Raw genomic sequence first — 288,358 nt, forward strand, 5'->3', positions numbered from 1 at the left:
CCGCAGGGGGCTGTGGAGACAACTGCCATCCTACCATTTGCTTAGACACATGCATGCAGCCTATATCTTAAAACAACTGGGGAAGACGAATCCTCAGCAATTATAGCAGAAAATGAGTCACAAGTGCATTTATACTCCAGCTTCACTAAAGAGCAAGGAAAACATCAAGTTGTAGAGATGTACGTGACATTTAGAAAAGCTTTGTTGACATAGATACCTGATATCCTTGGAGCCAAATTCTCTCTTTTAATTAGGAAAGGAAGAGACAAGAGCATTGGATGTCTCTAAAAGATATATCAAGCATGAAGAAAAGGCCTGATTTATGGGTTTAGCAAGCTCTTCTGTAACTATGGAAATGATTACAGAGCAAAGTCAGCTTGAACTGCTTAAGTTAGGGTAAAATCATATCATAGAAAGATTTTGCTCACATTTATCCTACACACTTCATATTTTTTTCACACTCACTTATCCATGTGTTTGGTGGGAAGAAGGACCATGTATTGTGTTTTCTCCACTTCATATGTGTTGTATTGGCTTATTCCTGTAACCAGGTCAGGCCTCCCATGAACAGAGATAGGATGCATTGATGTCTCTATGGCAACATCAGGAGCATGCTCTGTTGGATACCATAGCAGAGTATTTACTCTAGGGACTATGTTGGTGTTACATGAAGAGGTAAGCAGAGTGGGAAACCATGGAAGATGAATATTATTAAGGAAAAGGAAGAGTTCTTTCAAAGAGGAGAGAATGGCACAATCAATACCAGCTTTGGGAGAGTATAAGGGCAGAGGGAGATAAGAGATAAATTCTATCATGGGGTATGCCTGGAAATCGGGGCTTAGAATGCCTCTTGGAGAATAAATACTCTGGAAAGTAGATAGAAGAAGGTAATGAAATCTACTGCACAAAATACCAGTCTGACTCCTGTTTAAGCTAAGATTTGATGATGTAATTCTAAAATGAAAATATCCCTATTATGGTTGATGCTTGTACACATCCAGGGAAAACCCTTTATGAGCAACTGCAAATTTGAACCATCTGCATTAAAATTACTTGACATGTTGGAGGGAATACGAAGTCTGAATATGAAGGTCCTTTTCTTATATAATATGAGGCTCCTAAGAGGTAACAACAAAACATAACAAAATAAAATATATGAACAAGATAAAATAAGAAAGTGGAGTCTGCAGTCCACTTTTGTATCTTATTTATAAATGTGGTGTCCCAGCTCTAAGTGGGAAATCTCCATCAAATTCCTCTCTTCACAGTTCGGGGAACCCCAAGTAAGAGGAGGCATAAAGGATGTAGTAGCCAGAGAGGATAGAGGACACCGGGAAAACACGGCCCTTTAAGTCAACATGAGCAAAGCTCATATGAACTCACAGAGACTGAAACAGCAAGCACAGGGCCTGTGCTTGTCTGCACCAGGTCTCTGTATATATATTATACAGCTTTCACACCAGGTCTCTGTGTATATATTATACAGCTTTCAGTTTAATGTTTTTTTTTTTTCCCGGAGCTGGGGACTGAACCCAGGGCCTTGCGCTTGCTAGGCAAGCGCTCTACCACTGAGCTAAATCCCCAACCCCCAGTTTAATGTTTTTTATGGGACTCCTGAGTGTGGGAATGAGTGGGTCTGTGATTATTGTGCCTTCTCTTGATCTATTTTCCTTGTCCAATATGATGGTTTTTATTTTATCTTTATTTTGCTGTTTTATTATCTTTTAGAAGCCCGTTCTTTTCTAATGAGAGACAGAAGGGGAGTGGACCTAGACGGGAGGAGAGGTGGGGAAGAACTGGGAAGACTAGAGGGAGGGGAAAGTGTAATGAGGATATAAGAGAAAAGAAGTTATTTTCAATAAAAGGGGAAAAAATAAATAATAACGTGGTATGATTCTCGCATCTATAAGGTAAGAGTTAAGAAAACAGGAGCCTAGAGATACACGAAGGAGAACATATATCTTCCACTATCTCGTATCCTTTAGATCACAGACGTGGTGATCTTATGGTTATCATGGTGTTCTTATGTTCTTGAGATGGTCTAGGGGAAGACCTCCAAGAGGGAGAGAATACGAGAAGATGGACAGGAAGGATGCATAATAAAGAGGAAGGGAATGACCAGCTCTGAAGTTCTTTCATCTCCTAGACTTCGCCAGTGACTCTGCAGATGGCCCGAGAACTGTGAGATGCGCCTGGCTGACTTTGGTCCTTGATGTCACATATATGTGATATACAAACATATCCCCAAGGCTTTGAAGCTGTTACTAAATGCTTTCCTCTACACTGGTTTGCCCATGTCTGATCTCATGAAGTCGCATGATGGGAATGAAGCACAGGCCTTACATTACACCCCCTTCTTGATGTTATAATCATATCAATTAATATTGTTTTTACAAATGAGAAAAACTGAAGGCCAAGGTGGAGTGCAGTCTAGATCTCTTGATTCTACTTATGTCCTCAAACATGGAGCAAAAGGAAAGGAATTATTTTCATCTTGGATTCACCTCCTGGCTCACTAGTGTGACTGAGGGTAGCAACGGGGGTTGGAATCACTAAGTTTGGGGCCTGAAGACTTGAAGTCAAATCCTAGTTTTTCTGCTTCCTGAATGTGGCTTGTCTTTTTTAAACCAGAGAGTTTTAGTCGTAGCTAAAGCCTCCGGTGTGCTTTTAAGTTTTGTGACCATGACATTTTGTTTTGTTCCAAAGCTCAATCTTTCATTCTCCATTTTGTTATTATCTTGTATGAATTTTAAGGCGATTGTGATTTTTTTTTCTGTTCAAAGCTGAGTTTTTAAGGTTCCCGTCTTTCATTCCCCCTCTCAACCTAGTGACTCACGCTATTCTATTAAGTATCTTTTGGCTGGAGCACTCGTTCTTTCCTCTAGAACTACTGAGGAACAGCTGTTCAAAAGGTTCTGTACTCTGATGACAAATCTGAGTAGAAGAGAGCTGATGGTATTTCCATTCCCCTCCACTGCCATGTGATGAATTCAAATAAAATAAGGGATTGATAACTAGAACTCCTACGGGAAAGAGTGACTAAAACTTGTGCAAGAGACATCAGTGGCAGTGGCATCCACAAACAGCCCCATATCCTACAGATGTTGTTTGGCTGGCTTTTGAGATCCCTGGAGAATTCCTTGGCTCGTGTTTTGAGATTTTCAGATGCATCCTTTCCCCGCCCCCATCCCCTCTCCCCTTGGGAACTGGAGACCAGTCACACTCATTTCACAGACCTACTTACTTGTCAGGAGACACACTGCTTGCAGGCATACATCTGACAGAATGGAAGCTTTCCTTACAGGGCCAGATGGCAGCTGACTCAGTTAAACACGATCATGTATGGAAAATGTTGAGTCAACGAGGGGGTCACTTAGTACCTTCTAGCTCTGTTTCCTTTGACCTTTCCCTTCCCCAATTTCCCCAATTTGATAGTTTTTTCCCATCTTCGAATTCCTCACCCTACCCAACCTTCAACTCTCCCATTCCTCTCTGCCCGTTTGGACCTGGAGCACAGCTGCATTTCCTCACGGTTTGCACTGGAGAATCCCGACAGTGGCTTCCTCCCCAAGGCCCATGGAAAACATCTGGGCACATTGTCTGCAAATGACAAAAAGAAGGATTGCAGCAAAACAATAACACGAGAAAGCCAATTTGGGGACGCATGTGGTGACAATTAAGACAAGTGGGCTTCTTCATTTATACTGAAACTCCCTCATTCCTCCTTAATGATAAAAATGCAATCTTTTTTAAAGAGATTTTTTTTCCTAGAAATTACTTCTGTGACCACTCTTTAAAGAACACTAATTTTGATGTTAGCCCAGAAGCACCATTCTCAAGGTTTAGTGGATGAGGGAGGGCTTCATAAAAAATAAAGATAGGTATCTGGATCTGATGTTGAAAAGATAGATATGGCATGCAAGGACAGGAAGCAGCAGCCGGCGGCACTTGATAGAAACCTTGTGCATCCGAGTTTCTCAGAACTCACCGATTGGCAGCCTATCGTACCGGGAACTTTCATCTTGTAAATTCCTACATTCGTCAGGCCAAGCGTGAAGGGACTACATCCATGATAGGCTCCTCTGGGGGAAAAAAATGAGAGGATGAGGCTCACTTGCTTCCCCCCCCCCAAAAAAAAGTATGAAAGACACGGATGAACTAGAACAACACGGACATTTAAATCTGACTGACATCTTTGTGAAGAGTTCCACTGAGCTTAAAGCATATGAGCATATTCATTTATATTATCCACTGGTCTCATAGACTTGAAATTGTGAATATATTGAATTTTGGAGATCAGTTGACCGACTTCTCTTAATTTTGAATCTGTCACTCTAAAATAAGGAGACTGATTTATTTTTTTTTTAAAGCAGCATCCCAGAGAGTGCGCGCTCAACAAGTGCTAATCTTCAAAGTGGTCACCTTTGGAAGACAAATATTTGCTCCTGTGATGAAATTGCTGCTCAATGTCATGGGGAGTGCTGTCCTCTTTGTGTGACTCATGTGACCCAATTTAGCATAGAAGAAACAGTTTCTAACCCAAACACTCATTCTTAGTATATAAGTCATCATCATCAATTCATGAAATTTCCAAATTATTATCATCCTTCAATGGCTCCAAATTTTACTTGAAAGAATGTTCATGAAAAAGAAGGCAGAGCATACAGCGAATTCTGGTCAGCAATACCGTGACTGCTTCAAATAGATCAATCCGTATCTGGAGGCTTGTGTTCTGGGAGGTTATTTTGGTAAAACACAATCACAATGAATTATTGCCATATTTACTTGATAGCAAATGTTTCTTTTGGCTTGTGAAAAAACGCACACAGACTGTATATGGAATCTGTTGTGTCGTTCTATGACACAAATTTTTGAAAGTAGACAGAAATCACCCTGACATGAATTTTACATAGGACTAACTTCCTCCCCCTCTTCCTCTTCCTCCTCCTCATCTCCTTTTTTTTTTTGTTTGTTTGATCATTTGTTTGTTTTTGAGATAGAATTTTACTGTGTAGTCTTGGCTATCCTGGAACTCTGTACACCAGGTTGGCCTTGAACTCACAGACACTGGCCTGCCTTTGCCTACCAAGGGCTAACTTCTTCATTCCATAATTTTGTTTTTGTTGATTACTGTTATTCATTCCTTTTATATAAACCTTGTAAAACTCTGTAAATGTGTCAAGGCTGCAAAGTAGGATCATACTTTTCTGTTATTTTAAATGCTAATATATTTATCAAGAGTGTATAAGGCCAGCTGTGTGCCTCTTGCCTTTAGTCCCAGCAGAGGCAGGTGGATCTCTGAGATTTCAAGGCCAGCCTGGTCTACAAGGAGAGTTCCAGTACAGCCGGAACTGTTACACAGAGAAACTTTGTTTCAAAAATAGAAAAGAAAACAGAAACCAAACCAACCAAACAAAAAACTAACAAAAACTAACCCTCCCCTCCAAAGCCCCCTCCCCCCAACAATAACCAAAAAAAAAAAAAAAAACTCTCCCCCATTCCCTCTTTCCCCTCTTTTCTGAGAGGGTGGCACCTCCCTAGATATTCTTCTACCTTGGAATATCAAGTGTCTGCCAGATTAGGCACATCCTTTCCTCAGTGTTTAGGATGTAAATAAATAAATAAATAAATAAATAAATAAATAAATGTAAATTAAAAATATAAATCTAGAGTATGTCCTGTAAAATACAGATCTGTGTTTTATAAGAAATCTTAATAAGTATAAAATTGCAAAAAAAGGGAAACAAAACAAAACAAGAAAAGAGTTTATAAAGCCAATTTGGATGGAATTATCTCATCAAATTCACCAGATTGATCCTGCTCTCAACTGGACGTTGGAAGGATGCTGGGGAATTGCTAGATTTAGTGTTGGGCTAATTCACTGTCTGTTGCCAAGCTGAATGTCATAAAGTATGGTTACCTGAAAGAAATGATGTCTGTGTGGTTCGAGTATGCCCTGGCCATCACCATGGCCAGGTCATTGGCTTCTGATCCACTGTTTACCAAGAAAATGACCTGGTAGGAAAGGCAAGACGCATGACATAGTACTTTTAGTTCCCTGTTGCTCAGTTCATGCAACATTGCTGAAGACCAGGCATTCTGGCTTCTATTAAAGAGAGTTCCCTTAGGTCAGCTTCTGTTCCCAATCACCCCCTTCCTTTTAACTACTACATAAATGCAACAGCCCTCCCTTGAACATCTGTTAAGTGCTACAAAAATGGCTGAGAGGTTGACTCATTTGTGAAATCCTGCTCTTTTATTAGCTTTAACGGATGAGCTGCAAAATGGGAAGATGGGATGACTTTATGAGAGGCTCACGGAGGTCAGCAGCAGAGAACATGCACGGACGAGGTCTTTTGGTTCCTGAATCTAATCCATCTTCACTTATGAAGGCATGGAAGGAGGCAGGACCCCAACCTAGACACCCTAAGGAGGTATGATGTTGCTGTGTGACTACAGCAACGAAGTGCAGCTCAGTCTGAACAAAACAGTGGGAAGAACTGAAGAGGTCCAGCTCCTCCAGACAGGCATAAGGAGACACACATTTGTGGTCTTTCCAACTACCCTTCTACTCTTCATGAAATCTGGATCTGAACACAGGTGGTGGCCATTCCAAACTCCTTTTTCTATTTTGGATAACATAGTAAATGGAATTTCAAGATGAGATAATAAAGTAATAATTAAAGCATGTATTGAGCACTAATTTATGTCTGTCTGTCTGTCTCTCTTTTACACACACACACACACACACACACACACACACTTATGTACTCATTTAACACCTGCATTTAAACGTTGGCAGACATCTTTAGATGTCAGGTCAGTGTCAACTTTAATTCATTTCAGATGTAGAAAATATCTCATTCAGTTAAAACCTCTAAGTGCATTTTAGACAAATGTTATTTATAAGAAATGACTTCCGTTTTTATGAAAGGAAATGAAAGATGACTTTGCAGAAGTAATGTGGGGCAAAAAGAAGGAAATCTCTTCACTGGGAGGCATCTGAAGGACTGGGATTCTCAAAGAGAGGTTTCTGGAATGATGTGAGGAAGTGACCAAGGAGAGGGCACTCAGAGGGGACAGGTGTATGTTGACTCTTTTCACCCGGATTCCTACACCACTTTCTTCAGCTGAAGTGCTCTTAGGTGTGGCTCTCTCCTCACCATGGCAGACATTCAGGGCCCAGACTAAATTCTTTGGGCTCACAGGTCACCATCCTTGTGAGCTGGGAGCACTGTACCTTAAGAGGCTCAGGAAGGAGTGCTGACAGCCTCTCTGCATATTCATGCATCGGAGAGTGGAAGAAGACAGAACTTGTATGCCACAGGCGGTCCATCTGCCTTTTTGCCACGGCAGTTACCTTCCTGGAGAAACAAAGAACCAGTTAAGCACATATCACCAGCAGTCATGTCCTCTCTCCAGGCCATCGAATCCGGGCCCTTGGCTGCTTCTTCAAGAGCTTCAGGAGGTAGGTTTCAAATGTACACTCTACTACTCTTGTTGGAGCAGTGATCAGTGGTAGCAAATATTTTATAATGTTGAAGTCTCATTCTTTAGAGAATCAGTTTAACCTTACTGATTAGAAAGCTCACATGAGAGCAAGTAGCAACTGAAGGCAGATAAACATGTGGGTCCAAATAGGAAGGTCTTGGGAAGGTGGGGAAAGGGCAGCAGTGGCAGGTGTTTGATCCACACCCTAATCTTTGCTATTAATATCTGACACATCTAAAAATTAGTTCGACTACTGAATGATTTTGGGAAATGCCAGCCTAAACAAATTCCTTGGCTGTGGGACTTGCTGGTACCTTTGCTTGGTATACTTCTAAGGAGAAAGGGAGAGTTCACAGTTCTTTTATTATTAGTTCTCTTGTTTATTTTTTATATTACTTTTACTATTTTTCATTATTATTATTATTTTTATTATATTTCATTCACATATACTATATTTTATTTATTATATAATTACCTTATTATAACATATAACATAATACACAATATATAACATAACATCTAACACATGATATATAATATATAATATATAACATTTAAAATATACAATATATGATATATAATATAACATAATTATAATTATGTAATATACAATTTTAAAATTTATTTTATTTTTTATTGGATTTTTTAATTTACATTTCAAATGTTATCCCCCTTCCCGGTTTCCTGTCCATAAACTCCCTATCCCATCTCTCCTCCCTCTTCTCTGAGGGTGTTCCCCTACCCATCCACCTACCCCTTCCCACCTCCTGGACCCCACATTCCCCCTACACTTGGGGAGGCTGTTCGAGCCTTGGCAAGACCAAGGGCTTCTCCTCCCATTGGTGCCCAACAAGGCCATCCTCTGCTACATATGCAGCTGGAGCCATGAGTCTATCCATGTGTACTCTTTGGATGGTGGTTCAGTCCCTGGAAGTTCTGTTTGGGTAATATATAATTACATATTATATTATATTATATATTTTATGCATTATTTTTTATTACTTATTTTTATTTTTAGTATGCTTTTATGGTTACTTTTTTATTATTATTTCTCTTCTTATCTTTTCCTGGAACTCTTTCCCAAGGAATGCCTCCTGCAATTATTCATCCACAGACCCCACTTAAGAAAATTATAAAATGTCAGTAAATCTTTAAAGAGATAAGATCCTTGACAACATCCTGGATGACAGAAGTAAATCTGTGAGCCACATGGCATGTTGAATGGAGGGGACATGGTTAGTACTGGGAATGTGGTGGCCAGCTAGGTGGCTAAGGTGGTATTCCTCTGGAGAGCAGAACACTCTGAAAATACTTGTGTTGATGAGATAAGTGGGAAGAGGAACTCTGAGACTAGGGAGTTTTCAGCAGAGGTCTCAGCCCTCAGATGGCATCAGGTTGGCTGTAGGAACCGAGAAGGAAGAAAACTCAAAGACGACTTTGACATTCTCGCCTAGAACGCTGGACAAATTCCAGAAGTAACTCAGGGGTACAGCTGTCTCTCGGGCAGATGTTTCACATGTGTCTCTTGAATAAGTGGCTGAGTGAATAAAATCAGTTTTGTGGAGATCATGGGTTTAGTCTTAGAATATATTGGGGTGAGAGATATCCTGTGTGGCATTGGGGAGTGTGCGGGCCATCCTGGTGCCCTCTCTGAGGGTATTCAACCTCTTCTTGTCTTTTGGTGAGGACCCATAGCTGAAGATAGCACATTGCATAAAGCAGTTGAAAATGTAGCTACATAAACAGGGAAGGAGGGGTGGTAGAGAATGTGGTGAGATGGTGAGAGAGAGGAAAAAAAAACAAAAAACAAAGAAAGGAGAGACAGAGATACAGACCAGGATCCCTGGAGTCAGGATCAGGTGGAGATTAGAAGTTTTATGAAGTCGTGAAAGTGAGTCCCACTGCCTGGGACATTGTCAGTGCTGGGAGGACTCAGCCTATACTGTTCTGTTTTCGTTGAATGTGTGTACTTTGCCTTAAAGCACTTCTGAATAGCTTGCATGCTCACTGGGACTTGTGCATTCTGAAAACAGAAGAGTGCATAGGAAGTAGAGAAGGAGAAGCATTCTAGGCAAGAATGTCAAAGTTGTCTGTGTGTGGAGGACCAAGTTATTTCTCTTCTGTTAGCAGTTGCAGGAGAGATCCCTTGCCCCTTGTATTGATGGGAAGTATAATTTACTTTGTCTATGCTGTTTTTCCAGTATCCATCAAATATTAACTTCACTCACCAAATTTGTTAGGGCAAGAGAGAACAGAGCATTCACAGCTCAGTGCGCAGTGCAGAAGGGTGTGGGGGATGGGGACAGAGGAAGAAAAACAGCAGTTAGCTGTAAAAGGACCTCTCCTAGAAATAGCTGCAAACACAAGTCCAGAACAGTGGCAATAATGTGTTCACATGGAAGGGGGAAAATTTCACAGGATTCCTCTCCTAGAAAAAACAAAACAAAACAAAACAAAACAAAATAAAACAAAATAAAACAAAAAAACCTATAGGCAGCCATTGACTACTGAGAGAAGGAGAATTATCCTATTCCAGGGAGGAGCCTACTTACCGATTGTCCAATGGGGAGTGGTTATCTCTGATACTGCATGCACATAAACAAAAACAAACCCGGCAGGTTGCATTCATATATATGTATTACATATATATAATATATACATATATACACACAATACATATTTGTGGGTATACATATCTACATAACAAATATAATCAAGAAAAAGAATCTATCAACTTGAGAGCGAGTGAAGTGTGAGAAGGGTTTAAGGGAGAGTAGTTGGGAGGGGCTGGTAGTGACAAGGGGGGGAAGTGGTATAGTCCTCATTTGGTTAAGAACACTTTAAAAGAGCTTCATTATAACTCTGATAAAATAGCACATTATATAGAAACATTTTAAAAGAATTATTTATTTTATGTATATGAGGACACTGTAGCTGTCTTCAGACACACCAGAAGAGAGCATTGGATGCCATTACAGATGATTGTGAGCTATCAGTGGGAATTGAACTCAGGACCTATGGAAGAGCAGACAGTGCTCTTAACCACTGAGCCATCTCTCTAGCCCCCTATATATAAAATTCTAAAAGAATGAAAAGGCCACCTAGAAACCCAGAGGGTCAGGGAGGAGTGTCCTGAGAGTCTGTGAGTGGGGGAGCTGGTCATAGCTTCAGACAATCTCAACTTTAATTCATACATTTCTAAGTAGGTTTTCAGCCACAGATGCATTTCTCTATTATAATTTCATTTCTCATCAATCTCTCAGTGCTGGCAGAGATGCTCCCTCATGGATCTAGCAGTTCTCATGGACCATCCTTCATGGAATTCTCTTGTCTTTGTGTTTGCCTTATAGGACCACCACTTGTCTTTTCTCTTGGTGTATCCCTGCCTTTGGAAAGCTTCCTTCATCAAGAAACACACAGAGACATTGACTCACATGTTGCATGTGCACCAGGAATGATCAAAGCTTCCACGAGAAAGAAAAAAGTACAGAATCAAGTCTGTTTGTTTCTTTACAGAGGAAAGCAAGTAGGTGCATGTCAGTACAACAGAAAGAATTTAAGGCCAGGATATAGAAATCAAGGGTTCTGAGTTACACAAATGATTGTTTTCCATGTTTTTCTGCATTTAAAGGATACTCTTCTTTTCTTTTAAGGATACTCACGGGTGGCAGTGACCAACACCAACAGTTACAATCCCAGAGAAGAAGTCCAGGTATCTGTTTCCTTCGGAATCAAAGAGCCATTCCATGTGTCCCTGGTGGAGCAGCAAAGGCTTCTGGAAATAGGCTGTATTCACAGGAGAAAGGTGCTGCTTATGAATCTCCAGGACATGGTTGTAGGCCAGAGACTAGGATAGACAAATTAAAATTTGTTTTCTTAGTCCTGGGTTCTATCAAGAGCAGGTCAGTTTACCAGGACCTAATCACCTTAGTGTGGGCTCTCAGATGGGTACATTACCCAGTGTGCTCTGGGAAAAGTGAGGTCCTTTGTATTTAGCTCCTGTTTATTCAGTGTTTCTTCTCATTTAGGATTCCTTGCTAGAGTACATGTGAAGAGGGTTGGAATTCCCACCTCTCGACCAAAAGCCTTCCTTTCAAGTTGGCTTTACCAGGAAAATAAAACAGCTTGGAAATGAGTGCTTGAATTAATGTCATGTTTGCTGCTATGACAAACACCCTAAACTAAATCAATGGCTGGCCATAGTGGCACTCACCTTTAATTCTCACACTTGAGGGGCAGAGGCAGGTGAATCTCTGTGAGTTCCAGGACAGCCTGGGCTACACACAGAGGGAGAGACCTTGCCTCAAACAAAACCAATCAAGCCAAGAAGCAAACAAAAAATAATCAAGGCGATGTTGGCCATTGAATCCAGGGTCATGTGCATGCTAGGCCTGTGCTTTATCAGTGAGCTTCACACCCTACTTTTCTTTCTTTCTCTGAGCATATTTGTATGTATGTGTACATGTGTACGTGTGTGTGCATGATTGTGTGCCTCTGTGACTCTGTGTGTGTGTGTGTGTGTGTGTGTGTGTGTGTGTGTGTGTATAGACCAATGGTCAATATTGAGTATCTTCTTCAATTGTTCTCTTCTTTATTTTTTTGGAGCCGGATCTCCCGCAGAACCTGGAGCCCACTGATTCTGTTAAGAGGACTAGACAGAAAGCCCTAGTCTCTGGTTTCCCTGGGTCATGAGGATCACAGGCATGTGTTGCCATGCCGAGCATTTCATGTGTGCCCCAGAATGTCAACTCATGCTTCCTAGCCAACACTCAAGACACGGAGCTAATCTCCCTACCCTGACTTGTTTTAAATAACAAACCCTCCCAACATCCTAGAGTTGCTTTAATCCCATCACTCAGAAGGCAGAGGCAAGAGGCTGTCTGTGGGTTTAAGGCTAGCCCAGTCTACACAGGAAGTTCCTGGACAGTCAGGGCTACATAGAGAGACATTATCTCAAACACAAATCCCAGAAAAACAAAAACAGAAAACACAAACAAGAGCAACGAAAGGCAGAGTTTATTCCTGGCTCACAGTCTATCATGTGGGAAAGTCAGAGCCAAATTGACAGAACTGGTCAAATCATACCCACAGCCAAGAGACAGAAGAACAAACGCATGTGCCCAGGAAGCTGCCTCCTGTTTATTCAGTCCAGGACTCTAAGCTTAGGGTATGCGCTCACTCATGATTAAGAAGGATTTTTCAACATCAATTCATGTTATCAAAATATTTCCCCACAGGCATACAAAAGGATCATTTCTCAGTCGAGTTTTGATTCTTTCAAGCTGATACCACACCCATGGTTTCTTTTTATAGAGCTTTGGATTATACTGATTTTCAAAATTAGGTCCAATGAACATGATATAGAATAAAAATTGTTCTCTCTCTCTCTCTCTCTCTCTCTCTCTCTCATGTCTGTATGTGTGTATGTGTGTTTTTATGTGTGTGTGTATGTGTGTGTGTGAGAGAGATATGTGTGTGTGTGTGTGTGTGTGAGAGAGAGAGAGAGAGAGAGAGAATATGAGAGAGAGAGAAGAGAGACAGAAGAGGGAGAGGGGGAGGAAGAGGAGGAGGAGGAGGAGGAGGAGAAGGAGAAGGAGGAGGAGGAGAAGAGGAAGAAGAAGAAGAAGAGGAAGAGGAAGAGGAAGAAGAAGAAGAAGAAGAGGAAGAGGAAGAGGAAGAAGAAGAAGAGAGGGAGAGAGGCAGGGAGGAGACAGAGAAAGAGTAAGAAATCATTATCAATTTGATAACAGGAAAATATTCTTTCTAGAGGGAGAATGATCATGTGATGTGATGTATTGCCATGTGTAAATTAAAATAACAACATTGTACAAAGAAATAAGGGATTTAACACTGACTTAAGTGTGCCCCTGTTGTATGTGTATATGTGTCTGTATGTATATGACTATGAATATGTATCTGTGTGTGTATGAACATGTATGTGTATCTCTGTGTGTATGAGTATGTATGTGTGGTCTGTATGTGTATGTGTGTGTATGAGTATGTGTGTGCATGTGTGTGTCTGTGTGTATATGAGAATGTGTATAAGTCTGTATGTATCTGAGTATGTGTGTGCATGTGTGTATGTACATATGTATGAGTATATGTGTGTTTATGATCTTATAATAGTCCTTTCGTGTGTTTTCTGTCAGTCTCACATATGTTTATCAGTTCATATATAGCTAGAAAAGAGTGTATGGAGGCTTCAGATACCCCTAAAATGTGAAGGGTAGGATATCATAAGACTGTTGACTGACATAGCAGGGTTATTTGTAGATTCTTTCTGGGGAACAGTTTTGGAAGTCTGAGATCTCCCGAGGGTGGCCTTTTTTTCCTTTCTCAAGCCAGAATCACATCTTACCTGGTATTTCTCAGGTGAGAAGTCACACGGTGGCATGTTGGGCTTTGTATGAAGAGTGAGCTTGGGTACATATATCCGAGAAGCACCTGCCGAAACGAAGTGAATTAGGACCTTCAGCGAAACGTGATGGACATGCACTTGTGTCACGCATGTGGTTACCTGAACCAACTCAGCAATCTTCTTTCTTACTTCAATAAAATCACGTTAGTTTTGATTTAAATATTGAGTTATCTTAATAGTGGATCTTCTGGAGGAAAAATGACTGAATCTAGTGCAAAAAGATAAGGATGACAAGGAAGTAACAGGGTTTTTTTCCCTACAGACCCCTCTCACAGCTTAGAGACCTCAGTTCAAGCAGTTCAAGCAGGTCCTACTTTCTGTTGACTATTTATAGTCAGGTTGCAATGCAGTACCCAGGGGATGCCTAGTCACTTTGTTAAATCAATATGGTTTCTAAGCTATGAGTTACTCAGTGCCTGAACTCTGTTGTGTGGTCCAGTGCGTGATACCTGGCTGGCTCTCCATACATGAAACTCATTGATGTTGGTTATTCTAGTAGAGAGTACACACAAATTGGTGTTAGGTATCAGGCTCTATTAATATCTGCAAACAGGTCTAGAAGACACCACCCCATCCTTAGGAAAAGGCCACCTACTTAGGACTGTGGGAAAGGAAGAGAAGTTGAGAAAGAAGAGTCATTACATGTCTAGAGCTGGGAGAAACATTTAGGCTGGAGAGAGGTATTGAAATTTTTATGTATGCTTAAGCTGAAGATGTTATATTAATTTGTTCAAGTTCATCATGCTTGTTAGAAAGACCAAGAATGAAAACTTGAGTCATGTACTCCAAGTCTAGGATTCTTTTTCTGCTCACCTTTTCCTGACAGCACAGACTCTGACCTCTCATATAAGTGGGCAGGTACAATGCAGTTAGAAACTATCAGAGGAGATATCTAGAGTCTTTATAAGTAGTTTTGGGAGAGAATGACCCCAATTTAGAAGATCTGAGGTCAGGTTTGTGGTAATTTTACAGGTGGAAAGAACTGAGCAAGACATAGATATCACCTGAACACTTCAGGTGTGTGGAGGAAATGCTGTGCTGTGTGGCTGTGAAGTCACTGTCTTGAGAAAATTGATGAACAATGTGTTTTTAAGTGAAGCAGGGATGTATTCACTGTGGACTTATTGTTTTTCAAAAATCCCATCCATTTTATCCAAATAACCACGGATGTCATGAATATGCTCTTACTGTCAAGGTAAGTGGCTTTTGGTTATCCATGCAAAAGAATGACAGGAAAAAGATAGCTTAAGTTTTCTGAGAATTTAACCTTCTGAAAGCTTTTTATGGTGGGGCTCTGTGCTAGTCCCTCTCCTGAAATGGAAAAAAAGGAATGTTTCTGAGAATTCAAAACCCTTTTATTCCCCCATTCTTGTGTTCCTATCTGTAAAATTGGATTTGCTCAATGAGTAGGCTATAAGCTCATTCACTATAAAGCTCTAAGAATTAATGGGAATGTGCTGGCAAGGAAAGAGAACTGACGGAAAAGACTCGACAAAGGAAAAGTGAGATTTTACATAATCAAGGCAGACTCACTCATTCCTCCCTTCCTCCCTTCCTTCCTTCCTTCCTTCCTTCCTTCCTTCCTTCCTTCCTTCCTTCCTTCATTCATTCAACAATGGCATATGCATATAAATGGTGAGGCAAAGATTCTAAACAAAAATTATAAATACATTGAAGAGAAAGGGAAAAATAGACAAAAGGAAGGTAGGAAATGAAGATAAACAGCAATAATAGCAACAGAAAAAGAATTATTCCATAAATGAAATACAGCTATTCAATACTTGGACGATTTTTCTTGTCATACTATCCCTCACAATAAACAAACTTCACAAATCATAGTAAAAGTCAATGGATAAAAATAAATTTTTACAAGACAGGAAAATGAAAATCAAAATGTCTCCAGAATTAATCGCCTGTGTTCTTTGTATAAAACAGCCTGTGCTTTGAGGGTTCTGTGTGAGTGGGGCACTGTTAAAGGTTTTCTTTGATTCTAGTATATCTGTATTCATATATGAACATGTATAGAAGGATTGCGTGTATGTATTGTGGGTATATAAGGATTAGGTGGGGGAGGATGTTGTGCTAAAGGCACCAAAGTCCAAGTCTTTTGTGAATTGGCATTTTTATGAATATATATTACTCTGTATCTGTTGTTTTTACTGATCTGAAATTATTTTCTTAGACTAAACAGAGGTGGCAGCTCTAATTCTCACCCACCTCATCTCACAGAGACAACTTAAAACATTAAAATAGAATTAAATGTGGAGAACAATATGACTCCTATAATAAATACCAAGTGGGCAATTACACTTAACTTTCCAGCTATCCAATTTTCAGAATTCCACAGCAGACAAATTGCTTTCTTGTCTTTTGTTTTCTTTCCTCAAAATCAAAATATTAAAATGAAAAAAAAAAAACCTAGAGGACAAAATAGGAAGAGAAATAATCTTTTGTGGGAGTTTGGGAGTCATCATGAAATCCTTGTTTGTTTTTGGTAATGGATTTGTGTAAAGGGTTTTCTAACCACAACAATCAGTTTTCAACTAAGAAACTAAGAAGGTATGTGTCAGGAGTCTTCACCCTAGACATTAAAAGAACAACAAGACACAGTACACAAGTCGATGTGTTGTGACTTATTCAAATGCGAGTTGTATCTTATTTTTGCAGAGCATCTTTTAGGTAACTATAAATATATGCATCCTATTTTCTATCTTATCTGATATTTAGAACAGACCATTAGCAAAGGGAGTCTTTTTTATCATCCATCTACCTTGGCACTGAGGTAGTGACAGAATGACATCTGCCAAGGAAGCCTACTGAAGCCACATTGGGATCTGGAGGGGCAAGGACAAAGACTGGTTTGAGGAGCAAGTGTTTTATCTCTCTCTCTCTCCTCTCTCCCTCTCTCCCTCTCTCTTCCTTTCTCTCTCCTCTCTCCCTCCCCTTCCTTCCTTCCTTCCTCCTTCCCCTCCCTCCCTCCCTCCCTCCATCTCCCCTCTATTGGGTTTCTAATTGTCTGTTGGGGTTCCTTGTTCTTCTTCACTGTTTTACATGGGAATATCTGTCTGTTGCTTGTTCTGTACTACCCAGTCCCCCACGAGACCACCACACCCTGTTTCTCTGCCTTATTATATGTTCTGGGTGAAAGGGTAACTAATGCTGGATGTGTACCCCTCACCAGCAAGGCCATGATGAGAAGATTCCTTCTAGAATTTATGGTTCCTGCTGGCCCACTTTCTGTGCCCTCTCTGTATGTCCAAATCTATTTATTATGTTTTGGGGATCATTTCAGACTCCCTTCCTTCCTCCATGGCTTTCCAACCTAGCCTTTTGTAGTGGGTCGGCTTAATACTACTTGTATTCTAATGCTGATTTGTGGCCCCCAAGACTGGTTACACCAAAGATGAGAAAATCTACACATAAGAGACTGAGTGACTCTGCCTCCAGTTAATTGTGATTGGTAAATAAATATGCCAACAGCCAATAGCTGGGAAGAAGAGATATAGGTGGGGTTGATGTTTCTAAGACTTGGAGAGATAAGACCATGAGGAGGGAAGGAGAAGAAAGAAGCTGCCGTAGAATAAAGGAAGAATGTGCAGGAGAGGAGAAAGGAGAAGCTACCATGGCTTAGCTGAGCCATAAAAGTGTGGTCCTGAGGGCTGGCCAATTAGAGCTAGAAACAACCCAGATAAAACATAGTAAATAGTTACTCAGGGTTATCAATAGGTAGGTGGATTCTAATAACATGGAAGGTAGGCAGTTGCCTAGCTACTGTGTTTCTTATTAGGCATATTAAGCATATTAAAAATATAAAGACTGTGCATGTTTTTTATCCTGGAATTCAATAACCAAAAGTGGGGTAGAAATCCCAGGCTGGGTTTTTTTTTAATACGTTTTACTACAGTTTTTTTCTGAAGTAAATCAGAAGTGGTGGTTGTTGCTTGTTCAGCTGTGAAACTTTGACGTAATTTGGGGTCTGGTGAGTACATATGTACACAGTAACACGGTAAACAAATACATATAGGGACTTGAAGAGTGTTTGGAAGACTAGGGATTAAAGGCTACATGGCACACATCTGTAAGATTACTTTTCCCTAGGTTTATTGATAGAACTCTATATAGGGATTTCAAGCAACAACTGCAGATGACTTTAAGGTATCACCTTTCAGTCAGAATGGTTAGTATAAAAAAATCCAAGCTAAATACAACAACAAAAATATTCTTGAGAATGTTGAGAAAAGATCATTCTTATGTGCTGTTATTTGGAATATAAATTAATATAGCTGTTATAGCAAACAGCATGTCAAATTTTCAAAATCTTAAAGTATCTACCACATGACTCAGTGTCCCATTTTTTGTTGTATATCCAAAGGAAATGAAACCAGCATGTTAAAGAGAAACTTCTATGCTTATGTTTAATGTGTTACTATTCACTTTAGACAAGACGTGGATTCGACAGAGGCCCCTATATGGATGAAGAAATGTAGAAAAATTAAGTAAGATAATGTAGTGAATGTGCACAATAACATCGTTATTATCCAGCCATGAAAAGAATCAAATCCTGTCATTTGTAGAAAGATGATGATTGGAACTTGGGAATATTATACTAAGCAACATGAGTTAATCAAAGAAAAAGAAAAACTTCATATATTGAAAACTAAAATAGTCTGTATGAAAGGAGAAGAGTGTAGAAGGATGATTATTAGAGTCTGGAAAGATACAAAAAAAAAGATAATTGAACTAGTCACATAACAAGAATGTTAGTGTTCTGTGGCACAGTAGGGTTATTGGAATTCATAGTATCCTGTTCATATATTACAAAGAACTAAAAAAGAAGAGGTGTCTTAGTTACTACTCTATCAGTGTGAAGAGACACCATGACCAAGGAAACCCTTTTTTTTTTTAAAAGCACTTAATCTGTTTAAGAGAGTTAGTTCATGATGAATCATGGAAAGAAGCAGAGGGGCATAGTTTTCTATTCTGAACCGTAGGCAGCAGACAGAGAGTGACACTGGGCCTGGCATGACTTTTTGAAAGCCTAAAACTTATTCCCAGTGATACTTCTCCTCCAATGAGGTCACACCCCCTAACCCTTCTCAAACAACTCCACTTTCTGGTGACCAAGCATTCAAATTTATGAGTCAATGGGGGCCATTATTATCTAAACCACCATAGGAGGTCACAGGTTCCAAACATGAAAACTGAGGAGCTGGGGATGCTAATCATCCTGACTTGATGATGGCGCAGTATCCACATATACCACATTCTGCACTGTACTATATACACATGCGCAACTATTGTGTCAAAGTGAAAAGTTTAAAAGTTAAAAAAGAAAATAAACAGGACAACACCTCTCTGGGCACCATGCCTTCTGTACTATCACCATGAAGACAGCTCCATCACCCTAGAGTTGTTGGTTGAAGAGAAAGAGACTCCAAGGCATTTTCTCTCACTCTGTCAGCATAGAGTAATTTCAGTGTGGTCTCCCACCTCCTGGGTTCATGCATAATCTATCTCTGTCTGGGAAACTGGAGTTAACAGGATTGGAAAGGGCAGTGAAACAGGCTGTGGTATAACCTCAGAGTTTGGAGCCAGACACATCTGGCTTTCAATCTTGTTGGAATTTACATGTTTCTGCTTTTGATCGTATTCATTTTTATTTTATTTTAATTTTTAAGTCTGCTTATTTTATGTGTATGTATTTCCTGCGTGTATTTACATGCCCCATGTGCATGCACGGTGCTCACAAAGATCAGGAGAAGTGATTGGATCTCCTGGAACTGGAGTTAAGGATGGTTGTGGGTAGCCATGTATTTTTACAAAATTGCCAGATGAGAATGGAGAGGAGACCTGAGACCAAAGGAGTGAAAATGGGAAGATATGGATAAGATAAAAATGATCATGAAGAGGGATGGAAAAGGGTCCTATATACCATTTATGGTATATGGGCATGGGTTTCCTAATGACCCATAAATATGTCTGTTTAAGCATATGTGTTTAGAAAGGAAATTAATACTTATGTTGTGAGTGAGGTTAGAAAGAACAAACCCATATGAAGATCATTGGAACATGGAAATAATTTGTAAAGATTCCTATGTCTGGCTACTCCACATCTCCTTAAATTTCTTATTCCTGCTGCAGAGAGGTGAGAGTCTAACTCGTTTCAACCTGGCTTGGATGAACTTAGGAAAACAACTCATCTCTCTCTCTCTCTCTCTCTCTCTCTCTCTCTCTCTCTCTCTCTCTCTCTCTCTCTCTCTCTCTGTATTTGGGAATGTTACCTCCTACATGAGAACCTATGTCTTTTAAAATAAGAATCCCAGGGATTTATTGAACATAATATCTCATTTTGGCTTATTTTCCTTGGATTTCTTCTTCATGTCAAAGTAGAAATAGCTGGTTCTAATTTCTAGGTTGTCTATTATCAGGTTTTATTACCCATTGATTTCACTTTAGGACCAATGAGGGCCACCATTAAATACTGACAGAAATGAAACCTCTGGGTTAGGAAGGCTGAGACCATTGACTGTTACAAATGTGTCTTTAAAATCCCCAAGCCCTTACTCAACATGGATTGTCTCACACCCCAGGCAATCGGCTCCAAAGTTCAGGCTTTCCCCTTCTCTCAACCCTCTGCCAACCCATATCCAACGGTTTACACTCACAGCTCAGGGATGGACGCATCTGGAGGATTCTCAGAGAGGTCTCCAGGTAGAAAGCTTTCTGCAAAGTTCTCCAGGCTAGAGACATCTTTTCCCAGGCAGGAAGAAAATCCAGTGGAAGCAGGTCAGTGGGAGGAGGGGCTCCAAATGATCCCTGACTGAGCTGGACTTTGATATTAGAGGAGGCGGTCTGACTTTAGAAAGAAAATTGCAGACTGGTGATTATAAATGGACTTGGGTAAACCCCAGAGCCCGGCACTGTTAGGAATAATGGAGGTAAGAAACAGAGAAAGGGAAAAGGAGACAAGCAGAGAAAGGAAAGGCAGCAAAGGATGTTGGGAGGGAAGAGAAGAGAGGGCAAGGGAGAGAGACAGGAGGGGATTGAAAACTGAAAGACAAAACAGAGTTCAGCTGAGCTCATTTTGCAAGCCTCCTATTCTATTCCAACCTGGGGCTCGCGAGTATGAGTCTCTCTGTAGAAGGGCAGAGTTACTTTGGACATAAATGTTTATGTACAAAATTGAGTGGGATGTAAAATGATCTTCCTATGTTCACGTGTTTGTATACTTGGCCCCTGGCTGGTGGGACTACTACGGGAGTTTATGGGACATCTTGGCTATGGAAGCCAGTTGGAAAAGACCTTGTGAGTTTTTGGCTAACTATACTCCCACCCTCAGCTATGTTCTTCTTAGTTAGTGTCACATAACAATTACCCTTCCCCTGTGTTGGCACTGCCATGCACCAAGGTGATTCAACCTCCACATCATCTGTATGTGGGGACATGACGGACTATACTCTTTCTTTCTCTCTGTCTTTCTTTCTTTCTTTCTTTCTTTCTTTCTTTCTTTCTTTCTTTCTTTCTTTCTTTCTTTTTTCTTTTTCTTTCTTCTTTTTTTTTGACATTTTCCCCATTTTTTTACATATTTTTTTGGGATTTTTTTTTACATTTCAAATGTATCCCGTTTCCTGGTTTCTCCTCCAGAAACCCACTATCTCCCACTGCTTCTATGAGGGTGCTCCCCAACCCACACACCCACAACTTTCCACCGCCCTGCCCTGACATTCCACTACACGGGGGCATCAAGCCTTGACAGGACCAAGGGCCTCTCCTCCCATTGATCCCCAACAAGGCCATCTTCTGCTACATATGCAGCTAGAGCCATGGGTCCCTCCATGTGTACTCTTTGGTGGTTGGTTTAGTCCCTGGGAGCTTGGGGCAGGGGGTGTGGTTGGTTGATATTGTTGTTCTTCTTATGGGGTTACAAACCACTTCAGCTCCTTTCTCTAACTCCTCCATTGGGGACCCTGTTCTCAGTCCAATTGTTGGCTGTGAGCATCCACCTCTGTATTTGTTAGGTTCTGGTAGAGCTTCTCAGGAGACAGCTACATCAGGCTCCTGTCAGCATGCACTTCTTGGCATCTGAAATAGTGTCTGGGTTTTGTGGCTGTATATGGGCTGGACCTCCTGGTGGGGCAGTTTCTGGATGGCCTTTCAGTCTCTGCTTCAAACTTTGTCTCCATAATTCCTCCTGTACTTTTGTACTTTTGTTCCTTCTTTTAAAAAGAACTGAAGCATTCAGATTTTGGCCATCCTTCTTCTTGAACTTCATATGGTCTGTTGATTGTATCTTGAGTATTAGGATGTTTGGGCTAATATCCACTTATCAGTGAGTGCATACCATGTGTGTTCTTTTTGTGACTGTGTTACCTCACTGGATGATATTTTTCTAGTTCCATCCATTTGCCTAAAATTTCATGAAGTCATTGTTTTTAACAGATGGTAGTATTCCATTGTTTAAATGCATCACATTTTTGTATCCATTCCTCTGCTGAAGGACATCTGGGTTCTTTCCAGCTTCTGGCTATTATAAATAAGGCTGCTATGAACATAGTAGAGCATGTGTCTTTGTTGTATGTTGGGTCATCTTTTGGTTATATGCCCAGGAATGGTATAGCTGGGTCCTCAGGTAGTACTATGCCCAATTTTATGAGGAACCACCAGATTGACTTCCAGAGTGGTTGTACCAGTTTTCAATCTCACCAACAATGGAGGAGTGTTCTTTCTCCACATTCTCACCAGCATCTGCAGTTACCTGAGTTTTTGATTTTATCCATTCTGACTGGTGTGAGGTGGAATCTCAGGGTTGTTTTGATTTGCATTTCCCTGATGACTAAGGATGTCAAACATTTCTTTAGGTACTTCTTGGGCCATTTGATATGCCTCAGTTGAGAATTCTTTGTTTAGCTGTATGCCTGATATTTTAATAGGGTCATTTGATTCTCTAGAGTCTAACTTCTTGAGTTCTTTGTATATATTGGATATTAGCCCTCTATCGGATGTAGGATCTTTTCCTAATCTGTTTGCTGCCATTTTGTCCTAATGACATTGTCCTTTGCCTTACAGAAGCTTTGCAATTTCATGAGGTCCCATATGTTGATTCTTGTTTTTAGAGCACAAGCCATTGGCATTCTTGTGCCCAGTGCCCATGTGTTCTAGGCTCTTACCCACATTCTCTTCTATTAGTTTCACTGTATGTGGTTTTATGTGGGGGCCCTTGACCCACTTGGACTTGAGCTTTGTACAATGGATCAATTTGCATTCTTCAATATGCTGACCTCCAGGTGAACCAGCACCATTTGTTGAAAATGCTATCTTTTTTCCATTGGATGGTTTTATCTCCTTTGTCAAAGATCAGGTGGCCAAAGGTGAGTAGGTTCATTTCTGGGTCTTCAATTCTATTCCCCTGGTCTATCTGCCTGTTGCTGTACCAATACCATACAGTTTTTATCACTATTGCTCTGTAATAGTGCTTAAAGTCAGAGATGGTGATTACCCCCAGAAGTTCTTTTATTGTTGAGAATAGTTTTTCCTCTCCTGGGGTTTTTGTTATTCCAAATGAATTTGCAAATTGTTCTTTCTAATTCTATGAAGAATTGACTTGGAATTTTGATGGGGATTACATTGAATCTATAGATTGCATTCAGCAAGATAGCCATTTTACTATCTTAATCCTGCTAATCTATAAGCATGGGAGATCTTTCCATCTTGAGAACTTCTTCAATTTCTCTCTTCAGAGACTTGAAGTTCTTATCATACAGATCTTTCACTAGCTTGGTTAGAGTCACACCAAGGTATTTTATATTATTAGTGACTATTGTGAAGGGTGTTATTTCCCTAATTTCTTTCTCAGACTGTTTATCATTTGAGTAGAGGAAGGCTACTGGTTTGTTTGAGTTCATTTTATATCCAGCCAATTTGCTGAAGTTATTTATCAGCTGTAAGAGTTCTTTGGTGGAATTTTTGGGGTCACTTAAGTATACTATCATATCATCTGCAAATAGTGATATTTTGACTTCTTTTTATATTTGGATCCCTTTGACCTCCTTTCACTATCTGATTGCTCTGGCTAGGAATTTGAGAACTATATTGAATAAGTAGGGAGAGAGTGGGCAGCCTTGTCTAGTCCCTGATTTTAGTGGGTTTGCTTCAAGTTTCTTTCCATTTAGTTTGATGTTGGCTACAAGTTTACTGTATATTGCTTTTACTATGTTTAGGTAGGGGCCTTGAATTCCTGATCTTTCCAAGACTCTGACCATCAAGGAGTGTTGAATTTTGTCAAATGCTTTCTCAGCAGCTAAGAAGATGATTATGTGGTTTTTCCCTTGAGTTTGTTTGTATAGTGAAGTACATCAATGGATTTATCTATATTTAACCATCCCTGTACTTCTGGGTGAAGCCTACTTGATCATGATGGATGATTATTTTGATGTCTTGGATTCTGTTCGAGAGAATTTTATTGAGTATTTTGGCATCAATATTTATGAGGGAAATTGTTCTGAAGTTCTCTTTCTTTGTTGGGTCTTTGTGTCTTTTAGGCATAAGCGTAATTGTGGCTTCATAGAAAGCATTGGGTAATATTCCTTCTGTTTCTACTTTGTGGAATAGTTTGGAGTGTATTGGTATTAGGCCTTCTATGAATGTCTGATAGAATTCTACCCTAAACCCATCTGGTCCTGGGCTTTTATTGGTTGGGAGACTTTTAATAACTGCTTCTATTTCTTTAGGGGTTATGGGGCTGTTTAGATGGTTTATCTGATCCTGACTTAACTTTGTTAAGTACATTTTATCCAGATTTTCCAGTTTTGTTGAGTATAGGCTTTGGCAGTAGGATCTGATCATTTTTTGAATTTCCCCAGTTTCTGTTATTATGACTCCCTTTTCATTTCTGATTTTGTTAATTTGGACACATTCTCTGTGCCCTCTGGTTAGTCTGGCTAATGGTTTATCTCTCTTGTTGATTTTCTCAAAGAACCAGCTTCTAGTTCTGTTGATTCTTTGCATAGTTCTTTTTGTTTCTAGTAGGCTGATATCAGCCCTGAGTTTGATTATTTCCTGCCTTCTACTCCTCTTGGGTATATTTGCTTCTTTTTGTTCTAGAGCTTTCAGGTGTGCTGTCAAGCTGCTAGTGTATGCTCTCTCCTGTTTCTTTTTGGAGGTTCTCAGAGCTATGTGTTTTCCTCTTAGCACTGCCTTCATTTTGTCCATCAAGTTTGGGTATGTTGTGCTTCATTTTCATTAAATTCTAAAAAGTTTTTAATGTTTTTCTTTATCTCCTCCTTGACCAAATTATCGTTGGGTAGAGCGTTGTTAAGCTTCCATGTGTATGTGGGCTTTCTGTCATTTTTGTTGTTATTGAAGACCAGCCTTTGTCTATGGTGATCTGATAGGATGCAAGGGATTATTTTAATCTTCTTGTATCTGTTGAGGCCTGTTTTGTGATCAATTATATGGTACATTTAAAAGAAGGTACAATGAGGTGCTGAGAACTATATACTTTTGTTTTTAGGATGAAATTTTCTATAGATATCTGTTAAATCCATTTGGTTCATAACTTGTTAGTTTCATTGTGCTTTTTTTCACACTTGAAAAGTTCAGTTTTATTTACATAAATAATATTTACATCATTTTCAAAAATAAACTTTATACATGGTAGCTGGAATGAAACTAAAATCGCATACAATATAAATTATATCAATTAATTAGATGAACACAAGAAAACCATACATTTGTACCTGTGGGCCTTAAAATTTTAAAATGGAGCCTGTTATATTCATGGATTAGGACTTTCAGTATTCAACATGTGAGCATATCCCTTTATACAATTCTATTTTCAATGCAATTCCAATACGTTTTCTTTTGATGTTTGGGATACGTTTAATAGGTGAGTTTCACTGTGTTTTTTTTTTTTTTTTTAGTTTCTGTTTCCATGATCTGTCCCTTGATAAGAGCTGGGTGTTGAATTCTCCTACTATTATTTTGTGAGGTGCAATGTGTGCTTTAAGCTTTAGTAACGAGTTTTGGTTTTTGTTTGTTTGTTTGTTTTTTTGTTTTTTATGAATGTAGGTGCTCTTGCATTTGGAGTATAGACATTCAGAATTATGAGTTTATCTTGGTGGATTTTTTTCTTTGATGAATATGAAATGTCCTTTCTTATCTTTTTCGATAACTTTTGGTTAAAAGTCTATTTTATTTGATATTAGAATGGCTACTTCAGCTTGTTTCTTGAGACCATTTGCTTGGAAATTTTTTTCTCAGCCTTTTACTCTGAGGAAGTGTCTGTCTTTGTCACTGAGGTGTGTTTCCTGTATGCAGCAAAATGCTGTGTCCTGTTTATAGATCCAGTTGGTTAGTCTATGTCTTTTTATTGGGAAATTGAGTCCATTGATATTAAGAGACATTTCTGACTAATGATTGTTGATTCCTATTATTTTTGTTGTTAGAGGTGGAATTATGTTTTTGTGGCCATCTTTTTCTGAGTTAGTTGAAAGAAGATTCCTTTTTTGCTTTTTTTAGGGTGTAGTTTCCCTCATATTGGAGTTTTCTATCTATTATCCTTTGTAGGGCTGGATTTTTGGAAAGATATTGTGTAAATTTGGTTTTGTCATGGAATATCTTGGTTTCTCCATCTATGTTAATGAAGAGTTTTGCTAAGTATAGTAGTCTGGGCTAACATTTATGTTCTCTTAGGGTCTGTATGACATCTGCCCAGGATCTTCTAGCTTTCATAGTCTCTGTTGAGATGTCTGGTATAATTCTAATAGGTCTGCCTTTATATGTAATTTGACAATTTTTCCCTTATCGCTTTTAATATTCTTTCTTTGTTTTGTTTGTTTGCTGTTTTGACTATTACGTGATGGGAGGAATTTCTTTTCTGGTCCAATCTATTTGGAGTTCTGTAGGTTTCTTGCCTGTTTATGGGCATCTCTTTCTTTAGATTAGGTAAGATTTCTTCTATAATTTTGTTGAAGATATTTACTAACCCTTTAAGTTGGGAACCTTTGCTCTTTTCTATACTTATTATCCTTAGGTTTGATCTTCTTATTGTGTTCTAGATTTCCTGGATATTTTGGGTTAGGATCTTTTTGCATTTTGCACTTTCTTTGACTATTGTGCAAATGTTTTCTATGGTGTCTTCTGCACCTGGGATTCTCTTTTCTATCTCTTTGTGTTCTGTTTGTGATGCTTGCTTCTACGACTCCTGATCTCTTTCCTAGGTTTTCTATCTCCAGAGTTGTCTCCTCTTGTGATTTCTTTATTGTTTGTATTTCCATTTTTAGAATCTGGGTGGTTTTGTTCAATTCCTTCCCCTGCTTCATTTTGTTTTCCTCTAACTCTGTAAGGGATTTTTGTGTTTCTTCTTTAAGGACTTTTACTTGTTTATCTGTGTTCTCCTGTATTTCTTTTTTTCTTTTCTTTTCTTTTTTTTAGGAGCTGGGAACCGAACCCAGGGCCTTGCGCTTGCTAGGCAAGCGCTCTACCACTGAGCTAAATCCCCAACCCCATCTCCTATATTTCTTTAAGGGAGTTATTTATGTCCTTCTTAAAGTCCTCTTTCATCATCATGAAATGTGACTTTAAATCTGAATCTTGCTTTTCCAGTGTGTTGGGGTATCCAGGATTTGTTGTGGTGGGAGAACTGGGTTCTGATGATGCCAAGTGGCCTTGGCTTCTGTTGCTTATATTCTTGCACTTGCCTTTCACTATCTGGTTATCTCTGGTGTTATCTGTTCTTGCTATTTCTGACAGTGGCTTGACCTCCTATAAGTCTGTGTCAACACTTCTTGATGACCAGCTCTTTCCAAGCAGGATTTGCATACAGAGAGTTCTGGCAAAGGGTCAGCTCTGGGCTCAGATGGAAACTGGAAGGATCAGACTATATTCTTTTAAACAATGCGTCAAAGTAAGCTTTTTCTCCATTGACTTTCTTTGTCAGGTTTTCAGTCAGAGTGACAAGAAGCGCGAGGGACATAGCAAACTGGTTGAGAAATGGAGGACATTGTTGTAATAAACTTGACCTTGTAGTGTAGGTCTTTATAATAGCTTTTTGGGAAAAATATGGAATAATTTGGAGTTGGGGTCTATAGCTGCCATAGAATGTTGTCAGTGTCAGATCTGAGTGAAGCTGAGTGAATAGTTGATGGGGTATATTTTTGGAGAGAGAGAATTTCAATACAGCTGAATATTCAGGCTGTGGCATGGTTACTGCTCACTGTTTTAGCCAAATTTACAGTGAGAAATTTGAGAAGAAAATGTAACTGACCAATGTGAAAAATGTGTAACTTGGGGATAAAAGACCTGGGACTTGATAGTTGTAGAGAAAATGGCTGTGAACAACGTGGTCTTCATTGTTATAGACCTTCATGCAATTAGGGAGATACCTTGAAATCTGCCTGAGATAACAGAGTCCGTGCCTTGAAGGTGAGAATTCTCTTCAGGGTAGTGGTTTGTAACATTCCTAATGCTGCAACCCTTTAATATAATTCCTCATGTTGTGGTGATCCCCAAGTATAAAATTATTTCATGGCTACTTCCTAACTGTGACTTTGCTACTGTTATGAATTGTAATATAAATATCCAATCTGTAGGATATCTTGACATGAGACCCCTGTGGTAATTGTGAGCCATAAGTTGAGAACTGCTGCTCTTGGGGCATCCTGCTTCAGCATGAATAGCTAAGTTCTTCCTTATATAGGGGTGTGAGCACCATGAGACTTCAGCAGTCAAGCTTCAAGGGAGAATAGATTAAATCTACAACTGGCAGCAGAATTTGCTGCCATTTATATCATTCTGTTATGCAGGCATGCAAAATGAGTGACAGAATGGTGGAAGCTTGTGAGAATGTTCCAGAAGAAAAGCTAATGTGGTGTAGAGATGTACAGCCTGTCATACTCACTACAACAAGGCCATGTTAGGCCATTTTATGAAGTTGTAAAGGTGAAACATTGGTTGCAGTGGAGACCCCAGGTTGTTCAGGAACACCTGGACACCAAGGAAATCTGCAGGCGTGTGAGGGAAGCTAGCCCAGTTGCTTCAGGTGGCATGGATCTAGCCAAGACAGTTGTAATCCAGATGCTAGACATAGAACTTTCCTTGCTGCTTTTCTTCCCAGTGTTTTTCATTATCTCCACCCTTCCTTTTGGGAACAAGAGTGCTGAATATATGCCACTGCATATTAGACATCTTTAACTTTTTTCTTTTTAATCGACAGGTCACATCATGAAGAGATTGTCTGAATCACAGAAGTTGCTAACTTTTAAACAGTGCAAACCAGATTGATTTTTTGCTCTGTGACACAACTGGCAGCGAAAGATGTTAAGTTGTGATTTCAATATGAAGTACATCCCTAACAGGCTCACGTATTTGGATGCTCGGTCCCTAGCTGTTGGCACTGTTTTGGGAGATTATGGAATCTTCATCCATGGTACCTATCTTGCAGACTTAGGACCAAGAAAGTAAAGGCAGATTCTACTTTCCATCCTAGCTCTCTTATTTCCTGGTTTGTAACACTTGTTCTATACTTTTACTGGTACAAACAAAGCTAATCCAGCCTTCATGCATGCCTTCCCCACCACAAAGGACTGTACTCTCATTAATTATGTGCCCAAACAAACCCTTCCCCTCTTAAGCTGTTCTGTCAATTTTTCTTTCTTTCACAATACTGAGAAAGGTAATAAAGTATGGGAGGAAGACCAGGATGTAGTTAAAGGGTCAAGGATTGAGAAATTAAGGATGTCAATAAGAAAGATAGTAGGACAATCAGCATAAATAAACAATAAAATTAATTTAACTGGAAGTAATGCTCATCCCTACCTACCTGGGAGGCTAAGTTTGGAAGAACACAAGTTTAAGGCCAGTCTAGGATACATGGTGAGTTAAGCTAGTTTATGTAACTTCATGAGACTTTGTCTCCTAATATAAATAAAAAGGGGCTAAGGGGGTGTAGCTAGGTGGTAGAGTGCTTTTCTAGCATATTTGTGGACCTGAGTTCAACCTCAGTATTACGACAAATAGAAAATGGGGTGATAGAAAAAAGATGCAAACAAAAGGGTAAGAGACATTCATTGTGAAGAGGAGAGTGCTGAATAGCCACAGAAAGCCCTAAGGATGCTTAGATCCTTTTAGTTACTCGAATAGAGCAAGGAGTTGACAGTTGTGGAGCTAGTGTGATTTATTTTTATAATATCCTTAATTTCATAAATTTTTGTTTATCAGTCCCATCACCTTCTGACTCTAAAGTCTACAGACAACTTTTATACATTTATAGATCTTTTTGTGGGTATGTATAATGTTTGGAATGAATGTAGTTTCACATAATAGCAACAGCATTTTTATTGTTATTGTTTCTTGTGCTCAGAGTCAGTTCCAGGGCCTTGGAGCAGCCTAGACAAAAGATATATGACTTAACTACACCTTCAGCTCAAGTGCGTTTTTTTATTTATATACATGTATGGGATGTGAAATATTTGTCTTTATTTTATTCCTGTCCAGAACCATTGTATTCAACTAGCTGGCTATGAGATCATGTCTTTCAGGTTTCTGCCATTTAAAATCAGGCATTAATGTGTTTTTTTAATAGCAGTACCATCAGGAGAAACAATGACAAACACAATTAAAATTAGAGAGGATGAAGAAGTGGGGTGGATGGACTCAGTCTTAAAGAAAGTGCTGTGGTAAGTTTCCTCGGTGCTTGTGCTCTTGTTGAGTATTCAGTGAGGAATATGTACACAGAGAAAGAACACTGTAGTCAGCAAGCAGATCTTTATTTAAAGAGATGTCTTCACCAAGGTCTGAGAGCATCACATGGAAGCAGAAGGGACTGCTCTGAGTGCTTTATCTGTGTGTCCTTTCCACTTTATGCCATCTCTCCTGTCATTTGCAGGATTAGAATGTTTTCTCCTCCCCAAATGTTTTCTCAGCATTGGTTTGAACTAGACACTATTGATCCCGTCTTGAGCTTTCTTCAGGATTTTGTTTATTAGTTATATCATCCTACAGCCCCACGATTAAGATAGTTTACTATTTTGAAGGGTATCTTTATTTTTATTTTAAAAATGTTGATGACTTTTATTCGTGTATATATGTGTGAGAGAGTACCAAGTATGTGCAGATGCCCATAGAAGTCAGAAGAGGGTGCTGGATCACTTGAAGCTGGAATTCTAGACAATTGTAAACTGCCCTGTATAGGTGCTGGCCATTGAACTCTGGTCCTCTGGAAGAACAGCAAACATTCTTAATCCATGACATATTTCCAGCTTTGAAGGGTATCTTATCATGAGAGTCTTTGCCAGAGTCTTTTACCAAGCTGAAGAAGCAGGCTACCATCTGTGAAAACTGTCTTGTATATCTCTCCCTACCCTCTCCCATCTACCTCCACACTTTTTCCTTGGGCTCCATTTCTTATGTCCAACTTGCTCCTAACAAAAAGGGCATTGGCTCTGGTATGTCTTTCAATAATATGCACAAAATTGCTTTTTACCCCAAAATGCCTCGAGGAAGAAATGGTACAAGTGAAGGACTGAATTGCTGTAAATTCAACATAAATTGTTGTCTCTTGCAGGGATCCCAGCCCCCAGCCCATTATGCTTCCTGGGCTGTAGGGAGCAACTATGTGAGGTGATGATGATCAAGTGTTTCAGCATGATACGTCAGTGAGGGCAGTGGACACGCACCTTTCTCTTCAGCAGAGTGCCTCCATACTGTTGGCTTGTGGAGGCATCAGGTCTTAACTTTCACAAAGTCGAGCTTATGCTCTTCAACTCATCCGCATTATTAGTTTTACCTTTGAGACACTAGAAGCTACAGTCTTCACAATTGGGATTTTTCGGGGGTTTGTTAAGATTTGAGCTTTTGGTGAAGCACCTGATATGAGAAGCTTTCCAGAGTGGGGAGCAAAATAGTACATTTTGAATAATTTGTGCAAAAGTGATTATGACAGTTTTTTATTTAAAGGGGGGGTTATTCTGATGATTGTAAAATGTGTTTTCTTAAGCACACTCAAGCCCAGAAAAGCATGAAGTGAGTTGGAGAGAGAGAGAGAGAGGGAGGGATAGAGGGAGAGAGGAGAGAGAGAGAGAGAGAGAGAGAGAGAGAGAGAGAGAGAGAGAGAACAAAGGACAAAGGAAGACACAGAGGAACAGAGACACACAGAGACAGAGAGATGGCACAGAGAGACACACAGAGATACACACAGAGAGACAGATATCACCACGTGAGACTGAGGGATCAAGATGGCAGGCAGATGGCTGAGGCTGACAAAAGAGAAAACAAGCGAGAGCCGCTCAAGAAACACAATTAACACTGATCTCGTTTGTCACTGAGCAAATTTAAAGTCTACCCCGGCAGGCGTCCTGGATACTAGATTATTGGCACTGGGAAAATTCTGTCTTGTTCTCAGCATTTGTTGCGATGGTGGTAGAACCCATTCTGAGAGGCTCCTATTTGAGTCTGCAGCTTCAGTAGTCAAGTTCCCCTGCATTGTCCAGTCTCTGGAATCCTCCAGGAAGGGCCAGGTGCAGATCCACCTTGTATTTGCTTGGAGAACCAGTCTAATTATAGGAGAGAGACTGAGTCAGAACCATGGGGGGCTCCTTTCAGTGGGAAGTCAGTAGGAGTCAGTGGGTAGACTGCTTCTCACTGGAGTCCACTAATCAATGATGCTAACTACGAGGGCTCCACAAAGGGTATTAAGTGATTGTCTATGGGAGTGTAGTTAGCCGAAAGTCAGAGACTCAAAGGGCAGAATATGGAAGTGTTCTGTAGGCACTGGTTATCACATCTGTGTGGCTTTCCTGTCCGAAGAGGAGACAATTGAAATCTAGGAATAACTGGCCAATGGCTTGTGGTTCACCTCAGTCTTGTGTCTGAGAAACTATATCTGAGAGTAACTGCAGCTGGCTCTGCCCACAAACCACGCCCAGATCTACAAATGCCAATGCAGAAACACAAGAGATTAAAATAACAAAACAACAAAATCCAAGGCAGCATGACTCCTTGAAAGAGGAAAAAAATTCCACAGTAACTGATTTTAAGGCTAGCAAAGTAGACAGAATTATAGTCCCAAATGGAAAAGAATGATGAGAATCATCAACAAATCCAAAGGAGACACAAATCAGCATGCAGATGAGTTACTAAATAGGCATAAACTGCCAAGCAAAACGAGGAGGGTGAGCATACACATGGAAGAATTCAATGAGGAGCTAAAAAGTAAGAAGGACAAATCGAAATTTCAGCAGTGAAAAGATTCATAAAGTAAATAAAAACTTAGTTGAATCTTCACCAGGAGAGTGGGTCAACTGGAGAATAGAATACCAGAGCCGGAAGACAGACAAAAATAAATGTTCAGATGATGATAAAGAAAATTAAGAAAGTAAAAATAGAGACGGTAAGAGTTCCAGGCCACCATTCAAAGTCCAAATGTGTGGGTCATAGAGAGAGAAGAAGGAGAAGAGACAAGTAGGTACTAACTAAAGAAGCAGAAAACATAAACAAAATGATAGAAAAGAGCTCCTCAAATACTGGGAAGGACATGGGGATCTAGGTAGGAGAGGCTCCGAGAAGCCCAGACACATGGGTTTATATGTAACACCGCTCTCTCTTGCGGCCTTCCATAGCCTTTTCTCAGCTTGTGTGTTTAGTGCTTTACTATAACTCAGCATGGTGGTTCTTTCCTTTTCTGTTCATTTTTATTTGTGGTTCTCAAAATCTTTCACAGCCATGAGAATATAAGAAAGACTGAATCTCATTAGAAGAGTAGATAATGAAGAGAGGAAGGAGTCAAATATCACTAAATAATCAACAAATGGCAGGAATTAGTATTCATCTTCTAGTGATAACACTGATGTTAATGGCATCAAATTTGCAATTAAAAGATCCAGGCTAGTGTATTTGATTTTTTTTTTAAATTTTTTTTATTTATTCATTTATTATATATAAGTACACTGTAGCTGTCTTCAGACACACCAGAAGAGGGCATCAGATCTCTTTACAGATGGCTGTGAGCCACCATGTGGTTGCTGGGAATTGAACTCAGGACCTCTGGAAGAGCAGTCAGCGCTCTTAACCACTGAGCTATCTCTCCAGCCCCTGATTTTTTTTTTTTTTAAAACAACCAAAACAATCCCTCTCCAAATAGTATAGCAAAAATGATTAGATTGTCTGCTACTTGGTAGATGTGTACTTAATTGTCAAAGAAAATATATATGTCTCATAAATATATATATTTATGAGAGCCCTTAGCATATTAAGCCCAGTTATTTAAAATGGTCTGATAAGGTTGATAGTTACATAATATCAGAGTCTGGTACTTATATTTGTTTTGTCTCCTTGGATATTAGTTTTCATCTTAACACTTTAGCATCCTTTGAGAATATTTCACGAAAGCTTGCAGGATGGGTGCTAGAATCTGAGGCAAAGGGACATTTAGTGTGAGATTTTGTGTCGGCCTAGTTAGAAACGGGGCTCTATGGGATGTTTACTGTAGTTTGAGAACTACAACATTAAAGTTTCTCTAGCGTGTTTTGTTTTGATGTGACTTTGAAAGTGTTACCATTATGCACTCTGGCCTTTAATTCATGATCTCTTTGCCTCAACCTCCCAGTGATAAATAATATCTTTGCATCCGTGATCCCTGCTGCCATTGACTTGCCCTCAGAATCTTCCTTTGACAAGAATCGGGGTTAGCAGGTCTTTTAAAAAATTATTTACTATCTTAGTGTGAGTGTGAACGGCTTGGTGGGCACATGTATATTACTCATGAGGAGGCCAGAGGTCAACTCTCAGGAGTCAGCGTTCTTCCCTTCAGGGCATCGAATTCAGGTCATTAGCAATTGCCACTCATTGAGCCAAGTCTACAGCCTGGCAGCTCTTTTGACTCTAAAGGCGTAGGTGCGCATGGTAGTCCTAGACTCTTATGATCGTACTTCTGCCTTTCAGTAGCTGCATGGCTCTGGACTGACTTCACAGTTACTTTTCTGATAGAATAACTTAAGAAACAACAACAACAACAACAACAACAACAACAACAACAACAACAAGACACTTCTGCCTGTTCCCTTTTCCAGCTTCAGTCTATTATTCGAAGATCATTATTTGTTGTTCTTGTTACCTATTCTTTTTTGTTGTTGTTGTTGTTTTCTTCCTTAACTGATACAGAAGAGTAGGGAAGGCTGGAGAATGCATAATTTCTAATTATAACACACACACACACACACACAACACACACACACACACACAATAAGGCAATAAGGCTTTGACAAACTCAACAGATCCCTGCTAAACTGAAGACTCTCTATTTCTGCATTTTTTAAAAGTCACAGCAACATAGCAATCTTAACCCTGGAGATCCAGGGATGTTCTTTCGGACAAGACAAATGAACGTTTACGAATCATCCTAGTGGTGGCTGACAGAGACTTTCTCCTTTAATGTTGGTCTATACCCAGCCTCCAGTAGTCTGTCAGCACTACCTCAATGTTCCTGCTAGTTATGGACCAGTGGCTTCTGCTCCAGTAAAGGTCTTGGTACCGTTAAGATTTATCTAAGTTTCAGGATGACAATTCACTTTCAGACTTTACTTCCCTGCTGGGTTCAAGGAACACGATCAGTTCCAGTTTGCCCAGCTTATGACTTCAGGGATAAGAGTGACAACTCCTGTGCTGGAGACAGTCTTCTTTAATATGTCTTTCTCTACTGCTTGTGGACACAGAAATTGTGTGTACTTAATATTTTGAACAAATCTTTGAAGAAAGGTTCCTAGGTCAACGAGTGTGTGCGCTTTAAAGGCATGCCGAGAAGACACAATCAAATTATGGTCTAGCTAATATTTTATAAAGCCATTTTTCAAGATGTTTCTCATTTGACTTCCCTAGAATTAAATAATATCCATTGACTCTGAAAACTAGGAGGGTGATGAGAGAGACTCCATCTAGAAAGACTTCTCCTTCACCCGAAGAGTTACCTGGAATGTCAAGTCCAAACCTTGCCCAAGGTTCATTCTAGAATGCCAGCTAAACAGAGGTGCCTCTGAGTTATGAGAGATATGAGACAGCTTCTTTAAATTGCTCTCCTCTTCCTCGTCCGGATGCGGATGAGGCAGGCATACTTCCCCAGCAATACACCGAGATCAGAGAAGAACTTCTCTAGCAAGGCAACTTGTAAGTGGGGGTGGGGTGGGGGTAGCAATCTGTGTTTCACTTCCATCTGAAGCTGTTTCCAAGGTAGTGAACTCCGAGGCTGCAGAGCCTGTTTTATCAGGTTGGGAAATTTGAGAATTTCTTCTTGAAAGTAAAAGCAGGGCAAACATCATCAGTGAGTGTACAGGAAGATTGTCCCGTGGGTCTACCACTTGTCAACTGGTTAAGTTTCGAGTGTAAATATCAGAGCAAGGCCCAGTAAAAGTTACTCAGGGTAAATGTCAGTATTCCCTAAATAATCCTTTACAGCTCCAGGTCCCAGGGCCTGTGGAATGAGAATGGAAGGAGAATGCTATTTTGGGAAAGTTTTGGTAAAATGAAAGTCATATAAAACCGTATACGCCTTCTGTTTCTGCACTGATGGGCCATGAGGAATGGTTTGTGCAGGATGACTAGACTATGATTAAAACTTGTGAGGAGGAATCCCTAAGTGGAGGTGTGCCTTGGCAGCACTAACCCCTAGTTTCACATAATATTGATTTCTTGAAAAGTAGCAACAAGTGCAAAGACATTGGGATACGTCCTATCATAATGATCGAGTCTTGCTGCTTCTTAAAAAAGCCACACTCTGCAGAGACCTGGGACAAAGAGATTACATGGTTTTCCTATTGAACTGCAGTACCCAAGAGCACACAGAGTGCATCCATCTTGCTTACTCTGCCTAGCACAGTGTCTGGCACACAATGCTCATTCAAAAAACTTCCTTTTTATTATTAGTTCAACTTGGTATGCAAAACAATGGGCTCCATTCTGACATCCATATCACTATGCTTTGTGCATATTTGGCCATCCATACTCTCTCTTTCTTCCCACCTCTGCTGGTCCCGGCTTCTGCTTTTTCATCTACATCCCTATATGAGAGAGAAGCTACAAACTGCTTGTTAAAGTGTTATTCAGAGGTGGGTGTGGTAGAATGACAGATGGGTAATTTCACTGAAGGTGGTTTTGGACTCACAAGAACGCATTAAAATTTCTCCTTTGATCAGCTGCATGGCAGGAAACTTTCTGAGGATTGGCCTTTCTGTTAATAGGCATAACTTTTGAGTTACTCTTTGTTGTGAACCTGCCAATCAAGGCACAATTATTTCTTCCAATCACAGCAGAATGAGATGTCTAAGAACGTGGTCACTCACTCTTTTGTTCCTGTGTGGCAGGGGTAGGGGCTGTCCCTAAACTTAAAGCCCTCACATTCAGTGAAATCTCTGATAAGAATCATCACTTACTCTCTGTTCCTATAATGATTATTACAGAATTGGTCCCATCCATATAATTCAGGATTTAAAAGAGAAAATGAAGGAAAAATACATTAAAGGAGGAAAAAAATTGATCTCCTAAAGGACAGGGCACAAAAAGAACGAGAAGGAGGAGGAGGAGGACGACGACGACGACAATGATGACAACAACAACAACAACAACAACAAACACTGAATAACTACAAAAAACTTAAAATGAAAAACCAACCAACCAACCAACCAACTAAACCAAACCCAACCTCAATTGGAAGTGTTAAACAGAAATCTAACTATGCATTCATAAGATAAAAAACAGAAACAGGGGGGAGAAACTCACTACCCAAAAGAAAGTAACAATGTTAGTATCATAAAAAAAATAGGTGTTATAGTAAAGGGAACCATTGGAGATTGAAAGGATCAAAATTAACAATGCAGCGGTTTTCAACCTATGGATTATGACCCAAAAAAGCTATTGCATATCAGATATCCTGCATATCAGGTATTTATGTTGTAATTCATAGCCATAACAAAACCACTGCTGAAGTATCAATGAAATAATTTTATGGTTGGGGTCACCACACCATGAAGAACTGTATTAAAGGGTCACAGCATTAGGAAGGTTTGAACTACTATACTATAAGGGCTGAAAATTTAAGGCAATATGCACCTAATAATATAACTTACAGATATTAAAGCAAAAATTAATGAACCTCAAGAAGAATTCTTTAAACCATGCTCTTAATTTATCTGTGATCACTTCAGAAAATTCTTTATCTTAAGGAGCAAAATGATCAATCTCATAAGTGCAAAAACTTTAATTTTAAAAAGAAAATTAGATCTAATAAAACTGCCAAAGTACACCATGAACAGTGATGTTTACTCAAGAATACAATTGTAAATTAGCCCAAAAGTATTTCTCTGAACAGTTTTACTACAATAACTTATTCCTTAATTAATGGAGAAAGAGTCACGTGTTAATATGAATTATCAAAGAGGTATCATTAATGTAACCAAGGGTATATATAAATACTAGCCTATGTAATGCCACCTAATGGCAAACTTTTAGGCACCTTCCTTTGAAAAGTCGGAAGCTGGGAAAAAGGGCTTTTATATATGCGTTCTATCACCAATATAGTGATATTGGACACACTATTCTAAAGAACAGATCGTGAAGAGAAATAAGAAGTATGAGGACTGGAGGGTAAAAGTAAAGTTGTTTTTTAAGAACATAATTGGAAAAAATAGAAAATTCAAGAAAACCTACAAATCATAAGAACATATAGAGTTCAGTTAAACTGAAGTACATGAGATTTATAATAATAAATTATATTATTATAAATACATTTATTTAATATATATTATTAAATAATAAACAAAATTATTTATAATAAATATTTGTTTTTAAAGAATGACTGTTTTTAGCCAGCAGTTACTGCTTAGAATAGGATTTTTTTGTTTGTTTTTCAAAAGGTGCCAATGTCAATAGCAACAAAGCTTAGCAGGTGCCTAGAAATGAGCTTCATACAGGAAGCACAAATGCTCACGAGGAGTAGAAAGCTTTCCCAATGCAAGCAAAGCAGTGGACCACGCTCACAAGCAAGGAGCCTGCTCTAAACTTGCAGCTTCTCTTGGAATTCATGCACGACTTTAGCTCGTAACACTCTAGTTTCCAGCACAGTGGTTTAGGAGATATCGTCTCAAATTTACGTGAGGAATAACTGAATGAATAGAAGATTTGGTGGAAGGGGTATAGCGATGTGGGAATTGTTCGCTGTATATTCAGATTTTGTCTGAGAAATAGGAATAATATCACAGAGCCAGGGCAGGAATAGAGAGAAGTACAAATTATGATCGGTCAAAATTCAGGATATGGTAAAAGAAACTTAGATCACAAGCAATAGTGAATGAGTTGTTCAGATATGACACGGACTGATCAGTGAAAAGGACATTAAAATAATAATAATGGGTGTTCCCCTCCCAACCCTCCCCCCATTGCTGCCCTCCCCCCGACAGTCTAGTTCACTAGGGGTTCAGTCTTAGCAGGACCCAGGGCTTCCCCTTCCACTGGTGCTCTTACTAGGATATTCATTGCAACCTACGAGGTCAAGGAAGGGGAGGGGGGAGGGGGATGTTTGCCCGGAAACCGGGAAAGGGAATAACATTCGAAATGTATATAAGAAATACTCAAGTTAATAATAATAAAAAAAAATAATAATAATTTATTTTACAGTCACCAGATTGTCAAAAAAGTGAACATCTGGCAATACTAGGTGATTATAAAAGTGGGAAGGAATGGAGGCCCCTACATGGGTGTGACAGGTGTATTGGTGCAAATACCCTGGAGACAACAATTTGTCAGTTATCTAGGGAATGCAAAATATGCTTTTTATATCACCCTACATATTTATATTATGGAGAAACTCTCCAAACTCTTAACAATTACATCCAGCAGATAGAACCAATAAATGGAAGCTATCTCAAAATGACAAATGATAAACAGAACAAAATCCAAGTACATAGTGATATATGCCTACAGCCACCTCAAGTAGCAAGAGATTGAGCCTCATAAATATGAAAATCCATAGAATTTGAATGATTACACATATCACTTACTGAAATGTGGATATGAGGTAAAAAATATGGATTTTTTTAAAGACAGGCAGCATATACAACAACTTCAACATTGTGGGTGACATTGAATGAGGAAATAAACAATTTAATTTTGAAGAATATGCATGCTAGCTTCTGTGATGTTCATTGGTATAAAAAAGATATGAAACATGTAAGGGGAAATGCTAATATTGAGAAAAATTTGATGTTCATGAATTAGTATTTGCTACATTTTCTATGTAATTTCCAGGCACTTACAAAATTCTTTATTCAATAAAAATATAATCAAATCATAAGTGAAATTTTAAGTAAGGATGTAGGGTAATTCTAGATTGGATGAAGTTGACACAAGAAAAGGTCAGTTCTGCCACTAAGATTTCATGGTTTCACAATCTGATTGCAACTTGAATTTGGAAATTTTCCTATTGATTGTTTTTGGTTGTTCCCAGGAGAAGATCCAAGAAACTTCTGGGTGCTTCCAGTCATGTTTGCATTTTCAAGACTTGAATTTGGCAAATGAATAAAGACAAGGAACACTAGGGCTACGGAAGGAGACATCAAGCTCAGTCTGTTTGGAAGCACGAGTCAGATTTGATTTAGAATTAGAAGGAAAATAGGAGAGGGTGTTGAAAGCTGAGTGCAATTTTTGTCTTTAGAAAACCATGCCATGGATGAGTGGCCCAAGATAAAATCTTTTAGCATGTGCCTCAATATTTTAGTTCCAGAGGACTTTGGAATGCCATTTTCCCCTTCCACCAAACCAAATCAAACCAAACCAGACCAGACCAAACCAAACCAAACCAAACCACACCAGATCAACAAGTTCTAATAAAGTTTGTTAAAGAAATAGCTTGCTTCAAGTTCCATTTTTCAAATAATATGTGGTATAAGTATGTAACAGGAAACAACTTATTAAAATGAATTTGTTAAACACTGCTACCATTGTAAAAATGTTGACTCTGCCAAAGTATTGGGAACCTATGAAAACCAGTTCAGCAATACTGCAGTATCATTCATGTAAAATAAAACTACCAGCAGTGTCATTAAAGTTATCTCCTCAATTTCATAAGAAGTAAACACCACTCTAAACATGTTCTGTTGGCATTTACAACTTTTTTCTAAATATATTTATACAATTCCCATTTTTTCTTCCACTTCTGTACAATAACCAACATCCCACTAGTGTTTTGGGTATGTTCTAGACTTAAAAGTATTTTTATAAAACTCATAGCAATAGGAGCCTTAAGTCAGTTTGTAAAGAACACACTTTAATATGAACCTGGTTATTAAAGAGAAGAATGTTTAATGTTCCCAGGGTTGGCTGCTGTTGTGCAGTATGGTGTGGGAGGTGCTTACCATAAAAGAGTCATAATTTTGGATGTTAAGAATCCTGATTTTCACAATATCAGAAATTGGTTGGATTTCCCCAGCACACTTTAGGGGGGCTATCAAATCCAGTAGAGATTTTCTTCCCATACTCCGTAAGGTCTCTGGAGAAGAGGGGGCATGTTAATGACCTTATGACCTTATTTCCTGTTTCTACACACCAAGATGGAGGCTGCATCTTCCAGCTTCTAAATAGCGGGGTGGGTATGTAGGCTATACAGTGAGGGAGGACTCAATGAGTTCAGATTTCAGACCCTATATGTCCTCAGGTCACCATTAACTGTATGTTACTTAGTTTTGGTGATCCACACTACACATGAGAATTAAAGGCAGATGGTTCTAATAGAGGTACAGCAAAGCCAAGATGCAGAAACTGAGAATCACCGTGAGAAAGAATATGTCCATTCTCCAAAAGAACCAGCATTAGAGAATTAATGGGAGCAGAAAAGAGGTCTTCAAGCAGTCCAAGCACACCTTGCACAGTTCTGTAACAAAGCCTGGGCATCGAAGCCAAACTGTACAAAGTGATAATCACCGTGAGAAAGAATATGCCCATTCTCCAAAAAGATCCATCCCTGGAGAATGAATGGGAGCAGAAAAGAGATCTTCAAGCAATCCAAGCACACCTTGCACAGTTCTGTAACCAAGCCTGGGCAGTGGATGAGTCTAGATCAGAATTACTTAAAAGGCAAAGGTTGTCTATTCATGCTCAGTCTGATGGATTTTGTCAGAGAAGATGTTAATAATAGCAATGAATCATACTGTCCAAAGCGACTCCATTTACCTCTTGATGGGTTAGTTCTTCCTTTACACCATCTAAATGAGCTTCCTGTACTCATTCTCCATTAACCAAATTTCATCTTACTTTGTTTCTATCAACTTCTCATATGACACAAATGAGATAAACGAGGGGTATTTTGCCTTGTCATTGGGATGGGTGTACACAAATGGGAAAATCTGTTTAGTTCAACTTATATGAACGATTTCTTGATTATAGGTCATTAAGTGGTTAAAAAGTCTCCAACAAAATTGCTTTAGCCATATGTGTGATCTATTGCTTATCAGTATTTCAAAAAAAATTAGGAGGACAAGCAAGGGAAACAAACATTTATTGAGCCAGGCACTGAGCTGGGTATTTTCAATAATGACAGAAATAGAAATATAGTGACCATATTATTCTGGGATGTCTAAGATTCCATTTGGCAAGCATTATTTTTAGCATGCAGTAAAAATGGGAGAGAAATTAGCATAATCTTCATATAATTGACAAAGGTTTAACTGTCCATGTTGTCCCAACAAAGTGGATGGAGACAAATGAATAGATTCCTGAAAACTAGGAAGTACAATGTGCAATAACTCAAGATTTGCAGAGTAAAAATGTAGGAGGATAAATCATAAGACCCTTTAACCATATAACCATATAACCCTTTAATGCTAAAAGAAAACAGTTGATATCACAGTAGTAACACATAGAAATGAGTCTTTAAGTTCGAAACAATGTTGTTTCTGATAAATACCCGACGCTTCCAATACCATAATATATTTGATGATTAAAATCAAATAAAGAGAATATTTATTTCTTGGGAGTTTGGGGAGATTAAATTGCAAATTTATGATTACAGATCTGGCAGCAAAAAATTAGAAAATCACTTCCTCCACATCCATGTAATTCTGTTCATTTGCATTTCAAACAACAGCAACAAAAAATAGAACCAAAAGAGGCAAAGGGGATAAACATCTTAGAGCCAGGCACTGAATTGGGTGCTTCAATTATAGTGACCCAGGTTGTAATTGCTTTGGTCAACCATCTTGAGTTGACTCACTGATAGGATACCTGCACTCTATGACTTTTTTCTTTTAAATCTGATGACTTACTGTATAGTCTTTCTGTACTTTACTCATCAGCCAATGTCTACAAAATATCAAGATGTAAAAATAGCTATTCATAAAACCTAGCATATATCTGCAAAGTAATGAATTAGAAGGTTTATTATCAGGTTAAAAATGGTAACAATAGCGATGAATTCTAATTTTCCACTTAAGGGTAAACTTTGCTTGGCAATTTGTAGGGAAAGAGCAGGAGCGAGGTAGTGGCAGTTCTGGAAAGGGGGGACCTTATGCGACAGCGGAGTCTGTGCTTCAGTATGGCTTTACAGAGGCGTGATCACTCAGTGGGCTGCATCTGATTACTTTGGTTTATACAAGAGATTCCTACATTGTTTAAAATTAATGACAGAGCACAAAAGCACAAAAGCAAGTCTCAAGGTGCAAAGAACACTCTGGGATCACAAGAAGCGAAGCCAAAGGGTTGACATTTCAATAATCGGTGGATTGTACTTTAAACACATTAGTACCCCAAGTCAGTTATACAACGACATATACTATCACTTGTAGACAAAGATTAAAGGGAAAATCAGTACATTCACAGTTTCAACAGAAATATATGATTACATACATGATTACATATATTTAATTTCACTTTACATAGACACAATTATATTGAAATTAGATATGGTTAGAGCATAAGTCATTAAATAATGATTTTCACTTGTATTACATAATAAATTTTACAACAAGAGGATTATATATTTCAATATGGCATATATAGGTTTTGGATCACAAAAAGCAAAAATAGGGTAAAATAATAGAGTTAGGAGTGTCACAGGAAAAGTATATCAAATATTCCATCAAACACCAGTCCAAACATAACATGTGGTATCTTTCATTTCTAGCTATAAGCAGCTTTGAAGGAAGGTCATTAGGATGTAGAAGGGAGGTAGTTTTAAAAATTCCAAATCTGTTTCTCAGGAATTTAGTAAAACAAATGATTTTCAGAGGTATTTTCACATAAAATTTCTCTTTATTGTTTTTCATTTTAGAGAATGTGATAAAAAGATTGCCGCCCCAATTTGCAAAATGTGCACAGAAAAATCAAGTCTGTATTTTGAGTGTATTCAGGGGGGCACAACTTGACCATAACTATTAAAGTTTATGTTTGATAGTACTGTTTTAGTCACAAAAGCTTTTAGAATTTTTCTTTCTCTTTTTAATCAACAGTAGGTAAATATTGTTCAACATGATAAGATTATCTGTGAGTCCCTTTACTCATTGACTAGACTGTATAGATAGTTGCCTTTCTACTGTATGTGTCTCAATGCTTTATAACTTAAGATCGAAGGAATTGGTGTTACAAGAACTGCTGTTAGCCTATGGTCTTATGAGTTATGTTTACCCCTCTGCAATTAACTCACAATTACATGTAAATTTACCATTTCCAGTAAGATTTGAGTGAATGGATACTCCATTTGGTGGGGTTCTGATATGTCCCACATTTTGGAGCATTCTGTTTTTTACCTTTTTCCTCCATTGGAAATTGATACACACAGAGCCCAAATCTAAAGTTACCTTTTTGGAAAATAAAAGTCTCAGGGAAAATTCCCATGCGATTCACAGATAATGGCTATTATTCATAGGAAAGGACTCTAATTATAAGTAGATTTTCTGGTTAAACCATAAACTCTGTAGCAAATAGTTCTATATTTTAAACTTTCTTTTAAAGACTGTCAACCCCTACTCATCAAGACAGCCCAGATTTATTAGATAATGAGTTGATTCTTTAACATGTACATATCAAAATGAAGCATTATTTATGACCTCATTTTAGGTTTGTATCTGTGTGGAGAGTTAACAATTGATTCGTCTTATGCAGAGTCAAATCACTGTTTATGGGTAATTTCTTTCCTGTAGGCCCAACTTTACTATTCTACAGAATTAATCTTTAGGGAGAATAGCAGGTCCTGGGAAGAGGGACTGAAAAGGCTCTAAGAATGTAGAAACATCGAGGAGGCAGAGTTGCAAGAGTTCTGATCTACCTGATTTGGAGCCATGGATCTCAGTTTTCTGTCAAGCATTTCTTCACACAGTCTCAGGCATTCACTGCCTAGGGGCATGTTGGCTGTGGCCCCTGGGCTTTTCACCTACAATCTTAGATTTTACTTAACTCATGAGAATTAAAGACAGACCTAGAAGAAATTGTTGAAACTTTGTTTTTTGAGAGAGTCAACCTACTTATTTAAAAGAGGGGAAACCAGTGGTCAGAATTTGAAAAAATTTAAGGTCTAGAATCCTATTTAATAGCAGTGATATGACCCAGAGCTGGACACTGAGGGCTCAGAGACTCTCCTACTAGCATCAGTCAGTATTGTGCTTGAGCCAAAAAAGTCAGAAAAGAAACCTGGTTAGATGAAGTATATGTGAACCTTTCATCCACAGCAAGTCACAGGAGAGATTTCAAGGTCATACTACTTTTCCATCTGTGTGCAGAGCGTCGAAGTATACACATTGGCCTCTTCAGGGCCAGGCACATGATTCAGTGAATCATTCAAGAATGCATCAACTTTTTTTCAGAATGGAAAGTCTTGAATTACAGGCTCCAGGTTCATCACCAATCATGCTCAGACTCAGGCAAAGTGATTGATATTATTCAGTTCTGTGATGATTCAACAAAACTATATGCAAAAAAAAAATCCCTGACATTTTGTTGGTTAGTCTTTAGAACATTTTGTCATCCCCCTTTTCTGTTCATTTCTCCATTTATTTAAAAGAAATCCATTTAAGATAAAATTTGCCTTCCAATCAATGCACTTTTCTTCCAAAATGAAACCTTTTAAAAATAAAGAAAGGCACTTTGTAAACATATACGGTTCTCTTTCTTTTTTGTCTATGCTAACTTGAAGTTGCTAAGGGCAGGCTGAGTCATTTTACAAATGATGGGCAGCTAAAGAGAAAAGAAAAAGAGCTAATTTTCCATCAGGACAAACTTTCCCCTGGAGTTCAGGTCCTTTGGTTGTTCATTAATTGAGGATTCACCATTTCCCTTGGATTATATCAAGTAAAGAGTCTCCCAGCTTTAATTTTACACATGCAACAAGGGCTTGACTGTTTCCCACCAAACTGGTTTACAGTGAATCATTGACCTATAACTGACCACCAGGATTGGTCTCAGGCACTTAGGAGAATGTATCATCTATTAAAAGTCAGTGACACTGCTGATGGTAAATTGTGCTCATAGTGAAGTTCTTTCTATGTACTTGTTAAAATTTATCAGAGAACATTTTGCCATTTGTGTCCTAAAGTCAATGAATATATTCAGTTTCCATGTACTTCATAACTTGAAATTTTTAGATAGTTGCTTAGAAAACTATACATTTTTAAAAAATGATGCAGAAAAAAAAGGTTCTTTAGTCTACATGGACAATGGTTATTCATTAAACAAGATGATGGGAAAACAGGCAACAACCAAATACGAGAACAGAGCTTTGAGGCTGTTGGCTCCATGTAGGAATGAGCATGGCTTGATGCATAAAACGTACTTTTTCTAAAGACTTGTGTCTCATTTCCTGTGTCTTTCTTAGTGCTACATCTTACTTTAGCACACATATTTGCACATGATCTTAGAGTCTGACTTACACCGTGTCCATATAATATGAAATACATGTTCAGTATGTGAAGACAAATGGGTGCTGAGACTTTAAAGAGCGAAGCAGGATGAGCACATGAATGAAGGTGACTCTGCGTTTCCCTAATTGCCTGAAAACGTCACTAAGATGCAAGGGATTGGTTCTGATTATTCACTGAGCCATAGAATCAAAGAGACTGAACTTCAAAAGGCTGTAGAAATGATTGGTCCAACACAGAGAAAACTAGAACAGGCAGTTGGTCTTTCCAAGGCGAACAGGACTAGAACCCAGGTATCTTGACCCCTAATATGCCTTCTTTCATCCAAGCTTTAGATTGAAAATATTTGACCACAAAAATTCAATAAATGAGTAGAACTATGTAGATTTGATTTTCTTCCGTGAATGCTAACTTATTTTTGTGATGCAACAACTTCAGACAGCCATGTTTTTCACATTTGCAAAATTATATATCTGAAGCCCATTTTTAGAAATTTCAAGCGATGCACTATCAATTTTATAGTGGTGATTTGTAAATAAATGCATTTATTTATTAGGATAGACTATGTTGGGAAGAAGGTTCAGTCTGCACTGGCTTTTTATCTTCTTTGTCAGTGGTTTTCAAGGTGAATGAAGTTCACTGACCCTCTTGGAAGTTATGTATATTTTGCATGTCCTTGTCTTATGTGACTTTATATAAGCTACATCATTATGTGAATCTGAAATCCCTTAGAGTTTTGTTTTTGTTTTCTCTTTACGTACAGTGTTGCTCATTTTGAGTGAAATAGGCTTGCTCCATCCTTTGCAACAGAGAGAAAAATAATTTTTCATGAAAATGATCATAGAAAAAAAATGCTTCTCCAGCTCGAGCATGCCTGTGAGTTATCTGGGAGCGTAGTAAATGCAGTAAAATTCAGACTCCAATTCTGTATGTCTTCGAAAATGCTTAAGAAGCTGCAAACACAATTTCCAAGCAGTGCCCATGTGATGCAGTTGGTTCTCAGACATTCAGTATGGAGGCTTCAGGGTATTGCATGAGCCTGGATAATTTTTCTCAAATGCTTCTGCCATTCACAAGATACTTTATGTATTAGGAATATAAGCTTTGGCTGTTTGCATTTGGAGTTCTGGAAGCGTTGGCTCTAGGTTTCCTTTCAGTCATTGGAGAATCTTTGAGTCCTGCTTCTACCAGAGCAGAGTTCAGAGTCTTTATATTCAGTCGGTGAAAGGACAGAGACTTGATTTGCCAATAGGTGAGAAGTGGAGGGAGAGTGAATCACAGATGCTGTTAGAGATCCAAGGCTTTGCTTTGAACCTTCTCAGGAAGCCTGCCCTTGGACTTGCCTTGCCGATTCTACCATCCCCTGACCTTTAAAACTGTTCTTATCACTGGGCAGATGCTTGCTTCCCTAAAACTTTTATCTTAACATCCCTGACGCAAGCACAGCCTCTGCCAAGATCTTACAAATGGATGTATTCCAAGGAGATGCTGACGTTTGATTTTGCTCAAAATCCTTTTGTGTTCAGGATAAAAGTAAATGAAACAAAGTCAGATTTCTGTCTTGGAAACCCTCATCCGCCACCACTACCCTTGTTCATGGTGGTTTGTGAGATTCACTCATAGGTGGGCAAAGCCCTAAGCTCATGGGAGAAATAGGTCTATGGAAAGCTCTAAAACGCAAAGTTAGTGATGGTTGCTGTTTGAAGTATCCTGGGGATAAAAATAATCAGATAAACTTTACTCTATTGTACTCAATTGGTGTTTTCATCCACTTCGCATTCCTCAATAGGCAATGGGTTGCCTGGCACTTCAGTTTAACAGGGACTGCATATACTGAACAACTTTGAATACTCATTGTAACTTGGCAGCAGAAATTACTCTACTCACTCGAATACGTAAACAGCAGTACTGGGAAGTTAGAAAATAGTCTTTACTTTACCTAAGCGATAGAAAAATAGTCTTCAAAAATACATTGCGAAACTTACGGGTTTGTATTAAAGTAGAATTTTATGTACAGTAAGGCAACACTCCTATTAGAGTCCTGCAATGATTACCTTTTAGATTAAAGTTAGTCTTTGGGAAATTTTTTTTCTACTAAGAAAATACTCGGGTTTATAACAAGTCACGCCCTGCTCAAATGAAGCAAGGAGAGCATGTGAAATGGTTCCCTATGTGGAATTCATTGGCCTTACTTTGTAAGAAAATTTTATTTACCCAAACTATACACTCGAGAAGCCTTAGAAGAAAATAAAGTTTCAGCAGAATAACCCAGGCTTAACATACTCGAATCACCTTAAGAAAGCATTAGGGGCTTGAACCCATTTGCGTACAGGCAATGGGTCCTTAAGGTAAAGCGACTGATGTAAACGGTTTGGCTGGTGTCCTGGAACGTATTCTTTCAAAAAAGTGCACTATCTGGACCATCATCGTGAAAATGAAAGAGGAGTGTAAAGGCTTAGCCCTCAGTTCTTAAGAGCAGTTTTCATGGCATTTTCAACCCTTCTGTCATCTTCTTGTGCTAAGTCATTTTGACTATATCATACCTTTTGTCAGATGACAGATCTATTGCAGAGGCTAATACCTGTTGGCACCATCCCTCAAGAATAATAAGCGATGTGCTTTTAATTTCATTGAACACTATTTTATATATATATATATATATATATATATATATATATATATATATATATGCAAAGAGCAAACTACAGATCACAGGAAACAAGTTGATTTGTTTTGGAGATCAGCTGTTAAAAAGAGGCAAGCGATGAACAGAAGCGTGAGAAGGAGTGAAGTAGTGTTTTTCTTTTTTTCTTTTTTATACCCACATTCTGTAACATTTGCTAGCAGACCACATTACTTCATGACTCTGTAGTGTTACCTGAAGAGAAATCACAGTTTAGCCAATCGTTCCATAAGTCTAGCTATCAGTGAAAGGAGTGCATGAAGCACGTAGGATCCAGGTAATCCAGCCTGCCCAGTTGGAGTCTGCGGTTGCTTGAGGTTGCAGCGAAGCTGGCCAGATCTTTCTCAGATTGGTTCGCTTCAAACGATGGTGGAGCCTTCTTGGCTGATTCCTCGAGCAACGCTGTGCTCTGGGCTCGTGAGTCTGGCACTAATACGAGGATATTGTTATCCGTAACGCCAGACACCTTGGCATACTCCTTACTGGTTTCAGGAACCCCAGGCTTCTCTGTCTGGTTGTTTTCTCTCTGCTTGGGGAATAATGATAGCACTCCATCTTTGTTGACTTTGTGAATCTCCACATAATCTGGGGGTTTAACATAGACAGTGGGGTTTTTCTCCTGGAGCAGCGGCCAAGGTGTGTTTTGTTTGTCAGAAGGGAAGCTTTTTGCCCCTTCTTGCTCAGCCACTTCTTCCTCTCCAGTCTCAAGGGCTTTAGACAACTTTAGAACATTTTCCTCTGCTTTGTCCGAGAAAGAGTCCAGTGTATTCACAGGACTTCTGGCTAGCTTGCACACATCAGCAACGCTGTGGTAAGGAGATTTGGGCATGTTTTGGCCAGGCAGTAACGGCCATGTTGAAGATTTGGGTGCATCTACATGAAAATTGGGGTTGGTGCTTTGGGGGTCCACGGTGGGAGGAATATTTGCTTCAGGATTCTCTGGCTTCTCAGTGATCTCAGGGATGTGGAAAGTAGGGGGGTAGGCCTGGGGCTCCTCACACTTTTCAGATAAAAGAGAATGGCTGTCATAGCTTCCGTGACCAGAGTCACTGTCGGGATCTAGGTGTGTGGGCTTAACACCTTGACCTGGATACTCTTTGGAATGGGATGGCATTAGCCGCTCGTCCTCATTGTCATCAACTTCTAAGAACTCCACCAGCAAGTCCTCACAGTCAGAAGTAGGGGGAAAGTCTTGGCACCCCAAGGCACTCAGCAGCTCTTCAGACTTGCCCTTCTATTGAAACACAGATACAAGGAGAGATGGCTGTTAGCTTCATCACACGTCACCCTCAGCGTCACAGCTGAGCGGTGACTGAGCAGAATAAAGGAGCTTTGCTCCCGGGGCAGCAGCCAGGCTGTATCTTGCTTAGTCTTGGAATGGTAGCTTTCCACCTCCTTCTGCTCAGGAGAAGGCCCCTGTGAGCAGACTCACAGAATCCCCCCCTCCCCGGGCTGCAGACATGTGAGTGTCAGGCCACCCAGAGGAACCTTTTGAGTTCTTTTTATGTCTTTCCTAATTTATCCCTGCGGTTCTAATAGTGGTCATGGACTTAATGGGCCTAGAACAATGCATCATAAACATATAACTACAAGATGAAAATGTCTCGTGAAACAGTTGGTGTCACAGTGTTTGCATAGACATGTGACCCTGACCCTCAGTGGCTGAGTAGTTCTGAGCTACGGTGGCTGTCCTCCTAGGCTCCTCTATCACTTTTTGGACTGTGGTGACAGTGAGCTAGTTCTTGTCTCTGGCTTCAGCCACGCATCTTCCTCCTCACACTCTTATTAGTTCCCACCCCTCCTTTCCTTTCTCTTCTGATCCTATCTTTTTAGCTCCTTCTCTATTCTTTCACCTCCTTCCTCTTCCTCTTTCATCCGCTATTCCACATTGTCTCCCTCTACTCCTTCTCTCCCTCTTACCCCAACCCTTTCCTCTTCCAATCCCCCCACACCCCTGCCTTTCCTTCCCAGTCCTCTAACTTAGGCCATGTGCCTAAGCCTTGACTTTTATCCCTTATAATGTAGCTATGACTTCCGGTAGGTTACTTTCCTCGCTGTACCACAGCGTCTCCGATCTTACGATGGGAGTAGCAGCAGTCATCTGCAAGGGTTCTTTTGAGCGTTAGAGCTAATGGGAGAAAGACTATAAAAAACATAGCCCTAAATAGCCATTTATCGTTAAGTCTCTGAGGCTAGCGGGTTACATTGCAAGTTAGACAGTGGGTGACTTGCTTGGCTGAGATGTTCCTGTTGGTTTTATAAAGGTCAATACTGAACTGAAGAATGGTGGTAAGATCACTGGACCTGAAGTCCAAACTCCTTAGTTCTAGTCCTTGCTGTAACAGTTGCAATCAAAGTGATTTTGGCAGACAAGTTAAACTTGTGGTAATAATATCAACTGGCATTTACCTTTAAATATAGGTGAAAGCTTCTCTATACATTACTGTTAAGGTAAAATTGCAGCTATACATTTCAACCTAGAGACAGATGCTTTAGGCTTGTCTCAGATCAGCCTAATGAGCTTAGGGAAACACCAGCCCATAGAGTACTGATCTACTGACTGCTCACAGGGAGCATGGGGACAATGGGAAATTCTGTCACAGCGGCTTATGTAAGAAACATTCAAGTGGAAGCTTTGACTCGTGTGTAAGGGAGATAGTGGTAGTGAGTTAGCTAAAATATCTGCTTTCTTTATAAATTCATTATTTGAACAAAGCAGTCATCCCTGTCTTCAGGAGCATCCCTGGGCAACACAGCATGGCTCACCGTGAATTTGGGTGGTTTTTTAGGTTTCTCTTCTTGCCCTCTACCATTTAGAATATGATGATCAACACATTCATCCCAAACACCTCCATCTGTTAACATACATGGTGCTGAGGAGGGACCACTGGGAAAGGATGGTCAAGAGGTCCAGATTGGATCGATGGGATTGTGTGTGCATGTGTGAACTTCATTATCACCAAGCAGTGAGTCAGACTGCGTCCTCTGCTTCAGGCACTTACCTCCAGCAGATGGGTATCAAATCCTTTTATTTTTGGCCCAGGAACTGGTGGAAAGATGCAGGTCATCATGCTATAAAATAATTTGTGAGAGTGGATAAATGACTCATCTTTTCATTGTTAATATTTGAAAGACTTTTTCTTTGACTTTCTAATTCCCAAATAGCTGATGCGTGGGCTTTCAGAGGTTGAAGTCTGTGGCTGTGTGAAAGTAATAGCAAATACTAACGGTAATTGTGAAGACACACTACACCCTATGCTGGCTAATTTTGGGTGATGATTTCAAGCTACTGGATTATTCTATTTGGTTTTCTCAATGTTGGCTGCATATGTCAGATTTCCACAATTTTACAGCTCTAAATCCCTATTTGATGGAAAGAGTACTGGATTTAAATAAGCACATTTTAATACTTAAAAAAAACCTCTGAAAAAAATTACTTTTTTTTGTATGAGCAAAATTACTGGGACTAATGGATAAATGAGGTGCTTAGGCAGTTTGCTGGTTTCCATCCTCTTTGTATCAGTGCTTTTTGTCATTTTTCCCAATAGCAATGACTGAGAGAAGGGCTGAGAGACAGAGTAGTACCTATAGCCCTTCAAAGCCACTGCCCAGACCATAATCAAACAGATGACAGCAGAGAGAATGGCCACAATGATCCACACGGTTGTGTCCTTCAAGGTGAAGTCTAAAAAATAAACAGCCAGAAAGCTCTGGTCACATATAACATCATCACTAAAAACCGAACAGCCAGCCAACATAACACACGGAACTCAGGAACTGAAGATTCTTTTCTTTCCACTTATATCTCTTAACTTGAAAAGCCATCCATCAATAGTGGGTAGGCATAAGGCAAACAGGGAGGTCAGAATGAATGACCAGTGAGTCATTGGAAGACATTATAGCTTTATTCTGCAACTTTATCTTAAAACCTGGTGTTTGCCAACTGTGATTCAGGCAGTAATACAATTCTTTCAAACGTCTCTTTGTTAGATTAAGAGATGATAATCGCATTTTAAACTATTTTTTTCTAGCTGAGGCTTAAAATAGTTTCTATATTAATAGCTATTACATGCAGTTTTATTGTATATATTATTTATAAACACAGGTAAGAATTATAGCCCAAACACTCACCATTTGGCATTTCAATGGAACTCTCCTGGCTCCATCTACTCCAGTATCCATGGTCTGGCTTGCAGCGTGTCTGGACAAGATACTTTTGTCCTGGATATAGGTCCAAAACCTTAAACTGTGTTTGATGACCTGTAAAATGGATCTAAAGAGGGACAAGGAAAACAGAAGACACTTCTGAATTTTGTTATGAGGAAAGAGCCTTTTTTAAAAAAAAATACAATATTGGGGATTTAGGTTATATGGCTATTTAGACAAAGCCCTGTTTGCATCACTCTATTCTATCCTTTCTGTCTTCTTCTAAAAATTCTCTCACAAAGTTTAAAAAGTGAGCTTGAGGTCAGCATGGTCTACAGAGTGAGTTCCTGAAAAGCAGGGCAACACAGAAAAACCCGTGTCTCAAAAAAACCCAACAGAATACTTGGTGACAAATTAACTCACACATGTGAGAGAGAATAAAATTATTAGTTTACAAATTCTAGTGAAGTAATTGACTCAAAGAATCATTTGTTGGTGCTAAAACTACGAAGAGAAGAAATCCAAGTCTTCTTGTATGTTGAAGTAATTGTCCATGAATAAAATGATACTTAACAAGGAAGACATCAGATTTCTACCTCCCTAATCTAGGACTTAGTGTTATTTATATGAGGCCAGTCAAATGGCTTGTGCCTTTTGATGATGATGATGATGATGACGACAACGATGACGATGAATATAGTATAAAGTTCAAACTAATTACTTATACAGTACGTTGCGCTACATGGTATTCAACTTGAATCTAACCCAGTCCTTAAATCTAAAGTCTGGTCGCAAAAGTCACTGAAGCAGAAACAGCAGCTAAGTGATTAAACAAAAGACTAATAAAAAGTGAAGATTGTGTGACATCCTGATGTGACCTCCTGTCCTCATTGCATGGAGTAGACTTTGGTTTGGACAAACCAGTTAATAAATATTTTATTTTGAAGGAACTGAGACAAGGCAAATTAGAATAGACTAATTACAAAGTTATTTGGGGGTTTTAATTACATTTAAAATTGTGTGGTCCTAATTTTGACTACATTTGCAAATGTTCCTCTTTTAACAGAGACATATGCTAAGATAATTAAGGGTAGAATATTATAATGCCTATAGTTATGACCTTATCTTTTTATACTGAAGTATTACAAAGTATTTTTTAGAAACATATTACAGATGTACAGATTTAACTGAAACTCTCTTGCCTCCTCAGTATAGTTTAAGTTCTTCCAGAGGCATCTGGATTTGATGCATCCTTAGGAAGGCAAGTTGGGAGCCTGTCCAGTACAAGCTGTCTTTCTGAGAGTTCTGAGTATGAACAGCGTTCGATCTCATTAGAAGGGAGAGGAATTTCCATACCCAGGAGGACCATGCCTACAAGGGGATGCCAACATGGTGGGCAACTAATTAGAGAAATGATCCATTCTGTTATGAGAGGTTTCTCCTTGCCAAAGGCCATGCTTCTTCCAGTTAGCTTCTGGTTGACTTACCTCCCACTCTTCTGCTTCTTCAGGCTTTAATCGAATTTCATATTCCATTGTAAACCAACCAGTTTTTACATCAGTTATGGTGGGTGGGGACCATTTTACCCACAGATATGTTTTTTTGTCTTTTAGCTGTTTTACTTCTAATGTCAGGTTCCGAGGAGGCTCTGGCTCAACTGTAGATATAAAAGAAATTTTATTTTCCTTCATTGCTTTGACCTCCTTTTCTGTTCTCTAAAATAACTTGCATTTTCTATCAGACTAATTTCTCCACTGTATTATGAGCTCCTAGAGGACATGATAACTACCTTCTTCCTCTTAATATGTAATCAAGCATGTTTGTTCTTGAGCATAGGGTTTGAATGCTAACAATACTAACCAACTGAGATTTTGTTTTGACTCTTTTTTTACTTAACACCAACCAGATTCACACACATGTTTACATTCTTTTCCTGAGGGCAATGACTGTGTAATAACAGTGGAGATGGGAGTTTCAAGTTGAAGTTGCTATATGTGATTATTGGGAAAGGGATTTGAAATAGTTTATCTTCCTTCATTTGGAGCAAGCATCTCCTTGAAGAAAAACTGCACACCCATTCATATTTAAAATTTTGCAGGTAACATGTTTACAGATTTCTGCCTTTATCAACTAACTGTGTTCTACACTCAAAATATGCATTACTCCTTATGGAGAACAGCATTCACTCTGCCAGATAATAAATGGTTAAGGTGTGCACAGCACTTGAACTTTTTGACAGTGTTTCCATAATTAACCCTCAAATATCTTGTTGGCTCATTCATTCATTCATTCATTCATTCATTCATTCATTCATCAAATGTTTATTGAATTACCACTAGCAAATGCTTAACATTTCTTCCTTTAATTTTCTAAAGATGTGCAGTTTATTAAAATGGTCTCATACCAGCTGTACAGACAAGCCCTGGCTACCTCAACACCTCAACCCACTCCCTGGTAGACCAAAGCATTTGTACAACAAATTAGGGGTCAAAAAATTGGGGGTTACAATGCCTGACTATTCAGAAATTAAAAACAAAACTAAAGAAATATTAAGGCAGAAGATTTAAGCAAAATTTTGCAGTACATTATTTACACAGAAGCAATGCTGTCACCTCTAAGTGTGGATTCAGGGTGTGGATTTAGCCATCCTCCTCTCAGGAGTGGTGGTGATTTTTGAGAGGGTGAGAGACATCCTATAGCTACATACCTCATTAAGATTTTGTGAATGCATACCATGGAGGAGTGGCGGGAGGGGACACTGTGGTTGGGATGTATTGTGTGGGAGAAGACTCTATTTTTAATTAATAAGATAAATGCTCTAATAATGCATCATCATTGAAGCCCCTCCCCAAACATTGTGAACCTGTATTCCTGTGCTCTTTCAGTAGAAGAGAAACCAGGTGCAGAAGAGAGACAATTACCAGCCTAAGGAGCATATTATTATGAGTGTTATTTGAAACACGGGGGCATCTTTTATTTGGAAGCAATTTAAAATAGCCTTTGTTCCCTCAGAAGGGAGCTAGAATTAAGTAATGGGTATGTAACTTTCTAAATGAACTAACCACATGAATTTTACAGCTTAATATTATTTTAAAATGATGATTTTATTATATGTATTTTACTACAATAAAATAGCAACCCCAGGGCATGTTCATGAGGCCCCTAACCTCAGACTCCTCCAAGTATGGGTCATGGAACTACTCTCCTAATAGTGAAATAACTAGGGTGCTAGCTTGCCTCACCTCCTCTTTCCTGTTGGTCAATAACATGCTATTTATTTTCACTGCGAGTGCCCAGCTGAAATGCAACACATGTATCAACCCCCTCTCCTCAAGGCTCTTGAAACATCATGGAAGAGGGGGCAGAAAGAATGTCATAGTGGGAGGGTAGGGAAGAGTGCTGGCAAATGCTGTGTTTTAGACATGACATGATTGTTGTACACATGAATTCACAGCCACTGTGGCTCTCTGTAAAGGATCTGCATGAGATCGAACCAGGAGTGGGAGGGGCTCCTGAGGCCCAACCCCTAGTTGAAGAGCTACTGGTAGTTAGTAGAGGTTGGAGGAGAAAAAAAACTCACTTTTCTTTAGGGGTAGGGGAGGTGGCTACTTGTAGATTGCCCATGCCTCATTGGAAGACCCCATGTGGGTAGCACTAATTGGACTCAGTGTATTATTAAAAGTAAATAAACAGAAAACAAAACAAACAAATAAACAAAAATGAAGACATTGAGTTGGGAGAAAGATGTGTGTATTGTAAGGTCTCCTGATTTCTCTTGTTGCATGTTATTACTTAAGTTATGAAGACTTGAGCAATTTCAAATCGTGTAACTGGTTTATAAATTATTATCTAAGGCAAATAATAAACCTCATTTTCCTTATCCTAGCTATTTTCCTAGAAGTTTATTTATTATCTGTTGAACCATAAAAGCTAGTATAGCTCTTTTCAGTTGCCCTGTTGCATTAATGCTGATTGTACAAAGAGACATCTCTCAGACCAACTGCTTGGCTTTATAAACCTTTTCCCCAAATATTACGTAGGTGACATTGACTTTCAGCCAGTTAATACTTATTTTCTATTGTCACTATTATTATTATAATATTTATTACTATTATTACTATTATTATAATTATATTTTGGGGATACTTGATCCTAGGGTCTTTTAAATTCATACTAGGCAGCATCCTGTCATTAAGCCATACCCCAATCACCCTCACCTGTCTTTGTATAATAATAATAATAATATCTCAAATTAATAAGGAAAGAGATATAATATTGTCGAGAGCTAAGTTTCAGTCAAAGCAGTTGGGTTGATTCCTGTGAATCAGAAGATCTTTTTAAAAGACCTTCATTTTCAGAGAACCTCCTTGCCTCTCTGAAAAAGAAAAGACCTTTGAGCTGTTGATGTAGCTCAATGGGAGAGCTGGTCTTCACGGGCAGCTCTGGATTGCACCTCCAAACCAAACAAAAAAAGAAATTCTAGTTGGCCGGTAGAGAGGGCAAGAGAGCTGCAGGAAGAGGGCAGAGGTGCACAGAGAGCCCTCACTGGGTAAAAGACACGAGGGTTAGAGTTGAGGGAAAATATGAGAACATGAAGATCTCAAGTACTAATCTCTCTGAAAAGTCAACACTGTTGGTGTGAAATGCTTTCTTAATGAAGATACTGTGAGTTCTCTCATCTTTCTTATCTGGAATCCACCCATAAGCCAGGAAGAGCCAGACAGAGTTTCAATTTTGATAACTACGTAACAGTAACAAATTCCCCACCCACTTCCCCTTCCCTTACCGATGTAAGTCACATCCACATAAAGTGGATCCGAGGTACTGCTTCCCATTTGATTCGTGGCATTTACTGTGATGATGTATATTTTCCAGATGGAAGTGTACTGCTTGCTAAAGAAGCAGGAGTTGGGGCCACTGGTTTTGTAGTCTGGACATTCATAGGTGGTTTTCTCTCTGCAACGAGTAATGTATTAAGAGTGAATAAGAAAGTAGCAGCCTCATTTTTATTCTTAATAGATTAATATTCCTGAGTTATGAGGATAACTCAGAGCAAGTATGAAAGCAGAAAAATAGGTTCCTGTGGCTCTGTGCTCTGGTCATATCTCCGGGGAGTGAGGGAAAGAAGTGTATTGGAAGGAGGAGTAGAAAAATTAATTTAACACCCTAGTGCTCTGCTGTTCACCAACCCTTGTTCTGCACGTGCTTCTATGCACCTTGTGATTTGTCTTTCTGAGTTACCAGTGGCCAGGGCACACTCATACCAATCATACTGCTGCTGGGCAGCCTTGGGCAGCTGGGACCTTCATTAGCACCTCTCCACATCATAGGACCACCCGTAATGCAGCAGTGGTCACACAAACACGCTGAGCTGTGATTTACAGGGTGAGACACACTGGTGTCAATGTATCTTAGATGGCATCAAGTGAGCCACAGAGTGACGTGGGTGTGAAAGGGGAAATTTCAGCCCCACACGGCTCATTAAAATATGAATATTTTAACAGCCTCAACTCCAGTCACACCACACAGGGGTTGCAGGCTGCTCCAGTTCCGGGTTCTTTAAGAATTTGTGCCATTGGTGTTTGGATCCCAGATGGGAGGACAGCTTTGTGTACAGGCAGTCCTTAGAAAGTGGCACAGCTGTTTCCATCAATAGTACATATTTTATTTTTAGGTCCAAGATATGGAGGTGTACTTTTTGCTAAACTAACATTTCTACAGCTCACTTAAGATTTCTGGGAGGGGCTCACTGTGATTTTTATCATTATCATCTTGAGATGATCTTGCTTTGCTCTCATGGCCGTGTTACATTTAAATATGCCTTCCAGGAGATCTTGAATTTTATTCTTTTGTGATTGGAATAAGGGTTCTCTATGTAGTTCAGGCTGTCTTTGAACTTGTGATCTTCCTGTCTCAGCCTCTAGAATGCTGGGATAACAAATGTGTACTCCCATGACTGGCTGACATAGTATTTTATAGACTAGCTTAAAAATAATCCTCGAGTTTTTTTTTCTTAAAGGCTATTTTCTTGGGCACGAAACACATTTGAAAACCTAATGTACCATGGCTGCCAAGGATCACAACAGAGTTTATATAATTCGGTTATGTTACAAAAGTAGTGTATTAACGACGAAAAAACTACAGATGGCATGTGGTTTATGGATGATTAGCCAACACTTAGGAAATAGTGACTTGGTCTGCAGTCTCAACTTGTGACAGACAATTGGAAACTTGGTTAATATTATAACACTACTGGTCAATGTACATTTGAAGACCGTTCTGTAAAAAACCTTTACAGAACAAGATGGGCAGAGACATTAGATTCCTTTCCTGGTGGGATGAACCTTATTGATGCAAATTCAGGAACCCATGGTGTTTCTAACTCAGAACCAACATAAGTTGGGCCTGGGAGAATGTGAGCACTCTGTTGGAGTTTGACATTAAGGAAAGAGATCTTTTACCCTTCTTTGCTGTAAGTCAGTGAATAATTGGTAGGAAGTCCTCCATCTGTCCCAGGATTCCACCAGCAGGTGAATGTTTCCTTGTCAGGAGAGCGACATTTGTGGATCTCAGGTTTCCCTGGTGGTGACTGTCCTAAAATCAAAAAGCAGTCAGCCATTAGAGTTAATATTGAAGTCTACTCAACTACCCAACTGAGCTCCTAGCAACAGAGGCAGATTATTGGCACCCTGGCTACCAAGGAAGTCTTAGTGTATTGCTAGGAAAGACCATGGCACCAGTAGCCAACTGTACTCCTCTGTGCTGTCGCAGTGCCCACAGGAAACTTAGATGGTGTTTGGTGGTGGTATGCATTTGCAGTTTGAGATGGAGTTATCAATAACTTTCATAGAGACCGGTAACAAACATTTCAATGAAGGGTGAGACTGATGGGAGAGAGATGTATGCATATGGAAAGTCTGTAGCCCCTCTTCCACAGAGTCTAGTAGGCGTTAGGGTTATCGTCTAAAACATTCTCAGTGACTAGTGACCTATGCATACACTGTTGGTGTCCTGCTTTCTGGCACATTCTCTCCTTACTCTCCAGGAACTTCTCTGGCATTCTTGCAGCACCAACTCCTGCTCTCTTCATTTGCATCACATTGGCCCCTTATGTGGGTGTCCCTGGACTGCCGCTTCCTCCATCCCTTGTCTTCTCCCTTCTTGCCTTCTCCTTTACCTTGATTCTGTACAGCTTGGCCTAATGACCTTACTTTCGAAAAATATATTTTTATTAATTCTTTGAAACTTCTATACATGCATACAATATATTTTGGGCACATTCACCCCCACTTCTCTTCCTAACTTCCCATATCTACCTCTAGTCCTTATTCATACCAGCTCTCTCTCTCTCTCTGTCTCTCTCTCTGTCTCTCTGTCTCTGTCTCTGTCTCTCTTTCACACACACACACACACACACACACACACACGTATGCACACACGTGTGCGCACGCACACACACAGAGTGTGATCTGTGCTTTTTATATACTTAAGAATGTCAAGCTACCCACTGGAGTCTGGTTGACATACCAGGGGCTATGCACTTAAGGACAATTGATTCTTAGTTCTTTGAAGTTGCCAGCTGTCAATAGTGCAATCAAACACTTAGATGTGGAGACTCAGGAGCCCTTCCCTGCTCTGTGATGGACTGTTACTGGCTTGATCTTGTACATATCAATGTGAAATTATGAGTATCATGGTGCTGCCACATGTCCGAAAGACAATGTTTCATTTTAGTCTCCCTCGACCTTTGCTTCTCACAGTCTTTCTACCCTCTTTCCCAAAATGGCCCCCGAACCTGAATCTTGTATGTGTGAGTGTAAAACGGATGTCTTTTCTATGACTGAGCACTCTACAGACTTATGGTCCAGTTTTACTATCTTTTGTAATTCTCTTGCTGCTTACTGAATCTCAATTTTAGTTTCCTTTTATATTTATACCCTGACCCTCTTTCTTTCGTTCTTTTTATGAGCCTTCCTTGTGGTTCTGCAGATTTTATGAAGAGGTATTGGTAAGAGGTAGGACAGGGGCTCATTCCACTCTGAGTGGGGGGGCTATCATCATCATATGAGATCTATTCCCATTGTCAGGCTAGAAGTAAGATGGTTGGGTGGAGGTGAGGTGGCCAGGGGGATGAGATTTTTCACTTGCTTAATCTCCAGAGCTCTTGGCAGGCTTATTTCCAATTCTTACGCTTGGCTGTTATGTTGAAAGGAACAGAATAACCTTGGGATTTTGTCAGATGCTGTTGGCTTGGGAGGCCAACTATAACTGATGCGATATCTTCTTATTTTCTATCCTCCCTTTTGCCTGGGTGTTAGCAGCTCAGGTGTCTTCTATCTTTTCCCACATTTATTCAATCTTTCTGGTAGGCTCTCAGGATGGTGCTTTAGCTGCCCATCCATCTGGGCAGAGCAGGTCAGGGGAATCATGGCAAAGGGATAATGAATCGGGAAAGGGGTCTGTATGAAATCTATTCAGGAAGAAGAACTTAATGGATGATCTAGTATGGTGTACCAGATAGGGCCATGGAAAGAAGACTGGCCAGCTGAGCGTCACAGTAGCTCACAGAACTGCTGAAAAGAATCTGTGTGAGCCTTGGGTGGATCTACCAATATTTGGAGCCTTATTCATCCTCCAGGGAAGATTTTTGTCAGGACAGTGCTCTTGAGAGTCATTGCAAAAATACAGGGTTTTTTTTTTTTTTTTTTTTTTTTATGCTTGTTTGTTTCTGTCATGGGTAAGGAGAAGCATGGGAAGTAGAGAGAACTATTCATTAAAAACTTCTTCAATCCTAGAGTCAGAGCCAAGTGGGTTTCTGAGTTTGAGGCCAGCTTGGTCTACAGAATGAGTTCCAGGATAGCTATGACTACACAGAGAAATCCTGTCTTGAAAAAGTAAGCAAATTCAACAACCTTCAAGGGGGATGGGAAGGATGTGAAATGACAACTAGTCAAATGATACTTCCAGGCCCCTCGAGGAAACAAAGTTTATGGACTATCTCGGTGGGACACAAGGGATATCGTACAAGTCTAAGAAATGCAGACACTTGATTCCATACACACAGATAATGCATAACACTCGTGTATAAAACACATCCAGAGAGAAATACATGCCAAGTCATAATGATGGTAGCATGGCCTGGTATACACACACACACACACACACACACACACACACACACACACACCCCAACATACACATATGTACACAGTATACACAGAGGTTACTCACATACACCTATTCTACATACACACATACACATATTCACACAGAAGCATTTACAGCCCAGTGCTATAAACAGTTGGTATATACATTGGTACATTCAGAAGTGTCCATCCCCAGAAAGACACAGAAGTAGCAAACCTATGTAGACACACCTTTTAATTTAGCTATGAATTTTGTTTCTCTGAGTAGGACAAATGCCAGAAGTGGCTGCACTACTTCCCCACCTTGTAATAGCAATCCTTTATGTTATTTTATGACGGGTTTCCCAAGGTATTTTCTTTTCTTTTCTTTTCTTTTTTTTTCGGAGCTGGGGACTGAACCCAGGGCCTTGCGCTTGCTAGGCAAGCGCTCTACCACTGAGCTAAATCCCCAACCCCGGTCCAAAGGTATTTTCAAATATATTAATTAATTCATCTGAACTATGTGAAATATTACTATCCTCCCTTGGAGAAATTAAAACCACAGAGAGAAACACAAGTAGTTCAAGTCACACAGCTGGTAACTGTAAGAACCTGGATGGCGACTCAGGTCCTGTCATCTCTTGTGCCCTCCCAATCCCCTCTCAAAATGGGGATGGAAGAGAGGGAGCACATGACAAGGTTTTGCATTAATTTTAATGTAGAAATGTGGCAAATAATTTAGCAGCAGCACATGACACCGACATTTCTTTTCTCATAGCTGCACTGCAACAGACAGAGACAGCCTCTCCACCCCCTGATAAACACTCCAGACAAGGAGAGCAAGACGAGAGTCTCTTACCCTTCAGGAGGCTGATGTTGAGAACAAGTAGGACGAAAGCAAGTGCAGATGGCATGTTTTTCTTCAGGTTGGCCCCTTCTTCTTGCTATAGGCAATGTATCAGAGGCTCCCTGGAAGAGAAAACACCAGGTAACACTTGTTAAATGACAGCTGGTCAGGCATATGCACCACTCTATTCTGGGTGCTTGCAATTGGTTCTTGCTCCTTGCTTAATGTGAGTGACAAAACAGCGGGAAGAGAATGTAGGAAAATGTAACATGGGATGGCTTGGCTGAGAAGCCCTGATTCACACTTGCTGGCAAAAATTTCACCACAAGAGGTCGTCAGACAACAGTGTAGAGAGTACAGGGGAAGTCTGTTCAGGAAGACGGTTCGGGCTGTTGGCTTTTTATTGTATTTTCTTTTTAATTTCTTTCTGCATTCACCAAAGTTGCTCTCTTTCCACACCATTGTTTATCTGTCTAATAGTACACCGCCATTTATATAACATAGATTGCGTTCCCCACAGGAGAACCATTCACGGAGGGCTTTGGCTCCAGTCTTTGGAGCATCAACCAGGTCAATTCATCGATACTGCCAGATTGAGAGTGGGAGGGTCGGCCTGGAGGTCCCTGTGTAAGTTCAGGCTGAGAAGGTTCAGGAAGTCTCAAGGGATATGGCCATGGCTATGAAGCAAACCTCACAATGAATTTTAGTGACCCTCCATGTGGCTTCTCTCTCCTTTCTGTCAAGCCCTAAAACAAGAGACAATGAACTTCAGTAATAATTCAAACCTCTTGGGTTCAGGGTATTAAGTCAATTTTGAACCTGCAGGGCTTGAGAGTTTTGAGCAATTTATTAATATTATTATTTTTTTACTCTTGGGACAGTCTTCAAAGCCTCTCAAGTTCCTTCTTAAAAAAAAAAGAAACCAAACAAACAGATTTTTAAAGACTTTTTATTTTTCAAAAAAAAAAAAGACTCATTAGTCCTATTAGACTTCAGACACTGCCCCAAAAAACAATAGATTTGATGAACTACATGTAAATTTCCAGAAACACATGGTTTTCATTTTCTTTAAAATTTTATTTTTAAATCAAGGGAAGAATATCTAGGGGGCAAAGTTATTCATCACAGGCCATGTGAAGAGCAGCTGGATGAACCTCCAAAGGACCAGAATTTGTCCATCCTTCCTGATCAGGGATGGGCTTTGACTGCCAGACACCTAGCACTCAGCGGGCGACTCTTTGAAGGTGTGTAACACCTGCCACTACTGTTTGTGGAATCACCCAGAAACAGACATTTTAATGACACTGGAAGCATGTGGTATGTAGGTCCCAAATATTGCTCTTATATTGAAGATTCTGATTAAGAACTGGATCCAAATCCACTAACAGGCTCAATAAAGTGCTGGAGATCTTTCGCTTGCTTTGCCTGGATTCCTTGCAAATACCCACTTAGGTGGTACATTCGCAATCTAACCCACTTCCTTTAACCTCTTGGGGCCATCCTCTTTAAACCAAGTGATCCATGGCTTCTGATGGGTTTTAAGTAACGAACTCCTTAACAGGCACTGGCATGAGTTCTTTAACCAGTTGAATTTCATTTTGTCCTTTTCACAGCCTCAGAAGGAGATAGTGGTTTCTGCCAGCCCAGTTTAACAGGTTCAGAAACTGAGTGTAGAGAGATTTAATAAGCTGTTACCCCACACGCTGACATGAGAGAGAGAGAGAGAGAGAGAGAGAGAGAGAGAGAGAGAGAGAGAGAGAGAGAACTCTGGCAAATCCCAGAGCATCTGAGAAATCATGATTTGTATGACATCTGTGACAGATAGGGAAACTGTCCCCTTCTAAAGGGAGATACATAAGGCAGGAGCGACTGACCCATGGAGGGAAATACACCAAGACATGGATAACCAGGAGCAGGAGAGCGAGGGTAGACAGAGGTTATCCCAGTTATAGCTTTACTTCTGCTTAAGGGTGTCCAATGCCATTGATCTGTCTAAGCTTCTTATCTGCCTGCAACTTGGGAAAACTTCTTCGCCCTGAACATCCTTTAACCTCAGCCTGGCTTGGAAGTGGGATTCTGCTCCCTGGCTGAAGGTGTTCTAAAACATCCCTGTATTCAAACTTCCCTCCTCCTTTGGGCATCACATAAAACAACATCTGAGATCACCGGGCTATAAATCACCCTTCGTGGGTGAAATCAGAAAACCTCTGCCAGACAGGGCTCTGCCTGTTTTGCAAATGAAATACTCAGATAGGAATCCAGGTAGGCAGAAGTAAGAATGGATTTACTTAGTTCTATTTCCTCTTCTGTTGGTGTAGGATCAAAAAGAAACACTTCTCATTAAAGTTTCACCTTTTAAAAATGCTATCAGAAACCACTCCGTGCTCTCATTAGGTAATTTCTTTGACATATGCTGGAATCTAGTCACACCCACACACTTTCTAATGCCCTTAGCTGCCTGTGCCAAGGAATTAAATACATTCTGAGTGTGTTTCTGACAGTGACTTCCCAACTCAGTCTTCATCTTATACTCTGGCAAGGTAACTGTGGTGCGGTAAGAAAACTTTCAGAGGGAAACAAAATGGCAACTGTTCACACTCTGTGGTTATGCTAAATGTTAACCCTGGTCACATAGTAACCTTGGTCCTAGCATTAAGCACACCTCCTGCTGACCTACAAACAAGACTTTATGGTCTAGGGATAGATTAGGTTTTTATCTTTCTGAATCCATTCTTCACTGCAAGCAGATCCAGGTTGAAGTTAGCAAGGGCTTCCATATTGACGGCTTCAGTGGGGGTTGGGATACCAATGAGGGCCCGCGACTTTGCATGATGGTATAGTGCGACTGCTTCAAATATTTGGACTCCAGTTAGCAAAACCTGAGCCTTGCGTACTCAGCCCAAGGTCATCTTAGGGTTCACACATCCCCATCTCTCTAAGTATGACTGTGGTATGACTGTGGTTGAAAAGTGAAAAGTTTTATCTCTGCACAGGTTTACGGTGAGTTCTTAACTTTTATCTACTTTGTCCATGAGTGTAGATGGTTTTCTTCACCTCTGAAGCCTCAGACTGTCTCATCGTCATGCCACTTTGCATAACCTTATTCAGACTCCTCTCATGCCCCATACTGCTGTGGCCCACATGCCAAGAACTCGCCTAACCATTTTCTCTAGGGATGCTTTCTGCATCAACAGTGGTCCTATTTAGACCTACTCCTTCCAGAAGCCCCTCTTTATTACTGTCTCCCATTAAGCCAACCCCCTTCCACTGAAGCCAAGAGTTGAGATTGCAGTCTATGGTCTGGCAGCTCATTCTTTCGGGACTAGTATAGAATGACTCCTCCCTAGATGGAAAACCAGGTAGGGACCCATGGTCTAGGTTACTCCTCCCACTCACATTGTGGCAAGCATCCCAAAGAAGAGGAGGCAGCATGACCTTCAAGTGGTAAGTAGGACAGATCACTGCCTGATGTTAGCCCCTTGTCCATCCTGCTTTTTCTGTCACTGTGCTCTCTCTCTATTTGACTCAGTCTCCTTAACCCTAGAACTGTACCCAATAAGCAAGGCAGAAGGTCTAAGGATCATTTTAGCTCTTACAAGCCTAGTCCTTGATAGACAAAGCCAATTTAAGACTTACTTTAAAAGGAGTCAATCTTAAGTATTTTTCAAGTGAATAGCTCTATGCTTCCATCTAAGTTGCACAAAAAGGAGCCCAGAAACAACTGCTAACTCCTGATCCCAAACATTTTTCTTTTTTTTTTTTTATGATTAAATATTTTAGTGATTTATTTTCAATTACAAGGATTCTTTTTTTTTCTTTTTTCTTTTTTTTTTTTATTTTTTTTTTATTTTTTATTTATTTATTTTTTTTTATTATTATTTCTTTACATACATTTCGTGTTATTCCCTTCCGGTTTCCGGCAAACATCCCCTCCCCCCTCCTTCTTATGGGTGTTCCCCCTCCCAACCCTCCCCCATTGCTGCCTCTCCAACAGTCTAGTTCACTGGGGGTTTCGTTTTCCACTAACATTTTCAAAAAAATTAGGCTTGCCAAACTTTTTATAATATAATCACATAACAAGCATTTTAGAGTATGTATCCAAGTTTGGTCATTCTATATTATTGTACAATGCATTCTGGTTGAGGTACATAATTTATTTTTTATTTTATTTCATTTATATTTTGCTGAATAAGATACTATAATTTCTTTGTTAATTCTACTGCTAGATGTTTGGGTTGTTTTTGGTTTCTGAAAAACTTTAAAAGTTGTTTGAGAATTTCACATAGGTATATAATACATTTGGATCAAAGATGCATCCTTTTCTTCTCCACCAATTTATCACCAACACTCCCAAACACTATTCCTTTCAATTCATATGCTTTAAAAAAAACAACAACAAAAACAACAAAAAAAACCCTTATTGAGTCCACTTAGCACCGCCTGTACATGCACAGTTGTAGGACAATGTGGCAGAGCACAGGGAAGTTATCAGGGGCCATGTCACTGAAGAAAGCAGACTCTTCCTCCCACAGCAGTCAAGGCCCTCACCATAAGGAAGCCCTGCATACATAAAGCTCACCAATATTGGTTCTTTACTATAAGCAACTAGTGTGCTTCCAGCCATATATCGTTCCCACTGACCTAAAACCATCTTTCTTGTCTCCCAAATGTAAGAAAGCCCCCATGTTATGCAAACTAACTTTAAATAAATTGTATCCATTAAGTGTTATGCCTTGCTAGGTTCTTCCTTTGGTCTCCTCTGCTGACTGGATCTCCTCAGCTGCCCCCAGTACTAAATGGCCAGAGGCTGAAATAACTGGGCAAGAAACTCATGTATGCCTGCTGGTACTCAGGAGTCTGGCTTTTCATTCCAAAACAGAGTGCTAGCATTTAATTTGGAAAACAAAAGACATAATCTCTTCAGGGTGAGGAGAAGAACAGAAGGGATTAGCTGTTTCACACCACGCTGAAGATTAAGATTGTTGTAGCCTGGATTTCAGAGCAATACCTCCAGCTAGGAATAAGTGTGTTTTATTAAAATGAATCTAGTGCAAAGACGCTTACGCCACAGTGTGGTAATTTATCTTCAATTAAATTTCCCAGGTGATCTATCTCCCTGTGTACCAACCCAAGCCAGCTGCCATTTGGACAGCTGCTCGGTGGCTTAGCTAGATCGTCATGGTTGTGTGAAAGCTCCTAGCAATAGCTATGGCGACACTTTAAAGCATTCGCTTCTGACTCCACATACCCCACTCTCGTCCTGTTTCAAAACCACAAGAGGTTCCTGAGAGGGAGCTGTGCTGTGTACATCCACGTGCTGGGCTTGCAGATAGGTGCATTCGGTAAGATGCACTTAATTAGCAGAGACAGCGTGGTCCAAAGGGGAGCTGGCTCAGGCTGGCCCTGCATAAGGATAGTTTGATCTATCTTCAAAGCGAGCTGTGGCAAATTACAGTTCAGTGCTGTATTTACCTCTGCACTAGGTTACCTTAACATGTAGATGCTGTCCCATAGCTGGAGACGTCACGCCCAACTCCCATTATACTGACTCACTCAACAGAGTCCCCACCACATCTTTTCACGGCACAGCTTTGTTTTCACTCAGCTTTTTTGGCTTAAAGGAAAGAATAGGAGCTGGGTAAGTGCTAATTCTCCCTGGACAGGGCAGAGTTTGGACAGATGTTGGAAAATCCATGTTGGCCCGAGGTCCAGAGGAATCAGTCACTCATGAAATCATCCATCAATAAATAACAGTGCAAAGCAGCATGTTTTGGATAGAATGCTTTGCAGCCAGCTCACCAACCCACTCCACAGGCTCCAGTGGCTTTCAAGCCACGATTCACACTACCACGGTGGGAGCGTTCTTATTCCTACCTACACTGTGTCCCCTGAGACTCTGAGGATGGTTGGGTGCCCCACATTCACAGCTTCTGCATTTGTAGCTTCATCAACCCCAGACTGAAAGCTTTTGGAAAGCATTTGCATGGCTATTGAATATGACTTTTTGTCATTCTCTAAATAGGTTAATATGATAAATAAATATACCATTTATATTATATTAGGTATTATAAATAATCTGGGGGTGATTAAAGTATATGGGAAGATGTGTGTAGGCTATGTATATACACTACAATAGTGGGGTTGTGTCTGAACCCAGCCCTAACTATAGATGAGTCCTCCTTCCTCCTCCTTTTTTTCTATCTCTTCTTCTTCTTTCTTCTGCTCCTTTTCTGTCTCCCTATACCTCGTCCCCTTCCTTCCCCCTTTCCCTTTTCTCTCCTCCTGCAGGTAGTAATTTTTAAACCTAGGACTTTACATATGCTAGAAAGGCACTCCATCAGTAGGTATAGCTCCTGTCCACTCCCCAACTACTTTTGAATATAGTCTTGCCAAGCTGACTATATTGGTCTTGAACTCACCCTCTGTCCAAGGCAAGCTTTGAACTTGTAATCTTTGTGCTTCCTCAAGTATCTTTATTAATTAAAGGCCTGTACCACTAGGACTCTGTCTCCCTGGATACTGATGGATGATGTATATTAACTTGTTTTGAATTGGGTCCACTGAGATGTATGAACAACAGCAGCAGCAGCAGCAACAACAACAACAAAAAAGTTCTTTAGATTATTAGAAGATATATTCAGAAATAATGACCACTGATAGGCATGCTGCTTAACACACAGAAACCTTTATTACAAGGTCCCACTGGCAGAGAGGAAACTGGGCCTGAGAGAGGTTTCTGATTGATCACCATTATGCGGAGCAGGCAGCACCACAGAAACACTATATCTATTCTTTGGACTCTGACTCAACTTTGAAGGCAAAATGTTCAACCTTTCATGGCACTATAGGCTATGGTATAGAAGGCCCTCTCACATCATATTTTGTTCATACAACATACCTTTAAAGAATCACAGTAGCAATTATCATCAATCTTTTTCCTTTTTTTCTTTGTTTCTCCTTTTTTCTCTCTCTTTTTTCTTTTTTTCGGAGCTGGGGACCAAACCCAGGGCCTTGTGCTTGCTAGGCAAGCGCTCTACCACTGAGCTAAAGCCCCAACCCCTATCATCAATCTTATTACTATGACCATCCTATTGTTTTCACGTCCAAGATGAGGATACTGATGTTCAAAGGGTAAGGGTTGTATACATCAAAGACCTTATTTCATAACAACGCTAGTGACATAGTGTGAGAGCCTTGTATTGGACACACTGCATATCAGGAACTGCTTTGTTAATTTGATTAACTCACATGAAGATTGTGAAGTATAGGGACTATTATTCTTCTTATCTTGCAGATAAGGATGCTGCAGCCCAGACATGTTCTCTGAACTGCCCAAGATCACATAGCTAGTGAGTAAAGAAGATTTTAGCAGTTGAATTCCAGACCTCTATTGTTTATGGCATACTTTCCACTTTAGGTATCTACAGACAACCATTGATCCCACCTTTAAGGAGCCCCACCCCGACATACAAAACACACCTGGTGTGAGAACAGGGAACAGGTATGATGACCTTTGTACCACAGACTCTGAATTCTCCAAGGCTGTCTTCCCTCTTTTTGATAAGTGTCTCCATGCTCAAACCCACTCACCAAAGGTGGCTCTAACGCTGGGTACTATGGGAGGCCAATGGTAGTCCTTTTATAGTGGTAGATATTCCCTAGGCATTGTCTTTAGAGACTGTTCTGTACACACTGTCTAATGTAATATGTCTATGGATGTGGGGCCCAGGAAGGGGCATGTCAAACATGTAATTCTGTGATTGTCCTCGGAGCTGAATCTTGAGAGCTCCAGTTAGAAGTAAAAGGAGGGAAAGGAAGATGTAAAGGTAACATTTCTCTGTGAGATGCCACATTTGAGACTTTGATAAATGTCAGGTGGTGGTGGGACAGGCTGATTGGATTATTGTTCCCAAATATTTTCTTCTTCCCAGTCATGGGGAAACATCTATCATTATAAGACATACCGAAGTATTACGTTGGAAAGGCACATACTGCAATCTAATTACTTTCGACTCAACCATTTGAAAGGTAGTGGTGAAAGGGCTGTAACTATTCATCCAGAAACACTCACAGGATGTGGCCGAGATTTTCTTTTCTAAGCCTTGGAGATACAGTAGTGTATCAATAGTACATCTTCAGTTTGGGTCCCAAAACAAGAAGGCAAAAGGAGTTCTCCAGAGCCCAGAAGAGCCCAGACAGTCCCAGAAGCACCAGAGTCAGTCTCTTGCCTCTTGTAAAGAGATTAAACAATGAACATTGCTTCAAGTTACAGAAATCTCACTGAGTTTGTTTCTACAAAAGCTTTCATTACCAAGAGGCCACAGTAGTAGGAGGAGACATATGGTTTGCCAGATTGTTTAAAGAAGATCCTATTTTACAGGGGTGTGTGTATGTGTGTATGTGCTGTTTAATTAAATACAAAGGAACCTTAGATTTCATTAAAAACATTCACACACACAAATAAATCACTGTTGGTAACACGTTTATCTATTTCTGTGTGTTTCTTAATTTCTTGAAACACGCTTGGAAGTAAATGGAAAATTTAAAACGAAAGTAAAACAGATTAATTCCTGGTTTACTGCCTCTGCTGCCGGCTTGAGATTTTTGGAGGTTTTGAATCATGGCACTGAAAGGAAACCAAAGACTTGAGAAAATCTGGTCCAGTTTCATCTCTATGCACAAGAAGTGTGAGGTCCAGTTCTTCTCCCTCCTCACAGTGACTGTGTGGCCTTGAGTAACCCATGACCTCCTTTGAGCATCAGTGGGAAAATGGCCAGGTGTCTGAGGGGAACATCTTCAGAGCATCGAGGATGAGTTGTATCCACATCTGAGAAAGCTGGTAAATCCATCAGTAGCTCTCCCCAAGAATATGTCGAAATTATCTCTTCTTTCTAAGTCCTACTTTTCTTTACCAGTTCAGTCAGGATATGGAGAGTCCCTCACAGGAGAAGGAAAAGGATTCAGTACCTACCACATTTTGGGTTTAAACTTCCTTTCTCTCTACAGCCTATCTTCTCTTCATTGTTCCTCCTGTGCTTATATGGGGTCAAATGATTGAGCTGTGGCATCGGAGAATGGGGAGAAAAGCTACATATTTTTTTTTTAAAATCTAGTCTTGACCTTTAAAGCTTTTTCCATACATACATATATGTCTCCCTCCTTCCCTGTCTGTACATTCCTTTCTCTCCTGGCCTGCAGGATTTTGTGGTTAGTCCCAAGAGATCATTCAACAGAATAGAAACTCTAGAATTTCACTTAGAACCTACTGAACTTTACAGGGTTGAGAAGTAACGATGTAGTTAGTAAGCTTTGTAGCTAGAGACTGAGTATTGAAAATGCTTGGTTTTACTTAGCTTGGCTAATCTATGGATAATCTAGAGATGGCTGGCTATTACTGCTTACTTTGGATGGTAATTATAGTATTCAGTCAAGTAGTACATATGATAAGTACACCTTTGATGCCTGGTCTGCTGCTTCAGTACCACTTTGAACACTACTATCAAGGTCATTTCCTTCAGCTTCTATACCACCTACCCTGTCACCCCGCACACATTTACAGGCGCAGCAGTACTTGCTGAATGACTAGTTGCTTTAATCTTTTTTCTCCCTCCTTTGTAGTGCTGGGGATTGAACGTAGAGCATCAGGAATTTGTGGTGAGCAGTCTACCACTAAGTTACAAACTCAGACTGACTCACTTATAGAAAACCATAAAGAACATATTTTCACCCTTTTCTCACAGTCTCAGATCTACAGGGGTGGGGAGGGGACTGATAACATGGACCTTTGAACCAGGGGATTCTTTCTTCTTTTTATCAAGATAAACTTCAAGTGACTGAGGCAGAGCTTTGAGGCCTTACGGATTTCTCCACTACCATTCCATGGGCAGTAGTTGGAACTCAGGGATAGATGGACGAAAATAGACAATGAGATTTGGCTGCAGGACAGCTGGAAAGAATGGTCAAAATACACAAGAAAAATTAGTTATTGGAAATTGAAGAAATGTGTAGGCTTTCTGCAACAAATAAAACTTCGACTATATAATCTTCAAATGAAACAAAATAATGATTTTTTTAAAAAATGTTTATTTTTCAAAGAAAACACATCATGGGGTAGCTATGTATCTAACTATCTACAGCATGTCCCCAGTAAAAAAATATTTTAATGAACTGAATACAAATGTAAAAATTATTTACTTCTATGGCTTCTTAATTAGAACACTGATATAATTTGTGAACATACTGTATAATGAGATGGCATGGTCCCAGGATGCTATACAAAGAATGAATACAGGCCAAAGATGCTTTGCTTAAATCAAATATCTAGAACTCGAGGATCCTCAGTGCCTAGCTATTTTCTTGTTAGGCTTCTTTTCTTCTTCTCCCTACCTTTCCATCCTTCAGTGTTTTTGTACCCTAAAAATTTTAATTTAATAGTTAATAGCTGTTTTTGCTACTGACTCTCTTCTAGTTGACCTGAACACCCCATTCCAATCCACTGCTGTGTTTGATCTGTAAAGTTGGAAAGCTAATATGAAAATTAAAATTTAGAGAGTTAAAGTGATTCAAAAGATGACAAGAAGTTGTGAGGGAAGACCAATGGAATTTTCCAACTGTCTTATAGATGAATGGCTTTCATTACATCTATTTTATTGAAATGCTTTCTGGATCTCATTTGTATTCTGGAGAGTTGAGCTGCTTATCTGAGCTTTAAATAGTGGTATAGGGTAAAAACAAGAAAACAGGTCGCCTGCTCAAGAGAGGTTGGCCAAGGCAAACTGGATTTGTTCTTTTTTTTTTTTTTCTTAAGAGAGGGGGGGAGAGGTAGATATAGATAGATAGGATATATAGGGAGGTTGGGAGGATATGGGAGAGGGAATATGATCAAAATATAGGAAAATTTCCAAGAGTAAATAAAAACATGTCAAACCAACAATTAGAAAAAACAGAGCATGCTTAATGTCTTAAAACTCAAGTGTGTCTCTCAGTTGTAGAAGGAATACTTCTCTATATCTCTGTATTTCTTAAGTCCTCCATGACACTGATGTTTATCAAGCAAATTGGAGCTCTGATTTCTATTGAACTAGTAGCTTTCCCAGGCCAATAAAGTAGAACAGGCCTATGCAAACATCTGCACACTTTCCTATCAGATCAATGACCAGGCAAATCCCATCACGTCATTGTTACTCTTTGCTGAATAAAATGACTGCTTGTTTACATAACATTTAACCAGTGCTAGGCCTTATAGCCACCCCACTCTGAAACTATAAAAGGGATAGTAGTTTGGAATATCAGTACTAAAAGGTTAGTTCACTTTTCCCATTTTCCACAAATACACTGCTTGAGCATATATCCATAAAGATTTCAATCCATAACCTGGAAAGCATGTATTAGTGTAGTCCAATGCTTGTCAGCTTAGTTTTAGAAAGAGAAATCGATTTTAATATTATCAAACCAATGTGATTTGGAAGAAAAGTTGATCGCTTTGATGAAATTCTTAGTTCTATCAATGGTCAATTTATTTGCAACTCAAACTGTAACATCATGAGATGCCTTTTTAGGTGTCCTTAAGTGACAGGGCTCACTCATACACCGGTGTTTGGAAAAAACCTTCTGAATGCCCTTTGTGATCTAAAAGATGACATATATTATAATCCCTACTGATTCTTTGCAACTGTAGGTTCATTTGCCAAGCACATGGAACCCTGGGTGTCCTGCAGATTAATATGGGAAGAGAAGCAGGTCATGGTCACTTTGTATCCTGTACAATTCAAAAGGATTTCTAGTTTCAGCACTGATTTTCTGAGCCCATGGTAGAGCTTAAACATAAACAGAATGAAGGATGAATATTGAAGTGTCACAGCTTACAGTAGGTGGCCTTTGTTCTCACTCTCCACCAATGTGGAGACTACACATAACCCTTTGTCCTTCCAAGCATTAAAAAGAACAAGGATTTTGTGGTTTGACAGGGCTGAGGAGTACTCTGGCCACCACATGTCAGATTCATGGCAAAATTCCTCTTTAAGCGTTTGTCTTGTCCCTCCAACAGTGGCTATATTTCCAACCCCTCCCCCTTATTTTCTCTTACACTTCCCTAAAATCTCTGCCTCCTGCTATGGTTCCAAACAGTTGTATATCCAGCCCCTGTTTTTGTATCTAATTCGCTAAAAAGTTCCACTGACTTTCAGAGCAATGGTAGCTCATACATAAGATTGGGATCTTACTAATCCTATCATGTAGCCTGTTGAAAGAAGTCTTTGCCCACAAAAATGTCTCTCTTTCTATTCAGAACTCAGGCTACTAGAAAATATGATCGTTCCATGGTACTTTTAGAAGCAGCAAAGGTGGGTTCATAGTCACCCAATGGAAAGATCAGATACCTCCTCATTCTTTGTTTCAGCCCCCATTCAGCAGAAACGTCCAGCTTTGAGTGTAGTGGGGCAGGTTAGAAAACAAGTAGATTGACCCACTTTAGTGTTTGTAATATCCATCCATCTATCCATCCATCCATCCATCCATCCATCATCCATCCATCTTTTCATCTTGCTATATATACCTCACTGTAAGAACAGGACTTAAAAAAATCTTGTACAGAAAGAGTTTATATATATATATATATATATATATATATTATATATATATATTATATATGTAAAACAATTTATATCTTAGCTGTTGTATAGGTAGCATTGATAGTGAATTTGACTTATCTTTATGCAATTCCCTACTCTTACAAAAACAAAGCTCTATTCAAGGGAACTCAATAAATGGTTCTGAGGAAGTAAACCATATTGAATGTCTGAGTGTCTGATGAATGTAAGTTGGCAAGGAATTGGGGTTTTAAAAGGCTACTGAAATCACAATATTTGACCAAAGAAACTGGTGTCTTGTACTTGCGTGGTTTAAAAATAGATAGTATGGCAGTGTAGGTTTTAATGGAACTTTTAGTTTTCAAAATATTTCCATATGAAATATTTTATTTTATTCTTTTTTCCAACCCTGGGGGTTTCAGCATGGCATCACCAAATGTACAAATGCATTTGGATTAGTACCTTGTGGTTTGAGTGTAAATTGGTTTAACTTTTCTCATATATGTTAAAAGTCTCAAGAATATTGATACACATTGAATCAGAAAATATACTTCAGAACTTTATCCTGAGTGAACCTAGGTGCACAAGGCATTCCTTGAAGGAGTCCCCCTCCCCAGTGTTATTTATAAAAGCAAATTATTAGAAAACAATTTAAATGTCAGATCCTAAAGGGTTGCTTAACTAGATCATAGCGTAGACAACAGTGGAATATTATTTAAGCTGTGACATAATGTGATTAAAATTTCAATGATTTCCCGAGGTGAAGCGCAGGAATAATTAGACACAGGAAATAGACATGCCTGGTCCTAATTCTCACAAATGTCCTTGCATGGGAACACAGACAATGGATATGAAGCACATTCATGCCAACAGAGCAACAGCAATTCCCTTTGGGAGGGAGGATTACTCTATTGTGGGTAATGATTACTTTTCTAGTGTAACAAAATAAAAAGTGACTGCTATTGCAACCGAGGAGGCTCATTTGAACAGCATCCTTAATGCAACAAAACCAGCTCACTAATGAAAACCTGGCATTTAGTGTGTAAACAGAGGCTACCATGTAGGAATGGGTCCCTGTGTCTCTGGCAATATGTTTAGCAGTGGCTGAGAGCCAACTTCCACATATGTTTTTTGTAGCTGATCATGTGCCCGTCTCTCCAGCTATAGCGAAGGATTTCAACAGCTCTCTTGCCCCCTGGCTGCTCAGTTGTTTTTAAGACTTCCTCCCACTTTCCTAATTGCATTACTGTGTCTGAGTGCATTTAAACTATCCAGGAGAAGCCACCCATTATTTGCCATTCAGCTTCTCACAAGTAGGTGAATGGCAGTTTCACAAAAAATATCTCGTTTCAGGGACCCTGAGAAGGGCTGGGCCATCATATTCAGAGGCGGCTTCAGCAGGGTTCTTGGTCTGAGATTGTGTGTGTAGATTTACTTCTGGTTTGTCAGCTTCTGTCAGGGCTTGTAATACAAAGCTCTAGGAGCTGGAAGTCTAAATAGTAATGGGAGGTTTGCAGACCAGGAATGGGGCAGGAACTCAGAAAGTCTGCACATCTCTCCTACCCATAATGCTGAGAACCAGTCCCAAAATCAACCCTCCTCCCTGTGCTCCTCTTAGGAGCACATCCTGTTTCTACCTCCCTGAGTCACCTTTTATCATGCATGAACAAGTTGTTCTTTCAGACTCACTTCTGCATTCAAACATCTGGGTTACTATATCTGTCAAGATAATTACTTACTTTTCCTTTCTCCCTTTTCCATTTTGTTCATCTCCCTTCAGAAGCAATCGTCTTAGCAGAAAAGGTACCAACCCAGTCAGAGAGGTAACAGACAGACCCAAGGCTAGTTCAGGGAGTAGAACAAAAAATACTTCCATTGTAGATTCATTGGGTGGGAATGGAAAGAAGTGAATAGATAAAGATCCAGCTGTGAGTATTGTGGGGCAGGTTAGAAAACAGGTAGTTTGACCCACTTTAGTGTTTGTAGTGTCCACCCATCCAACCACCCACCCATCCATCCATCCACCCATGCACCCACTAACCCATCCTTCCATCCATCCACTAACCCATCCATCCACTAACCCATCCATCCACTCACCCATCCATCCAACCACCCACCCACCCATCCATCCACCCATGCACCCATCAACCCATCCTTCCATCCATCTACTAACCCATCCATCCACTAAACCCATCCATCCATCCATCCATCCATCCATCCATCCATCCATCCATCTTTTCATCCAGCTATTTATTCTTAGCTGTAAGAACAGGACTTAAATCTTGGACAGAAAGAGTTCCTTTAGTATTTACATATAGTCTCTCAAAGAAAGAGAATTCAGCAAAACACAAAAATGACAGGAGTAAGAACATTGTTTGGTAGGTTCCATGACTATTGTCATGATAATCTGACCTGGTCAAGGAGATGAGGGTGCTTCGCTTTGGAGGGTGCCTCTCAGCTGAGAACAAACTTCCTTGTCTTTGTCACAGCCCTATCCACCAACAGCAGGTTCTTCTCCAGCACCCACTTCCCCCTTTGTTTTTATTCAGAATCTAGTCAGGCATCAGGTGTCCAGCCCCAGGGGATGGGGAAGTAGCAGGCTATGCTAATCAGGGCCATTGTAATCTTTTTCCCCCCATAGACTGCATTAGGAATGGCCATCCCACTGAATTCTAGTGAAGGAGGCACAGCAGAAATCTCTGCTGAAAAAAAAAAGGAGGCAGAGGAGCACCCCCTACCCCTGCCCCCTGGCTCCTGACTCTGGGTTCTTGAAGTTATCATGACCTGCTAAATCAAACCTAAAACTGATTTTCTCAGAACTTCTTAAGAAAGTGCTACATGCCCAGTATTTAATCCACCTTTAGCCAGGCGTGCTGTGGCTTGTAGCTCTGAGTATTCTCCCTGGGGTCATGCCACAAAAAGATGCAGAAGAAGCTTAGAGGCTGGACTTATTCAGACCCGGGAGAAAGTGGAATCTTTAGAGCAGGGCCCATTTGCCTTGGGCAGAGAGCAAGCCTGACATAGCTAGTTTAGTAGTCTGACTGTTCCATGTAATGGCTTAGCTGGAGAGAAAGGTTGTTGCTGACTGAGGAACACTGGGGTTCTGCTGTAACGGAAGGAAAGGTGTACATTGCTAAGTGCGAAGAGCCTTCAGTGAGTGTGCCAACAATAGATGAAATTCTGACTGAATGCGTATTGTTTGACCTGGGTACAGCCATGTCAAGGACCAGTTCCTGGGACCCATGGGAATGGCAAAGACTCCACCTCTAGTTTGAGCCTTAGAGAGATAGCAAAGCTTTCCTCTGTTCCAAATGCAAATGTTGGAAGTGTGGACAAGTAGTCCGATTGACCAGTGTGGGCAAAACCAGCCACACAATTTCGCCTCCTGGAAATTTATGTTCTGAGATTGCTTACCTAATAAGACTTCCTACTGAGATGAGCTACATTCTCCCCCACCCCCACCCCCGCCCCGTGCTATATATAGTAAACATGCTGAGCTTCCTGGCTGCTGTGTAGTTGATGTCATTCTTTCAGAGTGTGCATAGCCTGGCTAATTTAGCTATACAGCTATATATATGTCCTTTATTCATTTTATTCATTTGCTCTTTTCTCTTAGTCAAGCTTCCAAGCTAAGCAATCCTGGATGTGGAAGCTAGGAACACTGACCTGTTAGGAAACATTTAAAGTGATCTCATATATATATTTGTTGCCATCTTCAATATTACTTTATCTAAATGGCTTTAGATTTTATTTCCTATTCAATATTGTAGTCAATGGTAGATTTTGTGTTAGGGTTTATCAGACATCAAAGCCATAGTTACTCTGCATATCTTTGCATGCTAGAGGAAAATAAAGAATCCAGTCTGCCATGTCACCAAGTATGCAAATGGCTATTATACACCATGAGTGATAAGTTCATTCAAATGTGAGAATATGTCATATTTGGCTGTAGGCAATTGAAAGTCATGTGAATGGAAGCACTCTAATTCAGTTTCTAGAAAAATAAAATCTGCCATGATTAAGAGCATCTATCACAAGGCAGACAGTATTTTGGGAAGTAGTAGGTCCTTCCTGTCTTTTTGCCTGGATACAGACAATAGACCTGGTGTGCATACTGACACAAACACTGGTTTTCTTCTGCAATTAATGAGTATGAGTTTTTGCTTGCAAGAAGGGATTTTCTCAGAAGGGCAGCACCAAAATTGGTGGCAATTGCTTCTGTCCCCTAAGGCAGTTTGAGTGGATAAGATGCAGTCAGGAAGCTTGTTGGGGACTTTGTGTGGGGATGGAGTGAGATAGATGCTGAATTTGCAGCATCATCTATGAGGAGGTCATAGACTTGGAGATGACAGTTTTAGTGACCTGAGCAGGTGCTAAGTGACTTGTATCACCAGAGAAAGGGGTTGTGAACTGCAGACAGGTTAGGCGGGTGTTTTCTATTGTTGGTCTTGAAGTTCACCAGCTAACTATGACTTGTCTCTTTCTCTTTCTGAGACTTCACTCTTTTATATGTAAAGTGCAGAGGGCCCCATCTGCTCTTCATCCCTTGGTGAGTGACTCTGTGAGAGATTATGAGACTTTGTTGACAATGTGCCTTGACAGGGGCAATAATTGCCCTGGAAACACCCTTTTTCTTGGACTCTTCATAGGGACATAAGTCCCCAGTGAGATGGTACCTTTTCCTTGTATTGCTTTCTTTGGTTTGAATAATCCTAGCTCGAAATGGACCTTTGCACATGGCCCCAGGATCTGATGCCACCAGAGTGTTGTTTTCTCTTTGGCTCGGAGTTCAAAATGTTCAAGTACTGCTTAGGGTTCTCTTGCCTCTGGATTCAGAAGACAAGTCTGCTGTTTCACAATGAGTTCACAGACTCCAAAGACTAGACAGGGGAGAAAATAGGTCTTAAAGCCAGTCTCAAAGATCGTCACTTCTTTGTTTCCTAGTGTTTTGTGGTAGAGTAGCTGTACATTTGTTCATGGTTGAGTACCAGTGACATAATTGTTGACATATATGAAGAACTTTGACTGATCCTTTCACTTTCCTTTTAGAATTCTGTTCTGTCATTTCTCTCCCTCACTGGGAGCCTGTTTATTCGAGCTTTTCACTTTCCCAAGAGCTCCTCATTGGAATGACCAACTTGTTCCTGTAGAAACTTCTGTCATGATGGAAGTGTTCTAGATGTTCCCCACCCAATAATGTGACCACTAAGCACATTCAGCTATGGAACATTTGTTGTGGATTCAATATAAGTGAGGAATTGAATTTTAATATTTAACTTTAATGAACTTATGTTTAAATTGGTATTTGGGGCTAGTGGCATGGTAAATAAAGGTCAATATTTTCAATTTCTCTACTATAACCAAAACTAGTCTTCCTTGAGTTCCAAATCCATAACCTTCCCAGGAAATCTATCTCATAAGCAAATAGGCATAAATTAAGGTCTTAACCCTCATAGGCAACCTTCCAGGTCTTTCTATTCTGTCTTTTGTTGGGTATCAAACCCCAAGAAATCTACCGGTGAACTACATGTCTGCATGCCAAGATTTGTATATAGAATTTAAAAGACACAATGTTTTCATCAAAGTAGAAGCCCAAGTGGCAAGAATTGGGGGATGGTGGCAGATAAGTGTGATATATACAAAGGTAATGGGTAAAGACCTTTAGATGCACATTTAAAGCTGCCCAGTAGATGGCAAATCCTCCCCAGTGCTGGTGGATGATAATAAGTGCCTTTATAACTCACAACGCTGGCAAGATTCAATGTCACAAGTATATGGACAGGAGCTTCAAAAGAATTGGAATGGGCAGAGCCTGGAGGGTGCCAGAGTTCTTGTAAAAGGATGTAAGGTGCCAGGTAGAGTGGTGCTTGCTTTGCCATGCTTTGAAGTGATTACAACCAGTGGAACATAATTGAAAAGCTGGAGACCAGAAAGCAGCTTACAGAGCTCACAATGCATTGTGGTAATTTTGTCAGGGTGTTAGACAGGAGTTGAAGTTCTGATCTTAATTTGAATCCCAACTTTTCAGGGAACTGTCCTTTCTCTTGCATTCTTTTATGAACATTGGTTTCTGGATGTTCTCTTCATATTGAAACTGGGCTGTGTTGCTGTGTGCCTTGGCTTGTCTTAAAACTGCCTTCAAGTTTCTGCCTGTGTTGTCACAGATACCTACTGGCATCAGAATAATCTTTGCATGCCACATCCAGGTTGAGTAAAGGGTGGAGGACATGCGGCTGAGGTGGATGCTTTGGAAGAAGGTCAACCAGAGGGACAAAGGCCCCGAGGGCACTTAGAGATGAGCAAACAGAATGCATACCAATGCTTGGGTACTGGAATGTGGTACTGAGGCCTTAATCTCCTGTCCCAACCACAGGAACATTTGCTACCAGCACTTCACCTGCTGTGTACTGTTTAGAGCGGAAAAGATGAATTTTAGTTAAGGATCTATGTCTTTATGCTTAAAAGATTTGAAAAGTCAGTCCAAGGCAATTTTTTTTACAAAAATATGTGGTTAATAAGGAATCCAGCATAACACTTTTGACTCTCAATCTGTCTATCCTTCAAGTACTATGTGAACTCAAGGGGCAGAAGCCCAAAAATACAGAAGAAATGCAGAGAGCTCTGGCTGGATCGATCTACCAGTACTTATGTGAATGGACTGTACAGAGAATGACATTAATGTCACAGAGATTTCTTGTACCCAAAGTGTCTGGATGCTTATGGCATCCTTTTTGTAGCCATTTCCTACTGTCTACTCTGTACACTATGAATTTCAGTCCACTTAAATGAAAAGACAGAAGGTCCTGCCAGGGCTTAGGTAACTTAGAGAAGTGATTTTTGATAGAAGGGATTTTGTTCTACTTAGGAGACATCAGGCAGTGTCTGAACACATCACCGTTACTACCCAGGGTGGGTGGTTTTGTCCTTCCTAGGCCCCTAAGCAATGTCTAGACAACGTTGGTTGCTGATGCTGGGCTTGGGGTGGTGTTCTTTTCTGTTGTTGCTGAGGATATTACTAGAGAGCAGTCTTTGTGACAAAAAAGTCTTTGGCTCAGAGGTCTTGACAATCTTTGAGCATCCTTGGTCCATGGGACAGGCCAGACTTCATTGGCCCTTAAAGGGGAATCACCATTTCACTGTTGGAAGACTTGTAAACATCACAAGGTGACTCAAAGAAATCCTAGAAATATTTCACTTAGATTTTTCTTCCACTAATAATTTAGTCAATTTCCCATCTTAATGAGTTTTTTACTTTCTCTGGCAGAGCAGTAAAATAAGATCTTAAATAACAAAAGCAATTTGCTATCTTAAGTAGCCTGCATCTTTGATGGTGACATATGCAGAGGCAATCAATCTGTGAGGGTGATTTCTCCATGGCCTATTTGCTGGCAGATTCTAGCTCCCTGGGCTTACATGGTGTTAGTAGATGGAGAAAATTGAGAGCCCACCATTTATGAGTGTTGTCATTTGGGTGGCATAGATCTGGTCCAAGTAGTGACAGTATTCAAGAGACCAAGAAAAGTCTCAGAGAATAGTGACAAAATATGTATTGAACTGGTTGGAAAATAAAAGCAGATGCAATATTTCTCTTTCTGATCATAAAAGTAACACAGACATTGTCAAAAAAATTCCCAAGTACAGAAAAGTATAGAGAGTAAATAAAAATCTCCTAATTGCACTGCTAGGGGATATCGACCATGAAAAGCTTTTGAGAAAGAGAAGAAAAGGAGATCAGCACCAGGTTTTCTGAAACAATCAGCTAAGAAGATTGAAGATCTTTTTTTCCTCCTTTTTTGAGGATAGTGGACCGCTCAGTGTGAACATTGATGGTTTGAGATGATGTTCTTTGAGAATCAAGATAGCCGAGTCCCTACCCTTGTCTGGATGAGATGGACAATGGAAGGCAATCATGTGGGCACTTGATCAAGCCCTCCTTACCTTCAGGGCTCATGTGCAAAACATCTGCAGTGCTCACCTTCACAGAGAAGTGTCCTTTAGCTGAAAGAGAAGATGACTCACTTTAGCTCAAACAGGAGAGAGAAGGAGATATCATTCCTAGCTTCCTGTGCTGCAGAGTATACCTGAACACCCCTATTTAGAAAAGCTGAACTTACTTGATTTACCATCTTCATGATGAAGTCATATCAATCTTAGAAAAAAGCTACAAACATAAATCCCATGTATTGCAAAATATTCTAATTATTAATATGTTATTCATCATCCTATGTCCTTTATGAATCAAAAATTACCTTTTCCCCAAGTCATCAGAGAGTAAGTTATAGTCATGATACCTCTTTTGTCCCTAATTATTTGTGTTTTTCTTCCTAAGAACAGAGCATTCTTTTTTTTAATAAACAGTGTGAATAAGTCAGAAAATTACCATTGATTCTGTGTCTAATCTGTAGCTCATAGACCACTTTCACCAGCTGTCCCATTGGCTGGGGTTTAAGAGACACAGAATAGATGAGAGCTGGAGATGCAGATCTCAAGTAGGAATGAACTCTTTCAACATCTGAATACAAACCAGGTCTGTATATGGCAGAAACTACCTTATAAACTTGGCTTTTGGGGCTGGGAAGACTGTTTAGTAGGTAAAACACTGGCCATGTGACTGTGAGACTGGATTTCAGATCCCCAGATCCCGTGTAAATCCTGGGGAAGCATGGTGGACTACCTACAATCCCAGATCCCAGCAAACATGGGACATGAAGACAGGACCCATGCAGCAAGCTGGCCAACTGGGTCAGCCAAATCTACCTAGATTAGATAGACTTACTTAAACTCTGAGTTCAAGTGAATGACATCATCTTAATATATAAGGTGCAGATATAGGGAGGAAGACACTAGACATTGACCTTTGGCCTCCACAAGCACGTACATGTGCATATATTCGTGTCATATACACAGACATATGTATGCATGTACACATGGGTCACATACACATGCAAAAAAGAAGCAAAACATCCGTCCTCTAAAATGTCTTTTATTTATAGACATAAATTCACAATTATTGTCCAATTTAGTTTCACAATTCCATCTGAGAGCCAACTGGCTAGTGGAACCAGCCAAAAAGGCTTTCAAATAATTTCTTAGCATTCAAATTCCAGAGTCCTAGGAACTATCCTTTGAGGAAGCTAGTGCTGGATGTTCTTGCTAGTGTAGCTAAGGAGGAGGAAGTGACCAGCAGGAGACCCATGGTGGCCACCAGTGTCCGGGAAATAAATCAGGAAAGGGAATAACATTTGAAATGTAAATAAAAAATAAAAAACAAAACAAAACAAAACAAAACAAAAAACAGAAAAAAAACCCCAAAATAGGTGGAACTTCATGAGGTTAAAAGTTTCTGCACATTAGACAACATCATTTGAGTAAAGCAGCAGCTACAGAATGGGAAAAATTTTTGCTAATTCTCCATCTCACAGAGGATAAGTATCTAGCGTATACAAAGAACTAAAAAAAAAAAGACTCAACATTAATAAAGCAAATGACCCAATTAAAACATGGGAAGCAGAAATAGATGAGTTTTGAAAGATAATACACAAATGAGTCAGAGGTGGTGGGTGACTTCAAGGAAACGGCATTTCTCAGACGTAACAAGATTGATGCTCATGGGTATTCACAGAGATCGTGCTAGCATGCACAAGACCTCTCAAAATGACAAGTTCAAATAGGACAAAATCAATGTATGGAGAAAGAGAAATGGGCACAATGTCCCACCCCCAGGGAAACAACATTGCAACTGAGAGTTATTGAGGGAAAGGAAAAATCACTTCTTTTCAATGAATGCAATGGCACTAGGCATAGAAAACACACTCCAAGGCAGTTTCCATGCTCAGGAAGAGTTGGACCACACAAAATGGATTCCTGTTTTTAAAGGAAGAGAAAGAAAATGAAGTAGCTTGGGTAGGAATGAGGGTTATTGGGAGAAATTTGGGAAGGGGAAAATATGACCAAAATACAGTGAGTAAATTACTTTTTTTTTAAAACCAACTATTCAAGAAACAATGAAACCTACCCTCTCTCCACTTGAGTATTAAATGTTGAAGACCATTTGGCCACAATATTAGGAGTATGGCATAAAGAACAGAGAGTGAGAAGTATGGTCTTATTAGTGCCTTTATTATGTCCCACTTGGAGTCCCATGTTCAATCTTTTGCTTTTCAATAGAAGAGGAGCTGTGGTATCTGCATAGTGTGTCAGGAAGCAAGCAAGTCAAAAATTTTATTTGGTCAAGAGCATAGATCTCAGAGTTTTGGTCTTTATGTAACTAACAGATGAGTCTGTCCATGGAAAGTTCCCATAAGTCAGAGGTTAAAAAGACAGAGCTGCTGGTGCCATTGTAACTGATGAATTACCAAAGCCGTGCCTTATCTTTTGATATTAGCTCAAGCTTAGGCTTCAGTCAATAAATTTTCAGATATCCTCAGAAAATCAGAGAGGCTTCAAGCATTCTGGCAACAGGTCTAGTCACTCATGGCAACCTGTACAACAAGCCCTTGAAGGAAGAACACACGCATGCAGCCAAGAAATCATTTGTGGCACAATCTTGGTGAGGAGTTGAGTCTGAGAATCAGAGTGAGGCAGAGCCGAGAGATTCAGCAGGGCAGCCAGTCTCTTATAGAATTACCAGAGAAATAGAAGAAAACTAGTGCTTGGTGAAATTATTTCCCCCACTTCTGTTCCTGAGGTACAGAAACATGACGAACATCAGACCTATCTTCTAGTTTCGAGCTTCACTAATAATTGCCAACTATCATTTAGAGTTTTTGATCCATATATGGCAGAGGCATACCCAAAAACTTGGGTTAATGGAGTGGCTCTTGTTGGAACCAAAGGGAAATTACAAAACTTTCACTGGACTGATTGAGAGAGAGGGAGAAAGAACAGAGTCAAATGAGGTAAAGTCAGTTCAGATGTTGGGTCCAACAGGGAACTGGCAAGTGCTGACTGGGCATGGTAGACTTGGCCCAAAGGTCAGGGGCTAACTAAACAGTGTAGCAGAGGAAGTGAAAAAGAAAAAGCCAGGATTTTTTTTGTGTGTGTGTGTGTGTGTGTGTGTGTGTGTGTGTGTGTGTGTCTGTATGTCACTGGTGCCAGCACCATGGGGTTGGTACAGTATGGGTGGCTCACTTAAAGGGACAGAGTAGGAACTGATCACAACTCCATATCTCTTTCCATTAGTGGATTAGGAGAAAGATTTTGAGATTAGAGAGCTTGCAGGCATCAGCATAATCCTATTTTTAAAAAAACGACTAGAAAACAGAAGAAAATAATTAGTTAACATTCATTAACTGCCAGACACTATTTCTAATCACTTGCGTGGTTTTGTCTAATCTTTATAAGTACGTTTTGAGAACCAAGCTTCTTAATAGAGAGTTAATTTAAAAAATGATGAAAACATACGTAGCATATTGAAAAGAACCTGTAAAAACTCACCATGAAAAATGAGCTATAGTTGTTCATTTGTTCATGTACACATTCATTCAACCAATAGTTATTGATTATCTGAAAAACATTTGTGTAATATCTGAGGATTCTTATATAAGGTAACTGTCTTCTCTCTTTATTGTCCTCAACTGAAGGATACAGTTCTGTACAATGTGTAGCCTTTTAGAATGGAACATTAAGGCATTGGGTAGCTTTATATTAAATTTTAGTTATGATGAGTAGTTGCTCGCAGTCTTCAGTTACACATTTCTACTCCTGTGTACCATGTTTACATGTTGTAGAGGTGCAAACCTGTCTGGGCTTCAACCAAACTTCTCTGTTGTTTTTAACTGACTTCTTTGCTTTTTTTAGTTTTAAGAGCAGCAGCTATAAATAGGACATCTACATCATATGCCTCTCCCAGCTCCAGGAACCAGGAAAGAAGGATTGTAAGGGCCAGAGGTCAAGGAGGACCAGAGGAAAACAGTGCATTCTGGAGGAGACATAACCACCACACTCTTGAGCTTACAGCAACTGTGCTTATCTGCAAGAGATGTGCTCAAGACCCAGCTGGTCAACATTCCAGCGTAGAGCGGAGTTCCTGAATTCCCACCTCAGCCTGAAGAGCTATTGATAGTTGCTAGCTGCTGGGTCAGGGACAGTCAGCTTTTATTAAAGGTGTGGCCTTTGCTGGGTGAAGGGTGCTTCAGTGTATGGCCTCACCCCTTGATTACATAGGTGGCAGAAATTGCATTAGTTGGGTTATAAAAGTAAAAGGTGACTTTGTGGTTGGAAGTGGACAGAGAGTGGATGAGTAGAACTGGAAGGGATTAGGGCAGTGGGTTTCAACCTTCCTAATGCTGGGAACCTTTAAAAACAGTCACTCCTGTTGTGGTGACCTCCAATCATAAAATTATTTTTGTTATTATTTCATAACTGTAAGTTTGCTTCTGTTATGGATTATACAGTAAATATCCATCTTTTCCAGTGGACTTAGGTGACCCCTATGAAAGAGTCATTTGACCCTCAAAGGGGTCATGATCCTCAGGTTGAGAACCACTGGATTAAGGGGAGGAAGAAGGAATGACATAATGATGCATGTTTGATATTCTTAAAGAACTAATAAAGTATTATGTCATTTAGAATATAGTTATATATTTTACTGATGTAGAAAAATGGAATAGTAGATTCTCTTCTGAGGTCTAGCCTCGTGTAATGTATTAGGTTTCCAGTATCAGATACGAGTTTCCTCCTAGTAAGTGGACTTTAAGTCTCATTAGATGGCTATTCAAAACTCTCAAAATAGTAGTTCCCCTATTACCCCACTGGAGATATCTGACAGGTTGTTCATTGTTGTGGTTTATAGGCTTTAAAGCTGAGTAAAAATATTAATTTCTTTTAGCAACTTGCATATTACTTCTAGTACTGTAAGAGTTTGTCCTTAGAAATGGGGCATTCAGGGTTCAGCTTGATGACTTCAAATTCTTGTCTGAAGTATGTGTGGACTTAAGCAGTAGTGTCTTACCTTCTAGTTCTAGGAAGCAATCAAGGCAACCAAGGGTCATGACAATGCTTCATGTCGTTTTATACTCACAGACAAGTATATCTAGCTCTCAACCCTCATCAAAGAAGTCATCAAAGAGGCTCTTACATGGATTCACAGCTGGTCAAAATGCAGTGACTAGTGACTCCGAGGTGTTTAGCCCCAACTGGCATATCTACGATACAACCTTTATACCTGAGGTTTGATTATTGCAGAAGATGAGATGGAATGATTGTATGACCTAGAAGAGCAGGATGTCTGCTGCTAGATAGATAGTATCTTCTAGACATGCCAGGGATGCTGCTCCCATGAAATAGCAACAAGGCCTGGGCAATAGCAAGATCAGTCTACATGCCAATGCAGGTAGGAGAAATTTCACAAGGATCCATTTCTAGATGAAGAACTATAGACAGTCAATGGCTGTGTAAGGAAAATCAGACTTCTCTAGAGAATTACTCTGTGATAGGTTATTCAATCCCAACTAGCAAGACCTAAACATAAGTATGTAAAAGAAGCACTAACTTAGTGAGTGAACTTAGGAGGTTGTATACAAACACATATATGTGTAACTATAATTATAGAAGAAGAGGTCACGGATCTTAGAGGGAGGAGGGGTGGGTGGGAGAACTGAAGGAAGGAAAGGGGATGGAGGAAGGGATGTAAATATAGGACTAATGTATGAGTTCTTCCAAACAACATTTAAAGTTAAAATGTTATATTAAAGAATTATAGGAGCTGGATGCAATTTGTCAGAGGAAAAGAAAAAAAATAGAGAAAGCATAGAAGACTAGGGGGAATCAAAAGTAGGAAGACAGTATGTTCTTTTCAAGAACTTTATGTGTTGTCCTGAGCTCATTCCAAATGGCTGTCAGTATCAGAAGAATATATTCAAAGGCATGAGAGGACTCCCTGCCTTATATTTTATAGTTCCAGAGACTGGGAAGTCCAAGGTCCAATACTCTTTCCCCCAGCTGGTGAGAGCCTTATCGCTGTATTATCCAGCGGCGGGAGGAGGAAGTTCAAGTCAGTGCATATCAGAGAAAAACGAGAAAGAGGAGAGGGCTCGCACCAGAGAGTGAACAGGAAAGCAGGCAGAACTTGCTTTTCTAAGAAAGCTTCCATGAGTGATGACCTAATTGCTTCTTGTTGGGCTCTACCCTCTGCCTTCCAACACAGACACACTGAGAATTAATTAGCCAAAATTTGAGCTTTCAAGGACACATCCAAATTACTGTCCCCTCAGACCAGTGGAAATTACATGGAGGCAGATTTGGGTTGGGTAAGCTTTAATGAAACATCTTGCTGTACATTCTACTTGTCTGTTACTGGCTTGAACTAGAATAACTTTTTAACTGAGCAGAATAGCTTTTTAAGCATTATGGCAGTCCAGGAAGATAAGGACCACTTTGTTGGAAGTTATGTTCCTCCTCGTGACTGTGGATGTCACGCAGAGCTGCGTAGACCCTTCCAGAGGGCTTAGACTGGGTAAACAAGTCTCACAAGGTGACAGTCAGCTTTTGGAACACTCTGCTTCTAGGATACTGGAGAAACTTACAATTTAATCTGCACTTATAACTTTTGCTTCAAAATTTGGGTATTTTTGCAATAATCTGCTGGGGACAATTCATGGCTCCTTCCAGTTACTTACATCCAACCTAAATTCTTGAATTCATATCTTTCCAAGAAATTCTTTGTGTGAATTCTTGACAAAGTGCCCATTTTCCATCTGCTTTTGGCACTTTTCGTGTCCCCTACTCTTTTTTTTCACATTTAAATAAATTGTAAAGCATTTTGTAATTATACTATGATTACATTTCCCCCTTCCTTTCCCTTCCTCCAATCACTACCATGTAACCCCATTGCCTTTTCAAGCCCACAAATTCTTTATATTTAATTGTTGCTGGGTGCCCTACTCTTGAGAAACATTTTTACATTTATTCATTCATTCATTCATTCATTCATTCATTCATTCATTCCCTTTACATCATGATCACAGCCTTCCCTCCCTGTTCCCCACCACCACTACTAACACACACAGCTCCTCCTCTCCTCCCCTATCCCCTTCTCCTCTGAGAACAGCGAGGCCCACCCTGACACATCAAGTCATTTCAGGACAAAGCACATCCTCTCCCAGTGAGGCCATACGAGGCAGTCAGCTAGGGTAAAAGGATATAGGAGCAGGCCACAGAGTCAAAGACAGCCCCCATTCTAGTTGTTGGCGAACTCACATGAAGTCCAAGCTGCACACCTGCTACAGATGTTCAGAGGACCTAGGTCTAACCCAAACTTGCTCTTTGGTTGGTGATTAATTCTCTAGGAGCTGCCGAGGGTCCAGGTTGGTTGACTCTGTTGGTCTTTCCTGTGGAGTTCCCCTTTGGGGGCCCTCAGTCCTTCCCCCAACTCTTCCACAAGGCTCCCCAGGCTCCACTAATGTTTGGCTCTGGGTCTCTGCATCTGTTTCAGTCAGCTAGAGTGGAGCCTCGCAGAGCACAGTTATGCTAGCCTCCTGTCTGCATGCATAACAGGTATTAGTAGAGTCAGAGATTGGTTCTTGCCCACGGGATGGGTCTCAAGCTGGTCACTCTTTGGTGAGAATTCCCTCAGTCTCTGCTCCATCTTTGTACCTGCTCTTCTTGTAGGCAGGATAAATTTTGGGCCAAAGGTTTTGTGGGTGGGTTGATAACATTATCCCTCCACTGGGAGTCCTGCCTGGCTAGAGGAGGTAACAACTCCAGGCTCCATACGCTCCACTGCTAGGAGTCTCAGCTAAGATTAAGAGGGGAATTTCTTTGGAAATCAGAGTTGAAAAGAAAGGTAGACCATCACACCGTTACTCAAGAAAGTCTTACCAGCCTGTGCTTTATCAGAGGTACCCTGGCCTTTTCGAGCATTAGTTTTCCACGTTAGCTTTACCAGGAGCATCTAGACAGGTTAGTATTCTCAAAGGGTAGTGACTTTAATGGGAGAGTGTATGTAGAAGTGCTCTGTAACAGGGAAATACTGAAAGGGTTATATGTTTTCTTAGAGTCATAACCTATTTACAGTCACAGGACTGGTTATTAGAGTCCTATTAGAAGTGCATTACTTTAAATCCTTTTGAGAATGATATGAAGTAAATAAAATGTACTACTGATGATATTTAAAAAGAACCAAAGTCCAGGGGGCCTTGATCGACCAACAAAGTGTTACAATTCAGAGCTGGATTTTGTAAGCCAGAAGGTAGCTATACAAACAACTTAAAATCAGAGTGTGTGTGATGGTGGGGCGGGGAGGAGAGAGGGGAAGGTTGTTCCATCCCAGTGAATAACTTCAGCACAAATGTGGTTCTTTGGAAGTTGGCCAGTGGTCATCTTAACTTGGGTGGCCATAGGTTGGGCATGGTAATAAGGTGACCACCAGCAGTGGACCTGAACAGAATGGCTTTCTGTTTATTTTAGTTGAGAGACCAGTATAAGTCCATTTCTCAGATCAAGTGGAAAGCATTCACAAACCAGGGCCATGCTACTAATATGAAGAGAGCAGAAAACCCAGCAAGAACAAAACAGCCTCTAAGTGATACATATGCATATTCTAGAAAGCTATAGGAATTTTTCTTTTAAATAGATGAGGGTAAGACTACAGCTCAATGGTCCAGTGCAAGCTTAGTGTGTGTGAAGGACTAGATCCCATTTCCAGATGCAGGAAATCCTAACCTCAAAGAAAATTATTTCCTTATTGATTGCAGTCTTAAAACCATTCTTAAATGTCACCTGTGGCCTGTTCTTTAAATCCCCAGGAGAACATTTATAAAAAGTTACATTTTTAAAAGTTGGAAGTCGCCAAATGCCATACACAAGGAAAGAACATACTTTTCTAGTTAATACAGAGAATTGTTAGTATCCTGGTGATATGAACGGAGAACATCCCATCTTTACCTGGAAATATAAGAGAATAAATTCTTCCTAGTCTTAGTATCCAAGGGTTAGGATTATGTAGGATTAGTAGCCAAAATGTTTTCATCCTTTATGCTGTGTAATAAGGGAGCCTGTTTAGGGAGGAGTGCTAGTAGGGAGATCTGTTTCTATTTCCGTAGGACTTCTGTCTCATTAGGGACCATCAAAATGCTATTTCTCTCTGGCCCTTGAACCGATTTCTCTCTCTTGGGGCAACACAGCTAATGACCACCTTGGAGCAGTAAATTAGTAGCTTGTGTCAACAGTGGCTTCCTTTTCTCAGTCTAGTTGTTGATTTCACTATCTGATGCTGCCTTTTTAAGAGGTGGTTGAACTTATCATATGACAGACTGTACTCCAGTTTGCTCCTTTGTTTTCCAGGTGAATTTAAAAGTGCCGCTGATGGCGGAGGGGTGATATTAGTGGCTACCTTACATCACCAAGTCAAGAACTCCAGCAGCAGGGTCCCAACACTAATTCCTCAACTGATGGCAATGAGTCAGTGAAGTCAGTGTGCTGGGATTTTCTTTTTTTTTTACTTTGAGATGTCTCCAGGTTCTCCTTTCTGATTTCCCCTTATGCGTTTTAGTGAAATCATATCTTAAAGTGGTGCAACTCATTCAATCACTTTTATGAAAAAAATCCTAAGGTTTCTTTGTGTTTGAGCATGGCATTGTAGTTGTATGCCAGGTTCAAATGCTGGTAAGCCTGATGCATTGTATGCAATCAGCATGGGCCAACAGACGGGCACAAGGTTTAGTTCTATCTTAAAGTTGTATAAATATAACCTGTACATCTTTATGGCGAGGCAGTAGTCTCTGAATCTTTAAATTAGGAACATTATATAACCAACTTTTTGGGTTGTTGTGAGTTTTAGTACATAATACACAAGAAACTAAAGTCATAATACTAATCATAATCATTGATAGCACACTCCTAGGAAATAAGAACAAAGTCATCTTCATTTGATGATGAGAACAGAAGACAGTTAAGTATTATTTAATACTCCAAAGACAGGAAACATCCACACTAGGCTCACCAACCTTTGAGATGTCCATATACAAATGATAGACATGAAGGGTTTTGCGTCGTGAAGGAAGAACATCTTGAAGAGGGATTCTGGAAGAATCCTAAGACCTTTAAAAGCCTCTTTGCTCCATATATCTCTTTCTGTGTTTCCTCATTTGTACTCAGCCTGTGAGAAGCTGAAGCTAAAATTACAGATAGCATTATGTAGCTACTAGATCCTGGTAGACAATGCTGGAGACTGGCAGAATATTCATTTACAGACACTTCTGCTGAGCATACAAAGTCAGGAATTGGATCCCACATATATTCCAGTCAAACAAAACAAATTCATGTGTATATTTTAGACATATTTTATTACAAGGGAAGCAAAGGGTCATTTAAGTACCCTCGATTAAGATAGTTATCAGATAACTATGAGAATCTTATTCATGCTACTATTGTTAAGGGATATTGTAAACACTCACTCTCATAAACATTAATAGAATTTATTTTTGCTATTGATAGCATAGCAAAGAACAAAGGAAGCAAGCATATAGACCAGTGAAATTAAGGATCAGAAATCAACCCACATAGCTACAGTCATCTAATCTTTAACAAAGTTGTCAATAAAGAGAGTCTTTCGAATAAATCATGCTGGCAAAACCGGATATTTACAATGTGAAGAATGAAATTAAATCTGTATCTGCCATCATGCACAAATATCAATTCAAAATGGATTAGGTCTTTAATATGCAACTTGAATGCTCAACTTACTGTAGAAAAATATAGGGGAAATATTTTAAGATCTAGGCAGAAGTAGGGACTGATGAAAAAATTGTAATAGCAAAGGAAAGTAGCTTGGTGACTGCCACAGACTGGGTATTGTATGCTAATTAGAGTGGGGAGAGTAGGGAAGTAAGCTGTGGCTGCTAATATACACACTTTAACTTGGCAATATATGCTAAAATTAGAGTGTATTGACAGTTGTGTAGATCTGTGTATACATAAAACCCATCGAAGTACACATGAGCTTTAAGACATGTACATTTAAACAGTGAAGGTGTTTTTTTTTAAAGGCTGCATTGGGGAAAGACAGTAGGGACCAGGAAAAGAGACTGGGGTTGATAGGAGAGAGAAGTGTGGGTGAGTCTGACCAAGGCATTTGATGGACACAATGAAAATGTCACAACCAAACCCATGGATTTATAACAATAAAAAGTAATATGTGAACTAGCCTGTTAGTCTACTGCTGACTTGAAGATATGGTAACACCCCTTGTCCATGTTTAGCAGACCTATTTTGAATAGATGACAATAAATAAGAAGCTATTTTACATATAGTCACTCTGGCCTGGAGATTTCATTATTAATCTGGTCTTTACCTCTTTACTTTCTAACCTGTCCATCAAACATATGACAGATGAGAAGTTGGCATCCAAGTGATAAATGATTCTCCTCTTATCAGGTCCACGCCTCAAGACAAACCAAGTCTGCCTCATTTTTGGTTATTACCAGTATCATCTTGTTTTCTTTCCTTTACTAAGTGAGGAGCCAAGGAGACAAATCAAAGCTGAGTTGACTGAGAACATAACTTTGTAACTCTGTGATTCCTGATGACGAATGGTGCCAGGGTTACTGGTTATTGAATAAAAGAAGCAGAAACTTGCAAGGACGATAGGAGGTGGGGTCATGAGCACTCCTTTCTGGATGTTGGTGTTGAGATTTTAGGCAGCAGAAGAATACTAGTTCTTTCTTACTGTTACTGATTTGCTCAGTTGGTTGAAGAAACCAGAGTGATGGCCAACTGCATTCCTGGGGTTGAAATGCCTCACTAGATCCTTCCTGTGCATTTGTCCCATAACCCACAAACCGCCCGTTAGTGGTTGTTGGAGCTTGGACCTTTAGGAGTGATTAAAATTCGATGAAGCTATGAGAGGGAGGTCTGCATAATGAGTAATGAAGAGGAAGAGATCTACAAGTCAGCATGATTGTTCTAGCATGTGCTGCCCTGTGCTGTGTTTTTTGGGCACTCCCAGAGCATCTCTACTACTGGTATGGTTCTCATCATATGCTGCCTTTCAGCTATGGACTACCCAACCTTGTTGAAGACTTGGAAGAGGTGACCTAATTTACTTCATAAAGCACCCATACTGTGGCATTCAGGAATAGCAACAGGAAGTGGACAAAGACATTAATCTAGTACATCTAGTGATTGCTCCATTCATTCTATTCTCTGCTCTGCTTTCCACACTCAGACATTAGCTTCTAACAAAAGAGTCACAAGGGGTCATGCAACTCTGACACACCCCGTACTCTCTTGTTTGACCTAACACAGTTAGAGGATTTACATAAAAGTTAAGATATCAAGAGAGCAAATATGGGATTGGGGCTCAAGTGGCTTCAAGAAAGGAGAGAGCTCTAAAGTCTGAAACGATTCCAGTGGCTTTGTCAAACCCCCATACTTTACTATTTAGGGATATGATCATATCCTATAATGAAAAATCTCAATCATTTTGTCATGTTAGTGATTTCCCCTGTCTTTTATAACCATCTCCCCTTCTCCCATCTCTATCCCAGTTCTTTCTTAGCTGATTCTATGCTAATGACAGAGTAAGCTGATTCTCAGTTCCTTTCCACTTACCCTAGAAAGCATGCAGAGTGTCAAGCATCATCAGTGGGGGATGAAAACTTGAAAACATACCTCACCCGCTATTACTCAGAGGACATGGGCCACACCCAGAAATAACAAATACCCACTTTTAGCAGGTGTAAATCAGCCAGAATCTTAAAAACTTACCCAAGGTATGTCACAAGCCAGTTAACACTTGGGTGCTTGCTTCGGGGAAATTGAAGATGAAGCAAAGGGCTTGCTGGATTTGCATAGGAAGCCTGCTGCGATTGGTTCCTGACCCTGAACATCTTCCAATGAGCACTGACCTGTGAGCTGACTACCCATTGGTTAACTGGCTCTTCAGGCAGATTAAAATTTATCTAGAGATACAAAAGTCCTCACTATCTCTCCCTCATTGCAGAAAAACTCGAGAAAAGACCACAACCTCCAACATAATGTTCTATAAAACACTTCTGATTGGGTTTGTTGATTTGGCCTGATTTGGTTTGTGGCTTTCCTGCTGTAACATCAGCACAGTTAGATTTAAAGCAACTGGACTTTCAGTGACTCAGGTGGAGAGGAAGGAGTTTAGGGAGGGGTGGGCATGGTGTAACAAGGGAAGCTATAGGGCATCATTGATTTTTTTTCAATAGAAGCTTAGGTCTGCTGTCTCTATTGTGACAGCAGAATCTTCTCACTTGGGCTCTGTGAAACGTGCCATACAGAATAGGGTATGTGTTTAAAGAGCCTAGACATTGCCCTGGAACTTAGTATGCTGTCTGAACATTATTTCCCAGGCACGGCAGGAAGTAAATTTCATATCTTCACTTTTGTAAAATCAGGAACTCTAGCTAATAGTGAAAGATGCAAATGGAATCTATCTCACAGTGTCATTTGTTTGGATGGCTTTGAGGTTTGAGTCGCTTCTTCCAAAAAGAGATGGTGAAGCCTTCCTGTGTTTCAGAACACATCCTTGTTTGGAAAAAGTGTAATTAGTAGAGATGAAGTCATCCTGAAGTAGGGTGAGCCCTTAATCTCATGGTGTCCTTATAAGACATAGACACGGGGCGGGGGGATCACATGTGAGATTGGAGGATGTATCTTCGAGCCAAGAATGACAAGGCAGCTGGTTCTCATGAAAAGTTCAGGAGAAACAAAGGAATCTATCTAGGATTTCAATTGGAGCACAGTACCAAAGAAACCTAGATTCTAAGATTGTTAGCCTCTGAACCTGAAGAAATTAGTTTATGTTGTTTTAAGCCACCTAGTTGTCATAACTTTATTATGTTAACCTTAAGAGACTAACATTATTTGTAGCAGAGTGGAATGTATGATTATAAACACCTTTTCTATGGACAACTCTGACTTACTGAAGAACCAATTGAATTTTAATGTTTTCATCAATGTTAATAGATATGAACATAGTGTATATCCTACTGTAGGGTAGGATCTATTTTCCTTCCAAAGGAAAAGTTGTAAAGCCCTATGAAATATGTTCTGAGTTCATTGATATGATACCTTGTTCAGTTTTATTTAATAGGAAATCTATTAGAAGGAAATTGAAGAATGATTAAGGAATAGCTGAGTTATAAAAGCAGAACAAGTACTTTTCAATAGGTAAATTGATAAAAGCATAGAATAAATCTATAATGGAGTTTAATTCAGCCATAAAAATGAAGTATTATCATTTTCAGGAAAATGGATGGAAACGCAGGTCAGTGTGTGAAGCAAAATAAGCCAGATATAGAAAGACAGGTAATATCACATTTTTTATGCATATGTAGAAACAAGAAACAAAAGGAAAAGAAAAAGAAAAGAAGTTGTGAGCGTATAAAACAAGGGAAGTAGAGGGGGGTGGGGGGTAGAGCAAGCAAGGGCAGTAGGGAGGGAGAATATGAGAAAGTAAATCTATCTACAGATACACTCCAACACAAGCTTTGACTCTGTAATGAACACACACTAGATCATAAAGAACTGATTAAAGAGGTTACAGAAGCTTATAAGACAAACACTGTCACAAAGATACTCAGAACTTTAGGGCTTGTGCAATAGATGAGTGGAAGATGCGCCAAGGCAACCATAGTGCCTTATCCTCGGTTTTCATTCATGCTTGCATGCTTTTCAAGATACATTCTCAGCGAAGAGATCTAAATCTCTCCTGGTTTCTATTTGCTTCAGGAAATTGATTTTACTTCACTAACACACAGAGGGAGAAAAGGCAAATAAATAAATGGAACTTTCACCTCCCAGATCTTCAGGGAAAGATTTGGGTTGATTCTGAGACATCTACCATCTTGGCTTCATGCCCAAGGTCACTCACATCTGCCTTCCCTAGGTTCCCAACACCTACTTTCAGAGTACAACTTTTAATGAGAAAAGTTGACAGCCCAAATAGCATCTTATGAGATCTGCTCATATTTTATCTCTATTTTTTAAAAATAAAAATATAGACATGATATTTTACCCCTATTTAGCTTAATTTATATCTCTAGCAATTTTGATCATATTCTGGAAGAAAACCATAATATTTTTATACCCAACAGAACCATCAATTTCTTAGTAAGATCTAATAGGGACCCAGTTGAAATTTTTGCCATTCAGAATAGAAAACAAATTGGAATTAATTAATAAATTAATGTGTAAATTGTGGTTGAAGGTATGTCCGGTGATCAGCTTTTGTTGATGTTAAAACTGGTCAAGGCAGAATGTTCCATGTCCAATTTTTGCATTCATTGAGTGCTGGTGTATGACTAAGGACTTGGGTATTATTCACTTAAGCCTCTCTCCCATGGATGGGCATAATGAGGCTTCATGACTTTGTATGACCTAGTTTGCCTGACTAGGCTAAGATGTACTTTGATAGCTGGTAAGATGCTATAATAGAGGCCTTGGGTGTTATCCAGCTAAGCCTGTCTCCTATGGATAGGGACAGGGATACCAAGGTACTTTGATAGCTGGTAAGATGCTATTTCTGGTATGTCTCTGAGGGTGTTACTGGAAGAGAATAGAGTTTGACTCAATAGGAGAATGGTTTTTCTGTTTCCTTTTCTTCTTCTTCTTCTTCTTCTTCTTCTTCTTCTTCTTCTTCTTCTTCTTCTTCTTCTTCTTCTTCTTCTTCTTCTTCTTCTTCTTCCTCTTCTTCTTCTTCTCCTTCTTCATTGTTTTTTTTTTTCCCTTTTCTTTTTTTCGGAGCTGGGGACCGAACTCAGGGCCTTGCGCTTACTAGGCAAGCGCTCTACCACTGAGCCATCTCTCCAGCCCCTTTGTTTTGTTTTTGTTTTAGGTGAGTGTTATTCAATCCTTTAAGGGTCAGAATATAAAAACTTAGAGTCTCCCAGATGTGAGACTCATTTTGTTCTGATACTGGACATGAGAGTTCTTGGTTCTCAGGTCATTAGACTCCCCAGGATTATGCCAGTCTCTACTCTGTACCTTAGGTCTTAACCTTTGAGTGAAAGTTGTGCCATAATGAATCTCTCACTTGAGATGTAAATGAGATACATCATTGCCGTTCCTGGGTCTCCAGATTGAATATAAACTTCTTAGGTAATATCATCACTTGAATCTCTTGCCATAAAACAACTCCTTTCACACACACACACACACACACACACACACACACACACACACATATTTAAAAAATAACTTGTTGGTTCTCTTTCTCTGGAGAACTTTAATATAGGGCATGAAAGGCCATGTGACATGTCCAGTCACATGGAAGGCTGGAGGTCAAGGCAGGTTTATAACCTACCCATTTTTCTGAGTCTCATTTTTCAGCAGCCGGTCTCTTTAGGACTGGAGATGACATAGGCCCCTTTAGTATCCAAAACTATTATGCAATTCTAAATTTATCATATCTGGCTCTCTGCACTCCCAATTAACTTCACTTTAAGATCATATCCTCCATGGAAATAGATCACAAATATCCTGAATGCTCTATTAATTGGCCATGGTTTTGGAAACAACAAGGCTTTCCTATAAAACCAGGCAGTTTTGGACATGATCCCTAACATAAAGGCTGTAGACCAACAAGTGATAAATCTATAAACTACCCAAAGACAGAGTTGCTTGGAACAAAAAGGCCACACTTTCAGTTATTGCCAAGTAGACATTAGAATATGCCAGTAAACTGGATAGCTCAGAAACAGACCCCATTGGACTCTGCTTGGTCTTCTCGACCATTTTTATTAAAACATAAATAGCTGAGATCTTCAGTACTGAGGATGAAGAGTAAATCAAGAGATGGAGCTGGGATTGGGCGAGCTTTCAGAAGAGTTGCTGAGTGGGTAAGCAAGTGTGTGAGGGTTGTGTAGATCACTTCATTCTTGGGTCTTTATGGAAAGATCTGGGGCTCCAGACACCATGGCTCTCTTCACTTGCTCTCCATCCAAAGCCGTATCTGAATAATTTAAAACACTAAGGAACAAGGTTGAAGATTAAACTAGCAGCTAGTATTTATTATTTTGGCTACAGGATAGCAAAAGGCTGATTTGATGGGAATAAATTACTGCCCACTCGATCTAAAGTCTGACAATAAATTGAGATGCAATGAACTGAGATTTCACTCAATTAATCAAAAAAATATGTGGTTTTGGTTGAAATCTACTTGATGGTGAAAGGTTGATTGGTAAGATAGCAATCCAGTGGTTGGAATTTATAAAAACAATCTGTTTTTGCTGCCCAAACCCTTTGTATCTCATAATTATTTGAGAACCTTTCAAAATAAGTTTGTCCTGGAAGCCCTACTTCTTTATAGGGTATCTGATGCCATCTGTGGTGGTTTGGATAAGAATGTTTCCCATCACCCATAGGCTCATATATTTGAATGCTTAGGGAGTAACATTAGGACATGTGGCCTTTGTGGAGAAAATGTATCACTGGGGGGGTGCGCTTTGGTGTTTTAAAAGTCTAAACTAGGTCCTTTGTCTCCCTGCTGTCTACAGGATCTAGATGTAGAACTCCAGCATCGTGTCTGCCTGCGTGCTTTCTGTCATGATGATAATGGACTAAACCTCTGAAACTGTAAGCCAGCCCCAATTAAATTTTTTTTTAAAATAAGGGTTGCCTTGGTTATAGTGTCTCTTCACAGAATTAGAACACTTGACTAAGACACTGTCTAGATTTTTGTATTCTAAAGGACAGCCATATTTGGGAATACTTATCTAAGATATTTCTTGGGATTGATGTTACACAGTCCAGTCTCCTTAACTATCTGTAACACTGAGGTAATGAACGGTTGTTGTTTGTTTTTCCCTTTGAATCTACTGGCCTAAAGAACAATCCATGCCTGTCTACATAAATGTAATTTCATGTGGTTTCAAGCTTTATGTTATTTTCCCCTAGAGAGCTCTATTCTGTTGCTATTAAAACTAAGAGCTGGGAAAGAGGCAATTACTAGTTAGTTAGTGAGGAATACAAAAGGATCCTGTCCTAGTGAAGTCAACGAACGGGAAATGTCATGAAGAATGGAGGAAGAGAGGGGCAAAGGAAGAAGGAAAACCTACAGAGAATCAGAATAAAAGTTACCTGAAGAATTTTCAGGTTGCCTGATGAAGAAAGAATCAATGATCGGGAGAGGTAACTATGTCAGAAAGTCTCTAAGAGTAAGGTTTCTCAAGCTCAGCAGGAGTGACATGTTAAGCTGTTAATGTTGTTATATTAAGGTGCTGGCATGTGCAGAGGAAGGTATTTAACGGACTCCACAGACTATGGTGGCTCTGCGTTGATAGGGTACATGCCAGTAACGACTCAGTCATGGCAGTAACTATTTCCAGGGCTAAGGATACTCCTCAGTGCTAGAAAGCGTGCCTAGCTAATATTAGAGCTAAGAATGGAAAGGAAAGTGGAAAAAGAGGGAGGAGAATGGGGATGTTGGGGAGGGGGAGAAGGAAAGGGATGGGAGAAAAAGGAGAGAGAGGGGGAGAGGGAAAGAGAGAAGGAATGAGATTCCATTATCAAATTCTCTCGGGAAACCATTGTTGGAGACCACTGCCCTAGACACTTAGAAAGGTTGCATCTGGATGAGAACCCAAAAGTCACAGCTCCCAATGTCATCATAACCAGCATACATCTAGTACCCAGAGCCTGAGTGATTCAGTTCCTGTCATATTCCTGTCTCTGCTCCTGATTGCCCCATTCTCTGATACCCACTTCCTGGTTCACTCTGCTCCTGTGGGACCCCATCAGGCAGCAGGGCGGGGAGGCTGGCTGCACACTGCTTTTGAATCTTCCCAGGTGTAAGAAGATACAAATAGACACCATTATCCTCACTCTAGTCATAAAGAGAAGCAGCTTGGAGAGAGTCAGTGGTTGGTTTAAAGACCACGTGTTTTCAATGATATCTTTTCATTCAGCGACATGCTTCCAATGAATCTGAATAACAAGACTAAACTTTCCTCACAGCCCAAGATGTTTTGTTTCAAAACGCAATATGACTTCTTTTCTTTATTGAAAATTTTACATGGGATCCAAAGATATGGAAGAGTTGAGAGTAATTGAAAGAGGATATGAAGAAGCACACTGCTGGTCTCACCCATCAGGCCTCCCACTTGTTGGCCATTCCTAGAAATTCAGCAGGAAAGCCATTGTCTTTCTCAAGGCTATCTTCCCATTTAACTTCACTACATCCTTCTTTGCTAAGAATAAGTTCTATGATTTAGCTGCACATTTGGATGCGTGTCATGAAGAGCTATTCTTTGACTTCAAAGCAACATTAAATAGCAAAGCAAGACAGGTAGAGTCACAGAGCAACGATGGCTGTAATGCATTGGCTACTTTAATGAAAAGACACACATATGCTGTAAGAAGCCAGCCAGTAGAAACATTAGAATGATTGATTTAATTTTATATGTAAAATAGTTATTCATTTTTATACATACAAATTTAAAATGAATGCACTTTGGAAAAGTGTTTAAGAGCACAATGGCTGTGTCTTCCCTGATCTTAGGCTTAAGACTTGGGGTTTTTGGAAAGGTCTGGTTAGTGTAGCCTAGAGATAAAAGCTGTTTAAGTTCTGTGTGATAAAAAACTATGGATCTTCAGTAAGAACTTTCTTTTAAAAGACACATTGATACATGCTAAAAAGAGGTATCATGGTAGTTTTAGTTTTTCAAAACTAAAGTATACTGGGGATTGTCATAATGGTGTGATTGTGCTTAATATCGTGTGATCATGCACTTAAAATGATTAAGATAGTAAATTTCATGTTATATGTATATTACTACAACAAAATAATATGAGACTATTATTTTTCCAGAGTCAATGGCAGTCAGGAACTTTCTCATTTGTTTGTGTTTGCTGTTTTTTGAAGGAGGAACAGTGAGAAAGGACTAGGAATGTGTGGGGAAGAGGACTGGATTAAGAGATGGATGTATATTTTCGTTTCCTTGGTTACATGGAAGGTTTAGTAAGCTTCATGGCTGAGAAGTGTTCTGTATGGTGAGTCGAATGGAATGGTGTCTGCATTGTGCCACATCTTAGTTCACAATTTACACTTCATCGTGCTTAGGATGTAAGAGGGTGGCATTTAGAGACCATAACATAGCCCACAGAAGTTTGCAGGGACAGTTACAAATTCTTAAAAGGATAGCAACATAGTTAGAGATGCACTTATTTCAATGTACCTATGAAGTTAAGAGTTGCTGTGTGTGCTGGTGAGTTTTATGACAGCATGACACAAGCTAGAGTCATTTGGGAAGATGAACTCACAATTGATAAAATACCTCCAGGAGATTGACTTATAGGCAAGTTAGTGTAGTACATGTTCTTGATTAGTGATGGATGTGGGAGGGCTCAGCCCATGTGGATGGTGTTATGGCTGGGCATATGGTCCTGGATGTTCTAGAAAGGCAGGTTGAACAAGCCACGGGAGCATGCCATGGCTCCCGCATCAGCTCTTGCATCAGCATATTTGTCCAGGCTCCTCCTCTGTTTGAGTTTCTGCCCTCACCTTCCTCAGTGTTAGCAGTTAGAAGGATGCTGGTATGCTTATATCTACTCAACCTGATGTAATTTCAGGAAATGGTAATAATAAAATGAGTTATGCTTGATTAGCATTTAAAATTGAAGAAAAAACTCATCTAAGAATGTAAGATGTTCAGAAGGAAGAAAATAATCTAGTATATTATCTGAACAAAGAAAGCCAGATCATTGCTTTCCTAGGGCACCAACGATGCATCTGTACTTCAAATATGGAAAGGGGACAAAGCATTAGGCAACGATCAAGTAACAAAATAAGGTGCTCATTATATTCTAACTTTCATATTTCGTAGAATAATTTCAACGTAAGAGACATTTTAGTAGAAATAATGACTCAAAAGTAAGGTTTACTGAAACTAATTTATATGTTGAATATTACACGTATACTTTTTTCTTGGTAGTCCATTATCAATTATTTAAGTCATCTAGGATATACTTGTATAGCATCTCAAGAAATACATGAAAATAACTAACTTGGAAAAATAAAACTATAAGCTTTAAAAATATAATTTACCCCTCTTAATAATAAAAATTTGTTCCTGAGGGTTTTTTTATTAACCTTTATAGTTCTCTGTCTCTGAATATTATGGTTATAGGACATCTATTTAGGTAAAAAGAAACAATACACTATTGTTTGTATTACAGTTGGGAGCAAAAGATGCAACTCATTAAAGAACTAACTGTATTTGATTCTTTGTAGAGATGGGTGGCTTCTTATTAGTTCTGTTCAACTTCATAAATGAAGATAAAGGGGGTTCTGACCTTTCGTTTTGCCTGAAGCATCTACTCCAGGCAAATCTCCTTATTCTCTTTCTTTTCTTAAGTCTTTTGAGTAGTCTTAAGAGCTGTGAGAAACATTCAGACTCTATATCTACCCACTAGTTTTATCATCAATTGTTCTGCAGCATTTTGGAGGATGTAGACGCCACTCAAAGGAGCTGTTCATTCCAGAGAAAATGGAATCAGTAGTAACTGTGATGTTCTTTTGCCGCTGCCCTTTCACTGGACTCCAAATGAATAATTTAGGTTTTCATTCCCTTTAACAAAAGTGAGCCCTTACTGGATATACATATCGCTTCACAGAGGACGATGAAGATATATGCAAAACACAATCTTGTCCTTAAAAGATTTAGATTTGGTAGTGCAGAGGAAGGAGTGATGAACCATATTTAGTGACTAATGCAAAGCAGAAAACCCCAAGGCAGTCATCCATCTGGGATCTCCTGCCATCTTTGCTGATGAACGCCTCTTCTGATGCCGAGTAACCCTGCTAGACATGTTCATTTCAAACATCATTACATCACATTGAACATGTGAAGGTGTGCCATCTGCCTATCCAATATCCCTTCCTCTACCTTTTCATCCCCAACAGGAACCCCCCTCTTCTGCTTATTGTATCAGTGTACCCTTCTAAATAAATAGAATGAGGCAGTCTTTAGCAATATACTTAAGCAAATGCCCCGGGGGGATTTTTTGGCAAAGCTATTTAGCTGGCCTTGGTGCTCTGTTTGTTTTTGCTGTTCACTTTCTTTCTTGGAGCATAAACTTGAACTTGAATATGGGATATTATCTTGGAATCCAGGATGCTTACAATGGAAAATTCAAGGTGCTGATTCCCTGTTACCCTCTCTTGCTACTTTATCAACCAGAGATTGTTAGCCTCACATTCTTTAATGCATAAAAATAATTGCTTCTAATTTGTTTAAATCCCTGGATAATGAGGCTTGGTGTGGCAGCTAACAGGATACACATCTAACAGAAGCATCATGCAGATGTTTAAAGATAAAAGCTATCACATGAATCTGTACCAACTGTGAATGTGTCATTAAATGGGCAGTGTCAAACTACAACATCATTGAGAGTATCATTATTAGGATGAAGAGGTTGTGATTGAGGGCAGTTAATTATTTGTCCAAAAACATTTATATTTGTTTACTACTGGGGATATGACATTTATCTTTTGCCCTCACCCTATGAAAAATTACAGGCAATTTGAATGGCTCTTTACACATTTTTCACATATTTAAAATGAATGGAGAAAAGACTAATTAAACAGATGTAGATGAGGAGGCTGGGTGTTATTCTCCACTATTTGATTTCCAATTCTCCTTCTTTGACCCAAATTTGATCTCAAGTCCTTATTCTACTCTTCAGGGGTCACATCCGAGTCTCACTTAGGTGCCGTGGCTCTGGGCTACTGTATTGAAAGTTCATACTCTGTGTTCATTATGAGTGCCTGGGGCATTGTCTGATAATTTATATTTCACAAAGCACAGGAGGCTGCAAAATGTCCAATGTTGTTATGAAGATTGTGAAACTGTTTTGGAATGGAGAGGATTCTACAAGATCCCTTCCGTGAGGGCAAGGGCCATATTCATCTGTATGATTGGACTAGCTTATGTAGCGTGCTGTATCTGTCACTCTACTTTATGACCGACATTTAGTCAGAGAGGGGATAAAAGGCAAAATCCTCAAATGTTTGTCTTTTTCATTCACTGCACACCTAAAGACAAACAACTTTTGGAGGCTCACTAAAAAATAAAATCAAGAATCTTGCTAGGCATTTGAAATCCAGAGACTTTTCACAGATATTAATTATACTTAAGTGTCAAGGCTAGAATGCTATGGGTACTTAGGATGAACTGAACATCCCTAGAATTAGCATTTCAAGATCAATTTGCTCGGATTTGTGCCTAGCATATCTGGGGTTTTAGTGACAATCATCTGAGAATCCTGTGTCAGAATGCTAAAGGTTTACAGGGACTTAGGTAGTGTAAGGAAAGGGGACAACTGTGTTGTTTTAAAGGCATAGATCTACAGTGAACGAGGGGCTGAAGAATAATTTAGTATATTGAATAGTGAGTACCTTCAGATAGTTAAAGAGTTAGCTTGGCAGAATAGAGAGTGGGAGTCTTTCTTCTCTCTTCCCTCCCTCCCTCTTTTCCTTGCCTGGCCACTCACTTGAAATCCTTCTGTTTTAGACTCCCACATGCTGACATTACAGGTGCCCAACATTGTGATGTCAAGGCGCATTCTCAAAAGTGCTAATTACTTTATTCAATGCCTCTAAATGAAGCCTGAGAGGAAATCACTTGGAAATCTCCTTCACATTTTAAATGCTACCTCAGGAATAATAGCAAATTTGTTTTAAAACAGCCCCTGAATGTTTTAGCTCAAGCTGCTTGCTTGTGGAAATTATGGACAGGCAGTTTTATGTAGGATGTGTGTCTATGAAGAAGATGCAAAATAATAAACCCTAATGACAGATAAGAATAGTGTTTCTGACTAGGTTGTTTGGTTTGATACCTTGATGGCATCAATTACTTGTGTTACAGCAACAAGTGAGTCACTTTTTCTCTGGGTACTCAGTTTTCTCATCTATAAAATGGAACGATAACAGCACATCCCCCTCCCCATCCCCATGCCATCTCTGAGCATTAAATGCCGGGCAATTCATATAAAGCAATAAAAGCATTTGTTGCATTATTTTAACGAATACAGCATCATTATTAGGTAAGCTTTAAGCGAGATTCTAGAAGCTGTGGGGGTGAATTCATAGAGCTATTAGAAAAAGAATAAAAGTAAGGCAGAACTGGGAGGCGGCTTGCTCTGAAAGCTGGGGCTCTCAGGAATGCTGAAACCAAGGAGGTCAGGTCAACTAGGGCAGCATAATAAGACCTTATCTAGTAAGAATAAAGATGATAAGAAAACAATTATAAGTGGACAACCAGATTGTCACATTTGCAGGTCTGCAGACCATGGTCTTCACTGAAGCCACGAAAAGCATTTGTGGTGTGGGCTAAGCCATGAGACTATGTAAAAGAACAGATTTCCAGGGCATCTGAGTTACAAAAGCAGGTTTTAGAATGTAGACATACTTGTAGATGAGCTTGCTGGCCATAACTTGCTTACCCTGATTTAGAGTTATACTGCTATTGTTCAGGGAGAAGTATCTTTTGCAAATATCAGTTAGCTATTTTGTTTTCTACCTAAAATCCTCCTCTCCCCCAATGCTCCTGGTCAACTTGCCCTGATAACCACGTGGATTTATAAAGACACCACCCACGCTCTTGTCTTCTTTGTAGCGTACGTCACAGTGCCTATCTAGCTGGTGCTTTCGTTCACTGACTCACTTTCCTTGTCCATTTATCTGAACAGAAAGTCAAGAAGAGCAGACGTTTAATTTCCTTTGCTTTCAACAAAGACCAATTCATCCAAAGCAGTAGGTCAATGAACACTTTAAAGTATACAAGAGAAGAAATTACTGATCATAAATGACATGTATTTAGATCGTTCAAGCCACGTCAAGTCAATCAAGTCCACCACAGAGTAAAACAACTTGTTTCCACTTAGTTCTAAGAAAATTCTCCTTCAGATCTGCCTTCATATTCCTATCTAAAAAAAAAAAAAAAAATCAGCTCCTTTGGGTCCAGTCTATAAAAGTGGCTCTTTTGGTTCTTCAAGTCTGATCATGTTTTGGTATAGCTTATCAGTTTATGTCTGTTAATTAGACTCATATGCTCTGGCAAGCACTCATAGTCTCTCAGCTCTTCATTCATTATTCATTTATGTCTGTTTATGGCATCCACTCACAGTCTTTTCTGTCTTAATATGATGCCATGGTTTTTATAGTAATTTGAAAAATGAGAATGGGCCTGTGCTATAGGCTTCTATGATCCTTATTGTTTTGAACATTTAGCACAGTGCCTGTTTTACAGTAGGTATTTAATACATGCTTGTTAATGAATTAATAGATGGCTTCTTTGAGTCACTCTAGAAGGTTCTACAAGAAGATTGCAAGCAGAAGGGGCGATGCTTTTGAAAAATACAGGTGGAACAGAAAATAGGCAATATATCTTGTGTGGGCACCAGAAAGTGAGAATAGGATTCTAAAATCAAATTTTGGGGTAATTTTGCCTTTGATTTTTTGCAGCATTTACAAAGACAGCCAGAGTTCCAGGAATCAAAAAAGAGCAATGGGAACACTATGTCTCTCAAATTACCATATGTATATTATTTACCAGTACGGAGAGGCAAGTAATGAATATATTAGGAGACTATGCTCATCCTCTTTGTATTCATGATAAAATACCAGTCCTGTCAAATCATCTCGGAATGAAGACGATGGGCTACGGAAAGCTAGTTCACACATCAGTCCTATCCAGCGGGTGCTGAAAATTGATTTCATGAATGCTTTATGCTGGTAACAAAGCAGAAGCACTTTCTGATTGCACAGAAATACCTGTGTTTTTTATTTTTTTTTCACCGACACCTATTTCTGGAACACTCAGTTGTCCTGAGGGTGATTTAATGAAAGGAGCACACAGTAAAGAACAGAAGCATTTTCTTTTCCTATTTGCTCTGAGAAGATGTATTAGGAAGCAGTGGTCAGCACACAATTGTGACAACTCATAAGAAACTCCTTCCAGGGCTGGAGGAAGCTTGGATATCTTGGGGTGCATGGAATCTTTGGCAGGTGCCTATTCCTACCAAACACACCCTTTAAGCTCCTCTCTGGGGTACATTACAAGGGCTTTCACCTCACCTCTTCCTGTGAACTTCATTGCTTTCTTTGAGCCCCTACTCTACTATACCCACAGCATTGCTGTTGCATTGTCATAACTTAGGAAGACAGACATACCGCAAATGCACATAAGGACACAGGCCTTAATAAAATTTGCATCTTCCTAACTGCCCAGTGCCTGGTTCATGATAGTCCCCACAAAAGGTTTACAGACTGAATGAAGGTACATAAAACAAGCACACTACTTTGAAACTTGCTTTTAGTTAGGGACTTCTTTATAAACTATATGAAAAAGAATATATCTATCATCTATCTCTATCTATCTATCTATCTATCTATCTATCTATCTATCTATCTATCTATCATCTATCTACCTATCTACCCATGCATATATATGTGACTCAGGAAATTAATATTGAGGTAGGAAAATAAATAGTTAAACCTTTCACCATTGCACATTTGATATTTACACACAATTTTCTGTGCCAAAATTCATGTCCCTAAAATTTCTGCATCGTGAAAGTATCATGGCGGTAGTTTAACTTTTAACTGCTTATTGCCTTCCCTGGGCTGTAGTGATTCACTGAATCTGTTTTATTTAATTTCTGTCAAAGTGGTTTAAATTTTACCAGCCTCTGATTCCTTTACCTAAGAGGAAAAGAAGTAATGATGGCCATTGGTTCTATTGTCCCCTAGGTCTAAAGTTGTTCTCAGTTTGAAAGCCAGACTGGTCCTACTTAGTGCTCAGTGTCATTGCTTTGTCACTGAGGGAGCTAGAGGGCCCAGACCTCTGAGGTGTTGTTATAAGGAACAGTTTGATGCTCAAGGCTGCAAGGGAAGTATAAACCATTTTAGAATTTGGGTGGTTGAGGGCAATGCTCACCAGTGTAAGAAAACATGGTTGCACTGGACTTGGCTAGGTTGCCACTTACTTTCTGAATTCTAGGTAGTCCTAAATATCACACATGTGAATAAACATTTATGGTAATACAGCAAAAAAGAAGATCCTAAGGAAGAATCAGGAATAAGACAGCCTGCCCAGTGAGAGTTAGAGGGTTGAATTCTTACATCAAAAACTTAAAAACATCTACTTATCCAGCCCATATACACACAGCCCTATCCAGTCCATATACACACAACCACCAATCACAGACAATATAGCTGATGCCAAGAAGTGCATGCAGACAGGAGCCTGATATAGCTGTCTCCTGAGAGGCTCTGCCAGAGCATGACAAATACAGAGGTGAATGCTGGCAGCCAACCATTGAACTGATAATGGGGTCCCTATGGGAGGAATTAGAGAAAGAATTGAAGGAGCTAAAGGGCTTGCAACCCCATGAGAACAACAATACCAACCAACCAGAGCTCCCAGGGACTAAACCACCATCCAAAGAGTGCACATGGACAGACCCATGGTTCCAGCTGCATATGTAGCAGAGGATGGCCTTGTTGGGCACCAATGGAAAGATAAGCCCTTGGTTCTACCAAGGCTGGATCCCACAGTTTAGGGGAATGTCAGGGCAGGGAGGCAGGAAGAGGTAGGTGTTTGGGGAGAGGGAAATACCCTCATAGAAGAAAGGGGAGAGGGGATGGGATAGGGGGCTTATGGATGGGAAACTGAGAAAGGGAATAGCGTTTGAAATGTAAATAAAAAATATCCAATAAAAAATCTACTTAATGCAGAGGGTATTTGCATTCTATTAGTAAAGAGAGACTTCTCCAAATTAATTTAGTTTTTCTTCAGAATTTTAAGTATAACTGTTTATAACAACTGTGTAAGATTTCCCAGTACTGTGAATTGGCTGACAAAGAACCTCCCTAAATCCTGGTCCAACTTCGCCATGACCTTTAGCATAGTGGGATCCTCACAAAGTGACTTTCGCTTATTGGCAGAGTCCAACTCTATCAACAAAATAGCCAGTTGCTGTAGGCATTCAATAGGACACCGCTAGAGTGTGTGATATAACACGGAACATATGTAGACCAAATTCATGTGGTCTTAGCAAGTTTTGAATGAGGCAGACACTGCATTATTATTATAATAATAATCCTGAGAATATGAGGTTGGGATGTGTCTGTGGTTTAGAAATGGGGACTTTTAGTGACTCTCTTCCTGGAGGCCTCAGAGTACGTACACTTAGAGAATCCTAGGCTGTTTATGAACCAGGTCCTCCACAAGAGCACTGGTGATAAAGTAGGGTATCCAGCTGTCCTCAGAAAATCAACTTCATGTTCTTACTTAGTCTTTCTCTAAGCCTTTCTGAAATAATATTTTTCTAACTTTTTGGAGGGGAATGAGATGAAAAGAAAGAAGGAAATACAGAGAGTCAACTGGCCTCGACATAGGAAGGAAGTCCCCTCAACTTTTCATCACTCCTACCAAACCAGTACTTTTCCCTTAAAACGTTTGGGGTCCAGTGTGGGAGCAGACGTTGATGTGCGGGACATTAGGATACTGAAGCAAGTTGAACCTTACATTTCCAATACTGACTGTCTAATCTCCCAAGTAATTAATAATCTCTTTTAATCTCCCCACAGGTCATCAACATTGAATACACATTTTCATTTCACAACTCATATCAGTTGACAAGGATAGCAGAGATCTGGGGAGGCATTGCCAGGGCAGCTCACCCGAGTTGGGAAGGAGGATGGCTCATTCCCAGAAGACGAGGTCCTCTGAGGCCAGTTATGCCGCTGGTTTCTTTTCAGGGCTGTGTCCAGGTTGTTTGAAGAGCAGTGCTTTCAGCTGTACCTGAGTGCTAATACTATCTCGCCTTTCACCTTTGGACACGGTCAGTTCTTTCTCAGGATCACAGGGGATTTGAGTGTGGTCACTCCCATTTCAAGAATCCTAAACCTACACTCTTTAAAGCAGTTTCCTTCCTTGAGTGGAAATGAATGGCAGGGAAGGTTGATTAATTTTTTTCATTCAGAGGAGCAGTTGACAATTGGGGAACTTATGTGTTGAGAGACAAAACCTGGAGAAGAATGTAAAAAAAAAAATCTCAAGATGGATGAAAGCTATGATTTTTGGATGTATTCAGGATCAGCTGAGAAAAATGGTTTGTAAAATCTAGACCAAGATAAACGAGTCCCAAACCAGTAGAGGCAAACTGGGTTGTCAATGATATTTTAATAACCCCATCTTCCAGAGGAAGAATTCTTCGTTATTATCATATCTGGTATTTTAAAAACAAAAACTAGGAGAGTAGCAAAAGGAGAAAGAATAACCAAATGTGTACGGGACTTACATGGGCACAGCTGGACATGGTAACCCAGAGTGGAACAGCCCGGGGGCTCACTAAGGTAGAACTAGTAGATGCTGGCTTTTAAAATCTCATCAGAACAATATTTAAATTTTAAATATTTAGCTTATGGGTAGGTTATAAACAGGGAAATAACCCCAGGTTAATTTTCTGTGAGTTTTAAAGGTGTTTGGCTAAACTCCTTGAGTCTGTAACACCAACTTGTTTTGTAAACTGCACTCCTAAGTATCCCAGGATGTCTTTTCTTGACCGGAAGTGATTTTAACCTTAATTTAAAAAGACCATTTTTTTTCTGTATTTTATTTCATCACATACAGATGCGGACCACCTCAAATGTATCAACAATATCCCATTCATTAAACATGCTGTTTTGAGAACTCGTGTTTTTACTGATTATAATATTAATAAGGGGGATGAGCTGCCTCTGGGCTTCGCTGAGGGAAACGGGCTCGATGCTACCAAGGGTGAATGGTCACTGTTTATTGAAAACTACTGTGTGAGCTGAGTCGTGCAGAGGCGGGAGAGAAGTGGAGTGGCTAGAGGACTAAGGCTGGAGGGTCATCGGCTTTGGCATAGGTGGGACAGAGTTGTGAAGGAATCCTTCTGGTTGTTTAGTCCTGGGAGTTCAGCCTTATCTTTTGGTGTCTGGAGTTTCCATTGGTAAAGCACTGTTGTGAGGAGGGAAGACAATGCCGCGGATGTAGATGAGAACTTGATGCCCAGTGTGCAACCCAGAGAGCTTTCCTTTCCTTTTCTAAGAAATAATTTGGTTTTTTTCTATTGATTTTAAAAGAGATAGTTATTTTTCCTTAATAGTTTTGTAGGAATCTGATATTGTCAAGAAGGCAATTTCTAGCTTTAAACAACGACAACAACAACAACAAAAAATCCACCATTATTTGAACACAAGCCTGCCAAAGTATATTATAGACCCTCTGCATGTTTAGGAAGTCTTAGAATTATATTTACATGCAGAGTTTTAAATATATAAGACATATTCATGAAAACATATGCATATAAATAATCTATTTTCATTTCTGAAGGAGGATTAGCCTTTGTGGTGGTTTGAATAGGAATGGCCCCGTTGGGTTATACTTGAACGCTTAGTCACCAGGCAGTGGAACTCATTGAAAAGATTTTAAGGATTAGAAGATATGGCCTTGTTGGAGGAAGTAAGTCACTGGAGGGAGGCTTTGAGGTTCCAAAAGCCCATGCCAGGCCCAGTTGTTCTCAACTACTTCTTCAGCACCACGCCTGCCCTGCCTGCTCTCATGCTCCCCACCACGATAATAATGGACTAAACTTACGACAATATCTGCAAGCCCCCCAATTAAATGATTTCTTTCATATAATAGTTGCCTTGGTCACAGTGTCTCTTCAGCGCCATAGAACAGTAACTGAGAGAGCCTTCAAGGTTCTGGGAGGATACAAGAACGAAAGCCCTGGGCTATGAGTAAGTGTGTGCTTTGGACTGCAAAGCACTAAGTAAGGGAAGCTGGTAATCATTGTCTACCACCATGTAGCTAAGATTCGTGGGGGACAAATGCTGAGTTCCTCAGTAACTTTCTCTGTTAGCACAATCAGTATCCAGTCTGTTTTACATCTGACTGAGACCTTAAAAGACCCCACAGCTCATTATCATGGTAGGCAAAGTCATTGTTAACAACATTTATCTCCAGCATTGCATGTGGTTTTTGATGGAATCTATGTTAGTTTCTTCTGACTCAGCCAGAGATGAGATTTAAGACCTAAGCAGTAACCGACTGACTTCGTTTGATAGACCTAGGGAAGAGGTGCCTGGTTTAGCAAGTTTAGGGCTCTGATCATAAGCCTACACATTCAGGTTTTACTCAACATAGATGTACCAGCACAGAAGACTGGACAAGTAATTGTCTTTTGAGATGGGTTCTCTCATAATTTTGAATGTATTTTAGAAGGTAGGAGTCTTTGTGGAAGAAGCTTAGCCATGCTGCTATATAGTTTTGCCATCCACACGTTTATTTAAACACATATTCATGCTATTACTGCACTTGTAGTCTATGCTTCCAATGGGTTCCATTGATGATTTTTTTTTTTGGTTGCCCTTCAATAGATAATTAGGTAAACTATTTAAGTGAAGTGCCTTGATCTTTTACCAAGTTATCCATAATTTAGAGAGTTTCCATAGCATTCTGTAGCACAATTTAGTGCCTGAATTAACTAAGCATGCCAGTGATTTTCTTCATAGCCAGTCACTCATGAAGAAATTTCCCCAAGGCTGGGAGATGGCTCAGTGTGCAAAGTGCTTTACAACTCTGAGGAATGGATCCTAGGACCCATGAAAAGCCAAACATAAAATCACATGTGATTATATTTCTAGTCTATAATCCTAGTACTACTAGGGCAAGGTGGTATGCAGAGACCGAAGAATCCTCAGAAGGCCCCAGGCCAGTAGTATACAGTGTTATACAATACCAGATGCTGGAAGTGACGGGTTGACAGTTAAAGTTGTTACATTTGAGAAGGCACAGATATATCAGTGAGTGTGACACACACACACACACACACACACACACACACACACACACACACACACACACCCATGATGTTAAGTGCACCCTGTCACCTCTGAGCCTGTTCCAGAGCCTGCTTTTTCTCCATTGTTTCTCATAGGGCATCAGGATTGTGTGACGATTTTCTATTATGATTTTCTCATTGAACACCAAAATATAAACTGGCCCCCAGCACTGGTTTTAGTTCTTTTTATTGTTCAAGTATAGTCATAGGCTCTGCTTTTGAAAAATAAGCTTCCTTATGTCTGGATTGACCCACTCTCTGTACTCTTAATATCTATATATCTTTTAAATAATGAAAATAGAAATCATGCTATCAGAATGTGATGCAGGATAATTCTTGCTTGAAATGATTTAAGAAATAATAAAATTAATTGGGACAGTGTTCAGTTATCAGTACCTATCTGCATTTCCACATTAATTATGGCTACATACTCTATACCATATCACAGATTACTAAAGGGGACCTATACGATGACTATGAAGCCAGGGTTTTGACTAATGGTAGGGTATGCAAACTATGGTAATTGACTGCAGGACATAGGAACACAAACAAGTGACAAGGCCATACACTGAAATTTCAAATGATTTCCTATGTTTCGGGGGAAACTGTCTACACACCTGAATCCAGCTTCTTGTGCTACGTGCAGTACCCATCAAGCATGTTTGCTGGATGGCAAAAGGCACGGATGAACTGATTCAAATAATTACAAAAAACTAGCTTTGAAAGAAACCTCCACATTTCACCACAGAGGCAATGTTTTCAAGCAGTCACAAGTATCACCCTTCATCAATATTTGTAGCTATTTTTCTTCCTCTTCAGGGTACACAGCTGAGTCCAAGCTTGTGTGCTGAATCTAGGTGTGACTCCATGATCCTTAAAATGCAGGCAGAAGTGATGTAAGTCCTTCTGGAGAGGAGATATTTAAATTAGCGTGTGACCCTACACAATGCCCTTGCCCCTGCAACAGCAGGAGTGGAGTTCTGAGTAGGATGGAAGGAGGAACTTGAAACACTGAGCTTTGCCTGGTTCCATAGCAGCTGTTGCTGACCAGAAATCACTGTAAGTCAAACTGAATACATTTCTAGCAATCTGTTCTTGCTCTTCTCCCATTAAAACCTAAGTCAAGCCCCTCCCTGATCCAGGTAAACTGTTGCTGCAAGGATGCCAAAATAGACTAGAGAAGGCTCGTGCATCCACACGCACAATGCTTCTGGGATCATCTACTCCAAGACCTCATGTGATCTGCATGCTCCTCCCCAGAATTCAGAGGCCACAGAGACCAGCCCTGCCAGAAAGTCTATGTGGAACCACTCTTGTCAAGAAGCTCAGCTTCTTGACATCATCCTCGACAGATACAAAGAATGATTCCAGCCCCCAAGTCTTTGACTGTTCACAGCTGAGACCCCAGACATTACACAATAGACAGAGGAGTCACCGCTGGGCTGTGTCTGATTTCCTGACCTACATAATTCATGAGTTTAATAAAGTGATCATTGCTTTACACCCTGAAGTTTAGGTGGTTTGCTATGTAGCAGCCAGTGACAGCCATTGGTGTAAGCAATCTGCTATCATCATACTGTGACTGAGTTCACCCTACCAGGAAGATGTTTCGCAGGGATGCACAAAGCATGAACAATATGGTAAGATGGAAAGATGCTCTTTCCAGTTTTTTGGTATGAATGTCTTCCGTGACACCCATATTCTGGAGGAGTCAGCTTGCTTAATCTGGATGGCCTCTTCTCTATAATGATGCATCGCATCTGCACTTTCTCATTCACTGGACAAGCTTTTATAAACCGGATTCACTGGGGTGCAGCAACTTTTCATGTTCAATTATTTCACCCAGACAAGATTTATTAGGAAAATAATTGCATGGGTCTGCACCTCAAGAAAACTTATGATACTTTAAGACCTAGTTACACGTGACCAAGTACACTAAAGAAAACTGGAAGGCATATGACCAAGCACAAGAAGGAAACAGTAGGGGCTCATCTTGTGAGATGACAGATGTTTCAAGAACAGCTGGTACTTATGCCACGACTGTGTTAGACTGACATGTCTATTAGACTATGTGAGTTAGGAGACATAGCCTATGTTTCCATCACTCAGATTATTAGCATAAAAGTAAACAAAACCCAAGCGCAATCATGTAAGACTTTAATGCAAATTTAAAAACAAGGACGCTAAGCACACAAGATGAGCACACAAGAAAATTGCCGATGTGTCACATGACAATACAAGGAATTAATTAGTTTAATTTTGAGGTTATACAGTTCTAGGGATACTATGAGTTCACTATAAATATAAATGAATCCAAATATCATTTGGAAAACTGTATAGATTACTTCTTGTTAATTAAGCCTGAGGGCTCATTTTATTTGTGAGTGTGTGTGTGTGTGTGTGTGTGTGTGTGTGTGTGTGTGTGTGTGTGTAGGGGGAGATAATGTAACATGTAGATGCTTTGCTTGCAAATTGCTAAACATTATCATATATCACTACTGCCTCACTCATGCGGTGAGCTGGGAAGACTGTAGTGAAGCCAGTTAGGGTCCTCGTGCTCAAGTGAAGTGTACATTTGCTAACAGAGGCAAGCCAGGGTATTGAAGAAAGCATTGGAGCTGCTCCTGGAAAATCCCAGACTTCAGTTACACCTCTTCCATAAACTTGCAGTTTGGTTTTTAGGGAAAAAAAAGTTTGGGTTTAGTTTTCTTCATTTGAATATGGAGAGAAGGACATAGTACTAAAGTTGAGAGGAGAAGACTGTGTACATAAAGTCTGACTTTCAGTGAGCGCTTAGCGAAGGGTGGCTATCAGGTACAGAAAAGACAACCAGCAGAGAGTCGTCGAGTTGAAAGCTACGCAGATTAAATAACCCCTGGATTACAGAATCTAGTAATTCATTAAATAACTCATAGGTTATAAAATCCATCATCTCACTTCCTTCTTGGTAATTTTCCAGAGGAGTCATTAATTTGGGTGTAGTTAAAGTTTCCTTTAGAAGTCCTCTTGTTTTTTACTCTCCTGCCAGACAAATTCACTTGAAAAATTTCCAATAATTAGTCCCAAATCCACCTGTGGATCTGAGATTTCTCATCTGCGAAGCCTGAATTTACATAAAAGCTGTGTACAAAGCTGACCAGTACGCAGTAGTTCCCTTTTGGGCTCTTATTGGAGACAATGAAGTGATTCCTATTACAAGAGAGCAGGTAGAGGAAGTGGTTAACAGGCTTATTATTCGCACAGAGAACTGGGGTTATCTTCTAAAGAGGCTCTGATTTGTTCAGATTGCATTGCTTCCTTTGTGATTGTCTTCCCCACTTCCGTTGCTTGCCTGTGTCTCTGTCAGCCCATTCTGAGCACTGTATACAGGATGCTCACCACCAAACACTCATTCTTCCGGCTACAGGAAGTCAGCTCTTTTGTCCCCCTCAAGACCCAAGGATGATGCTCAGGTCTCAAGCAACATCCAAGTCCTATGTTTTGTGGCTATTCTTTTACTGGCATTGTAACAACAACGTCTGTTTACAAGGGGTGTGTGTGTGTGTGTGTGTGTGTGTGTGTGTGTGTGTGTGTGTGTGTTATTTTCTTGTTCAAAGTCAGTCACATACAATAGATGATTTCTTTGATTGATTGTTAAAAATAATTTCTTACTTCTAATAGGGTGCCTGAGTAGCTTCGAATAGTTACAGCTCACCAAAATTGGATGGCAATGTTTAAAGTAAAATATGTAAATATATGTTTCCAGGTAGACAGTCATGGTATTGTTGAAGGCTTAAACAAAGACTTTTTAGGAATGAAGGCATCCAATGTTTTCATGTGAGGAAAGAAAGATTCTAACATCTTGCATTAAAACCTAAATAATTTAAGGTACACAAACAGCAGAGTCCGGAGTTTAGAGTTATCTAGTCTCACACTGCCATCTGTTTCTTCATTGTTTGTATATTTATTTATTCATTGCCATCATTATAAAGGATCTGATATGGATCACAGAGACAAATGCTTATAATTGTAGTAAGTGTAAGTTGGTGGCAGGCGAATCAACATCATTCTTGGCTACATAATGAGTTCTATGCCAACCTGGGCCACATAAGATCCTGTCTCGAAACACATAAAAAAATAAAAAAACCACAATAAATAAATAATCTGAGGTTATACCCTTCAAATATGAAAATACCTTATTGGATGTTATTTTTAATTACGTTTTCTCAGGAGCAATGATAGATTTAGAGTGTCTTGCTTTATTCTGCACATTTGTGATGCTCAGGTCGTTGTGTGACCAGGAAACAAACAAAGCTTGTTGGAGATACATGTCACAAAATTTCCTTTTTAATCCTAAGTTTAACACACTAAGCTCATTGGTTTCAACCTTTGCTCACAAAGACCAAAGCTAATAAAGTCACCAACCGTTTATAGCAAGGAAGAACATGAACATGAACAAGTTTGTAAATTAGAATACAGCTGGGACCAGATATTTGTTCAACTAAACTGATCCCAGTGTAGGTCATCAGTAATTGGGGACACCCGGAGTGCAGGCCCTGTTTCTGTGATGTGGGCTTCTGTTATCTTCATTTATAAGATGTAGAACTGAGGTCCAAAACAATGAAAGGAATTGCTGGAGAGTCCAAGGCTGAGAGGGGTCACTTCCATGCCCTGATTGCAAGACCAAGGTTCATCTTACTGCACCACCAAGCTTTAGCTGTTAGTCTTTTGAATAAAGGTACAGTGACTAACAGCTATGATCCTTGTGAGCAAACCAATCAACTGAATGTGTTAAATTATGAAATTAATAAGAAACCCTTATTACATGAATCTCCAAAAAGTTTTACTGTGTTCACTAGACTCATAGTCAGTCATAAATTGAAACAGAAAAGAATTCATTGTTTTGAAAACAGTTATATATATCTATATATATATGAATGATATATATCTTAGTATTCTGAAAAATACATATGCATGTATTTTTTCACATTGCTTGCATAGGTAGAACAACAAAAGTTCATGGCTTTAATTTAAGACTGTATTAAACTACACTTCAAAGTACCCATGTACTTATTTTAACTGTCACAGAAATATACTTCCCTTTTATGTGAGTGAAGAACAAAGTAAAATACAAATGTTTATTTTTACTCTAGTTTCTCAGAACAAAAAGCCTTTATGGCATCCTTGACTTTTCTCCTCTCTTTCCATCCAAGTTGGCAGCGAAAACTGGCGAAACCTGCTTCCTGTCTTTAGATGAGATGAACAAATGCAGCTTCCTCTTACCTTTATCTATAGCATCAACTTGGCCTAGATGGAGATCTTTACCCTGGAGATCACACCACCCTCCTAGTCGCTCTCCTGTCTCTCCCTGTGCTGCCGCAGACTGTATGTCTCCAACAGAACAGGCAGGATGATGCTTTTAAAATCTCACTAGGCCACAGCACATCTCCTCACAATGCACCAGTGAACAATGAAAGGATGGACAAATAGGACTATAGTAAAACAAAAAAGCATAAACAATAACGAGGAACAAATCTAAAGGATGGGAAAATATATAAATTATACATCAGAGGAGGGGTTTAATACTCTAAACACATGAGGAACAAAACAACCTAATAACAAGGAAATGCCTCAAAATGAATGAATAATAGATGCATATTTTCCAAAAGAAAAAAATAGTCGTGCCTAGTATGTGCATTTAAAAATGTTGAATGTCACTTTTATTGAGAAAATGGAATTCAAAATTCCAATGAGATACCACTTTATTGCTAGAATGGATACTCTATACCACTGAACTGAGAATGGGACCCTTGTTGAAGGGAATCAGAGAATGGACTGAAAAGAGCTTGAAGGGGCTCGAGACCCCATATGAACAACAATGCCAAGCAACCAGAGCTTCCAGGGACTAAGCCACTACCCAAAGACTATACATGGACTGACCCTGGACTCTGACCTCATAGGTAGCAATGAATAGCCTAGTAAGAGCACCAGTGGAAGGGGAAGCCCTTGGGTCTGCCAGGAGTGAACCTCCTGTGATTGTGGTTGTTTGGGGGAGGGTGTTATTGGGGGGAGGATGGGGAGGGGAACACCCATATAGAAGGGGAGGGGGAGGGATAGGGGGATGTTGGCCTGGAAACTGGGAAAGGGAATAACATTTGAAATGTAAATAAGAAATACCCAATTTAATAAAGATGGAAAAAAAAGAATGGCTACTCTGAAAAGATAACATTTACAAGTGTTTCAGAGGATACAGGGGAAATGGAACTCTTCTTGCACATCACTGGTAGAAATGCAAATTAGGACAACCACTCTGAAAAACACTATGGAGTTTCCTCAAGCACCTAAAAGTAGACATATCACATAGCCCTTCTATCTTACTACTAAGTGTACAGTAAAAGTAAATAAAGTCAATATAGAAGAGAGATATCCCATGTTCGTTGCAATAATATTTGCTGTAGCTAAAATGTAGCCCAATGGTTCATCATGGCTGCATGGCTAATAAAAATGTGGTACGCAGGCCTCATGAGATACTATTCAGTTACAGAAAGATGTGAACAACAAAAATGACTCCAGAGAACACTGTGTTAAGTGAAATAAGGCAGGCACTGGGAGACAATTGCATGACCTCATTCACATGTAGAGTCTAAAACTACTGCTCATATGGACCAAGAGGACTAAGACTGTGTTTACCAGGCTACGGGGTTGGTGGAGAAATGTTCATGAGAAAAAATACGATTTCAGTTGTAAGATAGGAATACACGCAGGAAACATGTTATAACCAAGGTGGCAATTTACATAAAAATCTTCTCACCACAAAACTGAGGCAATACACTTTAGAGCCAGTCATTCTACAATATCTACGTGCTTCCAAATAACATGTGTACGCAGCAAATACATATGTGCCAATTAAAAGTCAAACAGCTCAATTAATAGGCAGGCGAATGGCAGTATATGACAATACCCCTGGTACTTTGAAGGCTGAAGCAAGAGGACTTTGAGTTCCAGGCTAGCCTAAACTGCATAGTGGAACACCAAAGAAGAGGAAGGAGGAGGAGCAGATGAGGGAGCAGGAGCAAACCCGTAATTTCCCACACTTCTGGCTTCCCATCTCTTCTACAGGAAAAGCCTCAGGCATCTGTGCTGGGATTATAGGTGTCTAACTAACAAGGTACTTGACTCTGTTCTTACCGCCATATAAGGCTCTCTCTGTTAGCGTCATGGTTTTGAGCATTTAGAAGACCGGTGAGTTGTGTTATAGTGATAGCCCTTTGTTCTGAGTAAAGGTGGCCTCCTGTGAAACAGTGACGTTGGCCCTGGCATCAAGGACTTTGCATTCCGACTTCTTCTAAGAGCCTGGAAGACGAATGCATGCATCCCTGTCATTCAGAGGAAGTGAGACTGTGCAAGAGGCACAGTGACTGCAGCCTGCTTAGTGCTCCCTTTACAGAATATTTAGGACCGGTCAGTCCTAAAGGATGCATTTGTTCCCTGAAGTTTTGGGTGCTGTGAACTCCACACCCCAAACTAGTAAATGTCCCCTTTGCTGTGCCATTCCTGGTAGAAACAAAAGAAAGACATGAGGAGAAGGAGAACTGAGTTTTATACCAAACTTTCACAATAGCATCAACCCATTCATTGTCATTTGTATTATTCAGGTCTTATCTGGGAAGACAGAAGGCCCAGGAATAAGGGAGTAAAGAATTATCCAGAATCACCTGATCATTCACGGGGTGGGTTCTAAAATGCTTACTGTTTTCAAAAGCCACATTCTTATTAAATATGGAGATCAGCTGTTGTGTGCACAGCTTTTAGCCTTGCGTCTATCCTTCCTTCACACCCACAACTTCCATTGTGTGCTCCATGCTGTCTGTCTACTGGGAATGTAAAAATCCACTTCCGAAAGGGTCCTTTCCCATCCATTGGTGGATCTGACAGTGAGCAATGACTGGAGCAAGGGCAGAAAATTCTGTCCACTGAGATCAAATCTCTTCTCTTTTAAGACCGTGAGCTATAACCGTTCTATGACCCTCAGAAGGCTAGAGCTTGTGTGTCTTTCCACATGATGTAGGACGCCAACACAAAGAAGAGTAGAGGGAAGAAATGGGTAAGTGGTGCTTGTTTCAGAATTTAAAGCTGATATGGTCTATTCCTTATATGTCTCTCTCATTTTGCATTTGGTTTCTGCCACTTGCAACTCAATATTTTGATAACTATATTTAATAGGCCCCACACTGCCTCCCTGTTGGTGATTTTAAGAAGTTGTCATGTTTTACGTCATTGTGCAAATAATATTAATTGATTTTGGGGACCTCATATATGGAAGAGGTCTGGATTGTGGCTTCTATGACCCTCTCACAGTTCCTCTTCTGTGGTGGCTCCAAGCCAAAGCCATTATGCCTTCCTCCTGGCTTCCAGAGAAACTAGCTCTCTCTTTTTGTCTGAGGGTCAAGGAACCAAAACATAACCCAAACACAATACCAACAAAAACAAAATAAGTCTTGCCAATTTTATGTCTATTATTGTAGAATCCTGGAGAAGACTGGGAAATTTACTTGTGCAATGGTTCTGGAGTTTTTCCAACGTTGTGTCATCTGCTGCAGAGGGGCAGGTGAACCTATGTGGCACAGAGAGGGTAGGTAGGGCTAGAGAAAGGAAGTAGAAAGGGCCTTCCCTTTCTTGGCAAAGCTCCCATGCTGTCTAACCCATTCTCCACACTGCAGACATTCATAAGGCAGGAGACCTCATGACCCAATTCACCACCAGCTAGACACTAAATGTACCAACACTATCATAGCGGCAATAAAATTTTCAACAAGGTTTGTAAAGGGAACACTCCAACCACAGCTGAGGGAAAAGCGATTCTGCCTTGGCTAAGACTTACCCCACTGCCTGTGTCCAAGTTAGAACAAAACAGTGGCCTTCATCTGCTTGGTCTCACCCAGAGGGCCTGCTGCCCTACTGACACACATACACAAGGCCAGTCGGAAAGAAAGCTTGGCTGTGAGTAAACTAAAGAACCAGGCCTGTCCAGAGCTCCAGCTGACTCAAGGAATGTAGCAAATTCCTCAAGACAGTTGTTTACTGGCAAACGGAAGTGCTTCCTTTTACCATAGCCACAGCGTCATGTTCAAAGCAACATTTGCTCCAGTCCTTACTGTGACATTTACGACCATGCTCTAAACAAGCCTCAGAATTATATTGACTTTAAAAAATAAGGAATGTTTGGGATGCACAGTGACTAATTTCACTGTGCAGGGTGACAGGAAAACCCTTGAAAAGGAAAAGGGAGCTTCTGGAGTCAGCTACAAGGTCAGAGAGCCTGAGTAGAGGACAGAGTAGACAGCTCATTCTCTCCTGGGCTGGTTCTATTACCCTATGCCAGACCAACTATTGTGTTAGGCAAAATCCAGTCCACTAAGAGCCAAGAATGGGTTTTATGTTGTTGGAAAAAAACCCTCAAAACAAAATAATAATTCATAGCACATGAAGGCGCCTTAAATTCACATTTATATGTTTATTAACAGTTTTATTGGGGCCCAGCCATTCCTGTGATTTTTAGATGGTTTTAGGCTACAATGGCAAATGTGTAATTGAGAGAGTGACTATATAATCAGTAACCTGAAGTATAACTATTTACTTTGTCTCTGTCTCTCTGTTTCTCTATCGCTCTGTCTCTATTTCTGCCTCTCTGCCTCTCTGTCTCTGCCCCTCTCTCTACACACACACACACACACACACACACACACACACACACACACACACACACACACACACCCTGGTGAATCTAAGATCTTTCTTTGGAGGCTATGCATTGTGCATTGTGCTGTTTGTTTGTGTCACGTATCAGAGAGGAATCTTGATATGTCGAAAGAGCAGCCAGTATTATAAGCTTGCCTGCATGCTCAGCTACCTTGAAACCCTTAAAAGTAGCCTTGCTCTTACGGGCTACACTTTCCCCTTCCTCCTAATTGAGAAGGTGGCAACTTCATTCCAACTTTAAAGTTGTCAGATTGCATAACGGCTTGCTTACAAAGAGATGGGCTCTGTGGCTGAGTGCCCATTCACATGACCACAGGTAAATGCTATGAAAAAGGACCTCTGTAGTGTCATCAGTTTTATAAAAGGACACAAAACTAACTTCTTACGGCATACTTAAAATTCTACCTACATAACTTTATTTTCAGTGGTGGGTGTAACCGCAGAAAGCAAAGTGAAGGGAGAAACCCAAGCAATGACGAGCTGGAATCCAGCTTGTCAAAGGTTTTCTCATGACATACCTGGTTGTGGTGTCAGTCACAACACATGTAGTAACAGCCTGCAGTCAGTGAGGCCCCTTGCTCTACCAGGCAAACTCCTCTTGGTTTTCTGAGTGGGTGGGGTTGGCTCAGGTCACCTGGATGAATGCCCTGACCATCCCCTGACTTGGCTAACAAAGACCTAGCTGGAGCCAGCATTCTTGGCAGCCTGGATCCGTGTTGGAAAACCAAACTTGCACACAGATAGTTTTGTAAGAAATAGGGTTTTTTTTTTTTTTTTGGTGAGATTTAAAAATTACTGTTGACCCTAATCCTATTCCAAAAATCCGATGAGAAAAGGAAACATGGAGCTTGCCAGGTGATTTTTTTTTCTAAAGCTAATTTTCCAAGGTTCCAAAGCTTGAGTTATTGTGGATTTAGCACTTAATCATATTTTTCTATGGATGGGATATATGGTCACAAAAAAAGCTCAGTGAATCTTGCATATAAGAAAATTTCTACACATGCATTTCTAACACCTTTTTCATAATGTCTGATGACCTTTTTCCTTCTGATAACAAGAAGCTTGTCAGTGACTTCAGTGGAAGAAGCACTGACTCCATTACTATTGTGATATGAAAAAGTTTCTATATCTGAATATCATTACTTCATAGGCTTCCATCTCAGCTCACCATTCTCTCAGAGCATATAATATCTTAACTTCTAGACGTACTCCAAACACCAATCATAGTTTGTGTATCCCAAATCCATAGACCTCAAACTTATCACTAATCAGAGAATCTATCTGAACTCTTGAACAAACTTTTAAATTTTTCTTCTGCATACTTTGAGAATGTATGTATGTATGTATGTATGTATTATGTATGTCTACTTTTCCCACTTAAATAAATAGGGATACAAGAGCATTCCATGAATGAATTTTACTGTATTTCTCTCTGATTAAAAAGTGTTTGAGAATGTCAACTACATAATTTTAAACTCAACCTTTTGAGAAGATTGCTGGCTCTACCCTTTAGCCTCAGAAGATTATACTTCTCAAATATAAGAGGATGGTGGATAAGATGTTTTCAAGATGAGGGCTCAAGGGTTCTCATGTCCCAAGGAAGAATAGGAGGCCTAGAGGGGTGTGGTCTGCCTGTGTGAATAGCCTACTGGCTGTACAATGGGATTTAGAAGCCACCTCTCTCCATGTTAAGTCCCTGTGTCTCATGAACATGCTCCTCTGCCTTGATCCCATGGCAACACTTGGTTACTAAGTAACTGTTTTAAGAGTCACTACTACACAATCGGTAGGACAGTGTACTGGTATCTTGTCACAGATATTTGGAATGACCTGGCATATGGGTACTTTCTGCTAGGAAGTGTTATTGGATCAGACTTTCATCAGAAACTGGAGCTCCCTGGGAGCAATTTTGCCCTCCTGTCACTCTCCTTGAGCTCTTTGAAAGGTTAGCAATATGATGTGGGTATTGATTTTTCTGAAGAGTAGAAATCAAAGGACACAGATGCTACTAGTCCCAGAGGAGCAGTTGGATGTGAGACAGATGGAATGTCCTGTCCTTTCACGGACAGAGCTAACTTCCACTGAACATGAAAGGAAAGAGAGGTGACCATGTCTTCTTGGTTCTGTTCTTGGCATTGATGGAGTGGGATTTGCAAAGCAAAGGGCAAGAGATATAGTAACTTCCACCTGGAGATGGATTTGACTAAATGAAACATGGGTGTTCTAGAACTTACACTTGTAAATTGAGTCACAGATTTCCATTAAAATACCCAGAGAAGGTTTATCGGAATTCTTTACAGCTCCTCAAGTTACATGCTTTCTTAACTTCTTAAATTTCCAGTTTTATGAATTTGGATGAGAAGTCCATTCATTTATATATGCATTCATTGGACATTTATGGATTGCTTACTAGTAAAGAGTTGGCACCAAATTTTTGTTGGGGGGGTCTTCCTGTATGCAAGGGCTACAGTAAGGAAACCATTGAAATGGCCTCTCCATGGTATGGTTGAGGGTAAAGTTTTTGTTGTGAATAAGAGAGAGTAGAGAGATTCAAAGCAGGCTGGACATGGCCAGTGCATCTGTGAGAGAATGGAGAACATTACACAGTGAGAGAGTAAAGGGGATTAGCTGGAGATAGAGTGAGAGTATAGTGAGAATAGCCAGGATGAGGGGGAAATCCTTCCTGTAGTAAAGAGAACAAATGGGTATAAAGAGGATGGATGCCTGCAGAGGCTGGTGTAGACTTTGAAATGTGTAACAAGTACATTTCAGTAGGGGCTGAAGGAGCCTGGAGGATAACGTGGCTTTGAAACATAACCGTAGGTACATGTCGGTGGAGCTATATGTCCCTTCTGCCAGAGGTAAGGGAAATGAATCCATTTGGCAGATAGGAATTAGTTTCACAAGTTTCTGAGGAGTTCCGTTTTTTTTCTTAACTTCTAGAAATTGTCCTATAGTCCAGTTTGGTCTCATTTCTGGATATTTGAACTGCCTGCGAGACCTAAAAGCTCTCAGTTCAAAATATATTAGGATTAGAGGCAGTAAGACTGGTAAAAATGGAGGAATTTAATATACATTTCAGACAAAAGATTTTCTAAAGGAATGGATGTAAAGAGTGGGGAAAATATAGTAATTATCAATGACATACAATATCTGCTTTAACAATATGGTTTAGAGAGATAAATTTACTAGGCAGAAGGAAATAGGAGTCCTTTGTGCAAAGGTTTCTGAAATGTCAGTTAATGGACAGTCTACATAACTTTTAAAACTTTTCAGAAATTAGTTCTTAATAATTTCTACAATGTGAAACAATGTCAAAACTTAGATGTAGAGAGACTATCTTGTATACTGTATAGGTGCATCACCTATCAAATAAAAGGCCTATGGCCTACGGCTTAGGCAGAAAATGGGAGGTGGGACATCTGGAAAGACAATGAATTCTGGGATACAGCCAGGCAGGAGATCCACCCGGGGAAGATGTAAGGAGATGGGTTCATGGTACTTGAGCACAGCCAAACAGGCATGTGGCAGAATGTAGATAAAAATAACAGGGTTATTTTAAGTTATGATTCTTGTAAGAGAAGAGTCTAACTATAATGGCCAGAGTATATGTGAATATATTTTGAGTCTGAGTCTTATTTCTGGGAGCATGAACTGGGAAGGAAGAACTGGAAATAAATAACACTTAGAGCCCTAAGGGAATTCTACAATTAACTTCTAGTAAGACACAACCCTCATGCATCCCTTCCTTCTTTCAGCCATCAACTTGCTCCTGCCAAAACCATTCCAATGCTCAACTCTTGAACTTAAAAGCTCAAGAACACATATGGGATAATATACTAATTATACACTTCTGGCCTCATATAGTTATATGATATAGATTGTCTCTAACATCATTTCTTATATACTTGAGTGTATGATGGTCCACAGTCAGAAATGACACCTTTAACATTTAGGTAACCACTGTAAAAAGAATTTAGAGCTTTGTTTACCAAGGCTGAGGTAGGAGGTGGAAAAAAATATGCTCTGGAACACTAGGATGGGACCTCCCTCAGTCAATTCTTTTGTTTGTTTGCTTTGTCCTAGTCTAGTTTCTCTAAATAAATATGAATTGTTGTCTAAGGCTTTATGGTCCTGCCTCACAGAAGTTAATTCCACATTGTTTTGTATGTGCTTTAGGCTTCTCAAGTCTTTACAATATTTGCAAAATTCCCAACCACAGTCAGCTCTGCTTTGGATAAAGTGCCCTGTGTAATGGGACTGGGTTATATGAGGACAATGTCCATAAAAGAAACTCTTGGGAAAAGTAATTCATGACAATAAGTATAGAACCTAGTGGTTTCCAACAGTCTTATCTCAAAGTTTCTCAACTTCTTTTCCCACATCCATTTAGCTTAAGAGGCCAGAGTTAAGAAAGTGATTCAAATTGCCTGGATAAGTGAGCCTTTGGGTTGATTTTCCTCAAATCTCACAGCTGTAGATGCTCCCTGGATTAGTGTTCAATGCTCCTGTTGTAATCTTGAAGAAAAATATTAGATAAACCTTTAGTATTTCATATGTAAGACATAAGACATAGATGATGTAGACTCCTGCCTTCCTTTCTTCCTTTTTCCTCCCTTCCTCCTTTCCTTCCTCCCTCCCTCCCTCTTTCTTTCTTCTTTTCTTTCTTTCCTTCCTCTTTCTTTCTTTCTTTCTTTCTTTCTTTCTTTCTTTCTTTCTTTCTTTCTTTCTCTTTCTTAGTACTGGAGATTGCACCTAAGGTATCATGCATTCTAGGCAAGCATTCAATCACTAATGTCCATGCCCACACCTCTTTTTAACATTTTATATGAGATAGGGTATCACTTAGTATGTATCCCAGGAGATTTTTTACTTCCAACTCAATTTCTAGCCTCAGCCTCCCAGATACCTGTGATTATAGGCTTGCAATCTTAGCCCTACCTTATTTTTAAAGATTCTTAAATTAAGCCTGTAATAAATTCAAGTTGCGATACATAAAAATAATAGCTGAATTATAGAGCACTCATAATTCAGGATTATATATTGAAAGCAGTCATTGGCGTCTCAGTAGTATCATCTAGGAGGTTGTGATTAAACTTGGTAACTAGTACTCACCATTAAATAGATGATAAAGGGTGTTTTGCCTTTTGTGTAGACAGTGTATTGTCCATCTCCATGACATTAACATTCAAGGATGCTTTATAATAAATTCAGTGTTGTAAATGGTTTTATATGGGAAGACGAATTCTACTTCTAAGCCAAGATAAAGTTTTCTTTGTATTCATATCATCACTGCTACCACCAACTTCTCTCTCTCTCTCTCTCTCTCTCTCTCTCTCTCTCTCTCTCTCTGTCTCTCTCTCTACTTATCTACCATCTATGTATCTATCTACCTACCTATCTTCTATTTATTATCTATCACCTATCTATCTATCTATCTATCTATCTATCTATCTATCTATCTATCTATCTATCTATCATTTCTAGTTCTTTAAATGGTCTATTTGAACTGAGCAGTCAAGGTCCTGGAGGAAAAAGGAATGAAGTGAGGTGATTTTGATAATGGCCTCAGTGGTTTTTTATTTTTGTTTTTTGTTTTTCTTTGTTTTTTTTGTCTTGGGGGATTTGTTACTGGTCAGTATCTCTGGACAATTTTTGGAACAGAGACAGATACATAGTTAAATAAGTGTCCTGGGAGTTAAGGCCATTCAATTGAGCCAGGCTGCCAAAGTGACTGAGTCTTAAATGGCAGTAACCCAAATTTCATCTTCCCACAGTGGAGTGCCTTTACCGAAACTCAGAAAACATGATTCTAAATGAAAAGAATGGAATAAGAGTCCGACAGGCAGGAAAAACATGATCACAGAAGGATAATAGTTACACCAGAAGGAAAACAACCAGAATAAATATTTGATAAATTTTAACATTCACTGATTATTTAATACAACAATATCTTGTAATTTTAACAATGTATGTAGGAAAGTGTGTAATAATAATGGAAAACTTTGAAATATCTGTAATGACATTACAAGCTAGTTATAATATTCATTATAAATTAACAGGGTAGGAATGTAGCTCAATGGTAGCTTGCACCCTAACATAACATCTTTTCCAGGAGGAATTCCCAGAGTGGATACAAAGTAAAACAAAAGAAAGACTAACTTAAAGTAAACTGTAACAGGTCAAAGAGAGAATGCATAATCCTTGGGTAATGATTTGGAGAATCACAGCAGAGGCTTAATTAACAGGACAGAAAATAGAACAAAGAGAATAGTAAGACATTGACATTGATTAACATTTTTAAAAAGTCAAGAAGAATGTAAAAGAATATAAGTGACCGAAATGAAAACAATTGAGGGAGGTAGATATAGAATTTAAAATCCATTAATTATGTTAACTGTAAATGGATTAAATAATTTAAAAGAAAGTAGGAGACTGAAAATAAAGTAATAGAAAAAGATAGCACCATCCAAACATTAGCCAACATCTACATCTAATATCAGATAAAGATAAAAAATGCAGGAAATTTTGTTATTTATAAACTATGAGTTTTAGTAATTATGAAAGGTTTATTATTCATAAGGATCCAATTATACATTCATCTAACTTAATAGTATCAGAGTATATATAATTCCCAAACACCAAACATCTCAAACTGAAAGGACGAATATTAAAATACACAATCACTATGGATGCTAACACAGTATTCTAACATCTGAATAGACATGCAAACAAAAATCTTAGGAAGGGGAAGCCCAAGAACCCAGGAGCGAAAGTGTCCACCAAGGGCTTTGGAGACAAGATGAGAAGAGAGTGTGTTAAATTTAAAGCCGCTGAACAGGACTGTACTTCATTTTACTTCAACGTGATAAAAACAGCCCATCCTGATAAATGTGAAGCTTCAGTGCCTAAGACAGGGAATTCCAGTGAATTCACTCGGTCCTCTCCCTGAAAGTCCGAAAATGGTTGGGATGGAGAAAAGATGTGATTTGAGTTTATCAGGAACACATTGGGGGAGTGGTGGATCATGCGATGTTAGATATTCTTTTTATTTTTTTCTCATCTCTCATTTTTTTTTAAATACAGGTTTTGTTCATGTTTAAAATGAAAACTGAAAGCTCGTCTCTTTAAGACATGCGCTAATTTGAATTCTAGTGTCCACTCTTCATTATTGGTGGCTCTCATTGTGCTGACTTCTGGTGATCGGAGTTCAGCCCTTTTGTATTGCCCTTGTCTTCCCATCACTGTCGGATGAGCACAAAGAGGCCGTTCTTTTGATCATCCGATTGGCTCTGAGGTTTCAGAATGAGTCTACTTCACTCCAAGACAGTCATTTTCAGTGGGGAGATGGAAGTTTTTCAGAGAAAATTAGAATTTTCTCAGCTTGAAGCTACTCTTAAACCCTGAGGGTCTGGACCCAAAGATGAAGACTATTAGCTCGGGAGTCAACTTGAGGACAGAGACGGTGACAGTAACCACTCACCCCAGGATGACTTCACTGAGGAGAGAGCATGAGGAAACAAACCCTGGTTAAATAAAATTCTCAGGGAAGTTATAACTATTCACGAAGATGTATGGGCAGCAGGACTTCACTCCTTTTGATTTTATTTGTACTGTTTGGCCCAGGACATGAATTTCCAATGGACATTTTTTGTACTGGTTTAATTAATTAAAATAAATAATATTTGTTAAAAATTTGGAAGGATTGAGTATAATAACCTAATACTCAATTGAAATGTGCAGCATACAGCAGTCAATACTTCTATGTACTTGGAATATGCACTCAGGCAGAACCTAGGCTATGGCCGTGGTTTAATTTATGTTGCTGCTACAGAACTCCTGAGAAGAAGCATCTTATGGGAGGAAAGAGTTTATTCTCTTATAATTCCAGGTTATATTCCATTGCCAAGGGGAAATTGAAGCAGAAACTCAAGGCAGCTCGTCACATAACATCTATAGTCACGAGCAGAGATGAACAAACAGTCATGTGGCCTGCTTGCCTAAGGTCTTCTCGTTTTCTCTGGCCTTAGCTCAACCTCCCCTGACTAGTGAATGGTGCTTCTCCCAGTCCTCCAACACCAATTAGCAATCAAGAGCGTTTCTCACGGACTTGACCAGAGGTCACTCTGATCCAGACAATTCGTCAACCGAAGTTCTCTTTTCAGGTGACTCTAGGTTATGATACGTTTGACAAGGAAAGCTAAGCACTACAGCTCGATACTGTATTTCAGAAAATTTCGAAGTTAAACTTGAATATGCTTGTAACTAATGTAACCAGAAAAAATCCAAATGTTTGTAAGTCAGTCAACATATTTAAAATTATTATTATTATTTGTGTACGTGTGGGTGTGTGTGCACATGTGCAGTGGTGCATATGAAAAAGTCAGAGGACAACTTACAGAGCTGTTTCCCTCCTTTCTTGGATTCCAGGAATCAAGCTCAGGTTCTCAGGTGTGTGCAGGGGGCACTGTTAGCCAATGAAGCACCTTTCCAGTCTGGCAATGTACTTTCGATAAGCACAAGAAGGATGGTCATCGTGGATTCATATACAGAAATGTCACATTAGACTCTATTAATTTGAACATAGGTGCCAATAATTATGAATAAAAGCAGGACAGAAAAGCCTAAAAATAATATGGAAGATGTTTCAGTGGAAAACAGAAGACATTTTGAGTTGGATGATGACAGTTGGAGAAACTTAAGTGAAAAGGTGAAGCAGTACTTGTGTTTAGAAAGGAACAGGAGGGAAATGAAGAAAAAGTGCAGCAGATTTAAATAGTCCTGGGCATGTGTCCCCATGTACACATGTGTGTACACATACACCCATTCAGGTGCATGCACAAACACACATCTATATACACAAAGAAACGAATAGGAAGAGGCAACCTCATGTCACGTGTTGTTGTGGTAGGAGTAATAAATTATTGAATGAACAGGCAGTAAGTTCTTGTGTACGTTCAAGCTTCAGTACCAGAGAAGGCTTGCCTGAGCACCGCAGAGGAGATCGAATGCCAGCTTTCCTAGCTTGCTTGTGTCTGCTTGTCCTGAATCCACTTGGCACCTCACTTTACCCCTAGCACGAGCTGCATGATAGAACTATGAGAAGAGAGGAGCAATAAGTCTTTCGCGGGCGCTAAAGTCACCCTGGAGAAATCCTGCTGAATTTACTGTAGCAGAACACTCCAATATCTTAGACACGGCAGTAAAAACGCTGCAGCAGGGAATCAAGGGATAAACAAATAATGACAAGAGCCACTCCAACCTAAACAGCAACACGAAGACCAAGGTGTCTGTCGTCAGGGAGACATTCAGCTTTATTCTGGAGCCTTTCACAGGCTCTCCCCATGTCTGGGCAAGGGTCTGCAAGAAGAATATACCCAAAACAAGGCAAAGGATGGAATTCCTGTTTGTGCATATGCACAAACACTTGAACAACTGGTGCCCTGGGCACTGGCTCTAAACAGAAGAAGCACCTGGCTGAGTAAGGTAGCAGGAAGGAGATTTCCTTTGTCAGAGCTCAGGTAACTGGGGAATTTGGGAAGAAGGAGCCAAGGCAGTCATGGGGCTGGATTTAGGAATGTGAGGCAAATGAATGCTTGCCACCTTGAATAGGAGGTATTTCATCAAATTTATGGTTTGCCCAAGAGGACAAGTCTCAGCTAGGTGTGTGGGACATGGAGTGATCAACTGTCTTCATCAGCTGTGTTTGTGACGACATAGTTCGAATGGCTCTCTTAGAGAAAATTTAGTCTTTCTCTAACAATTAAAAAATACCAAATGAAACCGAGTTGCCTAGGCTCAGTTCCATGCAAGTATATCATGGTTTTGAGCATATGCGCCCACCACCCACTGTTTCTCTTCCTCTCCTGTCCCTGCTCTCCTCCTGTTAGTTTCCCTACAGTGTGCCATGACAGTTCACTGTACTCTCATGTCATTGGAACATATATGGTTTGTATCTAAAATGACCATAACTGAATATGATCATGGTAAGTGAATTAAGCCATTCTTACAAAGACACCCATATTTTCTAAGTAAGCCTTAATTTATATATTTAAACGATCCCTCATTATCTAAAAAAATAGACCAAACAATTTTGTTTGTGGTGCAAATAACTTCATCTAAGTAGGCGTTTTGAAGAGCCAGGGCTTCTTGAGCGAGAACAATACTCTACTCTTCACTAAGCTATGACAATGTTGCAAGCAGACTGCTCTGTCTTTGAGTGTCTGTGTCCCCATGTGCATGCACGTGCACCTGAGTGTGTGTGTGTGTGCGCGTGTGCGTGTGTGAGTGTGTGTGTGTGTGTGTGTGTGTGTGTGTGTGTGTGTGTGTGTTTTGAGTCCCAGGCCCAGCAATTAGTTTGCTGTGCATGAGGGCTGTCAGTGGCTTAGAGGAATGAGCTTTCAAGACTTCAGTAAGGAGGTAAAACACAAACCACATGATTTCAGCCTTTATGCCTGCTCTGTGGAACTCGAGAGGTGCTGTATCTCAGAGACACTCTAAAGGCTCAGAGCAGGATGTGGCAACCATCCATCTACCTACGTCTGCAGTCCCAGACCTGGCTGCAGCTGGCAAACCTTTGTGTTCTCCCTTGGCCCCTCCTTCCTCCATGTTTTCTGTTTCCCGTTTCCTGTTTGGAACTATATGGTCTGCACCTGAGTCCTATTTACTGCCTTCCAATTTCCCCTGTGAACTCAAGGTGTAGGGAGTCTTGGCAGGAAGAAGCTCGGTGTAGGGGTTGGGAGAGGTGAGCCTGGCTTATATCCTTTTTCCTGATGCCTTACAAGAGGTTGCCCGAAGGTGACCAAGGAATGTAGAGGCAACCAGTTCTACAGAACACTCCCTCCTGGGACTGCCTCTATCCTCTACCCGGTCAGGCTTATGCTGGTCCTAGAATTTGACAGTTGCTCACCTCTTGGTAAATTCTTTCGTCTTGACATTTTATCCAAACCCTTCTTGAACTGTCTTGTCTCCTGTAGAGTACCCACCCTATGGGTCACCTCCGTCTCTTCAAAGTGGCGGCAACAGGAGCTCACTCTGCTGTGGATATCACTACCTTTGATGGAGACTGGAGCCTTGAGGTCTGTTTTTTTACCCCTGCTAGGTCTTATTTTCATTGCTCGGGTAATAGATGGTACTTTTTGGTTTTGAGAAGAGTGTTAATGCTTTTATTTAAGGCAAAATGAGTTCTGGTTCAGAAAATGATTCTAGAAAAACAAGTTCATTTTAGCTTTTTTGTTTTGCCATTTTTATCATGTGGATAAGACGATGGCATCTGATGCGTACGCTCCTTAGTTTAAAAACAAGCTTTTGGGTGTGTATTTTTTTTTCTTTCTTTAAGATGCTTCCAGAAACGTTAGCCTTGTTATCCAAGAGCACATCTTACTCCCATCCCTTGCCTTTGTATGCCCTACATCCTCCGCTCCATCAGCTTTAATTCTTAGACTCTTCTCCCTCCGTCCCTAGCTTCTTCCCTAACCCATCTGTGAGAGGACTTATCAAGGTCTTATTTTCCAGGGGCATCCTCAGAGTGCTGGCTGACAAAACCCAACATCTCGCAAGAGTGCTTTGTTTTTATGGGAGCTGCTGATGGTCTAGAAGCTCTGCTGTGATTGGCAGGCTGAGAAAAACGGAGTTACTGGTTTGGGCATAGGATGCTGCTTGTCCTCTCTTTCCTCTTGTTCCCTGGGAAACTAAGCAGTTTCAGCACAGCCCAGTGCTGGAGGGGAAACGCTCTTGCAGAATCACTCAGGGGGAACACAGGCTTGAAGTCTGTGGCTCTTTACTTAAGGGAAACATTGGGTAACAAACTGCACAGACCTGCAGGGTCTCCTGCAAGGATGACCTTCCTGATCGGAGGCTAAGTGCTTCCTGCTTCTCTTTTATATTTGGCAACAGAAACTTTCTGCCTCTTAGCTCTTTAAAAGGGCTTGGTACATCTGGCTGCAAACCACTGCACTGATGCTTCCACAAACAAATTGGGAAATAAATGTGAAAGAAGTTGTTGCTGTACATTTTTAAAAGGAGGGTCTTTTTTATCATTCCTATGTTACATGCTTTCGGTTTTTTTTTCTCTTGAAAATTTTACTATTGGAAAAAAAAAAACACCCATGATTAAAGTATCCATACACCATACAATAAAGTGTCCCTTGCTTTCTTTTCCTAATGACTGTGATGTGAACATTCCTGACCTTCCTGCCAGATACCAATACACACATTGCTTTCTTGCAATATCCGCCATTATGCCTTTTACGTAGGGTTTTTTCCCTTTTGTGTGTGAGTCTCTCCTCACTGTCCCCTATGAAGCCACTTCATTGAGACTCCTTGATTGCTACCGCAGAATCTTGTTTCATGACCTGTTCTGAAACCTACCTGCTTGACTTATCCTCTGTAATTCTCCCAGGATGGGTCTTTTATCTGTGCCTTTCAGCTTTAGCCAGAAAGTTATGAGGAAGAAACATACCCTGTACCACCAGAGCTCTGGAGACATGCCTAGACCAGAAACGATTCCTTTTCTCCTCCCAGGTTTGATTGAATCATACTCTTAGAGAGTTGAGGGTAGATCCGACCTTGTCAATCAATGCCATGATGCCAGCGCATCTCATGGGGTATAATCCAAAGCTCATTTTAAATTTAGTTTGCATAGGGCAGTAATAAAAATTAATTTCCCAAGTCCGAAAGAGTAGATGAGTTCTAACACTGCCACCAATTTTTAAAAGTCTGACTGGAGGCTTTCTTAAGCCTCCTCCCATACTTTTCTTGCTCACTTGTAAAAAATTCATTGCACGAGGAAACTGAGAATACAAATGAAAGAAGAGACTTAACCCCCTCCCCCCCCGGAAATGTTACTAAGTGAAGACAATTGCTTTACTATTTAGTGCTAATGTCTTTAAGACTCAGTTGTGGCGGCCTATCTACAAGTTGCACGTATACACATGAGGAAGTAAGATGCAAACTAGTTGGGAAGAAAAAAGGAGATGCTTAGGAATGGGTCAAGAGAGAACAGTGAGGGGGTGAGAGTGTTCACGGTCTGTTTTGCATGTGTCTGAAGAAGTCTGAAGTCTGAACTTGTTCTATGTATTTCATATATAACACTGTACATGTCCTAAACAAATACATGTGGCCCTGTATTGACCTGTGTTTTAATGACCCTCAACTTAGTACTTTGCTAAAAACAATTGTCTCCCTATTTTCTGACTCATTCAACCTTTTCTTACATCTTCTCGTTACATTCTTAATGTTTCCCCACAAACAGGGCCTGATTCCAGTACTTCTTTATGAATCTGCTCCTAAGTTCTCACAGTTTACTTCCAACTTTTGCTTGTTTCTAAACACTACCTTTTCCCCTTTAAAATGGAGAGAATTCGTATAACAGTTACCTTTTCAGAATGTAAAATTCAGTATTTTTTTTTATTTTATTCATCAGCTTTGCATCCAGTGTCAAAACATTTCTGTTACAGCTGGAGGGGAAAGCAGCGGCAGTCGGAGATCTATTATCCATCTACACTCAGTTTGGTCTCTCTTCAGTCCCTGGCAAACACTCATCTAGCATTTCTCTCTTTGGATTTACTTATTCACACACTATCATATAGACCACAAACAAGTGACTTTTAACACAGCATAAACATGTCGATCCTCACATGTGTTCTAAACCACATCAAAACGTCATCTATGCCATTCTTTTCTACAGTTGAATACTATTCCATTATGTGACGTACCTCATTTTGTTTCCATATTCATTGGTAGACATTGAGCTGCATTTACTTATGCATAGTATTGTAATAGTGCTGCAAACACTTTTATATAATGTATCTGTTATCCATGTAGAGAAGTATATAGACAACAGTGCACTTCCTTGCTCACATGACAACCTTATATCAGGGTTTAGTGATGTCTAAGCATGTCAGACTGTTCTCTGAAGGGCTACTGCCCTTTACATGCCTACCCCCAGGGAGAGAGAGATGGTTCCACCTTCTTTACAACCTTGCAGACAGCTATTATTTTCTGCCTGTTATATTATAAACATATTGATTCTCTTGTTATCATGGCCACATAGCTGAGCAAAAGAGAATTAAGGGGAGAGGATTTGTTTTGATTCAAGTCTTAGAGATAGTTCATCATGGTTAGAAAGGATGGAGACAGAACCACTTCTGCAGTGGTCACAAGAGACTGCTTGTCAACATCATGGCAGATCAGAAAGTAGAGAAAGCAAACATTAGGACTCAATGACTCTCTTTCCTCTCTCTTTATTCAGTGCTGCCTATATTCAGGGAGCAGCTACCCACCACCAGCTACTAATAGTTTCTGAAGAAAATTCTTACAGACACACCCAAAGGTGTGCCTCTCTAACGTCTTCAGCTTTCTTAACCTAATAAAGTTAACAATTGAAGTCAACCATCATAATAAACATCTCTGTAAATACATGATGACTCACTGTGGTTTGATTCCCATTACCCTAATGAGTTATGGTTCTGACACTTTCCTCGCGCTGATTAGCCATTTTTATATAACTTTTGCAGAATTCCTATTTAGATCCTTTGTGTCTTTAAAACTACTATCTGCAGAGCCAGCCGGTGGTAGGGTACACCAACAGCAAGGAAACTGTTTTCAGTACCTAACAGGGCAATTGCACTTAGGAAGTCACAGTGATTGTGTCAGCAATTTGAGCTATGTAAAGCTCAAACCAGATACAATCCCAGTAAGGGAAGTTGAGTGGGCATGAAACCTGTCACTAGCTGAGGTGATATTGCCTTCCTTGGCTTGGGCGAGAAGGAGAGTCAGGTTTGCATAATGATGTGATCACACATAGGTCAACTACTCTGCAGGCGCAGGCTCCACACCCAAGGTTTTTAACACAAATTGGCTTCAGTGGAGGAATATAAAATTAGATTCAGTGTTGCTTGGGAAGGGATGGGAAGAAGAAGATAATTGTGGTAGAACTTTGGGGAGGGGAGGTGAATATGTTCAAAACACATTGTAGGAAGTTCTCAAAGAATTAATAAAATAATAGGAGTTTCTCAGTTGATTATTTAATACCAAGTGGTCAACTTTAAAATACAATTAATACAATTGTATTAATTATAATACAATTAATAGTATACAGACAGAGATTATATTTATATATTTATATATATATGCTTGAATATTTATATGTATCTGTAACAATAATTAGAGAAAGGGGGGCAGAGGCTATGAACTTGAGAGAGAGCAAGAGAGAGGGATACATTAAATGAGAAGGACTGAAAGGAGGAGAGAGAAAGCAGAAAATGTTGTAATTATATTTTAATCTCATGAAATACTATGTGTATTTTGAAACCAAAGTTCTGCCATTCAGTTGCCTACCGGACACCCACCAAGTTAGATATAAATTTTAGAACTGAGTACATTCAGTTCTTACAAGTCACAAACACTAACATTTAACATCAACAGGTGACCATTTCTAGTTCATTAGATGGCTCCCTGATATGGGGAGTGAAGACAGTCATGTAGCCTATGGAGAGACTAGGTTACAACTAGAGCACATATTAGATACCAAGAAAAACAACACATTGGCTGTGTGTTCCATGAGGAAGCCTTTAGGGCAGTGGCTCTCAACCTGTGAGTTTTGTGGGTCTCAACCCCATTGGGGGTTGAATTACCCTTTCACAGGGGTCACCTAAGAACATAGGAAAAATGTATATTTACATTGTGATTCATAACAGTAACAAATTGCACCTATGAAATAGCAATGGAAATAACTTTATGGTCAGGGATCATTACAGCATGAAGAAATGGATTAAAGGGTTGCAGGATGAGAAAGGATGAGAACCACTATTCTAGGGAAAATATGATTGCGTTCACAGTGTTCATTATTACACCAAGTGAATTGATAAGAGTGTAGTGGTGCAGATTAATACTCAAGAAATTTGCTCTTTAATGAATTCAGTATGACTAAACTATGCCACTGAATCATGAAATGAGGGGATAATCAGCTAGAAAATAGTCTTGCCTGTGAATACATCAAAACCAATTTCATAAAATGTATCAAGTCTTTTTAGAAGCACCTATTTAGAGAACATAGTATATATATGGGAAATCACAAAGCACTCACATACATACTATATATAGTAACACACACAGACCCACACAGACACATACATACACACACACACACACACACACACACACACACACACACGCACACACACTAATTAGCTAATAAACGTTTTAAAATTTGATCCATTTCTGGAGATTCTGATTGTGTGAACCCATATCTCAATATGTTTGAGGTTTTGAAGTAGCAATTTTTTTTAGTGTGTACAACTGGGTTAAACTTTTTATTATTAATGGATCATCTACTTCCTAGTAATGAATTCATTATAACTCCTGAGGTCGGTCCAGTGACTTTTAAACTTGACCTAAATTAAATTCCTTTGCTTCTTTTTAATTCATTCAGGGTGAAGGTCTTTGGGTTCTTTATACCTACTGAATCTAGTCCCTCACAGCTCACTAATTCTGACAACTCTTCATCTAACTCTTTTTAGGACATTTGGGTTGTTCTCCAAACCTCTCTATTGAGAATAAGCACCCATCACAGAAATAGGGTTTCTTCAGTCCAGAGCTCACAGTGTTTTGAAGTGTCAATCATATGCTGAGGCATCTACAAGAGAATGTTTTCTGTTACAGTTTGGATATTGTTTGAGTGTGTTTTTTTGAAAGTTCATATGATGGATAGAAGTCTGATTCTCACTGTTGTGATGTTGGGGGCACTTTTCTTGCAAAGGATTAATATAGTTCTCATGAAACTTTGGTCAGATTGTGTAGGAACAGAACATTCTGTTCTTATCCAGATCTGCTTCCTGTTTCACTATGGGCTATCCTCCTTCAACCTACATGTCAACCATGGTGCTATGTGCCATGATGTGATATGGCCAGAAGGCTGTCACCAGACAGCAAATCAATGTGACTGCCCAATTTGGATCCTCTTTAAAAGAGACTCTATACCAGGTGTTTTGTTATAGCAACATAAAGTCAACCAAGACGTTGACTGAGCAAAGGAAGTGATATTAATTCAGCCTAGCTGCTCATCCTTATATTAAACATCCATGGCTGTTCAAATTTTCCCAGTCTTTCAATATTCACTTTTTGCTATATAGCTCCACGTGAGCTATATTCTCTTATTGAATGATAGTTACAGGCTAAGTGATCAAAATAGATGGGGTAACAGATGAAGTAGAGCTTTGTCTAAATTAGCCTTCCAGACCAGTGTCTTGGAATAACAATAAGCAAGTGAATAAATACACTACTCCCCGACCATCATCACAGATGCTTGGTGGACCCAACTTCCACCTTGGAGAGGGTCACACAATGACCTAACACAGCGGTCCTTCATGCTTCTCAGGAGTGTGTGTGTGTGTGTGTGTGTGTGTGTGTGTGTGAAGAATGTTTTTTTGGAGAGCTGTTGCCTAGATGTTCATCAGGAGATGAATAGAAAATGTGGTGCATACATACACCAGGATTTATTTAACAATAAAGACAAGCAATATTACAACTTTTATAGGAAAATGGGTGGAAGCAGAAAACATTATATTGGACGGGGTAATGCAGACTCAGAAAAATAAATACTCTGTATCCCCGTATCCTTTCTCATATGCCAATCTTAGCCTTTTGCTGTTAAACATGTGTGTCTAAGTAGAAGTAAATATTGGTAAAGCCTGCGTAATGAGAAAAGGGTCCATATGACTGAAATAAAGTGTTAAAGAAGGTTGGTGGGGAAGACAATAGAGCAAAGAAGAGGTATGGCACAGCAGGGCAGGGAGAGACATGGAGTTGGCAGGGAAGGGGGCATGAATAACCAAAGTGAATATGTACAAAACTCATATGTGTATTGTAAGCCATCAAAACACACACACACACACACACACACACACACACACACACACACAGAGAGAGAGAGAGAGAGAGAGATGAGAGAGAGAGAGAGAGAGAGAGAGATTTAATTAAGTGACAAATGACTAGTTCTTGAGGTTTTGTAGGAGAGAAGAACTGTTTAGCCCTTACCTGTCTAGGTGGTTGGACATCTAGAAGTAGGCTAACTAGCCTCCGTTGAGAAAGTGTGCATTGAAACCCATTCAGCAAACTATTTAACCAGGAGTGATCTCATTAGGAGCTAAAACTTGTCAAAGTCATGCCCAATAATTGTAGCATTGTTTTGCACTAATTAGGTATTAGAGGTCAGCTATAATTTTGTCTAATAGAATGGTGAGCCACACCTTCCAGCAAAGGAAAAATGAGAGAATTATTTGGCACCCCTAAATTCAGTAAGACAGCAAAAAGCACTACGTGTGCCTGCATTCGTTTCAAGTTATTTAATGCATAATAAAGTTCAGAAACATTTCAAGGGACAGACTGTATGTTATATTTCTAGGTCCTTCCCAAGCCCTAATATATTTAATAGCATCAGGCTTAACCACCCAAGTTTCCTCGTCTCAGAACTCATTTGTGAGTTAAGATTAAATCCAGCCACCAAACCCCAGACACTATTGCTGATGTTAAGAAGTGCTTGCTGACAGGAGCCTGATATAGATGTCTCCTGAGAGGCTCTTCCAGAGCCTGACCAATACAAGATGCAGATGCTTGTAGTCAAACATCTGACTGAGTACAGAACCCCAATGGAGGAGTTAGGGGAAGGACTGAAGGAACTGAAGAGGTTTGCAATCCCATAGGAAGAACAACATTATCAACCAACCAGACACCCCAGAGTTCCCAAGGACTAAACCACCAACCAAAGAGTACACATGGACGCATGGAGGGACCCATGGCTCCAGCCCCATATGTAGCAGAGGATGGTCTTAATCTGGCATCAATGGGAGGGGAGGCTGTGAAGGCTGGATGCCCCAGTGTAGGGGAATGCCAGGGCATGGAGGCAGGAGTAGGTGGGTGGGGAGGCACCCTCATAGAAGCAGGGGTGAGGGGGATGGAATACAGCATTTGTGGCGGGGAAACCAAGAAAAGGGAAAACATTTGAAATGTAAATAAATAAATGACCAATAAAGAAATGAAAAACAAAAAAATTCTCTGTAAAGAAGGAAGAAAGAAGAGGCTAAAATAATTTTGATTCTGTAATTCTTTTTTGAATGATGAATGGGACCAGACCAAAGGTCTATCTAGCAGAGAAAGTTTTAGGAGAGTGGCTAGGGCAGTTACATAGACTGTGTGTAAAAATTCTCTGTTGCCCTTTTTCAGTCCACACAAAATTTGTTTCTGAAGGTTTTTCTGGAGGCCTCCTTTCAGTAATCCTAAGGGTAGTTTAATGTCTTAAGACTATTGTTAGTTATATCTAACCGCACATGATCTGGGATGTTCTACATCCGGTTCAGGTATTACAATTACTTCTATATGTTTGGATACTGCATTTTCTACCAGAAAGAGACTGATTCAGATAGATGAGTGTATGAAATATTTCATACACATGACTCTTTTGTAAAGATAATTTTTTTCCTGAGAATAGATACTGTTCCTGTAGGTGCTTGATTAAATAAAGACCATCTTAGAAGTGTTGATCTAGACAAACTGGGGCCAGGGTTAACTGGCTCTTTCAAGCCAAGTTTTACTATCAGCAGAAATGATCTCCAAGAAGTAAGTTAGACAGTGCTCTGGGCATCACACATTTCCATTCCAATAGGTTTAGTTGCTAGTGCCATAAGCAACAAATGAAGAAAGGAACACAGAAAAGGAAAAGGTAAGGAAGAGCAGGGGTTATCACAAGGAACGACTCACATTTGTGGATTCCAGCCCACATTTTCTCTCCACTCAAAATCTGAAGGTTGGAATCCTATGGCAGATGCTCGAGCCCAAGGTGATGGGAATGTTCTGTGTTCCATGTGCAGCTTTGAATCTGACCTGACTGAGCCCTGAGGGAATGAAGGAAGGATAGACACAGACACATGTACTTGGGGTCAGGTGGGTTCCGCTCCTTTTAATGGAGAGAACCAGTTACTGGAGCAGTCTGGAATCTAAGTGTGTTTGTTATGTACAAGACAGGGGGCTGCTTAGCTAGTCTCCAAAGGATGTTGAGCTATCTCAGGCAGTCAACATCTGAGGGGAGGAAGCTGCAGTTTTTGCTCATACTGGTGAATTGTTAGTGAACACCCATGTTTGCACACAGTGTCAAAAGTCATATTGGGACCACAGGAAGGCTTTGCCACTTCTGAGCCTGACCTGCATGGGGAAGCTTTTGCTGATTTCCCACAGGTCTGACGCATTGAGTCTTGACGTAGAGATATCTTTATAAATAAAACACATTCCCTCAGGGCATCATCCACCTTTTATAATTCCCTCCAGACTTCCTCAGCTATATGTGGATGATTAGCATGTATTTCCCATGTGCTGCATCCTACTCTGAAGCATGGCCACAAAACATATAATTGTTAGCATTTTTAAATAATGTGGATCCTATGGATGATCTAGAGTGATGATGTCCACAATCAACATAACTGCTCATCCTTGCCATCATTCTGTTTCCAGAGAGACTAATGGGAGTTGTCTGTGGGGCCAGTGTATGGACCTACACTGTGATGTGAAAAAACAAGCTTGTTCTACCATACAATTAGTGGCTTAGGGTTGGGGCAAAGCTGTCATATTTCTGTATTTCACATAGAAACAAACTGCTGTCCCTCCTAGAGGTAGAATTCACTTTGATTGACAGCAGGAGTCTGCTGCTCTTCTCCCACCGATCTAAGTAATTCTATAAAGGAACAGGAAGGCTCCACAGAATGTGCCTGGAGAAGGACATTCCTCATCTTTCCCCCTTTCCTTTCATTAGCTGCCAGATGTGTGGAGTCCAGAGCCAGAGTGATCCAAAGAACCAAAGGAGGCATAAATGACTCAGAGATCCCCAACCTCAGAATCAACAAGCAGTACCCAAGGAGAGATACTTGGTCCCCTTTGTATGTTTTCCTCTCCTGTTTCCCCTGCTCACATAGGTGTGTCTTATGATGAGCCAAAAAGATTAGGGTAGGGTTAATGAGCTCGTCCATCAGCTGTTACTACGCACTGTGAACACCGGGGCACAGCAGCTCTGCACACAGCCTTAATGTTTACTTCTCTTGGAGAAGAAGCCATAACAGCCACACAGAATGATGGGAATTCCAGAAATCTTACTCTCTGAGCTTCATAGCCAAAAATTCTACACTGGATTTGATTTAGTTTTCCTTTATGCCACAGGAATAGCAGTCATTACCTAGACCAAGGGACTCATCACCTTTGAACCGTGTCCTAATTATAACAAAATTTCAGCTGCATTTAATTTCCCTTTCATTAGATCACAATGCGAAAGCTATTGTATTTGCAAGCTGGTGCCTTTTAATTTCTCACATTGGCTTAAGAAATAAAAGTTGCCTTTCCTTTTGTGAGAATCGTCTTCAGCATGTGTATCAGGAATAGTTGAAGGTATGCTGACTAAAACCTATGATAACAGCAGAGGCAAACATTATCACTTCTATGTCCACACAAAAGCAAAGTCATAAGTAAATTACATAACTGCTCCACATTCTCAGAATCCAATAAAAGAAGACATGGGGTTTGAACCTCATGGTCTTATCTTCCACAGTCCATGTTCTTGGCTATATCGTAGTTCTGCTTATTGTGACCAATGGCTTAGCAAAAAAATGTACTTACAACATACCTTCTTAATGTTCTAACATTATGTTAGACACCTATAAATATATATGTATATATTCATATAAATATATATGTATATAACATGTACATAAATAACATATATCGTTGTCACTATAACCAGCATGGCATTGTAATACAAAGGGTTCAGAAGTAGTGGCCTACATATCTTGGTGGTAATCAACAGTTCTCTAATTGGACTTAAGACCCACTCAACAAGAGGAAAATCATGCCTGGGACTGGAAACCTAGCCAAGGGCTAGTGAAGTCATGGAGGAGAACCTACAAGTACCACTTGGTTAAACCAGCATAGTTCCTAACTAGAGTCCTTGCACTCACACATAAACACAGTAGTTACCCTGAGCTTACCCCTCATTGAGAAAACTTCTCTTTGCAACAGACAATGAGACCCTCAGAGAAAACTACAACCAATTAAAATGTATGAAGGAACACAGTCCCAATCTACAAAACCACTCCTATATCTAAGGCTCAGGGATGTGGAAGAGGGGTAGAAAGATTGTTAGAGCCAGAGGGTCAGGGAGTTTTCTCTGAGATTGTGTTTCCTAGTAATTTCAGAAATTACACTCTTAAAGTCTCACCCACATGACTGCCTAAGCATGAGCTGAACAAGACAACAATAATAGATGTGCTAACGTGGATGGGGTAGAGCCCGTGGAGCCTGGTTTTCTTTTTAATTTTATTTTTAATATGTGGGATGGCTAAAGTAGAACATCACAGTTCGTAGAACACCAAGACCATAAACTCACTTTCTCTGTTCATCTACTTAAAATCCACAAATGAATCTCTTAACATCTCCCTAAAAGGCTCTTTAGTGCCCCGTCATCTCCCTGACTGGTACCCCTGTTCTCCATCATGCACCAAGTAAAGCAGCACCCTAGAGAGCAGGAAGCTTAAGGGACTCAGGGTTTCCTCCTTGTAATCTTCATTTAGTTCACTGCTCCAACTTAAATTACTTTCTTTACTTATTTATCTGCTTACTTATTCATTTGTGTATATATGTGCATGCACGTACACATTTGTATGTGTATGCATGTGTGTGTGTATGTGTATGTGTGTGAGACAGCATGCATGATGCACTTAGAAGTCAGAGAATAACTTGCAACAGTCTCCTTGTCCTAGCTCCTATTTTTCTTATTTGGAACAAAGACATGTTCTATAGAACTGGTCTTTAAACAATATATAGGCATCCAGTTTCCCTGGGGAAACATCCTAACTCCTCAGAGTTTCTAGGCTCCTCAGTCTGTTTCCTAGGAGTCCTTCACTGAACACACTTTAAGTTGGCAAATGTACCTTGTTAGAGGTACCTCACCAATAAAAGGCTTTGAATCAGCCTTGGTCTTCATCTTCATGTTCTCTACTTAAGCATACTAGCCCACAGCATGCCTCCTACGACCAGAGAGCATCCTGATTCCAGGCCCAGGTCTCCCTCTAGAGGATGTCATCATATTGTGCTCAGTTTGTCTTTAATTTCATCAAGTCTAAGGAGCTCCTGAACATAGTAAACAGGGTCTTCAGGATATAGGTGTGTTTCCTACTCCTGGGTTCTTATTGGAGGAAGAGGCACAGGGAATAAATGAATTAGATTGCTTGGGACTGAGCACATATTAGCGCATGATCACTTTGCTTTCGGTTCAGAGCCCATTACTGGACAGTGACACAACCTCAGGATTATGGAATAATTAGTGGCTGCAAACATCAAGACAACATGGGTTTTGAAGAGTTTCAACTTCTTCTGAACTGAATAATTTTCAAAATGATTTTTTTCCCAACTGAAACCTGGCAGTCACCAAATGACCTGAATTCTGTAGTATTTGTAACAGAAAAATCAGTCAATAATGTTTACGTCTACATGACAGATGGCCATCAGAGTATATGGGCCGAGTCCTAAGGCATCAGCAACTTGGCCTTTGTGTATTTGTGTGCCCTCCCTCATAAGACTTTGGTCTTTTAAATGCTGATGACGACATTGACGTCCTGATAATTGTCAGATTATCAGCTAATTAAAAGTTTTTCCTACAGAGGAGCATTTGTTTTAAGTTAAAGGTTAAAACCAAATCAACAATCCTGGTGGACTAGGATGGTCAGATTTGGCAAGATCCTGGTACCTATTACATAGACAGTTGGACATTGTCTCTGCCTGGGAGAATGGCCCTACCCGGACCTCACTGTCTTCAGGCCAAAGAAGCTACCTGAGCAATGGCAGGACTCACAGGCTGGTGTAATAGACGTCTCAGCACCTTGCCTGTGTTTATTCCATCTTCCCCATAAGGCAAGGACCCTCACACCCACCCCGAGTGAGTCACAGGGCTCTGCACTTGGAGAAATTGAGTAGCTGTTGAGTTTTCTGGAGACACACCGTAACTACACAACAAATGAATCCTAGTTTAGAGTGACAATACTTTGATGTGACTTAGGCCAAAGTCACATCACATCATTGGGAAAAGCTTCGTTTCACATAAACAAAATGTGAAGGAACTCCTAGAGAGGTTTTAGAAAAGTTTTGGGTACCCAGTTCTCCTTGGGTGGGAAGCAATCTGTACTTCTTAGTTTCCTTCTCTAGGCTCTACCCTTGTCTGCACTTCAGAGGCCTCATGCATATTCTAGAACGACAAAATTCCCACTTCCCCTCCATTCTAAAATCCAGGGTGTGTGAATTTCACTCTTTTGGGTCTATGTCATTAGCAAATCAAGCCTCCTGAAAGCTTGCCCTTCTTTACAGTTGCTGCACGCAATGGGTAAAATTATCTTCTAATATTCCAGAGGTCAGGGAAGGCTACTCCAGTTTCCTCTTAGGGAACTGTGATTTTCTTCATCCCTGGTTGAAGGTCAAATAGGAACACCTACTTTCCTAGAGAAAGCTTCCAAATGTGTTCTCTAGGATTAGTAGCTTGGAGTTCTTCTAATAAAAATACCACCCCCGTTGTTTTTGTATACACTGTTCTGGACTCAGACTAGGAACCCAGTGGGAACAAAGTCCTTTTGGACATGTTCTAGGAAAGTTGGTAGCCTTACGGTGACATCTTGCTGTGGTGAACTGTGGATTTGTTTGTTAATAATTAACACTGGAACTCTACCAAGAGAAGGCAGGTGTCTCATTGCTGAGAACTAGCATTGGAAGCCTGTCAAGGGACTAGAGCAGTCTGGAAAGCTGCCTGACACTAGAGCATTGAAGCTTCTGGGGAGGGACTAGCCAGGGAATGGTCACTGTTTTCCTGCTCATTTTGCTTGGAATCCCCAAAACAGAACAAGTGTTTCCAACTGTGTCACTGCTCACTGACACATTAAAGATCTGGGTTGAAAAGTACCTTAGATACCACAGGGCTCAAAGCACAAATCCCTGTAACAATGTGCTGTCCTGGATGGCAAAAGACTACATCTGAAATATATCTGGAATTATTGAAGGGTACACTGTCAGTGTGAAATTGATCCTGGATTTCAAAGGCTTAGTGTGAGAAAGGGAAATGGTAACTCATTCATTTATACTATCACAGATACATTTGGATGATATTTGAATGAAGAAAATAATTAAGAGATGGGGCGACAGCTTCATCTGTAATGTGCGTGCTGCACAAAGCAAGAGGACATAAGTTCTGCATCTGCAAACATCTATCTATAAGACCACAGTAGGGGCACACGCCTTTGATCCTAGGCCTGGGCAGGTGGAAACAGAAGATTGCCAGGGACTTGATTAGATGATGTGGGCAAATTGGTCCAGGTTCAATGAGAGACCTTGTTTCAAAAAAACAGGGGAGGACAAATAACTTAAATTATCCTTAAAGTAAGCTATAATATGCTGCCAACACCAAACCATCTAACTGGGACATAGAAGCCAGATCACCCTGGAAGGTGTAACTTAGTCACACAGAGGAGGCAACTTCTCGCTTAGATTTTTGAGAGGGGCTAATACTGACTGGGGATCCTGTACTCATGCACCTGGCCCTCTAAGACAAAGATAAGTGAGGGAGGGCAGGAGGAGGATGTTGGGTCAAGAGAAGTAGATCACTGCAGAACATCCAGTTAGCTCCTACCCAACCTGGGCTATCATATCCCTGCACTCTATTCCACATCAGATCATTTAAATTCCTGGTATCAGATCATAAAACAATTCTCACATAATAATATCTTTCATCCATTGGAGAGGAGTTTCCCTTGGGAAACAGAATATTGCTTGGAATAAGTATTCTTGCCTGTCTCTCTGTACCCTCTAATGAGCCTACCCACTCCCAACAATCAGATCCTTGCTTCTACTCAGCTTGAAGCCAGTTAGAAAGAGGGAATCTATGGAGGTATGCAGCCAGGACTGCAGGAGGGTAAATGGAGGCAGCAGGAAATGTGTGTGACATGTAAGGTTCTGACTTTTTCCTCAGCAGCAGGAAGCCATTGGGGGAACCAGTTTACACAAGTCTGAAAGAGGAATAAGACTATGTGCTTCAGAGGATTCTCAGGAGGAGCAAATGTAGGCTTCTGACACCTACATTGGTGTCAGGGCCTTTGCGGAATTAGTTCTTGGTGAGAAAGAAGATATTCAAGTTTTAGGTACCTTCCTTTAACAGATTAGGTTCATAACAATAACTAAATCTCTCAATTCAGCATTAGTGTCTTCAGCCACAAAACTGGGCTAGATTTCTAAGAATCATTTCACCTAGAAGAGCCCATGATTTCCAGCATCCAAAGCCTCTCAGAAAATGAAGCAAGACATTGAGTCCAGAAAACTTCAGCTACTTCTCCAAGGTCATATTGCTTTTGGACAATAGAATCAGGGCATTCTTGCCTTCCAGAGAAGTATTTTCCAGCTCAAATCAGAAGTCTTCCCAAGCATCAGGGAAAGTAGATAGAGGAATTCCAGAAGAAGAGAACTCCATACCTTGAGAGGCCTTGTAGGTCAGGAAGTCCAGACTTCTGGAAAGAACAGTCAATGGCTAGTGAGCTCCACCAGAGCCCCTCTCTGGATGATTACTCTTCTATGTTTCCCTAGAATCCAGCTCGCTTGACTTTGCCCCCTTGAGTCACCTTCCCTCTTTGCCAGGCAAGTGTTCTTATTCTCCTGGCACAGTAGTCCCCTGAAAGAGTCACACACACCTGCCAGGGACTATGCCACAACGTTGGCCAGGTGCAGCTCTTGCTGTCTTCAGCAGCTTTGCCCTCTGATATTCTTTATTCCTAGAACTCATTTTGGCCCACCAGATTTGTTTAACCATCTGCACAAAAAATCAACATCCCTTATTTATTTTTACAAAGCGATCTGGGGTGAGTAAACACTTTGATTCACGTCAGCTACTCCCCTAGGAGGCCTGTGTTCCTATCCAGGACACATTATAGTGACATTCTAAGGCTTAGTATGGTGGTCCTAGCTTGGCCTATATGGACAAGGCTCAAATGTTGAATGATTGATTTTTTGGCGGGGTGCTTCAGGAGGACATAGTGCCTTCATTTCACAGGCTCTGACCCAGCTGACCCAAACTACAAGCTTTCAGTGACAACTGAAAATCAGTTGTATGTCAATGTACTCTCCTATCCTGGCACCCACATTCATAAAAGAAACTTTACTAAAGCTCAAAACGCATTAAACCCACACAGTAATAGTGGGAGACTTCAACACCACACTCTCACTAATGGACAGGTCATTAAAACAGAAATTAAACAGAGACAGTGAAACTAATAAAGGTTATGAACCAAATGGATTTAACAGATATATACCAAACATTTCACCAAAAATAAAAGAACATACCTTCTTCTCAGCACCTCATGGTACCTTCCCCAAAATTGACCATATAATTGGTCACAAAACAATCCTCAACCAGTACAGTAAGAATGAAAGCCTATACGCAACAAAATTGGAAAATCTAGATGAAATGGATAACTTTCTAGACAAATACCATGTACCGAAGTTAAATCAAGAGCAAGTAAACTATCTAAACAGGCCCATAGTCTCTAAAGAAATAGAAGAAGTCATTAAAAATCTCCAAACAAACAAACAAAAAAGCCCAGGGCCAGGTAGCTTTACTGCAGAATTCTACCAGACTTCCAAAGAAGAGCTAATACCAAAACACTCTTCAAACTATTCCATAAAATAGAAGCAGAAAGAACACTACTTAGTTCCTTCAATGAAGCAACAATTACTCCATTACCTAAACCACACAAGGACACAACAAAAAAGGAGAACTTCAGACCAATTTCTCTTATGAACATCAATGCAAAAGTATTCAATAAAATTCTTGCAAACCGAATCCAAGAGCACATCAAAACCATCATTCACTGTGATCCATTAGACTTCATCCCTGGGATGCAAGGTTGATTCAATATATGAAAATCCATTAACGTAATCCACTGTATAAACAAACTCAAAGAAAAAATCATGTAATCATTTCATTAGATGCTGAAAAAGCATTCGAGAAAATACAACACCCGTTCATGTTAAAAGTATTTGAGAGATCAGGAATTCAAGGGCCATACCTAAACATAATAAAAGCAATATACAGCAAACCAACAGTCAATATCAAATTAAATAGAGAGATACTTGAAGCAGTGCCACTAAAATCAGGAGCAAGACAAGGATGCCCACTCTCCCTGTATCTATTCATTATAGCACTTGAAGTTCTAGCCAGAGCAATAAGACAACAAAAGGAGATCAAGGGGATACAAATTGGCAAAGAAGAAGGGCATGCATCACTGTTTGCAGATGATATGGTAGTATACATACCAGAGAATTAGAGAAAAGTGCTTGACACTTGTCAGTATGTGCATGAGTGCACCACTCATTGCTGTGATCAAGTCTAAAAATAACATCATCTCTACTAGTTTGCTGGGCCTGCCAGAGCAAAGCCTAGCAAACTGGAGGGTCTTAAATGACAGAAAGATATGGCAGTTGGAAAGCCAGGAAACAGAAATCAAGGTAATCAGGGTAGCAAGATTGGCTCTCTTTAATTCTAATTAAATTCTCTTTAATTCTAAAGTAGCTGGATATAAAATTAAACAAATCAGTAGCCTTCCTTTATACAAATGAGAAATGGGTTAAGCAAGAAACGAGGGAAACAACTCGCTTCACAAGAGCCACAAATAATATAAAATACCTCGGTGTGACTTTAACCAAGCAAGTGAGAGATCTGTATGACAAGAATTTCAAATCCCTCAAGAAAGAAATGGTAAAGGAAATGGTGAGCTCTTCAAGGTTTTTTTTAAATAGAAGGTAACTTACTTAATTTTGAAATCATATTAGGTGGTATTTGGACTGAATTGTATTTGTCAATGTACAACCAATTCTTATGCTGAAATCTGAACACTTGACCTCTCAGAATTGGATATTATTTGGAAATAAGGTCATCACAGATGGAAACAGCTAAGAGGAGCCCATTACAATGGGCTTTGCTTCAATCTAACTTATTAAAATGGGACAGCTAGGTTTAGACATATGGGTTCTTACTGACAAAGATGCACCTTCCCCCAGAGAGAGAAAGAGAGACAGATCAAGACAGACAGACAGATAGACAGATACACACACATACACGAGAGAGAGAGAGAGAGAGAGAGAGAGAGAGAGAGAGAGAGAGAGAGAGAGAGAACCATGTCAGCATGAGAAAAAAAAGAGGCAAGGGTGATCTTTCTATGGATCAAAGAGTGCAACAGATTTTCACTAGGAGCAAGGAGAAAGATGTGGGACAGATTCTTCTTCACGGACCTCAGAAGAGACCCAGTCTTGCTACCCTGATTACCATGATTTCTGTTTCCTGGCTTCCCAACTGCAATATCTTTCTGTCATTTAAGACCCTCCAGTTTGCTAGGCTTTGCTCTGGCAGACCCAGCAAACTAGTAGAGATGATGTTCTTTTTAGACTTGATTACAGCAGTGAGTGATGCACTCATGCCACACACTGACAGGTGTCAAGCACTTTTCTCTAACACATTCTTTCTTTAAAGACAGCATTTAAAACTAATTCTACTTAGGCTTGAACAATCTTAGGTTTGAAATGAAGCCTAACCGATGACACTGCAGTAGGAGATAAACACACAAAAAGAGTTTCACTGGCAGTTACTTTCTTCCTCTGTGCAAGAACAAGCATCAAGGCAATTGCATGTCTACTGATAATCAAAGAGAAAACTTCACTTCACAGAGGCAGGGAAGAAATGCCAGGTAGCTGCATTCCTGAGCCTTGGCATTGACAAATGCAGAGGGAGGCTGGCCCTTATCAGGAAGGAGTATTTACATGATAGTACTGTCAATGTAAAATAAAGCCACGATAGTTACTAATACCACAGAAGTGATGTGATTAATGAATGAGCTCTTTCAAGAAAATCTCACAGGTCCGTCATCAGGAACCCTGAGGCGACAGAGACTTCTTAGGAACACAGTTTCCAAACCACTTCATTTCAACAGCCTCCCACGTGTTCTCCACGTCTTCTGTCTTGTCTCTGTTAAACTACTCTTCACATTCCATGCAGACCTTTCCTTCTGCAAATGCAAATCTCCCCACGTGCCTCCTCTGTCTGCAATGCTCGGATCCTTTTCCTCAGTCTCAATCTTCTTGCATGGCCTGAGTCCATGCAGAGGGCTGGCCCTACCTCTGCTCCAAGTCTCACATCTTCCCAAGACAAACATCACAATTTCCTTTATTTGATCTGCACTCTTCCAGCTACCACTGTGTTGCCTCTGTATTTCTGTTCTCTGCTCTCTGGGCTTCTCTTTCCAGGATAATGCTCTCCATAGGCATCTTCCTCTCAGCTTCATCTTTAATTTGGTACTGAGGCGCTCTACCATCTATCGCAGTGTGATCCCAGGACCTCTTGATCAGATCTCATTACAAGTTTTTGTGATGTGGTCCCAGGTCATCATACTTTTTGCCACCATTATGGGCCCGTGAGCCAATCTCACACACTAGCTCTTTGGGAAAAAGGGATACTTCATCCACCTTTGTGTTGCCAAGGCCTATCCTGTTATTTAATTGGTGGTTGATTAACCCACATGGAGGGAACATATGGATGGTCAAAAGGCCTAGAGTTTAACTTTATAAATACGGAGGATACTGTGCTACTTTCTGCTCAAGTGTCTGTCCTTTATTGCCCCTAAAAGTGAAGAACTCCTGTGGAAGAGGGTGTCCATCTCCTGACGTTCTCTGCCTTGTGCTTTCCTCTTTGAATCCTCTCCATGTCCCATGGAGGACCCTGAGTCCTACACTGATGCTTTTCATTTACTATAGAGAGATACATAAATATCTCCTGAGTATGCCTCTGAGTAATAACAGTCTGGAGAGAAGGGCATAAAATAAGGTCAAAAGAATGAGGTCTAGGCAGCAGATGCTGGCGAGGATGCGGAGAAAGAGGAACACTCCTCCATTGTTGGTGGGATTGCAGACTGGTACAACCATTCTGGAAATCAGTCTGGAGGTTTCTCAGAAAATTGGACATTGAACTGCCTGAGGATCCAGCTATACCTCTCTTTGGGCATATACCCAAAAGATGCTAACATATAAAAAGACACGTGCTCCACTATGTTCATCGTAGCCTTATTTATAATAGCCAGAAGCTGGAAAGAACCCAGATGCCCTTCAACAGAGGAATGGATACAGAAAATGTGGTACATCTACACAATGGAATATTACTCAGCTATCAAAAACAACGACTTTTATGAAATTCAGAGGCAAATGGTTGAACTGAAAATATCATCCTGAGTGAGGTAACCCAATCACAGAAAAACACACATGGTATGCACTCATTGATAAGTGGCTATTAGCCCAAATGCTTGAATTACCCTAGATGCCTAGAACAAATCAAGACGGATGATCAAAATGTGAATGCTTCACTCCTTCTTTAAAAGGGGAACAAGAATACCCTTGGCAGGAAATAGAGAGGCAAAGATTAAAACAGAGACAGAAGGAACACCCATTCAGAGCCTGCCCCACATGTGGCCCATGCATATACAGCCACCCAATTAGACAAGATGGATGAAGCAAAGAAGTGCAGGCTGACAGGAGCCGGATGTAGATCTCTCCCGAGAGACACAGCCAGAATACAGCAAACACAGAGGCGTATGCCAGCAGCAAACCACTGAATTGAGAATAGGACCCCCGTTGAAGGAATCAGAGAAAGAACTGGAAGAGCTTGAAGGGGCTCGAGACCCCTTATGAACAACAATGCCAAGCAACCAGAGCTTCCAGGGACTAAGCCACTACCTAAAGACTATACATGGACTGACCCTGGACTCTGACCTCATAGGTAGCAATGAATATCCTAGTAAGAGCACCAGTGGAAGGGGAAGCCCTGGGTCCTGCTAAGACTGAACCCCAGTGAACTAGATTGTTGGGGGGAGGCGGCAAGAGGGGGAGGATGGGGAGGGGGAACACCCATAAAGAAGGGGAGGGGAGGGGATGTTTGCCCGAAACCGGGAAAGGAATAACACTCAAATTTATATAAGAAATACTCAAGTTAATAAAAAAAAAAAAAAAAAGAATGAGGTCTAGGAAGGGTTCTGAAAAATCACGGAGAAAATGTGCATGGGAAGACTATGAAGAAGGCTTGTCTGGAGAATAAGTTATATTCCCAGGACACAGTACCTTGCCTTTTCTTCCTTCCCCCTACTCCCAAATGCTGGACTTGGCCCTAGATTTTTCATGATTATTCTCTTCTAGACATAAAGAAAACGTGAATGAGTAAGGAAGTAAGATGGATGCTCTCTTTGGTTACTTCCTTGAAAACAATGTCTTGTGATGTACATTTCTTGCAGAAAAATTTGGAGTAAACCGTGTAGCACCATACACACAGGGAAAGAGGACATGAAAGTGGGACACTAGTTGAGAAAATCTCCAGCAGGAGAAGGGAGAGACAAGAGGGGAAATGTGTCCTCACGTGAAAATGACAAAAATTCCTTAATAGATGTATGAAATCATCAAAACATTTTTAAAAATTGGGAAGTCTAGATTTCCCCCAGGTTCTGAAAATGAGTCCAGTGCTTTGCACAAGCTAGATAACTACCTTGTCACTGAGGCTTTAGCCTAGGGACTGCTTGCTCCTGTGTCAGGGACCCTATGTACAGGAGATGCTCTAGAGACCAACCAGTCAAGCAGAAGTGGATAGAAGCTGATGCATTAGAAGGGGCAGCTGCTCTACAAACTGATGCTTTCTTGGAATCAGAGTCTGATTCTCCTCTCATTTCTCATTACACAGAAGTTGCTTGAGCTGCTCTATTGCCTAGTGCACTGAAGAGCTCTAGATCAGTAGGTGGGCACAGAGAATCAGTCTAGGCTCTCCTTCACATAGACACCTCCTTCTCCTCCAAGTATTCCCATCCAGGAGCTTTGAGTGGGGTCGAGAGCTACACTTTACTTATTCCAATGCCTCCACGTCCACTATCCATTATTAACTGTCTATAGTGATAAGTCAAGTCCTCTTGTTGTATAAGCATAAATAGAGACAAGGAATAAGTTGTAAATCTGTGGATGAGTTCCATTCTACAGAATAGCTTTTGGGTAAAGCAGTTCCAAGATTTTTTACCTTCTGTAGAAAATCCTCTGGTGTTGTCTAGCTTGTGCTGAGCGTGTAAGCCAACTGAGCAGAGGACATGACCAGTTCCAAAGCACAAGGCCCTACCTTCATGCCTGGTCAATTCCCCATTTTCATCACACAGTAAGAAATGAATCTGGTATGAAGGACCACCAATGCTAAATGCTTTGGTAGAGAACCTGGTTTTAAGAAGTCAATGATTTTGAACCAATACACTGATTGCTCTGGGTAATTAGGTTTTTTGCTGTTGTTGTTTTTTTTTTTATTTCTTTTGTTTTTTTTTTTTTTTTTTTTTTGCATGTTAGCATCACTGAGTTGGTAACTTGCAGGTTTCTTTGGGTTCTGCAAGCCCCAGCTGGCCCATCAGTTTTCCTGGACAGCTACACAGCCATGCTGTAAGGTGCATCCCCTCAGACTAGGCTCCTATATCATTGCATGCACTACTGATACTGTTGCCTGAACGTTCTCTGCTCTAGAATGTGGCAAGCACTCGAAGGCATAGCTGACTCATCTTCCTCTCGTAGCCTTTTTTTCTCGTTGCATGGAAATTGTTTGTGATACTTCTGTGATTAGGTTGAAACATGAGTTCTTTGCTTATATTCAGACATTTCATAAGCCAAGGTCAAATAAAGGTTATCAAGGGAATATTTTCTTATCTCATGGCATGCAGAAGCTCATCTGACCAGATAGCTACAGCTTGCCTGAGATGGCTCGCATAGGGCTTCTGAGTCGATAAGCTGGTATCTTGAGGAAGCTTCGTTTTTTAGAAAAAGTCTTGGCATTTCGTTGGTTCAGGAAACATTATGGGATGCCTTCCGTGTGTTGGGCTCTCAGGTTGAAGGCAATGTGTCTCCCACTGCATCTGCTTAAACAAGGGCTGGCTCCACTCTATGACCTTTGGCCTCTAGAACCAGAGCTCTTCTCTATTCCAGCATAGACATCTGAGTTCATTTTTCTAGCTAGTTTTTCCACTTCGTTAAAATCTCTGTTTTTCTTGATTCTATTAAGTCTATATTATTGTCAGTTTCTAACTCACCCCTTTTATTGTTTCTACTGCTTGCCATGCTAAAATATCTGCCCAAATGGATACAGTTGCCATATTATTGGGCCACAGAAAGATGCAGAGAAAACTCAAAAGCATATGACTAGCTCAAGCCAATCTGAAAAGACCATATGCTGCTTAATTCTAACCACGTGATAATTTAGGACATGGAGTAAAGCCATAGAATCAGGTTGTTAGGGGTTTGAAAGGAGAGTAGGAAAAGAGGACTAGGTAGGACATAGGACTTTTAGGATTGTGGAAACATTTTGTACAAGTCAGTAATGTGTCATCATGCATTTGTTAAAACCCATAAAATAGCTGAGACAAATACTCAACCCTAATGTAAATGAAGTAAGAGCTTAAGTAGATAGTGGTACATTAATGTTGGTTCATCGTCATAAATATGTCATAAGAGAGTCACACGTAATGGCAGAAGAAAGCCATTTAGAGAGCAGAGTATCTGGAAACTTTCTGAAGAAGACAAATTTATTTTGAAACAGACTATTATAAAAAAACCAAAGTCTGTCAAAAAAATAAAAATAAATAAATAAATAAAAGAAGCATAGCTCACCCAGACCTTCCTTTGGTGTAGTTTGTAGTGATTCTTTTAAATTTACCATCTAACCTTTCTTTGCCTTTGAGGAGGATCTGGAGATGTTCCCAAGCCCACACTAATTCATCTTTATCTTCCCTAAGGACTGGTCTGACATGTGACCACTGTGCTGTTGAACTGATCTTTGATCCTGTAACTGACACACATTTTCTCTCTGGAACGCTGGGTCTTGAAGGAATCAGAAGTGTCTTGGCTTGGTTTTGTAAGTTAACAAACAGTTACACTGCCCATCTCTTGTTAAAATGCAGGTCCATCCATACAGTGATTTCCACCACTAATATGGTAATCACACCATGCCCCTGTTCATTTTTAGTCCACAGATTGGAAAGGTGAGAGGTAAAATATCAGAATGGATAGAGAATCAGAAACAGACCCGCACTCCTTACCTGTGACTCTCCTCTGTTTGAACATGTCCCTGCGTGTTGGACTGCAGCCTGCTACATATTGGTTATGAAGCTTACAGGCAAGTGGAACTCTTCTCTCCACTGCCTATCTCAAGAAAGGAGATTTCTGTAGCTCTGACTTCTTATTCTTTACAACCCAGTGAAAAGTACAACCGTTGTTAATGATTGACTTACATGCTAAGGTATGGAGGAGTGCTATCAGCACTCACTCATAGGGACAGGGAACACAGGACAATTCCTTAATTAAAATCACGAGAACACATTTTGATTCAGATAGTTTCCTGTGATATAGCTTGTGGCTCAGGGAAAGCTTGCTCACACGTGTCTGATAGGAAAGGACTTCAGTTTTTATCAAGCTTTAAGCACAACAGCTCTGGAGGGAAAGCACCGATTTTCAGGATCTTTGAGAGAAAATCCTTGTCAATTATAAATCTTTATGCATTTAAAATATAGAAAGAATTCAAAAAATTTTTGAATTAGCCATCAGAAAATGTAAATCAAAACTATTTATTAAGACTGTAGAGATGGCTTAGCAGTTATGAGCATGCACACTCTTGTGGGAGACTCAGATATAATTTTCAGCTTCTACATAGTGGTTCACAACCATCTTTTACTCCAGTTCCAGGAGATGCGACAACCTCTTCTGACCTCTGCAGGTACCAGGCACATATGTGGCATACACATACACATGTTCATACATATAGGCAAACATTCATACACATAAAAATAAAATAAATAAATCTAAAGTAAAAAACTTCAGAAAGCTGCAAGGAAGCCAGGTTTGTTACATACATGTATGATAATAACAATTAGGAGAACTATGCATGAGCATCAGGGAGAGGCTAGCCTGGTCTACAGTCTATGCACTGCACATTAAGTCATTCTGGGCTACAGAAGACCCTATCTCAAAACAACAGACCAACCAACAAACAGAACTGAGATTCCATCCCACTGTATACACAATGGCTGAAAACAAAATCAAAACCACAGTAAATTCTGGAGCAGATGTGTAGGGGAAGAGATGTTCATACTTTACTGTTGGACATGTAAAGCAGAGGAACCATATAGAAATCAGCATGGAGGGCCATCAGCAACCAAATGAATGACCATATGTCTAACTTGTACCGTTCCTGGGTATATACCTGAAGAAATCTGAGGCAGCACATCAGATAGATAGCTTGCACATTCCTGTTCATGTAGCACTATTTACAGTAGTAAAGGTATGGAACCAGTGTGGGTGTCCACCAGCAAATGACTGGATAGAGCAAATGTGGCACATAGACCTAGCAGAGTTGTATTCACGTGTAAAAAGTGAAATGCATCTATCATCTCTCTGTCTCTATCTATCTATCTATCTATCTATCTATCTATCTATCTATCTATCTATCTATCTATCTATCTATCTATCATCTGTCTATCTATCATCGTCTCTCATCTATCTATCTATCTATCTATCTATCTATCTATCTATCTATCCATTATCTATCTGTCTATCTATCTATCTATCTATCTATCTATCTATCTATCTATCCATCCGAGAATATCATTCTGAAACAGTTTGTATGCCAGATGGAACTAACTAGAGAGGCAAATAAATCAAAGAAGCCACATTTAGAAAAAGCAATACTACATGTTTTTTTTTTCTCATATGCAGAATCAAGAGGGAAAAAACTGAATAAGCCTGGTGACTTGGATCAGTGGTTAGAGGCCCTTTGGTATGGGTCAGATGACCTGGGTTTGAACCCTGGGTCCCACAAGGTGGCAGGAGAGAACTAACTCTGAAGAGTGGTCAGCTGACTTTTATGTGCACATTGTGGGACATGCATGCCCTCCCCTCCCACAATAAAAAAAGAATAGTTAATATGAAAGTAAAAGGGGTCTATATGAGAATGTGTTCATATTTATGACATGGAACTAGAAGAGGAATTGTTTGTGGGAAGGAAGATTATCAGGAGGGTGAAGGGGGACAAGAGAGACTAATATGGTAAAATTAAGCTAAGTAAAATTATTTATCTGTCTATCATCTATCTATCTATCTATCTATCTATCTATCTATCTATCTATCTATCTATCTATCTATCTATCTATTAATCATCTATCTATCTATCATCTATCTATCTATCTATCTATCTATCTATCTATCTATCTATCTATCTATCTATCTATCTATCTGAGAATGTCATTCTGAAACAGTTTGTATGCTAACTGAAAACTAACAAAGACTAAAGGTTTTTGGAAGTGTAGTCCACTAGGTCCTATGATTCACAAGCTCTGATAAATAAAGAGCAAGAGAGCACGTCATTCTGGGGCCATATGCAACAGGCCTACCATGAACCTGGACTCCATAGAAACACCAGCTCAGTCTTGTCAGCCGTGAGAACTCACTAGGTTTTCTGGATAGCAAAACAACAGTGGATACGGAAAGAATGGGAAAGGAGGTCAAAGAGAACATGAAAAGGAAATTTAAAAACAGACCTGCTTCCCCATAGTTTCTAATGAGTGTGCTGCCTGCCCAGACTCACACAGAGGAAGGGGGGCTCTATAGGACAGTCACATTCTGAGATATTTCAGGACAGCTGGGACTCTAGAAGGAATTCTCCAAAGCATAACTTCCCCAAGCATAAGCAATTCCACGTTCCTCAGCTTCTCACAAATCACTTCTTCCTCACACGGAAAGAAGCTAGCAAGGAAAACAGTCCCATCCCCCAGGGGGCTAAGTGGGCCCAGGGGACATCATCTTTCCTGAGCAGACAGCTCTCGAAGATGGAGGTTCTCACGCTAGGCTCACTAGGCCCCAGGCTCCGCACAGCTGCGGCACTTACCTTTGTCTCTGGAGCACCAGGTGTGAAGGTTAGCTGTGGTAGGAGCTGCACGTGCCCAAGAGGGGATGGCCGAACATCACAACAGTCTCCCTCAAGCCGCTTGTGCCAAACTCTTTCCTCGGAGGTCACTAGCCCCTCCTTTTCTTCTAGTCACCTTGAGGATTATCGTGACTGATTGAGGCTGAGCGGAGAGATGGCATCGTGAAGGACAGAACCTTTGCTTCTGTCTCTTCTCCCATGAAAGTATGTCAAGGCACAGCAAATATTCACAGTACTGGGAGAATGGCTCTACGTTTTCTGAGGGAGATGGGCAGGTTTGGAGGATCTACCTAACCCACCCACTGGTTTCTTGAGAGAAACACAAGAACTCAACTGAGTTTTGCTAACCAGAGGAGAAATGCCCAATACCTTTGTCTGCCCATGGCTCTGGCCACCAAGATGTGTTATTTTCAGTAGTATTTGAGAGAAATCCTGTCCTTCCCTTTGTGGTGTCTCCCACTGTGGCCCTAATTGGAAGATATTACAAAATTGCATTGAAATGTGAAACTGGTTTGACCTTGGCCTGTTTCGCCTGGTGAGAGAGGAGTCGCAAGTGGGAGAAAACAATTGTTTCTATGAAAGGCAGAGAAAGCAAGCAAATATAGAACTGGAAGCCGTGGGTTGTCTCCCAGGATGCAGTCTGGGGGCTTCTTGTATTCTCATGAGGCAGACAGAGATGAAAGTATTTTCTGGACCTCTGTGATGAGGACGCTGTCCCCAAACAGCACTTTCTATTATTTATCAGTCTCTAAGGCTGACAACATATCGTGCCTAGGATTTTAACATAAAGTAGGGGGACACAGGTCCATTTGAAGGACATAGAGGTGAAGGTCTTGGAAGCCACTTCCTTCTGACCTGGATGTCTTGCCTTATTTTATTTTAACTCATTGTGAACCACTTGTCTTAAGAATGGATGCCAAGATGAGCAGTCAAAAGTCTCAAGTCGGTGAGGAAGTAAGGCTGGCCCTGCCCATTTACTTGAGATACATGACAAATATACTCTTTAGAAATGTATGAAAGGATAATTTTTGTTTTTTATTTATTTTTCTAATTTTCTATCTCTACATATTAAGGACAGGGTCAACTCCTCTCTTTGGGGCTATTTTTCAGATTGGTCCGATGGCTTTAATCTGGAAATGAGTCCTTAATTAGGTCCCAGTGAAGAATTAACTCAGCTTAATGTTCCTCTCACTTCTTCAATCATTTGGTACAGTCTCCGGTCCCCACCTGCTCAGATCGTGAGAGAAAGACCTAAGGGTCTAATCTTGGAGGGAGCAGAAGGTAAGCCAGCCAACTGACCAGTGTTATCTGCATGGGAACACTCCCTGGCCTGAGGCTGAGGCTCTTTTCCTCAGGGAAGCTTCCCGCCTCAGAGCATGTGACTTAGTAAGTATGGACTGGCACACAGCACCATCAGGGGAAGGGTCAGGGTTTCCTTCCCACTTTGCTTTGACACCTGGGATCTGCAGCAAACCTTGAGGGCATTCCAGGGACATGCAATGACTTGAGCACCAAGTCTGGCAAGCTTACGGGATAGCAATCACAATAGTTGTTGAGAGGGAAAGAGTGCTCCTACACTTGCCCATACTACCGAAGGTGATGGGACCATTTCTCTATTTAGTCCCCTTTTTACCCCCCTTCACAATGCCCTGTAGCCTCTCCTCTGATGCATGGATGATGGAACAGTAGCCTTGGTCTCTCTTAGCAAGTTGTTAATTCTGCCAGTTCTTTTGAAGAGCCTCTGAGCCCCTTGAATGAAGGGCTGAGCAGAAAGAGATTAAGGAAGCCTTCCTCCTGCCCCTCGATGATTCCCTTTTCCTGACTCTAACACAGCTGACCTTGGGCCATTTTAGATTATCATTTGGTAAAGTCATCTCGTGCTTGCCAAAGTAAACAAACAGGATGCTGTTTTGTGATGCCCTTGACATCACAGAGCATTGCCTCTGTTCCAAGTTTCTCTGTGGAGCTGACAGCCATGATGATTTTCCTTGCGTGGGCAAGAGGTGAGCACTTGTAGAAGGGTTAGAAGGCTCTTCTAGAATCTTCCATCTTTCCTCAGATGGAAGTCCTCACATTTATGTCCCCATTCACCTCATGGCTACTCTTTAGTAAACAGGCCACGTAATATATTTATCGTTATGTGTGGTTAAGGAGGAGGCACCAGATCTCTAAACAGAAAATAGTTTTGTTCAACGAACGGAATATCTTTTTAGTTTCCTGTTTTGTTTCTGTTACATTCTGTTCCACTCGGTCTTTGCTCCCCTTTCCTCCCTTCTGGTTCTTGTCCCTTTGGTACCACTGCACACTAGAAGCCTCCCTGGTTTGTAACATAGGCTTGACCTTTTGAGGTACATGTTCTGCACTGATAGTATTTCAGGTACCTATCCCGAGAGACATGCTCTTGGGAAGCATTAGGAGGTCCAGCAACCTGCTGATAGCAAGAAGCTTGAGACTTCCCCACAAGTACCTCATTGTCTGGATGGTCCAGTCCCTTTTCCTGTTGACACAGGCTGACAGCTAAGTTCAGAGAAGCTTCACAGTGGTCTTTAGGCCTAGCCACTGTTTTCCTGGCCTCTCCAGAGGTGGCCACAGGGAAAGCTGAGCAGGAAGTTCTTACTCTGAGGAAAGGTAATGCAAAAATCCATAGAGATGGTGCTCTAAGCTGCCCATCCACCACTGTAAAAGGTTACTGAGGTGAGGCTGATCCAAACCCCAAAGCAATGGCCTTCCTTGAGCATAAGGAAGTGTGGGGAGGAAAACAGCAGCTGCCTGAAGGTGCAGTCTGTGCTGATTGTCTCTTGGCCCAGCCAGGCGGTGTAAAACTGTGGGACAGTTTCAGTTTCAGATAAGTGTGTGAAAGTGGCTATGACTGTGAAAGAGATAAAACATTTGGTGGAGAGTCAGCTACTGGTTCTTGAGAGGGTCAGCTGCTCTACTTTGTGGTACTGTTATGTGAGAATAGCAATGGCCCTCACTGTCTCCTGTGGTTATGATACGGGCATTTTCAAGCTACCACGTGATAGCCATAAAATAACTCTAAAGAAGATGAAATTTAGGGGAAATGAAAAACTTTTTTTTTTTTAAATACAACTTGCCTTAAAAAGACCGGGACTGTACTCTCCTGTGTTACAATTTACCCTTTATACTTTTCTAAAATCTACTTATTATATAACACAATAAATATATAACCTATCTTGGAATCTTCAAATAGAGCAATTATAAATCTCTAGAAGAGACTGAAAATGAATATTTATGCTTTTCTATTCCTACAACATTTTGCTGCTTCTCCAATAGTACTAGATTAAAAGTTCATACCCTATGATCTCAAAATTAACAAACACATGGTAACTATCATTACAAACACACACATACACAACGATGTGCAAATATGAATGGAACAATGGCTTTAAAATTGTTAAGAAAAATAAGCATCGGAGTTGTCCCATTTCGGTCCCAAAAATGTGCATGAATTTTAGAAAACAAGGAATGGATGGGATGACAGGAAGAGGTGGGAACCTATTTGCCCTGGGATCTTAACATGTCTATCAGAGCACTACGCTCTGATTTGTAAAGTGAGGGATGAAAAATATCTGACAGGACTATCATGGGGCTTTCAATAATATTTTTGACAACTTTGTCCCATATTATCTACTAGCAAGGTGGCCCTTGACAAGTAGAGGTTCCTGCATGGTTCATGACTGTGGGCAGAAGAGTTACTCGATTGCACCTGGACTACAGGCTTCCCCAGATCTAGTTGTCTGTCTGCTCTATGGTGAAGTAAGGTTGCTTGCTGTTCTCAGAATACAGAATGCTTTAGAGCACAGACTATCTGATTTCTTGACCGACATAGCTTTGTCCAAAAAAACCGGCTTTTCTTTTTTTGTGAAAAAAAGAGGCTTCTAAAAATATACTTATTGTTAAATATACTGTTTTTTGAAAGCATCTCATTTGATGAGATTGGATTTTTTCTCTTCCTTGGTTTCCTCATTCTTCATTTTCTGCCCCCCCCCTTTTCTTTAGCAGGAGAGAATCTTTCTACATAACACACGATGGTCTCAAACTTGCTGCGATGAGACTCTCCAGCCAGGGAAACTTATAAAAGGAAATTTGAAATTGGGGGCTTGCTTACAGTTTCAGAGGGTTAGTCTGACTAAGATCATCATGGGGGTAAAATTAGTGGCAGCCAGACAAGCATGGAGCTGGAGAGGTAGTGAGAGCTTACATAACTATATGCTGTCAGGAGACAGAGACCATGAGACTGGGCCTGGAATAGGCTTTGAAAATCTCAAAACCCCAGTGACACACATGCTCCAACAAGGGTACCCCTCCTCTAGCAAGGTTACACCACCTAATCTGCTCGTTAAACAGTTCGACTAACTGGGGACCAAGCACTCAAACACATGAGCCCCTGGGAGCCATTTTCATTAAATGTGTTCAGCATATGTGTTGGTATCTGTCATGCACATGTGGGTACCAACCAAGTCTACTAAAGACCTTAGGGTACCCTGAAGGTGGAATTAAGGCTGTGAACCACTTCATGTGGGTGGTAAGAACTGAGTCTGAGGCCTCTGAAAGAGCAAGTGTTCTGTAATCCTAAGCAATCTTCCCATTTCCCTGAGTTAATTCTTGTACTACAAGAAAATAATACAATCTTAGAGATGCTTTTTCTATTAATAAAGCCTTTCTTAAGTACACTGGGTTGTCAGCTGGGGACACTGTGTGGAATCCAGTCTTTGAACATGGCTCCATTATTGTTAGGACACTAGGAAAGCAGTTTTAACATTAATAGTAACGGTGGCACCATGCTCTTGTAGAGAGTTTCTGGATTTACAGAGATTCTAGGCATAACTGGTCTGACTGGATCGTCCCTAAAGGATATCAGCACAAACAACGCAGAAACAGTTTCATAAGACCCACCAATACAAAGGCTGAACAAAGTTTTCCAGGACCATGCAGATAAATTCAAACAGATTTTTTTCCATTGTGGAGTATCATTTTTTCTTGTATAAGGCTCCATTCATAAAGGCTTACTTTCCACCCAGTTTTAACTGTGTGGCACTACCAAAATTCTATAGATCTAAAATGAGATGTGGACATGAATTATCAAGTCATTACACTCTTACAAGTGGTGTAATTTGTAGCAAGTCACTTAGGTGCCCTAAATCCTACTTTCTTCTTTAAATGGGCATAATAAAAAATAATATCCAAATTAATGAGAATGCACAGAAAGCTACTAGAAAGGATGGTATCTAGAGTATAGACAGTTCTAAGAATTGAATATAAGTGACACTACTTTTACTTCAATTGGAATTCCTCTGCAGACTGGAGCTCCTTCCTTCATGGAACTGGTAAGCTAATGGCACTGGCTATGGCATCTCTCAGAGCACTGGAGCCAAGCTCTGATCTTTCACTCTATAGCCATGTGACCTTTCTCACATCACTTCATTGTCTTACTTTAGATACTCTATCTTGGAAAACTGAGGCTTATAACATTTACTCCTAGAGTTACTATAAGAGTAGAATATGGAAGAATACCCTTAGAAGTATACTGCAAAAGAAGTGGCTGAGTTCTCCTCTCTCTCTCTCTCTCTCTCTCTCTCTCTCTCTCTCTCTCTCTGTGTGTGTGTGTGTGTGTGTGTGTGTGTGTGTGTGTGTGTGTATGCAAAATCTACAGACAGTAGACCTTTCTGTGCTTTGACAAGGACGTGTTTTGCTCTGTCTTGGAAGAGTGGCTGAAACTTTCCATTCATGTTTTATGTTTCAGCAAAGCTACATGAAATACAGGAAGCTATGAGCTCAACTGTTCATGTCTATGATGCTATTTGAGCTGTACAAGCTTTCTAATGCTACCAAGGGAGAGAAGTAAAGGTATGTGTGTGTGGGGGGTGATAATTACCTGGACAAGAAAAATGTTGAAATTATTATTATTATTATTTCTCCGAGGCAAGGCCTTTTTATGTAGCTCAGATTGGCTATGATCACATGACTCTCTTTCCTCAACTTCCTGAATACTAGAGTTATAAAAAATTGGAAAAATTGTAATTCATACTGGAGTTGGCATAGGCGATTCTGTTGAGGCATTTTGGTACTGAAAGGAAAAGGGAGTAGGGCAGTAGGAACAGATATGTTTCTGTCTAAGTCAAAAGAAAGACTGGTGAGTGTCCCAAATGAAGCTTTATGCAAAGCAACAAGGCCATGACTGGTTTGGAGAACAGACAGGTCTTGGTGAATGGGTTTATTTGATTTAGTGTGCACCAAGATGACTTGGAAACATTGGAAATCCCAAGGAAACAGCTCTTTGGGAAACTGTTGGCATAGGAGGACATGCCTGAGTCTCTCCCAGAAATATTCACCTGAGAGATAAGTAATTGTCCCTTGAGTTTAATATACAAGGAAAACCAAAGACCAGAAAGATATGAGTTTCTCCGTTACAATTACATCCAAATAGGGAACTGGGTTTCTTCTTTGAGGCATTCTAATAGTGTCTGGGGAACTCTAATCTTCTTCTTGATCTTGATTTAAGAACACAACCAAGTCTCCTTACAATTCAGCAGTTATCACATATTACACAGCTGTCTCCCTTGGGCAACAATATAGAGGCTTATTTTGCAAAGGTTTTGGAGGAATTGACATTTGACTCAGACAGAAATTTACTTAGAAGGCGTTCCTCGCCATCCACCTGTATTTATCTTACTATTTTATCATGTTAGTGTTGCCAGCATCACATTGTCTGGAACTTGTCCTACTATTGGGACACTTTACCAGTAGTTGCCTCATCAAATGTAAGCTGTATGGCTCTTTGGTTTGTTGTGACCTAAGGGACTTGGAACACTCTAGTATAACTCCATGCTTTAACATGCCCTTGAATATGAGCTACATATGTGGGGAGGGGAACTTGGAGCAAGAGCAATACAGTTTAGGGCAACAAAACAAAGGACAGAGGTTTCCTGTAGAAGGCCATACATTGCCCTATGGCCTATTCAGTACCTGGCTTTTTATTTTAATGAAAATGGAACCAAATATTCATATATAAAAAGAAAGACTTTCAGAAGGGCTATTACCAACAAGTACCAGAGTTGGGAAATATGAAGAGAGACTCTAGATCCAGTTTTTACAAAGAACATGATCATAGGAATACTTCATCCATGCCCGGGGCAGCATACCCTATTCTACTTTGTAAACAGGGTGGGATGGGTCAAATGCTACGTATGGTTGTTTATGCCATCACGCCTCATATAGTCAACAAATATCAAAACTACCAAGGCCCAGAAGAAAGCGTGGAGATGACAGCTAACCTTTCAGGAGAAACTGAACGTATTCTCCGAACAGGATGAGGGAGTATGTGCAAAGGACATACTTAGATCCCTGTGTGTTCCAGCACTCCTCATGCTTTAGACCAGGAGGAACCTTCAGGGCTACTCTGGAGCAGCCTCAAATATCACCCTTCAGATATTTAGCAGTGTACTCTCCTAACTGTCCAAACACTGCTTAAACAATTCTAGGAAAACAGAAGACCATCACCTCAGAGAGTAGTTGCAGTGTATTAATTATTATTTTTTTAATGCTGCCAGATTTTTGTTGCTCTGGCAATTTCCCCCGTTCTGGTTCTCAACAATAACATCACTCCCCTTAGCTCCTACATCTTTGAAGTTAAACTTCTAACAAATATTGATTTGCAATAAGCGATTTAGGTGCTCTAGACATTCTAAACATAGTAGATATCTTGAAAATCCACAATATTTGAGTCATATTATAAGGGTAAACTTATTTGCATGCCTAGGAAAAATAATACCCTGACCTTTTGATTGTATGAAACAAAACAATGTACCCAAGGCTGTTTGGATGCTGTTAATATTAATATTGATTATTACTATTAATGGATATATTGAAACATATAGGGTATGTGTGATCTGACTTGATTTCATCCTATATCCCTCAAAACTTTCCATTTATACATGACAATTTAAACAAAAGTAAAACAACCAAAATTTTTTCAGGCCTGTTTCTTTGAGATTTATGGAATCTAACTTTTAATGTCTTAAATCATAAATACAAATAAAGTCCTTGGAGCATCTCAGAGGTCTCTGTCAAATCCATGGATATTCTTTGATAATATTTCTAACATATTTTCATGGACAGACTGAATCTTCTTTATCTCAGGTAGTTAGGAATAGGGTTAGGAAAACATCTTAGTGGCTAAGAGTACTTCCTATGCAAGCATGAAGTCCTGAGTTCAAATCCCCATACCCATGTAAAATCTAGGCATGTTTGAACATACTTGTAATACCAACATTGAGGGGGAAATCCATGAAATACACAAGTCAGCTAGCCTGGCTGAGACCATGAGCGTCAGGTTGGTAGAGAACCTGTCTCAACAGAATAAGGCAGACAAGGGGCGAACAGGAAGATATTTGATATTTCCCTCTGGCCTTTTTACTGAAATGCACATATACACAATATACACATTTTCTACACACACACACACACACACACACACACACACACACACACACACACACACACACACAAGCAAACAAAGCCAAACTGTAAAAGACAGACTCACAAACAGATAAAGAGAAAGCCGTTTGGAGATATGACTGGGGTCAATTCCCTGTTTCCCTTGCTCTCACTACCTTAAGCCTGGGAATTTACTAGGCCTGCTGCAGAAGGCCTGCTTTTGTCACACGGGCAGCTGTGTAAATACTCATGGATCAAGAGTAAAGTCTGTAGGTAGAGCTAGAAACTCCTGAAGCCTGACTATGTGGGATCATCCATCAAGGCATAATGCTGGACAAGTTGATTTACATCTTTATGCTTTTGTTTCTTCACCTGTAAGATGCAGATGTTGAAAGAACCTACTGATTGCATCTTGGAGGTAATTTATATATTTTATTTTCATTTAGAAACCTTTGGTGGAAGCCAATGGTCTACTGGAATGCACTGTATTTTGAGGAAAGAGAAAACGATAGCCTTTGCATCAAGAGACCTGGGAGAAGGTTCTCTGCTAACTGATTTTGCTGGATCACAGACCCCAGAGCACTGACCACAGCATTACGGACTTACTGCAACTGATTCTAAACTCTGTGTTCCGTCATCTTTGTCTTTCTATGTGCTCTGTCCATCAGGCCCTTTGCAACAAACTACCCGAAATGTCAGGGACATGGGAACCACTGTAAATTTGTATATTCTCTACCTCCCCACTGAATGTCCTCCTTATTCTCTTCCGGTCTATTTATTAACTACCTCTCCTTCTGTCTATGGCTGCAGTATACCTGTGTCCTCCACTAGACTGTGGACATATTAAGGGTGGAGAATGGCTCCTTTTTGTACCCTGGTGCCAAGTAGGGTGACTAACGGTAGGGTAGGCAGACAACAGCTATTTACAGTGTTTGGTAAATTAAGTGAGTACATTTTCACTAGATCTTGTAAGAACACTGAGCATATTTGCTTTATAGTTTAGAAGAAATATGTTCAAGCTTCTGCCTGAAAGTGAATCAATAATGCCATATCCACAGCAATACCCTCATTGAAGTCATAAATGCAGTGTATTCTAAGACCATTCCTACACTCCTTTGAAAGCATAGAAAAAATTTCAAGTGGCAATTATTTTGTGTGGCCCTGAAAATGTCAATACAAATTCCTCTGTTAATGGAGCATCTGCCTTCTGCAGTAAAAGAGGACATCCTGCATAGTGACCCCATTGTTGGGCTTAAAATGACAGCATGCTGTAACTCCGTAGTGCCTTCAGCTGTCTCCTCGGGAGATATTATTCCCAAAGGTCACCTGGGAGGGGAAGGGGTCCAAGCTGATCATTTCTTCCAACTAGCTTTGAAAGGAACATCAGTTCCAAGACTACTTTGTGGTTATAATGCTTCAAAATCTCCCTTGCATGAGCACGGTCATTTTAGAGACACTGAATTATCTTTCTCTAGAGGCTGTAGTGAACTGGAACTAGATGGGTTCTTAATTGAGAAAGCTTGAGAGCTTAGGGATGTGTAGTCAAAATGAGTTTCTGAGGTAAAATTAAGTATCTGATTATGCCAGAAGTGACAGTGCCTACACAGTTGTCTTATCGATTAAGACATATTCTTGAGTATGTAATTACTCAAGTATTATGTAATTACTCAAGTGAGTATGTAAGACTCACCAGATTGGAAAAAAAGAGAGATGGTAGCCAAGATTACACAAGCTCTCTTTTATGGTCATGGAAAGATAGGTGGTATCATTGCTGTGTGGTGTTTGGGACCAATATACAGAAGTAGATCCCGTTCTGTCATGCCAGGTTATTGGACTCAATACCATCTGCCTACCAGTTGTGAAATAGCCTAGGCTAGAAATCTATAAACCAAAAGGCCAGTGGCTCAAGTGGTTGATTCAGGCCCTATGCTAGCCCAACACATCTTTGCTAGTGATTTATCAAACACTGAGATGAAGGGAGAAAAGATTCCTACACTTAAGAAAAATGCTTATGGAGCTAACTTTGTTAACATGGTTTCCTGATAATAATGCTCTTCATTTCTTCTAGGGAGAAAGCATGGGGACTTTGAGCATTTCAAGAGCTCAGTATTGCTATGCTTTTGGTAGGTTGTTGAGCTTCTTCCCCTCAAATCTTTATCTTTGTTTGGTATCCTTGATGTTGCAAGTCAAGATTGAGAAATTAAATTGATTTCTTTTTTGAGGGTCATAGCCATTGCCAAAGGGAACAACACCACGCTAATATTTAGTAATAGTGATAAGGAAAAAAAATCATCATGGTGGGGGGGTTATAGTCAGTTCTTAGAAACTTGTGGGGCAACACTTTCATGGTACTAAAGTGAATGTGTATTTGAAAAGGTCAAAGGTGTGAAATCTGTCCCACCATACCCCAAGATCATACTTTGACTTTGCTGTCTGACTCACATGTTGGAAAGTATCCTGAATTATGAGTGTATAATACACAGGTGAGAGGACAAATGCTTAACTATATTTTAAATCTCATGATGATATGGGCCCCTTTCTTGGATACAGGCTTTAGGAATTTCTACAACATATGCAGCTGGGTTTGATCTGAGAGATGCTCCAATAACCTATCCTAAGTATTTGGGATGCATGGTGGTGCCCTTCAATTCAAAGACTCTCATAGTAACAATCTTATTCATGAAAAGCTGCAATCAGAATCAAGCCTTCCCTAGCCGACAGAAAGTACATAAATTCAAGGGATGCAGAACATAATAGATATTCTAGTTTGCTTTCTATTGCTGGTAAACACCATGAGCAAAAGGAATCTGGAGAAGAAAGGGTTTATTTGGGTTAAACATCTTGATTACAGTCAGTCAGGAAGGGAAGTTAAGGCAGGGTGAGGATTAGGAATCTGGAAGCGGGAACTGAAGCAGGTGCTGAATGACAACTGTTGACTGGCTTGCTCTTTGTGGTTTCCTTGATCTGCTTCATAAAACCCAGACCAGCCCAGGAGTGGCACTGCTCACAATGGGTTGGGTGCTCCATGCCAATAATTCGTCAAGAAAATGCCCTCAGTACATCCAAAAGCTAAAAACTTTAGAGGTCGTTATGTTATTTATTTATGTATATGAAGTACAATGGTAGTTGTTTACACAAATTTAGACTTTTTAAAAGAGGAGTTTATCCAAGATCCATGAGAGAAATATGTAGAACAATAAAGATACCAAAACTGAGAAACATCTAAGAAGACATTTACTAGGTTTCTGGAACCAAGTTCCTGTTTCTGACTACCTTAGAAGAGACCGAGTAAAGAGGAGGGAGGAAAAAAAAATCCAGATAATACCCAAACTCTACAGTCAGTTTATAACTTGGAAGGTATATCACAGATAACACTATCCATGGCACTGACTTATGATAGGAATTATTAGTCAACATACTATTTGCTGCAGGGGAAAAAGAAAGAAGCTAACTGCTCTTGGTTTCTCAAAATTAGATCATGATCCTTCATTTTCTTAAAGGGTCCAGCTATTCTTTTGATTAATAAGACCATCTTCAAACAGAATCCCTTCTAGACCCATGTAAAATGATAACCTTTAGAAAACAATTCAGCTGAATGTTATGAGTCTGAGCACTGGACCATTGATCAGGTATCTAGCAAGTTCAGAGGATAAGGATGGGAGGTTGAGAAGGGAAACAAGAGTCCAGCAAACCAAGCATCCGAAGGCAGCGGATGCTCGAGTCATCTATTTTGAGTGCAGAAGAATAAATGGTGGAGAAAGAGAAGATTGTATCTCAACGCAGAAAGCCACATCATTGGCATTCCTCTTCCAAGCTAATATTGAACGAGGACATGTCATTCTGCCCTCCAGTTGTGGGCTGAAAAACTTAGTACACATTGAGCAGGTTCAAGAACACACTGCACATGATAAATGTTCACAAATATTGGATCTAAGTAGATTGGTTTTTCATTCCTCAGTGAGTAAGCATGAAAAATAAATAGCACAGACAGTGGAAAAAGAACCAACGAGAGAGCTGAGACATCAGCTGCCAAGTGTAAGGAAGCGTTTCTCATCTTCAGATGAGGCAGAGAGTACTGTGAGAAAGGTCATGTTAAAAGAAGGAAGAATGGCAGGAAAAGTATTCTTGAAGAGAAAGGAACAGGTTAAAGGGTAGCTTAAAATAAAGTTTGAAAATGATCAGGAAAATATGAAACTGTAGGACATGGAAAATATTGTAGCACTCTAAAAGGAGTAAATGGACTATACGATGGATGCTACCCAAAATGGGTGACCAAGCTAACTTAGTGCTAATATGTGATTATAAGCAGGAGAGTCAGTAATCTCAGGAGTTTGCATTGCATCCCCACTGAGAGAGCTGAAATTGAAGGGCGAGAACACCGAATGTTGCCAAGTACATAGAACAATGCTCCTCTCAGGTACTGCTGAAAATCACAACCACTTGGAAAATCCTCGGTTCCTACTTGAGCATTAAACATACATCTTGTGACTTCAGGATTCTCTCCATTGCTAATTGTGCAAGTGAATATAACAAGCCTATAAGAATAGTAACAACAGTTTTATTAATAATATTCCCCAAATAGGAATATTCCAGGCACTGCAAGCAAGAAATCAAGAATGTAGAGCACAGTAATATACAGTGGGAATGAGGAATAGTGCAACAGGGCTATAGCATCAACATAGCAGATGAAATGGGATAGGTTGAGGAGGCCCAGGGTATAGGAGAGTGTAAAACAAAGGATAACTACCACTAAAGACCTCTTGAAAAAGTCACATGGGAACCTAATACTTTAGAATTTTATATATATATATATATAATATATATATACACACACATACATATATATATATATTTGTGTGTGTGTGTGAACACACACACACACACACACACACACGGAAAAGAAGTTTAATGAATTTACCCTATAATTTGGCATAAATTCCCTACTAGACACCAGAGGCTGACAATTAAAGTGTCTGGAATGCATTATTTCTATTTTTTTTATTTTTTCTCCATCTTTATTAACTTGTGTATTTCTTATTTACATTTCGATTCTTATTCCCTTTCCCAGTTTCCAGGCCAACATCCCCCAACCCCTCCCCCTCCCCTTCTATATGGGTGTTCCCCTCCCCATCCTCCCTCCATTACCACCCTCCCCCCAACAATCACATTCACTAGGGGTTCAGTCTTGGCAGGACCAAGGGCTTCCCCTTCCACTGGTGCTCTTACTAGGATATTCAATGCTACCTATGAGGTCAGAGTCCAGGGTCAGTCCATGTATAGTCTTTAGGTAGTGGTTTAGTCCCTGGAAGCTCTGGTTGTTGGCATTGTTGTTCATATGGGGTCTCGAGCCTCTTCAAGCTCTTCCAGTCCTTTCTCTGATTCTTTCAATGGGGGTCCCGTTCTCAGTTCAGTGTTTTGCTGCTGGCATTCACTTATGTATTTGCTGTATTCTGGCTGTGTCTCTCAGGAGAGATCTACATCAAAGATTTATTTATTTATAAGAACACTATAGCTGTCTTCAGACACAGCAGAAGAGAGCATCAGATCCCATTACAGATGGGTTTGAGCCACCATATGGTTGCTGGGATTTGAACTCAGGACCTTTGGAAGAGCAGTCAGTGCTCTTAACCGCTGAGCCATCTCTCCAGCTCTATTGTTGGTCAGTGAAGCTCTACCAGAACATCACAGGCTATTGTTATAGGTTTTTAGTGACCCTTAAAAACATGTACGACTCCATTACTGAAGACTCTACAGACTTGAGACACAGAACATGGAGAAACTAAGCTTGTACTGACTTGGATATTCCATCATTCATGGCTAGCTTTAATGGTACTAGTAGGTACTGTATACACTACACGAGGAGAAAAGTAATAATCACTGTCACTCGGTGAGAACTCTAGCAGTGAAATACCCTGTCAGATGTGCCCATTTGTGAAATAATTGAATGGATCTAAAAGGAGTAACCAGACTTTGATTGGGTTTAAGACTTGCTCCACAAGACAGAACCTATGCCTGACTGGGCCGCAAACGTGTGGCTGTACATGTCATGGGCCCTAAGAGAAAATCTAGCACTATTATTCTGTTAAGTATACAGTATTAACTGCCTAAGTGCTTCCTAATGACATATTGTTATATATCAACAAGGATATCTATCAAACTCATCAGAAAAGCTTCTCTATTTTGCACTAGATTATGGTTAACACAGAAACCCTCACATGGCCAGCATGATGAGTGACAGACTGAGGGATGCTCAGTCCTAAATGGCACATTTATGCCACACTCCCTCCTCTTAGAGCTTGGGGTTCATTGCAGAAGAAGGGGTGGAAAGATGCTAAGAGCTGGGTGATGATTAAGAATAACATCTTGAGGCAGTAGGGCAGTGGCACCTATGAACTCCCAGTGACATACTCAGGTGACAGCACACAAAACCTGGGCAAGTTCAAGCCAGACAGAATCCAAGCATGAATAGGAAGCAGGCATGGAACCCCACCTCTGGCTGTTGGAAGATGGAGAGTTAGTTTTCTCCTTGCCCCCTAAAATGTTATGTCTACCATGTGCTTTCTGATCCATTTTTATGAGTTATTCTTCATCAAAAAGCCTATAAGATCAGAATTGTTTGGGAAACCCCATTTTAAAATACTATTTTTACTTTTTGAGATTATAGCATAACCGCATCATTTCCTTTTCCTCTCAGTTTTCTTGAAGGGTGCATCCCCAGGTCGGCTGACCATGTTGCAAACAAAGGCTCCATACCCACTAACGGGCAGCATGAATTGGAATCGATGGGCTTAAAACAACGAAGAAGATCCAGAGTTGGGTGAGTCAGGGAGGGGCATAGACCTAGGAGGATTAATCAAAATATATTGCACGACATTCCCAAAGAATAGAAGTGTATTATATTCATTGATTGCTACTCGTCCCTACGTGAGATGGAATAATAATGTCAGCAACAACATGAAAAGGTTTGAAGGCGAAAGAAGTGAAATGGAGCCCAGGCTTCTCTCACATAATGTATTATCCCATTGATAGAATTGTTAGAACCAACAAAACTAATGGAAGTGACAGGAATCAGGTCAGTGGTTGTTACAGCAGGTAATTGCTTGGGCAGGGACAAAGGGAAACTTCTGGGAGAATGGAAATAGTTGTCTGGCCAGAGATATGGACCCTCCAGGACACATTATTTAACCAAACTGATTTAGCTGGACATGCATAGCCTCCATTGCATGGAAACTGTTACTATATAAAAGAGGCATTGGAAGTTTAGTGACATATTTTGAAAGGGGTAAAGTTATAGAGACAGTAGCCAATTAAAAACATTTAAAAATAAAAAGTTAAAGCAAACATAGCAGTGTCACAAGAATGAAAAAACACGGGTCTGCACAGTGAACGATTCAGTAAGTGCCACGCAAAATCAGTAAAAGCAAGCTCTCACTTAGGCACTCGGGACAAAGATCTTTGCTTTATTAACTTTCAGATAAAACATAGGCGTTCTGGAAGCCGAGCGAGTCCCTACGAGAACACTTCTATGGACAACCTCAGATTGTTCTGAATTTAAGGCAAAAGGCCAAGCCAGGTATGTGTGTCATAGTAGCTCGTGAGAAGCTCAAGTGAGTGTGAGGCCAAGTAGAATACAGAGGGAGACCCCATGTCAAAGAAATGAAGGCAGATGGAAAGACCAACATTCCATAGCCAGTCAGGCAGGCGGGTTATTCTCTACACTTAACACTTTACACTTAACTCATTCCAAGCGATTCAATAACATTTGCCCACTCATTATACTTCAGTTGTTCCAAGTTCCTCTAAGAAGGGAACTAAAACTAATAAAGTAAGATGCAGAGTTTGAGTCAACACACAATTATCCATGACTATATCATAAAATGAGTAAATTGTTTGATAGCTAAAGTAACTCGTAAACTACAAGTCACCTAACATAATGTATTGACTGACAGTAACACGAAAATGAAAATTTAAAATACTCTTTTAAATATTGAGAAAGAGGTTGAAAATGGATCAAAACTCTCAACTTTGATGTAATGATTTAATGGTACCATTTCATCCAGAAGTTGATTGGGGAAATGTATCATTCACTTTGACAGGTATGGGATATTTTGGATGCTTAACAGTAACTACTCACCAAAACAAGAGGAGCCTAACCACCAAAACCGAGTCCATGCGAGTAGCAAAAGACACATGAGAAGGGAAAGACTGGGAAACACATAAAAAGGAGTGAATCAAGTTTAGATAATTTTGGCTGTCATAACTGACCCAGAATGACAGAAAACATGTCTCTGGTAAAGTACATTCAAGAAACATTGGTTAATGTCAGTCAAGGTAGTTTCTTTATTTCAGAGATCAGGCTCAAAACATATTAATATCTCCAGAACATTGAGAATACTTTACCAGAAGCGTTCTTATTGAAGTTCACGTTAGAAAACGTATTCCCTGCTACTGTGATATAACATTACAGTAACTTTACTGTTATTTAATATTTAGATCAGTAATCTAAATACCAGAAAAAGTTAGACTCAATAGACTGAGAAAAATCATTACTTACGGATACAAAAATTAAGAAGAGACATAATTTACGACCAGTGTTAGTTAGAAAGCAAATATGTATAAATTAATATACATATTTATTATAGATAAATTAATATATATGTACATTATATATACTTATACATACACACATACACCCACTGTGTATGTATGTATAAGTATATATATAATGTTCTATAATGAAACATTAATATTAAAAATACATAAAATGTTCCAATAAGGTTATGCAGGACCTATAAGATTAAAATTATAAAGCTTTCAAACAAAATGCAAAAAAAGATGCATGTAAAGAGAAAGATGTTCACTGTTTCCTCATCAGCTGACCAGATATTTAAATTAGCTTTTAGAACTGACCTGTGGATTTAACACACTCCCAATCAAGTAATCAATGTGAGATTTTATATCTCTGTATATGTATGGCCATCTATCTATCTATGCATACAAATATAAATGCAGTAGTAAACATGCATACACGCACATGCTTTTCTAAGTTTCCAAACCCATGCCAGAATGCACCTGCAAGAGGATACTAGCAAGAAAAGATAATCAAATTTGTGAGTAATTTTTTTTAACAAGAAAGAAAAAACACCTCATCTTAAATAAATTGTAATTTTTTTGTGTGAATGGTATAATGGGCAGTGCTTTTTTTTTAAATTTTACCCATAATGCTAGGAAAAGAGCCTACTCAATATTAAACCCATATAGACATCCATCCTTCTGATCATTCTCTGATTTCAGAGGCATAGTTTGTAAGAAACTAGTAAGCTAGCATTTCTGTTCTTACACAAAATTACCTTCTTCCTTCTCCCGAAAGTACCAAATAAAATCAAACAGTCGTGAGCACGCAAAGGCTACAGCCTCCTCTCTGAAGCAAAATGTGTAGAAAGCTAGTCAATGACAGAAACAAAGACAAAAGCCAGAAACTCAGTTTCAAAGATCAAAGGAACAGTCAGCACACGCTGTTCAGAATTGGCCCGTTTGGGAGGACACAGGGACTTCAGATGCCTAGACGGAACGGGTCATAAACATCAAGGAAGACCATTTCTACCGATTTCCTAAGCAAAGTATAATTCAGCCTTTTTTCTCCCTGCCATCTGAACTAGGTGCCGGAGATACCAAAGTATTTACACTCTCTGGGGAGTCAAATGATGAGTGTGGTACACCATTCACTTCTGTGCAGTCCCAAAGGAACTATCACAAGTGCGCGGTGGCCTAATGGGCTTGGATCACTTCCAAATTTCTATTATTGCTGCTGCAGCGTCTCCTCCTCCTCCAGACACTAGTTTTGTCATTTATCTTTCTTACTAATATCCTCCTCATAGCAGGTCCATAGGAATCCAAGCTCACTCACAAAATATTATCTAGAGCAAAGTGAGGGGGTTCTTCAAGTATCTAGTAACTCGTTCATGTTATGCCTCCACTGTGCATGACCTACAGGCTTTCTGTGGCGTTTCAGTGCTTCTGTGACCTGACAGTGCTTTCATTTTCCAGTTTGTTCTCACGCTGATTTCAACTTTGGTCAGCCGCACTGTTTCTTCCATCCCACATACGTGCAAGCTCTCTCTACTTCAGTGACACTGAAAGTTCTTCTCCTTGTAATTATGCAAATTCTTTCCTGTTTTTGAACTTAGGGGTCTGTCTTCACTGGTTTAGATTTGCTCTCTAAGATAATATAATATGCTATGCTTGTGTTGCCCTGTGCTTGATTTGCATGCGCGCGCGCGCGTGTGTGTGTGTGTGTGTGTGTGTGTGTGTGTGTGTCAGGGTGGGGCTTGCATAATCTAGGTAAATTTCCTACAACTGAGTTATATCCTTATCCAGGGAGACTGATTGACATCTGTTTCCTTCCTATTTCACAAACTCTGTGTAGATAGAGAGACCCGTCAGCTCATTAGTATTTCTCTCCAGTACCTGGGACAGTTTCTACACATGTGACTAATATTTGATTTATACATTTCATAGGATATTTCCCAATGACAATTATGATGAGCTTTAATTTTGAAATTCTGCACAAGACTTTCAATGAAAGAATAAGTCCTTCCATAACTCAGTTCAGTTAATGCAGGTTAACTTTTCCCACTGGATCAGGAAGTCAGGGGAAGGAAACAAACGCAAAGTAAAATTTCCCAGATCGGTGTAACAAAGTTATTTAGCCCATTATGTTAAAATATGTCCCAGATTTCCTCATCCCGCAGAATGAATGTGGTGTGTGTAAACTCTTGGCATGCAATCTGACAGAGACCAACTATTAGTAGAGATCTTTACTCTACTAATTAGTAGAGTCACCATGTGATCATTAGTGGTCCTGACTCCCCTTGACACTCTAGAAAGCTTAACTGTGGTCACAACTGAAATGTAAAGGAATTATCAACAGGTCTATAGTCAGCTCGGGACATTTTTACAAGAGACAATATCTTTTTTTTTCATGTACCCCATTTTATGTCTTCAAAACTCTTCTGTGCTTTCTCAACTTCTACCCCACTTTCACACTTCTGACTTTCCTTTTGTTGTTTACTCTTCTCAAAAGGTTCTCTTCCTTAGTAGGAAGAGTAGTTGGTGTGACCAACCTGGAACACAGTGTTCTAGAATAGTTGTTAGAGTTCAAGAACTAACTAATGTGAACCAGTGATAGAGGCATAGAATAACAAAGGAGATGAGCAAGGAGGGCTATTTAAGGACAAATCAGGAAGATTAGAACTATTCCGTATACAAAGATACAGCTATCTTAAGACGTGTGAGATATACAGATAGAAAATGTCAGGTTAAATAAATCACTTTTCAATATTACAATGATGTAAAACCCCTTAAAATCAGAGTCATGAAAATGAAAGAGGATCTGTTATACAGTCCAGCAGAAAATAAACTTAAAATACTTGCTATGTCAAGGTATGTTTGTTATTGACTACAAAAGTAGTCTATAGAGCAAACAAAACTTCTAAAAATCCATATGTGACAAGAGATTCATGATCTGTTAATGTTAAGTGCCAAGAGATCAAGCAAATATTTAGATAGTCATTTGTGATAGAAATGTGTTCAATGACCATAGATTATTAATAGATTAGACTTAATTTAGAATCAATAAGTCAAGTTATGACTTCAGATAGATACTTGGGATTCAGAGAATTTTAAGAGTCTATAATGAGCTTGTTCTGTTTATTGTTTTTGAGAACAGTCGCTCACAATCCATGCCTTGTCCATGGTTAGCTTTGCACGGAAAGGGCAGAGTTGAGCAATCACGGCCATGTGGCCTACAAAGGCTAAAATACAATTATTATTTCTAACAGAAAATGTAATGACTCCAGTCCAGGACAGATAAAGGGCAGATAAAGAACATACTTAATCTTTGATGTTCATGCTAAGCAGGATGAAAGAAATTCTCTAGATATCAATATCTCTAGATATTGGTAGATGCAGAATGTTGGCCAGAGGAGTAATTCTGAATAATCCTATAAAGACAATCCCATTTGCTGGTCTTCTTATCTTTACAGGCTTGGAAGTTAATGATGCTTCATGATGTTCAGCAAGTCAGCAGATTTTCTGGCTAGCTTTGGCTCTTTCCACTTCTGGGTCTCCCATCTAAACATAATCATTGAGTTATCGAGGAATGAAACTCATCAGAGAAATGGCATAAAGTTAGAGGGAATTAAAATATAGACCTTCTGGTATCTGGATCAACACGCCATACTTTCTTACTCTAGAAGTGATTTACCCACAAATAATTAAAAACCAGCTTTTAGAAATGGTGAGTTCCTTCTGTCATATAAGAATTTTCATAGTACATACACATTTCTATGTACATACACATTTTATGATATGTTTTTGATAGTCACAATAGTTACACTATGCAAAAGGTTACACAGGAAAAGGAATTTAAGAAACTACTACACTCTTGTGACACTCTTGTTTTCAATATGCACAATGGGACATGTATTCTCAAACAAGATTCACTCATGGAAGAATTCCCAGAATCTTTGTCTAATAGTACTGCTCAGAGCAAAGAGGCCATCTTTATACAAGAGGGAACAAGTTACTTCCTAACCGTTACCTGGTTCATCCTTTACAGATTGATGTCAATTAGAAGGCAGAGAGCTGTGCATTTGAGGGTAAAACTACTATAATACCTTCAAGTTTTCTGAGACACCAATTCTTTTTTTTTTTTTTTTTTTTTTTTTTTTTTTTTCGGAGCTAACCAACCTTCCTTGCGCCTTAAAGTTTTCCGCTGAGCTAAATCCCCAACCCCCCAATTCTTTTTTAGAAGGATTTAAATTTCCTGTCAGGACTGATGGGACAAAAACCATAACAGTGTCTAGGGGTACAAGTTGGGCTTACAGTATTTGTCTACCATGTGTAAGGTCTTCTTCGGTGTGGTCCACTGACACTGAAAAGAAGAAAAAAGAAAAACAAAACAAGACACCATAGCAGTATGAGACTCTATTGGGATTTAGTCTTTAACTGCCATCAGATAGCCAGTGTCATTCTTCCATGCTCAGCACACGCTTGCTCATTACTGGATGCTTTCACCTGCTGCCTACTTACAGAGAGGGAAGATTTTAGAGAAGCTTAATGCTTGACAATTGAGTAGCATCTTTGCTACTTGCATAAATCAGAGATATAGATTACATTATACAATAATCACACCCCTTGCTTCTAAAGGAAGATACATTGAAAAGGGTTTGGTCAAGGCTACTATGCCACTACGGTTTCCATGAAATACTACTGTGATGGGAAGTTGTTTTGCATTTGAACATGTGTTTGCTACAGCCTTACATAGTTTATCTAGGTGGTGAGAATACATAAATCTGATTTATCTTCCAGTTGATGACTACCTTAGTCCATGTGTAAAGTTCTATTCTAAAAGAAATTCACAACGCTGGAAGTTATTACTCAGGCTTATGCTTTAGATCCCAAAGCCTTCACTGTGTTTACTGATTCCTACTCTAACAGTGCAACAATATGTCTCTTATTAGCATTGTTCCTGTCTATATTTTTAATTTCTTTAATAGTTTTTTGCTATTAGATTCTTGCCACATATTTTTTTCCACAATTGAAAGTTTTTTTTTTCTAATGTCAACAACCACAAGCATGTTTATGGAATTACACGAGAATCGAACCAAAGATAAACCACAGCAACCAGCAGCTAAATGTGTTTCTTTTTGTGTGGCCACCCTCAACTTGTGGCATACACCATGCACATCTGAGGGCCCCTCCGAACAGTCAGAGGAATCCGACTTTCTTTCTTCACAGTCCCTTGGCCTCCTGGATGGTGACTCATAAACCCCATATCGTTCCATCTCTCACAAATGGAAACAGATCTGCTTTGTTGGGTTAGCCTTCAGTTCCCACCGCCCCAGGCTCGGTTTCTATGAGCCCAGTCTTGCCTTTGGCCACTCAGGCCTTTGTCCAGTCAGAGAGCAGTCTAACAGGCTCTCCCACCCCAGTGGCCAGCTTTGCTTCCACCAGCAAGAGCTTTTTCCAGCCTTCTTCCCTGTGCCTGTTGCCAGTGGTGCTGCTTTGTTTCTGAGATCTTTACATTTGCCTTGGCTTCACCAGAGGAAGAACAGGTGCTTCTGCCTTCAATGTTCTGGGAATTATACACTGCCTAACAAGCTATGATTTGTCTGCTGGAATCGAATGTAGGGCAAATGGAGATGTTAATACTGAGGTAATCTTCTAGCCCATCTCTCCTGAGGAGTTCTCCTATATAGTTATCAGATTTGGATTCTAAAGACTCATAATGTAGCTCTCCAGATAAATATTTAGTGAGAACAATGGCCTTGAAAGTGTTCCATCTGTGGCTCAGTGGAAAAAGCAGCAAAGCAACAAACTGCTGGCCACAGCACCATTTCAGGGTCATTTCGAATGTACAGCATTCGAACAGCATTCGAATGTACAGCTATAACTATTGGGGCTCTCGTGGAAAGCCAATAATAGATAAGTAAGTTTGGAGATTACACCCTCAAAGTTGTTCTGGTATGCAAGCCTGGGCTTGTTCATTTTTATAAATGATGAGCCCAAGGTTCCAAAGAAATTTAAAGATGTTTCCATGGGTCACTAACTTGTTCCATAACTATCCTTTAAAGTTCAGCAATATGCCTTATTCTAGCGAATGCCCTTTTGCAAGATATGCAAAGGATTCTATTGTTCAAAGCAAGTTCTGAGTCCTTGGAAAAGCCTAAAGCTGTGGTATTCAGAATTAGCAATACCTTCTCTGACATTGAGGGCTACTTTTTAAAACTTAGCTGGTTACTAAGAGGACTTTATCACAACTGTATTTAATAGGGGCACCAGAGAAGCTACTGCAAGAGATGATGGGAATTTTCACCTATTCTAACATGTTCCCCTTTATAGTTGCTAGGAAACCCTCTCTTACCCTATTTTTTAGGTAGTTCCACTATGGTGTACATGAAAACTCCAGGAGCATTTTCTTCTTGCCCTGCACTGTTTATAGGGTTTTTTGAACATTTTTAGGATTATTCAGTTCAGAGGAGGAGGTATTTTAAAGAGGAGTGCAGAAACATAACTGTGAGGAGGGCTAAGCAAAGAGGACTTAGAAGCATCTGGGGCTGTCACAGTGGTGTGAATGAAAGAAAAACATTCTTTTTAGACTAGAGAATGATGATAGTATAGAGGGGTTGGAATGAGCAGGTAAATTCATCCCTCAGGCCTCATATAAAACCTAAAGCAATTTATATAGAAGATAAGCACACAATCAGTCGGTCATCAGTGTTTAACAGCCACGTATATCTTGGAATGGAGGCCAACAGGAAAGATGGTTTTCTGCCTTAGAATCTTAGATTCTAGGCCTGTATAGGTGATTAGTCAATTTCATCTCTTTCAGTCACAGGGGCAGCTATTGGCTTTCCTAGTGGTCTGGGTCTTCTAGTGGTATACAATGTTTATTAAGTTTTACCCTTAATGAGTATTGGAACTCTAAGGAAATGGTGGGCTCTCCAGCAGTCCATAAAGGAGAAACCATGACAATCTTGCTCTTGGGTATCTTAAAATGTAGTGGTGCCGGCCAAAGAGCACATGATTGACATAAGGTAATAGATAAAGATGAGACTGCATTATGGATGCAAACAAAACATTTTAAGATTTTCCTTCAGGGCAGAGTTTTGACTTCTCTAATCCTTCTTCCACACCTTGACAGGCAGATAATTCCATTGACTGATTTTTCAACTCTACCCAGCGTTCTGAATATACGATCCATGTTGTACTTTTCTACTATGCGATTTCAAAATATGTGATAACCCGAGGCTGAGAATGACAGGAAAATATACCACTAGTCCCCTGACAGTAGGTACATACCAGTTTTGAAACCAAAGGGGGAATATAGATAATAATAATTTCAAGTCTCTGAATAAGACGGAGTCTTAGCAGGTTTAGATCCCAGGATTCACCCTGGATACTCAACAAATCCTACTGGAATTTTTATGGTCCTACTATTGAGAGATCATGGCTACCTATACAGAAGTGGGCTTCCCATTTAACTTCATTTCTTTCTCTGCATTTCTTTGAAACTACTTCAGTTTATCCTCAAATAACCACACTAAATACTACAATTAAGTTTAGAAGGGAAATTCCAGCCTGATGCTGACTTAGTATTGGTAATAGTTAGAGCCAACCATGGGCTTTGGCCTCATGGAATTGTAATATTTTGGCAGTGGAAAGATGTAATAAGAGGATTTGATTCATATTCATACATGGATTTTTTAAATTTTTGCAAAGGCTGGAGAATAAGAATGAAAGACAATTTCATGCATATTTTTTGCCTCTTTAGTTTAAGCCATGAGTGAAACTAAAAGTTTAAAAGTCACAGATAAGAACACTGGTGTGGTGCCTAGGAAGTCATCTGAAAGGTCAAACCAGACACATCCAGTCAAATGCTGAACAAACTGACTGAATTAACTCTGTGAGGTTCTGACTGCTGTCATGCTGCTCTGATCCCTGAAGGACTTGGTATTATCTGAGGGCATAATTACACTTTCCATACAAAGTGCTCCTATAAAGAAAGAACTTCATGACTTTAAGTTGAAATATTTTTTAAATTAAGACCTTTGTAGTATTTTGGAGAATATTCAAATATTTGAAACGGCTTTTAACTTTTTTAATTAATTGATTCTGCCAGGGAAACCTTCAAAACTTAATGAAAAGCATAGCTCCCTTTTGCTTCTGCAGTTTTGAATCTGGCAGTTAATTAAATTGGGAGAAATATGTGATATGTGTTATATGATGTAATAACACTTTTATTGAAAAATCAAACAAACAGATGAATCATTTGATTAACATTAACACTCCCAATAATGCCTATCAGTCTCTATTAAAAGTTACCCTATGGCAGTTGCAGCAAAAGAAAAGATTGTTATCACGTTTTAATTGAAATATTTATTGAGCTTAAACTTACAGCATCGTGAGTCATTGCAGCTACTGTCTTACCGTCACTTCTGAAGAGTTTATTATGTAGTCTAAGGAAATCTTAATTGATTTTTTTTATAAACCTCAATACTACAGATCCATTCTTATTATCATCACCAGAAGGAGGGAAAATGTCTGCTATTTTCATGCTCCTTATTGTGAAGTCAAGTCCCTTGAGAGAAGAATACACCAGTAGCAAATGTGAGCTGGAAGGTTAAGAACACAGAGGGAAATCATCGTGGTCCCTCGGCTTGCTTTATGTTTTCTAATGAAACTCTGGAGAAAAACCTCCACCATCTTTACAAATATTGTGATAACAAAAATGTTTAATGAATTTTTTTGGTTGCTTTTTAAATTTCATGAATCCTAGGGAGTAATTAGAACATTATGCATGGTTCATAGGTAATTTTTGTCTTTTCAGACCAAGGAAACCTGCCTGAGGTGGTAGGTGGGCACAATGCAGGAGGTAGGTGTAGTGCCATATTGGGGCCTGGCCACTTTGTAACTGAGGGATTGTTGGACAGAGGCCTCCCATTGAAGGACAAGTAGTAAACACCCGAGTCTCCACTGCATGACCTCTGCTGAGCCCGGCCGATGTGTGGAACTGAACACCTGGACCACACCTGGGTGGTGGTCAATTTACTTCTGCCTTTTTACTTCCTCAGCCTTTATCCTGAGATTTAGGCTATTCTCGGATTTCTCCTAATTTATTCAGATCTCCTAGTCGGTCTTTTTTTACCGACCTAGCTCTCCCACTGTGCTTCCCCAGTTATTTTCACCTGGAGACTTGGGTATACATAAAGCGTCTCACTACTCCTCCTCATGTCTGGGACACGAATAACCTGGTGGGTGTGTTTTCATCCCAGAGGGCTGGGTCCTCCTGGAGGTAGGGTGGAGGTGAGGAAGGAGTTTGAGGACAAGAAGAGTGTGTAGCAACTGGCTCTTGGTATTGGCTACGGTGTCGAGACCTAGCTGAAGGAACATGCGTATGTCTGGGTATATGGTGGGTGTGTTAGACGGTGGGTCCTCCTGGAGATGAGCTGTCTCATGTAATCTCTTCAAGTCCTGCCAAGTGAAGGAAGCCAGTCTCTCGAGACAGCTTCACATGTAAAGGAAAGAATGGAAGAACTGGATGCAAAAGGCATAGCCTAGTGGCAGAGACCCAGAGCTTTCTAACCAGGTCCAGTTCAAAGCCTGGCTTTGTCACCTGGAAGCTATAGGATATTGGGCAAATGACTCAATGTCTTTTACTATGTCTCATTTCTTCATCGGTAAAACCACATCAAGAATACCCAATTATTATAAGGATGGATGAGATGAATTAATTAAAACCTGGAATTCAAAGAACGTCCTTTCAGATAGTAAGGGCTCCTTGAGTACTTGTCATTCCGATGTTAACATTTATATGGAGAAACTGAGCAACCGCATAGACAATAATGTTGAGGAGTTGGTAAATACAATCGGTGTGAAGATGCTCAGAAAATACAAACTTACTGTTTGAATGTGTCCACTCCAGCGCTTACCAGAAACACTGTAATTAAAACCACAATCCTGTGAGATTAGTCTTGACACAGGATGGAATTTTTACAGTCAGAAGGTGATAAACAGCAAACAGAAACTTCTCCTTGGATGGAGTTTATTTTCTTGTGGTTGAAGAAGAGAAGCCCCAAACTATTAGTGTTGCTAAGCAGTACTACATGCTACTAGATTTAGTTCAATCCCAATGGTTCTAGTTGGGATTGGGTGGGAACAGTTATAAGAGACAGGATTAGGTTTGTTAGCACAGCCTGGACATTTTGAAGTTATGCTGTTTCAACTTCCAAAATTGTACTCTCGATCTGACACCCCTCTTCTCTATCACTGCCGCTTAACCCAACCTATTCTCTCAGTTGCTTTCACACCAACATCCCATGCTCCCTTTGCTTCTGCTTCACAGTCTGTCACCACAGTGATGTTAAAACTGTATTTTAAATCTCACTCTTTCCCTGCCTAGAAACCTCCCAGTGATTCCTTCAGGGCAATTAAAAATCCTAACTCTGCCCTCTGATCTTAGACACTGATCCTATGGTGTCCTATGATCTCTTTCCACGCCTGTCTCAGTCCCTTTGAGTTAACTCACACTAGCCTCCTTCGTTTTGCTCATATATGTCATACTCTTGACATTCCCTCTTCCTGGAGCCATCTTTCTCTCAGATTTTTATATGGTTTTTCTTCACGGCATTGGTCTGATCATTAGAATACATAACTCAAGAGAGGGCAACTCATGCAGGCCCATTTCAACTGAAACCCATACGCCTCTAGTTACTAAACTTCATCTTCCTTTGCTCCTTAGCATACATTCTTATTTGATGTTTTTTAAAAATGTAGACCTATGTTATTTTATTGCTGGAATATAAATTCCCCCAAAGTATCCTGACTCCATCTCTAGCTCTAATCATGGGCCCCTGTAGAGCTTGCACACATGGAAAGGGAGCGAGAAAAAACTGTCAGATGTTCCTGCTGCTTCGTTAACAACGGAGCTCTGCCCATCTGTCTCCCTGAAACCTCTTCAGCAGTGTCTGTGTTCACTACTAATCTCGCCAGCTCAGAACCCCAAGGACAGGAGAACGGCTCATGATTCTCACCTTCTCACTGTCCGGTTAAGTCTAATCTAAAGCCATGGTTAACTGTTTTACATTAACACAACTTATTGAGAAGGACTGGCGCTCACACTCAGCTCGAGCGTGGGTGATTGGTCTCAGGATTATTCTCTGCATCCCAAAGGCTTGGATATACAGGGTGATTTGAAACTATTTCCAAATCAATCTTCATTATTCTTCTTGCTTAGTTTGTTGTGGGAAGTCTCTGAAAACCAAGTGATTTTTTTTTCTCCCCCTCCGAGGTCTGAAATGTCATTACACAACCTAGTTAGTTCTTGGCCAAGTTAACTTGGTAAAACCTGTTCATGACAGTCATTGGAAACTACCACTGTCATAATACTTTTAATAAGGGTGTGAGTATGCTAAGAATGGAGCTAATTGACCCGATAATGACCATGATGTGAAAGCAAGTCTTGGTCAGCTAAAGATCAACACAGCAATTGAGAAATTCAATACATGGGTGGCAGGCAGGCTCAACCTTCATATTTCCATCTCATAATTATTAGCCTTCTGGCAATCTGGCTTTTAAATTATATATAAGAATGTTTGATCATAAGGTCATTGGGGGTGACTTTGAGGTCGGAGTCTGCTAAGAGAAAGAGAGAAAACTTAATATTGTGCTGAAAACCATACACGTTTAAATGAAGCACAATAAAAATTGCCACAGGAAAGAGTGGTTTGGATTTCTCAGTCATGTGACTTAAAACAAGCAATAAAAGATACAGATACAAGGTAATTAAGATTTGGGTTATTGCTGAGAAGCAATTCTTAGGAATGCATGCCATCCTCACGTGGAGAACTATAAATAAATACAGACTCTCAGGCCCCATTCCCAGAATCTGACTCAATGGGCCTACTGGTAACTTTTAAGGCTCCCAAGGTGATCCTCCTAGGCAACCAGTGTTGAGAACCACTGGTTTAGAGCTTGCTTTTTGCCATAGCTAAAGCTTTTGGTGATTGTTCTTACGTTAGTAATGGATTTGAAGACAGAGAAAGAGAAAAGCATTTGAGGCCAATGTAAAATGACCTGTCTTCTTGCCTTGAAGAGTCTGCCATTCTTCTTGTGATGGGCTGGCCTTTTCTATCATCCTTTAGAAGAAATGCCAGTCTCACCATTCGCAAAAACCTAACTTGTAGACAGTACTCCTTTAAAAAAAATAGTGCAGCTTGAAGAGCAAGCCAACAGCCTGCAGAATGAGAGAGAAGCCTTGGCACGAGACTAATATTCAGAATTTAAACCCACTGCAGAATTAAATACTACACACACATAAAATAAACCCCCCTCCCCAATAACTTGCCAGTCAGGAAATAGACAAAGAACATGAGCAGACCATTCTCAAAGAAGAAGCACAAATGGCTAATATGTGTTTTTTTAAAAAAAGTGTTTGATATCTTTAGCCATTAGGGAAATGCAGACTAAAACGAATTTGTGCTGGGAATGGTGGTACATGCCTTTAATCTCAGTGTTCAGGAGGCAGGGGCAAGCAGTTTGAGGTCAGCCAAGGCTACATACTAAGACCTTGTCTCAAACAAACAAAACTGCCTCTAGATAACATCTCACCATCTACCTTATGTCAGAATGCCCATCATCAAGGAACTTAATAACAAATACCATGAGGGAAAAAAGAACTTTATTTATTTCTGGTGGGTGTATAAATCAATTTAAAGATTTCTCAAAAAAATTACAAATATGACTATCATGTGACTATATTACCCCTGGGCATATACACAAAGGTCTCCACATTCTTCACAGAAGGAATTGCATATCCATATTTGTTAAGGCTCTCCTCACAAGAGCAAGGAAGTAGAACCAGCCTAGATGCCCATTAGTAGATGAATAAAGGTTGTACACACACACACATTAATATTTTATTCAGCTGAAAAAAGAGAGTGAAATCATGAAATTTGTGAGAAACTGGTTGGATCTGGAAAGGAGTACAGGAAACAAGATGAACCAAACTCAAAAAAGAAAAAAACAAAACAAACAAACAAACAACAACAACAAAACGCCCCACATATTCTCATTCAGCGGTCGATCCTACTTCGTAATGTTTTTATCTGTCTGTTTCTCCGTCCATCTTAGGCTTTATATCTAGGTATAAATAGTTTAAAGTCTAAGAGACTAGAGGGAGGACCAAGAGAGGATACAAAATGGTACTGAGGAGCGTGTAGAGGAAGCACAATAGGACACACAGGAAATGAACGTGGATCAAAGAAAGTAAAAATTGGGGCCTAGAAAATGGCACAGGATAAGATAACACTTGCTGCTCTTACAGAGGACATAACCAGTTCCTGGCATCCATGTGGTAGCTCATAGCACCCCCCCCCGCAGTCACTCTAGTTACAGAGAATCCTAAGCCTTCTTCCAACCTTTTTGGGCACCAGGCAGGCCTGTGGTGTATTCAGACAACAAAACACTCATAAACACAAAATGAAATAAATAAATCTAAAAATATAAGGATAAATAAAATTAAAGGTACAGCTGTAGAAAGATGGCTCTTTATTTCTCTCTCCCTCCCTTTTTCTCTTTCTCATCTTTCTCTCTCATTTCTTTTCCTTTCTTTCTTGTATAAGAAGGAGTTAATATCAACAACAAGAAAGATCAGCAACTTTGTGAGACCCTGAAGTCAGCAAGAATACAGCCAGAGTCCTTGCGTCCCACAAAAGAGCTTTGAATTATAAGTAGGCATGACCAAGTGTCACTTGAGTAATGACCCAAGCCTCATGGGGTATTGTCAGGCTGCTTTCTGGCAGCGGATATCCATAGTATCCCAGCACTGCCAGCTTAAGGGGGTTTGTAATCTTTACCTACCCATGTGTAACAAACATTCATTTATGTAAGAAATAACACTGCTAGAAACAAAGCTTTTGTCACTAACAGGAGGCTAGGCAGACTCTCTTTGGGAACCTAATACAATTTAGGAAATTCAGAAGCTAGGACTCTAATCTCTGTCACTCTGTTCTAGCCAATACCATGGCCCAGGGCAAGTCATTAACATCCATCTCCCAAATTGTAAAATTGGAGAAAGGAAAAGAGCTATAAATTATTATAGAATAGTCACCTTGGATATTAATGGGCATGGCAATAAAGCCATGAAGTGACTGTGCACATCCTGGTGATTAAAACCAAGTCAGAGCTACCAATTGCTCACACTTTGCTGGGATGGACTCTGGGGCACACACCCAAAGCACACAAGGCACACAGAAAGGGTCAATCAAAATGAGGCTTTAGATGCACTATCCAAGGAGACAAGATCATAGCTGGTAATTATTTGGAAATCTATGTACAAATACACAGGTCTTTCTATGAACCAAAGATGGTATTCCTTATTTTTCTATTGTATGCCTTTCGAAGAATTTCCTTTATCACTTACAGTGATGGTTTTCAAATTCTGACTTCACATTAGAACACTTCATGGAATTAAAAACAAAGCAACACTGATAGCTGATAGCTAGATTCCAATCCGGGATTGAAGAGAGAAGGCTGGAGAGACAGGGCTGAGGCATCAGCCGTTTTTAAGCTTCTGGGCAATTCTAAGATCTCGGTCTGCCATGTGCGTCACTGAAAAACCTGTTGGTTTTTTAACCACATCAGCAAACTCACCATGCCTGCTTCCATTGTCCCACGTCTCCTTGTGTTTCCTTCTGTGATGTCTAATCTCATCCCAACACCCAACTTTCATCAGGAATGAACGTCAGAACTTACATGGATCCTATCCTCCAGGATCCCTGAAGTCTAATTGCTTATGTCCTTCATTAATAACCAGGGAATGTTCTCTTACACTGCTACTGTCCAATTATGCTCGATGCATTTTCCATACCAGAGAATATATTCCACATGCGTGATAATAATCTATTATGTAAAATAGTAGTACATATTATATGATATATTGCAGCAAAATATCATATATAACATATATGTGTGTATATGTGTTGTGGATGTTTATTCGCCAACGTTCACTGACGTTTCTTCAACTCAAATCAGCCATTTCTAAAACCTTTCCTCCCAGATTTAGAACTCCAGTGGGAAATAACATTTGCGAATTTTTATTTGTATGCCTCAAAGAGCATTTTGTATTTTGTTCTGCTCTATCTACACAACAAAAATATTTCCTTGCTGGTAAATGGTTATAGAGTCTAGCAGAGCTCAGTCTATCAGTGATATAACCAGGATAATTTTTATAGCATATTTCTCCATTATCATCTTCCTTGCCATTTTATTATGTCAAGTCTAAGCTTATTCTGGTATTAGTGGAAGAAAGAAGGGGAGCATAATACCCTAACCAACGGAAGAGACAATCTTTGACTCCTGATGTTTGACCTCCCAAGCCAGAGGCCTCTTCCCATTCTAGCGTCTGGCTGTCCTTCCCTTTCCAGTAAATGGAACTGCAGGCAAAAAAAATTTATATCTTTCTTTCTGTGACATACTCAAGTGCCATTTTAGCCAGGGAACGAAGAAACCAAAGGCAGCCTCTGTGACGCTCCTGGAGCTGGCCTTCCAGAGATCCAGGCTGCTTCTTGTTCCAGCGGTTTTAATCAAGAGGCCAGTAAGAGAAAACACTTATCGCCATAGGAGATGACCCAAGGAGATTTGCACATGCGTGTGCAATCCTAGTTACCATCTCCTCGGCCTTCCAAAGGACTACAAGATACAGATGCCCCATCTTACGAAGCAGCTTAAAGATAAAGGTATAAATCCAGTGTTTTTTTTTTTTTTTTTTTTTTTTTTTTAATGTTCTTTGGTCATTGGATATTGTGAAGAACTTGTTGAGATTTCTGATTTCTATACAAGGGACTGTACCCAGGTGCAAATGTAGCCACAGATTTAATTTTATCAAATCTAATACCAACATGAGGGGATTGCTTTAACTATATGACCTGGATACCCTGAGAATGAGGGATGAGATGAGGGTTTCTTTCTTTCTTTCTTTTTTTTTTTTTAACTCTTTTAATTCATCAAGTAACTGAATTTGGAATAGACATAAGAAGAATGTTAGTCAAACTTAGAGAAAAAAGATATGTCCAGGATAAAGGGGGAGACAGATATTCCTATTACATCTTGCTCAAATATCAGTCTTAAGTAGTGTTGTGTCAAGCAAATGTAATGTAAGTCATTAGGTAATGTGATTTAAAATTGCTATTAAGCCACATTAAAACAAATTAAAAGCTGAATTTGATTACTTTTTTTTTTTACCTAAACCAGTTTATATACAATTTATAATTTTAATACACAAACTAAGATTAGGGACAAATTTGATTTTTTTTGTGTGTGCATGGAGTGCTACATGTTTGGAATTTAGAGTGTTTTACAAAACAAGCACTTTTCTCTAGGAATCAGCTTTATTTCAAGTACTCAAGAACCCCATGTGGTTCTATAATCTCTGTATTTTCTTTATCAATAGCTGGAATGATCTTTGAGATAGATTTATTTATTATCGTCGTTCTTTACGTATATGCACCATGTATGCTTGTATGCATGTCTGACGCAGCATTCATGTAGAGGGCAGAAGATAGCTTTGTGGATTTGGTTCTTCCCTGCTACATTTCATGGTTCCACTGATTGAACTCAGGTCTCCAGACTTTCATGACAAATGTCTTTCCCCACGGGGCCGCCTCACCAGACCCGGAATGATCTCTATGTGTTTCTTCGCCTACCTGCGAACTACTTTTGTTCCTCGCATAAAAGTTCCACAGAAGCCAGATTCCTGCCTTTTCTTCCATTGTACAACCACGCACATAGTAGAGGACAGCAGAACGGTGAATGAATGAATGAATGAATGAATCTTTAACACAAGAAGCAAATGTAAATAGTGTCTTGACCCAAACGCTAGTAGAAAATAAAAGTTTCGGAGTTCTTTGAACTTGAAAGAACGGCCCAGGAAGTGAGTGACAGCCAGCCAACCTCAGCGTCATCTGCTGATACTGATTATCACCTCTCTGAAATTTACCAGTGGAGCTTGGGAAGAGACAGGAAAATTACCACCCACAAGTGGTTTGTTGTTGTTAATATGTACCACAAGTGTAGTATGTGTTCAAGTAAAACCATCCACCACATGTGGTTGTCCCTGCCCTTGAGAACAATCCAAGTCCAGTTGGCATGACGCAATGCTCTGATATGGGGAAGGTTGGCTGCACTGGATAACGGGAAATAAAATGGATGTCAAAGTCAGACAGACCAGGGCCCCCACCAAACTGTGCGGGCTGGGTTGATTAAGTAAATGCTTGCAGTCCTCATTTTCCTATAAATCTTTACACGTAGCTCATACCTTTAGTGTTTCCATGAGAACAGTCCAAGGCTCTGTATGGAAGTGTTTGACACACTGTAGTGAGTATCAATATTATCGTCTTTTGCACACAAGCGCTCTGAAGAACACGCGGAACATCGAGCTTTACACATAAGCTATTTCCTTCTTTTTAAGATTCGATAGTGTCTTCTCCTTGAACCTGACAGGTGGGGACAGACTCTAAGTGGAGTTAAAATCTTAACTTGTGCCAAGCAATGAAACAGCAGTCGAGCCATTTATCCCCACAGAGACACTTGTAGTCTCTGTGCATTTGGGGATAGGTCTAGGGGACTTATATCCAATTGGTTTCATATTCAACTTTTTGTAGATATTGACAAAGATGGTTATTTTGTATTCAAAATCATAGGCCAAAAAGGACAAGGAAGAAAGGCTCTGAGAATCCATGCCAATCTGGAAGTGTTTTACTTGTTGCCAGTACACAGAGCTCTGCTTGCCATATCGAAGTTCAGAGAGTAAACTTGACCCTGAGTTCTGAACCCCTCTCTCTCATCTTAGAGACTAATGAGCTGGTGCCACTCGGTCTCCTGGTAATGTAAGCCCCATCGGGCAGACAGTGAGCTGCTCTAAAAGCCATGAGACCAGTGGGCGCTTGCAATGTCACATTAACATTAATGAGAACAGTTGATCACCGAACACGGGTCAGGCATGTGTGTAGTTACTCAACAACCACACGTGAAAAAACAGAATTATTCCCCATATTGCAGCCAGGAAAAGGGAGGCTCAGAGAACTCTAGTACTTGCTGAATTGTAGCTACAATTTGAAGCGCAGCCTCTCAGGCTGCAATGCCTCCTGCTTTCTGCTAAGCACCCTCTGTACTGTTAGCAGAAGATTCCAGTTACTGGAAGGTGTGAGACCCTATAGGCCAGTGGTTCTCCAACCTTACTAATGCTCTAGACCTTTGCACTAGACTCAATGCTCTGTACAAAATACATATGCCCAAAGTATTTAGTCACACTGTGCTTGGGGAGCAAATCAAGCTTTGTGTCCAACCAAGCCTTGGCCCAGAGCTCTGACACCCAGCCAGTTGCCCTGAAGGACATTGGTTCATGTGGACACTGACTCCCTCCCCAATAGTCTGCTTTCCAGAGCTGTTTGGGGACAGAAACCTCCAGAATAGTGGTTATCAACCTTTGGGGGTGGGGTGGGGTCAAACAACGCTTACAGGAGTCACCTAAGAGCATCGGAAACACAGATATTTGTGTTACGATTCATAACGGTAGCAAAATTACAGTTATGAGGCAGCAATGAAAATGATTTTATGTCTGGGGGTCACCACAACATTGGGAACTGTATTAAAAAGGTCTCAGCATCGGGAAGGTTGAGAACCACTGCTCTAGGGTAGGACATTAAGAGTTGAGAGGAGAGGTCCGGTGGAAGTACACAGACTGATGAGGCCGTGGAGGATGCACACTGTGTGGGTCCCGCTAGGAAGGCGTGCTGTCTTTCCCAAGAGTGTAGTTACCTCAGACCTTCCCAACACTACCAGTTATTCCCACGCCCAGCACAGCCACCAGCAAAATCTTGGTGGAGTGTGCCGTGATGCAGCATCCTCAAAGACAAGGAATTTCAGCCACGGTCAACAAAGGGTGTCCATATAAAATTCTTCATCTGTCCCTGAAGTACAGTTTCTACCCTGGGGAAATGACTCGCAATCAATTCTCAAAAGGACCCCTACTTTGAAAGAGCCACTGAAACAAACAAACAAACCACCTCCAAACAAAGAAACAAACAAACAAAAACATCAGAATGTTCCGGTCTCCTGCTCTATTCAGCACCTCTATTCCATTAAGCACTTGCAGCAAGAACCATTAGTTTCCCTAAATGTACGCAGAGTAAACTGAGGCCAGGAGTAGGTGAACACCGATTGTAGAGCCAAGGGAGGCAGAGCTAGGATTGGTCAAGACACCCCGGTGGGAAATCTTTTCCAGCCAATTCCATGAATGAAGATTAAAGGACTCCCCCCCCCCCCGTGAGATTAATAACAGGTTGCAAACATTTTCAAGTTAAATCACAAAAAACGCCAAGTTGCTTGTTATTAAGGAAACATGGGTTGCTTCCCTACCACACAGGTAGAGGTCACTAACAGGATATTTTTCTACACAGCTACAGCCCTTGCCTTTCCCTGCCTCAGCAGTCTGGGTTCCTGGAGTCTATCCTCCTTCTTCCTGATCCCCTGCTCTTTGCTCCAGCGGAGTGTCCTAGCTTCTACCCCTAGGGCTTGAATTCCTTGCGCGCTCCCAGCCACCACTCAGCCTGCCTCAGGGAGTGGGGGTGGGAGCTCAGGTGACTCTGTACCTTCACCTGGCACCCAGCTGTGCAGCCGGCAGGAGACTACCCAAGTTGGCTGCCACCACGTCTCCTGCCTGAGCCCGTTCCACCTCCCCGCTATTTCCCCAGCTTTTCATTTCGACACAAACCACCTGCAACCTCACAATCACGCCGCCGAAACTCGATCGCAAGGGCGCGCTTGCAGGGTTTATTTTAAAATACGCCGGCCGAGAGCAGTTGTAAAAGCTGGGTTGGGTGGCCAGTACCTTGGCATATATTTAGCTTTTCTGGAGAGGGACATTAAGGTTTGGCTTTAGGCACGCTCACGGCACGGGATGGGATTTCCTCGCGCCCGCGGGCTCTGGCTGCTGGTTGGCGTTTTCCCAAACTGTCCGCGACTGCAGCCAACTGTTCCGCTCCCACTCGGGGCCTCGAACCCACGACCCCGGAAAGCGCCGGCCCGCACCACCCCTGGCCGAGCGTATCCTTGTCTGCCCTGGGTACTCACTTCTGCTGGAGAGAAAAGTCTGCCATACCAGAGGCTGTGCACTTCCTGCAAAGGACGTGAGCTCTGTCTCTGACAGGTAAAGCTGTTTCCTGAGCCCCGTGTAAAATCAAGAACGCAGGAGACGAGCGAGTGAGACAGAGCAGGAAGGCGGGGAAAGCCCAGCCCAGAAGACCCAGCGTCTGGGGATTTTAGCCTCTGCTCCGCTGTCGCCAGCCGCGTGTCTCTGAGAAGAAGCTCAACTCGGTGCACTTGTTCACTCTTTCTTCACTAGAGGAGGAGTCAGTGTTGCAACATGCATGTTCCTTGCTGGAGGCAAAACAGTGAATTTTCTCCAGCGTGCAAAAGGTCCAGAGCCTGCCAGTTTTACAAGGTGACAGAGATAGTTGGGGGAATCGGAATGCAGAGAAGAGGTGGACAAGAAAATTTCTGATTTCCCTCCAGATCCGTTTTGCATGATGGGGAACCTTCTTCCATCAGGACTGTACCAGTAAATAGACAAAACAATAATAAAAACGCCCTTTAAGTCCAGTGACCTCAAAGATGGTATTTCTCACAGTAGCCAAGAGAGGCTCGGTGTCAAATTTCTTTCCTTATTTCCCAGGAAGCAACAGGGAGCAGCTGCTTGACAATACTTGAGGGGGCTCTAGGGATTTGAATCACACCTTCCCTGAGAAGGAGGAGGAGTCAGAGGAAAGTGGTCAAGAAAGTATGAGCAGGGACCCTGAAAGGACGCCTTGCTTTCTTTCTTTTTTAACACAACAAAACGTCCAGGGCTCTGCTTTATGCCCAGCCACATCGAAAGAGCACAGAAGCACCAGCATCCTCATCCACCCACGATTTTTGCTTTTTCACAAATGAAGAATTTATCTCTTCAAATAAGCTGCACATCTGAATGCTATTTTATTGTATTTTGGTATTAACAAATATATATATATATATATATATATATATATAGAGAGAGAGAGAGAGAGAGAGAGACAGAGAGAGACAGAGAGAGACAGAGAGAGAAAATAGGTGAGTGGGCAACGTTTGATGCCATTGATTAATGCTGTGTTCCGTTGTTATGTAAGTCAAAGGACCGTTATTTTGAACAAGCTATTGAGTTTTTTTTTTTCCTAATCATTGAAACATTGCCCTTTCTTCCTTTGATTTGATTGACACTTTACAATAACCGGCAAATCACATTCATCAATGGCCTTCTGTCACACTTCAGGAAGCTACTGAAAGTCTCCTGACGGGTTGGGCAATCCTTGTGAATTAGAAGAGGCACCTGCATGGGCTTAATGTGAGCTACTAGATAATGTGTCCTGCACATGAAACCATGGTCTACAGCTGCTTTTCTGCCGTGCACAGGCAGTGCAGACTTCTGATGACTGAGGTGCACCGTTGGTCACAATTATCTTGGAGAGTGTATAATGCCTGTTCATTTTCAAACTCACACGTTTCCTCTCCAATGGCAGAAAGCAGGCATGCTTAGTGGCCAAGCACCTGTTGAACATCGTAGTCTAGCCTTGTGTTGCTATCACATATGCTCAGAACTTTTATATTTGCCTGAATTTGGGGGGAAATTATCTAACCCAAAACTTAATGGGATGCTTGTGGTAGGTACGTCATCATATATTCAAATGTGAAAACCGTCTCGAGCCACCAGAAGTTGGTGGTTATGTTTCTGTGTGACCTTTGTAAGGCTGGGGGTTACTCAGTTGAGTAAGCGTCCTCTTTTAACAGATAATGAAAAGAGGATCGCGCGAAGCTGTTAGCTTTCCTTGTGGTTCCCACACGTCTGTGCTCCAGCCGCACAGAAATAGGCTACAGCACAGGTTAAATGACTAATCCACATGTTATCCAGTCAAGATTTTCTGCTTTCCTAAGTCACAGGCATTCCCACTGGTGAATGTCCTTGTGCTCTCCCACGTGTTGCTGACAGGCTGAAGGAAGTCATCTGTGAGCCCAGCTTCCCTTGGCTCCACAGCTATATTGCGACTCTCTCCCTCTGCGCACACTGCCACCATCCACCCATCCCCTTGCGTTCTCTTTTGGCTCAGATCTGCATCTGCCTTAGCGTGTAGATTCCTCCTTCCCGTCTAGCTGACTCATCCAGTTGTGTCTTGGTCTCCGCATCTGCTCACTGCCTTCAAGACCTCACTCCACAGTTTAAAGTGACACACTGGCAGTGGTTTGGAGATCGCTACTCATTTGAGCTGAGTGAGTGTCACTTAGTGTACCAGGCTCAGTAGAGGAAGAGTGGTAATGCCTGGGCGGAGTGTGTCAAGTGCCAGCCACGCTAATGAAAACCTTATAGTCTTAGGGGATTTGTTTCCTTGCTTGTTTGTTTTGTTTTGCCTTCCTCTTTCCTAAGTCATGAGTTTCCTTCCACTGCTTTCTTACATCTTTCCTGGCCCAGCTGACACTTGGATATTTTACAATCTAATTTGTCAAACTTAGGAAAGCACCCCACATTCACAAGCCTTCTTGACTCACTTTTTTTTTTTTTCACTCGGTGATTTCTAGCCTTGGCTGCAGACCAGCAACACCCAAGGAGGAGCCAAATAACAGTGCCTGCTTGCCTGGTGATAAAACTTCTAATCCGAGAGGTTTAGGGTGACTTTCCTATTCCTACCCAAACCATCAGCCGAACTGTTTAGGCCACTATTTCATTCTTTCTCTTCTGGCTACCTCTGAGCTGCATTCCCACCAGGGTTACCTTGGCTTTTTCCCAGCTCTGTTTCCTGCAGGCCTTCTCTGTGAGCTCTCCTTAATTACCTTCTAGGATCCTGCATCTCTCCAATTCCTCGGTCTCACTGCTATTCCCGTGTCTCTAGCACAGCCCCTCTTCTTTCTCTTCTTCCTTATACAGGGGGGACACTTTTCTTCCTGGAGGCCCTTCACTGCTCCCAATTAGAGATGGTGTTCCTTTCTTTAATACAATAGGAAATGCTAGAAATATCACAACAGTAAAAAGAAAATCATACACAATCCTGATACTGTTAACGCACCGAAATTACATCTATATTTGTAAAGTTTAAAAAAAAATTCTTCCAAATCACACACCCTCTTTCTTTTTTCCTAGTCCCATCTCCAGAGGAACCCATCACTGAGACATGAACACATACCTGTCCTTTTTCAAATGTCCACAGTTACCCATCTGTTGGTACGTGCATATATTTTTCATCAGTTTTCTGAAACTACTTACTTATTGCCCCTCTACCTCTCCTCTTCCTTTGAAAGGGTGGCCCTCACCCTGGGTATCCGCCCACCCTGACACATCAAGTCTGTGCAGGATTAGGCACATCTTCTCCCACTGAGGCCAGACCAGGCAACCCTGTTGGGAAACAGATTCCACAATCAGAGTACAGCTGTAGGGACAGTCCCCACTCTAGTTGTTAGGTACCCAAATGAAGTTCAAGCTACACATCTACTACATACGTAGCGGTGGCCTCCATCGGCTATGTATGCTGTTTTCTTGGTGGCTTAGTCTTTAAGAGCTCTCAGGGGTCCAGGTTAGTTGACTCTGTTTTCTTGTGGAGGTCTTATTCTGTTCAAGACCTTTATTCCTTCCTTCACCTCTTCCATAAGAGTTTCCGACCAATGTTTGGCTGTGGGTATCTAAGTCTGTTTCAGTCAGCTGTTGGGTGGAGCCTCTCAGAGAACAGATATGTTAGGCTCCTTTCTTTTTTTTTTTCCTTCCTTCCATTTTTATTAAATTGGGTATTTCTTATTACATTCCAAATGTTATTCCCTTTCCAGGCTTCCTGTCCTTCAGCCCCCTAATGCCTCCCACTCCCCTTCCCCATCCACCCCCCATTACCGGCCCCCCCACCAATCCCCTACACTGGGGGTCCAACCTTGGCAGGACCAAGGGCTTCCCCTTCCACTGGTGCCCCAACAAGACTATTCACTGCTACCTATGCAGTTGGAGCCCCTGGGTGAGTCCATGTAAGTCTTGGGTGTGCTTTAGTCCCCCGTGGAAGCTCTGGTTGGTTGGCATTGTTGTTCTTATAGAGCTGCAAGCCCCTTCAGCTCTTTCAGTCCTTCCAATAATTCCTCCAACGCAGGTTCCGTTAGTTCAGTGGTTTGCTGCTGGCATTCGCCTCTGTATTTGACAAGTTCTGGCTGTGTCTCTCAGGAAAGATCTACATCCGGTTCCTGTCGGCCTGCACTTCTTAGCTTCATCCACCTTATCTAGTTTTGGTGGCTGTATATGTATGGGCCACATGTGGGGCAGGCTATGAATGGCCGTTCCTTCAGTCTCTGCTCTAAACTTTGCCTCCCTATCTTCTCCTATGGATATTTTTTGTTCCCCTTTTAAAGAAGGAGCGAAGCATCCACATTTTGGACATTCTTCTTGAGTTTCATGTGGTCTTTTTATTGCATCTTGGGTAATTCGAGCATTTGGGCTAATATCCACTTATTAATGAGTGCATACCATGTGTGTTTTTCTGTAATTGGGTTACCTCACTCAGGATATTTTCTAGTTCATTCCATTTGCCTATGAATTTCATAAAGTCATTGTTTGTGATAGCTGAGTAGTACTTCATTGTGTAGATGTACCACATTTTCTGTATCGATTCCTCTGTTGAAGGGCATTTGGGATCTTTCCAGCTTTTGGCTGTTATAAATAAGACTGCTTTGAACATAGTGGAGCATGTTTCTGTCTTTGTCGTATGTTGGAGCATCATTTGGGTATATGCACAGGAGAGGTATAGCTGGGTCCTCAGGTAGTGCAATGTCCAATTTTCTGAGGAAACTCTAATCTGGTTTCCAGAGTGATTGTACCAGTTTGCAATCCCACCAACAATGGAGGAGTGTTCCTCTTTCTCCACATCCTCTCCTGCATCTGCTGTCGCCTGAGTTTTTGATCTTAGCCATTCTGTCTGGTGTGAGGTGAAATCTCAGGGTTGTTTTGATTTGCATTTCCCTTATGACTAAAGATGTTGAACATTTCTTTAGGTGCTTCTCTGGCCATTCGGCATTCCTCAGCTGTGAATTCTTTGTTTAACTCTGTGCCCCATTTTTAAATAGGGTTATTTGGCCCTCTGGAGTCTAACTTCTTGAGTTCTTTGTATATTTTGGATATTAGCCCTCTATCAGTTGTAGTGTTGGTAAAGATCTTTTCCCAATCTGTTAGTAGTCATTTTGTCTTAATGACAGTTTCCTTTGGTTAGGCTCCTTTCTGTAACAGTATCTTTAATAGCGTCAGGGATTATTTCTTAACCATGGGATGGGTCTCAACTCGGGCCAGTTATTGATTGAACATTCCTTCAGTCTCTGCTCCATCTTTGTCCCTGCATTTCTTTCAGACAGGTCAAGTTTTAGGTTGATAGTTTTGTGGGTGGGTTGGTGTCCTTATTCTTCCACTGGAGGTGCTGTCTGGCTATGGGAGGTGGCCTCTTCAGGTTCTGTATCCCCACTGTTAGGCATCTTGGCTAAGTTTACTTGCACGGACTCCTGGGAACCTCCTCCATCCCAGGTCTCTGGGACTCCTTAGAGATTACCCTTATTTTCATTAGTGTTTGAAAATTAATTTACTTACTTACTTTATATCCAGATCACAGCTTCCCCTTCCTCCTCTCTTCCCAGTCCCTCCTTCTCCCCTCCCCAATCCCCCTATCCTTTACTTACTTTTTCCTCAGAGAAGGGGAGGCCTCCCATGGATATCAACCTGCCTTGTTATATCAAGTTTCTTGCATATATTTTTAAATTAAAAATACATTTATTTTCATGGCTTCGTTTTTTGGTTCAAAAATACAAGAAACAAAATAATCGTACAATCTTTCTGCCCCCTCTTCTGCAATGTTTCCCTAAGTCTTAGGTGTGGGAGTTGCTTTGTAGATATATAATTTCCTTGCAATGAAACCAAAAGAGAGACAAACAAACATAATTCCACCGCTAACAATAAAAATAACAGAAAGTGACAATCACTATTCCTTAATATCTCTCAACATCAACAGACTCAATTCCCCAATAAAAAGACATAGACTAACAGAATGGATACATAAAGAGGACCCAGCATTTTGCTGCATGCAGGAAACACCTCAGAGACAAAGACAGATACTACTGGGGTTGGGGGATTTAGCTCAGTGGTAGAGCGCTTGCCTTGAAGCGCAAGGCCCTGGGTTCGATCCCAGCTCCGAAAAAAAAAAAAAAAAAAAAAAAAAGAAAAAAGAACCAAAAAAAAAAAGAACCAAAAAAAAAAAAAAAAAAAAAAAAAAAAAAAAAGACAGATACTACCTCAGACTAAATGGCTGGAAAACAACTTTCCAAGCAAATGGCCCAAAGAAACAAAGTAGAGTTGCCATTCTAATATCAATAAAATTGACTTTCAACCAAAAGTCATTAAAAAAAGATAAGGAAGAACACTTCATATTCATCGAAGGAAATATCCACAAGATGAACTCTCAATCCTAAGTATATATGCTCCAAATGCAAGGGCAACTATATTCATAAAAGAAACCTTACTAAAGCTCAAAGCACACAGTGCACCTCATACAATAATAGGAGGAGATTTTGATACCCTACTCTCATCACTGGACAGACTATGGAAACAAATTAAACAGAGATGTAGAGAAACTAACAGAAGTTATGAATCAAGTAGATTTAACAGATATTTATAGAATATTCCATCCTAAAACAAAAGGATATACCTTCTTCTCAACACCTTATGGAACCTTCTCCAAAACTGACCATATAATCGGTCACAAAACAGGTCTCAACATATACAGGAAAATAGAAATAATCCCATGCATCCTATCACCATGCACTAAGACTGGTCTTCAATAACAACAATAATGAGAGAAAGCCCACATATACATGGAAGTTGAACAATGCCCTACTCAATGACAGCTTGGTCAAGGAAGAAATAAAAAAAGAAATTAAAGACTTCTTAGAATTTAATGAAAATGAAGGCACAGCATGCCCAAACTTATGGGACACAATGAAAGCTGTGCTAAGAGGAAAACTCATAGCTCTGAGTGCCTGCAAAAAAACCCAGGAGGCAGTATATGTCACATCTTGACAGCACACCTAAAAAGCTCTAGAACAAAAAAGAAAGAAATAAACCCAAGAGGTGGAGAAGGCAGGAAATAATCAAACTCAGAGCTGAAATCAACCAGGTAGAAATGAAAAGAACTATACAAAGAATCAACAAAAGCAGGAGCTAGTTCTTTGAGAAAATCAACAAGATAGATAAACCCTTATCCAGACTAACCAGAGGTCACAGAGTGTATATCCAAATTAACAAAATCAGGAATGAAAAGGAGACATAACTACAGAATCTGAAGAAATTAAAGAAATCAGTAGATCCTACTACAAAAGCCTATATTCAGCAACCTGAAAAATATGGAGGAAATGGACAATTTTCTAGACAGATACCAGGCACCAAAGTTAAATAAAGAACAAAGAAACCATCTAAACAACCCCATAACTCCTAAAGAAATAGAAGCAGTTATTAATAGTCTCCCAACCAAAAAGAGCCCAGATCTAGATGGGCTCAGTGCAGAATTCTATCAGACCTTCATAGAAGACCTCATACCAATACTATCCAAACTATTCCACAAAATAGAAACAGATGGAGCACTACCAAATTCCTTCTATGAAGCCACAATAAACTCTTATACCGAAAGCACACAAAGACCCAACAGAGAAAGAGAACTTCAGACCACATTCCCTTGTGAATATTGATGCAAAAATACTCAATAAAATTCTTGCAAACCGAATCCAAGAACACATCAAAGTGATCACCCATCATGATCAAGTAAGCTTCATCCCAGGGATGCAGGGATGGTTTAATATATGAAAATCCATCAATGTAATCCACTATATAAACAAACTCAAAGAGAAGAATCTCATGATCATTTCATTAGATGCTGAGAAAGCATTTGACAAAATTCAACACCCCTTCATGATAAAAGTCCTGGAAAGAACAGGAATCCAAGTCCCATATCTAAACATAGTAAAAAGCAATATACAGCAAACCAGTAGCTAACATCAAACTAAATGGAGAGAAACTTGAAGCAATCCCACTAAAATCAGGGACTAGACCAGGCTGTCCACTCTCTCCCTACTTATTCAATATAGTACACGAAGTCTTAGCCAGAACAATCAGACAGCGAAAGGAGGTAAAAGGGATACAAATTGGAAGGGAAGAAATCAAAATATTACTATTTGCAGATGATATGATAGTTTACTTAAGTGACTCCAAAAGTTTCACCAGAGAACTACTTAACCCGATAAACAACTTCAGCAAAGTGTTGGGGTATAAAGCTAACTCAATCAAATCAGTAGCTTCCTCTCCTCAAAGGATAAACATGTTGAGAAAGAAATTAAGGAAATGACACCCTTTACAATAGTCCCAAATAAGATAAAATTTCTTGGTGTGACTTGAACCAAGCAAGTGAAAGATCTGTATGACAAGAACTTCAAATCTCTGAAGAAAGAAATTGAGGAAGATCTCAGAAGATGGAAAGAACTCCCATGCTCATGTATTGGCAGGATTAATGTAGTAAAGCTGGCCATTTTGCCAAAAGCAATCTACAGATTCAATGCAATCCCCATCAAAATTCCTACTCAATTCTTTATAGAGATAGAAAGAGCAATTTGCAAATTCATTTGGAATAACAAAAAACCTAGGATAGCGAAAATTATATTCAACAATAAAAGAACTTCTGGAGGAATCACCATCCCTGACTTCAAGCAGTATTACAGAGCAATAGTCATAAAAACTGTATGATATTGGTACAGAGACAGGCAGATAGATCAGTGGAACAGAATTGAAGACCCACAAATGAACCCACACACCTATAGCCACTTGATCTTTGACAAAGGAACTAAACCATCCAATGGAAGAAAGATAGCATTTTCAACAAATGGTGCTGGTTCAACTTGCGGTCAGCATGTAGAAAAATCCAAATCGATCCATTCTTATCACCATGCACAAAGCTTAAGTCCAAGTGGATCAAGGACCTCCACATCAAACCAGATACACTCAAACTAATAGAAGAAAAAGTGGGGAAGAGTTTCAAACACGTGGGTACTGGGGAAAATTTCCTGAACAAAACACCCCTGGCTCATGCTCTAAGATCAAGAATTGACAAATGGGACCTCATAAAACTGCAAAGCTTTTGTAAAGCAAAAGACACTGTCATTAGGACAAAACAGCAACCAACAGATTGGGAAAAGATCTTTATTAATCCTACATCTGATAGAGGGCTAATATCCAAAATATACAAAGAACTTGCGCAATTAGACTCCAGAGAGCCAAATAACCCTATTAAAAAATGGGGCACCGAGCTAAACAAAGAATTCACAGCTGTGGAATGTCGAATGGCCAAAAAGCACCTAAAGAAATGTTCAACATCTTTAGTCATCAGGGAAATGCAAATCAAAAGAACCCTGAGATTCCACCTCATACCAGTCAGAATGGCTAAGATTAAAAAACTCAGGTGACAGCAAATGCGGGTGAGGATGTGTAGGAAGAGGAACACTCCTCCATTGTTGTTGGCATTGCAAACTGATACAACGTACTGAAAATCAGTCTGGAGGTTCCTCAGAAAATTGGATATGGCACTACCTGAGGACCCAGCTATACCTCTCTAGGGCATATACCCAAAAGATGCCCCAACATACAGTAAAGACACAGGCTCTACTACATTCAAAGCAGCCTTATTTATAACAGCCAGAAGCTTGAAAGAACCCAAATGCCCTTCAACAGAGGAATGGATACAGAAAATGTGGTACATCCACACAATGGAATACTACTCAGCTATCACAATGACTTCATGAAATTCATAGTCAAATGTAATGAACTAGAAAATATCATCCTGAGTGAGGTTACTCAGTCACAGAAAAACACACTTGGTATGCACTCATTGATAAATGGATATTAGCCAAAAAGCTCGAATTACCCATATGCAATCCAGAGACCTCAGGAAGCTCAAGAAGAAGGATGACCAAAATGTGGATATTCTCACTCCTTCTTAAAAGGGGAAAAATATCCATAGGAGGGGATATGGAAGAAAAATTTAGAGCAGCGACTCAAAGAATGACCATTCAGAGCCTGACCCACATGTGACCCACATATATATAGCCACCAAAACTAGATAAGGTTGATGAAGCTAAAAAATGCATGCTGAAAGGGAAATAGAAAAGGATATAGATCTCTCCTGAGAGACACATCCAGAACTTGTTCAACACAGAGGTCAATGCTAGCGGCAAACTACGGAATTGAGAATAGGACCCCCCTTGAGGTGAATTAGAGGAAGTATTGAAAGAATTGAAGGAGCTTGCAACCCCATAAAAACAACAATGCCAACCAACCAGAGCTTCCAGGGACTAAACCACTACTGAAAGACTATACATGGACTGACCCATGGCTCCAACTGCATATGTAGCAGAGAATAGCCTTGTTGGGGCACCAGGGGACGGGGAAGCCCTTGGTTCTGCCAAGGTTTGACTCCCAATGCAGGGGAATGGGGGGGGCAATAAGGGGGATGTATAGGGGGATTACGTATATGGGGGAGGGGGAGGAGAGGGAATGGGGGGTTATGGACAGGAAACCAGAAAGGGAAATAATGTTTGCAATGTAAGTAAAGAAATATATCTAATAAAAAATTCAAAAAAAATTCAAAAAAAAAAAAAAAAAGACTGTACTCCACAGCTCTCCATTTGATTGGTTGTGGTTTACTGTAATTGTCTCTGTTCCTGGCAAGGTCTCTTTCAGTGACAAGGGCAATGGCAACAGCAGAAAGCCCAGGAGGCCTCAGGAGGAATCTTGCTAAGAGATTTTGTCTTTTAGTGATGTCTAACCAACATGACTGCCTAAACATGAGCTGTGCAAGATTAGAAATAGACATGTTAGCATGTACAGGATTGGATTGGGGACCCTGAAAGGCCTCAGCCATACACAGTAAGCTACAGACAACTCAAGAATACTGAGAGTGGGGGAAATAATCTTCCCCAGAGAAGAGTATACCAACTGGTTATCCAATGCCAAAGGAAAAGTCCCCAAAACACACATACACATAACATTAAACAGACAGAGCAGGTGGCATTTATGTATTCAGGAGTATTCATGTCCGTATGTAACAACATGCAGTGAAGGAAGAGGCCATGAACAAGCCTGAGAACAAGGAGGGTATGGGAGGGTTTTGGGGACAAAGGGAAGGGGAAATGAAGAAATTATACTCTAATCCTAAAACAATTAATAAAAGTGTGACAGTCCTGGAGATTGAACTAAGGATGCACAAATACTGGGCAAGCCGTCTACCACTGAGCTGCAGCCCCCTCTCCATAGCTCTTTCAAAGCACAATACAATCATCTGGCTGAGGGTGTTTCTTGCAGTTAACTTGCAAGCTACATGACTGCTTTCATTTCATTTTGTGTACACCAGTGTTTTGCCTACATGTGTGAATGCACACTGTGTGTGCCTGGTACCTGAAGAGGCCAGGAGAGGGTGCTGGATCCACTGAAATTGGAGTTACAGATGGTCATGAGCAGTCACATGGGTTCTGTGGACACAACCCAGGTCCTCTACAAGGGCAGCCTGTGCTCTAACCGCTGAGTCATCTCTCTGCTCTTACTCCAGTGTTTTTAGTAGCTCTCTAGTTTTTCATTTACTCCTCCCATTCTTCTCTTGTTACATTGTTTGGTTAATTCAACTTTTTTCATTGTTTAGAGTGCTTTTTATAATTATCTTTGTACATGCCAGACATTTAGATATATCAGAATTTGAACAAAAGTAATGGTTATTAAAATCAGAAAGGCTACGAAATTTCTCTTATGGGATGTTGTAGGCAAATGCCTTAAATACAAAATTACTGGGTCATAGAGTTACGACACTTAAAACGTAAGGTATTTGTTAATTCTTTAATTTCCTGCTTGTGCACAATTTATTTTGGTCACATTCTTCACTCCCAGCTCTTCCTAGATCCACCCCTGCCTCCCAACTTCATGTCTTTCTCTTTTCTTTCAACAATCCACCAAGTCTAGTTTATGATGTTATATAGTTGTGGGTATGGGGCTACCCAATGGAGCACGGTTCACCTACCAGGAGACATACTTTTAAAAACAAAGGAGTTAGGGCATTTAAAATTGTCATATGTACTTTCAAATTCCATTACCAACTGTTGATTTATCTACTTCTATCAAGCTTCGTGTCTCAAGGAAGCACGGGACCACAGTGATCTAATCTTACCAGATCTAATCTGAGAAACAAGACTTGCTGTTCCAAGTCTCTTGTGCTTATTTTTCCTGAGGTTGTAGAGCCTCCTATGACAGCCTTCTCACTACGGCTATTAAATCTTACGTTCAGTTTTATTTCAAGGTGTTTGTCTTTTTAATAACCAATTGTTTGATGTCTCCTGTTAAGTATATTAAGACTTTAACCAAATATATGGCAAACATTTCTCTTGATTTTGATTACAGACTGACCAGACAAAATTTTTCATTTTCACGTTCATGCATTCCATCTGATGAGGCCTCTGGGTCCTTGGTCTTGCTTCTTTACAGAGAACTTGTAAAAATGTTTGTATTTATTTCCAAAGAAAAATTTCAAATTTATTTTTAATATAATTGAAATTGAAAAGTTAATTTTCTTTTGAATTTATGGTCAATGACCCAGTCACTTTTTACTTTAAAAATGTGGTTTTTTTCCATTGATTTATATATATTACATATAATAAATTTTTATAATCTCACATCTGCCCTCGACACCACTCTGTAACTTTGAGATGCATATTTATATGCCCTGAATACAGTATACATTAGTGAGACTATGAAGCTACTACATTTCAGTGGTCTGTACCAGTGGATTCTATTATCTTTTTACAAATTTTCCCAACATGCTTCTTACTATGGTTGTCTGAATGAGAATACCTGCCCCACACAGGCTCATATATTTGAATGTTCAGTCACCAGGGAGTGGAACTAATTGAAAGTTGAAAGGATTAGAATGATTAGGAAGTGTGGTCTTGTTAGAGGGAGTGTATCATTTGGGGGCAGGTTTTGAATTCTCTCTCTCTCCCCCTCCCCCTTTCCCCTCTCTCTTTCTCTCCTTCCCTCCTTCCCTCTTTCTGCTTCTCCCTCCCCTGGCCTCCCTCTCTCTCTCTCCCCCTCTCTCCCTCCCTCCCTCCCTCCTCTGCCCTTCCTCTCTCTCTTTTTCTCCCTTCCCCCTCCTCTGCCCCCTCTCTTTCTCTCTCCCTCCCTCACTTCCCCCTCTTCCCCTCTCACCGCTGTAATGATCAGGATATTACTCTTAGCCACTGCTCCAGCACCAAGTTCCATACTATGGTGATAATGGACCAAGCCTCTGGAACTGTAAACTAGGCCCCAATTGAATGTTTTCTTTTATCGGAGAGGATGAGGGCTCATAAATATGCTCCCTCCTTTTCGACTCTCATCTTAGTTTCCGCTTTCATCATTTTCATTTCTTCCCTTCAACAGATTCCCCAAATGTACTTCCTTTTATCTACGTAGTCTGTGTCAACCTCAAATGCCGCCATGTTGATTCTGATGGCATCAGTTCCTACATCAAGATCTGTTTTCCCTTAGGGGTGCCTACTTCACACAGAATTAGATGAAAGTATCCTTGTTTTTGGTGACCTTTTTAAACTTCAGAGACACAGTTATACATGCCTATGGCATGTTTGAATTTACTAATACTCAATCTGCTTAAAACTCTACCAGAAGTTCTCAGCTCTCAGACTCCTCAGCTCTTGTTCCTTCCTGATCATTTCAACTCTGAAGGGACCCCACTTGCTTCTGCTGTTCTTTTTGTGATTGCACATGGGTTTACAGTACACCTGTTCTACTTCCAAGGATCATCGTGAGCTGATATGTGTCAACTCTTGTGAATATAACTGGTAAATCATAAACCATGTGTAAATATAAGGCACACTAATATTGTACTGCATTTATTTCCTTCTAAGGAAGTCTACACTGCTGGGTAAGCAATGAGGCTAACTCCAACCCGCCTTTATGAGCATGGGAAGGGGAATACTTTGCTCTATGGGAGCATGCATTATGAAAGTGCTAAGAGACCTGGCCTGCTGGATGACAAGAAGGTATGTCTCCTAAGCCCCAGGAGGGAGAACTGAGTGTGGCTGTTACTCAGGGACCAGTATCTGGTGTTTTCCAGTAATTGCACTGTGACCTTTTCAGCCCAAAGTGTAGCCCTTGGACCAATTTCAATACCATCATGGGAGAGCTCATGAGGAATATAGGATCCAACCCACCCTCAGCTTCTCAATCAGACTTCTTGTATAAGATCTCTAGGTATTCCACATGTACATTAAAGTTTGAAAAGGTGCATTCTAGAAAAGTGACCTCTAAGGCTTATTTTTTTTTACTGTCTTTATAGGAAGGTTAATTTTCAACATCTCTCTCTCTCTCTCTCTCTCTCTCTCTCTCTCCCTCTCACAACACACACACACACACACACACACACACACACACACACACGCATGCATGTTCACACACATACCTGTATTAAAATTAATGAAATTAGGAAGTTGAAAAGGAAGAGATAAAATTTTAAAAAAATTGAAACGGGTTTATATGTTGATAGCATCAAACCATTTGGTTCTCAAAAGTATACCTGTGCTAGTCAATTTTTTTCCTATGATGGTGAAAAATCAGCAACGTTAAGGCAACTTAAAAAAGAAAGCATTTAACTGAGTTTATAGTTCTAGGCAGTTAAAGTTCATATGGTACAGTGAAGGCATGGTGTCAAAAAAAGGTAAGAGTTCAGACTATATGCAGGAGGGAGGAGGGAAGGGGGAGAAGGGAGAGAGAGAGAGAGAGAGAGAGAGAGAGAGAGAGAGAGAGAGAGAGAGAGACTGGAAATGCCAAGAGTCTTTTGATATCTCACATCCTACCCCCAGTGACATGCCTCTTTCAAACAAGTCCACACCTCCTAATCCTTCCCAAACAGTTCCACTAAGGGCTAAATACTCAAACATATGAGCCTGTGCAGACCACTCTCATCTAAACCACCACAAGGACTATCGAAATTTTTGACATTAATAAAGATTCAGTATATTTTATATTTAGACACTGAATTCTGTTTCCACATTCTCCATTTTTCAGTTCTTAGTTTTAAGATTTGTTATAGCTGAAAATTACTGCAGAACAAGTTTTACAAATGTGTTCCTTCTGACCTCAGCAACACTTTCTTGCTTTTCTCTAAAGCTCACATTCACTAGGGTTCACTCATATACTGTAAGATTTACATATTGTAGTATGTAGTTCTAGAAGCTTTGAAAATATAAATGGTCCCATGACCCTTGCAACTCTTTGGATAATCTCATCTCTTGCTCAACATGTTTTTCCTCCTGTGTTGTAACACTTCTTTACAGTCTCAAATGGCCATTGTCTGCCTTTCAGTGTGCCCCCCCCCCAATTATTTTCCCTATACTTTCTAGCTTGGGATTAGGTACAAAGTACATTTTCATTCTAGTTCCTTTCACTTAGCATCATGTACTTAAAATTCCATTACTGACTAAGTTCAGAGTATAAGTGCTGTGCATAAATCGGACTATGTTACCACCTGCCCCGCCTCTTACATTGTCACAGAAGAGGACATGGAAAGATTGTAAAAGCCAGAGGTGGAGAAGATGACCACAGTAAAATAGTGTCTTCTGGACATGGCAGAGCTAGCGAATTCATAATCTTGCAATGGCTGTGGTAGCCTGCACAAGAGCTCCATGAGGTTAGGTCAGTCAACAAGTCATCTGGAATGAGCCCCAAGCCTGAGCTGAGAGGATCTATTGAGAGCTGACAGCTGCTAGGGATGGGGAAGGATCAGTTTTCTGTGTTTAGTAAGATTTTATTTTATTTCTTATTTATGTGAATGTCTATTTACAGATGCCCACAGAGGCTAGAAGAATACATCAGATTTCCTGGAACTAGAGTACCAGACATGAACTACCCAACATAGGTTCTGGGATTCAAACTCTGGTCCTGTGGAAGGGTGACAAGGTCTCTTAAGCACTGAACCATCTCTCTAACCTTCTTAAGGGTATTTCCTGTAAGTTGGCCATGTTCTAATGGAGGAATGGAGGGCCTTAAACTCCTGAGTACGTGCATGGCTAGGTAGGCTATAAAAATAAAGGAAAAAGAAGACAGGGAATTCAGAAGAGGTTAGAGGATGGGGAGTTGATCTGTCAGGTGTTACTGGAAGAGTGGGAAGTGAGTAGTTCAAACTACATTGAATAAATATTGAATTCTCAAAAATTACTAAAATAATTACATTTTTAAAACATTCAAATTTTGGGAAAATGTATCTTTGTGTAAAAGAAAACAACAACAACAACAACAACAACAACAACAACAAAACCTAGACAACACATTTAAATCCAGAAGCTTTTTACTGCTATTTTTGTGAAATAAATGTGAACCCTCTATATGGTTCCAAACATTCTCATTCTTACTTGTTTTTGGCATGCTGGTAATGTCCATATTTTATAAAACATATTTACAAAACAATTTGAAGGGAACATAAATGGCAAGGCAAGAGGTAGACCCTTTCTGGCAACCCTATGAATTTGCTTAACTCCCCTGTAATTCTATTACTGCTTTTATGACGTGTGGTGAACTAATTTGAGAACTTACATAGCCCATTAATTTTTCGTAGGTGGGTGAAATCATTCATATAACTTTATACTGTTTTCCTTCTTTATAATGGATCATAATGTACAGATTGGTATCTACCTCCTTCTTGAAGGGCTCTGCTTTATTGTCATGATTGTTATACCCACACCTTGGGATCACACAGGTAGCCAGTAAAATGCAGCTTCCAAGCCGACAATGGAACTACTATGTCAGCTCTGAAGAATTGCTCTTTCTTTCCTTCATAGGTGAGACTTATTGGAAGGAATATTATAACATATAAAAACCGTATATGCTTAACTTCTGCTTTCACGGTGATAGAATAATCATATGGGAATTGTATTTAATTAGATGTTCCAGAAAATGCTAATAAAAGAAGTGCAACACCTGATAAATGAACACAGTGAAAATACAATGGTCCAGGGCCTTGTCAGTTCAAGTTTGTTTTGAAAATACCAATATCACTTGTGAGTTTGATAAAAATGAGAAGCCTTGGCCTCTCCAGAACTTGTTCAGATCTGAAGATTCCTAGGTGGTTTACATATACATAAAGGTTTAGCGATGCTGCGTCAGCTAAAGATCCTAACCTCAGATGTTTATAGTGAAAGTGTCCTGAAGTTCCCACTGGGACCTGGGGATACACATGTATATTATGTGCTTTTTTTTTTTTTTTTTTTTTTTTTTTTTTATTTTTTTTTTATTTTTATTTTTTTATTTTTTATTAACTTGAGTATTTCTTATATACATTTCAGTGTTATTCCCTTTCCGGTTTCCGGCAAACATCCCTTCCTCCCCCCCTTCCTTATGGGTGTTCCCTCCCCACCCTCCCCCATTGCCGCCTCCCCCACAGTCTAGTTCACTGGGGTTCAGTCTTAGCAGGACCCAGGGCTTCCCCTTCCACTGGTGCTCTTACTAGGATATTCATTGCTACCTATGAGGTCAGAGTCCAGGGTCAGTCCATGTATAGTCCTTAGGTAGTGGCTTAGTCCCTGGAAGCTCTGGTTGCTTGGCATTGTTGTACATATGGGGTCTCAAGCCCCTTCAAGCTCTTCCAGTTCTTTCTCTGATTCCTTCAACGGGGGTCCCGTTCTCAGTTCAGTGGTTTGCTGCTGGCATTCGCCTCTGTATTTGCTGTATTCTGGCTGTGTCTCTCAGGATCGATCTACATCCGGCTCCTATCGGTCTGCACTTCTTTGCTTCATCCATCTTGTCTAATTGAGTGGCTGTATATGTATGGGCCTATTATGTGCTTTTATGGGTAGGATGATATTGCAGTTTCTACTTTTTTAGATTATAAAACTGAAATCAGCATATGAATAACATACTCTCAGGTAAATTTCTGCTTAGGCTTGCATTGTATTAATTAGTATTAATTCTTATGTATTGTATATGTGTACACACATGTTAAATATACATTTTATGTAAATTCACATTATCTATATTTTCTGTAGATAATTTATTAAAATTAGTATCACTTTACATAGTATTGCATACACATTTATTTGTGATAAGAGCACCTAACATAGGATCTACCCTTTCTACAAAATGTTTAATACATTATGTTATACTTAAATAAAGCTCAACACTGTATGGCATGTCTCTAGAATGTATTCATCTTACATAACTGAATCTTCATATCCATTGAATGAAATTTCCGCTTATCTCCTTCCCCCATCCTCTGAAAATACAAATCTAAATCACAGTGAATCAACTCAAACCTGTCATATGATCTCCATTTCTTCGATTACTATCAGGTTGAACATATTTTGACTTATCTGTTGGGCATTGGATGTCTTCTTTGAAAAAAATGTTCATTATAGTCTTTTGATAATTATATTATTGTTTATCTTTTTCTCAGGCAGTGTCTTTTTAGATATCTCAGGCTGGCCTCAAACTAACGAACCTTTGTGTCAGTCTGCAGAGTGTGTAGTATCACACCTGGGTTTCTTTAACTATTTTTGGGCTATTACACTCTGTGGGAGTTGCATGTGTTTTGGACATTGACTCATATCAGATAGTGACTTTTAATTCCATAGGTTACTGAAGCATCCCATGCTACTGAAACATCCCATGCTACTGAAGTCCCCATGCTACTGAACTATCTGATGCTACTGAAGTCCCCATGCTACTGAAGCTCAGTCACATCATTTTGTTTCAATTCTACTAAAATATTTAACTGCTGGACCTATCTTGCCATTCTGTTTAGTGAGTTTGCTATATGTAAATTACCCATTATACACCATAATTTAATATCATCATATTAATGAATGCAAGGGTGATTTTTCAAAAGACATACAGTGATGCTTTAAAGGTGAGGTACTGAAAGACTAGTGATGGTGTACCCTGAACATGAGTGTGCAGCTCTTAGGTTTGTCATATTTAAAATGGCAAGACTGGGAACTGCTTGTTATAAGCCTTTCAGAGCTTTAGATACCTTTGAAAAATAGAAGCAAAATGCTAGACTCTTTGGTAGGATCCTTTGGGCAGACACTTCCATACAGAATTTGAATTAGAATCCTAAAGGATTCATATACATCCCGGATCTCTTCATTGGGTTTAGGTTAAGAATGCATACATAGATTTTAGCTTTACTATTTTCAGTTTGTAAGGGGAATGGAAAGGCTGCTGGTAACTATCGTATTCAAAAGATTAGATGCTCTTAATAAAGACTCATCAGAGGCCTACTACCACTCAGGGCAACCCAGTGAGATACCTTTGCCCCAATCCCTTGCCTGCTGGGCCTCCAGTAAACCCAGCAGCCATGAGATTTGATTCATCCTTTCTATGTTCGATCATCTGGTCCACACCTCTACAATGCAATCTCAGATTTGCACTCCACTCCAAGGCCCAGAGCTCTACCTGCCTCCTGGGAGACCTGCTGCCATTCCAGGCAACCAGTCCCAGAGGTCTGCTATTACTAGGGACTACTAGCCCAACCAACACCAGAGACAACCAGATGGCTAAAGGCAAGTTCAAGAACACAATCAACAACAGTCAGTATAATATGGCACCATCATTGCAAGCCCAGGGTATCCTAACACACCCAAAGAGCAAAACAAAGACCTTAAATTTCACCTTATCTTCATAATAGAGGCCTTTAAAGAGGAAATAAATAAATCCCTGAAAGATATACAGGAAAATACAATCAAATAGATGAAGGAAATGAATAAAACTGTTCAGGATTTGAAAATGGATATAGAAATTGATGGAAAACCCTAAGAAAGAGAACAAAAGCCAAAGACGCTAGCATCACCAACACGATACAAGAGATGAAACAGAGAATTTCAGGTATAGAAAATACAGGAGAAGAAATAGATATATCAGTTAAAGAAAATGAAAAAGCTGACAAGCTTCTAACACAAAACATCCAGGAAATTTGGGACACTAGGAACAGACTAAACCTACTCCTAAAATAGGAGTAGAAGAAGATCACCAGCTCAAAGGATAGAAAATATCTTCAACAAAAGTCAAAGAAGAAAACTTCCTTAACCTAACAAAAAAGAGATGGCTATAAACATACAAGAAGCTTACAGGATACCAAATAGATTGGTACAGAAAAGAATATCCTCTTGCAACATAATAATCAAAACACCAAATGTATAAAACAAAGAAACAATATTAAAATCTGTAAGAGGAAAAGGCCAAGTAATTTATAAAGGCAGACCTATCAGAACTACCTGACACCTCAATAGAGAATCTAAAAGCCATAAGGGCCGGGGCCCATGTCTTGCACACCCTAATAGACAAAAGATGCCCAGAAAAACTTCCAACATAGATGGAGAAACCATGACAGAACCAAATTTAGACAATATCTTTCTACTAATCCAGTCCTAAAGAGAATACTAGAAGGAAAACTCCAACCCAATGAGGCTAACTTCACCTAATAAAATACAGGAAATCAATTATCTCACAGCACACACACACTCACACACACACACACACACACACACACACACACACACACACAGTTCCACCACCAACCACCAAATCAAAATAATAGGAATTATCTATTATTATCTCTCAATATTAATGGACTTAATTCCCTCAATAAAAGACACAGGCTAACAGAGGGGATGCCTAAACAGGATCTACTATTTGGCTGCACATAAGAAACACACATTAGCAACAAAGATAGGCACCATCTCACAGTAAAGTGTTAGGAAAATGTTTTCCAAGCAAATGGATCCCAGACACAATTTTAGCCATTCTAAAATCTAATAAAAAAGATATTACTGAAAATAATCAAAGAAGATGGGGGAAGGACACTTTATACTTATCAAAGGAAAAATCTAAGAAGAGGACATCTCAATTCTTAACATCCATGCCCAAATGCAAAGGCAACCAACACTGTAAAAGAAACATTGCTAAAGGTTAAATCACACACCAAACTCCACACATTAATAGTGGGAGACTTCAACATCCTACTCTCACCAATGGACAGGTCATCAAAACTGAGAAATATTGAAACTAGCAGAGGTTATGAACCAAATGTAGCTGTCTAACAGATATTTACAGAACCTTTCACCTAAACACAAAAGAATATACCTTCTCAGCATCTCACAGAAACTTCTCCAAACATATAATTGGCTACAAAGAAACCCTCAACAGATACAGGAAGATTGAAATAATCCCTTGCAAGTTATCAGATGACCATGAATTAAAACTGGATTTCAACAACATCAGAAACAATAGAAAGCTGAACAACTCTCTACTCAATGACCACTGGGTCAAAAAGAAAGAGAGAGAGAGAGAGAGAGAGAGAGAGAGAGAGAGAGAGAGAGAGGAGAGAGAGAGAGAGAGAAGGCTTTCTAAAATTCAATGAAAGTGAAGCCAAAACATACCAAAACTTACAGGACACAATGAGAGCAGTGCTAAGAGGAAAGTTCATAGCACTGAGTGCCTTCATAAGTTGGAGAGATAGCAAATGCTAGCAACTTGACAGCATGCCTGAAAGCTCTAGAATGAAAAGAAGCAAACATACCAAAGAGTAGTAGATGACAGGAAATAATCAAATTCGGGGCTGAAATCAATCAGAAACAAGGAGAAGAACACAGAGAATGAGCAAAACTAAGAGCTGGTTCTGTGAGAAAAACACAAGAAGACAAACCCTTAGCCAAAGTAAGTAAAAGGCAGAGACAGTACCCAAATTAACAAGATCAGAGGATATGGGATGGGGCAATAGACAGGACCAGAGACCCAGGAGGTGAGAGACTCTGAGGACTCAATGGGGGTGATCTTAACTCAAAATTCTCAATATTGGGGAGAAGGAATTGAAGAGTCTACTTCCAGTAGACAGAGATGTCCTCAAGTGGAGAGACAGGGTTACTAACCCACAGACAAAATTTCTGATGCAAACTGTTCTTGTCTAACAGCAACTTCAGGGACAGAAATGGAGAAGAGACCGAAAAGAAAGGCAGTTCAATGACTGGTCCAATTTAGGATCCAACTCATGGGAGGACACCAAGGCTTGACACTATTACTGATGCTATTATGTGTTTACAGACAGGAGCCTGGCATGGCTGTCCCTCTGAGAGGCTCTACCAGCAGCTGACTGAGACAGAAGCAGATACTTACACCCAACCATTAGCATGAAGTCGGGGAGACCCCTCTGGTTGAATTAGGGAAAGGATTGAGGAAGCTGAAGGGGAGAGCTATCCTATAGGCAGACCCACAGTCTCAAATAACCCAGACCCCAGGGAGCTCTCAGAGACTGAGCCACCAACCAGGTGCCTACAAGGGCCAGTCCTAGGCTCTTGGCACAAATATAGCAGAGGTCTACCTGGGCAGGCCTCAGTGGGAGAAGATGTGCTTAATCCTGGAGATACTTGAGGCTCTAGGGAAGGGGATGCCTGATGGTGGGGGTAGCACCCTCTCAGAAGCAAGAGGAGGAGGAATCCAATGAGGAACTGTGGGAGAGGAGACTGAGTGGGGGGAACAGGCAACAACTGGAATATAAATAAATTAAAAAAACATCTTGGGGTACAGGGTTTTGAAATAAGACCTCATGATTCTTTGAATTTCCTCAGTGCCAGTTGCTGTGTCTCCCTTTTCGTTTCTGATCTTGTTAATTTGGGTACTGTCTCTGCCTTTTACTTACTTTGGCTAAGGGTTTGTCTTCTTCTTGTGTTTTTCTCACAGAACCAGCTCTTAGTTTTGCTCATTCTCTGTGTCTTCTCTTTGTTTCTGATTGATTTCAGCCCTGAGTTGGATTAATTCCTGTCATCTACTACTCTTTGGTATGTTTGCTTCTTTTTGTTCTAGAGCTTTCAGGCATGCTGTCATATCTCTCCAACTTATGGAAGCACTTAGTGCTATGAACTTTCCTCTTAGCACTGCTCTCATTGTGTCCCGTCAGTTTGTGTATGCTTTGCCTTCATTTTCATCAGGGAAACAACATCCTTCACAATAATCACAAATGACATAAAATATCTTTGTGTAACTCTAACCTAGCAAGTAAAAGATCTGAAGGACAAAATCTTCAAGTCCCTGTAGGAAGAAATCAAAGAAGACCTCAGAAGATTGTAAGATCGCCCATGCTCATGGACCTGTAGTATTAAGATACCAAATGGCCATCTTACCAAAAGCAATTTTTCGATCCAATACAATTCCCATTAGAATTCCAACACAATTTTTTACAGACCTTGAAAGAGGAATTCTCAACTGCATATTGAGAAACAAACAAACAAACAAAACCCAGGATAGCTAACCAATTCTGAGTAGTAATAGAATGTATGATGTAATAGTATCCCTGATTTCAGTCTGTACCACAGAGCAACAATAGTAAAATAAATGCATGGTATTGGTACAGAAAAAGACAAGTTGATAAATGGAATAAAAAATCGAAGACCCAGAAGTAAGCCCACACACCTATGGACACTTGATTTTTCCACAAAGAAGCCAAAACTATACAATGGAAACGGGAGAGCATCTTCAACAAATGGTGCTGGTCTAATTGGATGTCTGCATGCAAAAAAAAAAAAAAATCCATGCTTATCACTTTGCACAAAACTGAAGTCCAAGTGGATCAAAGACCTCAATATAAAACCAGATACACTAAATCTAGTAGAATAGAAAATGAGGAAGATTCTTGAACTCATTCTTATAGGAGACAACTTCCTGAACAGAACAACATTAAGATCAACAATTAACAAACAGGACTTCATGAAAGGGAAAACTTCTGTAAGTCAAAGGACACTGACAATAGGTCGGAATGACAGCATACAGATTGGGAAAGATCTTCCCCAACCTTACATCTGATAGAAGGCTAACATCCAAAATACATAAAGAACTCACAAAGTCAGACACCAACAACCCAAAAAAAAATCCAACTAAAAATGGGTAAAATGGGTAGAGCTAAGCAGAGAATTCTCAACAGAGGAATCTCAAATGGCCCAGAAACACATAAAGAAATGTTCAGCATCCTTAGTCATCACAGAAATGTAAATCAAAACAACTTGGAGATTCCAACTCACACTAGTCAGAATGGCTAAACCTCAAAGGACAGTGCATGCAGGCAAGGATATGGAGCAAAAGGAACACTCCATGGGTGTTGTGATTGTAGACTTGTACAACCACTCTGGAAATCAATCTGGCAGGATTTCAGAAAATTAGAAGTAGTTCTACTGGAAATCCCACTATACTGCTTCTGGGCATCTACCCACAAAATGTTCCACCATATCCCAAGGACACATGTTTCACTATGTTCATATCAGCTTTATGTTTATAGACAGAAACTGGAACCAATCCAGATGCCCTTCAATCAGAGAATGGATACAGGAAATGTGATTCACTTACACAATGGAATATATATTCAGCTTTTGAAAACAAAGACATCATGAATTTTTTAGGCAAATGGATAGAACTAGAAAATGTCCTGAGTGATGTAATCAAGAACCCAAAATACATGCATGTTATTTGCTCACTTCTAAGTGGATATTAAACAGAAAGTACAGGATACCCACGTTATACTTCACAGACCCAAGGAAGGTAAAGAAGGAAGGCCTAAACTAGGATTCTCAAATCTCACTTAGAAGGGGGAATAAAATAGTCATTGGAGGCAGATGGAGGGAGGGAAGTGGGTAGGAGAAGGGATAGGGAGGAGAATGGGGGAGTTGGGATCAAGTGTGGGGAGAAACAGGACAGAGACCCAGGAGGGTGAATGGAGATCTGTGGCTGGCAGGGTTTGGGGGAGCATTTCTAGGATGTTCCAGAGTCTTAGGCTAGCAGAGCCTCCCAGGAGTCTATGTGGGTGGCTTTAGCTGAGATGCATAACAATGGGTATGTGTGACCAGACTAAGCCACCTCCTGTAGCCAGGCAGGATCATGAATGGAGAAATAAGGACACCAACCAACCCACAAAACTTTCAACCAAAAATTCGTCCTGTCTACCAGAAATACAGGGACAAAGATGGAGCAGAGTCTGAGGGATGACTAGCCAATAACGAATCCAACTTCAGCCCCACCCCATGGGCAAGCACCAATCCCTCACACTATTAATTATGCTGAATTATGCCTGAAGATAGGAGCCTACCATGACTTCCTCTGAAAGGCTCCTCCTGGCAGCTGACAGAGACAGATGCAGAGACAGCCGAACATTGGACAGAGCTGGAAGACTCTTACAGAAGAGCATGGGGAACAATTGAGGGCCGGATAGGAACTCCACAGGAAGACAAACAGAGTCAATAACCTGGATCCTTGGGGGCACTCAGACACTGAACCACCAACCAAAGATCATACATGGGCTGGACCTAGGTTCCCCGTACATATGTAGCAGACATACAGCTTGGTCTTCATGTGCGTACCCCAACAGCTGGAGCGGAGCTGTCCCTAAAGCTGTTGCCTGTCTGTGGAATGCATTCCCCTCACTGGGCTGCCTTGTCTGGGTCAGTGGGAGATGACGCACCTAGTCCTGCAGATACCTGATGTTCCAGGAGGTACCTCCATCTTCTCAGAAGAGAAGGAAAGGGGTTTCATGGAGGCACTGTGGCAGGGGATGGGGGAGCCGGAGATAGGGCAACAACTGGAATATAAAGTGAATAAAAATTAATAGAAAGAAGACCCATTATTGACTTTTTTACATTTGTGTTGAGTTTAATATTGAAGGGAATACTTTAGTGTGTAAGCTCTGAGGCTTTGTGTTAGCCTGCAGACATGAAAGTTGAGTGCTGAAAATGTGGATTTAGCAGTTAGCCAGGAAACTAACTCTCTCTCTCTCTCTCTCTCTCTCTCTCTCTCTCTCAATCTTACTTAGCTCTGTGGGCCTTTGTGTTCTTTCCCCTCCTTTAGTTTAATTGTTTGATATCACATCACATTAAAATGAAGCAACATTATAAAAGTGCACAGTGGTAAAGCATTTATAGTATTTTCCAGCCAGCACTTCTCTAAAGTTCTGTATGTCCTCACTAAACAAGCAGTACCCCACCTCCTAACTTGCATTTTGATAAATTTCCCTCCCCCTATTTCATATAAAATATGTCATGTAGCATATGACCTTCTGTGGCTCGTTTCTTTCACGTAGCATGTTGTTAGTTTCCAACAAACAGGGCTTGCTGCTATATTCATCCACCTGTTCTTTTTCATGTACCTTACTAATGTTTTCACTCATATTTGTTTGCATGGTCATACCACATTAATTTTCCATTCATCCATTGCTAGAAATTTGGGTCATTTCCACCTTTTTGGCTGCTGTGGATAAATCACTTAACCTTTTGCTCCCACTTCCTTTACTAGCCGAGTAGAGGAATAATGTATTATTTTCGGGGACAAAGACTGATTAATGAAAGTCATATTCCTAGAAATAAATAGAAGCTGATGGAGCCCTTTATTTGTTTTTGGAAACCTGAGGTAAGGGTACTAAAATAGGTTGGTCCTTATGCCCATAGTCACTTTCACAGTTAAGGCAATGTTCCTATCTTTCCCAATTTGTGTCCTCTGACTTTTCATGTTTAGACTGCTTCTCTCCTTTTCTAGGCTTCCATATTGGTTGAGATCATTCACTGTTCCCTTCTTTACTCTCCTGCTGATTCCCTTCTGTCTAGGTTTATTCACTCTTTTCTTTTTCTTTATTTCATTCACTGATGAGAGCCAGGCTTAGCTCTGGGACTAGACTACCTAAAAAAGTAATTCGACTCAGTACAAGATCTTCTCTGTGGTATGTTCCAGACAAAGGAAGGCATATCACAAATAAGTGAATCAGCAATGATTTGTGCTTGGAAATAAAACAAAGCAGAGAAAAACTATAAGATAAAATAGAGGTTAAGTCTTGGGATCGAGATGGGCCTCTATCATAATAGTCCTTGTTCAAGATTCCAGTTGAGGTGTATAATCACAGAGGCCCATCTCGATTTGGGCCCATCCTAAATAAGGGATATTATGGTAGTCCTTTATATTATTGTGACAAAATATTTTGATAATTCACGGGAGTAAATGCTTATTTTGATCATGCTCTTTGAGGTTTTAAACCCCTGGTTTCTGACCCCTTTGCTTTAGGATTATTGCATCTCAGAATATCAGGTCAGAAACGCCTGTCAGAGGGGACTATATACTTGGTAGAGGCTGGAAAATGAAATGAAAAAGAAAGGGACTGGGATCCTATATCCCCTTCAAGGGCACATGCAACAAGCTGACCACATTTCATCAGGCTCTACTGTCTAAAGTCTCAACCTCCCCAGTACCATTATGAGCCTCTCTCGATGTTCAAGAACCAAACTGGAAAAAAAGCCTTTTCTGCTAGAAGGGAGTGTTGATTAGGGGGACAGGAGCTTATTTTTATTTCAAATGGGTCACTGTGGCTCTGCCATTGAAAAAAAAATACCACCAACAATTGTCCCCTCTCTCTCCTCAGTCTTCTCTGAGACCAGTTTTTGCCTCACGGAGTCTTCCTGAAGGCTCGCTTTCTTTATGAGATCTTGCAGGGTGTGGATGGGGGTCATCCTGTTCTCCTTCCTCTAGTCTCCCTTTCCTTTAGGGGAGAAGGAAAACACTGCACAAAGGAAGCTTTCATCACAGAATTTTCACCATCTCAACAGCCTCAGGTGACAAGGACCATGGCCAGAGGCTGTGGCTTCTTTCCTTGTTCAAGATGAAGACTTGCTGAGATTTCTCTCCTCTGGTGCAAAAATATAAGAACTAGGTTGTGTTTTGCTCCTCTACAAAGCAAGGCTGTCCTGTCTGAACTCTGTCAACTGCAACAATGGGAGAGCAGAGTGTCACTTAGAGTGACTTGTTTTGTTACTGATTATGTGTAATGGAAAATTTAGTAATCCATGAGTTTTATATTATCTTCAGATAGAACATAGGAGGGATTAATGTACTTATTTCATGAAACTACCTCAATAATTTAGTGAGATGATAATGTAGATTGAGTCAAAATAGCAAAAGCCACCCGACACGTGTCATTGTGGACAAGTCAGTCTTTTTCATTCTAATTGCTGGAAATCTTGTCTCCAGGGAATAGCCCAAAGACCTGATGGTGTTTTGGCTCAGGAAATGCTGTGATCAAATTAATTTAATGACCTCAAACTTGTATTGAGAGAGAAAAAGAGAGAGAAAGAGAGAGAGAGAGAGAGAGAGAGAGAGATTGTAAACCTATTACTGAGAGTAAGCATTACATTAACTTTTAAACTTTAATTAGTAATATAAATATTACAATTACTTAAATAAAATAATATATAAACTATTCTTATGCTGAATCCTGAAGTATATTTTAGTGTAAGTTATAATACTTTAAAACCTGTAATGGATTTGCTCATTTTAGAGGCTGGGAGATCAAGAGACAGAGGAAGGAAAGGCATTCCAAAATCACTAAAGAGACCACAGAAAGGCTCACCCCATGAAATCACAGCTTTTCATCCAAGTTAGGAGCTGTCAGACAGACACTGCAGTTTCACTGAAGAGACAGAGGTTTCCATTTAGTCCATTGGAGACAGAAGAAGCCAGAACCTTAGCACAGATTCTGGAAGCCAAACTTCAAATCTTTGAGGCCCTGGAGTCCTGTGGGAGAGAGTTACAAGAGAGCTGTGCTACTGACTGGTACCATCTAGAAAGTGCTGTACACGACTCCTTCATAACCCATAACAATTGTGCAGTTGTTTCCATGCACGCTCACTGTCTTATACCACCCAGCCTCTGTTGGATTTTCATGAACCACATTTGCATCCAAGATTAACAGAAGAGAGTGTACTCAGTGGCATCTCAAGGTGAAGTGTGGCTATGAGTGAGGAACCACAAAACCTCAGAGACTCTGGGGGAAACCAGTTACTAGGAATCAGAAACGTCTGAGTGAGCTGTGTAAAAAGTGAAAATATCTTCCCCAAAGGCTGTTCTCTCTATGCTTTTTCCACTGGTCATCGAGGTTCATGGTTAGGACAAAGAAGAGCAGGAAGAAGAGAAAGGACTGGTCTGGAGGGGCGGAACAAAGGGAACTTGGAAATTTATTCTTACTTAATTGTCTAGTCTGTTGGCCTTCTAACTGGTAACACAGACCCACTTTGCCCCCACACAGGAACTTTTGCTCCTGCCTACATCAATCCTGACAGGCATCATATGGCTTCCTTTACCTTGAGGTTTGGGAGGTAGGAATGGAGAAGAGGGGAAACACTCTCAGAGATATTCATACTCCAATTTGCAGTATAAATAAATCATCAACACCACTAGTAATTTACAAATGGGAACAGACAGGACAAGAGTCACACCATTAACATTTTGTCTCCTGCTCTTTTTGTTAAAAGAATATTTTAAGTGGGAAATGTAACAGCGTTTTAACTAAAGTAGGGCACACCTAACAAATTGTTTAGGTAGCAATGAATAGCCTAGTAAGAGCACCAGTGGAAGGGGAAGCCCTTGGTCCTGCCAAGACTGAACCCCCAGTGAACATGATTGTTGGGGGTAGGGTGGTAATGGGGGGAGGGTAGGGAGGAGAAGCCCATATAGAGGGGGAGGGGGAGGGGTTAGGTGGATGTTGGCCTGGAAACCAGGAAGGGGAATAACAATCGAAATGTAAATAAGAAATACTCAAGTTAATAAAGAAAAAAAAAGAGAGAGAAGTTGTGGATACTGTGCAGAGAAGCTAAGCACACCCGAGAGACTTGGCTGGCTGGGCAAGACACCTGTTCTTCTGACAGGTTCCTGGCCAATGGCTTTCTGGGCTTTTTCCCAGGGCTCTCTCATACCTGCGCTGATTGGCTGACATTATGACCTTAACTCTTGTTCCCTATCACAGCACCAGCATAAGTATAGTCTCATTCCCTTCAACGTTTCCAGTGTGAGAAAGAGACCGTCTGGTTGGATGAAAAGGTGGCTTCCCCCTTGGCCTCTTCACCTTATTATTTTCCTCCTGTTGATGAATAATGAAAGCACAGATCAGGGAATTCACAGAAATCGGAGTGCCAGGGCTTCTTGAGCGGAGCGAGCATGAATGCCAAGGGAAACAGAACGTGCTCCATTTGGACTGAGAGGCCAACAAGGTTGCTCATTGTGTATGTGACAAAACAGACCTTAGTGCTAGCCATAGAGACTCAGGAGACTTATCTTGAATTAGACCTAAGACAAAGTATTTTTCTGTAGCAATCCAACCTGCTTCCTATCTTGTAACCTGAGACTGGGTTAAGTGATGACTGCGATGAGGTGAAGTAGGAATTTTTTCTTCACCAGACTCAGTGGGCATGTCTTTCTTGACTCAAAAAGCCAAACTTTCTTACCTGTCTTGGAATTTTAAAAAATAATTATTTTGAGACAAAATATGTAGTTCAGGCTAACCTCAAATTCACTATATAATTGAGGCTGGTCTTAAACTCCTGATTCTTCGTCCACCTTCTAAAGTAGTGCGATTACAGTGTCCACCATTATCATCAGATTTTAACCACTGGATTGAACTGTTCTCACAATTTTTCTGGGCTTACCCTTCTTGTGAATGTTCTCTTGAGTGTAGATCTTCATAATGTTAAACTGCTAATACTTCTGTTGTACTTTAGGTCAGTCATATAGTCTAAATGTCAGAGTCTCACACAATGTACTTTTATTATGCATAAACAGAGGTCAGAAAATGGTCCGTATAGCATTATGGGTTAGAATTCATTAAAGTTTACTTTTTTTTTTTAGCCCAAGAAGTTTTGGCCAAAAAGTTTTAGATTAAAACATTTCATCACAAAATCTGTATCTCAGAAAACACTCTGTTTACTCTGTCCAGGTTGCTATAACCAAATACTACAATGCATAAATTACAAACAATGGAATCTTATTGCTTACTGCTGTGGAGAATAGAGAGCCTCTGGAAAGGGTCAAGCATCTTGGATGACCCTGTTAGACATGACAGGTGGGCAAAAGAAGTCCTTGACCCTTTGCTCTAAGACCTCTTACCTTGCACTTGGTGGTTGAGCTCTCATGAAGTAGTAAATTCTCAGAGGCGCCTCCTTTTCAACTATTATCATGGCAAGTTATAGATTTTGACATATACATTTTGTGGGTAGGGTGGGGTGGGCAGTACCTGAATGCTGACAACACTGGTCACCATTTTCCCTTGATGACAATCTTCCTGTTGTCTGCTACTTGCTTTCCAGCTCACCTCAGACTCCTAATTTTCCCTACCTTCAGACACATGATGTTACCTATTGGTTCAGTTACCTATTGGTTAAGTTACCTATTGGTTTAGTTAGATACCTATTAGTTGAGTTGCATTGCTGTTTTCATTTAACCTAGAAAATAAGGGTGCGTGTGTGTGTGTGTGTTCGCATGTATGTGCCCAAATTACTAATGAAAGTGATAAACTTAAGTTAAAGGGGTTGAACCCCTGGTTTATGGGCACAATAGACAAATTTGGATTGTTGGAAAGAAGATAGCTCGAATCTTCTTATAATAATATTTGCTCCTCCATTTTTTTAAGAACTGTGAGACCATGGTCTGTCCCATTTCAGAACCCTCTTTATACACTCTGAAAGCCACCTCTTGCTACAGCTCATTACTGATCTTACCCCCAGCCCCCTCTCAGTCTCTTTTACAGTATCCCAATGAAAATAAGGGCCCAACTGCTTAAAGAACTGAGCACAGTCATCAGTGAAAGACAAAAATAAAGGTGAGGTGTTATGGCTTGGATCAGGAGTCTCCATTCCCCAGATGCTCATGGACTGAATACCTAATCCCTGATGTAGCAATCCTTTCTAGTCTCCTTGTTTCACCTCCTTCACTGTGATAAAACACTCCAATGTAAACGGACTTAGGAGGCAAAGGGTTTGTTTAGCCTTCCTTTCTAAGTCCCAGCCAGGGCAGGAACCCAAGCAGTAACTCGAAACAGAAATGATTGAGGAGCATTTCTTGTTTACTAATCTTGTGTAGATTCATGCTTTGCTGGGTTTCTCATAGAGTCCCGGTAGAACCTTCTTGTCTCCTCCCACATTGTTTTCTGGTTCTCATGAGATGGAAGCTTTTCCCTACCACACCCCCTCCCTGTCACCATGTCCACCTTCATCACAGGCCTGCAAGCAGGGACATCAAGAGGATGTGGGCAGACACATCTGAAAACGTGAGTGGAAATCAATCTTCTCTCAAGTTTCATTTCTCAAATATTTTCTCACAGAGACAGTGAAGTGACCAATAGATTAAATAGATATCATTTTGGCTCATTGCTGACCAGTTACAGAAATGAATTGTGTGGTGAAAAGTCATAGCACCAGACATACTTTACTTTCCTACCTAGATTGTAATTTCCAGTTGGCATTATTTTCCTGTCCAATAACCTTAAAGCTTACAAGGTACCCAAGATGTTAACTCTGAGTGCCCTTTATGTGTATATAAACATCTTATCAGGAACATTGGGAAACTTCTCAGGACCAGAAGCCAGGACAGGATATACGAGATTTAAGAGGTATCTTTCTTGTGTTAATAATAAACCCACAGAGAGGCAAGCGTCCAAATAGAATGTTAGCAATGAGAAGGTAGGACTTGCAGTAAATTCCTCCTAAATATTAGAGTGGTAAGAGAGCTTCCTGAGTCCCAGGGTACTGAATAAGGTTCCTGAATGCAGCAAGAACCCTGGGGAATTCTAAGCTTTCATTGCCATTTACACCAGTGAATGGGAATGTGGCACCTGTGTGGGCCAAAACAGCCCATTGGAGCCCTTTTCTGTCAGCATTGAGTGATTCATCCAGAGAGAGCCAAAGGAGAATCACACTGTAGAGGGTTTTTATGAGATAAGCTGTAAGAAAATTAACCATGGGGGTGGGAGGTTAGGAAAGTAGCTTTCTTAGAATCTCAAGGTAGAAATTAGTGTATTTAGAATTAAAAAGTGGAGTTGTTTTTCAAAAAATTATACTCAAGTTAACATGTGAGCCAAATACGGACTGCAGAAAAATCAGCAAGCAGATATTTTTTTCTCCATCTTTATTAAATTGGGTATTTCTTATTTACATTTCAATTGTTATTACCTTTCCGGTTTCCAGGCCAACAACCCCCTAACCCCTCCCCCTCCCCTTCTCTATGGGTGTTCCCTTCCCCGTCCTCCCCCCATTACCTCCCTCCCTGCAACAATCCCGTTCACTGAGGGTTCAGTCTTGGCAGGACCAAGGGCTTCCCCTTCCACTGGTGCTCTTACTAGGCTATTCATTGCTACCTATGCAGTTGAAGCTCAGGGTCAGTCCATGTATAGTCTTTGGGTAGTGGCTTTCCCTGGAAGCTCTGGTAGGTTGGCATTGTTGATCATATGGGGTCTCGAGCCCCTTCAAGCTCTTCCAGTTCTTTCTCTGAATCCTTCAATGGGGGTACTGTTCTCAGTTCAGTGGTTGGCTGCTGGCATTCGCCTCTGTATTTGCTGTATTCTGGCTGTCTCTCAGGAGAGATCTACATCCGGCTCCTGTCGGCCTGCACTTCTTTGCTTCATCCATCTTATCTAATTTGGTGGCTGTATATGTATGGGCCGGATGTGGGACAGGCTCTGAATGGGTGTTCCTTCAGCCTCTGCTCTAAACTTTGCCTCCCTATTCCCTGCCAAGGGTATTCTTGTTCCCCTTTTAAAGAAGGAGTGAAGCATTCAAATTTTGGTCATCCTTCTTGAGTTTCATGTGTTCTGTACATCTAGGGTAATTCGAGCATTTGGGCTAATATGCACTTATCAATGAGTGCATACCATGTGTGTTTTTCTGTGATTGGATTACCTCACTCAGGATGATATGTTCCAGTTCCATCCATTTGACTATGAATTTCATAAAGCCATTGTTTTTGAGAGCTGAGTATTATTCCATTGTGTAGATGTACCATATTTTCTGTATCCATTCCTCTGTTGAAGGGCATCTGGTGTCTTTCCAGCTTCTGGCTATTATAAATAAGGCTGCTATGAACATAGTGGAGCATGTGTCTTTGTTATTTGTTGGAACATCTTTTGGGTATATGCCCGTAGAGTGGTATAGCTGGGTCCTTAGGTAGTGCAATGTCCAATTTTCTGAGAAACCTCCAGACTGATTTCCAGAATGGTTGTACCAGTCTGCAATCCCACCAACAATGAAGGAATGTTCCTCTTTTTCTACATCCTTGCCAGCATCTGCTGTTGCTGGAGTTTTTGATCTTAGCCATTCTGACTGGTGTGAGGTAAAATCTCAGGGTTGTTTTGATTTGCATTTCCCTTATGACTAAAGATGTTGAACATTTCTTTAGATGCTTCTCAGCCATTTGGTCTTCCTCAACTGTGAATTCTCTGTTTAGCTCTGAACCGCATTTTTTAATAGGGTTATTTGTCTCCCTGCTGTCTAACTTCGTGAGTCTTTGTTTATTTTGGATATAAGCCCTCTATCTGTTGTAGGATTGGTAAAGATCTTTTCCCAATCTGTTGGTTGCCATTTTGTCCTAACCACAGTGTCCTTTGCCTTACAGAAGCTTCGTAGTTTTATGAGATCCCATTTGTTGATTCTTGATCTTAGAGCATAAGCCATTGGTGTTTTGTTCAGGAATTTTTCTCCAGTGCCCATGTGTTCGAGACGCTTCCCCACTTTTTCTTCTATTAGTTTGAGTGTATCTGGTTTGATGTGGAGGTCCTTGATCCACTTGGACTTAAGCTTTGTACAGGGTGATAAGCATGGATTGATCTGCATTCTTCTACGTGCTGATCTCCAGTTGAACCAGCACCATTTGCTGAAAAGGCTATCTTTTTTCCATTTGATGGTTTTGGCTTCTTTGTCAAAAATCAAGTGACCCTAGGTGTGTGGGTTCCTTTCCGGGTCTTCAATTCTATTCCACTGGTCTATCTGTCTGTCTCTGTACCAATACCATACAGTTTTTATCACTATTGCTATGTAATACTAGCAAGCAGATATTTAAGAGTGAGTTATTTTCTGTATTGAATAGGAGCAAGATATCCAGTCAAATGAACACATATACACGTGTACACACATCAGTTCTTTAACATATGCCACATTGGCTTTATCTCTTCCTCTGTAGATTTATTTTGAATTATTTGATTACGTGATATGAATGGCACAGGCTTCAATCCCCTGATGGCTTCTCACTCAGTATCTAAGCAGGAGGCCTCCATGTCTATAACATCAGCAGCCTGATACCCAGGATACCTCACAGCTAATTGTACTGTTTACCACACCATAGTATTCGTTATTTTCTCTCTGATGGCGCATTTGAAGAAACAATTTAAAGAAGGAAGGACTTACTTTGGTTCAAAGTTTGAGGACACAGTCATGTGGGGAAGACACAGTGGCCCAAGTCATCTTGAAAGTGAGACTTGCTCACATCAGGGTGGATCAGTAAGGAATGAGAGGAAAGCGACTGCTCAGCTGGCTTATCGCTTTTATTTGGTCCAGGACTCCAGCTCACGGTATGAACTGCCTCCATTTACAGAGATTCTTTCTTCCTTAGTTAAAGCTTCCTGGAAACTCATAAGTGTGTCTCCTAGGTGACTCCCAACCCAGAGAGGTTGGTTGTGTTGCTCAGTCATTACACCATTCCATAGCAAACATTTACAAACTCACTCAAAACTACCTGTAGAGCTGTGTGTAGGTGTGTTTAACCCAAGACCATGATTGAGCTAGAATCTTGGTTTTTATTAGAATGTCACATTTCTTTAATTTTTTATAGTAGATTTAGAATAAAATTCCCTAAATGTCCATGGATCAGTCATGCTGCCTTTCATAGCATTCATGTTTTTGATGCATTTCTGTCAGGGCTCTTGGATGTTATTTTTTAACTCCGTATGTATCCTCTGTTAGTGCTGATAGGAAGACGTCATTAGGAAAACAGGTTCTGAAATCAGGTGGTTTCCAGTTGATTCCCATGTTGACTTATTAGCTTCAGGAGCTGGGCAAGTTGTTTAAACTTTCTGTGTCTTAGGTTAATCCAAGTGATGGAACTCATGGTTTCAAGAATGTTTAGAATGGAATACAGTACACAGAAATTATTAGTTTTCTGCTGTTAGTGGTAGAAAATATACTCCATTTCATTGTTGGAGCATGCAAGATGATTTTAAGCGATTTTTGTTACTCTAGTCATAAATGATAAGAATATCATTTATTCTCAATTTAAAATAATAATAATTATATAAAGTATCATATGCTGATTGATTCTCAAATTATAATGATGCTGTCTCTAATTTCTGTACATAGTGCTCAATATTTTAGCTATTCCAACATTAAAATGGCTCATGCTTCCGTGTAATACCAGCTAATAGTAAGAGTAGAAGTTATATTTTTATGGACCTAGTAATAAAAATATCTTGATTTATTACCCACATTGCCACTTCCAAGCAATTCTGAGCATTTCACATGTCTCTGAGCTGTAATTTTCTTACCCGATAAGTGGGAACAATAATCACCATTTTAGAGACATGTTTCTAAGTTCTGTTTCCCTTCCCTGACACCTAGCAAGCCCTCTAAGCATGCTCTCCAGGAGAGCAAGCCAAACATTCACCCATTAACTTGCCCTCATCAGAGGCTACTGGCCATTTAGCTATATTTCTGAGAACTAATAAATTTCCTCATGCTAGACCTAGCACAATTACTTCATCCTGTATCAAGAGTCAGGTTACTCATTATTCTATTTCTATGGCCTATGGCCTCTTCAGATGATAAATACATACATACTTTAGAGGATAAGGGGTTTGCAATATTTACATTAATTTATGGGAGTTCCTGTGTTTTTATTTTATCAACTCCATTTGAGAAGAGGCAATATGGCACTGTGGAGAAAGCATACACGATGGAGTGAGGTAATCTGAACTTTGATGCTGTAGGAATATGGCACTGAGAAAACCGTTTGAAATTTGAACACCTGAATTTTCTCTTTGTGAGAAAGAAAAATGGTGTGCTCTGGTATGTGAATACTCAGTAATATTTCTATAGCATCCCCACTCATCCTTCCCCATTTCTTTTCTTTCCGTTCTCCTTCCAAGCCTTCTTTCCCCTCTATCTGTCATTCTTCCTTCTTGATTCATGAACCAGTGTTTTTGGTATGAGTTATGACCAGGGCCAATGAATTATTTTGGGAGATTTTTTTATGTAAATAAAATTCCATCTCCTTTGAATGACTCTGGCAATAGTACATCTGTGTTGTACACATTATCCCAAAACCTAGCAGGGCTTTATGTGAATTTGGAAGCATTTACCTTTCTATATAGTAATGCCGTGTCTCCAGAAAACTGCCTATCCTGTGGAAACAGCTACAGTTTGAATTCTTTTACAAGAAAATGTCATCTTTTGTTCTACAATGGGGCAAAAGGGGAGCATCGCCAACCCTGTGGCAATGGGCAAACAATGAAGTAGGTATTGCTGCACTTAGCAGAGATCGGGTATCAGATGCGTGAGTGGCTAAGAAATTATGTACGAGTAGTGAGATGAGATGACCTTTCTACATCATTATTATCCATAATAAAAGCACAAATCCACTTTGTCACTAGCATAGCTTTATTCAGATCCACCTCGTCAGATTTGCTTGAGAACCAAAGCATGCATCTTTCAGTTTTGATCTCCTGGTCGTTGCTAAGAGCATTTAGTTTTGTTTTCTTCCCCCAATCTAGCATATGTTAAGAAACTCCCACAACCTAATTCCCTGAAGTGGTTACTCAAAACTGATGTAATATTTTAATTCTGCAGTAAACTTGAGTGAAATATAATTTAGCTGGATGCTTAACTAAATAGATAGCAATTTAGCAAGTATTTCAAAATTATATAGTGGCCCACACAGAGCTGTGGGAGGTACGAAAACACACACAGAAGGAATATAAGTATGTATATGAACCTAGAAAGCCAATGCTATGAAGGGCCACTAAATCAGCAGGTATTCTTTGAAACAAGCTGGGTAACTGTACACTAATGGGACAGGTTGGAGAAGTGAGAATCAACTATGGGAAAGACAAGATTCAAGAAAGATGATAGACTTGAATATTTCAGAACCTTTAATCCTTAGAAATAGAAAAAGCAATGACTAGCTATCAGTGATTGGCATTTTTTCTTATTCTGAAAGTGGCTAGAACTTTGTTCTCTGTTCTATATATTTTATAAAAATCCTTTGAGATAAAGTTCCTTTGAAATCGGCAGGCATTTTGGCAAATGCCCATAAATCTTGGTTCCTAGGAGACTGAGACAGGAGGATTGCAGGTATGAAGTCAACCTGGGATACCCAGTGAATTCCAGGCCAGCTTGGGCCATATAATAGGACTTTGCATGAAAATTAATAAATGAATAAAATCAGAAAGCAGCTCCAAGCTACATGCCCTTCTGAGCCGTTTCCCCTGTTTGACTTTGGGGACTATTTAACCGAGGAGGCTCTGTGATCAGATAGACTTGAGATTTATTCTTCATCTGAAGGAACATTCCCCACTGCTAAAACTGAGTCTTTTAAAATGTTCCAGAAAACGATGTGTAGGCTCCCCACAAAAGAATGTAGAGAGAAAGGGTTCTGGGAAATGTGATTGGAAGAAGTTGTCCTTAGACCTCTTAAAAGCCTTCTGTGCCTACCATGAAATTTTTCTGATTTCCCTTTTTGCTTTGGGACACTGGTTTCCAGGAGCTTGACAGAAGATGAAACTACCCCACCCAAGTTTTTTTTTTCCTCCATCTTTATTAACTTGTGTATTTCTTATTTACATTTCGATTGTTATTCCCTATCCCAGTTTCCGGGCCAACATTCCCCTAACTCCTCCCCCTCCCCTTCTCTATGGGTGTTCCCCCTCCCCATCATCCCCTCATTACAACCCTCCCCACAACAATCATGTTCACTGGGGGTTCAGTCTTGGCAGGACCAAGGGCTTCCCCTTCCACTGGTGCTCTTACTAGGCTATTCATTGCTACCTATTCGGTTGGAGCCCAGGGTCAGTCCATGTATAGTCTTTGGGTAGTGGCTTAGTCCCTGGAAGCTCTGGTTGCTTGGTATTGTTGTACATATGGGGTCTCGAGCCCCTTCAAGCTCTTCCAGTCCTTTCTCTGATTCCTTCAACGGGGGTCTCTTTCTCAGTTCAGTGGTTTGCTGCTGGCATTCGCCTATGTATTTTCTGTATTCTGGCTGTGTCTCTCAGGAGAGATCTACATCCGGTTCCTGTCAGCCTGCACTTGTTTGCTTCATCCATCTTACCTAGTTTGGTGGCTGTACATGTATGGGACACATGTGCGGCAGGCTCTGAATGGGTGTTCCTTCTGCCTCTGTTCTAAACTTTGCCTCCCTATTCCCTGCCAAGGGTATTCTTGTTCCCCTTTTAAAGAAGGAGTGAAGCATTCGAATTTTGCTCATCCTTCTTGAGTTTCATGTGTTCTGTGCATCTACCATCCAAGGTTTTAACTGAGTCACAGATGTGTAAGTGACCGCAGAGTGCTCGGCAGAGGAGATGCTAGTTAATTGTAGTGAAACTGTCCAAAGGGCAGAGCTGGAATCAGAAAGCAAGAGAAGAAAGTCTACCCAGGATGGCTTAGGGGCACATCCTTATGAAAGATCACTTGGGAAGAGCTATCTGTGTGAGTATCGGTCAACTGAGTAACTACTTTACAGTTAAAGACTATGTAAGTTCTTTTGAACCATGTACCTTTCATGCTTCATATCTGCCATGCTGGTAGTCACATTTTTGTGAAGAAATGGCAGGCATTTCTTCCTGCTGCTCACTGTCCGCTTTTCTGCATGCATGTCTGCCTGCCTGCCTGTCTGTCTGTCTATCTGGAACAGTTTAAGGAAGAACGTGGTGGCTGTGGCTGGTTCTTTCATACACAAATCTGTGGTTCTCTTAACATTTTCTCCCAATGCAACTGGCTCCCTGCGGTTTTATTTTTATTTTTATTTACGTACCTATGTGTATGCATCTGGAGGTGGATTTGTGCACATGAATGCAGTGCCTATGGACGTCAGAAGAGGACATTGCCTCTCCCGAGCTTGACTTATAGGCAGTTCTGGACCAACTAATGTGTGTGTTGGGAACCAAACTTGGGCTCTCTATACTAGCTGTCTGCCTTTCAGTTGCTGAGCTATCTCTCCAGTCCCCACATTCTATAATAAGCTTTTTAAAAAACATTGAAGCAAAAATATACAGCTAACCTTCTGTCTGCAAAGCACACTGTGTGCTAAACCCAATAGATCACCGTAAGAATCATGAACTCTGGCTCATTCCTTAGGAACTCTAGTTTGGAGAAGGGGTACAGGTAACCATGAAAAGAATTCTAGTGTGAAGTAAATCCTAGGAAGTATGATACAGGTGAAGAGACAATATCTAATATAGCAAGTGTACATGTGCACCAAATGTGCTCATGTAATTGCACATACCTGTACCTGATTGTGTGTGCAATGAAGCAATCCCTGTTAGTTTACATCGGGTGTCCCAGTACTGTTTGTCACAGTTTAACTGGAGAACTAGATACTCTAGAAACTTTCTGCTTCTTGGAGGTAAACAGGAGCACATTTGTGGGTTTACGTATTTTTCAAGGACACTAAAAGTATGTTAAAACCCTAGAAAGAAAAACATTGCTGCATAATATGGGGACCTTAAGCTATTCTTTCCCATTTGAGCTGAACATTTGCTGTTCATCCTGATGAAATAAATGCACAGATAAGTGGTATTCCTCACGTGCTCCAAGAATGTGACTCATGTCACAAAGCATCCAGACATGAAGTTAGATTTAGTTGGTCAATATGGAAGTGAGAGGGACCAAGGTGAACAGGGGACACATCTTGAGTCTCAGATGATTACATTTTGACACTAGCAGTGAAATAGCCCAAAACTCATTGAAGAATTCCCTTCAGGGAATTCTATTTTGGGGATATGATGGCAACAGGATGCAATAGAATTTACTGTCTAGGACTTTGAATTAAGTTTGGGAAATGGGCTAAGGTGTGGCAAAGAACATCTGGATGACACAGATAAAAGTCACAGTAGTCTAACATAGGAGGTTTTCCTCAAGATAGGAGGCTGGATGAACATACTGGCTTAGAGGTTTCCAGGAGGAAGTGATATTTTTAGTGGGGCTTTCTGGACCAGATGGGAATGAGACACGTGGAAAAGAGAACTTCTATTTAAGATTGAGAAATACCATATTGTTTCTCACATGTCCCAAATACTGCATTTTGTGTCCAACTTCAGGGGAAGCTATCAACTTCTTATAGTCCATGGAAGTCCACAGTCTGGGTTAAGATGCCCTGTTCTAGCATTTATGAAATTGCTATGAGTATTAAAAGCTTGTTGAGCAAAACAGGATTCCTTTTTCCCCCTTACAGACTGGGAAGCAACACACACACTTCTGAGTGTCTGTAAAAAACTCCTCTGCCTTCCCAATTACTTAATTGTATGAACTAATTATCCATCTATAAACACCACTGTGATATGTCCCATTTCCATTCTCCATTTTTTGCTTCTGAATGTTTTAATTTTGTAGTTCTATTTAGACTAACATTATGGGAAATAATGATTGTGGATCTCTTGAAAGAAAGATGATTGCTCTGCCACTACTTTTTATTACTAATGTAGTTATGTTTCTGCCTATTTTCCAGTAAATGAAACATCAAGTGTCAAATAATTGAATTTCAGAGCTTTAGAAATGAAATATGCTTACAAATATTCTATATTATGTACAGTGCTATAAGCTCTTCAACTTAGTATTCATTGGCTACTCATGAAAGAATACTGTAGGTATAGCCTGAAATCAAGATTTTTACAGATTAATGGAGTAGATTAAGTGTCTATATTTTACTCCTATCCAACTATATTAATAAATGTACTATGTGGTTTTGGCATAGTAGTCTACTCTTGCTCAAGGGTATTAATTTTGGAGAAACATGTCCCGCTTACTATCAGGAACTAGAACTCACTGAGAACATGACATTTCTTTAGTATTTGGCCCCGGGTTATTGCAGTGTCAGTAGCCTTGTATGATTTCAAACATGCTGCACAGTGCTATACAACACTACAACGTGTAGATTTGGTACTTACTGATGTGTTAGCATTTCCACAGTGGGATCCTTGTCTTCTTGAAGCAGAACTCATACTCTAGTATCAGAGATGTTGTGTATTAGCACTTTAAATGCAAACAGTGTCATAGACCAACTGTTATCATGGTGACTCACCAGCTGGAAAATGGCTACTAATGGGAACGTACTGTTTAGTGGAAAAACAATCTGGTGTGGTAAGAAAAATACCACCCCATTTTCTTGCCTTATCTGAGCATTAGATCGAAAGTAGATAATCCTCCAGCCACCAAATAATTCTTCCGGAATCAACAGGGAAAAGCTGAGCATACACCAAGCTAGATATTTACTCTCTAGGTCCAGTGCAAAATGATAGATCTGAGCTTCTTGTTGAAAATTGATTTAGAATTTCAAGAAGGAAAGAGCAGAGACCTAAACCAAGTATTCAGTCCTTTATAACACAGGGGCTTGTGGGACTACTTTGAGTGTGTCTGTAAAAACGGGGCAATTGAACACATCAATTTCTAGGCAATCTTGTAATTTCAACTTTTTGCCATTTGAAACATAGCTCCCTTTATAATCTAGTGTTATACAGCTGAAGGATTAAAAGATTATTTTTCTCTAATACTACTTCAACCCTTCCCTAGTGCATATGCATGAGCAGCAGCATTCTAACTCTTCCTCAGAGCCACCCACCCTTTTACTCCCTGAACAGCAACCACCAAGATTTATCTTTTTAAATATTTTGTGTTTATTTCTTCTTTACTCTTATCATGGCTATAGCCACATCTCAGAATCTGGACAATGACAACCTTTTGGAGGATGTATCATCTACAATCATCATTATCTCAAGCACTGCCACAAACCGGTTCCTACTTAGTGTGCCTCACAGAAATTCAGAAATCGGTTGAGACGAATGTGATTACAATAGCAAAGGAGGAAATCACTTCAAACTGATAACTAATTTTGTTTCCTTAGGCAGACCACTCCCTAGTTGTGTAGTAGGTTACCATACTGCTATCCAAATTTAACCTACATGGTATTTAAACCCTCCCCTTGTCGATTCTGAATTGCCATAGAATATAAAAAAACATTCTAAATAAATCTTGCATCCCTGAAAGTTTTAAGTGTCCCTTGACAAGCCCGAGATGGACATTTGTGGAATTGGCTTTCAAATGTCTTTCTCTTTTTAAATTTTTACAGATCCTTAATGGGGCGAGGGAGCAAGTTTTTGTAGTGAAACATTGCAGCTGGTCCAGCTCTGCATCCATAAATGTGCCTTAAAACTCATGAACTAGTCATGAGAGTGACCCCAGGAAAACCTTTGGCCATGGGTAACTGAATCACTCTTCCCAAAAGAAAGCATAAAGTCAGAGTCAAAATTGCCTGGTGTGGAGCTCATGAAACACACTGCATTTTCTGTTGGGTAGCTAAGCTGAAATTTTATTTGTCAAAATCAGAACCTGAAATCAGCACCAATAAATAGCGTAAGTGATATTATTTGATATAAAGAAAATAAGATAAAGCTAATATTAGGTACGAAACTTTCTGTCTCCTGGACAGAGGACCTTGCTTGTAATAAATCATTGGATTGGATTCTACAGGGTTTGGGAGCTGTGACTTCTGTTCTGACCTTGGGCTGCAACTATGGTTTCTTTTTCTCTGCAGAAGTATTCATCCAGAGACAGTGTAGTCTCTGGAGATATAACATTAACATTTCCAACTATTTTTTTAATGAGAAAATTTCCTAATGGGTGAAAGGAAAGTTATCCATGGGGAATATTGCACATTCAATCTTATAGGTTGAAGTGTGTGTGTGTGTGTGTGTGCGCGCGCACCCGTGCACACACAAATGTGCACATGCAAGTCAGAAGTAAATGGATGCTGGGTGTCATACTTATTGTTTTTTTTTTTCACCTGCATGCTCAGAACCTGCATGGAGCTAACTAATTTGGCAAGGTTAGTTACCTAGCAAGCCCTGGGGAACGTCTCGTCTCCACCCTTTCAGGCTTATGCTATAGAAGTGCTTCTGATGCACCAGGCCTTCTATGTAGATTCTGGGAATCTTAGTACAGGTCCTTGTGATTTCAGAAAAAGCCTTTTACTGTCTGAATCATCTTCCTAAATGTCCTCACCTATTGTCAAATTTTATTTTATTTTTATCACAAGTGGGCAGAAAGCAAGGATTATGGGAAATCTGAAGTGTATGTTGGCCATTTCTTCATTCACTCTCTGGTATGGGCCACTCTTATTTCCTTAACAATCTTCGGGAAGCATACAGTACTTCAGTATATTTCATTCACCTAGAGATGTTAGGTAGTGTGTTGACTGGGGTTCTCTCTATCCTATGTTTCTGACAGTTGGAAGTGGTAGTAAATAATATCAAAATAAGGCTGTTAAGACTGTATCTCAGAAAGGATTTATTTCTATCTTGGTTATTTGCTAAGGCTGTGACATTGAGTCTAAGTAAATTAGTGTCTCTTTCCTCCTCTGTGAGGCTACAGAATTGGCTATGATTACCTCAAGAATCCCTCCTTTACAATTTTTTGAGTATAAAAATTTATACTATAGTCTTTAAAAGTTTGAAGATTTTACTTCAAATAGTTATGAAAATAACTATTTGTTTATTAATAATATTTTATTGTTAATAAAATGCCTGTTTATCAACAATGTTTTCATTAAATCTTTGAAAACTTCATACAATGTATTTTGACCATAGTCACCTCCTCTCTCTACTTCTCTCAGATTCTCCCCACTACATCCTTACCCACCCAATTTTATGTTTCTCTATCCTTCTTCCTCTTGCCCTCCCTTCCTCGTCTCTTTATTTTTTTAAATCCATTAAGTCTAGACAATTTGTATTGTTTGATTACTAGGTTTGAGACCTACATTTAGTGTGTCCATTATAGCAGGGGTCACACTCTTAAAGGAAACTAAACTTCATTTTCCCAGCAGCAACTCATAAAGCAAGGAGTCATAGCTATTTTAATATCTGACAAAAAAAAAGACTTTAAAGGCAAACTAATCAGAAGAGACAGGGAATGAAACTACATACTCATGAAACGAAAAAGCCACCAAAAAGACATTGCACTTTCTAACATCTGTGCATCAAACGCAAGGGCATTGTGGTTCATAAAAGAACTGCTGTTACAACTTAAATAACATATTAACCTTCAAATCCTAATGGTGGGTGGCTTCATACTCTATGCATGTCCATAGACAGGACACCTGGACAAGAACAAAACAGAGAAATGCTGGTGTTATATAATATTATAAATCAAATTGACCTAACTAATATCTACAAAAGATCACACCCAAATGTAAAAGAATATATTTTCTTCTTGGTAGCCCATGGAACTTTATCCAAAATGAGCATGTGCAAGGACATAAAACAAGCCTTAACAGATGTAGGAAAATTGAAATAACATCCTCCAACCTATCTGACAACAGTGTATTAAAGCCAGATATCAACAAAAATGGAAATAGCAGAAAATATACAATATCATGGAAGTTGGACAACTCATTTCTGAATGAAAACTGGGCCAAGACAAAAAGTAAGAAGGAAAAATAAATTTTTTTTTAGAATTGAATGAAAATTATAAACAAAAACAAAACACCCTAACCTATGTGACATTCAGAAGGCAGTTCTAAGAGAAAAGTTTGTGGCACTAAGTACCCTTATAAAAAAAAACTGTAGAGGTCTCATATTATTATCTTAGCCACACACTTAAAAGCTCTATAATAACAAGATAAATAATACTCTGATAGGTTAAATGGGCAGAAATAAGTAAATTCAGGGATGAAATGAATGAACTAGAAAGAAAGAAACAAAAGCAATATGAAGAATCAATGAAATGAAGAATTTTAGTTCTTTAACAAAACCAAGATGGATAAACCAAAGACCTAAACTAATAAGTAAAGGAGATCTAAATTTATAAAATTAGAGGTGAAAAGGTAGACATCCTAACAGATGATGAAGAAATGCAGAGAATCATAAGGACATAATTTAAAAACCTGTATTTGACATAACTGTAAAACCTAAGAGAAATAAATAAATTCTTAACATATATGACCTACCAACATTAAATAAAAATTAAATAAACAAGTTAAAGAGACCCTTAAATTCTGCTGAAGTAGAAACAATAATTAGAAACCACCCAACCAACAAAAATCCTAGGTCAATGTAGATTCAGTGTAGAATTAGAACCTCTAAAAATTTAATGCCAATCTTCCTCAAACTATTCTACAAAACAGAAATGGAAAGATCATTTCCTAATTATTTTTATGAAGCCACTATTGTTTCATTACCAAAACCAAACAAAACATCTACCAAAAGAATGTTTTAGACAAATATCTCTCATGAAAACATGTGCAAAACTTTTCAATATTATACTTATAAAGATTATCCAGGATACTCAAGTTAGATACACCCTAGAGATGCAGGACTGGTTTAACATACACAAATAAGTAAACATAGTCTGCCACATAAACAAAGTAAAAGACAAAAAGCATATGATCATCTCTTTAGGTGAAGAAATGATGCTTGAGAAAAAATTAACACCCTTTCAAGCTAAAATTACTAGAAAGCTGAGAAATACAGGGCACATACCATAACATAATAAAGATAATATAGAGCAAGCCTGGATCCAAGGATGATTCAGCTAGCATCATCTCAAATGAAGAGAAACTCAAAGCATATCTCCTGAAGTCAGGAATAAGACAAATACTCTCTCTCCATACCTATTCAATCTAGTACTTGAGGTCTTAGTTAGATCAGTAAGACAACTATAGAAAATCAAGAGGATATAAATAGGAAAGGAAGAAGCCAATATACTTATTTACAGATGATATGATTTTATATATAACAGATCCCAAACACTCTGCCAGGAAATGTGTACAGCTGATTAACACTTTCCATAAAGTAGTAGATACGAGATTAACATAAAAGATCAGCAGTGCTCCTACATACAAATGGTATATTGAATAAAAAAAAGTCAGGGAACCAGTATCTTTCATAATAGCCTCAAAACATCTTGGGATGACTTTAACCCAAGTAAAAAATTTGTGTAATAAAAACTTTGAGACACTGAGAAAGAAATGGAAGAGGACATCAGGAAATAGAAAGACTGCCATAGTCATGGATTTGTAGGATTAATGTTTGTACAATGGCTATCCTATAAAAAAAAAAAACAGTATACAGATTCAATGTAATAACCACCAAAGTTCCACTACAGTTCTTCATAAAACTTGGGAAAAAACCATCACCTTCATATAGAACCACAAAAAACATAAGGTAGCTAAAATAGTCCTTAATTGTTAATCCTAATTAAGAAAACAAAACCCAAAAAAACCTCTGGAGGTGTCATTATCCCAGATTTCAAGTTGTTCTACAGATTTATAGTAATAGAAACATCATTGATTTGGTATAAAAACAGACATGCACAATAACATTGATGATAAAGGCATAATTCCACACACTAAAATATGCCTTGCTTTTGATAATAATACACACTGGAGAAAATAATACAGCATCTTTAACAAATGATGGATAAGTGATAGTTACAGGAATGGGAAAAAATACTCATCTGTCATCCTGCACAAAACTCAAGTACGAATGGATAACATAAGATCAGGTGTGCTGAATCTGATATAGAAGACAGCATGGAATAGCCTTGAACTCACTGACATGGAAAGAACTTTTTCAACAGAACAATAGCACAGCACTAAGACTAAGAATTCATGATCTCATGAAGCTGAAAAGCTTCTATATGGCAAAAGACGCCATCATTCAAGCAAAGGCACTGGATACAGAATGGGAATCTTTACCAATTATTCATCTAATAGAGAATTAGTATGTAGAATATGAAAATAACTTTTTTAAATCCTTGAACACTAAGAAAACAAACCAATTAAAAAAATGAGAGGGTATATTCTTTTGTTTTAAGATGAAGTGTTCTACAAATATCCCTTAAGTCCATTTGCTTCATAACTTCTGTTAGTTTCTCTATAAAAAACCAATGACTTCATGAAATTCATAGGCAAATGGATAGAACTAGAAAATATCATCCTGGGGTTGGGGATTTAGCTCAGTGGTAGGGCGCTTGCCTAGCGAGCGCAAGGCCCTGGGTTCGGTCCCCAGCTCCAAAAAAAAAAAAGAAAAAAAAAGAAAAGAAAAAAAAGAAAATATCATCCTGAGTCAGGTAACCCAATCACAACCCCTCCCCCCCAAAAAAACCCCAACAACAACAAGACACACAATGGTATGCATTCACTGATAAGTGAATATTAGCTCAAAAGCTTGAATTACCCACAATACAATCCACAGATCACAAGAAGCTCAAGAAGAAGGATGACTAAAGTGCGGATGCTTCAGTCCTTCTTAAAAGGAGGAACACAAATATTCATAGGAGGAGATATGGAGACAAAGTTTGGAGCAGAGACTGAAGGAATGGCCATTCAGAGCCTGCACCACCTGGGTATACAGCCCATCTATATACAGCCAGCAAAACTAGACAATATTGATGAAGCTAAGAAATGCATGCTGGCAGGAGCCTGGTATACCTATCTCCTGAAAGGCTCAGCCAGAGCGTGACAAATACAGAGGTGAATGCTAGGAGCAAACCATTGACCTGAGAATGGTGTCCCTGCTGGAGGAATTAGGAAAGGATGAAAAGAGCTGAAGGGGCTTGAAACCCCATAAGAACAACAATGCCAACCAACCAGAGCTTCCAGGGACTAAACCACTACCCAAAGACTATACATGGACTGATCCATGGCTCCAAGTGCATATGTAGCAAAGGATGGCCTTTTTGGGCACCAATGGGAGGAGAAGCCCTTGGTCCTGCCAAGGCTGGACCGCCACCCCTAGTGCAGGGGAATGTTGCGGGGGTGTGTGAGGGAGAGTTGTTTGGGGAGGGGGAACACCCTTATAGAAGAAGGGGAGGGGTATGAGACAGGGGACTTTCCCAGGAACTTGGAAAGGGAATAACATTTGAAATGTAAATAAAAAATATCCAATTAAAAAAAAGAAAGAAAAGAAAATGAGATATACCCCAAATGAAAGTTCTTAAAAGACAAAACACAAAGGACTGAGAAACACTTACAGAATGTTCAACATCCTTAGCCACCAGGGAAATGCAAATTAAGACTTCTTTGAGATTTCATCTTACCCTAACTAATAACAGTGATCAAGATCGATAAAGCAAATGACAGCACATGCTGGCCAGGATACAGGGAAAGAGAAACATAGATCCATGACTGGTGGGAATACAAACCACTACAAGAAACTGCTCCTCATATTTCTATATGTAAAAAAAGTTAGTTTGGTCATGACAAGAACTAAAAACTCATACAGATTTCAGTGACATGGCTGACTAGATGAACCAGGTTTATGTATTAACTCTCCTATTTAAGTGCTTGGAAGGTGGAAGAGCAAATAATTCCTTTATTTCCTAGTGAAATTCTTATTTAAAAAAATATTTCAAGTTCCCTGCACCCAAATCCCATGGGGAAGAGACAGACCACCCAGGAGTGCAGACATTCTGAGGCCACCTCTCCACAACTCGGTCCACATCCCTGGTCCAAGGGGAAACTGCACAGTGCCTCTGGACACAGAGATATTGGAACAGACAGCCACTGGTACCCATGGTTCTGGTCTGTGTCTAGGACCGAACTGAATCAGCTAAACAGCTCCCTGCACCCAAATCCCATGGGGGATAGAGCTGGACCCTCAGAAGTGTGGATACTCCTGAGAAGTCAGAGGAGAATACCCTCTGCCCACAGTCCAGACACAAGAGGGAATTGCATAGTGCCAACTGTGCCCACTGGGTGCAAGGACCTACAGGAGCAATCAGAGGCAGGACCCTTTGATTCCTGCCTGTGCATAGAACTGGAAGACAGTCTCCAGGAGCTCTGCCACAACTGAGAGCAGAGCACCTGTTCTCAGGAAAGGCTGAAAGAGATCAGGAAAACATTTCTACAGGAGTGCTGACATAGAGGCCTACAGAAGGGTCAAGTCACTCCCAGAAATAGCAAGACAAGCAAACACCAGAGACAACCCAATGGCTAGAGGCAAGCGCAGGAACCTAAGCAACGGAAACCAAGACTATCTGGCATCATCAGAGTCCAGTTCCCCCACCAAAGAAAATACTGGATATCCAAATACACCAGAAAAGCAAGATTTAGATTTGAAATTACATTTTTTGATAATGATGGAGGACTTTAAGAAAGACATAAAGAACGCCCTTAGAGAAATGTAGGAAAGCATGAGTAAACAAGTAGAAGCCCTTAGAGAGGAAACACAAAAATCCCTGAAAGAATTGCAGAAAAACACAACCAAACAAGTGAAGGAATTGAAAATGGAAATAGAAACAATAAAGAAAGCACAGAGGGAGACAACCCTGGATATAGAAAACCAAAGGAAGAGACAAGGAGCCATAGACACAAGCATCACCAACAGAATACAAGAGATAGAAGAGAGAATCTCAGGGACAGAAGATACCATAGAAAACATCGACACAACTGTCAAAGATAATGTAAAACACAAAAAGCTCCTACTCCAAAACATACAGGAAATCGAGAACACAATGAGAAGATCAAACCTAAGGATAATAGGTATAGAAGAGAGTGAAGACTCCCAACTTAAAGGCCAGTAAATGTATTCAACAAAATCATAGAAGAAAACTTCCCTAACCTAAAGAAAGAGATGCCCACAGAACTCCAAATAGATTGGACCAGAAGAGAAATTTCTCCTGTCACATAATAGTTAAAACAACAAATGCACAAAACAAAGAAAAAATATTAAAAGCAGTAAGGGAAAAAGGTCAAGTGACATATAAAGGCAGACCTATAAGAATTATACCAAAATTCTCACCAGAGACTATGAAAGCCAGAAAATCCTGGACAAATGTAATACAGACCCTAAGAGAACACAAATGCCAGCCCAAGTTACTGTATCCAGCAAAACGTTCAATTAACATAGATGGAGAAACCAAGATCTTCCATGAAAAAACCAAATTTATGCAATATCTTTCTACAAATCCAGCCCTAAAAGGATAACAGATGGAAAACTCCAGTACAAGGAGAGAAACTACACTGTATAGAAAGCAAGAATATAATTTTCTTGCAATGAAACCAAAAGAGAGACAAACATAATTCCACCTCTAACAATGAAAATAACAGGAAGTGACCATCACTATTCCTTAATATCTCTCAACATCAGTGGACACAATTCCTCAATAAAAAGACATAGACCAACAGACTGGATATGTAAAGAGGACCCAGCATTTTGCTGCATGCAGGAAACACACCTCAGTGACAAAGACAGACCCTACCTCAGAGTAAATGGCTGGAAACAACTTTCCAAGCAAATGGCTTGAAGAAAAAAGGTGGAGTTGCCTTTCTAATATCAAAAAATATTTACTTTAAACCAAAAGTCATTAAAAAAGATAAGGAAGGACATTTTATATTCGTCAAAGTAAAAATCCACCAAGATGAACTCTCAATCCTAAATATCTATGATCCAAATGCAAGGACACCTACACTCATAAAAGAAACCTTACTAAAGTTCAAAGCACACATTGCACCTCACACAATAATAGTAGGAGATTTCAACAGCTCCTCTCATCACTGAAAAGATCATGGAAACAGAAATTAAACAAAGACGTAGAGAAACTAACAGAAGTTATGAACCAAATGGACTTAACTGATATTTATGGAATATACCATCCTAAAACAGAAGGATATACCTTCCTCTCAGCACCTCATGGAACCTTCTCCAAAACTGACCATATAATTGGGCACAAAACAGGCCTCAACAGATACAGGAAGATAGAAATAATCCCATGCACCCTATCAGATCAACACGCACTAAGACTGGTCTTCAATAACAACAATAATGATAGAAAGCCCACATATACATGGAAGTTGAACAATGCTCTACTCAATGATAACTTGGTCAAGGAAGAAATAAAGAAAGAAATTAAAGACTCTTAGAATTTAATGAAAACAAAGATACAACATTCCCAAACTTATGGGACACAATGAAAGTGGTACTAAGAGGAAAATTCATAGCTCTGCAGAATGAAACAGGAGAGAGCATATGTCAGCAGCTTGACAGCACACCTAAAAGCTCTAGAATAAAAAGAAATAAATAAACCCAAGAGGACTAGAAGGCAAGAATAATCAAACTCAGAGCTGAAATCAACCAAGTCGAAATGAAAAGGACTATACAAAGAATCAACAAAACCAGGAGCTGGTTCTTTGAGAAAATCAACAAGGTAGATAAACCCTTAGCTAGACTAACCAGAGGTCACAGGGAGTGTATCCAAATTAAGAAAATCAGAAATGAAAAGGGAGACATAACAACAGAATCTGAAGAAATTTGAAAAATCATCAGATCTACTACAAAAGAATATATTAAACAGAACTGGAAAATCTTGGGGAAATGGACAATTTTCTAGACAGATACCAGGTACCAAAGTAAAATCAGGAACACACAAACCATCTAACAACCCCATAACTCCTAAAGAATTAGAAGCAGTTATTAAAGGTCTCTCAACCAAAAGAGCCCAGGTCCAGATGGGTACAGTGCAGAATTCTATCAGACCTTCATAGAAGACCTCATACCAATACTATCCAAACTCTTCCATAAAGTTGAAACAGACAGAGCACTACCAAATTCCTTCTACGAAGCCACAATTACTCTTATACCTATACCACACAAAGACCTAACAAAAAAGGGAACTTCAGACCAATTTCCCTTATGAATATTGACTCAAAAAATCTCAATAAAATTCTTGCAAACAGAATCCAAGAAAACATCAAAACGATCATGCATCATGATCAAGTAGACTTCATCCTAGGGATGGCTTAATATATGAAAATCCATCAATGTAATCCACTATATAAACAAACTCAAAGATAAGAACCACATGGTCCTTTCATTAGATGCTGAGAAAGCATTTGACAAAATTCAGCACCCTTCATGATTAAAGTCCTGGAAATATCAGGAATTCAAGGCCCATATCTAAACATAGTAAAAGCATTATACAGCAAACCAGTAGCTAACATCAAACTAAATGGAGAGAAACTTGAAGCAATCCCACTAAAATCAGGGACTAGACAAGGCTGCCCACTCTCTCCCTACTTAGTCAATATAGTACTCGAAGTTCTAACCAGAGCAATCAGACAGTGAAAGGAGGTGAACGGGATACAAATTGGAAGGGAAGAAATCAAAATATCACTATTTGCAGATGATGTGATAGTGTACTTAAGCAACCCCAAAAGTTCTGCCAGAGAACTACTTAATCTGATATATACCTTCAGCAAACTGTCGGAGTATAAAAGTAACTCAAACAAATAAGTAGCCTTCCTCTACTCAAAGGATACACAAGCTGAGAAAGAAATTAAGGAAATGACACCCTTCACTATAGTTCCAAATAACATAAAATATCTTGGTGTGACTTTAACCAAGGAAGTAAAAGATATGTATGACAAGAACTTCAAATCTCTGAAGAAAGAAATTGAGGAAGATCTCAGAAGATAGAAAGTTCTTCCATGCTCATGGATTGGCAGAATTAATATAGTAAAGGTGGCCATTTTGCCAAAAGCAATCTACAGATTCAATGCAATCCCCATCAAAATTCCTACTCAATTTTTTATAGAGATAAAAGAAGCAATTTGCAAATTCATTTGTAATAACAAAAACCCAAGATAGTGAAAATTATACTCAACAATAAAAACTTCTGGGGTAATCATCATCCCTGACTTCAAGCAGTATTACAGAGGAATAGTCATAAAAACTGTATGGTATTGGTACAGAGACAGGCAGATAGATCAGTGGAAGAGAATTAAAGACCCAGAAATGAACCCACACACCTATAGCCACTTGGTATTTGTTAAAGGAGCTAAAACCATCCAATGAAAGAAAGCATTTTCAACAAATGGTGCTGGTTCAACTTGCGGTCAGCATGTAGAAGAATGCAAATTGATCCATTCTTACTGCCCTGTACAGAGCTTAAGTTCAAAGGGATCAAGTACTTCCACATCAAACCAGATACACTCAAACTAATAGAAGAAAAAGTCGGGAAGATTCTTGAACGCATGGGCACTGGGGAAAATATCCTGAACAAAACATCGGTGGCTTATGATCTAAGATCAAGATTTGACAAATGGGGCCTCATAAAACTGCAAAGCTTTTGTAAAGCAAAAGACACTGTCATTAGGACAAAATGACAAACAACAGATTGGGAAAAGATCTTTACGAATCCTACAACTGATAGAGGGCTAATATCTAAAATATACAAAGAACTCAAGAAGTGAGACTCCAGAGATCCAAGTACCCTTATTAAAAATGGGGTACAGAGCTAAACAAAACATTCTCAGCTGAGGATTATCAAAGGGCCAAAAAGCACCTAAAGATATGTTCAAGATCCCTTAGTCATCAGGGAAATGCAAATTAAAACAACCCTGAGATTCTACCTCATACCAGTCAGAATGGCTAAGATAAAAAACTCAGGTGACAGCAGATGCTGGCAAGGATGTGGAGAAAGAGGAACACTCCTCCATGGTTGGTGGGATTGCAGACTGGTACAACCATTCTGGAAATCAGTCTGGAGTGGACATTGCATTACCTGAGGACCCAGCCATACCTTTCTTGGGCATATACCCAAAAGATGCCCCAACATACAACAAAGACACATTCTCCACTATGTTCATAGCAGCCTTATTTATAATAGCCAGAAGCTGGAAAGAACCCAGATGCCCTTCAACAGAGGAATGGATTCAAAAAATGTGGTACATCTACACTATGTAGTACTACTCAGCTATCAAAAACAATGACTTCATGAAATTCATAGTCAAATGTAATGAACTAGAAAATATCATCCTGAGTGAGGTAACTCAATCACAGAAAAACACGCTTGGTGTGCACTCATCGATAAGTGAATATTAGCCATAAAGCTCAAATTACCCAAGATGCAATCCACAGACCACAGGAAGCCCAAGAAGACGGATGACCAAAATTTGGATGCTCCCACTCCTTCTTAAAAGGGGGAAAATATCCATAGAAGGGGACATGGAAGCAAAATTTAGAACAGTGACTCAAGGAATGGCCATTCAGAGCCTGACCCACATGCAGCCCATATATATGCTGCAGATGTACCAAAACTAGATAAGATTGACTAAGCTAAAAAATTCATGCTGAAAGGGAATGGATATAGATCTCTCCTGAGAGACATATCCAGAGCATGTCTAATACAGAGGTGAATGCTAGCAGCAAAGTACAGAACTGAAAATAGGATCCCCTTGCGGGGAATTAGGGGAATTATTGAAAGAGTTGAAGGAGCTTGCAACCCCATCAAAACAACAATGCCAATCAACCAGTTTCCAGAAACTAAACCACTACCGAAAGACTATACATGGATTGACCCAGGGCTCCAACTTCATATATAGGAGAGAATTGCCTTGTTGGGGCATCAGTGGAAGGGAAAGCCCTTGGTTCTGTCATAGTTGGACCCCTGTGCAGGGGAATATGGGGGGACAATAAGGGGGATGTATAGGAGGAATACCCGTATGGGCAAGGGGGAGGGGAGGGAATGGGGATTATGGACATGATACCGGGAAGGGAATAACCTTTGAAATGTAAATAAAGAAATATATCTAAAAAAACTTTAAAAAAATCTTTCAAGTCTTTAAAATATATTGACTCACATACAACAAAACTTTCATTTTCAATTTTCCTTAACCTATGCATAATAATTTGTCATATTGGAAGGAATTCTGCTCCCAAGAACTGGCAATCATAGGGTCCACTCAGGACTTTGCTCTCAAGTGTATTCATAGTTCTAGCTCAGAGTATATTTGACCTGGATTTTCTCTTATGTCTTCTCATCACAAACCAGGTAGGAACGGGAACTTGGAAAGAGAGAGGAAACTGTTTGTTTACTCCTTTACATTGAAGGTACAAGTGATTACAGAAAGTAAAAGTGTTAGCATTTTGGTGTGTTCTAATTAATTAACCACAAATTGTTTCCTATTGTAATACTGAGACATCCACAGGGATTTGAATGTCTTCCTTTTACATTTCAATTTTTAAGAACTTTATTCATGCATACAGTTCATTTTGATCATGCACTGTTCCTCTCATGTCCTCCCTCTCCACCTCTCCACTTCACCTCCTACCTTTAATGATGCACCAAGTCTAGTTTGTGTTGTTCATGTATTCACATTTATGGGGCCTTGCCTCAGAGGATATTTGACTTACCAACGACCCACCCCTTAAATAAAGCTGACTGTCTCTTTTCCCAGCAGTCATCAATTGTCAATAGCTCTACAGTAAGGGATAAGGACTCCCTATTCCCTCCCTGCTCCAAGCTAGAATATTAATTGGCTTGACCTGATGAGAGCAACAATAGCTTCTGTGAGGCTGATCATATGTGTGGTGGTTGTGTCATGTCCAGGGAACAGTTTCTCACCCCAGTACTTCCTGGCTTCTGGCTGTCGGATCTTTCAGCTCACTCTTCCACCACGTGATGTAGATATCTCATTTATATCTAACACTTGAAAATCACTTATTCTCTGCCCTTTGACCAGGTATGAGTTTCTTTGTTAACCACTTCCCACTACACAAAGAAACGTCTCTCAGAGCTGCACTGATTTATGGTTGAAGAGATACAAATTTAGTCTGATATTACCCATTTAGAGAAATAGTAGAAAATTAACTATTGGGACCTATAGCTTCCTGGCTAAGATTTCTTCACCAGATTATCATACCAGGCATGGGAACCTTAAATGCAGTACCTCTATAACGTTGACACCACTGTCACTCTTGAACTATGCATTCTATGAACTAAAAGACATCAAAGATATAATGAGTTATGGCCATGTTTGGAGGGGTATAAAAACTTGTACTTTTATTGTGACTGTGCTTCGGCTGTCATCATTAAAATATCTCTCACAGTATCCCCACTCATTTCACCAGGTTCTGCCCCTTTCCTCCTGAATTATCACTGTTATTTGTTGCTTAACTTACCCCTACCTATAAACTGAGCTTATGAATTCAAAAGAAGAAAAATGAGAGTCATCACAGATGAGAAGTAAGATGGATGAAAATAATTGAAGGAGCATAGAGACAAGTGAATTCACGCATGTCTATTTTTCTGCTCATTGTGCCAGGAGTTTTAATTCATTGGGCATGCAGTTTACAATGAAGAATGGAGAACATACAAGAAATCACATTATGTAGGTGATATATAAATAATACAATGTCGTACAGTATAGCACAATAAATTCAATTAAGGGTTTATTTATAGGGTTCTACTGAATTAATTCTATAAAGCATTTTAGGGATAGTGCTAGTAGTTGGTGGGAGACACATTGGTGACTATCATAACAATTAATGCGTACAATGTTCATTGGAATCTTAGGAGGGAGAAAGAACATAAAATAATCAGAACATGTCCTCTTATTTTAAGCAGATCATATGGTGATGGGAAAGGTAATCTTATCATGTTTGTGTGTGTGTGTGCATGTGAGAACACGCAGCACATATGTGCAGTTAGGTATACGCCTGTAAGTTTCATTATTTTTGTCTTTCACTCATTTTCTTGATAGAGAAGGGGAAAGTCTATAAAGAGGAAAATAGAAAGAAATCTCAAAGATATCCTACTTAGAGTTATTAAAAACGAAAGCAGGATCCAAAGTTTTCTGAAAATTTTCTCTTGGTTATTTTTTTTTTCTAAATAGAATGTAGAAGCATTTAACAATTATTAGCTGTAAAGTAGCTATAGGTAGCATTTACCTGAAACCACCAAAACTGAGCAAGTAAAAGTAGTAATAAAAGTTATTGTAAGCCTAATTAATCTCTGAAGCGTGGCAGGTATCCCATTTGAATCATGCTAACATATGGGCTCTCTGGTAACAGAAATATGATTTCATACATCTAACATGATTGTGTCTCCCTCTTTAAAAAAAAGCTAAATGCTTATTATAGCTCAAGTGTTACCTCTGTAAAGGTTTAGAATTGTGAAAATTACAAGTGATACTTTGGAAGAATGCTTGTCCAAAGGGGATCTGGAAACCTCTCCCAAGCTCTCTGTCCTGTTCTTTCCCGAAGAGAACAGGAGCACCACTGGGTGCATCAAGAGATCCTGGCTCAGGACAGCATCCAATTCTTGTGTTGGGTATGTTGAGATGGGAAAATGTCTTTTTTTGATGATCGTTCTTTGACTTAAGTCCTGTGGATTTGCTTCTGACCATCCAGGATCAATGACAGAAATCCTACAAGCCTGATCATGCCTAGCTTGGCCCTCATGCCTCTGTAATCACTTTTCCTATCCAAATAGGGAACATTGAGAGATTCAGCAGACCTCTTGGGACTTGCCATTTCACTGTGTGGATAATATATCTGCTGGCATCAGAAATAGAAGAGCTAATAATTTTTATTCAACTCTGAAGCCAGAAAGAAACAGCTATTTTTGATTATGTCAGTCTTTGTATCACAAATCATAGTCATCTTTCTATCACAGAAATGATATTTAAACTATTGATTTTTGTCCTAAAGTAACAATCCACGGTGTGGTGGTTTGATTAGGAGGTGTGGCCTTGGTGTAAGTGTGCTTGTTGAAGCAAGTATGTCACATAAAGATACAGAAGTTGAAGTTTGCCCAGCTGGCGTTTGGTCTTGCTTTGTTCTAGTATTAACCCATTATGTTCTCTTTCTTCTCTTTTCACATGGGAATGTATTTCATGGGCCATAATATATTGGAAATATGTGATCTATTTTTTCATCTTGATTTTTCAGGGGAGTACAGTTAAGAGGTTGCATGAGTCTATGAAGAGACTTTGAACTTTTGACTTTTAAACGGTGCTGCTATTGTGATAGACTACGGGAACTTTTGAAGTTAGACTAAATCCATTTTGCATTATGATATGGCTATAAGCCTCTGGAGATCAGGGAGTGGAATGTGGTAGTTTGAATGAAAATGGCCTACCTAGGCTCATAGGGAATGAGTAAGAATTATTTCTATTCATAGAAATAATGAATAGGAGGTGTGGCCTGGTGAGAGGATGTATAGTCTTATTGGAGGAAGGGGGTAACTGGAGTTGGGTTTTGAGGTGTCAGAAGCTCAAGCCAGGCCCAGTGGCTCACTTTTCCTTCCTGTTTCCTGCTGCCTGCTGGTCCAGATGTAGATCTAACTTTATGGCACCATGTTTGCCTGCATGCTCCCATGCTTTCTACCATGACAATAAAGGATTAATTCTCTGAACTATAAGTCACCTCCAATTAAAGGTTTTTCTTGACAGGAGTTGTCCTGGCTTCTGTTCACAGGACTAAAACACTATGACAAATATCTTTCTCAAAAGGAAGAATTTGAGAGTGTGAATGTGTGTGAGTACACATACACACACTGAGAAATATGCTTATGAGATCCATTTTCCATTAATCTTCAGCTGGAAGTTCTACAGGAATAAGAATAATGTGGAAATTTCATCAACAGGAAAACATGAACTCATTGAGGAAACTGTGAACCTATTGTGGTCCTGGTCCCTAAAACTGGACTTTGAGTTTGAATAATGAAGAAGTTATAGTTTAAAACTATCTCATATAAAATGGTTCTTCTCCTCAGGTTTATGGCAGTTAGCATTTAGAGCACAGAGAAGGTAGCATTATAAGAATACTTTGGAACATTTCAGTCATTAAGCCATGTATGGACTCATGTATGGAAGAACCTTAGTCATTTCTCAAGGGTACATTGGGACTTGTCATTAACACACACACACACACACACACACACACACACACACATTTTGACACAAAAAAGTGAAGAGAATTCTGTTTTTCTTACAGTTCATGCTTTAAAAGCAATTAGCAATGAGGAGGGTAAGGCTGATAATAGAAGCGAGAGAGTTAAATGAGTATATTATATTAATTAATGAAATTGTCAAATAAAATTTCTCTCTCTCTCTCTCTCTCTCTGTGTGTGTGTATGTGCATGATGTATGCGTGTGTGTAACACAAGGGTTAAATATAGACATAAATCACCTAATGATACCATTTTTCATTTTCCTTAGTCTTTAAAGAAATTTATACAATGCAGTTTGCTTGTATTTATCCTTCCTTATATTCCTTTCATATACACCCAGATTTATGCCGTGTTTTAATTTTTAAGCCCATCAAGTACAGCTGATGCTGCCCATGTATTACTGCATGCATGGTCTTTCACTGGAGGGCCACACCCGAAAGAAAATAGACTTCTTCTTTCTCTAAAGTTATCTCTTGCCAATGTCTCCTTAGCTAGGGGTATGACTTCATGTTCAATTCTCCTTTCTATCTTGGGATTTTTGTCTGGCTTACATTTTCATGGTCTTTGTGCATGAGATGTCAGCTCCTGTGAGTTCATATGTGTAAATGCCCTGCTGTGTCCAGAAAACACTGTTTCTGTGTAATCATACCTTGTCTTTCATTCTTAAAATTTTTCTGTTTTCTCTTCCCCAGTGATCTCTGAGCCTTGGGAGAAGGTAATGTGACATAGATATCCTTTCTAGTGCTTAACATGATAACATATCTTATTCTCTGAACCTTGACCACTTGTGAGTAGCCACTGTGTTAATCACCAACAGTACTAATCTATAGGTATAATGGTAACTCTGTACAACTCCTTTTTAGTACTATGTCCATTTAATAGAGTAATGGTAGTAGGATCTCCCTTAGGGTCTGTGTCCTTTCTAGCCACAGGTCCCTGATAATGGTACCATGTATGAGTTTCATCTTAAGAAGTAGTCATTAAATCCAGTCAGAAAGTGGTGAGTTACTCCCAAGACCTTTGTGCCTGTATGCACTGATGAGAATGTCTTCCCAGACCCTTAATTGTAGCTTGCATGACTCACAACTAGAAATAATTGGTGATTATTTTTCTTGTTCTCTAGCCCACATGGCACATTAGCCAGAAGGGTTAAGCTTACAGGTCAGTAGCAGCTTGCTTTCTCTATGTTCTATGACTAAATATATGGTATTGATGGGGTCTATTCCAATGTTATGGAGGCTAAGCAAGCACATTGGCTATAGGTTTTAATCCTAGGGACTTATAGGGCCCTGTTGGCCAACAACTGCAAATGAGGAAACCCATTCCTCGACCTTATATTTGTTTGTCTGTGGTGCCTAGTAGGAACATCATTGCCCAGTTATAAGGTAATACCACTTAAACCCCATTTTGTGTATGTTTATATTTTAGGAAGCGTCTACATAGTAGGTATTTATATAACTTTTTTGTAATGTCCATAATGCTGTTTATAACATCATTTTCTCTTCCCCTCTACTCTCCCAATCCCCACTACATTTAAAGTTAAAAATTAAAAGAGTGGTTCAGAAAACTTATTATAGAACCAACCTCCTTGACAGAGAGATATGTATTCTGTGTTCTGATATATCACACTTAAAGTAGACTCTATATATGAACTCTGAATTACAAAAAAAATGTAGAAAGGATGATATTCTTTCCAAAGGCTGAGCACTGCTATACTTTTGAATGTTAGTTTTCTTTTAGGTATTAACGTAATCAATCTTTCAAGATACCTATAGTTTAAGACTTGATTTACCCAAACACATATAATTAAGATTCTATGAAGGTTGCCATCTGTTGAAAGTATAAACAAACAGGTAAAGATTCCAATTTCATACAGGAACAAGAAAAATACTGAGTCCCTGGGGATCATGTACAAGAGACCTTAGGTTTAGAGTTTGTATCAGCTGAGCTCTAGGGGATCAGGTGCAGCTGCCAGTAAGAGAGACAGAGGAACATGTCTCCCAGAGGATAGTATGGGTGAAGGTCCAGATGTAAGATTCAACACATAGCTGTTGACAATTTAATACTTGGATGGAGTTGACAGATAAATCTAGTGAGTTGGCAGGAGGAGAAAGAAATGAAAGTCAGAAATGAAGTCACTAGAAATTTGTTAGTTATCTTTATTTTATATTTTCATCTTTTAAAGTTATATTTTTGGGAGAATTTTATACCTTACTACTATAATTATATGATTTCCATGTCTCCTACTCCTGTTTCAAGTCCTCCTGTGACCACCTCTACTCCTTAGCAAATTCATGACCTCTTTTAAAATTATCATTCTTATATACACAGCCAAATACATGTGTATACATAAACACAGCATGTTGGGTCCATTTAGTGTTATTCATACGTATATGTGAACATCAATTTCTACTAAGATTCATGTATATTTGCTAAAATTTGCTCTTCTCTGGTTCATCATTTCTTGATGAAGACAATTGGTGTTATGAACTATCCTATTAACACTGCTTTCACTATGTCCTATAAATTTAGGTGTTGTGCTTTCATTTCATTGAATTCTAGGAAGTCTTCAATTTCTTTATTTCTTCCCTGACGCATGGTCATTGAGTAGAGAGTTGTTCAGTTTTCATGAATTTGTAGACTTCCTGTTGTTGTTTAATTCCAGCTTTCATCCATGGTGATGTGGTAAGATACAAAGGGTTATTTTAATGTTCTTGTATCTATTGAAGCTTGCTTTATTTTGACTGACTATGTGGTCAGTTTTGGAGAAAGTTTGATAAGGTGCTGAGAAGAAAGTATATTATTTTGTGTTTGGGTGAAATGTTCTCTAGATATCTGCTAGGTCCATTAATTCATAACACCTGCTAGTTTCATTATTTCTTGGTTTAGTTTTTTGTCTGGATGACCTATAGTTTTGTGACAGTGGGGTGTTATAGTTTCCCACTGTTAATGTGTGAAGTTTGGTGTGCAATTTAAACTCCAGCAATGTTTCTTTTACAAATATGGGTGCCCTTGTGTTTGAGGCATAGATGTTCAGAATTGAAACATCATTTTGGTAGTTTTTTCCTTTGATGAGTGAGTATGAAGCGTCCTTTTCTGTCTCTCTTGATTAATTTTGATTGAAAGTCTATTAGACTTAGAATGGCTACTCCAGCTTGTTTCTTGAATCTGCTTGCTTAGAAAATCCTTTCACAACCTTTTACTGTGAGGTAAGGTCTTTTTTTGTTGCTGAGGTGTGTTTCTTATATACAGCAGAATGATGGATCCTGTTTCTGCATTCATTCTGCTAGCTTGTGTCTTTTTATTGCAGAATTGAGGACATTGATGTTGAAAGGTATTAATGACCAAAAATTTTTAGTTCCTTCTCTTTTTATGTTGGTAGTGGGAGGGAGGGAGGGAGGGATGGAGGGAGGGAGATGGGTGAGGGGGAGAGAGAGAGAGAGAGAGAGAGAGAGAGAGAGAGAGAGAGAGAGAGTTAGTTTGTGAATAATGTACATTTCCCTGTTTTGTTTTCACTGGTTTGGAGTTATTTATTTCCTGTGTTTTCATGGGTGTAGTTAACCACCTTGGGGTTTCCTTCTTGGATCTTCTGTAGGGCTGGATTTGTGTATACATATTGTTTAAATTTGATTTTGTCATGAAATATCTTTTCTCCATCTATGCTGATTAAATATTTGCTGGGTATAGTAATCTGGGCTGATATATGTAGTCTCTAAACCTCTGCAAGGCATCTTAGCCCCTTCTGGCTTTCAGGGTCTCTGGCGACAAGATGGGAGTTACTTGGCCTTTTCTTTTTAATATTCTTTCTTTGTTGTACACTTAGTGTTTTGATTATTGTGTGGTTGGAAGATTTTCTTTTCTGGTCCATTCTATTTGGTGTACTGTAAGATTCTTGTATATTTATAGGCATCTTTTTCTTTAGTTTGGGGAAATTTCTTCTATGATTTTATTGAAAATATTTTCTGTGCCTTGGAACTGGGACTCTTCCTCTTATCTTCCTGTTATATTTTTAACTTTGGCCTTTTAATAGTGTTTCAGATTTCCCAGATGTTTTATGTCAGGAACTTTTTAGATTTAACATTTTCTTTGGCTGATGTATCGATTTCTTTGATCAAATGTTCTACAACTGAAATTCTCTCTTCCATCTCTTGTGTTCTATTGCTGATGCTTATATCTGTAGTTCCTGTTCTCTTATCTAGGTTTTCCACTACCAGAATTCCCCCAGTTTATGTTTTCTTTATTGCTTCTATTTCCATTTTCATGTCTTAAACAATTTGTTCATTTCCTTCACCTGTTTGGTAACATTTTCCTGTATTTTTAAAAAAGAGATTTATTCATTTCCTCTTTAAAGGCCTCTATCAATGTAAGGTCATCTTGTGCTTTCGCTGTTAGAATATCTAGTGCTTATTGCAGTAGGATAGCTAGACTCTGGTGTGTCACATTGCCCTGGCTCAGATTGTGTTTTTATGCGACCTTTAGCCAATCTGCTTTTCCCTGGTGTTGGTTGGATGATTCTGATTCTGGCAGGCATCCTCAGGGAGGCAGGCAAAGCTGTGGTCCTGACAATGGAGCTAAGGGAACAGCGTTCTGATCACCTCAGCCCACTGTGCTTCTGGTAGAACTGAATGTTACTGGGGCCTTGTGGGCATCCTAGGGAAGTCAGGAAGGTAGAGCTCAAGGGATAGAATGCATCTCACTGTTCCTGGATGTGCCCCTGGGGATCCTGGATAGCAAGGGTTTGTTGGGGAAGGGTTAACATCTCCAGGATTATTCCTACTCCATCCCCTGCTGCAGGCCTCCTCAGGAAGGTAGGTGGGCAGTTTGCTGCATGATGCAGCTCAGGGGACAGCCTATAGCTCACCTCTGCTGGTTGTCCCTCATTTCCTTTTGTTATATATGAATTAAAAGAAAGATTCAAGTTGGTGTTCAATGAACTGGTTTTAAGCAGCACTTTGGTAAAAAGTTAAAGCAATTTCAAAATGACAATTTCGTGCATATGTAATTTATAGCCAATAACTGTAATGTTTGAATTGTATAAAAGGCAGCAGAGGATGCCTTAATTTCTAGCCTTTGCCTGGCTTTTTTTCCCCCACAGGGCTAAGAAAATTGCCCAGATTACTTAATTTCAAGGTATGGCAGGTAGCAGAAAGCAGTTTATCCTCTTTTAAAATTGGTGTCTGGAAGAGGGATAATTTCACCAGCCTACAATTGACCCATTGGCTATTTCTCATTGTGACTTTCCCAGAGTTTTCTGTGTGTCTTTCAAGGATTTCAACAATTTTTGCATTGTGTAGTTAAAGTAGCATTACATTCCTGTGGTGTGCAAACACACTTTCAGGGGCCTGGCCATAGAGAGTGTGAATCACTTTAATGGTACAAAGAATTTTATTTTTTGATTTGGTGCCAAGTGCTATAGAGCCTTTCCTATGTTAGAGTAAGTGGGTGTATGTAAAACAATGGGCTGCTTTTGAGTCTCGTGGGGGAGGACTCTTAGCTTCTCCTGTTAAAAACAACAAAGGCATTCTGTGGAAATATTGTCATAATGAAATAAAACAGTAGTAGCAATGAGTGTTTGCGAGTTAAACCTCACTGTATATCCATGATGGAGGCACTCATTTTATCTTCATTTTTCATCCATGGAAACTGAGCTTAGCAAAAGGCAAAGGAAAAAGGCAAAGTAAATGTCTGGCATTAGCCCTATGCACTTGCCTCTAGCTGTGCTACCCACAATCCAGAGAAAGCTATTGGAATGGCACAGGGGTCTCTGTTTTGGAAACAATAATACAGGGTTGAGTCCTGCTTAAGAGCCTTGGCAATAATTAGCCAACATTCAATACCCATGCTTTCTCTCCATCTATTAAATCATCTCTTGGTATCACTGTGATTTGGGGAAGAAGTTGTTACCCTTCTGAGGTCATACACAGCTGCCTTTGCCATAAACAAAAACATAGAACAAACGATTGAGGGTCATGAGATCTCGATTCAGACTCAGTTTTTGAACTAATGAACTGCGTACTTCTGGGCAAGCCATTTGGTGACTTTTGACCGTTGGTTTCTGTTATTGTGTCTGTAAGACAGGACAGAATGACTCATAGTTATGTTTTTACTTGAAAATGGAGAGTAAACGAGCTTTATCTTCTGTTTCTAAAAATCTGCAGGAATCTGATAACATGGGAATTTAGGTAACTTAACTTCGACAGTCATGCACGAGGCAGGTCTCTGGGCACACCTGTCAGGGCTAACCTAGATCCCATTAACCTGTGGGCATGGCTGTAAGGAATTTTCTTGGTTTACTGAAGTGAGAAAAACACTGAGTGTAGGCAGGAACTTCTGACATCAGCCCAGGTCTACACTTTGAGGGAAGAGCTTTTGCCTTTTGCCTGCTTGACGTTATCCCTCAACAAGGAGTTTACCTATTCTATTGCTGTCATCTTTCAACTTCTTGGGCTTCAAGTGTGACATCAGAATCCAGCTTCCATACCTGTCCAAGCTGAAGGCCAGTGGTTCTGCAGGAATCCTTTAGGTGTACAATACCAGATGGGGACTGTTGGAGTATCCAGCTGTAAAGACTATGTAACCTTGAGTTCTCAGATTCTCCACTGTGGGACCATCCAGATTGTATTGTATAAACAAATCAAATAAATCTTTTTATTATGTATTTCTGTTGCTTGTGTTCCTCTAGAAAAATCATGACTAATACAGCTTATGAGGAAAACAAGAATAGAGAAAGCCACATTAAGAGAATGGGAGATAGAAGTGCTGTGGAACTGGGAACATCTCAACTTCCAGTAGCCAGAGTAAGAAGCATCAATCAGGTTACTATGAGGCCTTGAGGGAGTCCTGAGAAAGATGTTGCTTAATGGTTGGACAAATTAGCACTACACTAAAAGTGCCTTAGCCTGTCTATCAAATGTATCTAGAGGAATTTCTCAGCATGCCAAGGAGCAGAATCATATGACCTATTACTAGAAGGGTGAATGAGTAAAAGTCTCAGAAGTGAGTCAGATGACGTAAGTAGTAATTGAGTGGATTAAAGCAGGTATTGAGAAGCTGAATAAAGCATGTTTATAGTGAGGGGTAAATTAATAAAAATATTCAAAGCAAATGTGTATCAGTGAAGCCTACATTGTATAAAAAATTAACCTGTGGAGGGATGGCAGCAACCACTGTGAATTGCAGGAATACAGCGATAAGTCTTGAACCAATGGCAAGACAGAGGAATAGAACATAAAGCCTAAAGCAAACACTAAAATTTTCTATGTGAGGTGTAGTTATGGGGCTGGAGAGATGGTTTAACAGTTAAGGGCGCTCTCTGATTCTCCTGAGGACCTGGATTTGATTCCCAGCACCCATATAAGGACTCACATCTGTAACTTCAAGTCTAGACCATTCAGCACCCTTTTCTGCTGTCCTTGGAGACCAGGCTTGATGCTTACATAATATACAGACACACGTGCATGTAAAATACCCATGTGTATGCAATGCTATTTAAAAAATTAAAAAGAACTTAGTATATGAACAAAGGAGATAAAATGAACAGGAAAAAAAGAAAACCAACCTCAATTCAAAAGTAGGAAAGAAGGAAAATTAATACTAGGAAAATAAAGTAAGATGACTTTTGAAATCAGCCATTTAGCTATTAATCAGAGAGACCAAATACACTGATTAAAATGTACATGTACACTGTGTGGAAGAAGGGATAGGGAGGCGAATGGGGGGGATTAGGATTAGGTGTGAAGAGAGACAGAAGGAAGGGTCAGAGGGACAGGAGAATGAATAGGGGTTAGGGGTCAGGGAAATCTCTAAGAAATCTGAAGACCCGGGATGGGGGAGGCCCCCAGAAATCAATGCAGATGACCTTAGCCAAGATGCCTAACAGTGGCTCCATGAAACCAGAAGAAACCAACCTCCAGTAGCCAGGCCGGACTCTCGGTGGAGTAAATCCACTCACAAATTTGAACCCAAAATCTGTCCTGTCTAAAAGAAATGGAGGAAGAAAGATGGAGCAGAGGCTGAGGGAATGGCCAACCAGTAACCAGTCCAATTTGAAACCCATCCCATGGGCAAGCACCAATCCCTCATACTATTAACAAGACTGTTATACCTGCAGACAGGAGCCTAGCATGACCTCTGAGAGGCTCCACCCAGCAGCTGACTGAGACAGATACAAACATCCACAGCCAAACCTTGACGGAGGTCAAAGACTCTTATGGAAGAGTTTGGGGAAGGCTCAAGGCCCTGAAGTGGGTAGGAGCTCCACAGCAAGACCAACAAAATTAACTATCTTGGACCCTTGGCAGCTCTCAGAGACCGAGCCACCAACCAAAGAGCATATGTGGACTATAGCAAGGCCCCTGACCTGTAGGGCTCCCTTGTCTGGTTGCAGTGGAAGATATGCCTAACCCCACAGAATCTTGATGCAACAGGGTGGAGGGATATCCAGGTAGCCATGGGTGTCCCACCTTCTCAGAGGAGGAGAGGGGGTGCAGGAGGGATTCTGTGATGGGGACTGGGAGGGCAGACAGCATATGGGATGTAAATAAATAAGTTAGTTAATAAAAAAATTTAAAAGGCTCTAAAGGGAAAAAATAAATTAAAATGTACATATAAGCATATTGGGGAAAATTTGATAGACATTTTTAGATTGTGAGTGAAACATAAAGACATAAATTAATAAGGAAAGGGAGAGGGACATATTAAGATCTGCAAAGTAGAACTATCATTTTCTCTAGTTAAACCATGGAGTCTGAGGCACTGAAAGGATCACACCATGGAGATAAGTGCGGGTCCATGCTATTGCTGATGAGTCACCGTACCCAAGCCATGGAATCAGGGTCGGCATCCATCAGTGAACACATGGATAAAGGAAATGCAATGTATGTGCACAAGACAATGTTATTTAGTCACAAAGAAAACAAAATCGTGATTTTTCAGGAGAATGAGTGGAACTGGAGATCTTCAAGTTAAGAGATATAAACCAGACCTAGAAAAACAAATAATGCATGATTCTCTTGTGTGTAGACTATAGATCAAATAAGAACCATAAAAGTAGAGAAAGGTGTAGTTAGGAAGAAGAAAACCCCTCATGGAAAGGAAGAGTCAATATAATCAAAATGTATTATGTACAATGTACATGCATGAAAATGTTATGTCAACTTTATTTTGCATAATTACTATACATGTATTAATAAATAAGATTTTTACAGACATTAAAATGATGACAAGGGAAAGGTTTTTTTTTCTGTGACTTTCTCTTCCATCACTTTTAATGTCACTTGCCTCTGGGCTTGGGTCTTACCTGCATAATTCAGGAAGAGGGCCCCATTTTCAGATTTAGTTAATCAAGTCTACATAGTTAAAGTCGCAATCAGAGGTAACGAGTCATTTCTTTGTAGATCACTATTTGGCCCAGTAGAGTTGTATACAGTATTGTTCCATTTGTGCAGAAATCCAAGTAAGGCACAGTTACTGTGACAGGGGGTCACAGTGCCTCCAGGAGCTGGTTGGTGGGAGGCAGGGATTAATGACATAGGGACATTGGCATATTGAGGGGAGATAGAAATGTTCCTTATCTGGATAGGATCAGTGCTATTTATTTACAGTTGCCAAACTTATGAAATGAGACCCTCAAAATCAGTGAATTTGTTTTAGGTCATTCATTCTTTGTTTTAAATAATTGAAAATAAACAGATTACAATACAGATAAAACACAAAGAGCAACGTGACCATCGTAACTAGACAAACTGGGCTGTATCTCTACTTCCTCTGACCCCTGCTTATACAGAGAAACTCTGATGTGGGGGAGAGTGGAGGAGTGGGGGAAGGAGCTTAGCAATTGACTAGGGAGAGTTTCTGTGTTTTTATTATTTAAAGTATGCTTAAAATATTTTTTATCACGTTAGTTTACTTTCTACTTACTTATTTACTTACTCTTTCCGTGTGTGTGTGTGTGTGTGTGTGTGTGTGTGTGTGTGTGTGTGTGTATGCTTTTAAAAGTATGTTTGGTTTTTAGATTTCTACTTTCTGACCGAGGAAACTTTATTTAGGGAAATTGGTAAAGTTCCAGCATGCAAATAGCATAGACACATGTTCACACAGCCTCTGAATATGGAGAGGGTCTCATTTACTATCGTCAGTGTCTTAGCATGCTGTGCCTACCTGAGAACTCCAGTGATGTAGGAAATGTGAGGGGTGAGAAATACCTTTTAATTAGTTATTTATATTTTATCGGTTATTTTTTTATGTAATTTCACATCTGTATAGTGTACCTTCTTGTTACTCTCTTACCACCTTTAATCCCCCTCCCATTCTGTATACCCTGAAGATCTCTCAAGATGTTGTTTCTTGAAATAGCTTTCTTAAGAGTTTAAAACACTGTTTGACCTCATGTCTGAAGACAAAAAGCACGCACAGTCATGGGATGGCATGTGAGGTTTCATGTACTTCCAGTTGTCTGCCAGTTCTTTATGGTGAAAACATTCAAAACTTTCTCCTCACTTGTAGAGATGTACGGTGCATTCCAGTCACTCAGAGGTGGTAGCCTGAGTGTTCACAATACTTCCATCTCCCCAACACTTAGCTGACCAGCTTCCTCCCATGTCTTCCCTCCCGTGGTCTCCCTGGCCTCTGGTAAGTGCCTTTCTATTCTCAATTTCAGCAATAGCAACCTTTTCCTTTATTGGTTTGATTCTTGGGATCAATTTCCTGATGTTACCCACACTTGCAATCTTGCTTAGGCTCCAGAGTCCCTGGGATTATAGGCTTGTGCCACCATGGGCAGCAGAAAGTCAACTTCTAAGAGTTCACTGTGGAAGGCATCATGGGGAACTTGGATTTCTGTACATGGAATATTTCATGTAGTGTAATTATCTTCTAACTCTACTGTTGCAAGTGACACAATTTCAGTTTGCAGTAGCTGAGTAATATTCCATTGTTGCATGTATATCATATTTTTTGAAGATTGATTCTTAGTTGTTCACACACACACACACACACACACACACACAGAGAGAGAGAGAGAGAGAGAGAGAGAACAGAGGAGAATATGAAATCCCCTTGGACTAGAGTTAGAGGTAGTCATGAGTCACTTGACACAGTTGCAGGAACAGAACTCATGTCCCCTGCAAGAGTGAATGATCTTTAGTGTTGAACCTTCTCTCCAGCCTAATATTTTGTTTATCACCTAAAAAATGTGTTGCTCGATTCTTTACCTCACTAATTTTAATATGTATATCATGCCTTAGTAAGGATAATTAATAGCATTAATTATACATACAATGTTTATTATCATAAACCCCATTCAGACATTACATTCAATGTAGTTAGGGAACAAAGTAAATGATTAAACATGGACTGGGACAGTCAGGAAGCATTGGGCAGTTACAAGTGCCAAGTACTCTGAAGGAAACACAGATAAGAAAGAAGGGGTCATAAGGTACACTTGTTAATGATAGCTGTGGCCTTCCTGGAGGGCATTTTGTACTCTTTCCAGTACATATATCTACTTGCTTGGGCTGTGTCTTAGTGGAAATATCAGAGCACTGTTTGTGATGCTCTCCCTGTTCTGCCTTTACCAGGGGACACTACAGATACTGCCTCCTCTGTGGTCCCAGAGTCCCAATCAAGAGTGAGAGTGGTGGAGAACAGAGCCCAGCACTATCCAGGACTACATTGCAGTCTGAAAACTCATCTAAGCCACTGGTGTTTTGAATTGCATTCTTCTGTGTATTTAGCTGTAAGTGTGGGTAGGATTCAGTCCAATAGGGACAAGGAGATTGGACAGATTATGAATTGAGAAAATTGATGTGGTTGCATCATGGAAGCATGGAGCTGTGTGGCCTGGGAGCCAAGTAGGAGAGTGGGTGAATGCCAAGTCAAGGGTTGTGGGGAGCCATCCAAACTGTCCCCGAAGGGGAAAAGTTGGAAAGAAAGTGTCCTCTAGTGATATTGCTGAGAAGGGACACAGGGGAAGCATGTTTGGGCACCTCTCCATCAAGTTAAAGGATGAAATGTGTTGTTTTTCTTCTCGCCCTCTTCCTCCAAAGCAGCTGGGATTCCAGGCTTGTACTACTAGACTGGGCTCTGACATTTCTCATTATTAAAGAAAACAAAGCAAATGGCCCAAGTTTTATTCCTGTTTAGCAGAATCACTTGTTATCCATTGCAAAACTGAAAATGGTTATGAAAGACAGACATATGTTGTTTTGTATAGTCATACAATGCATGGATACGTGTACACAGACATGGCCTACCATTTACTCACAGACTCTTCTGAAGGGCTCAGCTCAGGTAACTCCTCAGAGATCCCCAGCCGCTGAACCAAGCGATGCTGCCGCTGTGGCTAGAGATGATGAGGGCAGAGCTGGACACGCATGGACCAAATGCAGCAAGTGTGGCAGGAGCCTAAGGAAAGGGAACAGCAACGGTGAAGATCTTAGATTGTTCTCTATAGGTCAGTTTGCTCTGATTTATTATTTTAAATATGGCTTTTATGGCCTTGGGTATAATGCTGTGGAACAGTTTGCTAGAACTTACCTTGCTTACTCGAAACTCTGAGACCACTCAAAACTAACTCTCAAATTTGCCACTCTGCTCAAAGCCCTGGAGAACATGACCATCTCCATGTTGATTCTATGAACTTGGCTATTTAAAATTCTCTTTCAACCAGCATATCACAGTTTTGTGTTTATGTGACTAGCTTACTATTTCTCTTAGTATACCATTCTAAAGGCTTACCTATGTATGGTGAGACTTCTCAAGGCTGAACAAGATTCTGTTTTCTTTACATACCACAATTTCTTTATCCATTAGTGGACATTTAGGGTGCTGTTTTAAATATGTATTTAGAAGGCAGTTGAATACTACATTTGTTTAGCAAAATGGTTGTAGCAGTTTCTAATCTAGGGTTTATGATCTATTCAACCATGTGTTCTTAGTTAGGATTATCATACCAAGAATGAGTTCCTTCCTATTGGGCATGCTTCAAGTCCAATAAAACTTGATTATTCTCAAGATAGGCATGCTACTATTGCACTGTTGTGCATATATTTTTACGACTGGTGATTGTTGCAGTTTATAGGACTTAGAATAGGATAGGACCATTGATAACTTGTCTCACCCAGATTCTATGCTGCATAGAATCTTCAGAGATGGTGAGGGCTCTACCTGCCAGGGCCGGAGACCTTCCCCTCAGCAACAGCTCAATTTTTCTATATCCTTAACTTTGAGAGCTTGAGAAGAATTGGTGGTATATTTTCTTCTACTATTTGATAGAATTCACATTAGATAGTCTCTGGTACTTAGCTTTTCTCTGCTGGAACTGTTTGGTTAATGATTCAGTTTCCATTTTAATCCATCAGGATCAAGTAGGCTTCATCCCAGAGATGCAGGGATGGTTCAATATGCAGAAATCCAACAACATCACCCACTATATAAACAAACTCAAAGGAAAAAGAAAACACATGATCGTCTCATTAGATGCTAAGAAAGATTTTGACAAAATTCAACATCCTTTCATGGTAAAGGTCTTGGAAAGATCAGAAATTCAAGGCCCATACCTAAACATAGTAAAAGCAATATACAGCAAACCAGTAGCTAACATTAAACTAAATGGAGAGAAACTTGAAGCAACCAAAAAAGATCAGGGACTAGACAAGGCTGCTCACTCTCTCTCTACTTATTCAATATAGTACACGAAGTCCTAGCCAGAGCAATCAGACAGCAAAAAGAGGTCAAAGGGATACAAATTAGAAAGGAAGAAGTCAAAATATCACTATTTGCAGATGATATGATAGTATATTTAAGTGACCCCAAAGTTCTACCAGAGAACTACTAAGCCTGATAAACAACTTCAGCAAAGTGGCTGGGTATAAAATTTACTCAAGCAAATCAGTAATCAAAGGATAAACAGGCTGAGAAAGAAATTAGGGAAATCACACCCTTCACAAAATTCACAAATAATATAAAATACCTCAGTGTGACTCTAACCAAACAAGTGAAAGATCTGTATGAAAAGAACTTCAAGACTCTGAAGAAAGAAAGTGAAGATCTCAGAAGATGGAAATATCTCCCATGCTCATGGATTGGCAGAATTAATATAGAATTATCTTATTTTTAATATTGTCACAGTTGGGTTTTGGTAGAATTCATCTGTGTCCAGAATTTAACTATCATAGCACACTTTCCAGTTCATCATGTGTATTTGTTCTTCATGTATATTTATGCAGATACACATTTGTGGTGTGTGTGTGTGTGTGTGTGTGTGTGTGTGTGTGCGCGCGTGCGCGCATGCACATTTCATTATGTGCTACTTGACAGTAAACCAGAGCCCTGCACATGAAAGCATGTGCTTTAACACTGAAATACACTCTAACCATACAGTAGCATCATGTGTTCTTTTGTGCCTCTAGCATTGGTTTTAATTATGTCATATTCCCCTAATGACTTTATTTAATTGAAGTTTTAAAAAAATTAGTCTAGGACTTTGTCAATTTTCATTTTCAAAAGAGCCAAGTTTTTGTTTTATTGACTCATTTTCTCCCATCTTGTTAATTTTGTTTCAATATTTGTTTCTTTTTTCCTTTCACGTATGATAGGCTTGGTTGGAGTTCTTTGCCTAGATCCTTAAGGTATCTATGGGGCACCTGTGAAAACCCTAAACAAAGAAACTCTTCTAAAGGTACATGGAGAAAACAGTGAATCTGACATCTGTCATTTCTATTTTAAAATAATATCCAAGCTATGGAATAATTGTTTAACAACTTTCAAAATAAAATGCTCTGTGATTGTGGAGATTGGGTAACTACACTAATTACACTAATTGGGTAACTACACAAGTCATGAGTTATTATAATATTTATGTAGCCTTCATATATATTTTACAAATTTTGAAATATAGAGTAAGAAGTAGTAGAGGTATAAAGGACATCCACAATATTAAGTGAATACAGGTGCGTCTCATATGAAGATTAGGAAATATGACACTGACATTTTAAAAAATATTATTTGCTGTTCTTCCCTGTAGGAAATTTCTGGTGGAATTTTTGGAGTCACTTAAGTATATACTAGTATATCATCTGCAAATGGTGATATTTTGACTTCTTCCTTTCTAATTTGTATCTATTTGACCTCCTTTTGTTGTCTAATTGCTTTGGGTAGCACCTCAAGTACTATACTGAATAGGTAGGGGGAGAGTGGGCAGCCTTGTCTAGTCCCTGATTTTAGTGGGATTGCTTCAAGCTTCTCTCCATTTAGTTTGATGTTGGCTACTGGTTTGCTATATATTGCTTTTACTCAGTTTAGATATGGGCCTTGAATTCCTGATCTTTTTAAGACTTTTACCATGAAAAGGTGTTAAATTTTGTCAAAATCTTTCTCAGTATTTAATGAGATGATCATGTGGTTTTGTTCTTTGAGTTTGTTAATATAGTGGATTACGTTGATGGATTTCCATATATTGAACCATCTCTCCATCCTTGGGATGAAGCCTATTTGATCATGAAGGATGATAGTTTTCATTTGTTCTTGGATTTGGTTTGTGAGAATCTTATTGAGTATCTTGGCATCAATATTCATAAGGGAAATTGGTCTGAAGTTCTCTTTCTTAGTTTTTTTTTGGTTTAGGTATAAGCATAATTGTGGTTTCGTAGAATGAATTGGTTAGTGTTCCTTTTTCCATTTCATGGAATATTTTGGAGAGTATTGGTATTAGAACGTAGCACTAAACCCATCTGGTCCTGGACTTTTTTGGTTGGGAGACTTTTAATAACTGCTTCTATATTTTTAGGGGTTATGGGATTGTTTAGATGGTTTATCTGATCCTGATTTGACTTTGCTGCCTGGCATCTGTCTAGAAAATTGTCCATTTTCTTCATATTTTCTATTTTTGTTGAATATAGGATTCTTAGTAGGATCTGATGGTCTTTTGAATGTTATCAGTTTCTGTTGTTATATCTCCCTTTTTATTTCTGATTTTGTTAATTTGGATACACTCTCTGTGCCCTCTGGTTAGTCTGGCAAAGGGTTTATCTATCTCCTTGATTTTCTCAAAGAACCAGCTCCTTGTTTTGTTGACTCTTTGCATAGTTCTTTCTGTTTCTAGTTGGTTGATTTCATTCCCCAGTTTGTTTATTTCCTGCCATCTACTCTTCTTTGGTGAATTTACTTCTTTTTGTTCTAATGCTTTTAGATGTGCTGCCAAGCTGCTAGTGTATGTTCTCTCCAGTTTATTTTTTGAGGCACTCAGAGCTATGAGTTTCCTCTTAGCACAGCTTTCGTTGTGTCCCATAAGTTTGGGAATGCTGTGCTTTAACTTTTATTAAATTATAAAAAGTTTTTAACTTCTTTATTTCTTCTTCCTTGATCAAGTTATCATTGAGTTGAATGTTGTTCATAATTGGAAGAATAGTGTTGCCTTTTTTGAGGTTCTCATTTCTTCTGCATACATTAGGGGCTTGGTAAGCCTCAAGAAATAATATTGTAATAACTATGCTTCAATTTAGGGTATTTGATGATTTCATGGTATTACATTTTCTTTATAATATCAAGGCCATAGTAATCTTTTATCTGAATCTGGAGGACTTGGTGGCATTGAATATCTTCAAAATGAATCATATGGAATTCTCATAGATTTAATAAAATACTTTCAAAGCTTAAAATATACTTAAAATAACAAAAGAAAAGAAAGGAAGTTTAAAAGCACTTTCATTGCTGTTTCTGCTATGATTGTACCTGCTTACAGTTTGTTTAACTTATTATTATTTGTAATGTAATTCAGGTGCCAGCAGACCACTGCAAACTGAATGTTTTGCCTCCAATACTTTAAAATACTTATATTTTCCATGAAGAAAGTCTTGTAATAGATAAAATAATTTGTTTTGTCCTTGATAGTAACTTTAAGTTTTATTTCAACTTCCTGGTTTAGTGTATTTCTAAACAGACAATGAAGTACTGATGACTTTCCTATGCTTGATTATAAAAGAATGGTTGTTATATATTTAAAAGAATAATTGATTTTATTTGATGACTTTAATAGTCGTATCGAAATACACTCACTATTTTTTTCTGCCCTTTAAAAAACCTTAGTTGAGACAACTTTAGATAAAGCATAGTTTAGTGTATACACTTTAGAGTCACTCTTAATGTCACTGTAATACCGTCATCATGATAACTGCTTGGTTCCAGGTAGAGACACTATTTTAGGGGACTGTGGATTCTGCATGAACTGTGGTTGAGTCAGAGGAAGTAGGTTTCTAGGGATGGGCACTTGGAGGTTATAACCCAGTTTATACCTTCCCTGCTTCCCTCCCTGAACTGCCAGTAACATGAACAGCCACAACTACAAGTTCCTGGGTCTAGGACCTGAGCTACTCTGCCATGTCCTCCCTACCAGGATGAGCTGCCTGAAACTGAGCCACAAGAAACCTATTCTATGCTAAGTTGTTTCTGCCAGGTGTTCTGGTAAAGGTGACAGAGATGTAATTAATCCTAGACCTCCAGCATAGAATAGAAGAAGTGAAAGGATCTTTCCTCGACATAGATATTGAGAGAGATACTTTTCATTAGTAATTAATAGCATGTTGATTATTGTGCTTTTTTTATATAAGTACGCATCTTTTAACAGGTTTGCTTGTATCAGTTTGCCTAGAGCTTCTCTAATAAAATGTGGTCTGGGTGCTTGAATATTATAAATTGGTTCTTGCTCCATTATGTAGACTGAGAGTTTAATGGTCACTTCCTAGAAGCATTCCCGTGCTTGTGTAAGTTGTAAACTCTGCCGAGAATGGCAAGCACAATGGATAAAAAGGTATCCTAAAGACTGCATCTTAACCTAGTTAGTCATTTGGAACAATTCCTTCCCAGGTAGTTTACCCCATAGCACAGGTCAATAAATAATACATCAGATGGGATCTTTGAGGTTTATTGATTGAAGAGAGAGGTATACAAGTGTGAGCAGGGGTAGGGAAGGAATTCAATAAAGTGAGTTTTCACTTCCCTAGCCCTGCTATAAGAGAGCGGAACTGTACAGTAGAACTGACTGATAGAAGCTGTGCTCACACACTCTGAACTGTAACACCCTTCAGGGAGCACACAGGCTGGCCAGTTTGCCTCTCTCCAAAACTCAAATTTCTTGTTCACAGTGACCAAGAACATCATGCAGCTACAGTAGGAGCCTTAAGCAGTTCTGTCCTATGGCCTTGACATCCAGAGTCCAGATCAAGGCAGAGACCAGCAGAAAAAAAAAATAATGAGCTAGCTTTCTTTCAGTTCTGAGTGTGCTGACAGTTTTTGAGGGGACAGATTTTCATTCTTTCCAGTTCTTTTGCTGCATCTGTAGAAAAACAAACATGTTTTGTTCTTAGTAGTAAATTACAAATAATTGTTTTATGAGGTAAATCCAGTGGAGGCATGAAATAGTTCCTTTCATGTTTACAGTTCCACTTCAGTGAATCATTCTTTGTTTAAGTTTTCCACCTTTATTCATTAAATTAGACTTATGGTTTTATCTTTTGCATGACTTTCGATTGAGTGTGATGGTGAAATTATCTTAGCTTTATAATGTAGTTTTAAGAATTTTCTATTTTTTCTCCATTTCTAATTGGTAAAAATCTTGTACAAAGCCTAGAGCGAAAGCAATTGGCAGTGGCCCTAGCAATTTTGGGAGGTTTTTACCTACTGATTCCATTAATAAAGGTTATAAAAATGTTTCTCTTAAAATTTAAAAAAGTTAATATTCTTTAAAAATAAACCAGAATTTACCCATCCTGGGTAATTCAGACTTTTGGAAGTTTCATCTGATTTTGTTGATCTTATGGTATCCCTGCTGACCATCCCGCCTCATCACTAATTTATTTCTTTACTTTTAATTTTTCTTTTGCTTTTATTTTGGTTTTGCAGCAGATAGGGGTCACTGAAAGAACCCATTTCTGGGTGCCAGAACTCAATTGGTACTTGTAACATCTTCACTGCCAGTGTTGGAGCCCAACTGGTCTATCTGTTGCACAACCTCTACACCTGGGATTCAGGGAACATCATGGAAACACAAAGATTATAAGAGATAGAAGACCTGGGTTACTGCTGTGAGTTAGTTTCTCCTTTTTGTTCCTTTATTTGTCTTAAAATTATTAGGAACTGAACAAATCCCACAGTTTCCTGTACCCAAATTCCGTGGGAGAGCTGAACTCCCAGAAGTGTGGACAATCCTGAGACTACAGGAGAGACCACCACTTCTGTTCACTTGTGTCCACATCCCTGGCCCAAGAGGACACTGCATAGGGCCTCTGGATACAGGAATATAGGAGCAATCAGTGGCAGGAACCTTCTGGTTACTGCCTGTGCTCAGAACTGAACAGAACCACTCACACAGCTCCCTACATCTAAATCCTGTGGGGGGAGAAAGCTGGACCCTCAGAAGTGCAGACACTCCTGAGAACCCAGGAGACTACTCTCTAATCACATTCCTGACTGAAGAGGAAATCACCTAGTGCCATCTGTGTCCCGTAGGCACAGGGACCTAGGAGCAGTCAGGGGCAGGACCCTTCTGTCTGCACCAGGAGCTGTAAACCATTTGCCAGTTGTGCCTACAGACCTGACAGGACAGATCTCTGTTCCCAGATCCAGATGAAAGAAAACAGGTCTGTAGGAGTGCTGACACACAGGCCTATAGGAGAGTTAAGCCGCTACCAGAGACAGCAAGATAAGCTAACACCAGAGACAACCTGATGGTGAGAGTCAAGCACAGGAACCTGAGCAATAGAAACCAAGACTATTTGGCATCATCAGAGCCCAGTTCTCTCACCAAAGCAAATAGTGGATATCCAAACACACCAGAAAAGCAAAATTTGGATTTAAAATCACGTCATGATGATGATGGAGGACTTTAAGAAGGACATAAATAACTCCCTTAAAGAAATACAGGACAATACATGTAAACAAGTAGAAGCCCTTAAAGAGGAAACACAAAAATCCCTTAAAGAATTACAGGAAAACACAACCAAACAGGTAAAGGAATTGAACAAAACCATCCAGGATTTAAAAATGAAAATAGAAACAATAAAGAAAGCAAAAAGAGAGACAACCCTGGAGATAGAAAACCTAGGGAAGAGATCAGGAGTCATAGATGCAAGCATCACCAACAGAATACAAGAGATAGAAGAGAGAATCTCAGGGGCAGAAGATACCATAGAAAACATCAACACAACCATCAAAGATAACGTAAAATGCAAAAGGCACCTACCCCAAAACATCCAGGAAATCCAGAACACAATGAGACGATTGAACCTAAGGATAATATATATAGAAGAAATAGAAGACTCCCAACTTAAGGAACCAGTAAACATAGTCAACAAAATTATAGAAGAAAACTTCCCTAACCTAAACAAAGAGATGCCCATAATCATAAAAGAAGCCTACAGAACTCAAAATAGATTGGACCAGAAAAGAAATTCCTCCTGTCACATAATAGTCATAACACTAAATGCACAAAACAAAGAAAGAATATTAAAAGCAGTAAGGGAAAAATGTCAAGTGACAAATGAAGGCAGACCTATAAATCACACCAGACTTCTCACCAAAGACTATGAAAGCCAGAAGATCCTGGGTAGATGTCATACAAACCATAAGAGAACACAAATGCCAGCCCAGGTTACTATATCCAGCAAAACACTCAATTAACATAGATGGAGAAACTAAGATAATCCATGACAAAAACAAATTTACATAAATCTTTCCAGAAATCTAACCCTACAAAGGGTAATAGATGGAAAACTCCAACCCAGGAGGGAAGCTACACCCTAGGAAAAGCAAGAAAGTAATCTCCTTGCATCGAAATCAAAAGAAGAGAGACACACAAACATAATTTCACCTCTAACAATGAATATAACAGGAAGCAACAATCACTATTCCTTAATATTTCTCAACATCAATAGACTCAATTCCCCAATAAAAAGACATAGATTCACAGACTAGATACCTAAAGAGGACCCAGTATTTTGCTCCATACAGGAAACACACCTCCATGACAAAGACAGACACTACCTCAGAGGAAAAGGCTGGAAAAGAATTTTCCAAGCAAATGGTCTGAAGAAACAAGCTGGAATAGCCATTCTAATATTGAATAAAATCAACTTTCAACCAAAAGTCATTGAAAAAGATAAACTTACTTCATATTCATCAAAGGAAAAATCCAAGATGAACTCTCAATCCTAAATATCTATGTTCCAAATGCAAGGGCACTTACATTCATAAAAGAAATCTTACTAACGCTCAAATCACACATTGTACCTCACACAATGATAGTGGGAGATTTCAATACCCCACTCTCATCAATGGACAGATCATGGAAACAGAAATTAAACAGAGACAGAGGAGCTAACAGAAGTTATGAAATAAATGGATTTAACAGATATTTGTAGAATATTTCATCCTAAAACAAAAGGATATATCTTCTTCTCAGCACCTCATGGTACTGTCTTTAAAATTGACCATATAATCAACCACAAAACAGGCCCCAACAGATACAGGAAGATAGAAATAATCCCATGCATCCTATCAGATTACTATGGGCTAAGTAGATATGAAAAGGACCATACAAAGAATCAACAAAATAAGCAGTTGGTTCTTTGAGAAAATCGAGGAGAGAGATAAACTCTTAGCCAGACTAATCAGAGGGCACAGAGAGTGTATCCAAATTAACAAAATCAGAATTTAAAAGTGAGACAAAACAACGGAATCTGAGGAAATTAAAAAAATCATCAGATCCTACTACAAAAGCCTATATTCAACAAAACTGGAAAATCTGGAGCAAATGAACACTTTTCTAGACAAATACCAGGTACCAAATTTAAACCAGGAACAAATAAACCATCTAAACAACCCCATAACTCCTAATGAAATGGAAGCGGTTATTAAAAGTCTCCCAACCAAAAAGAGCCCAGGACCAGATGGGTTTAGTGCAGAATTCTATCAAATCGTCATAGAAGACCTCATACCAATACTGACCAAACTATTCCACAAAATAGAAACATATATAGCACTACACAATTCCTTCTATGAAGTCACAACTTTGCTTATACCTAAGCCACACAAAACCCAACAAAGAAAGAGGATTGTGGACCAATTTCCCTTATGAATATTGACTCCAAAATTTTCAATAAGATTCTCACAAATAGAATCCAAGAACAAATGAAAATGATCATCCATTATGATCAAGTAGGCTTCATCCCAGGGATGCAAGGATGGTTCAATATACAGAAATCTATCAACATAATCCACTATATAAACAAACTCAAAGAAAAAAAACACATGATCATTTCATTAGATGCTGAGAAAGCATTTAACGAAATTCAATACCCCTTGATGATAAAAGTCCTGGAAAGGTCAGGAATTTAAGGCCCATACCTAAACATTGTAAAAGCAATACACACCAAGCCAGTAGCTAACATTAAAGTAAGTGGGGCGAAACTTAAAGTAATCCCACTAAAACCAGGGACTAAACAAATCTGCCCACTGTCTCCCTACAGCTGTTGGTTATCCCAGAGATGTTAATGCTGTTTTTATGTCATTGAGAAATCTTGGTTAAATGTTCAATGTTGTTTCACAGGTTTTAAAGTTGGGTAGGAGAAAAATTTATCTCTTAGCCGGCTGCATGTAATCTTGTAACGCTATGAGAGCTACCTACCACAGAGGCTTCCATAGCAATTCTTCCAAATCCTGTGTCCTAACTATGTGCTCTCTTACTGTAGTTCTCAGAGACAACCAAAGAAAATGGCAGGATCCTGTATTGGTTTCGGGGCATCTCTTGACCCTCTATGACAAAGAGCTGAAAGGGAGGTCTCTCTTTCCCTATAACTTGGTGCTCTGCTTAGTCAATCTGCTTTGTTACTTATATTGCTCTTGTGAGCCACCATGACCAAGGCTTCTTATAAAAACAAGCATCTGTTTGGGAACTCGATTATAGTTTTAGAGTGAGTCTGTGGGCGTCATGGCAGGACGATGGCAGCAAGGATGGCTCTGGAACAGAGCTACAGAACATCTATCAACAAGTTTGAGATCACACACACACACACAACTCACATGCAACACACACACACACACACACACACACACACACACACACACATGACAGAGAGAGAGAGAGAGAGAGAGAGAGAGAGAGAGAGAGAGAGAGAGAGAGAGAGAGGGTTTGGCCCGCATGACATAGCATGGGCTTTAAAACCACAAGGCCCACAAGGTCTAGACATACCCTCTATCATAATCTTTCTTAAAAACAGTTCCACCAATTAGGGACCAAGTAGTCAAATATTTCAGCCTATGGGGGTCATTCTTATTCAAACTACCACATAGGCTGTGGTTCCTGGAAAGCATTATTATCCTGTGTGTGGCTAATATTTATCACAGCTGAGGAATTATCCACCTAAAGAAATGTTCAACATGCGTTAGTCATAAGGGAAATGCAAATCAAAACAACCCTGAGATTTCACTCACACCAGTGAGAATGGCTAAGATCAAAAACTCAGGTGACAGCAAATGCTGGCGAGGATGCGGAGAAAGAGGAACACTCCTCCATTGTTGGTGGGATTGCAGACTGCTAAACCATTCTGGAAATCAGTCTGGAGGTTCCTCAGAAAATTGGACATTGAACTGCCTGAGGATCCAGCTATACCTCTCCCAGAGGCATATACCCAAAAGATGCCCCAACATATAAAAAAGACACTGTGTCCACTATGTTCATGTGCCTTATTTATAATAGCCAGTTCTGGAAAGAACCCAGATGCCCTTCAACAGAGGAATGGATACAGAAATGTGGTACATCTACACAATGGAATATTACTCAGCTATCAAAAACAATGACTTTATGAAATTAAGGGCAAATGGTTGAACTGGAAAATATCATCCTGGGAGGTCTAACCTTCCTAAAGACACATGGTATGTATTCATTGATAAGTGGCTATTAGTTAAATGCTAATTACCCTAGATGCCTAGAACAAATGAAACCAAGACATGATCAAAATGTGAATGCAGATCGCCCTAGAACACAGCCAGAATACAGCAAATACAGAGGTTATGCCAGCAGGAAACCACTGAACTGAGAACAGGACCCCCGTTGAAGGAATCAGAGAAAGAACTGAGTCTTGAAGGAGCAGACCCCATATGTACAGCAACGCCAACCAACCAGAGCTTCAGGGACTAAGCCACTACCTGAAGACTATACATGGACTGACCCTGGACTCTGACCTCATAGGTAGCAATGAATATCCTAGTAAGAGCACCAGTGGAAGGGGAAGCCCTGGGTCCTGCTAAGACTGAACCCCCAGTGAACTAGACTGTTGGGGGGAGGGCGGCAATGGGGGGAGGGTGGGGAGGGGAACACCCATAAGGAAGGGGAGGGGGGAGGGGGATGTTCGCCCGGAAACCGGGAAAGGGAATAACACTCGAAATGTATATAAGAAATACTCAAGTTAATAAAAAAAAAGTAGGCTTAAAAATAGTTTTCCACTTTTTTCAGACACCTGTATTGTGATTTATCTATCCTCTATTCTTCCTTTTTATTTTCCTCTCCCTCCCAAGAGAAGTCCCCTTCTCCTCTTCAAGCATTCTATAAGCCCCTCCTTAAATCTCCTTCTACCCCCTCCCACCACAACCCTTCATTACTTTCCTGGCTTCGTGCATAATCCAGATACTCAAGGGTAAAGAACCAGAGCTGCGAGACACAAATCAGAGAATGTCTTTCTGGATCGGGGTTACCTTACTGAGCATAGTTTCCAGTTTCATCCAGTTGTTGTGTATTTTTAAGCTGAACAGAATTCCACTGTGTGTGTGTGTGTGTGTGTGTGTGTGTGTGTGTGTGTGTGTACATGTCACATTTTCACCATCCATTCCTCATTTGATGAACATCTAGACTGCTCCTAATGTGAATGAATGAGGAAGCAGTAAAACATGGCTTAAAATGTATACGTGTAGAGGAGATCTAGTGTTTGGCTTATATGTCAAGGAGTGGTGTAGCTGGGTCATATGGCAGATAGCTTTTTGAGCGTCCTTCACATTGATTCCCATAGTGACTGCACTAGCTTATAATTCTACCAACAGTGAATGATTTTCCTCCCCTGAATTCTCTTCAACCTTTGCTGTCTGCTGTATTCTTATCTTAAGCATTCTAAGCTGGGTGAGATGAAAGAAATCCCAAAGTAGTTTTCACTTGCCCTTCCCTGACTGCAACAATGATGAACACCTTCCTTTATACTTTTCCTGTTTGATTTATACTCTCTCTCTCTCCTTCCCTCCCCCCTCTCTTTTCTTTCTGTGTTTCTTTTCTTTCTCTCTTTTTCTAGAATTGGGTCGTCTGTTATTTGTTGATGTTTTGATTTTTCCCTCCCCCTAAATATACGTTTTTCTTGGTTACCTCTACAAATTGCACTAATGACATGTGCATATATGTCTGTGAGGGTAGGCATGAGACACAGAACTTTGTTTGACACAGTCACTTTTTGTGGCCACTGCACAGGCTAGCAGAAACAAATGGTCTCAGCATCCCATCTCACTCCTGCACCTGACTTTCACATGGGTTCTGAGAATTTGAACATAGGTCATGATGACTTTGTAGTAAACACTTTACCCACTGAGATCAGTCCAGCCCCTTAGATGCTTAAAGAACTACATTGTACATATGATCAATGAACAATATAAACTTGAATTTAAATGTCCTTAAATGTAACACTGTAGTAAGTGCATTTAACAGCTACTTTTTTTTGTCATTTTGTTCAGTGCTTTTTAGCCAGAAAATGTAACATGTAAGCTATCTAAATTGGCAAAGAATGCTTCTGATCTTTCCTATGGTCAATTTTCTGTGTTTAGCACATTTAAGAATAAGGAATATTCTCCCATCTTGTAATTTCAATCCATGGGCTAAGCATTTTATTTGAGCTTATGCATAATCTAGTTTGTACTGAAAAAATTTCATTGATATATATTTAAATTTTCCTTTCCTTTTGAGATATGACATAATTGCATCAATTCTTCCCCTCCCTTTCCTTTCTTATTTTATTGGTTATTTTATTTATTTACATTTTAAATGTTATCTTCCTTCTAAGTTTCCCCTCTGCAAACCCCTTATCCCATCTCCCATCCCCTCCCACCCCCCCCATGAGGGTGCTCCCCAAACCCATGCACTTACCCACTCTCACCTCACAACCCTAGCATTTTCCTATGCTGGGCCATCGAGCCTCCACAGAACCAAGGGGCTCCCATCCCATTGAAGCCAGATAAGGCCATCCTCTTCTAAATATGCAGTTGGAAGCATGGATCCCTCCATGTGTACGCTTTGTTTGGTAGTCTAGTCCCTGGGAGCTCTGGTAGTGGTGGGGGTCCAGTTAGTTGATATTGTTCTCCTACCGATGGAGTTGCAATCCTCTTCAGCTCCATCAGTCCTTCCCTTAACTCTTCCATTGGTGTCCCTGTGCTCAGTCTGATGGTTGGCTGACAGCATTCACATCTGTATTGGTCAGGCTCTGGCAGAACCTCTCAGGGGACAGCTATAGCAGGCTTCTGTCAGCAAGCAATTCTGGGCATCAGCGATGGTGTGGGGGTTTGGTGTCTGCAGATGGGATGGATCCCCCAGTGGGGCAGTCTCTGGATGGCCTTTCCTTCAGTTTCTGTTCTACTCTTGTCCCTGTATTTCCTTTAGATAGGAGCAATTCTGCGTTAAAATTTTGGGGATGGGCGGGTGGTCCCATCCCTCAACCTATCTCCTGGTTCTATCTCCTCTGTGTTGGGTATTTTGGCTAATGTCATCTCTGTTGGGTCCTGGGAACCTTTTCCTTCCCTGGCAACTGGGACATTCTGGTGGCTATCCCCAGATCTCCATCCCCCACTGCTACATACCTCCATTCAATTTCCTGACCCTCTATACTGCTCCTCCATCTCCTTCCATACCTGATCCTGCCCCCGCCCCCCAGTAGTTTTTAAATTTTTTTCTCATTGCTGGTTTACAGAGGTCTCAAAAATGTCTTTTTTCTCCCTCTTCTTTAAAAGATAGATTCATTGAGTGTCTATTTTTCATTTGACAGGGATCTTCTGACCACTACATGCATGTGGATATGCAGCACATGTTACATATATAAGTTTACATATTGTATTACATGCATTTTAATCTTACTATTACTGAAACCAGGTTACTAGTGCTTCTCCTTGTCAGTGAGTTGCCTGTTGTCTCTGTCCATTGTGATGATCTTTGTTTCCTAGATTTCCTGTAGATTTATGGTGGTGCACCAAGGTCTTCATTTATGTGCATATATTCTGCTTCTGATTCAGTTTGCAGGATATGAAGATCACTATATATTCCAACAATTCTTGTACATTCTGTAAATAATTGATTATTTTTCCTTGCAGATTTTGTTGTCTGGTTCTGAAATTCAGATTCAATTGTACTTTCTCCTCATGCTATTTTCTGAGATGTTTAACCCCTCTTTTCATGTCTATCTAAACTATATCTTATATTATTTATTTAACTGGTATTCACTTTTATTAGTTCTCTTGGCACCTGTTTCTAATCTGCTATTCATTCATCAGACATTTAACAGAATAATTCATGTTTTATTTTTGTTTAATTCATTT

The 288,358-nt window shown here is 39.9% G+C and overlaps 2 protein-coding genes across 7 annotated transcripts in view; both read right to left on the reverse strand.

The window, feature by feature from the left end:
• Agxt2 (alanine--glyoxylate aminotransferase 2) overlaps positions 1-20,704 on the reverse strand; it is a 41,792-nt gene extending 21,088 nt beyond the window's left edge. Inside the window, exons 1-8 of one of the 2 annotated variants that reach the window (XM_032896830.1) lie at positions 20,575-20,659; positions 14,501-14,503; positions 13,850-13,935; positions 11,154-11,338; positions 7,241-7,364; positions 5,921-6,015; positions 3,989-4,082; positions 3,507-3,600 (exon numbers count right to left, since the gene is read on the reverse strand). In XM_032896830.1, the coding sequence (XP_032752721.1) occupies positions 3,507-3,600; positions 3,989-4,082; positions 5,921-6,015; positions 7,241-7,364; positions 11,154-11,338; positions 13,850-13,935; positions 14,501-14,503; positions 20,575-20,659 (766 nt within the window). Of the gene's footprint in view, positions 1-3,506; positions 3,601-3,988; positions 4,083-5,920; positions 6,016-7,240; positions 7,365-11,153; positions 11,339-13,849; positions 13,936-14,500; positions 14,504-20,574 lie in introns of both variants that reach the window. The other variant, XM_032896829.1, reaches the window with a different exon arrangement.
• An 11,447-nt stretch (positions 20,705-32,151) lies between these two features.
• On the reverse strand, positions 32,152-201,239 carry Prlr (prolactin receptor). 5 transcript variants are annotated; one of them, XM_032898787.1, is made up of 11 exons: positions 200,987-201,239; positions 84,112-84,171; positions 63,599-63,708; positions 60,076-60,208; positions 58,401-58,570; positions 55,102-55,271; positions 53,600-53,741; positions 53,054-53,153; positions 52,471-52,540; positions 49,760-50,702; positions 32,152-32,457 (listed from the first exon to the last, which is right to left on the reverse strand). In XM_032898787.1, exons 3-11 carry the CDS (start codon positions 63,651-63,653, stop codon positions 32,372-32,374), a joined length of 1,869 nt encoding a protein of 622 aa, XP_032754678.1. In that variant the 5' UTR covers positions 63,654-63,708; positions 84,112-84,171; positions 200,987-201,239; the 3' UTR covers positions 32,152-32,371. The 5 variants fall into 5 exon arrangements, with proteins under 5 accessions (XP_032754678.1, XP_032754676.1, XP_032754681.1 ...); XM_032898785.1 differs by lacking the exon at positions 200,987-201,239 and adding an exon at positions 160,959-161,093; XM_032898790.1 differs by lacking the exons at positions 49,760-50,702; positions 200,987-201,239 and adding an exon at positions 160,959-161,093.
• Positions 201,240-288,358: the final 87,119 nt, after the last annotated feature.

This window comes from Rattus rattus, chromosome 3, assembly GCF_011064425.1.
Source record: "Rattus rattus isolate New Zealand chromosome 3, Rrattus_CSIRO_v1, whole genome shotgun sequence".
Taxonomy (NCBI): Eukaryota; Metazoa; Chordata; class Mammalia; order Rodentia; family Muridae; genus Rattus; species Rattus rattus.

Coding starts and splice junctions, on each gene's coding strand:
- Prlr (XM_032898787.1), bottom strand. CDS start 63,653: ATGCCATCTGCACTTGCTTTCGTCCTACTTGTTCTCAACATCAGCCTC. Junction 50,703..52,470: donor TTGATACCCATCTGCTGGAG/GTAAGTGCCTGA, acceptor GTGTTTCAATAG/AAGGGCAAGTCTGAAGAGCT. Junction 32,458..49,759: donor CAACCGCAGACTCCAACTGG/GCAGGCTGGATT, acceptor TCCTATAATTAG/ACTGGTTCTCCAAGCAAATA.